Consider the following 250,393-nt stretch of genomic DNA (forward strand, 5'->3'; position numbering starts at 1 on the left):
GTCAGCCTTTCTTGCTTATTTTTGATTGTAATTAGCAAAGTTTTTCTCATTTTCATGCCAAAAGTAGGTGATATTATAGATTGATAAACTATTAGTTGAAAAATAACTTTATTTATAAAAGAATTGTCTAGCCTGAACCACAAGACTACTTCAAAGAAGTGCTGTCTTCTGACATGAAAGGTTAAGGGATATTCGCCATTTTTTTTGGAGTGTCACATGGTATTTTGAAAAGACGTTAGCAACCGAATTGTGATGTTTTGTTAAAAGAATGGGAACTTATTCACATAATTAATACATAATTCATCTGAAAAAAGTAAAAAACAAATAGAAATCCATATTGAAGTAACATTTTTAAGGGGGCTGACTATTGGAAACTACTTTTTTGTACAAAACCCAATAGTCAGCCTCCCGTGGCTGACTACTATGATTGAGGCAGTAATTTTAAAAAGGTCGTAAATCCAGAAGTCAGCCGAGGCCCGAGGGAGGCTGACCATAGGATTCAAGATTTATTTTTATTTTCAAATAAATCGCAAGTCGTGTAATCAATCACCTTTAAATATTTACACTATTAGGACTTTATTTGATTGAAAAACATCAAATACCCAGTAGTCAAACTCTGGCTGACCACTGGACACTGAGATCACGGGACTCAAAACCCACTAGTCAGCCGTTAAAATGTGATGGCTGGACACTGGATACTTAAAGGCTGTTTATTGGTACACAGGGGGATGATTGATTACTGGCAAAACGGCCCTTTTGTTATATTTAATGGAATATTTCCAAATCAAAATTTAATTACGTTTTATTCTTCTTAAAAAATAAAGTTTATTAAATTCGTGAACAGTAAAAAAATAAATGATTCTTATTGCTCAATTAGTGGCCAAATGAAACTATTCTGAACATAGAAATTTCGTAAAAAGGCTGACTACTGGTGCCTTTACCCTACAAATGTGGAGACAGAAGTGGAATTCATATTCGTCCGAGTTTTCTATTAAGAGAATGTCCCCTCGAATCGAAGTGTATAAACGCTAAACCTAGATTGAGCAAGTATTTTCTATAACAAGATGTATTTATTCACAAAGATATCTTGGACTTTTTGTGTAAAATTTAATAAGCTTTAATGTTGTGTCTTACACCATATTTTCCTAGATTGACGTAGATTAAGAGTACAATGCGAATTTCTCCAGGATGGTACACATTTTTCAAGATGGCTGCGATTCTTCGAGGTCCCCAAATGTCAAATGGTGTGGACATGAAAAAGGGGCATTTAATTTACATACATACCAAATTTCAGGACTGTTCCAGAAATTTCGAGGTTTGTTCTATTCCGATTGTGCTATACATGAATTTCATTACTGCTGTGTATGCATTTTATCCACCCACCCTGTCATTCTAATACGTTTTAATAAAAGCGCCCTCTTGTGGGTTTTGCTCGTACCTTATTGAACATTACACAGATACGCGAAGTTCGCTGACATGGCCCAGATGGCGACACTGAAACCGGATGCTAATGACCAAAATAGTATCTTTAAAATATATATTCCATTATTTATTTTATTAAACTACCTTCAGTATATGTCAAAAAATGTGCTTTTGTAAAAGTTAATTACTATTGTTTTAACCAATGAAAACATTCAGTATCGGTTTGCTATTCAACTCATAAAGAATGACCTACATTCGGAGCCCTTGTGAAAGGATTGTGCAATAGAAACGGTCATTTATTACACAACGCAGCGTATTCATAAGCAAACCGAGTAATTTTACCTGTATTATACATTGCCTTTAAGTTACAATGAATATGATAAAACAAAATTAATATATACTTTTTTTATAATACCCTTAGTAATAAAAACAACAAATACATTTTACTGTTAATACAAAGACTTATATTTATTATTCCTGATTTACAATCTTTTTCTTGTAAATAGGTCATGACACACTTTTGATCAAAATTAGGTTAATTTCCTACTGCCCTTTACCGATTTATTTCAATGTCAGTCATGAGTACGGTAGCTCCATTGAATTGTATCAAGTTATGTCGGAATACCAAAGTATAAGTGAAGTGCCCCAGAGACCTACATTTCGTTTATAAGCGATTTTAAAACATATAATATACTGTTTTACGCTGTGAGTGAAATATATAAATTACTTAGATATAATTCGGTGGCCTCGTTGTGTCGTTCTTTTACGATGCACGAAGACGCTCCAAAAATGAGTGTTACGCAGAGTTTGGCCGCCTCAACGAGCCAGCCGAAAAGCGAGCTCGTGTCGGAAGTGCCAGTGGAGTACGACATTATGAGCTCCACAGACGCCAAACCGCCGGAGCATTTAGATATAGACATTCAGGTCGCGTATGTGGACCCTTCTACCGGTAAGTACGTTTTAATCTTATAAGTATCTGTTGAGAAAAACAATCTCATTCGTTCGAACCGGATGTAATATTGCCTTTTCTGTGTATAAAAAATATCAAGAAACCAAACCAACACTTATCTGAAAAAGTTATAATGTTATATAGCCATAATCCGGCATCCCAATTGGAATCTGATCATAGTGATTAGAATATATTTTTGCTGTAACTTTGTAGAAGTTCAAAGTGACGCATGTTTTGGGGTTCATGAGGCCTGGAGAGAAAATTATTTATATATGATAGTCTTTATTCAAAAGAGACAAGTGTTGTATAATAATACATACATCTACATAATGCTGTATGCAATGTGGTGGCTACCTGCTCGTACGCTCGGTTGCACGATGTGGCAACGTCGCGCCGTATTGTTTTTTCGCGCTATCCTGCCATGGAATGGAATTGGCCGACTGGTCGTGTGAAACAGTGTTTAACTAAATTGTATGTCGTAGACGTAGATAATGGCAAGCAGAACGTGTTTCGAGAAGTTTACCAGCAGTCCAAAATAGGCTATACGCAGTAATAATGTATCACAATGTACCTACTGAGACCGTCGAACAGTGATGTGACGTCTTTTGTATTCAGTTGTGGTCGACAACGTTTTTGATTTCATTCGGTGTCAGTAGGGCAGGTTAGCGCGATGCGGGATGCGGAGCGCTGCAGTCTGCAGCCGACGCTGGCTGCTGTTCTGGTGTGAAGTAACCGCTTCCCTGACGTAAGATCGTAAGAATGAACCGCCGCAGGGCCATACAGATCGAACTCGTTTGGATTCGTTCTAGATGATATTACGCAGACTCTGTCAATGACGCGTTGTTGCAAGTGTTCACAAGTATTTATGGAAGTAGGGCGAACGCTGATTCTGTTTGGATTCCGACAAGTGGGCTTTTGAATTGGATTTTGCACTAGTTAATCTGTTCGATAAAATTGTTTCTTTCCGTTTGTAGTTTTCTAATTAACCTACCTACGCAGTATCTCTTAACCCACGTAGGGTTAAGTGCCAACCTACGTAAGATTATAAAATATTTATATTTAGAACTGAAACGCGTGTATTATATTCTTTTTGCTACGGTTTAGACCAGATAATTTAAGTATAGATAAGATTTGAAAATCACTTTGCGATGTATATGGCTACATTGCATTCTTATCAAGTACAGTCAGATATTAGGGCTTGCAATATCGGACGGTTTCCAATTCCGGAACTGATTTTTGATATTGGGTCCACAACTCCGGATTCCGGAACTGGTTCGGGAATTGGGGTTTACCATATTTTTATTTTATTTTTTTAAATAACAACAACAATATTAAATTCTGATACTTTACGTTTATCAAAGAAAGTATTGTTTCATTGGAAATTAATTTGAAGTATTCTTAATCGAGAAATATCAATAAATCGAGTAGTGCCGTCTTTACACTTCTTATTTAGCACCTTATTACTATGGTCACTTTTATTCACTTCAATGATACGGCTTATTACTTGGGGGTTGCTAGCAAACCATTTGATGCGTAATTTTATATAATGTCTAAATATAACAGCTGCGTAGCGTAATAGGTAGTGGCTCCTGCGATTCCGCTCTCGGTAAGGGCATTTGTTATGTTTATAACGATTATTTGTTCCTGAATTAAGGTTGTGTTCTAAGTATTTACCTATACCTATTACCTTTGTGCATTGCAGAATAGTGCCCAAATCTCAATAATTAAGATTAAACGAAATGATTAAAATTATTTTATTAGCGCTTCAATACAGCCGAATGAGAAAAAAAAACCCCTGATTGCTTAGTTTTCATGAAGTTAAAATAATAACTGCAATGGTTCATATACTTAATTCAAAAAGTACTTAAACATTACGCTTTTCAAGTTTGTTTTTTCCTTACTAGTTCCTAATTCAGAATATAATATGTGCTGCTTGTTGACTTCATACCTTTTTTAATGAAACACTTCACTTGACAACTTAATACTCATTTATTCCGAAACCAAATTTACCTTATAAGGGGCTGTAAAAATCTTAATAGCGTGAAGTAGCCGATAGAACAGCGACATCTACTGTGAAATTGGGCAACTATAAAAACTAAACATACTAAATTTAACATTATCGGCCCCCAAGGACGACTTGTTCTTTATAAAGATCCATGTAAATAAAACAAACCAAGAATAGTGAAGTAAGCAGCACGTGAAAAACGTGAATCAATAGTAATAAGGTTAAATTACATAGTGAAACTCAAATACTTAGAGCTATTCTTCAAAACTAAAACACATTAAACTTCTTAACAGATAGTTAAGGATCCAGAGGTAGAGGGCAAATTTTAGCAATGGGTCTTCGAAAAGTACCATTCTTTAATTTCAACGTAACCACTCGAGTTAAACCATCTCTACCAGGACACTTATCTATTATACGACCTAACAACCACTTTCCGGGAGAGAGTCTTTCATCCTTGACCAAAACTACTGTTCCAATATCAGGATCAGGATTAGTAACGGTCCATTTATACCGGGTTTGTAGTGTTGTTAAATACTCAGAACTCCAACGAGTCCTGAGCGATTGCAACATCCTTTGGAGCAATTGCCACCGATCCAAACGGGATACTGGCACAGTGGCGAGACTTTCTTCCGGAACAGTGATATGAGCTTCGCCTAGTGCAGTAGTGTATGGCACCATAAAACTTTGAAAGGGTGCAGTTATAAAATGGTTGAGAAAAAACAGGTATGGGGGGTGAAATGTCGATAAAATTCATCGTACTATACGTGGTTAACGGCTCCACTATACGTGGAAAACACAGTGTACTCTTTATTATAAATGGAAGAAAACGACCTCCATCTTGAATTTTAGAATTTTTGCTCTGATCAAGATAATAATCGATATCTATAGATCCGAAAGACGCTTTATTATGAATCTGAGGCCAAGATTGCAAATATCAGCCGCCATTTTAATTACGGCATATTTGTTCTGTTCAAGATGAAAATCGATGTCTGAAGATTCGAGAGGCTCTTTATTATTAACTTAGGTCAACATTAAAAAAACAACCTCTATAATAATAATAAAATACTTATAATACGTAATTTTTTTTTAACATGCAACATTGATATCGGCGCGTAGCGAAACCTTTTGGCCGCCAAAGACGTCATATGACGCGCGCGGCTACAGCCCAATATCAACCTTCATGCGTACCGACAAGGTTCACGATTACGCGCCGCGTGCGATAGGCGTGGCGTTCAAAGGATTACACTATGTTGGGATTTTTTTCTCAGTAGTTAACACTGGTAATTGGTAACCACCAAAATGTTGTTAGAGTTCTATAAATCTATACCAAAATCTATACAAATAAAACAGTAGATATAATAAGTATAAATACAAAGTGTTTTAATAAATAATGATATGTCCATTTGTGTTGTGTTTCAGTAAACTGCCTTATAAGTTGATCAAAAATATTGCAAGTGCAAAAAAAGTGTATTTGGAGAAAAATTAACGTTTTGATAAAATTATAATTTAAATTAGAATTTCTCCTACAGATTATTACAATTCACTTACATAGAGAAATACAAGCAATCATAATATACATTATTTACATAGTGCACGAATAGCATAAAATATATTCTAAAATAAGACAATTACTTATTTCTGTAAGAAAAAAGTGGGGACGTACTATGTGAATTGGCATCTGGTAAGCCAGTACAGTACAGTGAAAATATCATCACGCGAGCGCGGGCGGACCGGGCTGGCGCAAAGTCCAGCGTAACGTGACCGAGAAATTAACAGAGAGAGCGCGCCAGAGAATCCAGAGATACGCGTTTATACTGGTTGGTCTGAGCGGTTAACACGTCCGCCGAGCTCGCCCAGAAGTTGGCAATAACAGTCCAACAACATGCATGGGGTTATATTACGTGTTAACTTTTAATCGCTACTCGCCGATATCAATGTTGCATGTTAAAAAAAATATTTTTACGTATTATAAGTATTTTTTTTTTGTTTTATTTGGAATTATTACATTATATTAATTATTAGATTATATGTTTTTTTTCCTTTTGCCATCAATCCCGAGAGTATGAGAACATTAATCTTATTAATTGAAAATTGAATTAATTGTGACGTGTTCTATGAAACCTGGATCTTTTGTCAAGGGCGTTTACGCCACACTGCGTATCTATAACTAATACACATATAGCTAGTTTTAATATGATACACATTTCAAGTTAAATAATAGGTTTTACAGTACATATGGTGCTAATTTACCGCACTGGTGCGAAAATTAGCATATTACGTTACTGTGTCGAACATATAAATGTACTGTAAAACGTTGTACGATACATGTGCGAATAGGTAATTCGCAACTCGTGTCGATTTAAAACACTCCCTTCGGTCGTGTTTTAATTTATCGCCACTCGTTTCGCACTTGTATCGTAATGTACTATTTCTCAAACGTGTAATGAAATGTTGACATGACTTACTTCAAATTAGGTCCGGAAATACATCAGGTGCGATGAGTGAAGATGATATGTAAAGGAATTTCATACAGCCTTACACACCTAGGCCTGTAAGGCAACCTTCTTTTGTTTTTAAACGTCAAATTATGGCACGTCTTGGCATTCAACCGTAAAAAACCTATAAGCAAAATTCTGCCAGTATGCTTTTTTTTATTTTTTTTGTCTTTTCTGTGTTTTTTTTTTCTTTTTTGTGTTTGTTAAATATTATTTCAGCGTTTCAAAGGGGAACAAAAATTTCATTATTTTTGCGCTACGACGCACGGTTTAGGAGATACAGCCCCAAAAAGTTTTATTTTTTTCAGTCATGCAGAAATCTTTATAGGGCTGTATCTCCTAAACCGTGCGTCGTAGCGTAAAAATAATCAAATTTTCGTTCCCCTTTCGGTATCAACAAAAAACGCAAAAACGAAAAAAAAAAAGAAAAAAGCGTAATGGCGTGCGTGATAGCGCCAAAACAATTACATTTTTGTTCCCCTTCAATACCCCACGCACGGAATAACCTATCACATTAAGACATAAAACAATCATCATCATCATCATCCTTTTTTTTAAATTATTTCATTGCAAGTTTGAGAAAAGCACTGCACAAACCTCGGCGGGAAACGGGGTTGCCGGCCGTCTATATCTACTTTGCCTGCAACCCTTCGTTTCCCGTCCTCTATAGTAATGTACTATTAATAATAATAAATGATGGACACCATAGAACATACCTTATTATTTTCGTTCTATTTGAAAACCAACAAATCTTGGCTTATCTACAGGGCCTCGCGGGTCATCGTAGATACAACTTTCTTAGAGATAGAGTATGTGAGCTTTGCCAAAATCAAGTCTGACTCGCGGTCATATACGGTGGCCCCCACGGCCTGAACGGTATATGCCGAATATGTACGTGCCCGCGCCCACCATGTTCGACGTTTTAACAACTTATGTAAGCAAGGAGGATCAGAAGTAAATTTTCATTTAAAGTAGGTTGAAGTCACTTTATAGTAGATGTAGTAGTTCATATTCAATTTTACTATGTCTTAGGTATGCCTATGATGGATCTTTAATATTTTAGAAATTCGTAAAATCTAAGAACAGGATTTTATTAAAGATCGTTTTATATACCTACTTAATATTTTTCTATTTTTTAAGTTATTTTTAAAAACATTCGTTTTAAGTCTTAAGAGGACGGCCGATTCTCCACACAAACGTCGTCCTCTCTGAATATTGACATCGTGAAAAACATTTTTACATAATTTGATGTATATAAATCATGGCTATGCCTCTACGTTTGCCTTTTTTAGATTTTTGTATTATTATAAAAATTAGGAGTGACAAACAGATTTCATACAATATTTTAAATGCTTCTAACTCCTATAATAACTAATAATTAAAAAAAATCAAACGTAGGGGCATAGCTATGGTTGATATACAACAAATTATGTCAAAATATTTTCAATAATGTGAATATCCAGAGAGGAAAATGAGGACTACGTTTGTATGAAAAGGTGATTTCGCGCGGATCTTCCACTTTTGTCTTAAGCCACAGCTATTTGTATATGTAAAAATTCTGTTACCAGTTACCACCTGCGGGAGAGCGTTGTCTTTTGACACGTGTCATGTACGCTTAAAAAGAGGCACTAGGCCAGTTAAAATCACGTTTGTTTGTGCTAACTCAATAAACATTATTTTATTATTATTTGTACCATCACGGAACATTTGTGTTCCCGTTCCGGACGTTTGGGTCCAAACCGGAAAAACCGGTCGCCTAACTAATAAAACGGTATTCAATTTGATTTCCGCCAGACGGTGACTCGCCTCCACAAGAAGCGACATCTAGGATTGCTGGGCATCACCGGTGTGAGCGGCTCAAGGGTTTTGAGAGGTGTACGCCGCTTTCTACCCAGTGGGCCAACTCACGTCTTTTGCATGATTCACTTCCACCCCCTGGAGCATATAGCTCTAACGACTCCACTGTGGCCAGCCGGCTAAAACAAGCCAGAGGCAGAGAATCCTGTCCCACCCACCGTCGTTGCGGGTAACAGAACTCCCCAGGAGCACTCGGGTACGTGGGGTCGCTACTCCCCAATAGCCCGCCACAAGCTGCCCGTTGACTGATTGCACTGGTACAATCAGCGGGCGATGGGGTCGTCACATCCCTACGTCTTATTCTTGATATCCATTTCGAGTGACATTATTATTTTTTCCTTTATTTATCTTTTATTCTTAGGTAAGGCTTTTTACAATATGTATATAAAAGTAAAATATAAAAACAAAATATATAAACACATTATAAAAAAACCGGACAAGTGCGAGTCGGACTCGCCCACCGAGGGTTCCTTGTAGTATTTGTTGTTATAGCGGCAACAGAAATACATCATCTGTATTTCAACTGTTCATGAGACATGAGCCTGGTGACAGACGGACGGACGGACGGACAGCAGAGTCTTAGTAAATAGGGTCTCGTTTTACCTTTTGGGTACGGAACCCTAAAAACCTAACCTAGGGTGCCCGAAGAAAACGAACAGACTTATTTGTATATTTTTCAAAGATGTTAAAAATGTCTCTGGAAATCGCAATTAAAAGCTAATCAAAATCTAAATGTAAACAAGTCAGTTCTACAGGTAAGATTAAACGACACGCGATTTTCGAACTATTCAAACGTAGTGATCCCGCGCTTTTTCAAATTTGCCGCCTTTTCTACTGACAAGTTTCGCTTAACCATGCAATATGTATTCAATATATTATATTCATGCATTTTGGAAATAATAATATTCATCTGCATTGCTTACAACGTTACTATGTATATATAAATATGTACCTAGTCACGCAAACATGATCAAGATTTATTTTATACACCATTGTGCATTTGTGTGTATGTTTATGTCAGTACCCCTAGTGTAAATAAATTCGATTTCGAAACGTGACGTACGCGTTTGCGTTGTCTCATTTTGTATTAGATTTAGAAAGAGCGCGCCAAGCGGGACGTTTTGGAAACTCAAAATCCTATACAAAATGAGACTTAACGCAAACGCGTTCGTCACGTTATGATGTCGATCAAATTTACACTAGGGGTACATGTACCAAGTACCAATACTGACACATGTAAGTATATCGTGTTAAAAAAAACGTCCTTATAAATTTGGTTATAAAGTATTAACATTAAAGTCATTATTGTCTACCTAGTTATTCCAAAGCAAAGTGAAAACATAATTTAAACGAGGGCAAGAAGGCTGCATTTCGTGTGTACTTTTTTATTTTAATTGTAATCTTGAATGTAGGGCAAGGTTGGTGCGTTCGAGTAACATTAAAATAGAACAAATAACTTGAGGCACGCACACTTAAGTGTTTGTTGAGCGCTCGTAGCCTTATAGATTGCTGTTTTTTACCTAGCTATTAAATGAACTAGGCCTTAATGACATGGCAGTAAGGCTTATCACGGTGATTTTATAAACTCTAACATCAATTATTCATAGATAGGATAGATTTAACCCTTAAACCATTTGATATTCCTTTCTAATGTCATTTAACAATGCTTCTACTTAGTTATTATAAATTAGATTTAACAATAAGTGTAAAAAAATTAAAACAATTATAAATTTAAATGGAGAATCCGGAGAACAGAGTACGAGGAGATATTGCAAATAGTATCACTTATTTTATGAAATAGGGATCAATTATTAACGTATAATACAGGAGTATTTCGAGGAAATACGAGTATTACAATGGAAAAATATATGTACATAGGTAGTTCGAGGAACGACATTAGCAGTCGGTGCTATCAATGGACCTCGCCTCTGACCCACTGACCCAGTTTCGCGGGAGACTTATATCGTCAAGCGCCGCCATTACACGCACGTACCTAACAACTACCATCTACATATATTATAAATCAGCAAAGGATGCCTTTATGCTTTATTTATCTTTTCATCACACTTGCTCGAAAAAGATCTTATTTCATGCAGGTGTGCTGAGGGACAAAGGCCTATTGTTCCCGCGGGAGTTATGGATTGTGAAAATAAAACTATAACTCCCTACTCTCCCTAGGGAGTTATAGCTTTTTCTTTAATTATGTCACTTATTCATACAAACCAAGTAGCATAAATGAGTTTTACTTTTAAAATACTGACGTTTATAATTTAATAGTATTGTTTATGTTTCGAAATATTTAATTTGATTAATTTAACAGCCGTTTAAAATATTTTTACATAATATTCAATCGTGGCTGAATGCCGAATAGGTCTTTGCCTTCGATGCCTCACCTGCCAAGAAATTACAAAATGGCGGACGAATGTTTGATATGTCACCGTATTTAAGAACTATTTTGTTTAAAATTTAGTTTTTTCTTCTCAAGTGTGATGAAAAACATTTTGTGTAACTCCGGGGGTAAGAATATTGCAAACTCGGGTCTTTAATTACCACCCTCGTATCCAAAATTTCACTTTCCCCCTCGTTGCACAATGTACTACAACTCTGTTTTTTCACTTATTCGTTTTCAGCTAAGTATCTCTCTTGTTTTGCCGAATAATTTGGTCAGGTCAGGACAAGCTATAATTGCATTAGCAGCTAGAGAGATAAACCGCACCTTATAAGCAAACAGGTTTCGTAAAAGGTAAAGGACTAGCGAACAAATGTTCTGCTAGTTAGATCTAGAGATGGGCCAAATACCAAATATGAATATTCGTCCGAATTATTCGATGAATCTATAAGCCATCTTCCAATTCTTATATATCATCTGAAACCGTTTTAATACTAATAGTTTGTTTTAATGCGTGTGTTTTAATGACAACAGGAAGACGTATTCTGGGACAGTATCTACTTGCAAAGATCTGGAGGAGCCTATACACACCCAAACATCCTCAATCTGGAAATAAAGAGGTGGAAAGAGACAAAACATATCTCAGGCATTGTCAGGTAAAGAGCAATAGTGCATTTCATTTCAAGTGTGCAAAGTGTGTCATGCCGTATGGCCGTCGGGACTCATACATAGTCCCGACGGCCATACGGACAAGTACACAAAAAGGTGCGACGGGACTGGGACAAGTACATAATGACACTTGCACAGGGACAATACTGATGGAAGCACCGTGAGCGCGGACTTCTGGCCGAAGGGTATGGTATGGTGTTTCGGCGGTTCTGTGGGAATCCACCGCAGCAGAAAACTGTATCGCCGACATGTTTTTTTAGCTTATAATATCTTTATTGTTAGTTAAGGTATGTATGGGCCTTAGTTACCCGAAAATAAATGATATTTGATTTGAATAAACGACGATGATATTGTCAATTCAGAACTATATTCCTACCAGTGGCGGCGCCTCACAAATATTCGTAGGAAAGTCAGAGTTAATTCTGCTTTTCTTTTCTCCATGAACCGATCGTGAAAGTACTCTACGGGCTAAAATTAGACAAGCCGGTGGGAATCGAGTTCGTCGATCGATCCGCCACTGATACCTACATACTTATGTTTCGCGATGATAAATAATACATTTAAAAAAATATTTACAATAAATATCACTCAACACAGTTGCAATTCAGGATAAATATTTTGATAGAATTACATTTTATCAGCGTGCGCCACTTTTACTTGATTTTTAGGGTTCCATAGTCAACTAGGAACCCTTATAGTTTCGCCATGTCTGTCTGTCTGTCTGTCTGTCCGAGGCTTTGCTCCGTGGTCGTTAGTGCTAGAAAGATGAAATTTGGCATGGACATATAAATCAATAAAGCCGACAAAGTCGTACAATAAAATTTAATTTTTTTTTTTGGTACCTCCCCTACACGTAAAGTGGGGGTGATTTTTTTTTGTTTCACCCCTACAGTGTGGGGTATCGTCGGTCTTTCAAAAGTAATAGGGGGTCTTCAACAAACATTTTTCGATAAAGTGAATATATTCGGAGATAATCGTTCCGAAAGAAAAAAAAAGGGTCCCTCCCCTCTAACTTTTGAACCATAGGTCCAAAAAATATGACTATGCAGTCTCCGATTGCAAGTAAGTCTGTTACTTTGATTAGGTACTGATTATGCAAATTTGCCTATTTGTTTAACTCGGGTGAAAGGTACCGTTACCGTTTCATCCTTTGGTTAACAATCTAATATACTCTAAGCTCCAGTTTAGCTTATTGGGACGGAAGATTAACTACGGAATCCTACACTGAGTATGGCCCGACATCCTCTTGGCCGGTGTTATTTCTGTTTACGACAGTCAACGTGTCAATGATAATCCCAGACAGACAAATAATCGAAAACTTTAAATTGGTTAGTGTAATATTGTTACAGCGCGGCTTACGTGGGCGATGACTCGCAAATGCGACACGGCGCGGTGCGGCGGCCCAACGGCATTCGGAGATCCATAGGGACCCAGGCACACTTCCATAGGGATTGAATTTACCCGCGCCGCGCCGCTTCGCGTTCGCGAGTCATTCGCTCAGGTAACTATGTTAACGCCACCAATCATGGAACATTTAAGAGAAAATTTGGAGTGTTTTTGATATTTCACCGACACCTCTAAAATTTCTACCGCTTTACGCTTTAAAAGTCGAATGTCCATTACCCAAACGTTTAGTACCCAGTTTCCAAAACGTTCCGCTTGGCGCGCTGTTTCTAAATCCCATACTAAATGAGACTTAATGCAAACGCGTACGTCACGTCACGAAATCGAATAAATTTACAATAGGGGCTCTGTTCGTCCTATAATTATGTTTTCTATGTATTTAATGAAAGCTACTGCAATTGGTTTCAAACTGTGGTTTTTTGCTCCAGTCATGGAATGAAAAATTAAACTTAAGAGGCTGACAACACCCAATGTCCTTGAAATTGATGTTACTTAAACAGTTTTTTAAGAAAGACTATTTGTTTCAGTCAAGTAAGAAAAATATATGTTCATATTAATTATATTTCAAAGACCGTGGTCGTACTCGATACACGATTGAACGAAATCGGCTCGATAGAAAATAATTGCAAAGATTGGTCTTAAAATCACAATTAAACGGTTGTATGTCTTTATTGTTTTGACTTATGGGTCTGCAATTAAAATCACAATTTTAAAACATTTATATCTAAACCTTGGTCGAGTTAAATATTACACTAATAATCCACTTTTTTTTATTTAAATATTTTTCTTATTATTCCCTTGCCCAGGCCCAGTAACATGCGACAGTGCTATCTCATTTACTCCGATACAAATAGACAGTGTGCGCGCTTTAGGTATTGACAGCCTCTTAAGCAGTTCTTTGGCTCTTGTTTATGGTAAAATGTTGCCAGAGATTAAAAACTGATGGTAAATACTTGTTTTACAGGATTTGTCTATACCATTCCATTACTGGTGCCTGTTCCATTATAGGGGTATCATTTTATTTATATATATTATGTAATAGGGTGGTCCAGTTTCGTATGGAATTGAAAAAAATTGCAAACTTTTCTCAACATGACTCCCTTTGTTCTATTATGAAGTAGTAATAATGTATGTGCCTAATTTTGAGTCATTTGCTCATAATTTACTGGTCGCTAAATAGCTTATAGCTTAAAAAGATGCTCACCGGGTCATGTAGACGCGGCCCGCGGCTATATTGTCTGTATGCGTTTATAAAAAGTAAAAAACTAAACACTAATAACTTCCCGTCCGCTAAAACTGTACAGTAATGATTCAGATTTTTCTTAATTTGATTTTTATATAATGAACATCCTCACGTACTAGTTTTGATACAATAAGGCCTTATTTCCATTTCCGAGCATATTAGAGAAAACGTCGTTTATTGTCTGTGTGCAAGGGTCATTATCTCATTATGGAGCATATTAGAGAAAACGTCGTTTATTGTCTGTGTGCAAGGGTCATTATCTCATTATGTATCTAATTGTCCTGTGTTGTTTATTCTTCTACATCTTGCAATAAAATGTACTATTTTGAGATGTAGTAAATAGTAATTTTAAAATGTACTATAGTAAGCCTACTAATTAGTAAACTACTCGAAAAAAATTGTCCGCACTTATCTCAACATGCCTTAGGTGCAGCAACCTCTGGCTTCAAATCTGTGGCTTGTTTTAATTAATTGCACCGAAGTAAAATCTTACCGCATTGGCACAGACCGGGCAACGTGGTATTATTAAACATAAATTTTTGATTGGAATTGATTGAAAGTTATTGAAACGGCTAGCCACTTTCTTCGTGTCATTTCTCTGGATACAATAATTTCATTTGTACCAATGAGTAAATGAGTATGCTACTGTTTAAGGCAGGCTGTGACGTTTTCAGGTAGGTAATGGAACATACTGACTGCCGAGTTTGCTCGAAATTTAATGTGGTAATTCACTTAGTATTAAAATACAACTAAAACCGCACATAACAGCGTTAAATGAAAATATAAAATAACAACACAGCCCAGTGACCAATATACTTTCATCTCGGGATAAATTAATGTATTATAAAAACAAAATTTTAAGGAGAGCTACGTTCTGATGTTTCAATAAAATTAATTCGGATGACGCCCAGTCGCTGTGACCTGACACAAATCGGTTGGCGTCAACAACTGCGGCATACTTTGACGATGAAATTACCTAATTTACGCTGAGCATGGAATGTTTGAAGAGACATGTTAAATTAACACGCGAAATGTGGGATGATACGAAAGTATTACGTCGTGACACATTCTATTCCGAGTCTATCTATAAAAAAATCTATTTCCTCAAACAAGCTTTTATATTATCAACGATATCAATCCTCATAGCAGTCTAGCCTGGTCTCAAGTTTCCGTACGACTCTACTTTCATCCGGGACGTCTTGCTCATGTCAAGGTAAGTATTCTTTTATAAGTTGATGTAATGTTCCTCTATATTTATATTTATACATTTCTATATGTAGAGCATCCAGATCCGCGACCAGGCTCCACAGAGCATCTTGTAAGGCTTCCCATCTGTAACCGATATACGTCTTTGAAGTTTTTCGTAATCAGACACTCTTGTGTCGCGTTCCTGTTTTCATGGACATTTCAAAAATTTCATAAGATTTAACAAAATTACATTTATAGCGTTGGTGGTAGGGAATGCAATCTCGCGCGGGGTGTTTCGAGATTTCGATCGCCAAACTGTCGAGATAGAGATTAGACAAAGGGGGCGTCCAATAAATACGAGTATACGCGAGGGGTTTTTGAGGATATTTTTACCCCCTGGTGTAATGTCGTAAGATTTGTCTCGACTCCGTCCCGGGATCCCGGGCACACTACATAATATTGAAATATTTTATGCCGAATTTTAGAATATTCCGATTTTTAAATACTCGACCCATCAAAATTTTGATTGTCGTAATTACGAACTATGAAAATCCCTGAAGAATATATTTCCGAATAGCAAAAAAGACGATTTAATAAAAAATTCCGAACCACAAAACATAATTCCGAATATAACAATTCCGATAGTGACAAACACCGACTTTAACATTTACGATTTTTGTAATCACGAATATCCATTATTTAGAAATTTTCTATTAAAATGGCCAAATGAAAAAAGATTTTGTTTTTTTTTAAATAAAAAATGCAAAAATCATAAAGCTTGTAATTTTTGTACCGAGGGCATCGAGGCCTACCGCGAACCACGTTCGACGTGTTGCCTCCCTGTCACACTTACGTACAAATTTATAAGTTTGACAGAGAGGCAACACGTCGAACGTGATTCGCGGTAGGCCTTCTGCTCCGGCGCTACGGGCAAAGTAGCCCCTTCGCCCTTATACTTCATGTTATTGTATTTCCAAAGTTTCATTAGTTCATTACAATCCAACACGTACTTTTAAAACGAGAACGAAACTCCGTTTGTATGGGAAGGTGAAATTCGACCGAGCTTACTGCGGACTCTTAACTAAATACTATATCCTTCTATTACACCTGCAATCCAATAAACATTTCGACAAACTATACAGTAAAATAAACATCATCAAACTAGCCAACTATGTCTGCTATCTTTGAAAAAAAAAAACACAGTTAAATAATAAATAAATAATATTTATTCTGGCTTTCCGCATCCATTGTGATCCAATGCATCAATTAAAATATTTGCAAAAATATTTTTTTAATCATCATAAAACTTTTATGGCAATTTGAGGGCGGATAAAGCTATCTGAGATTTTCGCCAACATTGCCCACGTCGATTTGATATGGAAATACAGCTTGTAAGACGTTGAAACGAGGATCGCTTAATGATAAAGGGTAATCCTAGCGTTCCCTTTTAAAATCTTAGGATTAAGAATATATATTAACTTCTTAAAAAATGGGTGGACAATGTTGCCTAGCCGTTTTTGCACTTTTCCATACAAGTCGCAAACAGCATTTACATGTTTCAGAAAATCTGTTACAATAGTTTAAGAGTCCGCAGCAAATCTGTTACAATAGTTTAAGGGTGTGCTCAATAAAGCGAGGCGATACTTTACTCCGGGGCAAAGACTGCTGCTTTATAAATCGCAAGTCAGACCCCATATGGAGTATTGCTGTCACCTTTGGGCAGGAGCACCTGCATGCCAGCTTGGACCATTCGACTCAGTCCAAAGGCGCGCTGTACGAATCGTCGACGATCCCAAACTCACAAGCGGTATTGAACCTTTAAGTCTAACGAGAGAGTTTGCCTCCTTGTGTGTGTTCTACCGCTTGTACAATGGGCTGTGCTCTGAAGAATTGTTTGACATGATGCCAACGGCCGCTTTCTATCACCGCACCGCTCGCCGTCGGCAGGGTGTTCATCCTCACACCCTAGAACCTAAATGGTCGCGTACTGTGCGGTTTAAGAGGAATTTCCTCCCGCGAACGCTTCGGCTGTGGAATGAGCTTCCTGCCGAGGTTTTCCCGAGGGGCTACAGTATGGGGTTCTTCAAAAAAGGAGTGTACAGGTTTTTAAAGGGTCGGCAACGCGCATGTTATGCCTCTGGTGTTGCAGGCGTCCATAGGCTGCGGTGACTGCTTACCATCAGGCGGGCCGTATGCTTGTTTGCCACCGTCGTGGTATAAAAAAAAAAAAAAAAGCTCGGTTGAATTTCACCTTCCCATACAAACGCTGGAGCGGCGACAGTGTACAGGCGGATCTGTGCCAAATCAGAGACGATAACTGGCTGAAAGTGTCACAGGATTGGGACAGGCGGCGTTCTCTCGTTTTGGAGGCCAAGACCCTCTTTGGATCACGGCGCCACAATAGTTAGTTAGTTAGTCATACAAACGAAGTTCTCAGTTTAAAACTACGTGTGGGATTGAAATGAATCTTTGCACATCCAATGACATGAGGGTATATCGATGCCTGCAATTAGTTTATATAGCTCCAGTCGAGAAAACAAATGAAAAATAACAAAACAAGTTATGTACGAAACACTTAAATTTTTCTGTATTTTTTTACTATGGTATCTACATAAACTAGGCATAAATATACCAAATACCTATTAATGAAATTACAAAGTTTCACAGCAATCTAGCTAGTCATTTTAAAATGGAAGCGTAACTACGTTTGTATGGATATCCGAGCTTGCTGCGGACGCTTAATGGCCGAAAATATGACTATTGTCTTATAACCTTATTTTACTTGCGCAGTTAAGTAAATTAGTCGAGTGACAACGCTAAGCCGTTTTTTGGTGGTGGGAAATATTGCCAATAGGTCTATTTATTACCGGATTACAATACCCACCGTGAAAACACTTGTGTCCTTAAGCCTTTTTAGTTTAGTCCTCTATAAAAATCATCTCCGATTTATGTTTTTTAAATGGGATCCGGAAATATTTGTCAAAGAGTTCTCAATTTTTTTATACTTCTTAAGCAAACCAGAGACAAGAAATTTTATATACTTACCTGATTTATTTTTTCGTGCATATATCCAATATTGTGTATAAAAACGTGAAACTATTAAATATTTCTAAAGTAAAGTTTTCGTCCCTAATTTATCCAAAATGATACCAAATTTTATCTAATAGCAATTAGCAACAGATAGGTAGAAATAGAGGCATATTGGACCGCCGAAGCCGACTTTTCCCCTCCGTTTTTGGGGGGTAGCCAAGAGTTAATCTCGTAGCTAGTATGACAGCTCAGCTTGGTATGATCCATGGAATAATAGTGCTAAACGGTATCGCCTGTGACCAAAGTGCATGCATAGTCCAACTACTTTGCTTACTAAGAGGTAAATCGCGACTTTTCGATAACTTCTCACATCACTAGCTTATCGACATACAATTTCGACTATTGCCTATCACTTTTCTGTTGTGTACGTATTAGAAACTTGACCCCGCACCTAAAATTAATTAAGGACAACTGCGGCTTCGGCGAAAAATCCAGCGTTAAAATCCCAAAAATCGAGGTTTCGTACTCGACTGTTTCCTCCTCCAACACTTAACCAATCCTAACGAAATTTGAAAATCTAAATGATAATGAAATTATCTGTATCGGACTGTTTAGTTTTTTTGGCTAATTGATACTAGTTTTAAATACCACGCCAATCTTTGCGGCATAGTCAATTAGGCCGTTTTTTACCATGTTTGAACGGCCCTAACGCCTTAAAAACAAAAAAGTCCGACACAGATATTGACAATATTAATCTGTGTTGAATAAATCATAGCTCTAGCTTCAAAAACTACGGAGGAAACAGTCGAGTACGTTTGTATTGGGAAATGGCTACTCCCGTTGGCTCTTAATAATAACTGTGGTTAGGTGGTCATCATTCTCTTCTTCGTATTACGACTTAGCACTTTTCGAAATAAAAATGGTATTGTTACACCTTTTATTACTATTTACTATAAAGAAGGACAGTAATATGTTTGACTATATACAAAAACAGCTGACCATATTGTTTTAGCAGAGATCAGCCGTCTATTCTTCCATTTGGCCCTACTGGTTGCAATTCCCAAACATTCTACACAGAATACATCTAATCCCGCCATCTCCCTTTCGAATCCATTGCTTAGTCAGACGAACGTAAAAAAGCATGAAAACAAAGCTCTATTATAAGTAAAGGATTGCATTGGAAGGTAACGTTACGCAACCCTACTCGTGGACTCCCTTGTACGGGTTGTCCGTGTACACTTTGTCCAGCCCACACGGTGGTTGCGAGATCTATGGTACGTATAAAAATCGAGTCCTACTTTGCATTGGTGTTTATTGGTGTAAGTCCTAATGTTTGCGTGCGAAATGTGATGGCACATGGCTGCCTACATTTCATACTCTGCTGCAGGAAGAAAAGGTTGTTATAATTTTAGCATTTTGTATATATATACTTATAACTAGCTTTTGATCAATTTGTTTCTATGACACGGATGACACACTGGCAAAAATTTGCAATTTCATTAATATCTGTCTGTTTTAAAAGAAACTTACTGTTCATGACTGGAGAAAAAAACATGGGTCATATTTCTCATGATTTTTGCCGTTACCATACATACGTAAGGGGTGTACCAAAAAAAAACTGTAAACTTCAAATAAAAAAATCTGATGCGATTCAGAACAAACTAAGATTTTTAGGATAACTACGATAATAAGCGACTTTTAATTTACATAATTGACAGTTCTTTTAGTCATATTTTTTTTCTGTAGGAGTGATAGGCAGCTTCTTCCTAGCAGAATCAGTGGCAACTTTTTACGGACCCGGTTTTAATTTTTGCTTACATCAGCCCATCACCTGCTGGAATTGTTAATGGTTTTGGCTGTTTCATTCTTCTCTTTTGATAAACTCTTGATTTAAGCCCAATAATCATTGAGAGAACGGCACTGCAGGACATTTGGTGTTCTTACTCTGCTTTTCGTCAATTATCAAATGCGATTCTTGTACGAAGGAAATTATATAATTTTCGACACGACGCAAATTTTTGGTTACTTTAGCTATCCTAACCTTCGAACGAAGAACTGAACTAACTTTCATCGTATTTCGTTCCACACAAGCAGCATATGTACCCCGCAGTTTTAACGATAAATATGACAGGCATACTTCGTTTTCGCAAATTCTATTAGCAATCTTTCTGGCGTGCCAGTGACCCTTGGCACTTGTCCCTGGAGGTCTGCCGCTTCGAGGCCTCTGTTCAAGAGACAACATACTAAATTTGTTATTTATTATCAAAAGCACGAAACTTCGTCGTTGGTTTTTCGGAACTTATGTTGTACGAAATATCATTTGATATTTCGTACAACATACAACATCGTTCGCTTTTCGGGGAAGGAAAACATTGTGAGGAAACCGGACTACTCTGAACTAGCATTCTTTTCCAATAGGATATTACAATTTACCGGACTTTCATGAACGTGAGGTATGAAATTATAGCTGTATAATACGTCTATTGTCTACGATTTTTTTGGTAGCTTGGTACTCGTACAAATCAATTTAAAATAGTGGAGATGGCGTCCGGTTTTTGTGTATTCAAAACGACAGCACCGCTATCTGTGTCAAGGTGCGGATCGGCTCTTGCGCAAGCCGTTTTTAATGCTCCGCCCGGTTGCGAGGTAATTAATTCGTTTCGGAGTGTCGTAACAAGCTATACTCGATGTAGTTTTCGTTTATTTTAATTATGAGATTTTTAAACAACAAATCGTATATTTATATACCTATGTAGTAATATTATTTTTAGAGCTAAACTGTTCTGCACCTGCCAATCTGTACCTGCACTCCTACAACACTCCTTGATGCATTTAATAGAAACATCGTGTAACTGCGAGTATAGGGGTTAGCTAAATATTAACCGTATTTCAATAATAAACAATAACTTTATACGTATACTTTATTTAAAAATATAGGTAAGTACTTAAAGTTTCTTTATAAGTATGTTCGAATTTCTGATGAAATACAATCAAATAAATGAATCAGCTTTATTACCAAATTATATGTTTTTATTCAGACCACGAGACAAAACGTTATTAATAAAAGAAACTGAGCAACAATGTACCTTAAGAGCCCGGTGGCCATGCTCTCGATAGCTCTCCTTAGATGGCTCAGCAGCAGACTAGGTCGAGGAGAACCACTACGATGTCAGTGTCATAACGTCATGCTCCGCGGCGCGAATGCACTCGCCGTTTATTATACATTACTACTTTTAACTACACTTCTATTATTTTTAGCGAATATAAACTGTATTGGAACTGTATTTGAACATGTAGCCATGAATATATGAGTAGTTAATGTATATATGGTACCGGTCATGCTGTGTGGTCACCCGCACTGTTTGCTTGCAGTTAAATGATTATTTAAGGTCAGGTAGTTATAAGAGTGTTTTCGAATGCGTTGGGCATGAGCTTTGAGTGTCTTTTACGATTAAAAACTCATCATTAGGTAGTCTGACGTCTATTAATATGTATAGAGTCAGACAAAGATAAGTTGGCAGCGATTTTAATAGCCCAGCCTGTGCAAGTGTTAAGTAAACGTCATAATCTCATAGAAGTTTGACGTTTAAAATATCACCTGAACTGTCTATGCTGTCAAAATCGCTGCTAACTTATCTTGTTCTGACTATACGAATTTTTATATCAATATTATTTTTCTTACTTGGTCTGTATTATTAACTTATAACATTTGTAACTTAACTAAATGTTTAAAAGTAAGCTATATCGGATTCGGCTAACCTAACTACTGCGACTTACGCTCGTGATATTATATATCCATACTAATATTGCGAAAGTGTGTCTGTCTGTTGCCTCTTCACTTCTTCATTTGAGTAGTTGAAATTTGGTATAGTGATAGTTCGAGTCCCAGGGTAGGACATTGGGTAGTTTGTATCCCATAATAGGATAGAATTTTGTATGAGTGAGGAATCAATAACTGCTGCTGGTCTGATTTAGATGAAACTTGGTATGGTGATAGTTTGAGTTGTGAGGAAGGATATAGAATAGTCTTTATCCCCGGAATCGTCTCGTAAGGGTATTAAAAAGGGGGTGGAAGTTTGTAAAGGGAATCAATAATTTATGTAAATAAAGTCTATACTTAAGACGTATTATTTAGGTAAGTTGTCGTAAGAAATAGAGAATGTTTATGCATTCTTGTCCAATAAGCCATCCCTTTAGGAGAGGAAAAGGGGATTATGTAGAGTATTTTCATACCCTTCTTATAACTAAATTGATTTACTAAAATCCTGAAATATATGTTGTTTTTGTATACATGAAGTCCCTATGTCAATTTTCAGACTTCTAGCATCAAACTTAGCAGAAATCTCATACAAACTTCCATGCCCTCGTTGTTGGGGGGAATGGGGGATAAAAGTTCCAAGTTTTAGAGTTTTTTGTTCTTTGTGTACTAGCTAACGTACCAAATTTCAGCTTTATGGGACTTCCGGAAGTACCCTAAGAATTTTGATGATTATCAGTCAGTGAGTCAGTGTCGAAATCGGGGTTTTTTAGTGATGTACAAAATCTAAAGTATTAGTCCAAACACAAGTTAAGAGTTAAAATAATCTACGAATCGCTTCGAGAAAAGGTGTATGTAATGTAGTACCCTTTCAGGTCGCTTGGCTCGTCTTGGCAGGGGCACGACCGTGCCCGTGCCCCCAGATTTTCATGAGGTTCAATTGAGAAAAAGCAATTCAGTAAAATTTATACGTGGTTTTGATAGTGAAAATCGCTAAATACTTCGCTACTCGTATGACATTTTTGCAGGCCGGTCATCGGTTGAGAAGCGCATAACGCAGAAGGGGACTAAGTTACGGCATATTTTTGCTAACAGGACGGTTTTGCAACGTTAACAAAATAAAGCATTGGTTCAATGTGTACTACTGGTTCATTATTAGCTACCCTACCTTTAGGGGGAGCAGACACTGCATACTTATAACTACTTAAAAGGGTTTTTTAAATCAACAAGTGGCACATTATTTGATAGGTCGTTAAAAACAACATAAAGGTTTCTAAATATATTTTTTTTATAATTAAATACCTTTTCACCACACCATCAGCTCGTAAAGGCTCCCGTGATTGTTTAGAAACAGATCAGAGAGTTGCATCTTATCCCCAAGATTGGCAAAGTAATTTGATGCAAACAATTTTTACCTAGCGCACAAAAAATTTAAAATACTTTCCACGAAAGGTGCTCTGAATTCTGAACATGATCAGTCATCGAGCCATTAATTCGTTTTTTTTTTTTTTAAAAAACTTCTCTTTTTATGAAAATACGTAAGGGCCGCATTCCCATTTGTCCGTAGTCTTTTCTCGATAAAGTTGATTTAATTTATCTAAATGTGAAAAAGCAGAAGGGTAAGGTAAGGATTTGAATGTCCATTTGTTAAGCGCCTTGAAAGGTAAATCGTAGTGCAAGTAAAGTAAATATAAGCATTATAAATAAATAAGTAAATATTATTGAACATAACTACACAAATTGACCAAGTCCCACAGTAAGCTCAATAAGGCTTGTGTTGTAAATACTTAGGCAACGATATATATAATATATAGTATATAAATACTTAAATACGTAGAAAACACCCACGAATCGGGAATAAATATCCGTGCTCATTACACAAATAAATGACATACCAGTATTTATGTAATTTAAGAATTCCCTGTCAATTTAGTATACTTACCTACCTATTTGCAATGTCAAATGAATAATTAATTTTTTAATACTTATTTGAATAGTACTTAATAACCATCAAATAACCCCCTACCAATCCAATAACTCCTACCCAGATAATAGAGTAAGGTGGAGTGGGTGGAGGTACAGAAAGGTAGAGTGGAGGAAGCGAGAGAGGCCTATGCCCAGGAGTGGGACACAAAATAAGGCTCATAAAAAAAGAATTGTGTGGTTACCATGCCATAGTGATCTTTTGTATGCAGTAAAACAGAAGTGCTGTGATATGTGGAAACAATATTTTAATAAAAGATCACTAAGCAAAGGTATCTGGTATAGGACTATACAACTCAATCTGCTACGGATTCCTTGGTTTGCAGTAAAACGTAGTGATTATATGCTCTTTGGTTTGCAGGGTTAAATATGGCCAGATCAGATGTTGTTACTGCTCTCAGGCTGCGTTCCGGACACATTCCACTTAATAGTTTCGGATTTATAATGGGTAAGAACCAGTCACCAAACTGTACCGAATGTGAAGTGAAAGAAGATGTGTTCCATATCTTGGTGGAATGTGTTCGAAACGAGGCTGAGAGGATAAACTTCATGCAAAAATACAATTGTAATTTATATAACATAGGTGAAGTTAATTTAATTTTAGCCTACCCGCAATCAAAACAGGCGAAGTAGATATATGAGATTGTTAACCTAGGTATTAAGCGTAGATAATTATTAATAAGAGTTGATTTGTTTTGCTATGTCACAATAAGGGTGACATTTTCAATTGTGAAAAAACCCTTTTTACAATAAAGATAAAAAAAAAGAATTGTGTGACATAATCGCGTTTCCCGAGCCAAAAACAAAATAGTCCTTTCAAGCCGTGTAGGTGTAACGTTATGAAATCAACACAAAGTTAATATGATACAACGCAAAGTAAAAACGGAATAAAATTTGTAGGTTTCCTTTTGATAACAAAAACTTTTAAAACAACGTCATGTTTTCAACGTTTATATGGTTGCTGCCAAAGTTTGGAACAAATGAGTAGCCCAGAATTCTAATTTAATTGTGATTTGTAAGTAAAGTAGAATTTCATAAAATTTGCAGACGAGAAGTTTAGAAAATCAAAGTAGAGATCTATTCGTGGTATATATAGATCAAAGTAATTGGAACCTAAGAGCGTTCTTTCGTGTTCCCGACTGCTACCTCTAAAGGACAGTTTTGCTGATGAAGAAGTACAAATGCTGTCGCCCAGTGTTGGCCGAACGTTAATTGTAATTGACCATTAACCAGTACAAATTGAACCGTGAACCGCAACGGATGGTTACAGTGTACGGTTCAATTTGTGATGGTTAATTGCATTAACGTTCGTAACGACGAAAAACCCAAGTCCCACAGTTTCTGTTGCCATAGAAATCTATGGCAACAAATGTATGGAACAGCCACAGTTTAATGACACTGACAGCGCGGTTGCGCTTTAGGGCCAACACATACACACGATACGACATCGTATCGTGGGTATGTGTGTTGGCCCCGCGATACAACGCCGTAACGTTGCACGACGGCGACGCCGCAACGTGAGACGACGTTGTATCGTGGGTATATGTGTTGGCTCTTACTCATCGAAGCAAACAGATATTTTGGTTGTCACAATGACTATAAGCCGCGCGTCGCCAATCATTTTGCAGTGTATTTGATGCGATATAAAAATCAGTTATCAGAATTTTCGAGAAAAATAATTTCATCGTTTTTGAAATATCCCCTATTAGGGTTTAAAAGGGGTTGATAGTTTGTTACGGGAAGAACGGACGAAGTTGCGGGCAACAGCTAGTTATTCATATCCATAGTCTTATGCTTGTATTGTATACCCTCTTTCTGTTACATATATATTTTATGAACCTGCAGGTCTTTTTAGTAGTAAGATTTATTTGCGTATTATGCACTTTTGACATATGTACCATATATGACTGTAAGTGTTCTAAATAAATATATATATTATATATATATATATGTATAGGGTGAAATTTTAACCACCAGCCATACTCTGCGTAGTGACTTGTAGGTCATACTGAACAACTCGTATTATGGGACCAATGCCGTAAACTAAAAAAAAAATTTTGCTGTTCCATAGAAATCAACGGCATCACATCAGCCGGAATGTATGAAACATCCAAAGTTTTTCTCGCGATTGCGGCATAGATCTGATCCGGCCTATCAGTTGTTCGGAACTGTTGTTCTAACTGACAGGCCGATACCGTCCGGCGGACTGTTAATCAGTGGGCCCCTTTACAGGTAGCAGTCAAAAAAACGCTATTTTTTGACAAAAGACACTTTTCAGATTTATTTATTTTATTATGGAGACGATGGCCTTAACTTTTCTTGAAAGTGTGCCGATGCCCATCTCTTTAAGATATTTTTAAATAGAGATAGTGCACATTCAGCTCTCTTATTCTCTCTGGCACCTCTCACGGCGTGCCGTCATTTTCTTTAATCGGGGTCTCTCAGAAAACTGGCTTAAGCTGAAACGTTTCCTTGAACCAGACTTTCTAACAGTATTTTTTGTAAAGAAACAGAATGCAAAAATAAACAGTTGCAGCTTTCACCTATTTCCACTATCTTCGGTTGGGGCCATAGGCATTACATGTGTACGAGTATACTGTAGAAATTACCTACATACAATTTTGCTACTTTGTTCTCAATCGACTCGACGAAGACTTAACCTCAAACAAAATATCAGCGTAAAAGTGGCCCCACAATTAAAATATGCATTACTCATAACGGACCAATTGCAACTCGTCAAAGTTTAGGTCTTGTTTTCTACGACGAAACTTCGTTTCACCATGATAAGTCAATTTAAACCACGCAAACTACGATTGGCCTATTATAAAATGAGGCGCTGTGATTGGCTGTAGCATTGTCACTTGAAAATCGATGACAATGGAAACCTACTCTTAAGTACACGGTTTCATGCAATATAGAACATGTTTTAAATGCAATATTTTTGTTTTATTTTAAAGTGTATTAATATACATGCTTAATATTTGTTCGTTTGTCGCACGTGTTTAAAGGCAATTAAGCCTCCGAATCAATTAAATCATTGTATCGTTCATCGTATACAAGAACACCTACACCTGTAGGGCTAAGATGGTCGGCTTTTTATCATTTGTCACCATGGCTGTCACGTTCTAACAAGTATGTAAGCGCGAAAGTGACGGGTATAGTGACAAGTGATAAAAATGGAACCATGCTGCCACCGCTGCAGTGGCAGCATGGTTTAGTTAGATGTTTAGTTAGGTGACAAAAATATGTCAGATAGAAATTAATGTAAATTTGATAGGTCAAAATTGGAAAAAATAGCTGCAATTTGGGTTTTTTAATTTTGCTCTGATCAAGATGAAAACCGATATCTGAGGATCTCAGAGGCTTTTTATTATGAATTTGCCATCAAAATAAAAAAATGCCGCAGGTTTGAATTTCAGAATTTTTCATCTGATTAAGTTGAAAATCGATATCTGAGGATCCGAGTGTTGGTTTTATTTAATAATTTATAAACAAAAATCAACCACATAATATAATCAAATGTAAGTCGATACTTAATTAAATCGAATTATACATTGAAATGTAGCAAATCTAAGTTACATTATTTTTACTGTGGTAATTCTCATATACCCTCTCTAGAACACGAACAGACCTGTACTTGCTTCCCAGTGTTTATGAAAGATAAATCAATATAATTATCTAATCCGCATATAATCTTTTATTCCACGGCCCTAAAATTACAATAGGTTATGTGTCCAGTATTTATAAAGTAGTACGATCGTTGTAAAAGTGTAAAATCAGTGTGAAGTGAAAGTGTCGTAGTAATAAAAATTGATAACCGTTAACAATGGACAAGTTTAAACAAAAACGGAACATTAAGCCTTTTGATGGTGAAAAATATAGTATATGGAAATTTCGAATGCGATCGTTGCTCAGCGAACTAAATGTGATTGATGTTATTGACAACGAAATTCCTGAGATTCAAAATGAGGACTGGGTGAGCAACAATCGAGTGGCGAAGAACATGCTAGTTGAGTATTTATCTGATTCGTATATTGGATTTGTAAATGACGCAATTACAGCCAAAGAAGTGTTTAAAAATCTTGATTCGTTGTATGAACGCAAAAGTTTAGCAACTCAATTGGCTTTAAGAAAAAAACTTTTATGTTTGAAGCTACAGGGTGACATGTCCCTAGTAAAACATTTTACTATATTTGATGATTTAATCACGGAGTTGATTGCGGCAGGGGCAAGATTAGACGAGACGGACAAGGTTGCGCATTTGCTGCTGACACTGCCTGGATCTTATGACGGCGTTATAACGGCTATTGAAACTTTGTCGGAAGATAGCTTGACTTTAGTTTTTGTCAAAACCAGGCTGTTAGATCATGAAGTTAAATTGAAAAATGAAGGAGGTGATACAAGTCTTAAAGTGTTACATGTTGAGAACAAAGGTCAAACCAGCAAGAAACGGAAATTAAGTGATGAACATCCAAATCATAACTACCCTCAACAAAATAATAAGAGGTTCAAAGGAAAGTTCAAATCGAAATTTGTAAAATGTCATCACTGTGGTCGGAAAGGACATACTAAGAACGATTGTTATTACTTTAAGAGGAGCAACATCCAGCAAAATAACCCGGACAGGACGAGAACAGTTCAAAATGTTCAGTTAAATCAAGCATCAACGTCAGATGATTTTTCTGGATTTGCATTTATGACCGGCGCGCAATTGCAAGAAAATAACGCAAATAAACTGACGTTTTTATTGGACTCCGGTGCATCGGAACATCTTATAACCAGGGATGATTTTTTTAATACTTGCGAAACATTAAGTACACCTGTAAAAATGTCTATTGCTAAAACTAATACATTTATTTCAGCAACAAAACGAGGCCATATCAATGTCGTCAGCAATGTCGGCGTCCCTGGTGTTTTGGAGAACATGCTGTTCAGCCCGGAGGTGCCATACAACTTGCTGTCAGTTTCGAAGATGCAGAAGGCTGGCTTCACAATAATATTCGATTCAGATGGGACCTGCCGCATCACGAGGGATGGTGAGGTCATCATGAAAGGTAAACCTTCGCGCAATTTAATTGCTATAGATTTTGATCTGCCTGCCAGCTGCCAGAATAAATCAGTCTGTTTCCCAAGTATGTCAGAGCAGTAATAATTCTTACAAATTATGGCACGAACGTTTAGGTCATATAAGTAAAACGAAATTCCTTGAAATGAAAGGGAATAATATGGTTGAAGACATGCAACAGATTGAAAAAGTTGTTCCAAATGACAACTTGTGCGAAGCTTGCATAAATGGGAAACAGACGCGACTACCATTTAACAAAGTTAAGGATAAAAGTTATGTTAAACGACCTTTATTCATTGTGCACTCAGATGTCTGTGGTCCTATTACTCCACCGACAACTGACAACAAAAATTATTTTGTTCTGTTTGTTGATCAGTATACACATTATTGTGTCGTATATACACTAACGTATAAATCAGACGTTTTCTCAGCATTTAAGGACTTTGTTGCAAAAAGTGAAGCAAAGTTTAATCTTAAATTAGTCAATTTGTATTGCGATAACGATGGAGAATATTTATCTACCGACATGAAAGATTTTTGCAAGGAAAAGGGTATAACTTATCATTTAACAGTACCTAGGACTCCACAGTTAAATGGTGTATCTGAACGCATGGTTCGGACAATAACTGAAAAGGCTCGTTCTATGTTAACTGGTGCTAAATTGAATAAATGTTTGTGGGGTGAAGCAGTGCTAACTGCTGTACACTTAATCAATATAACACCAACAAGGGCTTTAAAACAGTCTAAAACACCATATGAGATGTGGCACGACAAAAAACCTAGTATCAAAACCCTTAAAGTGTTTGGTTCAACTGTGTTTGTCCATAATAAAACCGGTAAAACTAAATTTGATGACAAGTCTTGGAAAGGCATATTGGTAGGTTACGAGCCAAACGGTTATAAGGTATGGAACACAGAATGCGAAAAATGTGTTACTGTCAGGGATGTTGTGGTGGATGGGACAAATTTTCTTGTGTCCAGGCCAAGGCCAGAAGGGAGTAAAGTTGAATATTCCCAGGACAAAACTGATAGTGCCCTTGTGCCAAAATCAGTATCACAAAAGTCTCATGATACACACGTTCCTAAATCAACGTATTCGAAAATTGATGAGCAAGGCAGGCCAAGTAAAATTCGCAGATTAAATTCAAATGAACCACTTGAAACTGAGATGAACTCTGATACGTCCGAGACACCTGTAAATACTGATGAGTCGAACCTAAGTGCACCTAGAAGGAGTGATAGGCTTAAGGGTCGTACGCCTGTGTCATATAATGAAATTGATGACGATTATTTGTATAGTGTACAGTCATTTACAGGTAAAGTACCGAAAACATTTCATGAAATTAAAACCCTTGATGATAGGCCTCAGTGGGAGAAGGCAGTTAGGGATGAATTAAATTCATTAAAAATAAATGATACGTGGTCACTTGTACCACGTCCCGCGAATAAAAACATAGTCGATTGTAAATGGATTTTTACGATTAAAAGTGACGGATTTGGAAAGCCTTTACGGTACAAAGCTCGTCTTGTAGCTCGAGGTTTTAGCCAAGAATATTTGACTGACTATAATGAAACTTTTGCACCCGTTGCAAGAATAGCTAGTTTTCGATTTATAATTAGTTTTGCTAATCAAAATAACTTATTAATTCATCACATGGATGTTAAGACAGCATTTTTAAATGGAACTCTAAAAGAAGAAATATATATGAAAGTTCCAGATGGTGTTTTGAATAAAAATAATTACGTGTGCAAATTAAACAAAGCTTTGTATGGGGTTAAACAAGCTGCAAGATGTTGGTTCGAAGTCTTCGAAAAATCACTTATGGAAAAAGGTTTTCAAAATTCGTCAGTAGATAGATGTATATATATTTTAGATAAAGGAGATATCAACAAAAATATATACGTTGTATTATATGTTGATGATTTGGTCATAGTGTGCGCCGAAATTCAAACAATGAATAATTTTAAAAATTACTTGAAAACAAAGTTTGAAATGACGGATCTTGAGGACATTCAATTCTTTCTCGGTATAAAAGTAACACGGTACAGTGACACTATTACCTTAGACCAAAGTGCATACATTCAATCTATACTTAGTAAATTTAACATGAGCGAATGTAATCCCGTGTCTACCCCCACTGAAGCAAAACTAAACTATGAGGCATTAAACTCAAAAACAAACTATGATGCCCCTTGTCGTAACCTTATAGGATGCTTAATGTATCTTATGTTATGTACACGACCTGATTTGAGTGCTTCAGTAAATATACTAAGTCGGTATACAAATAATAATAATCAAGAATTGTGGCAATGTCTAAAAAGGGTACTGAGGTATATAAAAGGTACTATGGATTTAAAATTAACCTACAAAAGAGGTAGCTATGAAAATCTTTTAAGTGGGTATGCCGACTCTGATTGGGGAGGCAGTGATAATATTGACAGAAGAAGTACTACTGGTTATGTATTTCAATTGTTTGAGCGATGCACAATTACTTGGTGTACAAAGAGACAGGTTTCAGTTGCAGCATCATCTACTGAAGCTGAATATATGGCTTTATATGAAGCTGTTAAAGAAGCATTGTGGCTTAAGTCTCTTGCAAACAGTATTAATTTAAAAATAACTGACCCAATCATTATTTTTGAAGACAACAACGGATGCATAAGTATAGCAAATAATCCAACTTGCCACAAAAGGTCAAAACATATTGACATCAAATATCATTTCTCAAGGGAACAAGTTCAGAATAATGTAATAAAATTAATGCATGTTCCTACAGGTGATCAGTTGGCCGATGTATTGACGAAGCCGTTGCCTGCAGTTACTTTTCAAACGATGAGAAGCAGGATGGGTCTTGATTAAGTTATTATTGTAATGATTGCAAACTGTGCTAAAATGATTTTCTGTATAGATAATTAAAATAATGAGTAAAATCAAATATCATCATATAATAATCAAATGGTCTGATTAGGTTTTTCTGGGTTTTCCCTAATCCTTGCAACGAATGTTGGATCATAATGTATTTCCCAGCATACACTCGGAAGTAATATACGGTTCCTGAATTAATGCTACTTGAATTTATATAAATAGGCGATTCATTTTTGAGGGGGCTTGTTGGTTTTATTTAATAATTTATAAACAAAAATCAACCACATAATATAATCAAATGTAAGTCGATACTTAATTAAATCGAATTATACATTGAAATGTAGCAAATCTAAGTTACATTATTTTTACTGTGGTAATTCTCATATACCCTCTCTAGAACACGAACAGACCTGTACTTGCTTCCCAGTGTTTATGAAAGATAAATCAATATAATTATAATCCGCATATAATCTTTTATTCCACGGCCCTAAAATTACAATACCGAGAGGACCTTTATAACGAATTTTAGGTTAAACATGAAAAAAACACCCGCCATCTTGAATAAAGGTCTTTCGGATCCTTGGATATTGAAGATGTCGGGCATTTTTAGGCAATTTAACCTCAGAATCATAATTTTGGGCCGCTCGGATCCTCAAATATCGATTTTCATTGTGATCAGAGAAAAAATGCAGAAATCCAATATGGCCGGCGTTTGTTTAATTTTTGACCTCAGATTCATCATAAAGGTCCTCATGGATACTCAGATATCGATTTTCATCTTGATCAGAACAAACATACAGAAATTCGTAATGAACACTTCGTTGTAGGAACAGTTTGTATGGGAAAATAACTTTATTGTTTTTACTATTTTCACCATTCAAACCATCCCTGGACCTAGAAATATTCCAATACCAAAATTAGCCAAATCGGTCTAGCCGTCCGCGAAGTTAACGAAAAGTTATAAATAGCAGCGAGATACCAGGACTTAGTAAAAATGTACACATGAAAAAACGCCATTTAGAACGACGATTCGTATTTACTATCACAAATTTAAATTATCAAAACAACAACCTGGACAAATTTAAAATGAAAGTTTCTAAATATCAATGGTTGTTTAAAATGCATAACATCCCCATAAAAAAACTGTTTTGATCAAGAGAAATCAAAATAATATGATCCTAGCTAAATTATACGTAAAAGGTAATCCCATATTTTTTCCAGTGTTGGTTGGAACGACTAACACATAATTTATTCGCACAATAAGGCATGTTTCTTTTGTTAAAGATATAATTTAAAAAATTCTTACTGTGACTGTGACAACGGGCCGCCATTTGCAAACTAAACAGTTCCGCGGCACAATGTTGACGCCACGCCCGCTTCGACGCAATGTGTGTGGAGTCATTTTGCAGAGCTAATTCGTCATCTATTTTTATTTATTATCAATCGCTGATCGACCATCATTTCAAGAGAAATAATTCAATGCCCATGAAACTATGAAACTCACCGAATAAATTGACAGATATATAGACGTTACATTGGCAATAACATAATGTTAGTTCCATATTTTTTTAAATATTTAACATTATCTTAACTTAGTCCAAATTTTATTCCGCGTACTTTAGAGTAAGGTGCTCTGTGGATGGACCCCTCAGAAAGGTATGGTATGCGTGATCCGGATCTGACACGCACTATTAGATTGTTTTTTTTTTTTTAATAATGTCTAATGAACTAAAAACATAACGAAGTGTGATCTATTAATAAGTTTTATTAATTTACCTTGCAAAGTAAATGTTGAACCAACAAATTAAAACTGTTTCGCAAGAGCCGCCTATGAAAAAAGCTTAATTTTGTAGAGGTAAGTCAGTGTTGCTCAGTATGTTCACGCCGCCTACAATGGTCTTTTGACCTTCACCTACTTATTCGCTCACTCGTAGCGAGGTGCTGCCTAGAGAATCTTTTCATTATACATACTAGAATATGTAATATTATTACCCTTGTAAAGTTTACAATTTACACATATTATTTATATTGAAAGTTATTAGGCTTTCTAAATTTACTTATCTTCAACTACCAACCGCCTTAATACAAGAAGAGCTAATTAGTTCATTTAGTATTTCAGGTTATTTTCGTTATAAAATAAATATAAAATATTTTACTTTTAACATTTTTATAGGGTTTCGCACTGCCGCAGTCAACTAGGAACCCTTATAATTCCGACAAGTCCATCGGTCGGTCTGTCTGTCCGTCCGCGGCTTAGCACAGTAGCCAGTAGTAGTATAATAAAAACTGTTAATGGTTATGATGAGTATAAAGTGGTAAAAAAATAATTGTTAGGGTACCTTCCGAACTCGAAGTGTTTTTTTTTTATTTCATCTTAAGATATCCTGTACCATAATTTAACAATAAAAAAAATACACGTCAACGACCTCGTTTTCGAAAAAAAAGATAAAATGTAAAAAACAGTAAATTTTTGAAGACAATTTTTATCTTTGTTATTAATTCCTGAGTAATTGTGGAAAATTCTCTGTGACATTTATGCTTCAAATTTATGCCCTAATTCATAAGCTATCGAATGTTTTTTTTTTTTTTTTTAATGTGCGATAGGTAAATGGTACATTAACCAAGTGCAGTAAGTAGTGTTTGGCACCATAAAACTTTGAAAGGGGGCATTTTTAAAATGGTTGAGAAAAAACATATGTCGAAATTTACAGGCCGATAGCCGTACTCCCTGCCCTAGCAAAGCTGTTTGAGTTAATCCTGCATAAGTTGATATCAGGGCAATTAAAGCCATTTTTATGTGTTTCGCAGCATGGCTTTCGAGCAAATCGCTCTGTCAATACTAACCTGCTGATCTTGACGGACATCGTCTCCGAGCACCTTGACAAAGGCATCTAGGTGGACGTGCTGTATTTTGACTTCAAAAAGGCTTTCGATCGCGTGGATAACGACATTTTGCTGAGAAAACTTGATGCTTTAGGGTTTTCACCAAAGTTAATTAACTTATTTGCAAGTTACCTGCGCGATCGACAGCAGTACGTCCGTCATGGGTGCTTTGTCTCAGCTCCTTATCACACTAGATCAGGCGTCAGTCAGGGGTCCATATTGGGTCCTCTCTTGTTTGGCTTGATGGTCAATGACTTAGAGGCAATGGTTAAGAATTTAAAGTGCTTACTGTATGCTGATGACCTGAAATTGGTCTTTGGAGTGAAGCAAAGCATAGACTGCACCTGTCTTCAGCAGGATATTGACGCCGTAATGCAATGGAGCGTTGTTAATAAACTTTATTTCAATGTTGACAAATGCTGTGTATGCACGTTTAGTCGTGCTGCTAACCTTATTCTTGCACATTATAGGCTGGGAAATGATATTATTGACCGAAAGTTCTCCTTAAAAGATCTCGGAGTGATATTTGATGATGGCCTCACCTTCCATGAACATATTCAAACGCTCGTACAAAACTGTTTTCGGAGATTGGGCTTTGTGTATCGTACCTAATACGAAGGATTTTCGGGATATCGAAGCCATAAGGCTAGTTTTTAATGTATTGGTCAGAAGCAAACTAGAGTCTTCCTCAATCGTATGGCACCCACACGAATCGACATATATGCCTTACTTCTAGAGAGAGTCCAGAAAGCGTTCTTGAGATATCTATATAAAAAAGATACGAAAGATAAAATTTCTACTTGGGGTTTTCGGATATAACTCTCTGGAGGTAAGGCGTAACAATAATTTGTTAATAGCGTTGTGTCGCATGCTGCGAGGGGAGTCTGACTGCCCTGAACTCGTGGATCGAGTCTTGAGGCTTTATGTTCCGGAAGTCCCGAGAATAAACTAGAGGCCTCGAGCGCTCCCTCAGCTGGCGGTCCCGGCCGCGCGCACGGTGTCGCGCAGGAACTCACCGCTGCTCCGCGCACTGACGATGCTCAATGAGCTCCAGATAGTCCAGATGGCCGCACCCCAGTGTGATCTGTTTGCGTCTGAATGGGCATATGTGTACCGTGAATGCTTGAAGTATTGTGAGATGATGGATGATAGGCTAGCTAGTACCTGTATGTGATAATTTTTTTGACCTATAAATCTGTTTCAATATCTAGTTTCTTATGTTTTGTTTTATGTATTCTTATTTTGTTCATATGTTAAAATTTAGTTTCTCGGTGTATTATTGGTGTGAACTGTAATGCCGTGTAAATAAATGTGTCAAATAATTAAAATGGGGGGTGATTTGTCGATAAAATTCATCGTACTATACGTGGTTAGCGGCTCCACTATACGTGGACAAAAACATTGTATGTATCATCACACTTGCTCGTAAACGGTGTTATTGTATGCCAGCATACTGAGATGGAATGAGGTATATTATGCCCACGCGAGTAAATAATACATTTTTTTAAATTTCATTACGCTCATGGGCATATTGGCCATTATCTTTTTTTCAAGTACCTACTTAGTGATAAATGAGTATCACATTTAAAATACGTTTATAATGTTTTTTTCGTGTATGTGTATAAATATTTAATTTGATTAATTTAATAGTTGTTTAAAATATTTTTACACTATTTTCAATTGTGGCTGAATGCCGGATAGGTCTGTGCCTTCGATGTCAATCTGTCAAAAATGACAATATGGCAGTCGAATGTTTGAAATGACACCGTATTTAAGAATTCGCTTAAAATTTAGATTTTTCCTTAGAAGTGTGATGAAATTGTGCGTGCCACGGGCGGTACAATAATTACGAACTCGTGTTAACGGAGCCCTCATCTTTGGCTTCGAGCTTAAAATTAACACTTGTTTGTAAATTCTTGTTTACCACCCTTAATACACGTAGTAAAAATAAAAATAGTGGCAGGTTTACATGCTTAACCTCATTTAGTACGCAAAAGGGGTAACTAAAACGAATATTTTACGACTACATAATAGTATTGACTGCTACATAATAAAATGCATTAAAATACTTAAAATACACGAGTGTGGGTTTAAGAAACGAAGGAAGTGAGTTTCTTAAAAGGATCACACGAGTGTTTTAATGCCTAATTAGTAATTATGTACAGTTACATACACTATTTTATCTACACACATATTATAAACTTTCTATGATATATTCACTAACTCAAATTACAGCCAATGTTGGGGCATAGTTGGTCTCTTGGCGGAACTTGCGGATATGTGGTGGCGTGACCGAAATATTTTTATCGCTCATTTTACACGACATTTTTGCTATAGTTACTTTAAAAACAACAAAACATATCCATTCTATACTTAAACTAATTAAAAGATAAACTGTACGTCAAATGCCGGTAAATGAGAACTTTTTTCACGCATGTCACGCATTCGTAGTTTTTTTTTTTTTTAATTTAGAGACAAACTAGAGTCGGGGGCCTATTTCCGTATCAAAACTAACACGCGAGATATGTCAAAATTGTATGCAATTGACATTTCATTTCGAACAAATAAACATCTCGACTGATATTAGAATAGAGGTCAAATCGAATTGCTTTTTTTTCAGTGATGTTCCAAATTTGAATGTCATAACCAAATCGATTTTGACGTAGTTATGAATCAATTACTACATTATCACAGATAAGAAATTTGATAAAATAAAACATTTTATAATATGTATATGTAATGTTGGCCATTATTTACGGAGTTTGAAGGCATCATAGAGGGTTTATGATATGTGTGTAGATAAAAACATTTTAAAATTATAGTTCCTGGTGTTTCCTCATATTACTTGGACACATAGATACATTGAGTTATTATTACTATATAATAGAGAAACCAAACCAATCAATGAAATTGTCGCGATCGCAACCTGCGCCGTAAAATTCATGGCGCTTATGCGTTTAGGTCTACAGATTCACGCTCTGCTTCTATGGTTTGTTGTCAAAACAACAACAACTCATGGCGCAAAATATTGGTTCTCTGTGCCGGTTCTATAAGTATGTAGTTATAATAGTTCAATGGATACATATTGGGATTATTGGGATTGCTAATTAGTTTAACCTGTGTAAAAAAGGTACACAGGCTATAGAAAAATTGGCGGATAGTCGTAAACGAATTTATATTAAGCGAATTAAGAACAAAATACTTAGTCGATTTAGAAAAGGGATGAGATGGGAATGTGTTGTATTTACGTTATGTCAACATTGACAGTGCCTACTGCCCAAAGAATATAATACTCACTACTACTGCCTACTAATATTAATAGACAAAACTAACTTTTCACTTATTATGTTTCGACTTTATGGTGCGACTCTGTCCGTCCGTCTGTCACATTGATTAATATCTCGAGAAAGCTATTGATTTGTAATTTGGAATAGTAATGAACAACGCTAACCCAGACATATTGGAAGTGTAATTTTTTTATTTCATTTATATTAACTATGGAAAATGCCCAATATAGAAGGGGCAAAAGTTCAAAGTCTAGTCAGTAATACTAGGTCAAGTGGGGTATCATTGAAAGAGCTCATATTGAACATTACTTTTTTTACATAGTGAAAAATATTACTTATGAAGGAAAATGTGAAAAAATAACCCCCCCCCCCCCTTATCACCGAAGTTTACGGATGAAAATTATGACATTTTTACATAATAATAACATTATTATAAAGATTACAGGAAAAATAATATCAGACCTCTATCTTGATAACTTTTTTATTATTAAATAAAAGCATTTTATAATTTAATTTGCAATTTAATCCCGTTAGCGTGTGTTTAATGTTCATTATAGTTGAAATTCCTATGAGATTACACTAAAGACACCTTCTTTCAAATAATAATACAGATCGCACAAATTACTTTGTACGAAACCCTCGCTGCGCAAGGTAAACGAGCTCGCACTTGACCCGTTTTTTTTATTTCTCGAGGCACGGGTTTTAACCCATCTTGACGTGTCTTTGTTTTAGGGTTCCGTACCCAAAGGGTCAAACGGGACCCTATTATTGAGACTCCGCTGTCCGTCCGTCCGTCTGTCACGAGGCTGTATCTCATGAACCGTTATAGTCAGCCAGTTGAAATTTCTACAGATTATGTATTTCTGTTGCCGCTATAACAAAAAAGCGGCCAAGTGCGAGTCGGACTCGCCCATGAAGGGTTCGTTTATGACGTATTAAAAAAACTACTTAAACTACTAGATCTCGTTCAACATTTTACCACTTTGGACACACATTTTACCACTTTGGTAGTGTCTCTCGCGCAAACTATTCACTTTAGAAAAAAAATTATATTAGAAACCTCAATATCATTTTTGAAGACCTATCCATAGATACCCCACACGTATGGGATTGATGAAAAAAGATTTTTTGAGTTTCAGTTCTAAGTATGGGGAACCCCCAAAATTTATTGTTTTTTTTCTATTTTTGTGTGAAAATCTTAATGCGGTTCATAGAATACATCCACTTACTAAGTTTGAACAGTACAGCTCTTATAGTTTCGGAAAAAAGTGGCTGTGACAGAATCGGACAGACAGACGGACATGACGAATCTATAAGGGTTCCGTTTTTTGCCATTTGGCTACGGAACCCTAAAAATACTAAAAACAGAATAAAATAAATATTTATTTCCAATCTCGAGGTTCTCATCGAATCACCGAAGTTAAGCAACGTCGGGCGGGGTCAGTACTTGGATGGGTGACCGTTTTTATAGATAATGGTACGGAATCCTTCCTCGCACTCCAGTCCGACTCGCACTTGGCCGGTATATTTTTTTAAAAACACAAACACAAAGTCACGGTAAATATGTAAAAAATATAAATCATATATACATTATTTTGCTTTCATAAGAATTAGTTACATTCTTTTAAAACCGTTAGTAGCCTGCAAGAGTGAGCGATTTTCAATCCGGAGGTCGTGGTTTCAAATCCCGGCTCGTATACCAATGAGTTTTTCGGAAGTCATTAGTCATCATTTGATATTTACCAGTCACTTTTTAGTGAAGAAAAACATCGTGAGGAAACCGGCCTAATCCCAATAAGGCCTAGTTTCCCCTCGCTCAGGCAGTCGCTTTCGTAAAAATTAGTGCCTACGCCGATTCGCGGGATTAGTTGAAAAGCGGACCCCAGGCTCCCATGAGCCATGGCAATAAGCCAGGACAAACGCTAGGAAGAAGAAGAGTCACACGTAATTATTGTTTACCTTTTTTCTAACGTTAATAAAAATTAATATAACAAATAATAATGAACCTTAAACATGGCGACTTTTTTAGAAATTACTAGTTCAAAAGTTTTTAAAACGTGAAAATCTATAATACGTGAATAAAGCTATAGCCAAAACGATAGGGTCGGATCAAGACAGTTTTAAATAATAAATGTCTTAAGTACCAGAAAATGTAAACAATACATTGTTTACATTTATTTAACTACCTAAAGAAATACACTAGATATAATAGACACATCACGTGTTATACGCATCTTTTATTTTTAATTATCACAAGGGATTTATTTCTCGAGTCTCACTCGAGGCATTGATTTTTTTTCGTCTCGGCGAAGGACGAATTTCTCGAGATTTCTCGCCTCAGTAATTTAGAAACCCTACCTCCCTACCTGGTACCATATCTTATAACAAACGTTGGTGACGGTTTCCAGGGCTTTAACCGCGAACACCGAAGTTCGCAAATTGCGGGCATTTTTCTTTGTCACTCTAATTATGCCTTAATGCGAACTTAGGTGTTCGCGGTAGGCCCTCAGATCTAACTATCTCGCCGAGCATTTTACGACCGGTCTGGCCTAGTCGGTAGTGACCCTGTCTATGAAGCCGATGGTCCTGGTAAGGGCATTTATTTGTTTGATGAACGCAGTTATTGAGGGTGATTTACTAAAAATCACCCTCAATAATTATATTTTCCTGTTTCCGAGCGCGATGAAATACATAATATACGTGATAAAATATTTTATGAATACTTTTTGTATTACTTGAAAAACGATCATGTTTTCTTATTTTTTTAAAAACATTCAAGAGTATAGTAAATGGGTAGTTTTGAAAAGACAGTCATGCGATTGTCATTGAGGTATATTACTAGAGTCGGCATCCGTAACAAAATGTCTCCGCACCTTAATGAAGTGACGGTACTTTATTAAGTTTAGTACATCTCCGACTACTGGCGAGATGCCATGCATATAACGAAAATTTAAAAAAAATTGTAAAAATTATAAATGCCTTTCTGTGTTATGAAAATGTATGCTAATAATATCAAGAAACATAATAAAAGCAATATAATAACAATCCACTGCAAACAAACTCTTGTTTTAAGCTCATTTAGATTATTTGAAAACGTCACTTTAAACACTCGCGGCGCGGTGGTACGCCATTTTCTTTAGCGCATTTATTATATTTCGCAAGTGTAACACGTAGGTACTAATGATTACCTACCTTATTGTTTGCAGAATGTATACTCAAAAATGATATATTACTCTTCATTTCATAATTTTTTGTAGTGTATTGCTTATATTTAAAAAGTATATTATGCTGAGTACGAGAATCAAATATAAAGAGTTTTATGACTATTTTTATAAATTTTAATATCGTCAGTGTCACATATGTAAAACAATTTCAATACACTTGTAAGGAAATAAATACATTTTATCCAGATTCAGAAAATGAATAGTTGTCATAACAGTTCTGCCTCTGGCTAGCACGCTTATTCTTTAGCTTAGTGACAGACGTCAAAAGCCGAAAATGGCGGACACAATTTGTTCTCGATAGCCCGTCTAGTACATTTATGTCAGTGGCGATTCTAGGCAGTTCGATTATTAGAACGCACTGCGATTAATTTCTTGCGGTTTCAGTCTAATTTCTTGCGGTTGCAGTCTTGCAAGTGCATGCGGCATGCTTCATTTTTTTTTTGATCATGGCTTACACTGTTTAGCCTCACCTGGGGCCAGTTACAGCTTGAGGTGTGAGTGGGGTCAGTGTCGTGGCCTGAAGGGCCATGACAGTGCCAAGTAGGAAAAGAGTAGTGCAATAATTCGCACATTACGTAAAAATGTCGAAATTTTAAACCATATGTACTTACTGTAAAACGTAGTACGATACATGTGCGAATAGGTAATTCGCAACTCGTGTCGATTTTACCCCTTAACGCAACTTAAATTTAAGTTTTAATAGCTGCCAATAGAGTTGAATATTAATTATAACTGCCATATATGGTTGCATATGCGGGTAAAGGTTTTTTTTTTTCATTTATTGTTCAAAGGCATTGCATTTTACATATATGTATATAATTAATTTTCAAGTTACTCGCCAAACTGCTTTTGCGGTTTGTTGGCGAGACAGCGCTCATTTTTAGGGTTCCGTAGCCAAATGGCATAAAACGGAACCCTTATAGTTTCGCCATGTCCGTCTGTCTGTCTGTCCGAGGCTTTGCTCCGTGGTCGTTAGTGCTAGAAAGCTGAAATTTCGCATGGATATATAAATCAATAAAGCCGACAAAGTCGTACAATAAAATCTAAAAATTTTTTTTTTTTTAGGGTACCTCCCCTACACGTAAAGTGGGGGTGAAATTTTTTTTTGCTTCAACCCTAGAGTGTGGGGTATCGTTGGAAAGGTCTTTCAAAACTAATAGGGGTTTTCAGGAAACATTTTTTGATAAAGTGAATATATTCGGAGATAATCGCTAACTTTTAAACCATAGGTCCAAAAACTATGAAAAAAATCGTGGAAGTAGAGCTTAAGAAAGACATTAAATGAAAACTATAGCAGACATGATCAGTTTAGCTGTTTTTGAGTTATCGCAAAAAGTTTTCCCTTCATAGTAAAAAGACTTACTTTAATTAGGTACTGATTATGCAAATTTCCCTATTTGTTTAACTCGGGTGAAAGGTACCGTTTCATCCCTTGGTTAACAATTTACTATAGTTTAAGCTCCAGTTTAGCTTATTGTGACGGAAGAGTAACTACGGAACCCTGCACTGAGCGTGGCCCGACATGCTCTTGGCCGGTTATTTACATATTTAAGTGCCTAAAAAGGTGGAGTAGGTACCTTACTTAACTTAACCCCTTACCGCATATGTAACCACCACTATGTAACTACCAATATGGCTGACATAATATTCTACTCTATTGACAGCTATTCAAGTTCAAATTTAATCAATATTTTTTCCTCCCTTCGGTCGTGTTTTAATTTATCGCAACTTGCTGCGAATTTCCTATTTTTCCCACTTGTATCGTAATGTACTATTATTGAATGTTTTCATAGTTATATTATTTGACTATAGACATAGGCCATTAAGAATAACTATACCTTTTAATTATATCTGTAATACTCGTCGTATTTGATATTGCAAGTTGTTGTATAAGTAACATTTAAGTGTGTCACACATATAAAGCAACAACTGCAAATCTGTTATTCTCCGGCCTGGCTGCTCGTAAACTTGACCCAGTTGTCACTGACGATGTATAGCCGATCTGAGTACCGAGTACATACGTGGCGTAGTTTATTAATATACTAGCAACCCGCCTCGGCTTCGCACAAGTTACACAAAACCGTAACAAATTATACACCTAAACTTACCTCAAGAATCACTATTGATAGGTGGAAACCGCATGAAAATTCGTTCAGTAGTTTTTGAGTTTATCGCAAACATAGAGACAGACAGATGCGGCGGGGGAATTTGTTTAATAATAAGGTATAGTGGATACCTAGGCCACATTCGTCATGCCTATTCCTGTGCTGTTTAACCATGCTAACTAAATTAACTAAATAATTAAATCTACAGTTCAAATTGATTGGCGCAAAACACGCGGGCACTTGGTAAATTATACATTATCGATGCAAATATCGGTCACACATGTGTAAAAGAGGTGTTATTTGGTAGCTTAACTTCCGACTTAATCAACGTCATACCGAAAAGAAAAGATTAAAAAATATATACAAATATCATAAAAGTATAGCTTAATGAAGACTTTCAATGAAAACTATTTTGAATATAATAATTTCGGACATAAAGAAAGAGAACATGCATTAATGGGTTAGCATTAACACATAGCCTTCTCTCGAGCTCATTTTATTAGTAGTACGTCACCTCTTGCACGTCTCTATTGATTTCTACGAAGAGTAGGAATAAAAAAATATTTTCCCTTGCACTTTACTGTATTTATTATTAATGAAAACGTATTATCGGGGCAAATCGATACCATAACAGTGCATTGCTGTATTTCAATGCGATCGATTTCAATCGGGCTCATGGCTAAGCTTAAAATGAAATTGTCGGTTTGAACGAGTACCTGTCGATGCGGTGGAGCAAGGACGTGGCAGTGAATACCACCCCAAGCGCCCGCCCCGCGGAGGGTGGCGGCGGATGCGATGCTGACCCATTTCCAAGCGTGATCTTGACCTGACCCGGCCTAGATCACCATTGTGTACTCATAGGGAGGAAAGGTTTTAATGTCAGTGCCAAATAGTTTACAACTGCGATTTATACACGTTTTATCGACTAAGCTTTATGTTAAGTATAGAAAGAGTTTAAAGGTAAGCGTCCACAGGCCACGGTGCGGATCAGTGGCCGCACTTGTGTGACTTTCTATACAAATAATAGTAAAATCCGTTTCGTGGGATGCGTTCGATGCGTGCGAGGCGGGCCTGTGGATGCTTACCTTAATAGAGGCTGTTAATCTTAATACCTATCAGTGCTCTGACACTAACCACCCGCCCTTAATTAGAACTATGTAGGTAGACCTCGTAGGGTTTATAACAATCTAAAGAAATTACACTTTTGTAGAAATAATTCAAATCGTTTTATTATTTAGGTATTCATTGTTTAATCATAAAAATGCAATTCTTTTAAACAAATAACACTAACATACTTCTTAAATACATGAAAATTTTGTTAAATTAAACACACCAATAGGCAACGTAAGGGAATGAGGGTCTGACCCTCAACCTATTTCCACAGATTTTTAAAAATAGTTAACGACTTTGCAAATCTTATATCTACCGGCGGCATACCGTTCCATAATCCACAACTGAACGGCCGGAAAAATAAAAGAGGTATCGAAATATTTAGGAGAAGATGGTGAAGGAGCAAGAACTCGAATCTAATTTTGAGTGTCAGTTTTGTGACGGTCCATAGAAAATGTATGTGAAAAGCGTCACAAAACACATTTATTTTCGGACACTTTTTTTCCATTGATGATGTTTTTTTAAAAAAGAAGGTTAACTGTTTTCTAAACATGCTCATTTAAGTATTTGTCTCAAATCCATAAAAATTATTGAGTTTTTTTTTTCAATGCGGCGTAGTTGGTCGCGCTGCACCTTGCAAATCTTAACATATACATGTAACAATCTAGTTATAGTATTTTGTGCAACAGATACATAATAAGGTTCCTAAAACTCAATGGCTTAAGTTATAAAAAAGTAAATACAAGAGTAAATCAATTTGGTTTGTAGATCTTTGCCTAGAAGTTAGCATTTAAAGTACACAGTAATGGTGTGAATACAACATATTCATAATAAGAGTTCCTGCTATTATGATCCTAAATAATATATAATCGCTGGCTCGCCCCACGTGGAGTGAATTAAAGACTCGAGTTTGCAATATTCTATTCCCCGGAGTTTTTTATACACACAGTGTTTTTTATCACATGTACGAAGAAAAAACTAATTTTCTAGCGAAATTATTCATAAATACCGTGATATTTAAGACATTCAGTTGTGCATCTAAAGCACAGACCCATTCGGCATTCTGGCTAGATTAAAATTGTGTAAAAATGCGTATTTTAAAAGGCTTTTAAAAATGGAATGTTTTTTTTAACATATTGTTATGTAAAACATAAACATCAGTATTTTTAAGTAAATCTCATTTATACCTTGACTTCAAACAGGTATTTTACTTACACATGGTTATAGTTTGTATGAATTAGTGACATATATAATTTTGAAAAAGGTAAAACGAGCTAGGGAGTTATACCTTTTTTTTGACAATCCATATCTCCTGCGGGAACTATGCCTTTGTCCTTTCAGTACACCTGTATGAAATAATTATTTTTAATAAAGTGGCTCAAAAAGTGCTACTTTACGTAGTTTAGCGCAAAGTTGGTATTTGCGAACCTACCTACTTAGTGCTTTTTACTTTTCCAACTTTTTAATAGTTATTTGTACAACAAGAGAGCAAAGTTTGATATTTCTTCGAGTGATTATTTTGAGTCCCGTGCAACCGAAAGATTCTATATTTATTTAGAATCTTGAGCGCAAAAGCGCATGAGATGGAAATAACTTTGATCTCGTGTATTCCACAAAAATTTTCACAACAGCAGTGTGAACATATTTGAAATGTAAAAATACAAACTGAAAAAATGTAATCCGTCTTCATCACTATTTCATTCATGTTTTTTTAAGGTATTCTAACAATTAATTTTAATTACAGCAATAAAACAAAACGAAAGAAATTTCAATAAAATAATACGGAAATAATGAAGTAACGAACATCAATTGACAGTTCAATCGACAAATTTTTTTCTTAACAAAAAAACATTTTGTATGATACAACTATTTGTCAACTATAGTAAAGATTGTTAAAAGTAGAATTATTAACTTTGCGTAACAATTGCGTATTTATTTAAGTTCATTGTTTTGATTGTATAATAAAATACGTAAAATATGGTGTTTTTACAAATTTGAAACTTGTATTTCATTAATAATTAATTATTACGAATGGGGACTCGTAGGGTGTTTTGGAACGATGCGGTCTGACTTATTTCGGGGGTCTAATATAAACCGTCAATATACCGTTGAATTACGTAATTTACGTATGCACTTATTTTTGTCTCTTTCTTTTTGCTAATGACGTGAAAGGGACAACGACAATAGAATTTAAATATTTCGAACTTGTATTAGGCCCCGCACGTTGAAATTACATTCGAATATAAAGGTCTTTTGAATGTTATTTTGTCTCACTCAGTGAGCAAAATGCGATTTTGCTCACTGTTTTTATGCAGCATATTACTCTTGTTCCAGCTGCTGAGGTGAACAGTTTATTTTTGACCGTAATCCATACGTCCACACCAAAGAGTTTGGATACCCAAGAGCTTTATAATTTTTTTTTATTTCGCCATTAAACGCCCAAAAACATTATTACACGATATAAATTAAGTACTTATTATTTTTTTATAATATAAATATAATGTTTAAAATTACGATATTTTACTAAAACATTTTTTAAATTGTTGGGTGAATGAAACTATCATTGCCACGTTGGCTGTCGTTAACAGAAAAAAATATAAAGTAAAGCCGGCACTCGCTATTTTCAGTATTTTCACTTAAAATGTAATTGTATCAAAATAATTCAACTTAAATTGCAATTGTGAGAGTGGTTTATATTAAATGACTTGTGATTAATTTATGAAATGCAAATCTTTGCTGAACGTAGTGTAAGTGCTAAATTAACAATATCATTCAAGTTCAAGGGATAATTCGTAACCGTAAGGTCTGTAAGTGTAATACTCTTGTAACCAATATTTCTTTTATTGTGATTTTATCGCAAATTTATTAAATAATCGGACAGACAGACGGACATGACGAATCTATAAGGGTTCCGTTTTTTGCCATTTGGCTACGGAACCCTAAAAAACGTCGTTCACTGTACATGCGCAAGTATCGTGCAAAAGTTTAATTAGCCTACAGCTCATAATATACATCTCGGGGCTCGTAAATAATGACACACTTTGCACACTTGCATTGAAATGTACTATTCTACAGACTATTAGGAGGATCCGCCCTAAACAAAGATCAACCATTAGTTATTCTTGAGAAACTAAACTAAACAAGAACCTTATCTCCAACCAGTGCCAGATACATCGATTTAATTAACACCGAAGTCACTTAAACTGGCAAAAAATTAATTTAGCGAAATAATTATAAGTTAATATTATTGACTGTATCAGATTATTTCCGCTAGTTACCACCAAGTTGTTACCAATGGTAACTACTAGGATTATTTTTCCTATCAAAAAAATCTCAGTTGTTACTATTTATTTACCACTAAACAATTTTTAAACTTCATAACTACTGAAAACAGTATTAATAGTATAGTTTAAATATAGAGTACGTTAATAATTTAATAAATAATGACGTCGATTAGTGTTCCAGTAAACTGGCAGTTTGTGGCAAACTATACTATTCATACTGTTTTCAGTAGTTTTGAAGTTTAATAATTGTTTAGTGGTAAATAAATAGTAGCTGCATCGACTTATCATTATTTGTTATTTATAATATACTATTTATACGGTGTTTTTTTTTTAACTTTAACAAAATTTTGATGGTAGTTACTGGGAAAAAAAATCCGGTAGTTGCCACCAACTCAGTTTGGTTCAGTTTGGTAGTACTGGGAATATTTTTTCCCAGTGGGAAAAGGTGGGAAAAAAACACAGTAGGTTTACCACTGGTAAAAACTTGGTGGTAACTAGTGGGAATAAGCCATGGGCTCCCACAATTTATATTAATATCATTACATATAGTTTTTGTTTGTGTTGATCATAACATAAATCGTTTGGTAGGAATATATTTTTATGAATTAAGGTGTAAAAAGCTTCTTATTTTGTTTCGTGTCGTTCTGGCCATAGTACACCAATGTACAAGTACGGCGTAATAAATGTTGTTTTGTTGAATACTCATTCACCCAATATATTATAAATTACGTATCGGTATATTAAAGCTACTATTTCATAATAAAAAAGAGCATACCTAGTAAGATTGTTTAATTTAGCTCCCAGCAGTAATTCAAATCCCCCTGACCTAGTTTCGTATGAACTTGGCCCATATTCTTGGCGACCCTCGACAGTGCTCGCGACGACGCTCGGCGCAAGCAACTACTACCTATGCAATACGAATCTTGTTTACAATCCTATTTATTTTTAGACGCCAGCAAAGATCTTATGTACAGCTCATAAATATATTAATACAAATTAATTTGATTTTTAAGATTCTTTAAATAAAATAACCTTCCATAGAATTCGATCATTTTGCTAGTCTAAACAATAATAAAATTAAATATAGATCGAGTCTATTTAATTACTTCTTCCACGGTTATTTAATGAGGCATAGATATAACCTTGACATAGTCTTAATGAATACAGATTACAGAATGCAAGGGAAGTACGTACTGCTGCAAGGAAATTCTACTTTACCTACAATGGAAAAGTGAGATAACAAACAAACCTTGGTTTGTGCCCATTGTGTACGTAAACCTTGGCTGGAACGACTTGTAAATAAGCCATTAAAATAGGTATTTAACATTTTTTATTGGTTACCATAATATTAGTAATTGTCTTTAATTAATTAGCCGAGGAGACTTAAGCAGAGCAGGTAGCTATATCTCAAGTTACGAGTATGTTGACCTTATATATGTATGAATATAAAATTATAAAGATGTGCAGTCGTGAGGATTCCAAAATTGCGGAACTCCTCGTAAAATAATTTCTAAAATTTTTCATATTTTTGTATCGGGGATGTTCAATTTATTCATTATTTTGTTCAAAAGCTCGAATCGATTCTTCATTCAATTCAATTTCAGAGACTGTTTACAAATAACTAACATGATCATGAAACCTTGTAAACCAATACTTTCAGAAGTATGGCGTATGCATAATTATTAGACCACAGTTAAACTTCTGATCCTTGTAGTGGTCCCTAGGTTTCAAGAAACCCCTTGAATATCCCTCTTACAATTTGCATATATCCGCCGTCGAAAACCTCACACCTTTTTCACTATTCGGGCTAGGCTAAGTAGGCTATTGATTCTTGCGGAATTGCACTACCCGATTTATACTTAATAGTTAGGCCATAAGTTCTGTGACAAAGGTTTTGACTGATAAAATGTAATTCAAACCTTTTAATAAAAAAAGTTAGCCATGATTTGAAAGCTTGTTTTATACTGATCAAATCGTAATATAAATAGTTTAAAATTTAGATCGCGTCTTATTTTACTACTTGTTCACTTTGGGATAGTCGTTAGACGCAAATACGCAGCTGGATTGTAAAAACATATACTTGATTCAGTGTCACGTTAATAAAATAGGTACAATTAATTATTTATATAAACCTAATTTATTAGGACGTTATTTTATAACCAGCATTTAGTTCTACGACAAGTCTGTACTTCAGCTTCATATACTCAAACCAGCCATTAACTAGCAAGTTGCTTGACCATCACTTTCTATAGGAGTTAGAAGATTTAGTATTTTTTTAGTACTTTGGAGGACAATTTCTCCCAATAGGTTGAGTTTGGGCAGCTAAAAAAAATACGTGTCTGTTATTTTAGACTACTCTATAACATATATAAATATAAATCAAATCGGAACCGGACAGTTGGGTACCTTTCCTTGTAAGTATTGGTATTAATATAAAGTAGAAAGCAATTGTTCGAAACATGCTTGCATGCGCGTTATGCTTATTATAGACTATAATGGAAACTACTGCTGATGTACTACCTAAAATAGTGCACTAGTTCTCATAAGAGTTAGGTCGTGTAAATGTCAAGAAAATTCAGCCATTTTGCTATTTACTAGGTTTTTCAGTGGTCCGAGGGAATGCAAATCTACATTTCAAGCTGCTAAAAAAGGTTCCTATTTTGCACATTTCTTAGAAGCGGCTGCGCTTTTATAGGCAGGTAATATCCCTGAACTGTGTCCAATTCAAACCAATAATATTTATTATTATTTATTATTATTATAATCTTTAATTCAGACCAAGGATCCATATTTTGTTAGTAATGTACATAAAAACATAAAAAAAAAACATAGAAACTAGTGTTAGTGTATAACATAGAAATAAAAATAAAAATAATGTTATGTAAGGGCATGGAGCCCAATCCACCTCTTCAACACTGGCGAGTCCCAGCGATCAATAACAGCGCACAGGAGCGTGATCACAAAGAAATCATTTGTAATAGTACAGTAGAGGCCGGGAAACGAAGGGTTACAGGCCAAGTAGATTAGACGGCATGCCTAGCGCTCGCCGAGATTTGTATAGTGCTTTGCTCAACCTTGCAATGTAATAATAATAAAAATAGGATGATGATGATTGTTTCATGTCCTAATGTGATAGGTTATTCAGTGCGTGGGATATTGCAGGGGAACAAAAATGTGATTCAAGTTTTCGTTCCCCTTTTGATAACCATGATATAATAATATATGATTTTTTTTTTTTAATTTTATGTCGTATTAAAAAAAAACTACACTAGATCTCGTTCAAACCAATTTTCGGTGGAAGTTTGCATGGTAATGTATATCATATATTTTTTTAGATTTTTTAAAGACCTATCCTATCTATTTTAGATACCCCACACGTATGGGTTTGATGAAAAAAATTTTTTTGAGTTTCAGTTCTAAGTATGGGGAACCCCCAAAATTTATTGTTTTTTTTTTTCTATTTTTGTGTAAAAATCTTAATGCGGTTCATAGAATACATCTACTTACCAAGTTTGAACAGTAAAGCTCTTATAGTTTCGGAAAAAAGTGGCTGTGACATAATCGGACAGACATACGGACATGACGAACCTATAAGGGTTCCGTTTTTTGTCATTTGGCTACGGAACCTTAAAAAACATAAAAAAGAAAAAAATAATAGTGGCAGAATTATGCTTATAGGTTTTTTATGGTTGAATGCTAAGACGTATCACAATTTGACGTTTAAAAACAAAAGAAGGTTGCCTTACAGGCAGGCTGTATGAAATTCCTTTACATATCATCTTCACCACATCGCACCGGATATGTATTATTTCCGGACCTAATTTGAAGTAAGTCATGTCAACATTTCATTGCAAGTTTGGGAAAATGTAAATTAAACGAACTTCAAATATATACCATCTTCAATCCCTGATTGATTGATGATGGTATATATTAGTATGGTATGTATAGGTGCAATTAGGCTTAAGTGCGATTTCTAAAAAGGTGTGATTATGGCTGGTCGGGGGTAATGGCATCTCTTTTCAGCCTGGAAAATTTGGGTTTTTGAAGCCTAGAACTCCAATACAGGTTAGACCACAAAGCAGCTAACATTTAAAATGACATTTTGAATAACAAATCATTTGGACAGTTTTCTTTATTTGGAATGAAAGTAGACGAAACGGATTCAAAATCAATTAATCAAAAATATACCCCTTTTTATTTCTCGCTTTCTTGTAACCTGAACCTGAGATGTTTTATTATAGTCTGAAAAGCATGATGGAAATTTTCTTGCATTTCCACACATATATTTTTTAAATTCCTCGATGGAGCTTAGACGGCTGACAAAAAAAAACTTATTCACCACACTTGCTCGAAAAAGATCTTATTTCATGCAGGTGTACTGAAGGACAAAGGCCTATATAGTTCCCGCAGGAGTTACAGATTGTGAAGAAAAAGCTTTAACTCCCTAGGGAGTCATAGCTTTTTTATTATTATTATTGAATTAGTTTTACTTTTAAAATAGTGACGTTTATAATTTAATATTTTTGTTTATGTTTAAAATTATTTAATTTGATTAATTTAACAGCCGTTTAAAATATTTTTACATAATGGAATCACCTGTCAATAAATCACCAAATGTCACCATATTTAAAAATTATTTCTCTTAAAATTTAATTTTGACTTCGCATGTATGATGAAAAACATTGTGTGTAACTCCGGGAGTAAGATTATTGCAAACTTGAGTCTTTAATTTGAATTATCTCGTATCCAAAATGTCACTTACCCCCCTCGTTGCACAATGTCTAATAGTACATATCCTGGTAAGAAAAATCCATTGGGAATATAAAACGACCCAGCGTGTGATGGCCAGTTAAGGTTAGGTACCTCTTTATAAGATTTCCACAGACTTTTTAGAAACTACTGCGTTGTAGAAGGGGCTGGTAAGTTGACCCTTCTTCTAGGTTGTTAACTGAATTATGGTCTATCCTGTATCTGTATTTGTATTTTTAATGCAATTAAAAAATAACAAAAAAACTGCATAGTTTATCTTGCTGTCTGGCGTCATAACTGTCATAGGCTATATTATTTTTGTAAATTGCTAACAATTTCCTTTCATGGCCAATTACGGAAGCGGATATACTCGTGGGATTAAAGCGTAGGTCACCATATGATAGCTCCATTATTAGCCCCTCCCCGGAGAACATCGAGATAATGACGAATTACGGCGAAATTGTCGACAATAGCTCTGGTAAATGATTTAGTAACATAATTTATCGAAAATAAGAACAATTCATAGGGAATCTTGCTTGATAAATACTTACTTGTTTATAATAATTAAAGGACATAGAAGGCAACCGACATTTTATTGGTAACGAAGTTTACAGTACATATGGGGCTACTTTATAGCACTAGTGCGAGAAGTAGCATATTACGTTACTGTGTCGAACATTTAAAGGGCCATATGTACTGTAAAACGTTGTACGATACATGTGCGAATAGGTAATTCGCAACTCGTGTCGATTTAAAACACTCCCTTCGGTCGTGTTTTAATTTATCGCCACTCGTTTCGAATTTCCTATTTTTCGCACTTGTATCGTAATGTACTATTATATTTTCCTTTTAGCGGCAGCCTTGATATAAAAGCATTCATATATTCCTAGAAATTGCTCGTAGTTAGGCCGGTATCGCATTCTGCAACTATAAATATAATTCATTCCCACCGGTGTTCGATTTCAGGTAGGTAGTCTCTGGTGTAAGTTTCATAAAAACATGGCCATATATCGTGCTAGTCTGCTTTTAAATCCAACAGACTTAGAGTAGGTAAGTCCACAAACAAACGCTTGGAATAAACAAAGTCTGTTTATGACGAGTGTTCTCCCTGACACCATACTATTTATAGCAATGTCTTATAGAGCTTATCATATACATATATAAGTACATTATCGTACACGTAGGACGCACCGTGGCGACCTCGTCGAACCAAAAGCAGTACCACTGTCACTGGGTAAGTGTGTCAGTGTGCCAGTAGGACGCGCGTCATCCACGACCGTGCCCCCCTCCCTCCGGCGGCGACCCTCTCCAGCACCAAGGCTCCGAGACACTGCAGTTGAGTTTATGCTATAATTTATATTTTCTTACCTCCTGATTAGGGTTGCTTTTAATATACCTAAATCGTCAGATGTCGTTTGCACTCGATAATAATTCATTGGGCCTGGGCATCTGGCCTCTTTAGAAGATGAAGGTTAAATAGTGTCCGTCCAGTCCTGTGGAAACAGGCAGACTTTGATTATTAAATTTCTATTGGAAACATGGAAAGTTTTGAACAAACCATACTAGTTTTCTTTACGGAGTTTCATTTCAGTACAAACGTTAACCTGTTCAAATGTCATTTATTAGTTTGTTACTATTTTAAATTTTATGAATATTATAGAAGCGTACGGTGTACATATTCCCATTTGTCGTCGCCTCACATGACCGTTTCCATACATGAGGCGGAGACAAATGGGAATGGTTTTATAGGTATGATAACACCGATTTCCACCTGTACCCGGCGGGGACAAATGAGAATACACAGCACATTGTAAGCAATTAAAATTAGGTGTTATAGCACATTTGCTGACCCGTATCGTTTCGTATTCGTAGTTATTATATAAATGTATAGTCCCAAATTTCTCCTTTTAGCACGTCACGGATTATCTAATCATTCTTTTACAGATGTTACTGACTTATCAAATACGATTTACAGATGTTACTGACTTATCGACGGTGCGGTGATAAGAAGCAACTAGGGCAAGTCATTCATTTTGGGGGGTAGGCACTATACGATTTCGTGGCTACCGAGCCAAATCAGCTTTGGAACAATCGTGCCTAGCGGCACCGCCAGAGACAAAAGTGCATACTCACTGGACTTGCACACCCTACTAATTCAAATTCGAAAAAAATGAAAACTTTGAAAAAAAAATATATAAATCTCGCAGACTATTAGATCTACAGAGACAATTCTAGTCTTGTAGAAAAGTTTAGTCTACTTTAAAAACGCCATGAGAAGTTACTATGAGAAACTAGTCCTTTAGGTTAGGGTTATAAAATAAATACAAAATATTTATTTCAGGTATAGCAACCCATATGACACATTACTTACTTACTTCCCTGACTCAGTGACCCAAACAGGATCTTGGCTTCTGACATAAGAGAGCGCCACTCCCCTATCCTGCGCCACTTCACGCCAGTTGGGTATTCCGAGGGCGGACAGGTCTTTTAATAATTAGTACCTGGGCGACCGAGCATTGCTCGGTTATAACTATTTATTGTAATATGGTGGTGTATACGTGATAATCTTATCTACATTTTTTTACTATTTTGAATATTGTCTAAAACAATAAAAATTAAAAAATTATATATAAACTTGAACATATAAAAAAAAAAGTTAGTCGCCGGGCGAGATTCGAACCCGTAACACTCGTTTAGCAGTCCGCGTCTTAACCCGCTGGACCAGACGGACAGTGGCCGGCAATACGAAATTAGCGACCATATTCTGCGTCGAAAGAAAAACGCATGAAAACTCGAAAACACGCGTTTTCCCAAACATAAGACTAATCTAGATCGATTGTTTACCCCCAAAAACCCCCATATACCAAATTTCAGCAAAATCGTTAGAGCCGTTTCCGAGATCCCGGAAATATATATACATATATATATACAAGAATTGCTCGTTTAAAGGTATAAGATTAGCGGCACTAGTCATTACTTTGTTTGGGCAATGATGATTTCTACCCGGTGTTTTGTCATGGAGCAGTCCAAGCGCTCAGCGAGCATGCTCAGGATGTTGTTGGAGCTGCCGCGTACTGTGTTCAGCAGTGATGCTACTCTCTTAATTCTGACGGCATGAAAGCCATCCAGGCGCGCGTCTGCGAACATACGCGATACGCGACGCACTGCAGCGTCGCAGCAGCTTAATTAGCATCCTGAATATGTTATTTAGTATACAATGTGTTTGTCCACGTATAGTGGAGCCGTTAAACCCGTATAGTACGATGAATTTTATCGGCAAATCAACCCCCCCCCCCCCATACCTATATTATTTCTCAACCATTTTAAAAACGCACCCTTTTAAAGTTTTATGTTGCCAAACACTACAGCACTTGGGTAATGTACCATTATCTGTCCATTTACCTGACACACATTAAAAAAGTATATCATTCGATAGCTTGTGAATTAGGGCATAAATTTGAAGCATAAATGTGAGAGAATTTTTCACAATTACTCGAGAAATAATAACAAAAATAAAAATTGTCTTCAAAACTTCACTTTTTTTACATTTTATCTTTTTTTCGAAAACGAGGTCGTCGTTGGCCTGGTACTTTTTTATCGTTAAATGATAGTACAGGATATCAGCTAAAAGTTGACATCAAAATAATAACCCTAGTTAGTCCAAACAAGACCTTCTGTAATGAGCATCAACGTAGTTCTAAAGAATAATTGCCCGCCGCCCGAACCATCATTTGGAACTAAAGCAACTTAGTGTGACTCGTGTAACTAATGTTTTAACTAGAGCTATCATTTTCATGTCAACTTTTAGCTGATATCCTCTGCTACCATTTAACAATAAACAAATTACAGGTTAATGATCTGATTTTGGAAAAAAAGATAAAATGTAAAAAAAAAATTATGTCAATTTTTATGTTTGTTATTAATTCTCGAGTAATTGTGGAAAATCTCTGTAACATTCATGCTTGAAATTTATACCCTAATTCATAAGCTATCGAATGATTATTAATTATTTAATGTGCGATAGGTAAATTGACAGATAATGGTACATTATCCAAGTGCAGACGTGTTTGGCGTCAAAACTTTCAAGGGGTGCATTTATAAAATGGTTGAGAAAAAGGATAGGTATAGGGGGTGATTTGTCGGATAAAATGATACGTGGTTAACGGCTCCACTATCCGTGGACAAACACATTGTATAGAACCCTGAGCGTATTGTATGTGCGCTGCGTATGACTCGCCCAAATCTAAAAAAAACACAAATTTTCGTGGTTTTCTCGATTTTTGACAAAGTTGCGTTCGGTTCTCAAGGTCTCAAACTTGGATTATTCATTGGGCCAACATCATAAACAAGTCTGCAAAAAATCAGAACTACCGGATTTGACGCAAACGCTGATGTATATAAAGTTACTGGATTAGTTGATTGATATACATATTTAGTGGAGTACCTAACAACCTACCTAAACATTTAAGGAGCTTCACTGTATCATTTGATAACTGCATATTTTCAGAAAAAGTTTTTTTTTTCTTGATAAACGTACAGCTTTTGGATTAATATCAACTCAGAATCACGAGGACTGTAAAAATTGTCTCACTAATGGGAAACTAGGGTCATTTCTTTCTTTTTTTTCAATCAAGAGCCCTTGTGATTCAAGGTCGTAATAACCCAAAAGTTGTTCGTTTGTGGAAAAAAGTTATTTATCTTAAATAGAAATATAATACTTTATATCGCTTACCTTTTGACAAAAAAGGCGCGATCCGCGTAGCTGCTGACACTCGTTTCAATATGGCCGCCAACGTGGGCCGTGCATGCGTTTCTTTTCCTTTTCGAAGGTTACGTCAGTTGTGCAACAACATTTGACTCAACAACCCGTCCAGAAGAACTTTCAATATGATGGCCAATGATTTAAGACTGAAATTGAAAATTGTTATAACTGGTTACTTCTGTGTATAAGTAAATAATCCAAGCATTTCGGATGTTAGGCATCGGGCTGGTATTTGGCGAGTTTTAATTTCAATTGGTCTTAGTAAGTGGGGCACGACGCGGGTGCTCGCGGGTGTTGCAATGTTGCGCACTAATGAATGCATTACATGGAGACAGTACTGTTGACGTGAAAAATTGAAATGAATACCGAGCAAACACAGGAAAAAAGAAATTTAAAACAACTTTAAAATCTTTCGTTCAAATAAAAAGTTGTTCGGTGACTCCTTAATGCTGTGATAGCGTTGCATAGTTAGTAACTCATCACGTTTTCGATTTTATAAAGTTACAATTTCAACTGAACTGAAGGGACTTCCAGTACTAAATGTCCTCACAGGAACAATACTATGTAGGTGACAAGATGGAGGGGAGAGATGACCGAACGAGATGGTCTTAGGGTCTGTTTACACATTGATTATATTTAGTGCGATTCCACACAATTGCCACTAAATGTAAGTAGCAAAGGTATGGACACTAATAAATGTATAAATAGACCCTAAAGTAAATAGGCCCTGATTGAACTTTCAGTAGGAGTACCTGAGGAATACGCTATTATTGTATTGTATATCCTTATCGTAGTCTCACTTTTTATTTCTGCCTACTTCTAATAAATCCTAAGTGCCACGTCAAAACAATCTTAGACGTGTTGTACCCCGCCAAAGCTTGGTTAGCAACAATGGACCCGACTAAATTATGTAGGTTGTTTTTGGTATGTAGTCAAGAATGTTAAACCGTGTTATTAATTTCGTCGCATTGCGTATGTTCTGTCCCTCATGGCAGCTCTATTAGGTCACAATCATTGTTAAAAAGACAATAGTAGTAAGGATTAGATGTCAACTTAAATTTCTAGGTTATTTACATATATTTAGCTCTTTGTAACCCGTGATACGAATAAAGATTAGTTATCTATTGTCTATCTTTGTACCCCTAAAAAATCTCATATTTTTTTAGGGGTACAATAAGTTTGCATTCGTGCATAAAACTAATCCGATTCGGATCGCTAATAAACTTATAGAAAATTTTCCACTTCGTTGTACCTAAGTAAAATATGTACCACTATGACCTTCTTTGTACAAGACCCCAAAATCACAGACTGGTTAATATTTCAACAATATTCTGAAGCCTATGCTCATTGCTCAACCGCAAAGACCTTGCTTTGCCGAGTTGGGCAACTCTAACAAGAGCGCCGAATTTGACAAGCGTTCAGCTCAAAAGTAGGTATGCTTTTTGTTGTTGCGTTGCGACTTGCGTGCCTCTTTGTGCTATGATGCAGAATTAAATTAAATTAAATATGAACATCGTTTATACATCAAATTCTTTTTCTTTTCTCGCCTTGGATACATGTTGATTTTTTAATGTAGGTAGTTGTTATGTAGGCCGCATCCTACATCATTCTTTTAAAATGGCATATTAAGATCCCTCGCCAATTAAAGGTCTTCGCACACTATACCAATTCCACACCAACTCAACTCACTTTTGGTTCACCTTAGTGGACGACGAGTGGACGACGCGTAGACCACTCGTCGTTACCTAAATTTTAAACATTGTACTATAGGACATACAAGATAAGGCTTTAATTTCAATATTTAATTTTGAGTCGAGTGGCTGTTGAGTTGTAACAATGTGCTAAGACCTTAAACCTATTTAGAGATAGTAGGTTGTTAGGTACAATTATTTCATTTCTAATTACTAATTACTATTTTTCGAATAATTTCATTATTGGGACTCTAATTAAGCCACGTAAATGATCACGACTGTAAAAAACAATATTTAATTAGAGGTTGGTCTACCTTGTCTCACTTATCTGTTAGGTTCCTACAACCGACCTACACGTTTTGGTATCAAATAAAAAGATAATTGTGCCAATATCCATATGGCACTGAAAAGTTGGAATTGAATGGTTTACTCGCTGGAGTCGCTGCGGAAGGCTTCGTCAGCAGCGAACAAGACGAGCGGTGTACCGTCACGGTACCTACATGCGTTGGCAAATGGCAACCCACTCCACTCCAGCACAGCGCCGCATCGCTCGAGTATTTTGTAATACTGCTAAAATCGTGGTAACCAGGCCAAGGCTGCTTTTATTTACATATGTACGTGAGAAATAGCATTCTCACCGCATAAATACTGGCTTTAGTTTAATGTTACATTACGTTTTGGTATGTTTTTTATTCATACATTTATCTCGCAAGCGTTTTTGAACCGTTCCAGAAAATTGCTAGCAGCGGGACCCTATTGCTGTTGGATATATTTACATGTAGGATTAAGTGGGCTGGGTGTACCTATATACCCGCTGCGCTCTATCTGCCACTATAAGATGGATGTAAGTATGCAGCCCCGCCCTGTTTGATCCTGCATGGAAGTGATGGAATGGAAGCTTTTGTCCACCACGACTTGCTATTTTATATAACACGTAATATTAAACGTTATTGGAATGCATAATGGGAGCGGTCATCGGCTATGGGAGGCTGTGTGCGGTCAAAAACTCAAAAGGGTAAAAAGCCATATCTTAGCAAAGGGGACAGATAGGCTAATAAGGGGTGTACGGAAAAAAAAACTAAACTTCAAATGAAAAAAACTGATGCGATTGAGAACAAACGAAGGTTTTTAGAATAACTACAACTTCTTCTCTCTCTCAAACTCAAAAAGCTTCATTTAATTTAGATTATAAACAGGGTTTTTTTATTATATTTTCTTCTCTAGGAGTGATAGGCAGCTTCTTTCTAGCACATTCAGTGCCATTTATTTACGGACCTGTTTTTCATATTTGCCTGCATAAGACCTGCTAGAATTGTTTTCTTATGTTTTTTGGCTGTTTCGTTCTTCTCTTTTAATACACTTTTGATTTGAGCTCAATTATAGTTGAAAGAACGGCACTCCAGGACATTTAATGAGCTTGCTCAGCTCTTCGATAATTACCAAATGTGATTTTTGTACGAAGGAAATTGTATGATTTTCGACTTGGCCTAGAATTAAATAACGCAAATTTTCGTTTATTTTAGCTATTCTAACTTTTGTACGAAGAACTGAACTAACTTTCATCGTAGTTCGTTCCACTTTAACCGCATATGTACCCCAGTTTTTACGATTAATATGACAGGCATGCTTTGTTTTCAAAATTCTATTATTAATCATTTTGACGGGCCTAGGGCCACTTGTTCCTAGAGGTCTGCCTCTGTTCAAAAGACAACACACTAAATTATGTAGTTATTTATGATATAATTAACGGAACTTAGAAGTCATTTTTAAGAGTTTCGAAATCAAGCATATAGGATGTTACAAATTTCCTTGCTATTTGGAACAGGGACGGCCTTAGCCTCTGCGAGGCTCCGGGCCCTGCCCTGCCCTGTTTTTAGTACTAAATAAAAACAAATGGTAAGTCGTATCAATGGAACGCCTTGTGGACAGTCCAAAGGATCCTTCAAGAGAACGGAGCCAAGCTCCACCTAGGACAGAAGATCCGGGCATCAAATCTCGATGGCTTCCCGTATGAAGCTGAAGACTGAGCTGCAGGCAACCAGTGTTTGGAATCGAACTCGCAGAGTGAGCGAGGCCGACGGCTAAGCTCCGCAAAGATAAGGCCTGCAGTCCCGAATGTGTAGAGTTTCCTGCAAGTCAGATGTCGAGCTGCAGAAGAGCATAACTTGGAATTGAACCAGTGGCCAAGTGTAAGCAAGACCGAAAGCCTTAGTAGCTTGACTTAGTGTTTCAGTAAGACCTATAACTTTCCTGTAGGGCATTTAGGCGTGGCCAAATGCCAAGTAAGAGACAAAAACCAATGGCCAAGTATTTTAAACGCATGGAAGAGCTCCACAAACTACCAAAGAACTTCCATGTGAGGCCAAAGGTCGAGTTATGAGAGATCAGAGCTTGAAATCGAGCCTTAGTAGCTTGACTTAGTGTTTCAGTAAGACCTATAACTTTCCTGTAGGGCATTTAGGCGTGGCCAAATGCCAAGTAAGAGACAAAAACCAATGGCCAAGTATTTTAAACGCATGGAAGAGCTCCACAAACTACCAAAGAACTTCCATGTGAGGCCAAAGGTCGAGTTATGAGAGATCAGAGCTTGAAATCGAACAAACGGCCGAAAGCCCAATCGATCGAGGAGCGTTTCCAATGTTTCCATGCAAGGCCAAGCTGCAGGAGAGCATAGCCTGGACATTAATCAATATAATCTCGATTCTCTTGCTACTAACTAACTAAAACTAAAATCAACCTTCAGCATCGCATGGAAGCGCGACTAGCTTGGATGTTTTGGGCCTTCAGCCGTATGCACTTTTATGAAATTTCATATTTGAGTCGTACGATCACGGCTGTGCAGTAAATCGGCATTTGGCCTCGTGCTTTAGGCCTGATGTGGAGCGCGTTCTTCGGCCACCTAGGGCCTTGAAGCTCATTCTTGCGATCCGTCTCGATCGTTTGTTTGTGTCCGAGCTTTGTTTTCCTGCATTTCGCCCTACGGCCTTTCGGTTCATTACTAACCAATTAACGATTGTCATTTCCGAATTTACCCCTTCTGTAGCTCTCCCTAGGGCTTCGCGGTGGTGGTGGGTTCTCGAGGGCTGGAATCTCCCTCTCGCTGTCCGATTCCGGCATGCCAGTTTTATATCAGATATACCAAATTGCATACGGCGGCGCAGAAAAACAAAATGTTAACTTCATTAAAAATGATTGCAAAAATACAATAAGCGATCGTGCCATGACACTTTTTTACAACTGCTTCTTTTGCAATTAAACCCTCTTAGGTCCTTTTCTTTTAAGAGTCAGTCTTAGATAACTTCTGTATCGACTTTGACTCTACTCATGTTTCACATAAAAAAAAACTAATCAGCCTGTTGCGCGAGGGCAAGCGCGAGGCCCCGGGCGGTTGCCCCGTTCGCCACCCCCAAAGGCCGCCCCTGATTTGCTTAGCGAAAAACCAGAATTATTTATATTGGAAAATATAATATAATAATATGACAATAGTTAAACTTATTATCGCGGCAAGAAAGTTGTAGTCATCTTGGTTAGAAACAACATTACAGCCGTTTGAAATTTACAGTTTTTTTGGTACAGGCCTTAATGTAAGTAGGCATCATTATAGTACGGCTCCCCTGGTCCTATCAACTTAAAAGTACAGAAAGCATAAGACTATGTATATGTGTATGGAATGTGGCTTATACAGGCACGAAAAAATGGAAGTTGTCAACAAGCCTTGGCTAAGTGGTTGTTTAGGTTAAGCCCCGTTCCCCCAAGTTTTGTATTCTGATATGCAATTTTTCATAATTTTTTAGAAAACCGTTTCAAGTTATAAATAACATAATCGCCATAAAATAATAAATTATTTCTTATATTATCTTCGTACTCATTGAAGATATTGCTACATGTTGCTAGTATTAATGGTCGCGCAAGTTTTGAAGAGGTGTCACTGCCACACTAAAAAGTATGAGCGACTTGGGCAACATCAATGAAGACTATAAAATAGTACCTAATTTTATTATGTAGTCCTTCCCATTCATTACAATCAAAGCTATTCTTCACCCATTTATGATATTTCCCTTGATACAACGCATTCTACGTTAAACCAACTTTAAAATACCGAACGAAATTTTGTTGTTTACTCACGGCTTAGCTACTGATTCTACTGAATCGATTAATGAGATTATAGGGCATGAATGGCCTGGAATAAAGTTAAGGCCCTAAGGATGGCCATGGGCTTTACGTTCGATATTAAAAACCCGATCTTAAATAAAATACCTAGCACTAGCAGCCGGAGTAATGGAAGAAGGGTCCTTAAGCTTCATGTGCATAAGGACCTTTCCATTATGCATATGAAGCATAAGGACCCTCCTCTGAAGGAAAGCTACACATGACTTAGTAACTCTTAGTTTATTAGGCTAATAGGACATTAAACTAGATAGGCACATAGTTAAAAGTAAAATATAGCGATATTTCCATTAAGTCAATATTATCGAATTAATCAGTTATACTAATTAACAAACAAGGGTGATATTTTAATACTAACAGTAATAACGATAAGTATTATACATACATCTCCTACTAAATCTTCAATCTTATCATTATTAAAGTGTTGATAACTTGATAAGTTAAATTTGTTACCACAATTGTGTGTAAATGTTTATTTGTAACGTATAGCTGTGTGTGTGATTGCACAGGTGTGTTGTGTGAAGTAGTACTCTAAACCGACATAAACGTACTGCTGTTCTGTAATACATATAACCTTATGATTCGCACGACAGTGTTCTCGTAGGTACGCGCTGCGCGTGTGTGCCATGCGCTCACGTTCGTATCAACACCAGCTTTGATAAAAAAGTAGGTCAGCGCCTAAATATGCTTAATGTTGTGCAAAGTTATGCGTATCGCATCTGATGGATTTATGCTAATTCATACTACTGTGCAATTGTGTTCGGGCTTAACAGTAGTATGTTTTTGTTTTCACAACGAACCGAATTTTGATTGACAGTCACATGATTCACGCCAGGCGCGGACCGCGACGTGGATATGCTTTTCAGGTTATAAAATAACGTATCACCTTTTTAGGTTTCTGCATTGAGTTTGGAGTTAATTTCGAGTAAATTTAAAGGAAAAAAGAAACATTTACACAAAATATTTATGACGTTTAGTTGACACTTGCACCGTCTCGGCTATCAATACGAGTATCGCTGCCAACTTATCTTGGTCTGACTCTATAAATGATTTCTGCCTTTTGTTTATTCGAGCCCCGCCCTAAAGTCGAAATTTTGCATCAAAAATTCCTAAATAAATCTGTGAAACAAAAAGTATACACCACGGACTATGAATAAATATTAAATACCCACTGTGCGATATTTCTTGCGATTGACAAACTGTCACATAGTTACAGTGTCATATTTTAGATGCAATGGACACAGCCAAGAAAACTTGTGTAAATCTTCCAGTCCAGTGAAGCGACCGATGCCATACTGACCTCAATAATTAAAGGTTTTAGCTTCTCCCCGACTGACTCGATGTATCTCGTAAGATAAACAACAATAATATAATAATACGATTGATATTAAACGCTAAACAAATACATATCTTATTTAAATTTGCAGGGAGACGTGTGCAGTACGTTTCCGATATAGGTCACGTAACTTTTTCAGTTTACAAGGAAAATAACAACTTTATTGACATGTGGGTTACACATACCGTATCTATCTTCATGTGCTCAATGGAGGGGGATATCAATACCATATCCAAGTTGGAACTAAAACAGCCTCTTAGGCACATTGCATTGTGAAACGCAGCTACGCAACTGTGACCTATATCCGAAGAGAAAACACTGCTGACACTTCATTTAAAATTCTAAATGAGAACAAAGCCTCTGGGCAGTTTTACGTCAAGATATTCAAGACATAAAAATCCCAACATAAACATAAATGTGACATGAGAGCCAAGTTCAATATTAAGAATATGTAGTAGAACTAGCCAAGACAAATCCTTCCCAAATAGTTTCAGGATTTTCTACACAGCACAGAACTTGGCACCCATATAGATTTCAATTATTATGTGGGCGAGTCAACAACGACACATACCTATTCTTAATATTGAACTTGGCTCTCATTTCACATTTCTGTTTTTGTTAGGATATCATTACTTTTTGTACAGAAATTACTATATCATTATATTCAGGTAATATTTTTGAAAAAATCCATGTCGATTGCCAAATCATATTACTTTTTCGGTTCTTTACCTAATTTGACCCCGCTGAATCCAAATTTGTCGGTTGCCTGATCGAAATCTTAACCGGAAGTGAGATATTTAAAATGGCGGTCATTATTACTATACATAATGAGTTCCTTGTATGGAAACTTACATTTTTTAATATTTTTTTACAATAATTGTAGCTAGAAATAACAGTAATAATAACGCGTATTTTCTGTAAGTTTGGAGAACCTATCTACCATGATTCAAAATATACAACCCTGTAAAAATTTAAAACAATTGTCGTCAGCGTGGCACCGTAATACGAAATCCAGATACTCGTTCTATGTAATAGCTCTCTATACCAGTCACACCACAATTAAAGTTAGCCATTGCGACTGTGTATTTTTTTTAATATTTACTCAAAATAACTTCGATTACCTTTAAGTTATATAATGCGATATAAATTCCAAAACTATTAGCCCAAACAGTACGTGTATCTGAGGGCACGGTAGTGTCTCCGCTAAGACGAGCAAAGCGAAGCCCAAGGGCACTACCTACCTTTTCTTGGAGCGCTTCGCTGGTTTTTTGAATCCTCATAACTTGGGTTTGGATTATACCAGATAAACAAAATTCTCGGGATATAATGTCAATAGTGGACTTATTAAGAAAAACAATTTTCAATTGCATGGCTCTCATACTTTCGATTTTATTCATATCTAAAAAACCCCGATTTCGTCATTGACTCACTCACTCACTGATGATCATCAAAACCTTTAGAGTACTTCCTGATATCCTAGGAAGCTGAAATTTGGTATGTAGGATAGTATTAGTACACAATCAACAAAAAAAAATCAAAAACTTGAGATTTTTCGCCTCTAAGGGAGTGAAAAGGGGGCATGTAGGTAGTTTTTGTTATGAGGAAGGATATAGAATAGTTTTTAATCCCAAAATCACCCCGTAAGGGTGAAAAGGGGGTGAAAAATGCCGTCAGGGGCGGGGGGGGGGGAAGACTGTTCATGTTTATATGGGGAATATTTTAGGATTTTTAATAGTAAATCACCCCCAACCCTTTAAATTAGGGGATGGAAGGTTGTCATTAGCGACATACAAAAAGAAGTGAAATCCCATCAAAAACATTTTCATGTAAAATGTAGCCAAGACGAGAGCATAAGGCTCGCACTGTCAAAAAGATAATCAGATCTCTTGTAGAGCCAAGCTTCTAACTCTACAAGCCCTAACTTCACAAACTACTCCTTAGTCAAAATATGTTTATATTTTGCCATATATTTTGACTAAGGAGTAGAGTTTGTGAAGTTCGGGCTTGTAGAGTTAGAAGCTTGGCTCTACAAGAGATCTGATATCTTTCTGACAGTGCGAGCCTTATGGTCTCGTCTCGTCTTGGCTACATTTCACATGAAAATATTTTTGATGGGATGTATGTTTCTAGTTACACTGACACCTTACACTCCCAATCAATTGAGTAATAATCGATTGATTATTCACACTAATTCTCATAGTTCTCATACTAGACGCATTTTTATACAAAAACTCTGTCGGTAAAGTTTAATAATCTTACCTAAACCTACTTTACAAATTCATAGAAGTTAAACCAAATTGTATAGGTCTGGTTTGAGCAACAAAGAATGTTTTTATTCTATTAGGGGAAACTGTTATGGCTTGTGTGTATTCTATATTTGTTGAAACATATATATTATTTTTCGCTGTTTGTTTCCCAATAATAAATAAAATGATCTTGGACACGGCGCGGAGAGTTCGCCGGTTCCTCTCTCTGCGGCCCTGACCACCGGCAGCTTGGGCCTTGCCCCGCTGCTGGCGGCACCCTAGGTTAGGTTTTTTATAATGTGTTTATATATTTTGTATAGTTTTGTAAGTGTTTTTATATTTTACTTTTATATACATATTGTAAAAAAGCTAACGTAAGAGATAAATTGAAATAAAGGGAAAAAAAAAGAGTCTAGGTTATATATTATGCGTACATAGGTTAAATGTCCCGAACGCGTATTAAATGATTGAAATACTGAATAATTAATTAAAACAGTATATATATTAAAAAAAAATACAGACTACTTAAAGCTCTTTGAGTGCATTTTGTGTTGTAATGATTACGTATTTCGATGCGACGTAGACGGCGATTTTATCTATCTTTAAAGGACTGTATATTTTGAACTATTTCAGGTAGGTACTCTAAACTTTCAGAAAATACGTATTATTATTACTGTTATTTCTTGCAATAATTATATTTCAAAAAATATGGGTCTCCTTACAAGGAATCGCTTTGTAGGGTAATATTGGCCGCTATCTTGAATATGTCACTTCAGGTCAAGATCTCGATCGGATCAAGCTCGAGATCTGATGGTAGAATATATGAGGAATCGAGGAAACTCCTCAAATGTTAAAGGCATACAGTGATTTTTGTATTTTCTTCAACAAATCAAGCATTTACATTTAAAAAAGTGACATTTGATGAAGTAGAACTTGCTGATGATGAAAGGAGAATATTCTATTCACAAAGAGGAGCAGTATTCCGATTTTGAAATCTGTTATGGTTTTCATATTGATATGATATGTGATCGTTCGCGCTTATTGATTGCACACGTATTATGGTCGTATCATAACAATATCAAAATATTAACAAACAGTAAAATCTAAATACTTAGCAAGAATTTTGTAATGAAGCAATAGGGATGATGGATGGTGATTGATGACACGTTGACATGTTAAATTTTATAAAGAAATCTAGTTAAATAGATAGCAAATGAGTAATTTATCACAATTTAGCCCTCTAGCGCATAATGTACAAAACGTTCCATCTGGTATAATATACAATACGCAAAATGTACACAACGCACAATCTAAAACAAGCGGAACGTACAAAAAGCACAATGTACAATTGCAAAATGTACATACAAATCGGAATATGGGAACTACTAGCAAAGCGTACATACGTAATGCAGGACCGTAAAAAGTCAATTTAAGCTTTTTTTACTTCCAAAACGGAATAAAGTAAGGGTACCATTCGACTCCTTACATTTTATCCAAAACAGCAGGGAGCGTGCATGAACTGTAGGAGGCAGCACAGGAGCCGTCAGATTTTTGGCGCGAGGCGTAAATGTGATGTTTATTGTTCCGATGTAGCCCACAAGATGGCAGCACTTACTATGCACAAGAAAACACGTGACGCATAAATGTACATGTTTATGGTTCCGATTCAGGCCACAAGATGGCAGACCCTCCAACGTGCACGGTCCCTGCAATTTTCTTGTTTTCCACGCTTAAAGATGGGCTCTCAGTGACTGTGACGTCACGTTCATTTATTGTTTTGTTAGGAGCGTTTCGCGAGTGACGTAAGATTGTCGGACGACTAACAATTATGATTTTTGTATCTCTTTAATGAATTTGTATTGATTTAGACATTTGATCCTAAAAACAAACCTGATCGAATGATACCATTAATAAAAAAATTACATCTAGCCTTATACTTATTTCTATTTCAGGAGTTTTTTCGAATTATAGATAGATATTTATTTCGCATTATATGTAACATCAAATAAAGTTTTTAAATTTTGGGGGGTAAAAGTTTTACAAATCTCAGTATAAATAAAATTTGTATAAAATATTAAAAATATTATACAACATATTGTAACGTCAAGGATGATTAGGTAAGTAAATAAAATTCAGTACATAAATAAGGGTCTGACTTTCATGTAGGCCCACTGGTTGCCGAGCTCAAGTTACAGTGGATGTCCTCTTTTTCCTTGTACCGAAACGTATAAATCCGAGCAATAGACAGGTACTCAATCTCGATATCTATGTCAATGGTCTAATAAGATTTTGCGGACGAGTTTATAAACTAGAACTAGAATATGTAGATTGTGGGTGTATGCTTATGTCTGTATAACGTTACATACATATATATTTACAGTTTAGTCACAAGGGCAATCTTTCAACGTTTCCACGTTTGCAGAAGATTTGCGCTGTGCCTAATAGCTAATTATTGCTGAGGGACGGGAAGGAAGGATTGATTCTTTGACGAGGTAGCAAGAGCCGAACTCGGACAATTGTCAAAAACGTGAAACCTAGGATGCTGAGTTGCTACTAAAAACCTCAAAAATGTAAGGTGTGGAAACTATAGAAAAACACAGGATTGCTTAATCGTATAGATTCACATAAGTAGTTAGTTTACTCATTAGCGTCATCGTATGTCCGTTTCCTATTATACCTTTATTTCCACTGACATATTGTAATGTAGTGATTGCTAGATTGTAGTCCACTGTGTGAAACGACTCGGTCAATTTAAATTATGAGTATAACGGCACTGCTATTGGGTTTTTAAGTAATAAGTTATAGTCCAAGATCCCAGAGCCGCCAGACCTTACTTATTTTCTCATGAATAAAATGTATGGGATAATATAAGTATGTACGTTTAATGTCTGCACACTTTCTATAATATATAGTACTACTTAAAGGTTGGTAAAAAATAATACTAACTTTTCTTAAATTCTCATGGCTGATTTTTATGAGTTTTCGAAAATATTGTTAAAAATTGATAATCAAAATTGCCAGACCATTTCCGCCGGCGGTAACTTTATGTGTGTCTGTGTGAAATTTAACCGTGACGATTGGGGACGGGATCCCCGGACGTGTACGTTTAAAATTACTTTTTGTATTTTTTGCATTTGAATTTCATATTTTTGATTGACTAAGTGATTGTGAAGCTCGAGCTAAGCGTATCAGTTTCAGCATGTACAAAAATGTTTCGTTTTTCTCCCTGCCTGTATATCGCATTTCTGAACTGAACGTAAAAATTTGTTAGCAGTTTCGATAATTATTATTTTGTCGATTAAGTTTTTTTTTTGTATTTTTTAATCGGTAATATACAACGTTTAGCAATAATATTAATAATATACTTCGGTCAAACCGAGTGTTTCACGACACTCCCGCATTTTTTACTTTAAACTCGAACCACGTTAATAGCAGTTTTTTAGATCACCTTGTAAAAAATCCGTATAGGTATATCATAATACCTATTTTTTGTCCTCGGTTAAAAATATTGGTCACAATTATAAGTAAATTTACCTATTTACATAGACGCATGGCATGCGTATTACGTATTGCATAATATTTAAAACAACGACCAGTATAAATTATGCTATGGTACTTTCAGCATAAAAATATCAAGGGTTGCATGAAGCAATCCAGTTGCAATTTATTGACTTGCGTATATGAAAAGAATACCTACTCTTAATTTGAACAGTGCCCCTAGTGTAAATTTTGTCGATAGCGAAACGTGACGTACGCGTTTGCGTTAAGTCTCATTTTGTATGGGTTTTTGAACAGCGCGCCAAGCGGGACGTTTTGGAAAGTCAAAAATCTCATACAAAATGACACTTAAGAGGAATTCCTAGTGGTGATTTTTCCATACAAACGCTCTCGACTATTTCCTCCCTGGATTTTGAACCTAGAGCAATGATTTTTTCAAATAAGATCAATATCATCAATATCTGTGCCGCTATGTTTTGCTTTTTTGGATTATTTTATTTTGAAGAAACTTACAGCGCCTCAAAAATCGCAAAAACGGCTCAATTGAATTGGCTGTAAAAAAAGGCACAGTATACAAATATGACAATAAATATCCAAAAAATCAAAACATAGCGGCATAGATTATTTCTTCCTCTTGCAATTTCCAAAATTTCATAATGATTGGTTGCGTTTTGGAGGAGGAAACAGTCGAGAGCGAAACCTCGATTTTTGGGTTTTTTGCGAGTGAATTTTAGTCCGAGCTGCAGTTGTCCTTATCGCACGAATTGGAGGCGGAGACAGTTTATAAATATACGTACACAGAAGGATTAGTGATGGGCATAACATCCTTATTAGGGATTGCAGAACCGGTACTGTTTTAAAGAACCGGGATTTTCGGTACTGGTGGAAATAGGAACAGGGATTTCCTGGTACTTTCGGAACTGGTCTAATTATTTCATTATTTTAAATAAAACGACAGCATCTTGCGAATTTAATAATTAATTAATCACAATAAACAAGGCAATTTTTTTTAGAAATACTTATAGTATTTTACATTGCTCACACTTGTGCGTCACAAGTAAAAGATAACTACTTTGATGTTTGCCACTAGATAGCAAAAATGAAATTACATTAACGAGGGGATTTATATATAAGTATCGCAGTCGTATTGTATAATCCACCGTATTACAATACGGCTAGCCGATATCAAAATAAGGGCCATTTTGAAATGCGGCGGTTCAACGATTAAGGTAGGTATGTTGGGTAAATACCGGATGCGGGTGAAGAACGTAGGACATTCATGTCTCCCTAATTTGGCTTTATTTTTTAAATGTTGGCAACATTGTGTAAGATGCCATTTCATTGCGCCTCGACTGCCAGTGTCCCCGCGTCGCTCAGGGCGTCGGGCTTGTGCTATGCGCAATCACAGGGAGCAAGATATTTTCGCAATTTTTTTCTTCTATCCGATCTTCGCCCTGTAATTTATTTTGCGTATTGTGACGAAACTGTTTTTGTTTTAATGTATAATTTCTTTTTCGATATTTTTTATATAACTATCTAATCAAAACCGACCTAGGACTGCTGCAGACCGATATCCGATCTTGACCCTTCCAGGTAAAGATCCGAGAGAAACAACCCGATCTTTACCTATTTAAAAAACAGCAGTGATTGTCAAACTCTAAATTTTCTTCAATTTACCTACTGACCTACTTAATTATCACATTTATTGTTTTCTTGATCACACTTTCGTACCATTATTTTTACCCAGTACCACTACCAACGCGACGGTAAATCAAAAGAAAGAGATTTTGGAAGTCTATTTTGTATTTATGTGTATGTACACCTACTTACGGACAATGTCATTTTTTAATTTCCGCAACTCAAAGGTAGCCTGGAGGAGATCGCTTTTTAGCGATAAGACCGCATGTTGTTTACCTGTGCTTATGTTTCTGTTTTCTTTTGTATTTTCTTTTATTGAGGTGTGCAATAAAGAGTATTTATATTGTATAGAGATGATGATACATGTTGAATTTTATAACAAAATCGAGTAAAATAGACAGCAAATGAGCAATTTTTTGCAATAAAGTACCTACACATACATATGCATATGTAGATGTGCACGCATACATACATAGCTAGTTTCGGATACAAAATAGAGATAGGGCTTCGAAATTAGTTTCCTTAAAATGCTTCAAGAGGGCTCCCTTTTCCTATATATTTACTTTACTCTTTACATACGATCCTTACATTTTATAAAAAAAAAGATTGTATATCAACTATATATATAATTTCAAAATTATACCAATAAAATCGCAATTTTACTTATTTTCCATACTTCAAGATGGGCTCTCAGTGACTTTGACCTTTTAAAAGAACTATTTAGTCTTTTTGATTTCTAAGTTTGATTCTTTTTTTTTTGGCGACCTTCATTAAAAATGACTGGGCACGATTATTTTTTTATTTCGATTTTTGTCCCTCCTACTTAAGCACGTAATATCTTCCAGTACATTCCTTTCAATAAACAATACATTTACACTTTCACTAAACCTGTACAGTTCACGAGATCTTAAAATGTCAAAACTTCGAAACCTATCTATTATTTTAGTCGTTTTTTCTTATTTTATTACTTCGGGTAAACCTTACAATAAGAGGTTTGTTAGCACATTGCTTACATATCAAATTGCCTTATATTAGGTATCAAAGTTTGAGAGCCACAATTTCCTTCTGACATAGGTATCAAAGTTTGAGAGCCACAATTTTACCAATTTTTGTATCAGGGTTAAGATCGGATTCAAAAATACGATTTAAAAACTTTCGATGACAACTTTTAAGTTTGTAATTATTGGTGGCTGCAATTTATATACATTCGAGAAGGGTAGAAACCGGACCTATTTTTTTGTGATATCTTATTCTCTTTCCATTAGAAGCAACTTTTTTTCACCATCCTATGTTCTAGTGTTGAGTTGCTCACTCGTGAGGCACCTCATTTGTACCACTCACTTTGTTAAATTGTCGCAGAACTTCACACCGCATAAATGTCATACATCACTCCTCAATTAATTTTACTCATTTACTCGCGCGCATCACACACAGCTCTTACCACTCAAACACTTCAAATTTAAAAAAAAACTCTCAGCCTTTCAAACTCACTCGCGTTCCTCACAACTCGCAAGCGAGTCGCGAGGCGCTCGGTGCTCGCCGACATTCAAATGAAGAAATGAGTCATTGACGTCATCGTATTTATCGCTCACACTAACAACTGCCCAACTACAAACCTTATTGCAAGGACAAAAGGTCCACCGAGAAATGCGTTGTGTTTGTACCATTCACTCGCCTCACTGTGACATCCCCTCAAAAATCCTTTCAAAATGAAACAATGAATTAGATTTACCGAAAGAGGGAGTGAGACAGACACGCGCCGTGCTTCAATAACACCTCATCGAAAATACGTTAAAAATGAAACACGAAAGAAAACAAGCGTAAGCGTCCTCAAGCTTACATACATATTACGCCATTTTGATCCTAGCATTGCTAAGTTACTTGTCAAAAGCGAAAAATCTAAGTCATCAAAGAACCTACCGAAGAAAGTTTTTTTTCTCTGTCGCACTTGTAATTTCATACGTAAGTGCGACAGCAAAGCAAAACTTCGTGGTTCGCGGTAGGCCTCCATATTTGTTAGCTATTATTGTACTAACGCGCATACCAGTATAACCTGACCTCAAGACTCATATTGCTGGTGTCATGTAAAATCTGAATCAATTAGACTGGACAGTGAAATGGTTACTTGATAAGCGATTGAAATACCAACCAAGTCTCACTGAGCATTTATGAAGCTTGCTTAAAAACAGTTATCGTTTAAGAGACCAAAATATTATTTAAATTATTGAAATATGATATAGTGGCGTACACAAAATATGATAATTTACATTAGTTTATTAATAAAAAAAGTAAATATAATTTGTATAGGTGAAATAAACATGTACATTTTAACGATTTGAATTTGTAATACTTTTTGTTAACGTGCTTCGTATAGTATTTCGATCATTTATGATTTTGACATATTTATAGTACGAGAAACTCGAAAAAGTTGTTCGTAATCTTTAGTTGTGTTTTATAAATAGTGATCAGTGACCATTCTTATAATTATGCCAAAATAACAATATATTAACATTGTTTTCGCGATAAAATATACCTGTGGGTCTTTCGTTGTGTCTTTTGCATACAAAAATCAAGTGTATATTACACGCCGGTGGCATTACCGCGCGAACGTTATTGAGGCTTTCGTTTGTTATCATATTACAATGATATTATTACTGATAAATTATGAGGTGGTAAGTTAGTAATTTCTATATAATAATGGTACAAAAAATATTGGATTTGTTCTCCTTAGTTTGTTAATTGTTTGTTTGGTAGTTTATGGTTAGTATTTATTTCAATATATGAATGTTAAACTTAAAATGATATCAAGTAGCAAAAATTGATACTGAACAATCTAACAATAAAAATAATAAACTGCTAAATTAGAACAAGTTTCATAAAAGCATCAAATTAAGTTGCAATAGGATGTATGTACTTTAACTCCTTAGTTTGATTCTTAAATTTATGTCTTCTGTTGTTAAAGTTCTGTTTTAAACCTCCAGAATTGCACTCCAATTAAATATTTAAAAGGAAGTTTAGCAATGCCTAAATATGTATTTATATTAAATATGGTTTGCTGCCGTTGGAGTTGAAATAGTCGATGCTGCAAAACTGCTAGTACCTCTCCTCATTTGAAGTAAGACATTGTAACACCTCATTTTAGAGAATGAGGTACTCATACAAACTCATTTTAAATTGATGTCCTACCCATCACTACTATGTTCTCCCTTGATGGCAAAACACTCGTTACCCTAAAAAAAGTATGTCTCATCTTTACACAGGTACAAAACTGAAACCTTTCTATATTGAAGATTACCAAAATTCAGGCCGAATCTACGGTTATTATTTAACGATTTGCTCCGTACTTCAAGAATCTATCATGTGCTGAGATCTTGAAAAAACGTTTTTTCACGAGTTCTCTCAATTGGTCCCAAAATTGTCCGGCATTACCCCAACATACTTTACTCAGATTGTCATTGCGATACGTTCTTCAATAAGGCGACCCAAGTTTAGCCCCATCGTACTACAAGTAAAATAGATTGTAGTTTAACCATATATTTATACCTACTTACAAAATTTCACAACACACCATGATCACACCCAACTTACTGTCACGGATAGGTACAGTCAAGTGTAAAAATATGGGTGTACACATCTTACTCAAAAATATGTCTCATAGCATCTTATACCAGTGTAATAAGAGCGTAGTACCATATTTATGAGAAGATTCTTTCGATACATATTTTTGCACTTGACTGTACGACGACGACCGAAGCAGGGACATCATTCTTTTTTGCAGTTTTTACCTATATGGTAATTAATAGATACAGTATAATATAAAAATGAAGAACAATATTATGTGATCAAAATATGAGATCTGTGATATGAGACCAAAAACAACTTGCTTCGGGCAGCGCAGGATGAATTCCGTCCGGCTCGCGGGCGACGTCGACATGTCGACGCAACGGCGCGCAATGAGTGAGCGCTCACGTCTCGCGTCTGTGTGTGCGCACTCACACTTAGATAGCTCCCGCTCCCGCCCACCGCAGCGCGACAGAAACATAGCTTCAAAAATTCGAGATTTGAAAAGTTGCTCAGCTAGGAATTGCTCTTAACGCAAACGCGTACGTAACGTTTCGCTGTCGAAAATATTTACACTAGGGGTACTGGTACCTATACCTATTGGTATTGGTTACTCGTCATCTCGTGTTTACTACAGTCATTCACATCGCTGTTTTTTATTTATTTTTGACATTATTCATAATTGCATAAACGGTCTACAGGTCTCAATTAGCTATTAATCGTTTGTTGTAATCTGTCATTGTGACTCACGTACCTACTCGTATTTGTAAGAAAGGGAAAAAATATAAATTAACTAATCGAGGTTTGTAAAGTTTTATGAAAGAGCACAGTAAAAAAGCGCATTTTTACAATGGAGTGAGAACTTTAACACTTATGTACTTATAAAATAACGGCCAAGTGCTATATAGTTGGATTCGCGCACCGAGGGTTGCTTACAAGCTTACCTATGTAAATAGTTAGATTTTCGATCCTAAAACGAAAAGATAAACTGTTCTGAGGGACAAACTTTGACGTTGGTAAATTATTGTCCCCATACATCGATATAAGTCGCGTCTAGTTTACCATTTGAAAATTAGTTTTTAATCGCAAAAAACGTACTTAAAGGTTTTGTGATGTAACTACATAACAATTCTGGGACTTGTGCTACATGTCATTGCTCTTGCTAAATTTCATGATTCTAGGTTAAGGAAGTTCCCTATAAGTGATTATCAGAAGAACTCAAAATAGCGCCATAAACGGCCTTATCATTAAATTGCGTTGACTCTAAAGTTTAATTTTTTCAGTGCTGCAAAGGTTAGCAAACTTGAGTATTTCATATTAATTTCAGTTTGATGCCTCCACGCACTTCAGAGATAACGGTGATAGTTTCTAGCAAAAGGTATGTATCACTATGAGTACACGAGTTTTCATGTTATGGGGAGTTTAGTAAATATTATCGTAAATTATCAAATTTATCCATAATGGGTTTATTGATAGCCTAAATAACATAATATTCTCATAAATACAGTGTAAACTCTATAATATTGTAGCGACACACAAGGGACCGGATGTTTTTTGACGGGATAGAGAGTTTTCAATATATAGAGAGAAATTAATATTAAAGTGAAGCAACTACATATAGCCAACAAATGTCGACGTTACATGGAGTTAATCGTTATATCGAGTGAAGTTGCAATGAGTTTACACTAATATTTCGCTATGAGGTCATAAAGTTTAGTACTTAGACGACACGAGCTGCAGCTGGTGTTGTCTCCAGCAAGCTTACAATTGTAGCGTTCCAAGCCTAAAGGGCCCTTATGCTCCAAGTGTATAAACTGTATAAGGACCTTAAGTTAGGAACGTCACAATCAATAAAAATGTAGGGTATGGTATGGTACTGTATGATAAAATATGGCATGTGGTATAAAATGATATATATGTCGCAGTACGATAGATAAATCCGTTATATATCCTAGGGATATAATTATATGTCGTAACATAGTTATACGAAAGCGATTCATTACTATCTTACTAGGAATATAACTATAATACGTCTTTAGTTTAGTGATATAGTTATATTACTGGATTAAGTTTAGTGAAATAATTGTAGGTGGGAGTGCGGCGGTGCGGCAGAGGTATAGTTATATCCCTGGGGATATACATAGTTATATGCCGTAAGGTAAATGTGAGATAAGGCACAACATTCACATTTATCGAAGTCGTCTATTTGAATTCTCTTTTTGTGTGGGGCTTTGTTTTGTACAGGTGACAAAGTCAAGACCGTCTCATTATTTTTAGAAATATTTTTTATCGTCGATCTACATAAACCTTAATTCAATATTAAAGAAAATAGTAAAGTTTAAACCAAACTACTAACCAGTTCAATACAACCGCATTATAAAATGTCGATACCGGTCATGTCAACAACCAACTTTAAAACCAAAGAGCAAAGTAAGTATATAGGTAAAGAGAGCCCTCTTGAAGCATTTTATTGAAACTCATTTGAAAGCGCCATCTCTGATTTCATCCCCAAGAGTATGTAAGTGTGCGTGCACAACTACATATGCATCCGTACGTGTACTTTTGTCCTACATAAAATCAGGTCCACTTGGTCGGTTTACAAGTAATTTTTCTGTTTAGTTTCTTGTAACAAAAATGTTTTAGTGGCTACAAGAAATCAAAACAAAAAAAAATACTTGTAAACCTCCCAAGAAGACCTACTATTATATGTAGAAAAGGTTTTAAAAGAATGAAATGAAAATTAAAAACCTAACAGTATAACGTAAGTATGTTCAATTCTTTCAATTTGGTAAAAGTACTAGTGCTCGACGCTGCACTAGTCACCGACATGGGCACTTTATGTCATACAAATATAGGTTAAATTTGAACAACGAAGATTTTTCTGTATTCGAACTTAATCCTTGTCACTTTGACATAAAGTGCCCATGTCGAGTACTAGTGCAACGTCGAGCACTAGTACTTCTACCTTACAAGATAGTAATTGAGTAGGTAGGTAGGTATATTAATATTATCACTTCTCTGTCTGTTGTCTGGTAGAGATCGCTCTTTAGCGATAAGACCGCCTATTGTCACCTCTGTCTTCATGTACTATGTATGTATCTCTGTAAATGTTATTTTGAGGTTGTGCAATAAAGAGGATTTGTATTGTATTGTATAAGTACTTGCACTCCTAATCTCTTTGGAATTGTTCTTCTTTTTAGCTTTGTTCATCTTTGTGCAGAAAGCTGCATTAGCCTCGTCTCCTATGACTTGTATCTCAGTCTGACCTAGCACTCTTTCGTGTTTGCATAAATGACTTGCCAGGTTCTCAACTGAGCGTTCCTTCTTTGACATTAACAGCTAACTGAACTTGAATTCAAGATATTCCGGAGGTAATGTCTCTAGGATCTTGCACGTTAGAAGAATTTGGGGTAATTTCGTTTAGCTCTAGATATAGCTCCGTAAGTAAGGAGAGAACTCTCTCCAGATATTTTGTAGCTGATGAATTTCAGGCATAGATCGTATGCCTTGTCTACGCACATACCTACATAGATGCGCTCTAGTTCGGTTCAGATTTCTTTGGCGAAATCAAATCGCACGAATCTTTGCGGATGGTATTTTCTTCTTACCTTCGATATTACCTAAATAAAACCTCCCGGCAAAGTTTTGTAACATTAGGAGTCTAATTTTCCTATTTAAAACTACCCGAGTTTAATGCTTGTTCCGTTTTTACTCAGCTACCACTTTAAAATTAATATAGAACAAATAAGCTCATATATCTGTTTACGACATTTATTTATTTCTGTCTGAAAGTAAACAACAGTTGCTAGGTAACAATATTATAAATAAAGAAAGGTCTGGACAAATGCAACCTTAATGTTGTATTCATGCCTTAAAATTATATCCATTTGTAGTGACATCTAGTGATGTAGTTACATAATCGGAAGTCAACTTTACGCAAAAGTTGGTTGTCTGGAATGGAATTATAGAAATCGCCACCATCTTTACTAACGTAAACTATTTTCCTTGTGTCCCCCCCCCCCCCCCCCCCCCTGTTTAAAACATTGTTTATTGGAATGCGAATATGTTACGACATATAATCCTTCATCTTTTTTAAGCTGTAAGTATTTGATTGCATTCACTACAATTTTTTTCGCATCTATGGAAATTTTTATAGGCATTTTTGTAATAAAACCGTTTATATTTGAATATATTCGTAGATATTTTCTGTTTGTTTACATCGGTGACATTGGATGACATCCAACGTTCGTTCTCAAAGTGTACTTGTTGCCAGTTAAAGAAATTAGTACCATTGAAAATCCGCAAAATGGCGAGGGTCAAATAAACTGTTGTCAGGCTTTAATATAGATTATTTATAATATTATTCAGTTGGTTTCGCAAAGGTCTAGGTTTCTTTTTACACCATATATATGGGCTAAACAGAGATAGGTGATATAAGCCCTGTATGCGTCATTTGTAAATGTCTGTTTTTTGCAGGAAAGGTTAAATAAATACATGGATAGCGCAACATCAAATTGTATGATATGACAGACACGTGAATTTTCTAACTTAAACCTCATTTTGATTTTGGCGGGATGAAGTTGATCTGTATAAGAATATTATCCCCCACAAATCGTACAAAAAACCTTGACCTGTGTATCTATCACGGAAGCGAGGTATTCCCACTGACCCAGTTGCCTACTGCACTTGACCCAAAATCCAAAAACACCCCTCGGATTTCGCTCAATGCGAGGGCAACGCCGCCCGCCGCCGCCGCCCTGCCCCTTTCACAGATGCACCTGCACTGCATTATTAAACGTTATCGTTCTGATTTCTGATAATTAAACAAGCTTTCTCAGTATCAGGAGTCGTAAATATGATATACATATAGCCCAGTCAAAAAATGTAATTTTGTTAAAGCTCATACCTAGAAGACGAAACTCCTACCCCCAAACCTGAATGGATTATTTTTCCTAGTTTACTGAGACAACTAACTATTTCTCGGCAAGCCAAAATTTGATCCTGCCCAGGTAGGTAGTTAGTTATAGTTTGTTATGCCGAGTACACATTAATATGTGTGCCCAATGGATAATGTAACAATCCCAAGAATTAACTTAGGCACTCATTTTTACCTTCATTCAAAATTTAAACTGTTGAGATTAGGCGGTTATCATACTGGATCAATAGGATGTAATTCGCACGTCGCTTCTATGAACGAGCGGGATGTCGCTATAATATACGCATAGCGGTGTCTCGCTCAAACATCGTAGCGTCGTGCGAATCGATAACGGCTTTAGTCATGTTTACTAACAATCTTTTGTTTTTACCGAAAACCGACTAAAACTAACGAAAATTAAATTGCACTCCTTAGGTACTTACCGGGCTACCAACTAGACAAGTGCGCCGCGCCACCACGCGCCACCACCGATAAATTTGACCGGCGTACAATCGGCGTGGGATTTTTTGATACCTATTGTGTCTTATTGCATATTAGTCATATTACGTAGTGAGTAGATAGTGTCAGAGTATAATTTAAAGATGCTTAGCTTATGCTTTTTCGCTTATTATTTGCGAGTGAAATAAATTGGTATCATTTTTGTCGTTGTGATGGTAGCTGCGATAACGATTTACCGTTAATTTAAAACAAGATATTTAAATAACACTACTTGCCACTGTACACCTCTTAATAAAGTAATATCTACGAAATACCTAGGTATCATCATTGATCAACGACTATCCTGGCATGAACATATAGAATACATAACTGCCCGAATAAGAAAACTAGTATGGTTATTTAAAATCTTAAGACATGTAGCGAATACGATTCTTTTACAACAAATATATACAACGCTAGCGCAATCAATAATGTCGTACTGTATTCCAGTTTGGGGAGCCGCAGATAAAACTAAATACCTGGAAGTAGAGAGAGGGCAGAGGTACCTCCTAAAAACTATGTACTTTAAGCCACGAAGATACCCCACTTCAGAACTATATGCACACTGTAAGGTACTTAGTATGCGTAAGTTGTACATAACCTCTGCAACCTTAAAACTTCACAGCTCTATACCGCTTAATCTTAATCTACTTACCCAAAGAAGGAATCACAGAGTTGTACCTGAGCCTAGAAGTAAATCAGCCTTTGCAAGGAGGCAATACGACGTACAATCTGCAATTATATATAACAAGATAAATAAGGAACTCAATATACACTTGCTAAATAATTATGAATGTAAAAAAGCCACAATGAAATGGATAAGTGCGCTCGACTATAATGCTACTGAGGATATAATTCGGAAATAAAATCTTAAAAACAAATCGATACAACACACATACATATACACACACACACATACACACACACACACACACACACACACACACACACACACACACACACACACACACACACACACACACACACACACACACATCTAGCCTATGCTTTATTGCATATCTATATATTTATATATATATATATATACATACACACGTACCCACACTTAGCCTAAAATAGATAAGAAAAAATATATATATATTTTAAAGAATAAGTAAACATATAATCAAATGTAAATTTTGTAAACTTTATCAATTTGTAATTTCATTGTAAAATTATAATGTTAATATCAAAACTTCTCTTAGTGTAGATCTAAATCTGTAATCTGGAAGAGCGAGGTCTCCTGACACAGGTACTTCATACCTAATAGGAGGACTCGACCACTGTGTATTTACCAACTAAGATTGAAATGAAATAAATGATTAAAAAAAAAAAAAAAAAAAAAAAGATCTAGTTTCTGGATTACATTGTTTTTATTTCATATTTTACCGCACGGCTTTTTTTATAGGTAGCATTTTGTATTCTCTTCATTGTCAGTTTGATTGTTAGTGAAGTCAAAAAAATAGCAGGTTTATGTCAATAAATATGCTTATTGACATAAACATGCTATTTTCTTCTTAGAACCTCAAGCTGCGACCACGATTTTAAACGCGTGTTTTTATTTTTATTTTTAGTGTGATACGGGTGACACGCATAAGGGTAATTGTGTATTGTGTAATGAGTAAATCATATATATAAATATCATTGATATATTTTATGATTTACTTATCACATAAAATACAATTTCACTTAAAATTACACATGATTAATTCTTATAAATTTATATGTTAATTATCAGTTTATTACAAATACAAATACTATACACAAGATGATATTGCATATGATGGTCATATATTTCCTTGTTCCATTATGTTTTACTTTTGTTTCATTGATAATATCAAAACTTCCAGTAATGTCACTATAAGATAATAATACGTTTTTTTTATTATTACCAATTTAAAATATAATTTATGTATTAATCAGTCAAGGTTTTCAGGCAAAAATTCATTACAGGAGTAGGAAACGTTCCTCGCCAAAAATATTTTACAGATTTTTTTTAAATACAGGGTTCTTTTTGAGCAGTTACCCATACGATAATACATGTTGCGAATAGTCCCCAAAAAAATCTTAGTGAAATAAAAATATTTATTTTGGTATATTTTTCAATTTGTTGCCACTTTTTGAAATCCGAATATTCAACGCGTGCTTGGTCACCCTAAAGTACGCACTTGAAGGCGGGGCATAGGGGGCTAGGGGCATTCCACGTGCGAGCGGGACGTCGCTTAATACGCGTATAGCGTTGTCTCGCTCAAACTTCGCAGTCTGTCTATCTCACATACCACTAACAATAAAAAAGAGGGTAGTTTTTCTTGCAATCGAACAAACCAGCACAATATGATCTCGAGACCAGTATAACCTTCGTAACTAGATAGGGCACTAAAAGCGTCAGCTAATCCTGTTAGCTTAACTGCTCTGCGACTTCTGCGAGCTATATGAATGACACGATAGGCTGCGTGTTATTATAATTTTTATTTAGTATGGATAAAAATGACAAAAAAAAGTAAGTACCATTTTTTTCTCAAAAATGTATTGTACTGCTGATCTAATCAAATATGGTTAGCCATATTTGATTAGATTAGCAGTACGGTTCAAAAAGAAGTGTAGTTTCATCACACATTCCCCTTTTTGAACGATTTTACCCCGTTTCTATATTATTTTATACATAAATCTTACTGTTTTTGTAAATAAAAATACACGACATATAATGCCAGAAGTTTGTTTACTTTTTATTAGAGATATGTCTAAGGTTTCATTGCCATGTACACCTCCTCACCACGAAGAATACACCTATATTTTAATATTTACTAAATATTTAGATGTACCCAAGACCCAAGTATATCTTATTTTAACTTGAAAACATAAGTAACTCATTTTGTAGACGAAAACTGACCTTTTTTTCAAATAATATTGTCTAACACTTTTACATCAGTTTTTAAACATTGCCAACATTTTACCTTTTTAGGGTTCCGTATCCGTACCAAAAGGGTAAAACGGGACCCTATTACTAAGACTCCGCTGTCCGTCCGTCCGTCCGTCCGTCTGTCACTAGGCTGTATCTCATGAACCGTGATAGCTAGACAGTTGAAATTTTCACAGATGATGTATTTCTGATGCCGGTATAACAACAAATACTAAAAAAGCGGCCAAGTGCGAGTCGGACTCGCCCATGAAGGGTTCCTTTATGACGTATTAAAAAAAACTACTTAAACTACTAGATCTCGTTCAACATTTTACCACTTTGGACTTTTGGACACACATTTTACCACTTTGGTAGTGTCTCTCGCGCAAACTATTCACTTTAGAAAAAAATTATATTAGGAACCTAAATATCATTTTTGAAGACCTATCCATAGATACCCCACACGTATGGGTTTGACAAAAAATTTTTTTTTTAATTTTATGACGTATTAAAAAAAACTACTCACTAGATCTCGTTCAAAACAATTTTCGTTAGAAGTTTGCATCGTAATGTATATCATATATTTTTTTTAGATTTTTCATTCTGTTATTTTAGAAGTTACAGGGGGGGGGACACACTTTTTTTTACTTTGGGAGGTTCTCTCGCGCAAACTATTCAGTTTAGAAAAAAATGATATTAGAAACCTTAATATCATTTTTGAAGACCTATCCATAGATACCCCACATGTATGGGTATGTTGAAAAAAAAAATTTTTTTTTAATTTCATGACGTATTTAAAAAAAACTACTTACTAGATCTCGTTCAAAACAATTTTCGTTAGACGTTTGCATCGTAATGTATATCATATATTTTTTTTAGATTTTCATTCTGTTATTTTAGAAGTTACAGGGGGGGGGACACACTTTTTTTTACTTTGGGAGGTTCTCTCGCGCAAACTATTCAGTTTAGAAAAAAATGATATTAGAAACCTTAATATCATTTTTGAAGACCTATCCATAGATACCCCACATGTATGGGTATGTTGAAAAAAAATTTTTTTTTAAATTTCATGACTTATTTAAAAAAAACTACTTACTAGATCTCGTTCAAACCAATTTTCGGTGGAAGTTTACATGGCAATGTATATCATATATTTTTTTTAGATTTTTCATTCTGTTATTTTAGAAGTTACGGGGGGGGGGGGGGGGGGGACACACATTTTACCACTTTGGAAGTGTCTCTCGCGCAAACTATTCATTTTAGAAAAAAATGATGTTAGAAACCTCAATATCATTTTTGAAGACCTATCCATAGATACCCCACACGTATGGGTTTGATGAAAAAAGATTTTTTGAGTTTCAGTTCTAAGTATGGGGAACCCCCAAAATTTATTGTTTTTTTTCTATTTTTGTGTGAAAATCTTAATGCGGTTCATAGAATACATCCACTTACTAAGTTTGAACAGTACAGCTCTTATAGTTTCGGAAAAAAGTGGCTGTGACAGAATCGGACAGACAGACGGACATGACGAATCTATAAGGGTTCCGTTTTTTGCCATTTGGCTACGGAACCCTAAAAAGTACGGAACCTTCGGTGGGCGAGTCCGACTCGCACTTGTTTGTAATAGAGTCATAGAGTTGCATAACTTTGACGTTTCATCGGTCTGTTCTAAAAGAAATGGTGTTATATGTCCTGTGTCCATGATTGGAAAAAAAAAAGATTCAATGTTGAAACCAATTTCAGCATCTTTAGATAAACACGTCGGAAACATAAAAAACGAATAGGCCATTCTACTTTTAACGCGCAAAGCAGTCATCAGTGAAATAAAAAAAATCCTACTCCAAATTTTCTAAAAAGATTCTTTTTTTATACTCAACACGGGGAGTGTTGTCCTAAGGGATTTTTTTTATAACTGCGGGTCAAAAATGTGGTTTTGACGTCTACGAGTAGTACTCGTATGCATGTGCCAAATGGCTATACTGTACCCCTAGTGTAAATTTATTCGATAGCGAAACGTGACGTACGCGTTTGCGTTAAGTCTCATTTTGTATGGGATTTTGAGTTTCTGAAACGTCCCGCTTGGCGCGCTGTTTCTAAATCCCATACAAAATTAGACTGAACGCAAACGCGTACGTCACGTCACGCTATCGAAAAAATGTACACTACGGGTTCTGTACAATTGTAAGTACATCGATTTGTGTTTTTTTTAGAATTGGAGTCGTACGTAATTTCATAGAAGTTTGACGTTTAAAATAACACTTGCACTGCGTGTGCTATCAAAATCGTTGGAGACTTGTCTTGGCCTGACTCTACGAATATTCGTATCCGATGCATTACTTATTCACATGTTTAAATAATAACAACACGTTACAAAATTAAATTGACGAGCCAGTTAACCCTGTTTGTTTAGTCGGTTTAGTCCCGATACCCGGCAAGTTTCTGTGCTTCGCTCGAGTATAATCTGCTCGCATGAGTGGGCACACCTATTACTGCTCTATTACGAGTATTACGACCCATTACATCAAGGCGCGTCACCGGGCGTGGCGAAAGTGTGACGTAGCCGTGCAAAGAAAGCTGCGCGTGCGGCTCCGAGTACTCTTACTTTCAGTGGAGGCCGTGGCGTCTGGATGATAGCGAAAATGACATACTTTGTGCATGTCGCTTGCTTCCACTGTCGCTTTTTCATTCCATATTTAAGTCACGGTTATGAAATCGAAACTCATTGAGTCATTAATACGTTAACCATAACCTCCACAAGGAAGAATGTGGTTTTCTTCTTCAATCTTTTCGTAGGCAACCTAAATTTTTTATCACAATATCTGTTATTTTCAACTTTAACTCTTTCAAGTCTTTAACTGCATTAAAAACATGTCTGTTTTACAAGGCTGTCGTAGACAGTCACTTCGTTCGTTCATGACCCGTTGACTAAATTTTGGTCGGAACCGGGTCAAGATCTTAGATAGTTACCTACTCTTAAGTTTAGTTTAAAAATTAAATAAGGGTATGGTGACTTTTTTTACGCGATCATTAAATTTTTCAGTTTAAGTTCTGATAACAATGTAATACCTACCTACATGAGTAACATGGTTTTCACTTAGTCTAGCTATGTCAGTGTCAAAAATGACGTTTCTTAAAACAATGACGTCACTTATTAAAGTTCGAATCTGGCTGTTAGACCATAATTGTGAGTTACAAATCGTTTCCGAATAGTCTTGGCCCTTTAAGGTCGGTTGCATCAAACAGTCACTAATTCGCTATTTTTTATTGTAAGTGCACTGTGAAGTTCACTGCTGAGTGACGACGACGAGTTCGTCATTTGTTTTGGGTGCAACTGGCACCTTATTCTTTGATTGAGGTGTTTATTAATGTTTGTCGGTCATCATCAGCCGTGTAATTAAATTAAGTAGTAAAGCTCAAAATGTCAACCATACAGGGTGTAGGACATAAAAAAACATGCATATTTTTTCTACTCCCGTGTACATTATAGTAGGTAAAGTTTAGTATTTCTTTAGACCAGTTTCTTCCCCAAACCAATGTAACAGGACTGGTCCGGAAGGGTCGTTCCTTCACTACGGTTTTTTTATGATGTCTAGAGAAAGTCGGACCAACCAACCGTATTCCAGTTAAGAACAAAAACAAAAAATGGGTCAGATGTTACGAGTACTTACATTGTTGCCCGGCGTTCGCCTGATGGTGATGAACCTCCTCTACATAAGTTGTATCTAGGTCTTACAAAATTGTATTTGTAGGTCCTATCTCATTAAAATATTGGAAGGACTTCTAAGGTTTCTACTTGTCCTCCTCCTCCCAAAGTTCCATGATACCTACATTGGAACTTAAAAGTACGGCGTATGTAGGTAGAAATTTGTACCTAGGTTGTTCATACTTGTGGCATCCCGAGAATTTTGCCCATTCCATTTTTATTTGATGGAACCATTTCTGGCTTCGAGTTTATTTATTTTGTTAATGTTGTCTTATGGCTCCTCTACACGACGGCCCAGTGCAGGCCAGTCCAAGGGACGCATTTATGCGTTAGAGAGAGTAAGTGATATTGCTATCTCATTTCACCGCATAGCTGCGTCCCTTAGACAGGCCTGCCAAACCGCCTGTAATATTGATTGAAATTCGTTCAAACATGTACCTAATACCAACCTATACAGGAAAAAATAGACAATGGGTTCATCAAGGAATATTATTAGTTCCAAGGTCTTTTCGAATTTCTATATGAGGACACACGAAAATTAGTGTTGTGAATTTAAGCTTCGATGCGTAAACTACAAGACTCGAGTCGCTGAGACTAGAAGCCTCGACCGTATAAGCCTCAATTATTAAGTTCGCGTTGCTGCTGACGATCAGAGAAACCTCGAGTCTTTAGGCCTCAAGCTTTAAAGCCTAAGCCTAAGCTTTGAAGGTTTAAGTCTATAAGGTTTGGAGCATTTAAGTCTTAAAAGCTTCTAACAAATTAGATCAATCTATGCCATATTTGATAGTTATACAGGGTGCCCGTGAGGAACCCGAGCGAATTTAACAGTGTAATCCTGAGGTCATTACAATTAAAAAATATTATATTATTTTTTGGGAATTAGGGGAAAAAAGAAAAATCATATTTGGAGTTTATCGCATTTTTGTTTGTACAATATCAATTAGAGTGGATAAACAATACCTCTAAACGTAAAGTTAAAGATTTATTTCAATTTTATGAGTGACATGAGTCTTTTTGCGATTACAAAGTGGCAACGTTCATAATATTCTTTAAAAAAAAACACAATAATACTTTCTGCCTAGGACGCTGATTGTTTGAGCTCTTAACGCTCGACTCGGGCCTTTGAGGTTCGGGGGGCACCGGCTTAAGCTTTCAATAGGCCCGAGTTTTTAAAGCTAGAGCTCTCTATGAGGCCAGAGTCTTAAAAACTTACTCTTAAGAGCTCGAAAAAAGCTTGAGTCGTTAAGGTTCAGGCTAGTCTTTTAACAACACTAACGAAAATACATTGCGATAATATCACCGTCCCAGAAATAAAATATCTTGTATTGTAAGATGTTGGGCCAAGAACTACCTACCCACTTTTTTGTATTAAATTGCAAATTATTAATTAAAAACCGGCCAAGTGCGAGTTGCACTCGCACAGGAAGGGTTCCGTACCATTATCTATAAAAACGGTCAGCCATCCAAGTACTGACCCCGCCCGACGTTCCTAACTTCTGTGATTGGATGAGAACCTCGAGTTTGGAAATAAATATTTATTTTATTCTGTTTTTAGTATTTGTTGTTATAACGGCAACAGAAATACATAATCTGTAGAAATTTCAACTGGCGAACTATCACGGTTCATGACATACAGCCTGGTGACAGACGGACGGACGGACAGCGGAGTGTCAGTAATAGGTCCCGTTTGACCCTTTGGGTACGGAACCCTAAAAAGTACAACCAATTGTCGGTGGAAGTTTGCATGGTAATGTACATCGTATATTTTTTTTTACTCATTCTCTTATTTTAGAAATTACAGGGGGGGGGGGGACACATTTTACCACTTTGGAAGTGTCTCTCGCGCAAACTATTCAGTTTAGAAAAAAATGATATTAGAAACCTCAATAACCTCATTTTTGAAGACCTACTTATTGATAGATACACGTATGGGTTTGATGAAAGATTTCAGTATAAAGTGGCTGTGACATACGGACGGACAGACAGACAGACATGACGAATCCATAAGGGTTCCGTTTTTTGCCATTTGGCTATGGAACCCTAAAAGTGGCTGAAATTTAATGATGTGGTCTATGTTTAGAATGGCCTCAACAAGCCCTTTAATTTAATTCATACACGCGATAGGTTTCAGAAAAACTTTTTTTTTTCTTATACAAAAAAAATGACTCGGTCCTCCCCTCCTGAAGTTATTTTTTTTATGAACTGCTTAAAAAAATTGTTATGACCTAGAGGAGGTGTACTAGAGTATGCGTGTGCCAAACGGTTAAACTGTACATCGATTTGCGGTTCTTCTTTGGAATTGGGCTCGTATGCCGTACTATAAGTATATTTGTTTCGGAGTTGAGGTTGTATAGTTATGCAGGTTTCCCATTAACCGGATCTTCTCAAAACCCTTACGGCATGTGAAGGTAGGGTAGATTGCGTCGGCGCTGATACTTTTCAGTAGACATGCTGCTGCAAGCGAGAGCGATTACGATGCAAACATAAACACAAGCTTGCTCGCAGCAACCCTGCCCTGCTGCGGCACCGCGCGCAACTGGGTCAGTGGGCCGCCCCCCGCGCCTCTCCCCGCCCGCCTGGTGGCGCAACCGCGCGAACGCGCACTAACATAGACCTGGATCGCGGGAAAGTGGGTCACCGACTCACTTTCACTTATTACATGGGCTCCTAATCGTTTTCCATTGTGCGAGCGGGCGGGGGCTCGCGGGTAGCGGCGGGGCGCGCATGCGGGAGGCGCCGGCACGCGCGACGTTGTCGCCGGCTGCCAGTCGATCGCGGGACGTCCACGGAGTGGTACGCGTGTCGCGTCAGTACTTACACTTGCGACGATCGTAATTGAGCGCGCGCCTTCAAACTTACGACGAACGGTTACCACGCACACCGGCGCCCGGCGCCAATAGGACTTTTGACCATACTTGCGTAGGACAACATGTGCTGGATTAACGTGCCTCTTCCTCTAGTGTTCGAACAGGTGCAGCTCGCAAACGGCAGATAGTGTTGCGGCTAGACCGCTAGTGAACTCGGTGACTGTGTAAACGTTGTTGCGGTTGAACGCCGGTAGGATTTGCAATAAACAGCCGCTACGTGCGGCCGAGTATGACGATGGACCAGCAGACAGGCCTCATGTCCCTCAACATGTCCCCGTTCGATCTGAGCCCGGGACCCGAAGGCTCGGGTTCGGGCGGCGGGCCCTCGGGAACTTCCCAACAGTATGTGCCACAAGGTGCCGCCTACCAGTGCGGGCCGGAGCAGCAGTCTTTCGGCTACGCCAATTTGGATCCCTCTTATCTATTTCCCACAGGCGCCGGCGGCGAGGCTGGGGCTTACCTCCCGGCGACCGGGGCGGTGTGCGACCAGACCGACACCAAGGATGTCATCGAAGAACTATGTCCCGTGTGCGGAGACAAAGTCAGTGGATACCACTATGGCCTGCTCACATGCGAGTCATGTAAAGGATTTTTCAAGCGGACCGTACAAAATAAGAAGGTGTACACATGCGTCGCAGAACGAGCATGTCATATAGACAAGACACAGAGGAAACGCTGTCCGTTTTGCCGATTTCAGAAGTGTCTGGATGTTGGCATGAAACTTGAAGGTGAGTGATAGATCTACTTCTCAAATTATAACTTTATACTCTCCATTTATACCATTGACAGACTAAAGCTTCAGAGAATCCCTATGTCTACGTAATGTAGTAGGTATATATCAACCAATAGTATGTATGTAGTATACTGTACATACGTACGGCTGCAGCGTATTCAGCCACAATACTTGCATTTCCGCCGCTTGAGAGGTGTATAACTTTTAATTTATGTATACTAGTAGGTATTACAACTAGCCCTTTCAATCTGGAATATTCAAGGTTATCAAACTTTAATTATGAATTAGTCAGGGTACCTGTTGCCAAAATATTACTTTCTTCAACATTCCAGTTAAGCATAGGAATTCACTGTAGTAATCAAAATATGCTCTTAAAAATTGGTCGTTAGGTATACATCCTTTCACGAATTATTTTAGTAAAGTTCAAGGTGAATTTCGCTTGGCGGACCCCTTTTGTCAAATTCCTTTTTAAATTTGTGACTATCGTTAAGTAGGCAATACAATGAAACGACTATAATGATTCAGAGTCCCATTATGAAAGTTATTAGAACATCGCAGATCGCACCATGTCAGTGTCAGACGCCCCGCTATAGCTAGACACGTAGAGCGTAACATCGGCATCCTGTTCGACCTTCACCCATTTACGCTTAACTGGTTGGTAATTTACATCGCAACTGGTTATCCCGGCGTTAACTTTATACGAATTAGGAAATAAATGGTGTACATTTGAATCGTATTACATTACTTACTCGTAACTATTCAACTTTTTAATATATATTTAAATTCATTATAATAGTATTAATATTTGAAGTAAATACCTAGTACCGTGTCTACTTGCCTAACATAGGTACCTACTAAGTACCTATAACTGTTTTTTCTCAGACGTTCTCCAAAATTCTGTGCAATTGTCTGTTTGTACAGATATGATAGTAAAATTGGATTTATGGGGGTTTTCAAAATAAATGGTAGGTTACATTTCCTTTTTTTTTAACTATTAACTGTTGGGTTATTTGGACTCAAATCAAGAGGAGTATTGATTAAAACAAAGAAAAAAGGGACACGCTGTTAGTTTTATATCAGTCCATACAAAATGTATGGGAAAACGCGTCACAAGAATGTTTCTTTTGTCGGTCACTTTTTCCTTTTTTTATTAAATCGATAGTCCTCGTGTTTCTGAATACCTAAAAATAACACAAAGTTCATGATTTTTGGAATAAAAGTAAATGGTAGACTTTTATCTGTACCCCTAGCGTACACTTATTCGATAGCGATAGCGTGACGTGACGTACGCGTTTACGTTAAGTCTAATTTTGTATAGAATTTTGAGTTTCCAATACGTCCCGCTTGGCGCGCTGTTTCTAAATCCCATACAAAATGAGACTTAACGCAAACCGCGTACGTCACGTTACGCTATCTAATACATTTACACTAGGGGTTCTGAAAACGCCCATCCAGTCGACCTGTCATTGTAGTAGGTATTTGGTATTTACCTATTATAAAAATACAGTTTAGGTAGGTTACAAATAGTGAAGACACCTAAGTACTTTAACGTCTTCTTGACATTTCTAAATGGACACATCACTTAAAATGGTGAAAGGTCAAACTTATACATAATAATGATCTTTGTAAGTAGGTACACAAGTAGTCAAGTAGGTAGTATAGGAACACTATATTAATCCCTGCGAAAAATACTTTCCCTAAAAAGCGATCACGTCTAATCAGTTTCTAATGCCTACCTCCTTCTAATCTAAGAGCTAAAGGTTTGTGTCAATCGTGCCGTGTGTCACCATTTAGGATATTTAGGTAGGTACTTCGACATAAAATACCTAGTACCGAATGGCGCTAAACTCTAGTGACATCAAAGTACTCGTAACCGTTTACGGGGCTTTAAAAGTTCTATAACACATTTTTGGTAGGTACTAGTAAATTGCTACGATCCTACGAACTCTTGAACGAAATTAGGATCTTATCTGTATATTGTAGAAATGTAGGTTGGCGGGCGACATCAAAGATATATTTACATTTTTCGCTGTATCACTAAGATGTAAGGTCCAAAAGTGTAAACATATCATTGATGGCGACTGCACATAGGTATAGCTCCTTTATACTAACAAGGAAAGGTACCCAACTGTCCGGTTCCGATTTGATTTATATTTTTATATGTTATAGAGTAGTCTAAAATAACGGACACGTATTTTTTTTTAGCTGCCCAAACTCAACCTATTGGGAGAAATTGTCCTCCAAAGTACTAAAAAGTTACTAAATCTTCTAACTCCTATAGAAAGTGATGCTCAAGCAACTTGCTAGTTAATGGCTTGTTTCAGTATATGTTTGAGAACAGGAAAAAATAATGTACACGTGTTTTGTTATATCTAGTTTTCCTATTAAAAAAAAACACCGTCTTTATGTGTAACTTTAGCAATAAGATATTATAAAACTTCGAATATCGATTTTTTAGGAAAAAAATAGTTTTAGCCGATATAACAAAACACGTGCTCATTATTTTTTGCTGCTTTCAAACATATACTCAAACCAGCCATTAACTAGCAAGATGCTTGACCATCACTTTCTCTAGGAGTTAGAAGATTTAGTAATTTTTTAGTACTTTGGAGGAAAATTTCTCCCAATAGGTTGAGTTTGGGCAGCTAAAAATAAATACGTATCTGTTATTTTAGACTACTCTATAACATATATAAATATAAATCAAATCGGAACCGCACAGTTGGGTACCTTTCCTTGTAAGTAATGTAGTGGGTCACAATGGTGAAAATTGGCAGTTCTACGGTAAAAAATCTTTATTTTAGGTATTTGTTTTACCATAAAAGGATGTCTAGGATGCAAGAATTTTGAAAAAAACTTATGTGCGAAGATATATACCTCACAATTTTAAAGTGTCATGGTGATGACATTTTATGTACTTGGTATGACGTTAGTACTGACAAATTATCATACTCGTATTCACTGTGTAAATAATTGTACTTTTTTTTTCACCTTAACTGACATATAGTGTATGAATAAAATACAAAAAAAATAACTCTCCTTCCGCAGATTCTTATAAAAGAGGACATAAACAATATAAAATCCTTCCATGTCCTTACCGTGGAAGAATAGTCATTACCGTGGTCGAAATAGTTCGCGGTATTCCGTGGTAATGACTACCACTGTAATGATAAAAACTAACATTTTGTCCCATAACCCTGGAAATAGTCAATGTTCCAGAACATTCTTCCAATTACGTCAAAACAATTCGAATAAGTTATCGTATCAATAGGATTCGTATTACAATGATTTCCACTAACCGAGAAAGAAGACACACGGAACTGACAACATTTTCTGGACGAAACCACGGTAATCGACTTATTATTTAAAATTAAAATATATACGGACGTAAATGTTCAAATGTGTTCCCACTGTCGATTACTAGGCGACGAGGGGCGCGTGGGGGCAGCGACAGGATCTCAGCACGGCCTTCCATTGGACAGCTATATGATGTGCAAGAAGCATCCAGGGTAATGACGGTACCGCGGGGCCGAAAATTTCGATGTTGCCATTTAGTTCTGTACGACACAATTTTATTTGTGCAATCAATAATAAATGTACTATTATAGTTTTAGGCACTTGGTAAATACTAGCCATAAATTTAACTTATAGCTCATGTTCTTAAGAAATCTGGGTCAGGCGACACGCGTTGGTAAAATGTCATTTTGACCCTTTGGCACCTTAAAAAACAAAGATCTCCTTAAGATATCGTGAAATGGAAAACGGCGTTATTATTTTTTTATTTGCTACTTATAAGTATAAGGCACGGTAAGGATCCAACTTCGTTTAGTACCGAAAAACGCGAGAGACATGCGATTTACACCAAATCAAATAATTACCCAGTCGTTTTCATACATTTCATACTAAAGTTGCAAGTCCGACATAGACATCTCTAACAATTTCTCTACGTACCTACCTAGGTAGGAACCTTTATCATCCTCAACTCAACCTTAACCATTATTAAGCCAGTCAAAAATTATCGAACGACTGAAGTCGTATTTACTGGCTGTAATAATCAGAGATCGGACAAATTTGCGTCATTGCTCGCAATAATGTGGACATGACTCCAAAATTAATCAAATATGTAATCATTTAATTAATTTCTTACTTGACTTAAATTTTAGTTCCTAGTCAATAAATACAAAAGTTTGTTAAAGTATAGATTTATTAAAGAAAATAATCAGTATTTTTTCCAAATTTTCTGCAGTCAGTCTATTTCTTTTTTCTTTGTTTAGTTTATCCCGATTTTGAGGTTATCGCCCACAACTTAGAACAGAAAATAAACTCTGAATTATACTGGAATAATAATATACCTATAAAACTACTTAAGTTTGCCCCATTAACATCAGTGGAGTGCGAGCGGAGATTTACAGCACTTAAGTATATTTTTGATGTAAAAAGAAATAGACTGACTGCAGAAAATTTGGAAAAAATACTGATTATTTTCTTTAATAAATCTATACTTTAACAAACTTTTGTATTTATTGACTAGGAATTAAAATTTAAGTCAAGTAAGAAATAATTAAATGATTACATATTTGATTAATTTTGGAGTCATGTCCACATTATTGTGAGCAATGACGCAAATTTGTCCGATCTCTGGTAATAATCGTTGTTTTTTTTAAATAACTTTAAGATCTTTATTTATTTATCTTCAGCTTTCTTATGTACATATCATAAATTATCATAATTAAGTCTGATGGTCTAAAATAGTTTATGTGTACCTACATTCTGTTTGTTTGTGTCCTACCCAACCTACTCGTACTTATCATTTCATTTTGAACTCTAAAGTGTAAAAGGTATTATTCTTAATTTATATTATAAGCATGTATATATAACTGCATGCTGTACGAGTAGATATTTGCAGTAACAATGCAAGCGTGATCGACGGTTTTCTTTGAAGTTTTTGATGAAGCTTTCTTCATGTCTAGGGTTCCGTAGTCAACAAGAACAGTTAATACATATATAGAATCTGTAATTTTAGCATGGATTCAAATTAATCACGCATACAAAGTGATAAAATAAAATCAGAGTTAGTACACCTTAGAGGTGTTGTTTAATAGGTATTAAAAATATATTAAATGTTTCCATGTATTTTTTTTATTAGCCTAATTTAGTGTCCCACCGCTGGGCAAAGGCCTCCCCTCACTTTCTCCACTCAATCCTGTTTTTTTGTAGTTTCCCGCCAATCCGTCCAATTGTCATTTGAACGCCGGTAACCACCAAACCACCAAAAATGTGAACGCCGGTACTTGAATGCTGGGATGATTTGGCGGAGAAATGAGTGCTAATACCTTTTCAATAAAAAATTGGTTTAATAACCAGAAAAATACAAGGTGTAAAAAATTATAGGTTAAATAGCACGTATTCCATTTGGTGGCTTGAGGATAAACCTTTAGAGAGGGTTTTTTTGCTAGAGCCAAGCTTTCACACTCCTACTACCGAAAGTACTTACCTATCTATCGGTTATTATTGGATGTATTAAAAATAACAATAGGCACTGAATTTAAAAAGGGGACGAATAGGCGTACACACACAGGTAGGCGAGTTAAGCGTTCACTCGTTTCTAAGTAAAGATATTTACAAGCGATTATAAAATAATAAAATACCTAATAAATAATGGACAATCTTCACAAATTGGCCTAGACCCACAGCAAGCTGAATTTATAAGGTTTGTGTTGTGGGTACTAGGCTACGAAATTGTAAAGGGTTATTCCTACTAGTTACGACCAAGTTGTTACCAGTGGGAACTACTAGGATTTTATTTCCCAGTAGTTACCACTAACATTTTGTTAGAGTTCAATAGTAATCGAAATAGTATTGTTGAATACAGAGTACTTTAACCTTTGGTATGCTCCTGTCAAAAATTTGCCATTTATATAGCAATCATGATAAATTCATGTTGAAGTTGAATATGTATGGAGCATATCTGCTCCCAAGCATACCAAAGGTTAATAAATAACTCGATTAGTATTTCAGTAAACTGCCTTAAAAGTGTTAAAAAAATCAGTTTCACCGGTAAAAGTGCAGAAACTAAGAGTCAAGGAGAAATTAGCGTTTGGATAAAATTTATCTTTATATATTAGTTTGAATTAATTATTTATACGATCAAACAAAAAAACAGTCAAAAGTCGACTTTTTGATCACTTTAAGGCAGTTTACTGGAATACAAACACCAGCGCACGGCCCATCCTCCAGGGGATCAACGACATCCCGTCGGGGCGCTTACCATCGTCCCGCACGATCTGGGGCTCCAGGTCAGATACTAAGTCAGGTCATAAGTTCTATCACAAAGATTTTTACTGATAAAAAAGCTATATATATATATATATATATATATATATATATATATATATATATCTAATCTAATAATTTCAATAATTAGAGCGCCCAGCATGTGCATTCGAGGCACCCGCCACAAATGGAATCCAGCAGCGAAATTATGTGGTTTCGATGATGGTGCCGCCCTTCCACACTCCGACTGACAGACGTTTTACCAGATATTTACTTATTTATTTATTTAATTTCTTCTGTTATAATCTGTATTGTATTTGCTGAATAAATGTGTTGGTACTATTTAAATTAATAAAAAGCTACATATATGTACAGATCCCTTATCATTCATATAATTATATGGGTTGAACGCTTATTTAATGCTGAATTACTTACAATATAATTTAACGTAATTTGCTGTCTCTGATTTGCATAATTCTATGTAATATTCGGAAAAATGTTCTAAAAAAATGCAAAAAGTACGTGATCTGATCAAGGTAATTTTGATCCCTGTTTTTTTATTTTACTTTTTTACATGGTTGAATCTTACACAAAACAAAAGCTGGATTTTTATCTTTCTTAAAATATATAATTCATGTGAATTGGTTTGCTAAAATTGCAACAGTACGTGTTTTACCCAACCTACTCGTTGGATGGCAGTCAAAAATTAGCATGTCACTGAAAAGTACCCTAAGTTTGAAGGATTAGCTAAAGTACAGACTTGAGAACTAAATGCTAAGTAGGTTCGTAGAAATAAACAATTGTACTGATTTTATTGATGAAAGAGTTTGTTGCTAGGTCTACTTGAATAGCGCATATTTAAGTTTGAAGTCTGTCATTTCGGCTGCACACTACACCCAGCATGAATAGACATGCTCTTAGCATGTTCATTTGTAAGCTACCTAAATCGCTTAAATTTGGCCAAATACATATTACTTATGTATATATTAAGTATATAGTATTAGTAATACGAAGTATTTTATAACTGTTGCCTGTTGCCAAAATGGTATGAAAATGTTTTTGTTTTGAAGCTAGCAACGTTAAGCATGTCAATACCTAACTTAAAATCAACCTGCCATTTTCCACCTTAATTCTTATTAATTACCGTACAGACACCTGCAATAATATCTTGTACGACCCATCTAGCAAAAACTTAGTCATATAAGCGAATAACATATTTTTGCTCCTTCGTTGCACAAGATATTTTTGCAGGTGACAACATATACAGCACACCGGTTGTTAAGCTGAAACTGGAAAATAATAGACCATACACCGTGTATAAAGGTAGGAAGGAGCTTGTTCAAGTACGCAGCGTAGTTTGATTGTATTCCTAACCGCTGAATGCGACTGAAATCTACCGCCGGCAGGCACTTACGTATCGTCAACGTCACAACTCATCAATATACTCTGAACGCGCGGTCAATTAGGCTAGGGTTGGCTACACCGCCTACACCTACATAACAATAATAGTATGAAAACGTCAGGTATAATAGGCTCCATCATAAACTGATTCTGTCACTTAGGTAGACACTAGGCATTTGCTTTCCATCTTAATTATCATAGATACGAATGATGTATGATTAAAAAAATATGAAACAAGGTCAGCTAATTATAATTATACTTTACAGTACATATGGTGCTACTTTACCGCACTAGTGCGAAAATTAGCATATTACGTTACTGTATCGAACATTTAAAGGGCCATATGTACCGTAAAACGTTGTACTATACATGTGCGAATAGGTAATTCGCAACTCGTGTCGATTTAAAACACTCCCTTCGGTCGTGTTTTAAGTTATAGCCACTCGTTTCGAATGTCCTATTTTTCGCACTTGTATCTTAACGTACTATTAATTAATATTTCGTGGGCCATAGTCTGTCTAAGTTAACTGTAAAAGTGGGATAGTGTTTATGGCTTGATGAACCGACGATGCTAAATGTGTAGTTAGTTACTCGAGCGTCGTAGAGACCTATTGGGTTCGAAGGATGAGATGATAGGAATAATAAAGGTTATATATTATTTTCTTTTTTACCTAGCAGGAAAGCGACTACAGATTAAAAAAAATCGCCATGTGGACTTATTCGAGCGCGTCAGATATTGGTAATGTCGCGCAACATATATATGATAACAAGGGTATGTTAATCGGTATACATGGTCATACGGAAGGGTATAAATTAGGAAAAAATACTCGAGGGCGTCAGATATTCAAAGGGGTTGTTAAATGTGTATTACCAAAAAAGTGTATATTTAAATAATCTGTCGATTAATAGCTGCTATTAATCGACACGAGCGAGCAATAGCTGCTATTTATAGCAGGTTTTTTTTATACCACAACGGTAGCAAACAAGTATACGACCCGCCTCGTGGTAAGCAGTCACCGCAGCCCATGGACGCCTGCAGCTCCAAAGGTGTTACATGCGCGATGCCGACCCTTAAGGATCACAAAGTTGCAAAAACACCGCCATCTTGAAATACTCGAGCGTGTCAGATTATTATACAGAAAGGTTCAGATTGATGTACCGGTTGTGTGAAACCTTAATCTGACGATAATGTGGAGCAGTATCTATATTCAGAATTTTGAAGAAAAAAAAAGATAATTTTAAACATCTAGTCGTTTATTTTTTTATTTGTAATCTTTTTTGTGCCTAGTAAACTGCGTATAATGCTGTCAAGTAGACCAAAATCAAGCACAGTTTGAAGATTTCTGAATGAATGTTTTTAACATCGAGTATTTCTTAAGCTCGAGTAACGTCAAATTTAGCATCTTGCGCCCCCCTACTATTAACAATACTGTTTTTTCTTTAAAAGCGTATTAGGAAATTAATGGCAACGGAGGGCTATATTGGTACGTAGAAAGAAAGCAAAAAAAAAATCCAATACCTAACTATAAATATTACACCCGACAATTAAATTATACACCCGTAAACTATTCTTAAACGGACTTTATCTATAAGTGTGCTTAATTTATAAATAGGAGCCAGAGATAGCGAAAAAGTAAAAAGGAAAAAGCGCTGGGCGAACTAAACTTCATAAACGATTTTTGACACTTCGGCTTTCGCAAATCGGCAGATTTTTTATTTCGTTATCCTTGCATTATTCCCTTTAAAAAAATCGAATACGCTCAAGTAAGTCAAGGTCGCGGTTTTGTTTTGCAACTTTGTAACCCTGCCACTCGTTCACGGATCGCTAAAGTCGTCAGATTATTGAAATGGGCACTATTTAACAATTAATTAATCCATCATATACCGACCGGTTTACGACCATAGATAGTGACCCTGCCTACGAAGGTGATGGTCCCGGTTTCAAATCCTGGTAAGGGCATTTATTCGTGTGATGAGCATGGATATTTGTTCCTGAGTCATGGGTGTTTTCTATCTATTTAAGTATTTACATATAAATATTATATATATCGTTGTCTAAGTACCCTCAACACAAGCCTTATTGAGCTTATTGTGGGACTTAGTCAATTTGTGTAATATGTCCTATAATATTTATTATTATTTATTTATTTATCATATCTTAATCTGACGCGCTCGAGTATTTCAAGGTGGCGTCTTTTTTTACTATTCTGACGGGCTGTCCTGGACTCCCGGCTCGGTTTCAAGGACTCATCAAGTCATCACCGTCACGCAAGCGGTGTGCCGTCTTCCATAAGGATCTGTATATTACAACGCACACGTACACGTGTATATGCACACGCACCCGGTGTGCGCAGGTCTTAAACATCATAATAATTGGACGTTTATGGTGACACTTCCACAATATCATAGTTAAATACTGTGCAGAGTTAACATGGCCAGGGCTACTCACTATTTTTTTGTTAAGAACTTAAGAGTTAGTAAAAATGTGACCCTTGGAGATACTACTTATTGCAATGTTGAGCTTAGAAATATGTTGCACGTAACGTGTAACCTTGCAGTCCCCGCTATGACAAGGTTTATAGTTCAAACTAGACAAGAAGTTAATGATAACCTAAAAAGAAGAATTACAAATGAAAAGTTGATAGAGTTGAATAATTGAAATAATGTTGTGGGGCGGGGTTTGCTTGCGCGCGGATCGTTCTAAATTTAAAACGCGCGCGGCCGCAGAGCGCCCTGACCTACATGCGGCGGGGCCGCGATGCGGCGCGCGCGCTGCTCGCCCTGCGTACGTATTTGTGCGTGCATGTAGGTATACATCGAGTCTCTGTGTTAGTATTCTACCTATTCGCCATTCCGCGTTTCGCCAAATGCCGGACGGTGTTTGCAATATCTACTTACGATTCGAATAAACAAACTCACGATTAATTCAATTTGTTACGAGTCATATAACATTTAGAAACGTGGTTTAATTACGGCGACTGCAATTTTATAGAAAAACCGTTTCAAAAATGTTTTTATTGAAAAATTTGTAGCTCTTTTCTTTAATAAATTGTAAACTAGGGTTTATTGTCAATTCAGTTGAAGTTAATCGCAAACGTCGTGTAACGCAAGCATGTATCAGATGACACAATTCACACAAATCGTTGGCTGACCCGAATAGCGCGGTTGCGAGAGCCCCGCACCGCCTGCTCGACCTGCGCCGAGCCTTGTGCAATGCCACCGAGACACCGCACCGGCTCGACACCACTGCTCGAACCCGCCGGTTCACTCGTCCGCTACCTAACTTAGGAAAGCCTACATTTAAACCCATCAAACTGAAACTGATCCTTTACGTCGTGATCACTGACATCAAGATGTCATCATCCTCCTGATTCATCCTTGAAGCCGGAACTCTGACAGACAAACCACAGACAAAGAAACTGAAATACGACCTCTATTATAATTTATATGAATTATCGAGTTACCGATAAAACGAATTCTAATTAGTTTTCTTTAAAAATATATAGCGGAAAATTGTAAGTAGGTAATGTCTATAAAGTTTGCAGATATACATAGAGAAGTGTACTAATCGCAATAAAATCAATCTATAACGAGGCGAGGTACAGTTTACGTTAAAATTGTCTGTGTTGATTAAACGTTACAGATGAATTGAATTCTTGTTTGTTGATTGATCAATGTTCAGTTTGGTTTTAAAATCGACATTTTTGTGGGTGTGCGCCCAAAATACCTAAAAATGGTATGACAAGTCAAGCAGGGTTGTGTATCCGGCGCGCGTCGTCGGCGAATGTATCGTGCGTTTCGACACAATCGGCCGCCGTTCGGTGTCGGTGGGGTGCGCTCGCGCTGCTGCGCAAGCGCTTGTTTCACAAGACACCTCGGTCGGCCTGTCGCAACTCTACCCAAATGTGACCTGAACACGTATCACATTTACACACATCCACGGGCTTAGGCTTGCGACTCGAATTTGCTATGGTGCCTGTCGAAATATTAGCTACAAATTCGTCGTAACGTAATCGCCCGCTAAGAGGATTACCTACGTCCAATTGTAACGCGACGTGAGCGCACACCACATTTGCAAAATGGTTTTGAAAACAGTTCTTATACGTTTTACGTAAGAATTATTTCACATATCCGCAGCCACACTCATCCTATAACTATAACTCAAGAGCCGTAAAAGATAACTAAAAATCCAAATATTTTACCAAACCAACCAAACCTACTGTTTTGTACCATCAGTGTTTAATAAAAACTAGACAGTGTCTTGTTGGTATAACTAAATCGATGGGATGGTTAATTTTTACACAAAATTGCACTAGTTAGACATAAACTAATTGGATCTCATTTCTTATTTACTCCAATAGAAAAATGAATTCTGGCTTTACCCATTTAATATTTTTGCCATATTTTAAAATTTCAATTCTTGCCACGGGTAGTGTTTATTGGAATGGTTTTTAACACTAGACTTATAAGTGTTATTTGTGCATTGAATGCCTTGCGTTGTATGCGAGTGAGACATGGACATTGAGACGATAATAACGATATAGACGATATAAAGGATAGAAAAAAGTTGCATGCTCGCGAAATGCGGTGTTGGCAGAGGATGGAAAGGATTAGCTGGCTGTAAGGAAGGGGAATGAAGAGGTTCTGAGTATGATAGGAGAAAATCGATGCTTATGTTATTAAATACAATAAGAAATAAGAGAGGTCAGATGTTAGGACACATCTGATACGCCATGACCACTTTTTCCTAAATATCCTGAAAGGCAGGATTGAAAAGACAAGAGAAAAAGGAAACCCTAGAATTAATAATTTCAGCCAAATGAAAAATAATACATCGTATGAGGAAATTAAAAGATGCCAGTCTTTCAAGAAATAAATTATTGCGATTATTCCACCGAAAAGACCAAAGCTCTTAAGTTATGATGATGATGAAGTGTTATAAAGTTCCGAACTGGACGCCTCGCGCCTGCTGCCCGTTCGCCGGTGCGCAAGCGACGAATAATTGTTAAAATTGTTACATGGATGGCTGCACATAGAATGCACGCCATTTTACGTAACTTACCTCTTGCTATGCAAAACTGAACTTTACTCTTGAGCTTGGGCACGCCATAATTATGACGAAACGCCCCATCTTACGAGGAATAAGGAACGTGCAATCACCTGTTTTGAATAAGAAAATTACACAACTACAAAAAATGCAACTATTACAATACAACTAGTAGATATACATACTATGATTAAAATTGATAAATAATTCATCAAAAGTTGTGTTTCGGTATAAGACGGCCGGTCCTTAACCAAGACGACAGATGTTAAATAACAAAAAATGCGCACCAGTCGACTATTTCGGCGCGCTGCCTTGACCCGAATCGGGTGTTTCGACAGAGCGGCCTCGCAAACCACCGGTCCTTTCTATTTTTTAGGCATTACCTGTCCTGTCATTATTACGATGGCTGCATGAGAGCCGCCATCTTGGATAGATTTTTGGTGTGGACGCGTCAGAACACAGCGGCGCGAAAACCGGTTCCAATGCGTAAAATATAGTTAAGTATACATGATCCACTTGGCGTTGTACAGCGTGCGTGGCCGTGGCAGGGAGCTCATGCCAAGGCGTGCACTGAAACCTTACGAATGTCTAATTGTAGGCTATGTTATACAGCATTCGTGTGTTAGTATGAACGTCTTATCGGAATCCAGTCAGTCTCCGTCGTACTCTACGTACTATGAATAGAAGAGCATCGAGATCTTGACACAGTTTGGTAGATGATCGCGGGTGATGATTTATCTTGGTTGTGTAACGATCCGGCTGCCGCTATCTGGGCGTACGATCGAGTGCGTGCGGGCGGCCGGCGGTCGGCGGCGCTCGGCTGCCTTCGCCGCCACTCGGACCACGGCGGGGTACAGCGTGCGGGGTGCTGCCAGCCTTGACCAAGTTTCACCGACTCGTCGGTATAAGGAGTGATCCCCACCTCTTCCCGTCCTTTCGGTGCAAATGTGCACTACAATTCTTTATGTCATTATGATTTTGATTGCAAAGCGAATCTATTGGCGGTTTAGGCATATCAGCATGCGAAGAGCTAAAAAAAATGATTTTGTATTTAAGAACCTGCTGAAATTGTTGTACATGATAATTTTAACATGGAATAAACAGGAGATGGGCATAACGTTGTCTCGTTACCTCGGTGTCAAGGTCGACCTTGACCCATCTGAGAGAAGTGGGACACAGCCACAAATAGCATCAGAATGCGAGGTGAACTTCTTACGAACGTGTCTATTTCTGCACTTCGTTCGCTGTCACCAAGACGCGGATTTTGATTTGTAAAAATGACCTTGACCTTGATCTAGTTTATTCGTTTAATAAACAGAGCTGACCTCGTTTACTGTATTATCGGCAAGTATCGCACATTCATTACGGCACTATTAGATGCACAGCAAACGCATTGTGTTCTAATTAGAAAAGCCAGCTAATTTAGATAAAGGTCGTGGCTTAGCGCCCTGTCTGCCAAATACATCTACCTATACTTACATTACAAGACTGCACGGAAGTATTTGTAAAAAAAAAGATGATTATTTCATAACAGAGAACATCTATCGTCACTGCTATTCAAACAGCAACCACTTTTTTCTGTTTATTTTGACTACGTACGCCATCAAATATTTCACAGCGGCCGAAGTGCTTATAAACATCTGAACACGCCTTGACAATAGAGATGTGTTCAGATATATCTGATGGCGACTGTACGTACCCACTTATTCTTATCAAAAGATCGTCAAGTAGGTATATTCCTATTAGAAATATTGCTAAATTGATCTGTCCTCAAAGTTTTAACGTAGGTAAACCTTAACTTCAAACAACGCGGGAATCCAAAACATTAAAACCATCTAAGAAAGGGACCTATTTGCCGCAATGTACAAAATGTACATCTAGCGGAGATCTCGTTGCTTACTAAAATCCCTTCATGAAGTATAATCCAGTTTGCAATATGAAACTGCACTCTGCAATGCTTAAATCCGTTACGCTTGCCGTCCTGCTCCAGTGAGTACAGACTTTGCATAACCCTGTCCTTTTCGCGTAGAAGCGCGTTGACTACAATAAAAACTGGTTGTTATTTTTAACTCGTGGGTTGGGCGAGCCGGCAACTCACTGAAAACCCCCTTCCGTTCCAGCTTCAGTGTTATTTATTTGCCATCCATTTAGCATACTGCTATTCCAAGCAATGAACTTACACATTGCTGTTAGTCATTGCCGAAACCCGCCTGAATAAACTCAACGTCGCTTTGAATTCTACATTATGAATTCTTAATTTAAATTACGTAATTGCGTATTGTTCACGTACGTCATACGGCTCGAGAGTGGTTTCTTCTCATTGATTAGATGCAAACCGACAAACATAGTTTGCCCCGCGTGTGAATACAATTGTCTAGTTTATTTACTTAATATACATGTACTCTACTTATGCGATAGAATATCACGACCTAGCTTTGCTTAAATAAGAGCTATTGACGTCGAGAACCAAGACCCCACAGCCTTTAAAATAACCTAAGGGCTGAGACAGCAAGTTTTGTCAAGTTCAAAAATGTTAAAGCCACGCAGCAGCTTAGTCAATAATCAATTTTATGTATATTAACCAATTAACTATAGCTTTGCCTCGTCGTTTGGCTTATTTAGAATTTTTGATTATTAAAAGAATTAGGAGCGAAAAACAAATTCCATATAACATTTTAAATGCTTATAACTCTTATAATAATAATAAAATTTCAAAAGTATCAAACGAAGGGAAGGGAACCCGTGGTTGCTATAATATTTTCAACAATGTTAATGCCTAAGAGCCCTAAGAGGAAAATGAGGACATCGTTTGTATGAAATGTTCAATTACGTCTTCAGCGTGAAGAGATTACAGACAGAATTACTTTCGCATTCATGAATTTCATGATATCAATGTTGTCAAGCACAATTACCCAGAAAACAACTTTTATAACGTCACACAAGTATGTAATTATATCAAAATACCTAATTGCCTCTTCTTTCGTTGCTTTTAATGAAAATTGTAGGTATCTGAATTGCATTGCTTCGCACACATAATACACGCGCAGCATAATATATTCATACGAGTACTTATGAAGCTCCTATCGTCTAAATGAGACGGTATCAAAAAAATTCAAAGTTTTCGGAAATTTAGAAAGATCACATTTTTGATATGGAATATTTCGTGCCTCAGAAATGTGACAAGTTTTGCGAATTATAACATTATGACATGTGGAAAATTTTGCAAAATTGAAAACTTTTTGACGGATTTAGTTCCTGTTCGTGAGGTAGTTGCTAAGTGGTTTTCTCATAGAAGCTTTACTGATGACGTTGCTTAACTTCAGTGATTGGATGAGAACCTCGAGATTGGAAAGAAATATTTAGTTTATTCTGTTTTTAGTATTTGTTGTTATAGCGGCAACAGAAATACATAATCTGTAGAAATTTCAACTGGCTAACTATCACGGTTAGCCAGGTGACAGACGGACGGACGGACGGACAGCGGAGTCTCAGTAATAGGGTCCCGTATTGACCCTTTGGGTACGGAACCCTAAAAATGTATGTTTAACTAACGTCAAATTAAAGGATATTCTAACGAATAATAAATAAATAAGAGTCTTAACACCGACGGACGTGGTTATACCTTATGTTGCTTGGCGGTGTATTGTGCTATTCGTGCTGGGTGACGAAAATTACTAACTGTAAACTCTGTTTTTATATTCTAGATACTAACATGACCGTAGGATCGAGCAGATCAGATTGAGTAGCTCATTCTCAATCAGCGGTGGCAGTATGGTTTAATTTTTATCACTTGTCACTTTCGCGCTTACATACCTACTTGTTAGAACGTGACAGGCATGGTGACAAATGATAAAGAGCCGGCCATTAAGCCCTACTGATCATTTACGATATTTAATATATTACAGATCCGGAAAATAACGCCAAATTTAAGGAATAGGGACCGGCATGATTCGCGAACTTCAGCTGTCAAACATGAAGCCGGGTAATGCAACGTGTGATGTAATCCATCGTGTAATGTAACAGGAATTCGGTTTTCAGGAGGCTGTCGGTTTTTAGCGCGAACACTAAGGCGTTCGCATTGCCGTCCACACGTTGACGCTATATTACACGTTACACCCGTCTGGATAGGGCTTTAGGTAGTCGTTTTCACCTAAGGTATACCATTAACGGCCGGTTAGTAAACGACAAAAAACTGGCGGCCAATGTTAAACCCCAACCCCATACATTTTGTTAGGAAAGTGACTCTGACTTAAATACAACTTACAAACTACAAGTTAAAATGAAAATGCACAGTTAGAATGTTATATATTCCGTGGTAAAGTTATCTTTGACCCAGACGTAAAAGATCTGCATCGATTGATGGTAGTCACACGTACCACGTGCTGTATGAAGTCGCATTGCAGCTCATCAATAAAGACCGTTCAGTCACTCGTGGGAATGGAGTAGGCCAATAAAAATTCATATAGCTGTTCTAACTATGGCTTATCCTATCATATGTAATAGATTTAGTAGAATATGATAAAATCAACTGTTTGTTGTTTAACCATTTATATAGACAAAGCATTTCTAATTGTTACAGCTGTTCGAGCAGACCGTATGCGGGGAGGGCGAAACAAATTTGGCCCTATGTACAAACGAGACCGCGCTCGCAAGCTTCAAATGATGCGACAGAGGCAGATAGCAGTGCAAACACTGCGAGGATCGATCGGAGACGGTAGCCTCGTACTAGGCTTCGGCTCTCCCTACGCGTCAGTGCCAGTGAAGCAGGAGATTCAGATACCGCAGGTGTCATCGCTGACGTCGTCGCCGGAGTCGTCGCCGGGCCCGGCGCTGCTGGCCGCGCAGCCGCAGCCGCAGCAGCCGCCGCCGCCTCCCGCGCACGACAAGTGGGAGGCGCACTCGCCACACTCAGCGTCGCCTGACGCCTTCGCCTTCGACGCTCCCGCCACCAACGCCGCCACGCCCTCCAGCACCGCCGAGCCCACGAGCACGGAAACCCTGCGAGTCTCGCCCATGATCCGCGAATTCGTCCAGACGATTGACGACCGCGAGTGGCAGAACTCACTCTTCGGACTCTTGCAGAGCCAAACTTATAACCAGTGCGAAGTTGATCTCTTCGAGTTAATGTGTAAAGTGCTGGACCAAAACTTGTTCTCTCAAGTGGACTGGGCGCGAAACACCGTGTTCTTTAAGTATTTAAAGGTGAATTACCAGATAAGTATGAGAATCCTGCCCTAATCCCCTTTCCGCTCCCTGGTGTACACCAATTTTGCTGGCGAAAGTGTAGCATCGCCCTGCTTAGCGAATTTTATAAGTGGTTTTATTTTATATAGAAAAGCTATGCGAACGATTCTGTTCCAGAAATAGTAGTGTTAGCGGAGTACGCTAGTCGATAGTGTGAATTGAGGTTCATGTGAAGCAGCGACCTGGAGGTGCCGGTCGCAATCGATACTTACGCCGCGCCGCGTACGGCCAACTAGGTCAAGATCCCACAAGCGTGCCGCTTGCCGCCTGCCACTGACTGTACGTGGACGGCCAGCCTTTACAAACAAACACATCCGTACCTGGTCCATCACTGTTACTTACTTCCTATTCCTACAAGGGACAACTTCCTTTATATCGATAAAGCCGCCGGCCAGTTTACGTTTTAAATAGTCATTCATTTGGTGTTCTTCAAAAAAGGAGTGTACAGGTTTTTAAAGGGCCGGCAACGCGCATGTAACACCTCTGGAGTTGCAGGCGTCCATAGGCTATGGTGACTATTTACCATCAGGCGGGCCGTATGCTTGTTTGCCACCGACGTGGTATAAAAAAAATATATTGAAGGTTAATCAGTGAATTCGTGAAATTAGAGTAGCATAATAGATAAAAACCGTTTTACTCGCTCACCGAGGGTTCCGTACAAACTTTGAATTATCTCGTGTAACTATAAAGGCGTAAAGTACCTACACTAACAAGGAAAGGTACCCAACTGTCCGGTTCCTATTTGATTTATATTTATATATGTTATAGAGTAGTGTAAAATAACGGACACGTATTTTTTTTAGCTGCCCAAACTCAACTTATTGGGAGAAATTGTCCTCCAAAGTACTAAAAAGTTACTAAATCTTCTAACTCCTATAGAAAGTGATGCTCAAGCAACTTGCTAGTTAATGGCTTGTTTGAGTATATGTTTGAGAACAGGAAAATGTAATGTACACGTGTTTTGTTATATCTAGTTTTCCTAAAAAAAAACACCGTCTTTATGTGTAACTTTAGCAATATGATATTATAAAACTTCGAATGTCGATTTATTTAGGAAAAAATGAGTTTTAGCCGATATAACAAAACACGTGCTCATTATTTTTTGCTGCTTTCAAACATACTCAAACCTCTTTCTATAGGAGTTAGAAGATTTAGTAATTTTTTAGTACTTTAGAGGACAATTTCTCCAGGTTGAGTTTAGGCAGCTAAAAAAATACGTGTCTGTTATTTTAGATTACTCTATAACATACAGCGCCATCTATCGGCAAAATGACAATTTGCGCGATATAATGCACGTATGTTAGTTTTTCGAGGATAATTCTCTATCATGGGGACCGATTTCAAAAATTGTTCTTTTATTTGAAAAATGTGTCATTATTGTAATCTCATACAAATTTCAAGTGTAATAAACACACGTTAAGGTTGTTAAATTGCAAACTGAATTCGGAACTTAATGCCAAAAGGCATTCTCTACCAGTCAACCATTGGGTCAAACAGAGACATTTGTGTATGTTGGTGCAGGAAAAAATAATAACAAATAATAAGGAAAAAATTAAACGTGAAGTCAAATAATATTAAAAATATATAAATAGTTAAATACTACTACTGCATTTCATTTTCCATACTAAATAAAAATAAAATTATAAAATAATACTTTCAATGTGTTAGTTGTTCATAAATTTCAAATCGATTCGATCGATCGGTCGCTTAAGTACTTCTCGAGATATTTAGCGACGTGACTTCCTTCCTTCCTTCGACGTGGTTCCTTTTGTTCCTTTTGGGTACGGAACCCTAAAAAATAGAAAATACCAAAAATCAAATTACGAAGGATGTAAATCAAATACAGGACTGTCTTGAGTTTATATTTAAACTCAGTTGCCTATACCCAGATACTAAAAATGACCGTTTAATTGTCCAATTTACTATCCAATCTTAAGGCTTTGTACTAAAATGACAGTGGGATTGCGCAATCGGAACTATTTTAATCGAATATTTTTAATTTAGGAGATAAAAAAAAACACACAAACAGAGTTTAAGAGATCAATCAGCGAGAGGCAATCGACAGAAGCGGGAACATCGTTGGACCCACGCCGTGGTCGTCGTACGCTTACGCAAGAACCGCAGCCGGTCACGTGGGCGTGCGGCGTTGCCATCCCGCACGAACACAGTTGTCCCTCTCTCGCAGACAGCGTCCATTTTACAAATAGCGATTTTTGTTTCGGCTTAGCGGCGGGGCTTGTTTACGACTCGTTCTCAGAAATTAGGACATCGTCGAATCTCTATACCTACTTTAAGATAATATAAATGCCTTTACACTCCCCCGAGTGTGTTAATTCAGCTCGATCGGTAACTACTGATTCCGTAAGTTGTGGCATTGCATGCGTCATAGAAATATAATGATTTCATCAGTTTTAGGTAATTAGGGTACGGTGTTGAGTAGCTAGAAATAAATAATCAACAAAAAACTAATGTTGTCCAACTAAAGTGACGTAACATGGGCATGTAGCGCTGAAAACGCTGAGCAATGCGGACTCTTCCCTCCGGCCGTGACGTAACGCGAGGCGGCAACGCTGCACTTTCCCGGCGCACTTGACACACTGGCCGTGGCCGCGTTGCCCGAGAAAGCACTTTTTACCGCGGGCGCGTAACCACACCGGTCGTAACGGAACGCAACCTTTCTTCGCTTTCTCTTACGTAATGTTACCAGTTACGATTAGTCGCTCGCATAACAGCACGATGAACTTGGGCCGCTTGAACGGCCGGTCGATGACGTTGTTTTTATTTAATCATGCACCACACAAGTCGATTCGAAATTTAAATTTAGTGGAGTTCCTTTTTATAAAATTCAGTTCGACGGTTTGTACAATGCGATGATCGATTGACCAGTTTAGAAAAAATTGCTAAATAATTTAAAAGAAAAAAATGTTTTCACCGCGTTGTTTTCATTCAAAAACAATATTAAAGTTGCTTTTATATATATATTTAAATATCGATACCCGAGTTCACACTCATTCGTATTAATGATGTGATTTTTTTATTTATTTAGTCCAGTGGTGCTGAAATTGGTTCGCATTGAGTCTTTATGTATATCGTATAATCGAAAGCCTATACTTATAAATCTTGTGCGTGCATATTGAGGTCAGCATCGCCCCTTACCCCGTGTTCTCGCCTTCAATAACTCTCAGTGCTGCAGTGCTCAGTAGTGCAGAAACTTCGATTTTTAGACCACATTGTTTCTATATAAAATATAACATTTTTGGAGCAGAGGAAAAAAGTTTACGTGTTTTTCTTCTGCCTTTGATGCTGTCCTAAACTTCATAGTTCCCCTTCAAAAAAATTAAGAAACGTAAAATGCCTCATTGTAATTCGTCTCCAGCTAAATTGCAACATTAGCGTTACAACATTTCAATAAAGTCATAATGGCAGTTGCTTAAATGTAACGCTCTACATAACTTAATACCTACAGATACATTCGACATTTCGTTTGACTACTTTGACTGTTGTTACTCCTGCCGCGGTGCCGTTCGGCCTACTTTTGCGTTATTATATAACTTACACATATTCTCTAGTTTTATATCATTCAGTGTCTCCTGAATGTTAATATGTTGTAAATATATCCGACCGAAACCAGATTGCCGGCCGGGTTTACTCTAGTTTCGGCCGAAACATGATTTTTATGCCGAAACAGAAACTTTGGCAGGATACTACCGAAAATATTTTTCCGGCGCGGCTGAATGGTTTTGGCCTAATTTGAACCTTTGGCTGAATAATGATTTTAATGCAGAAACTGAAACTTGGGCTCGACACTAGTTCTAAACCTTTTGTTTTTAATTATTTAAGATTAAGTAGTAGTACCAGTAAAACACTTTATTATACAGAAAGAAACATAAAACAGGATAGAACATACATCATTTTATTGTTTTTTTTTTTATAAATATTTATTATGGGACAATCTTAGAAAAGTCGAACAAGTCCTACAGTAAGTTATATAAGGCTTGTGTCGTGAGCACTAGACGACGATGTTTAAATCAGATTCCTACATATATACGGATAACTACTTAAATACATAGAAAACATCCATAACATAACTCATAAACAAATATATATTTGTGATAAACACACAAATAACACCCTTACCAGGATTCGAGCCCGGGACCACCTGCTTCGTTGACAGGGTTACTACCGACTAGGCTAGGAGGACGTTAAAATAAATAAATACCCAGAAAACAAGGAGAGCTTTCTAGACGAGTCCCGATGTTAAGTTTCGTCACGTAATCAGGCACGCCGCAATCCATTCCGACTTTGACCTACTTCGCGGCGGCTCTTGTAAAATGTCCGCTGTGAGTGTCGTTGCCGCATTACGCTACGCTCTGTTCAACTTGTCCCGAATGTCTTTTTTTGTACAGCGTTTGCTGATTGAGGTCGCGATTAAGGATAATCCTCTGTTTATTGATGCACCTATGAGCTCTTATAAGCTATTCTCCTCTCTTGAATATTACGTACGTATAGTAACCGTTAGGATGTACTCAAACTATATAAAAACACTGTCAGTGTCTGTCACTTGTGTATTTATGTGTTTCTTAATCTCAGATGCCCTATATTCGTCCATTATTATCTTGTTAAGGGTGATTTTTTATTACAAGAATATTTCCGTAAAACCTCAATGATGCACTCTGATTTTAAAATCATTAACGGTTACATTTTATTGGTGAAATAGCTGTACAAAAATATACACATTTGCTTTATATAAAATAAGAAGACATGTTAAAGAATAAGTTTTCGATTACAAAAGCATAATAAAATGCATAATTTTACACGGGAATAGTGTTGAAAGATCGATTCGAAAGATAAAATATTCTTATTTCGCCGGGCCGATCTCAATTCATCGCGTTGAGCAAGATACCGGTGTGGCAATAGCGCTGAGCTCTAAAATTCAGTTGTAACATTTCGTAAACTGCAAATTTAACGCGCTCGCGCACCGCCCTGTGTTTTCTAATGCAATCCAATAAAATGTGGGTCACGGAATGACGCCGTGTACGCCAGGCGCTGTCAGATACGACCGCGGATCGCAGATAACCTGTATTACGGCAAATTAATGTTAGCTGATCACATTACATATATTTTGCATCACACGAACCTCAACACTCACAGACCTAGGTTCCATTTTTGCCGTTCATTTAAGCCGGAGATGCTTACAACTTAATCATATAAAAAGTAAAGTAACGAGGCAGGTTGCATATATTACAGTGTTTTTTTATTCTTCTAAGTCTGCTAGCGTTAACTTACTAACATTAACCAAATAATGAAACTGCTTCTTTACTTTTTTTGTCTTGTAAATGACGGCAAACTGTCCTCTCTTTTGCGGTAACATTGCAACGAGATTGTTTGCAATGTGAATATTGCAACGCGGCGATGGTTTGTTGCAGGTTGACGATCAAATGAAGCTGCTACAGAACTCGTGGTCGGATATGCTGGTGCTGGACCACTTGCACCAGCGCATGCACAACGGGCTGCCGGACGAGACGACGCTGCACAACGGCCAGAAGTTCGACCTCATCTGCTTGGGGCTGCTAGGAGTGCCCGCGCTGGCCGACCATTTCAACGAGCTGCAGAACAAACTGGCCGAACTCAAATTCGACGTTCCAGACTACATCTGTGTTAAATTCCTACTTCTGCTTAATCCCGGTCAGTACTTTTCGACGTTTTATTTTTATTACCTACCGTCTGATCTATAATGGTTTTTGTACAGTCCCTGAGTATTATAGAATATCTACGCTATCGAGCGAATGAGTATCTTTTTTGTTTTTGATTTTTATTGATTGTTTTATTTTTACACGCCATTAATCACACTCAGAGGATTAGTCGTCTGTCTTGAAGGATTTTTCTGGCATTTCAGACGTGAGGGGCATCGTGAACGTCAAGTGCGTTCGTGATGGCTACCAGACGGTGCAAGCAGCGCTTCTAGATTACACGCTCACCTGCTATCCAAATATACAGGTTAGAATTATTTTTCATTATTTTCAAGTACCTTAAGGAGAAATTAAAGTAAACGTAGACTCCGTTTAAGTTAACTCTTTTCCTAATTTGAAGTGGCAATGCGTAACAGTGCCACTATAAACGCCATATTTTCATAGGAATTTGACATTTATGATGCACTTCCACACTCTGCCACTTCAAAGCCTGTGCAGAGTTAGCTTGGTCGGACTCTAGAAATCTGTTTATGACTAGAAGGACTAGAACTCGAAAATATTGTTATTCGTTATGTTATAACTATACCCAACCTTTTTCAACCAAAAACGAGTAATTGACAAAAAGCTGGAGCTGGGAGGCATAGATATACCTCATGTCATTGTACATATGTGCAAAGTTTCATTACAATCCAACACGTAGGTAGTTTTAAAATGAGAACGAAACTTATTGTATGGAAAGGTGAAACGCGTCCGAGCTTGCTGCGGACTCTTGAAGTGCTTTATTGTTTAAATTTACCTTTGTGACTATAACTGCTGTCAGTCAATTCCAAATTTACCTTTTGAAGTAATCAATAGCAGCAGGTTGCCAGTTTTCACATGCAAATAATTAAAATGTAAAAAATATTAATGTCATCTAGGTACAACATAGGCGATTCTTGCGGCGTTGTATGGGGGTTGTCAGTTATCTTTATTTACTAGATAAAACATGCGCATTCTTTCTCATGAAGCTTTCTATGGAGCACAATCTTTACCTACGACTATAATTCAAAAACCTTATGTCAAAATGAAATGGAATTAGGTAGTGACTTATAAAGCGAAAACGATGACACGTTAGATCTGAAGGATATGATGAGATGAACATAGAGTTTTGATGACGTTTGGGAGGTGAGGGGGGGGGGGGGGAGGCGCATATTAGCGCTCCTACCGCTACACTACAGGGATCATAAATAAAAATTAGATAAATACATAAATCAACCGCACATTAATCAGTTCCAACTATACTTTACAAACATACAAATGTGTCTGTAATTTATATAGACGTGCTTTTGGTGTATTAAAGCGCGAGTGTTAACGGGCATGTCGATCGATTGCAGGACAAGTTCGGCAAGCTGGTGACCGTGGTGCCGGAGATCCACGCGCTGGCGTCGCGCGGCGAGGAGCACCTGTATCAGCGGCACTGCGCGGGCCAGGCGCCCACGCAGACGCTACTCATGGAGATGCTCCACGCGAAACGCAAGTGAGTACCCCCACCCCCACCCACGTCGCCCCTCTCCGTCCCGCTACCCTATCTCAGACTACCTATCCATCATTATATCAATATGATCATGATATACAATATATGCATTTAAGTAGTATTCACATTGGAAATGCAACGTTATGTCTCGTTCTAGGCCGAACGGAGGCGATATGGTTAACCGGAGTGCCGAGCACACGTCGACCCTAGACCGATTGTACGTTACCCTATATCATATGAAATTACGTTAATAAATATATCACTATTAGTTACTTTGAACGAGTTGCCAGCATCATTCACCATGGCACGGCTTTTTGGAATCCTCCATTTATGGTTCCTCTTATTTTACTTTCTTAACACAATTATTCTAATTTGGGACAGTATAACTAGTATTATCATTCATTTGCCTGGCAACTTAATAACACTGCAGTGCTTTTGCAGCAAGTCCTTTATTACGCGTGATAACTGATTAATTTAGTTTTTTTTTTAAATATAACAAGTGATTTGGGAGTGGTGCCTACTCGTAAACATTTTTACATTAAGCTCTTATAGTCGGACCAATCTACTGCGACGTGACAAGGTGTTTAACTGCCGTAGTAAATGTCATATTTTTATGTAAATTAGACGTTTATAATGACATTTTTGTCATTTCAAATTGTATGTCATGTTTGCTTGGTCCGACTCTAGTGAAAAATTCCACTTTTTATATAATTATTTAATTATATTAGTAGTAGTTTAATATTTAATATATTTTTAGTTTCCTTATTTAGGAGGTTACTTGTATTTCACATATAAGTAAATACACTAAGTAATTACACGTAAATATTAATGTTTATTAGTATTTTCGATTAATTATGATGTCCGAACTCGATATTTATTATTGATGCGTAATAACAAGTACGTTTTATTTTCATATGTTAATATTACATCACACACTCATGCTAAATACCAAAGACGTGAAGATATTTACGCTATTTAAGCCATGATTCATCTTTGCTTATTTAGTTTAAACTTGCTGATTTACTTAAATTAGTTATATATAATTTAAATTATTGTAAACAAAAAATGGCCTACAGTCCGTAGTCAACTTAGTGATTGTGTGTAGGTTTTATTATGTAGTCTCTTCAAAGATTTCGGGTAAGTGTGTTTCCGCTAATCTTTCGTCAGTTGCCTACATTACACTTAGAAATAAACAAGGCTAACCGGGACTACTGTAGCTATGAGATTATATCATAAAGAGAACAATGTTCCCGAAAATGCGTCTTGTTTATGTAAAAACAATACAAAAATGTTGTCCTGTGATTATCGTGACCTAAATATTTATGCTATTATACTAATGTTATTAAAAATCTTCCGTTCTAATAGAATAAAAATTCTCAAGAATTCTAGTCATTTATAAAATTCAAATTATACTGGTTGCGGAACTAATGTACATAAATAAAATGAGTCGAGTTGGCAGGGGGTGGCACCCGTAATACTAAGTCAGATCCAGCGACGCTTCCGCTGGTACGTTCATCTAGGCGTTTCCCCCGTTTCAATGTCAAGGAGCCTTGGAGAAACCGATATCCCAATAAGGATCCCTTTGAGTTGAAGGAGTGTTCCTTCACGTCAAAGGGATCCTTATTGTCATTTCAGTTTGTGAGTGAGTAACCTGCTAGATGGTACCTTAATAGATTTGTTACTCTGTGTCAGGTGCGGTTTCCTGCCAAGCGACGCCATTGAGCCGCATTCGCCCATTTAGAGTAAGCATTCCCTTTGCGTTGTTTCGCACCTGCACGGTGTTTGCACGATCATTGCTCAGTTCAGCAGGCAACAGTTATATATGACATACAAGTTTGTATTTTTCTATGACGTTGAGAACTGTTTTATGACATGCCGTGGTGTAGTTTTTTTCCCCTTAATTTGTTTAATTTCTGACGGTGGTCTGTGTAAGCAAAGTACACTTAGAGAACCGCCCTTCTGACATGGGCATCATAGAAAATATGTATAAGAAATTCAGATTTTTCCCATCATTAATAATTAATATACAGGGTGATTCATGAGACGTGAGCAGGACTAAGCCTACACAATCAGTAAATGTTAATGAACCGTTCACCATCATATTTAAGTAAAACAATCTCGCTTTATTTCTGTTATTAAACTTTTTGGGAAGGACAAATTTGATAATCTACAATCATGGACACCCTACAACACTTAATTAAGAAAGATAAAACCTCTTTAACCGTTATGACAGCAGTTTGATTATGAAGAAAACAAAATGTCACACTTGAGTGAGATACGATTTTTCAAAAGTAACCAGACTCCGATGACATTCAATTTGTCACTTGTTATGGATAAAACAAATAGGGTGACCATACATGGTGTAAAAAAATTATAACATTTTTTTTTGAACAGTAAAAAATAAAAGACAGTTAATCTCACAAATACTGGTACGAAACTGTTGCTTATAACTTACTGAATGCTCAAGCTTGATCCTGCTCACGTCTCCTGAATCACCCTGTATATTAACTTCAAGTTCAACCCTTCCACCAAGTTCACTGGAAGTGAATCATTCATTTTAATTTCTGATTGTATATATTTTTTTCAACATAATTATTTACAATTAATATCGATATTAAGGTGGCACTTGATAATTAAAAAATAATCGAAAGCTCGAGGAAGATTCTTTTTTTTTACTTTCAAAGTCATTAATCAATCATTTACTTAATCAAAAGAGATCGTGTTATTTTTGAAAGTATATCAAATAATATGTCACGTAGGTAAAATCGGTTGCTTGTTTTGTCCACATTAGTTATTTCACTCGGTAGGAACCACTTTTTAGTAGACACTTTGAGATAACAGCACACGCCGTGAGCTATTCGCTTTTTGTTTCCGTGCCACGCATTTCGCACATAGCTAATAGCCGAATATAATATTAGTCTGTTATCCGCATAAAACAAACTTACCTATTTATCTAGCAATAGTTTTCAAACATGGATAAGTTTCAACTTTTACATCAGTACTTGGGCTTTGGTCCCTAATTGAATATGTAATAGAAACGAGGCACAATCCTAAAAAGTCCACGATACATGACATATGTTTGTACATACCTACCTAGATTGTTAATTTTTAATAATCATTAACGTTCAGTCAATTATGTAGTTGGTGCCCCAAGGCTGACATAGTTGTATTGTACATATGAGTATGTTATCAATAAAATACTTAGGAATACATTTCTTTGTTGTTCTGATCGTAAGGAATCCTAATAAAACATCGATCCAGAGACTTCAGAACCTAGGGGTGTTATCTATACACTATATTTTAGTCACATATATCGAAGATTTATCGATTGTGACACAGAGGTAAAGTCTACAAAAAACAATAATCTAAGTTTAACAACCGATACTGATCGCGCTGTACTCATATCAAATAGAATTTAAACTAGAGGTCGATTGTCAAAGAAAACTTTGTAGCCACAGTAAATTTATTGCCATGTTTCGATACATGAATAAAACTTTTAGAACGCCATTTGTAGTTAGGGAGGCGAATAGGGGAATTTTCGGTAATACTCGAGCGTGGCAGTTTAAGATATGAGAGATACCTTAGACCTAATAGAACAACCTAGTAAAGTATTTAGCTCTATATGTAGTGACGCGCGCCTAGGATAGACGATCAGATTAGTAAAAAAAAATCGATAGTCTGAAATACTCGAGCGCGTCAGATTAAGATATTGGGGGTTGATTTTAGTGTTTTAAGACTAAATTTAACTAATCTGACGATAAGTCCTTGACGCCGCCGAGTTATAGGGTCGCGAACTTGTAAAAAAAAAACGTTAATCCGGCATTCTCGAGCGCGATTTCTTTTAATTTTATTTCGAAGAATATAATCTAAAACTTACTAAAAATACAAAATCTGCCGGTTTCTGCATGACCGGAAGTGTGGAGGAGCCATTTAGTCTTCCGAAAAACGCGTTGCGGCATATAAGTCGCAAACGATACATTTTACAAAAAAAAGTTTAAATAAACAAAAAAGGTAATTTTATTATACACAAAAAAGGTCTCTTTACATTTTTGTCCAAAGTTAAAACTTTTTGACTTGAAGCATCATAAAAACTCAAACTCCCGGTTTTTTTGAGTATATCACGAAAACTGAGGGTGTTAAAAATAATTGATATGAAATAACGATGATTAAATTATGTGAAAGAAGAAGAAGATGAATTGTATTGAGCAAAAATGTAAAGGTCATATATATTAATTATTATTATTATTGTAGTTTGTGGGCCTTTGACTGCCACGTCGACCAGGCATTGGTCTATTGTGACAGCCCTTTAAAGTTCATTACTGATGCCCGTTGAATCCAGGAAATTCCAGATTCTTTGGGCCGTAATGTTGTGTACCTCATAGGGTTGCAATACGTACCGCCCTAAGTGGGTACTTCTTTTTGACATTAGTGGTCCACAGGAGCAGAGAATGTGCATTGCAGTCTCCTCTGAGTCATGGCAGAACCTGCATGTCGCGTCTTGTTTCTTTCCAATTTGAAACATGTGTTTGTTCAATTTACAGTGTCCAGTCAAAATTCTGGTCACCGCGCAGGCTTTGTGTCTTTTGAGCCCTAGAAGCTCCCTAGCAGTTTTGCTGTTGAACCCTTTGATTAGAGCTTTCGAGTGTTCTTGTCCTTTTACGAACTTCCACCAATCGTTTGCCCTTATTTTTTCTAAATTGCTGAGCAGTGAATATGCATCCCGTTTTGTGATTCCACAGATCGGTTCTGGGCCGACCAGGGGTGTGTCTGCGCCCTTTCTAGCAAGTTCGTCCGCTTCTTCGTTTCCGTTAATGTCGGAGTGCCCTGGTACCCATCTAAGTGTGACTTTGTTGGAGTTTGTCAGTGCATTGAGGTTTGTTTTACAGTTCTGGACTAGTTTTGAGTTTGACTCAAGGGATTCTAGTGCCAGCAGAGCAGCCTGGCTGTCTGAGTTGATGTAGATATGTTGGTGTCGTAGGTTTTTATCCAGGTTAATCTCCGCACATTTGTTGATGGCGTAGACTTCGGCCTGGAAGGTTGAGGCCTGTGTGCCCATGCTGACGCTGGCTCTGAGCTTAGGTCTCTCACCATAGATCCCACATCCTACACCAATGCCTTTCTTGGAACCATCCGGGTACCAAATATGGCTTCCCTCTTAGACGTACATTTGGTCGTTGGTCCATTTGTCTCTAGGAGGTATTTCTACTGTGTACAGTTTAGTGAAATGACATTCAGTGTGCGTGTCATCGGTGGGCATGCTAAGGGTTCTATTTGCAAAAACCCAGGCCTTTAGTTTGGTTAATGCTTGAGAGCGCCATTTTGGCCTGTTTAGCATGCATATTCTGTAGACCCACTACTTAGCCTCCTTTTGCACCTGCAAGTGGAGTGGTATAATATCCAGCAGTGCGTCTAGGGCCGCCCCCGGTGTCGAGGAGAAGGCCATATATAACAATACAATTATAATACAATTTTTATATCATTTCATTTTTTTATACAATAAATAATACAATTCGTACTATATTTCATCTACATTTACGTTGGTTGCATCTATCGCTTTATTGTCATTCTTAAAATCCCCGTTTTATCAAGGAGAAAGAAAGGAAAAAAAAGAAACCAAAAAACCTTTTTCGGTCAGATTAAGAGAACCCACCAACATTTTTGTCAGATTAAGAAAATATGCTTTCAGGATACCGAGATAAACCTCCCCTATGAAAATCTGACGCGCTCGAGTATTTCAAAAAAACTTTTTTTTTTTGCATTTTCAAAAATTCATCGTAACTTATCGTCAAGCCGAAATCGTCAGTTTTTTTAAAGGGAGCTTCCTTGGGGCCTACTTAACACCCCTTCCGAAAATCTGACGCGCTCGAGTAATTTTTTTATTTTGAATTTTTGACTACTTTATATTCCTACCCCCACCACGCAAACCGGCAGATTAGTATACCGTTGTTATCAGAGGCACTTGGGGCATACGTAGTATGAATATCTGACGCGCTCGAGAATGCCCAAGTAACTGTTTTTTTTAACATTTTTGAAAAACCGTACACGCCAAACCCACCGCTAAAATGGTTTTTATCATACGAGCTTTTCTTTTCGAAATTATTTGATCTTTCGATTTTGATAGGTCTCGACGGCGCCGTTGAATTACGCCATTTAGCTACCTCGCCTCCCTAACTATTGACTTTGATCCTTATTCTTTCATTGATATCTGTTAAATTTGTTAAATATCAAAAAGTGGCGCCATCTAAGAGATCTAATGCCAAAGGTATGGCGGCATCGTTTCGAGCGATGACGTAGGACTAGGAATAGAAATAAAAGGCTGTCAGAAGAACGTGTTAGGTTAGGTTGAAACTGTGACCCCACACAAACGAATACCTAGCAAAAAGTGGGTTAGGTTAGAACTACGACCCCGCATAAAAAAATTGATATTTTTGATTGTATAAAATATTACGTTATATTCAAGTATACATAATATGTATAAGTAATATAACAAACCCCATTATACAATATGTCTTTATGCTAGTTAAAAATTATATTAAAATATGCATTAAGTATATCATGGACGGTTTAGGTTAAATAATAATATAACAAAATCGGATAATAATAACTACATTATGACAAGTAATGATATATGAAATGGCATTATGGCAAGTGTATGATAGCTTTTTTAGGGTTCCGTAGCCAAATGGCAAAAAACGGAACCCTTATACATTCGTCATGTCCGTCTGTCTGTCCAATTATGTCACAACCATTTTTTTCCGAAACTAAGAGCTATACTGTTCAAACTTGGTAAGTAGATGTATTCTATGAACCGCATTGAGATTTTTACACAAACATAGAAAAAAAAAACAATAAATTTTGGGGATTCCCCATACTTAAAAACAGAAACTCAATTTTTTTTTTGCGTCAAACCCATACGTGTGGGGTATCTATGTATAGGTCGTCAAAAATGATATTTAGGTTTCTAATATCATTTTTTTCTAAACTGAATAGTTTGCGCGGGAGACACTTCCAAAGTGGAAAAATGTGTCCCCCCCCCCCCCCCATGTAACTTCTAAAATAACAGAATGAAAAATCTAAAAATATATATGATATACATTATCATGCAAACTTCCACCGAAAATTGGTTTGAACGAGATCTAGTAAGTAGTTTTTTAATACGTCATAAATGGTACGGAACCCTTAATGGGCGAGTCCGACTCGCACTTGGCCGCTTTTTTTTAATAATTATATTAAATATTATACACCCCAATGAGATGTATATAAAACGTTTTTATTGGCATCATAATGTAGTACCTATAAAGTATACATGTCAAATGTGTAAAAAGCCCATCAAAAGCCACTTATTTACCGTGTCAGTTGACAATATTGCGTTATTTTTTCAACGTTTTCATGTAAATCATGATAAGACTATCAAATATAATTCCCATCAGATACATTTTATTATGATTGATTAATTTAAAGAAAAACAAGACTAGAAGGGACTCATTTTCGATACAAAAGCAGCGAAGAGGAGCGGATAGGCGCTGTTTTACTGCGAAATTAAGTGGGAATGTCAATTTTGTTCTGATATAATTTGTCATCAAAATACAGATTTTTATCGGCTTATCCATAATTAAATTATTGCAGACAAATAAGAGCCAAACTCGCATATATACTATGTATAGAACTATCAGAATTGTTGAAATAGCTATCATTATTGTTTTATCGTCTTCTAGACGATGTTACAATACTCTGTTTTAATTTGCTAGCTAGTACCTAGTGTAGTTATTTTCTAGACTAGTCTCTGCTTTCATCAGAAAAAGTCTACATCTTGCCAATACTTCTTGGTTTATCTTGCAGTTGGCTATTGAACTTACTAACGAGTAGAAAAAAAAAACACTAATTTATAGTTCGTGTCTTCGTGAATGTCACGACCTATAAATAGCAATGATTTACTTGTTGCTCAAAATTAAGATAAGTGAATCGTAATTCGGATAAAATCGTAAAACTCATACATCAATTTCCACTGCTATATTAGTGAAAGCACAGGGACTAAATCCTATTTATGTAAAAACATTAAAATGTACTATAAACTATAATTTTAATTTCTTTTAGTTTATAGTCCATTTTTCATTTCAAATATTTTATTGTTGTACTACTAAATTATTTTAAATGTCTTTAAAAAAATATATATGTATATGTAAAATATAACCATTCATAAAAGATATATCAATATCTTACTATAATCAGAAAAACTCAGTATTTGTGACTTGTCTATCATATAGTATTTTAAAAACCCACTACTATTTATTAAACTTGAACGGGACCCAAAGGTGTCTGGATACGCCACCTTTCGACAACCAGACCTGACACAAAGTAGTCCCCGTACAGCAACATCTGCTTCCTCATCGAGGCACCAATTTATCATAGACAATATATCTAGACCTCTTGTACTATTTATGACACTTTGATACATTAATTATGTGTATTTTGTTTTTAATTTTAAGGGTCCCTCTGTCATATTGTTTATTACATGTTATCAATTATTTTCTCGGTTACTAATATCTTTCTGTACCCCTAGTGTATATTTTATCGACATCATAACGTGACGAACGCGTTTGCGTTAAGTCTCATTTTGTATAGGATTTTGAGTTTCCAAAACGTCCCGCTTGGCGCGCTCTTTCTAAATCCAATACAAAATGAGACTAAACGCAAACGCGTACGTCACGTTTCAAAATCGAATTTATTTACACTAGGGGTACTGGTTTATACTCGTTTGGAAACGTACATACCTACGTTTCCTACCTACCTAAATCTAATTTGTATAAGGAGAGTAAGTAACATATGATGATGTCCTCCCAGACGTATCCGTCGACGGCGACACCCAGACAAATCAGGTATTTTGTAAATTCTGACGTGCATGGGCTCGAACGTGACTTACGAAACAGAGTTTTGTTTTAAACTTCCGGCCGCAAGTCGTGCAGTAAAGCTCACCATTTGAGTCGTAAGTGTATGTGTAGGAGGGCTTGGGCCGAGATTTTAGAAGCTGGCGTTTAGCGTCAAGATCTTCGAGGCGTGCACTTTCGAAGTCGTTGAGATCAGCGTTGATCGCAGTTCGCCAGTCCGATCTCTAAGTTGCAAGATCCTCCCACGACTCACACGATATGCCTGTGGGCGACAGGTGGCGTTTCAGGACGTACTTGTACCGCAGATATTGTCCACCGGCCCTGCGTTTACCCGAAGCTAAACACAAGCAGTAAAACACAACTTTAGGCAATCTTGATGACGGCATGCGTACAAGGTGTTCACACCAACGCAGTTGACCATTCATGAGTAGGCATTCTATACCCGTCATGCCAGTACGACGCAGAACCTCTGAATTTGGAACACGTTCCTGCCATCTCAGCCGACTCGCCCATAACTTGGGAACAAATATCTGTGTTCATTACACAAATAAATGCCCTTACCGGGATTCGAGCCCGGGACCATCAGCTTCATAGGCAGGGTCACTACCCACTAGGCCAGACCGGTCGTCATGATGCAAATTTAATAAGATAATTGCTTTGTATTTACTTATTGCTACCATTAATTTGAAATAACCCTCAATTCAATCGTGATTCCTTCATCTTATATTCAACATCTTTGAAAAAAGCAACCATACAATCCGTTATCGATAAGGACCATTTCTAACTGCAACAGACAGAGCAATAATATATATTAATATACCGTAGGATAGCGAAATATATCTTATGGTATTGCTAAGCATCACACACAACGATACCAAAATATTGATATATCGCTGTCTGTCTAGCACCTACATTGTAAGAGAGACTGAATATATCGTAATATACCGAAATATATATTATAGCCTCGTGTGTGGACTCTGTCAAATAGTACGTAAAATATATCGAAAGATGCTATATCTTTAGATACCTTTTGGTATTATAGCTCCGTCTGTGACGGTCTTTATTGGCAACCTACAATAAAGTACCTTTACATTATACTAGCTTAGCCCGCAACTTCGTCGGCTTAGATTTATAATTGCCGTGATAAAACTATCCTATGTCCTTCACCAGGACTGTCTCAATGCAAAATTACTTCAAGGGTTTCAGTGTGAAGAGGTAACAGACAGTGGTGGGCAAAGTACGGCCCGCGAGCCAGTTCCGGCCCGCGAAAGGCTTATCCGGCCCGCCGACGGTCCTATGAAATAATTAGTATATGGCATTGGCCCACGATAATCGCAAATCAAAATACAGTTTTGCTGCAACTCTGGCCCTCCTCTGAAATTTCTTAAACTTTCTGGCCCTCCATGAAAAAAGTTTGCCCACCACTGCTACAGACAGACAAAAATTTTCGCATTAATATTTAACCTTTTGAACGCCAAGAGCCACTAAAGTGGTCGTGTGCTCTCGTGCCTACCACGCCAACGACCACTAAAGAGGTCATGGCAGACGCTGTCAAAGCAATTTTAATGTTGACAGATAAGGTTTAAATTCGTTTCTCAATAGTTGACATATTGGCGTGTATGCCACATTTTGATGCGAGAGAGAAAGCGTTGAAAAGGTTAATAACGTCAAGTATACAGGGATGTACATATATTTTCTTATTTACTAATAAGTCCTGCCTTGGACATTAATCGTAGTTTTAAGAGTCCCCGGCAAGCTCGGCCGAATTTCACTTTCCCATACAAACGGAGTTTCGTTCCCATTTTAAAACTACATGTTGGATTGTAATGACATTTTGCACATACGGTACGAGTATATGAGGTATATGTAAGGCTGAAAATAGTTTCAATTGCTCCACAACAAACAAAATAGAGCAATAACAAGTTTTGTATGAAAATCTTAATATCACTGTATTTTATTAACTATGGGTATCGGAGGCTCAAAAACAATACAGCCCTTGATATAGGTACCTTATCCTATTGTAAGTAGGTACAAAAAATCAATATCAAAAATCAAAGAATAATCGTTTTAAAATGAGAGCGTAACTACGTTTGTATGGAGAACCGAGCTTGCTGGGGACCCTTAAAGAGAATCCTCTTGATTGTTAACATTACTTACACTAAGTACATTATAGAAATTGAACCGAACATTTTCGAATGAAATGCTTATTATTACAACATCGTTTAAGACGGGCTAATTATGGGTAAAAGATGTATGAAAAACTGGAAAATGTGTGCAAATGTAACATTCGCTTATTCGCTTTTTACAAATAACATCCGCATGTTACAGCTACGTATATTAGTTCCAACACGAACTTATTGAGCGGTACCAACAAGGTATACAATTGAATGGGCTTTCTAATGTTACAGAATTTATAGTATTTGTCGTGGTGCAGATCATACTTTTAATTGATACGTATTATTAGTTGTCGGTCGCTAAATAAAGCACTAGTTATTGGGAAAAGATAGACTGCAGTCGGTTATATTATGTCATCCTCGTAGTTTCAACTTGAAAAGCAATCAATAAAGAATTGTCAGGCATCACAGAAAATGTTAACGACATGTGGGCCATATTTTGTTTACTACTTTTTTTTTTAAGAAATGTTATGACATGTTTTTACACACTTGGCGATTTCTGTTTCCAGATCTTGAAGTCCCAGTGAAGGGTAAGGTTAAGACCGAAGAAGCGCCAAGCGCCCCGACACCACATCAGATATAACGTTGTTCGACAAACTTTACTTATTAACTTAGCTTTAGTTTGTAATTTGGTGTGTGATTAAATAAGTTATTGCGCTGAGCGCCGGCCGGTCGGTGCGGCGCGTGCCTAGTCCGAATACATAAAACAAATATTTATCTACCTAATATCTATATAACATGAATACAGTAATATTTATTTTACAATATGTCGTCTTAATTCAAATGTGAATCCAAATTATAATCAGCAAATTATACGCTCGGCCATTTAGATGTAGCGAAACTATGGTCAGACGAATTCTTAAGCCAAGCCAAATAATACAAATATTGTTCTTGCCTCTTGCGTTTCCTTGGTTGTTTGCTTACATTTAATGGCACAACAGTCGGGTATCAAGCCGGCCGGATCCAGTAAAAACAAGACAAGTCTGTCATTGAAGACACTAAAATATTGGCTCTAGACTAGACTCAATAAGTCAAGGTTTGGCCAGCTGAGTTCATCAACTATAATCTTGCCAGATGCGTGGTGACTCGCAGGGAGTATGTGGTTTACCACCGAAATAGGCTAAAGTCAGCCACCTGAAGGCGCATAATTCTCATGAACGCTGCTCTTACGAATCCTTTAGAGCATTATCCTTAATCAGATTCCACGATTAACCGTACATGCAATTTAAGTAAACGCAACGCATGAATAAGAATAATGAAGAGATTTGTGTAACTTCTGGGTCAAATACGAAATAATTCTAGTGTATCGATGGCTTGGCTTCTTTAGCATATTCACTAAAAATATTTTATATTGTAAATACATGTCTTAACTGTAGATTCTTTGGACTTTGTTGCTTAGTGAAGAGAAATATTACATACATATTTTAGGAAAGCGTCTGTGATTATAAACGAAGAAATTTGATGAAAAACCGTTTTTAATGTTAGTTGAAAAATATGTATAATAATAGTTGTTAGTTTTATTACGGTAACTATAGTACGAGCATGTTTGGTTTTACGCGCTACTGCTAGCGCCGCCTTTTCATCTATTGTTCAACATTATAAATACACAATGAATTGATTATTTTAGTAATTTTGAAGCACTTAACAAGTAGTAAAGTGTGTGTTCTATGGTGATATATTGTATAGCTCACGCGGTCAGCACGACGTAGCACGTCGGCGGACCGCGCCGACAAGCCCGCGCCAGCGCGGCGGCTTTTAGGATTCACTATTGCAGATTTTATTGAGAGTTGGCATGTAACATTTTAAAAGTTTTATTCTAACTATAAGACCAATTGTGCAAAGTTAAATTCGTGTTTAAAATTAACCCTCAAATATTTATATTTGTTGTATTATAATGTCAAATTATGTTTATCGGCCATACCAGTACAAATTATAATCCTTGTTAAAACTAACTAGCACATTTACAGTGATTAAATATACTTATACTATTATAAATTATGTAAATTAACCTTCATCGTACCTACTGAAAGAAGCCTTAAAAATCATAGATTTTTAAAAGATAATATGGGTACTAGTTTCTACTGGCCAACGGCCAAGGAAAATGATGTATTTTTATAAAAAATATTGTTCTTTATTAACATATAAAATATGTTAAAATGAAAGTACATTATTTCGTATTTTTCTATCATATAGTAGTGTACGTAAAGAAATTAAATGATCAATCTGTAAGTGAAAGTGGTTATATATAATATTGTTATCACTGTGTATTATGTAGGTACCTGCGCTGCAATTTCTTTTGGGATCTTTTATTTTTGTAACATAAGGTTAGTAGAGCGACGGGCGCCGCGCCCCGCCCGGGCGGCACCCGCCGCGACGGGTCGCGGCAGCCGCCGCAGCGCGCGCCTCTGTGCGTCGTGTCTAGTTCGGATGAATTAATTAATCGAAAATGTGATTGACGGTTTGTGTAAGTAAATGTTAATATTATATACCTATATTATAGTGTCATTGCACCAAGTGCGACGGTACCGTAAGCCGCATCAACGAGTAGTAGATTAGTACATGTTGGGTAATATTATTTTCATATTTGACTTTGCGGCTCTTATATAAAATTATTGCACCGTGTTTTATATTTAATACCGTCCAGTGAACACTGTAAATTTATTCTCATGACATATTTTAGAGATTTATTTGAGTTTAGTAATAGCGAAAATTTAAGTAATGATCCAGTGGTAATAAACGGACCGACAGGAACATTTCGGAAATCTATTCATTAGCTACAGTTTTTCGCACACGTTTTATTCACGAGCATTAAATACTGCTTCCGTCTTAGCCTTAGTAGTATCAGATATAGTAAAAACATAGCATACATTGCAAAACAGTGGCACATAGAATGGTTTAACGAACAATTGGGGTTTTTATAATGTTTGTGACACAATACGAAGAGTTCCTCTCGATCCGTCGTACAACCTGGCCGCCCGAGACAGAGTGCGACACTGCACTATCTCATAATTAGTGATACCTACTGGTCCGAGTCACCTTGCTAATAATTTAGTTTGCAGCAGAACAATAGTTACCACCTATTGTTGATATATGTTAGACATATATACACATAGCAACCCGACAAGTACTGTATGAAGGGTAGTACCTGCTTTAAAGTAACTGTTAAAAAAAAGTTCCTTCTAATGTTGTTGTGGTAATTTTATTACAAAAACATTACCTCCTGTGTCATTGAACAACCGAATAATATTTTATTGTATGTAGGTATATCGCATAAAAGTTTTGCAAGTTTGTAAGTTACGTCGCACGTTTGTTGAACGTCCATCCCCACTTGTAACCACGTACGATCAGTTTCAGTTATCGTGTAGCTCTTCTATTACTAACACTCTGCTAGCGGTTAGTCATGTTTTTATAGATGCTTTATCATTTTATATTCCGTATTCCTTTTTTTTTTTTATTATCATTTAATTATCATGTAATAGGTTCAGGGAAGTTTTGATTAGTGAAGGGATTCTTATATCCAGTTTTGATCTGCAACCAGCAGGGGCTGGGCCGATGTAATCTGTGATGGTATATTTATGGTATAGTGCAATAGGCGTTGCGGCTCTTGCCTGGCTAGATGAATGGGATACTCCTAAGCTGTGCCGAGCCTGTCCGGGCTGGGTACTTATGGTATAGACGCCCGACTGACTCTAAAGTTCACTAGCTCTCCTACCTTCTTGAATAAAATATCTACTTTCAAACCATTTATACCACAATTTTTGATTCCTGTGCTGTTTATTTAATTTTACCGAATATGTTACCATTTATACAGTATTTATTTGTACGTGATTTTGCAGTTTAATATTTAACGTAACAGTATTAATGTTTTATACCAGATATATTCCGTGTACCGCGCTAATACGGGGAATCAAGTATTGTTGTATCGTGAGTGATGACTGCCATATAAAGTACAGTTCAAGAGAAATCTAATTACCAGCATATACCTAGTTGATCTTACATATGTTAGGAAATATATAACATGATTTAAGACTATTATATGTAATATCTAGGTACCTTCTATTTTGAAAGGAGTTTTAGTGAGACAGTTTGTAATAACTTATGTTCCGGTGTAAAGTGATATGACACGAGCAGATCGGGGTAGCGCGGAGCTGTACAAGCCTCGGAGCGACACACGCTTTTTACAGGGATAGACCAGTGGAACTTGTTTTATAATTATATTTTAATATAATTGCCATGTTTTATTGTGTCGATCCGAAACGCGCGTAAATCATACATAGGTACCGACGGTACGGTACTCGGGTGTCTAATCTACGCGACAATCTTGCGTTGGCTCCGAGACCCACGAGTTTTGGGTACAAACATGTATGTTTTTGTGATATTATAAAATCGCGTGTTGTTGTTACTTTAAACGTGAAATGCATGGTGAAGTGCATGGTTACAGAGTGGCGTGCCATTAGTTAGGTAATTGTACAGGGTTCGCGACAGTGTTGGTCGGGAGACGCCCTTCCATTCTCCACAAGTACAATATTTCTGTTTTCTCGATGGAACTACTAATTTAGACAATAAACGGTTCAACAATAAGGTGCCAGTGTTCATAAGTTAATTTTAGCTTCAGTTAGTCAGTTAAATCGCTATTTCACTTTTTGTTATCTGCTTATTTTTATCGACAACAATTTCATTATTGAGTAAGAGTTATTCTATACATATAAACATTAAACCTACTATTTACTTTTTAAAGTTAGGTTGTAATATATAGATTAAAGTTGTATTTTAATGTCTGTGTAAGGAATATCTATATTTATAAAATACAAAGTAAGTACATATTTGAAAATATACACTTGATGTGTTATAAATGTACATTTGAGTTGAGTTGTAAGCGATGAGTGGTCAGGCGGAGTCGCTTCGCTCAGATTCGGCGACGACACGTGCGCGTGCGCGTCGCACACATTCCAAAATAACGCTAATGGTAACGCTACATGAGGCGATCCAATTTGTAAGTTAACCACTTTGTTGTTCATTAACGATAAGTTAGATTTAATCTCAGTCGATGTGTTGTTTAACTTTAATCTGTGTATAGTATTCTCTCGGTTAAGTTTTTGTGAGGACGTGAATTTGAGCGAATTGACATGCCGTTGCCTGGAGGGTTCATATTAGCTAATAAGTCTTTTAAGGACCTAAGCATTCATTTCTGTTGCACCTAACTTTATTTTGCGAGCCTGTAAGTCCTGATCCATGAATATTGTAAATATAGTTAGGTCAACGTAAACAGTTTTACTCGAGCTATTAAAAGGTTATTTTATTGTTGATTCTGATTATTCTGAATAATGGGCTAAAGGATACCAATGCAATTCGCATTTGCTGTTAGTGTGTTAAAATTGTTCTACTTGATGCGATACAGTATACGGCTGTTTACGTGTCACTGTGGTCTGAGGGCGAGGAACGCACCTCGCAACTCGGCGGCCCAGCCGCTCGACGTATCATAATATACATAAGTACACCTCTAAGTTACGCCATACTGGCTTGTTGTAAGGCTGACGCATTCTGACTGAACGTAGGCGATGTGATCGCTGTTGTTGTGGCTTCAAAACGGAATGTAGCATCACACTATTTTGTCTAAGCATCACTATTACCTTGTTAATTCAAACATATGCCTTTATTAAAATAATTATCCACGGGCGTGATACACATTACTCAATACAGTTTGTAAATATACTCTTAAATGAACGCTCGTTCGGTAATGAATCTATGCCCATTATTTGCCATAGATGTCAAATATTTGATACCAAAACTATATTTGTGTTCGATTGACAGGTAGGAAACTAATGCTATTTCCTTGTCATTCTTTAGGTACATTTTTTTATTTTTTACTGTTATTTAAAGTTTATATTTATTGTGCTCTTAAGCTCTTCTTTCCAACGCGAATAAGAAATATTTAATAGAAAACATACACATAGATTCTAGTTTTAACAGTGGTTACTTCCCGTCTGCGGACTTAAGACGACTTACCTAGTAGTATAATTTTGAATTTAAAGTACGTTTTGATGTCACTGCAATACACTTTCAGTTAGAGTGGATTCGCCGGGATAAAGTACTATAGCCACGCTACACTGTGTCATTACCTCACATTACGTCTTTTATACCATTATAAGGTAAAATAGTTAATGTTGTCACTAAATCTTTAAACTTATTTTAATTGTAAATTTTGTTTAGAGATGTCTAAGTTTGTAATTGTAAACACGACCTATTTTTAGTCGGCAACATAGATACATGTAAAGCGGCGCGCCGTTTGGGCTGTGTGTCGCTGTGTATTTATTTCCATGGTGATCAAGAAACATTGTGAGACGCTCGCGCGCGCCGGCGGCGGGAGCCACGCTCTCGCCGCCCGCACCGCCCGTTATTGTAGAAATAAATGATATTTTCGTTTACACATTTGGCTTCTCATTTATAACGCTTTTTTTGCTCTGGGAAATTGTAACGTAGAAAGGTAGAAGATAGATGCCACTTATAGCACATTATCGGAGTGCTTATAGTCTTGCTATAGTGGTTCGATAATCTGTAGATAATTCATCCCGTAACTTTGACTACAGACTGAAACTACATAGGTATGATAGGTAGCTCACCAAACGAAGAAGAATTGCCAAATAGAGGAAATAATTCGTGAAAGAATTTTGGCGTAGTTGTAGGGAATGGTGTTTTAAACAAGATGCTAAAAGTACTGGCCCATCAGTACTTTGAGTATGTTTAAAACTCCACTCCCAGGGTGAAGCTATTGGGTTACAGGTCCGTTTTCATAGTTTTTCGTAAATAACTCGTAAACCAAGCAAACAGTGAATGGTTAAATAAGTAATCTAAATAAATTAGCAAAAAATATATATTTTATAGCCTTTTCGCTACGATCAATATTTAAAAATATTTTAACCCTTTGAACGCCATGAACCCCTAAAGGCGTCGTTACTAGACGTGCCCACAGCGCCAAGGATAATTATAGGTGTCATGACGTACGCAGTCAAAGTAACCTTCACACTTTCGAGTAAGGCTCACTTGTGCCCGGGAGCTGTGTGATGTGTGATGTTTGTGTTTATGACATAAAACGTTCACAGGGTTAATGGGGGAAAGTTCATTATTAAGTAATTCTACACAATTACTTGTTGATTATTCCTTGGATCCTAACGCCGTCTAGGTTTGCCGCAATTTGGTGGGGCCTAATTGGTGGTTTTTGCGAAAAATAAATAATTTGAATCTAGCACACGGCGGTGGCGATTCCTATACAAACGGAATTATGGTCAAAATTTAAAGATTTAAAAGGAAGGGTGTCAATAAGACTGGCCACATTCTCACGCTGAATAGCTATTGCTGTGGCTATTCTTAGTCAATTTCACTTTTACAAAAAAAAAATGAAATGAAATAATCAATCTTAGTTTTTAGGGAACTATGGGTCCATACAGAACTGCATGAATACATCAAAAAAACTTTTTTAACACTATCTCAGTTTAATTTATTACGCCGTCTGAAACTTTTACTTACATAATTATATTCGGGTAGAAAAGGTAAATACCGGGTGAATTCCCGAAATATACCCGATATCTACGTCCGTCTCTACATCAAATAGGTTAAAGTTTATAATTAAATAAAAAAATTGTAAAACCAGTCTTATAAAGTATGAAAGAAATATAAAAGCAACAAAGGACCATGGGCAGAAATGTCCCCACCCACCAACAGAAACAAAACATGTCTCATTCAATAGATCTTGGCAATCTGATGATTTGTTACTATGACGAGGATCGCCCTATGTATGGGGTTTTCTTGGAAAACTGTAGTTTGTTTTTATATATTTTTCGTTCATTTCATTGAAAGTTGCAGGCAGAAGGTTATAGCAATAATGTTCCTACTATACATACATATATTTAGGCCAGACATCTTCGATTTTCCATAACAGTGCGAGACAAAAAAAAAACCGCCAAATGGAAATGAATGTCCAACCTAACTTTTATTCTAAATAGTACCCGAACGACATCTATTTCTGAATTTTCCTTATCAGAGTATCATTAGGCATACTGATTTTATTCTGCCAGCAGAACTCTTAAGTAAGTAATGTAAAATTAGATGAATTTTGAGTTAACAATGTGATAAGTTTGACGACCAGTTTGGCCTAGTGGGTGACCCCGCCTACGAAGCCGATGGTCCCGGGTTCAAATCCTGGTAAGGGCAGTTATTCGTGTGATGAGCATGGATATTTGTTCCTGAGTCATGGGTGTTTTCTATGTATTTAAGTATTTATAAATATTTATATATTATATATATCGTTGTCTAAGTACCCTCAACACAAGCCTTATTGAGCTTACTGTGGGGCTTAGTCAATTTGTGTAATAATGTCCTATAATATTTATTTATTATTATTTATAAGTGATAATATGTCTAATATGTAAAGTAGTATTAGGTATAAAAAATATACAGCTCTAAGCGAATTTTTGTTTTTCTTTTTTTAAGACACTTAGTTTGTTTATTATTGCCAGTAACATAATCTTTCTATAACCTTCTGCCTGCAACTTTCAATGAAATGAGCGAAAAATATATAAAAAGAAAATACAGTATTCCAAGAAAAGCCCATGCATAGGGCGATCCTCGTCATAGTAACAAATCATCAGGTTGCTAAGACCTAATGAATGAGATATGTTTCGTTTCTGTTGGTGGGTGGGGACAGTGCCCATACAAATTTGCCCATGGTCCTTTGTACCAAACAAGTAGATAATTAAATAAAAAGCATTTTTAATTTTACTACTTTTTAAATGCCAAATTCAGTTTGTTTTAATAATTTTAATCTATAACCTTGACCATAATTCGCTATCTGTATGGGACTTGCAACTACTCAAGATTGCTAATTAAATTTATCGCAGCCGTATTGTGTTGTGAATCAATAAGCGCTACGACTTTTTAAAAAGTCCGTTTTCTGAACCTACTGCACATTAATTCAGATTGGCAAGAATCGAGTTAAGCACATTGCTTTTCCAAACTTCCAGAGTTGGAATTTTATGTTGGTCAACGATTTAACACATTTTCTATAAGTACCTACCTACATATTTGGAGTAGAGCCATCAAAATTAATAATGAAAATATAATTCATAAGAAATATTTTTATTTATATCCTAAAGCGGCAGTTGATAAAACACGCCTGCAAGCTCCAGTATACCTTACTCCAACAAATCAAAAATATTAAATACCGCAATGTTCAGTATCCGGGAGACTAGTAGGGAATATACGCGGTTATCACACTGATGCGAATTCGGACGTCGCCCTGGAGTATGAGCGTTAAAGCGCTGTTTTATTTATTTATCTGTGTACGTATTATAGCGATGTCTCACATCGTCTCGAATGTGCAGATCGCCTTAAGGTTGCATCCGGATAGAGCCGTCGAGGCGTATCGTCTCGCCGTTGAGCATGGGGTTCCGTATGATGGTCTCGACGAGCTGCGCGAACTCGCTGGGCAGGCCCAAGCGCGGCGGGAACGGGACCTGCGCCTCTAGTGCCTTGATCGCCGGTTCCGGCATCTGCTCCATCATTGGAGTCCGGAACAACCCTGAGCAATAATTGTGTTTTCTAAATAATTATCTTCCTACTCCTTCCTCTTGTAAAACTTTTCGGCAATTTCTTACACGTGTACAATTTCCTTATAATATGTTGGTGACGAAGAAAGATACAGGCCATTTGATGTACCCAATACCTAGGTAGCTTAGGATATCATTGCCACCATCCATTTGAGGTTGTACAATAAAGCAATATTGAGCGTATCTATATCTCTGACGGCAATAATATGTATTTACTCGAAAGTAGAGAGCCCTGTTTGTACTTGCATATCTACCCGGAACCCTAAATAGAGATAATAAGTAGTATGTAATAGGTTTTACCTGGGGCAATAGTAACGATGCGGATCCCCTGCTTGGACAGGTCTCTGGCAATGGGCAGCGTCATGCCCACCACGCCCGCCTTGGACGCAGAGTACGCTGCCTGTCCGATCTGCAACGCCAAACCAAACCCCATCATCAACGATACGATAATACGAATACGGAATTTTTAATAGTCGCGAGCAACGAGGACTGCTAATATTTAAAGATTTTTGAGGGTCTCATCTGCGGATTTGGTAGTACCACTGATACCAAATTTTTACCCATCAGTGGCTATAAAGTTTAAGGTACTGAAAGGACATGAATATGAAAATTATAATATACTATGTCTGTACGGATATCTGGAGGTAGGAGGTTACCTTAATATTTTTTGACCACATCGTAAATGTTGTGGATATGATATACATATATGACGTAGATATGCGTAGGTATCTCGTATACAAATACGAGTAGACCTAATGTACCTATATCTATTATTGCTTACTTGTTTGGAAGTGCAATTTAGAAAATTTTAATTAATTATTATCTAAGTAAGATATTGTATTGTGAACAACACGTTTTGCTACACCCTCTCCAGGGTCCTTAATGTAGCTATGTATCATACTGATATGCAAATAGAGATCTCTCTATCTCTATACATATAAGAATCTACAAATACTGTGATCGACAAAATTGTAAAGATTCGAATCCAACGTAACATAAAGCCAAGGAACTCACTGCACAATGACATAGGAAAGTTTACTACACATATTAAACAAGAAGACTGACATTGTCTAAGATACAAAGTGGCGTTCCTCCAATATTCAGCCCTTCCAATATTGAAATAGTTGAGTTATTTTGACCTCAGGTGAGGTCTAAGCCCGAATAAAAATGGATTGAGCTGAGACTTGTTTCAAATTAACTCAACTTTCGTTCAATAGATGACGCTGTAGAACGGGAAATCAGAGGTGATGGTGAAAGCGCCGAATAAAGTTAAGAGGCTGTCAACACCCAATGTCCTTGAAATTGATGTTACTTAAACAGTTTTTTAAGAAAGACTATTTGTTTTAGCCAAGTAAGAAAAATATATGTTCATATTAATTATATTTCAAAGACCGTGGTTGTACTCGATACATGATTGAACGAAATCGGCTCGATGGAAAATAATTGCAAAGATTGGCCTTAAAATCACAATTTAACGGTTCTATGTCTTTATTGTTTTGACTTGTGGGTCTGCAGTTAAAATCACAATTTCAAAACATTTATATCTAAACCTCTAACGAGTAAAATATTACACTAATAATCCACTTTTTTATTTAAATAATTTTCTTATTATTCCCTTGCCCAGGCCCAGTAACATGCGACAGTGCTATCTCATTTACTCCGATACAAATAGACAGTGTGCGCGCTTTAGGTATTGACAGCCTCTTAATGGAACTGTGACCTGCTGCGTATTGACCGCCTCTGGCAATATCCTGAATATTAGAGGATCGCTTTAGAATAAACTTTGTTGGTGTTCTTGTTTTATCGGAGGTATCATATGTGATAAGTTACCTGTCCGTCGAAGGCGGCCACGCTGGCGGTGTTGACGATGACGCCGCGCTGGCCGTCCGCGTCAGGCGCGTTCCTGCCGATCATGCCGGCCGCCAGCCGGATCACGTTGAATGTGCCCACCAGATTCACCTGAAATATCCGCGTATCGATAAATAGGGACAAAAAAGATGTTACTACTGTAAATTTGTCTCACTGGCGATCATTACTGGGACCGTAGCCAAGGTGACAATTGTTTACCAGCAAACGCCAAGCAATATGTAATAATGTAAGTAAGGATCACGGATGGCACGAAAAGTCAAATCATCTATTCCATACATCATTTAAGTTTCTGATCTAAGAAGACTAGGTAAAACAATTTGGCCGCTACCGCCGCATAACAATAATTTAAATTAAAAATTACATTTGTGGCAAAAAAACAAATAAATAAAAAATATAGGTATGCTACCAAATCCGATTTATGCCAAAAACCGTTTACATAATTTTGGGAAAGAGCTGATACTCTTAAAATTGCTGGATCAATTTTTATAAAACATAACTAAGAATCACCGCAAGAAATCCTGCTTTCCGAAAAGAACCGCATTTAAATCGACCCATCCGTTGGAGAGTTACAATGCCACAGACAGACATTGGCGTCAAACATATAGCACCCCTCTCTTTGCGTCGGGGTTTAAAAATAACCAAAGACTACGCTGCTGCCAGGATCAGGATGGAGATTCAAATGTAAATGTTTTATTGACTAGTATTGCACCTACTTTTAATAATGTGAATTTTTACTGGACATACCTCAACGGTTTTCTGGAATGTTTTGAGGTCGAAAGGCTGGTCCTTCTTGAAGTTGTAGGTCCGTTGCGCGGATGCGACGCCGGCACAGTTAACAGCCACGTCGAGGCGTCCGAAGCGGTCTTTCGTGCTCTGCAGTGCTGTCTTCACGTCAGACTCCGAGGTCACCTGTCGGAAAGGCGGGAGCAATCGTCAAAGACATATCAAAACAGACAAATCGCGTACTCGGTGTGAAGAAAGGCTTATATGATTGGCAGCGGGTTTTGTACACTTTTAATGTTGGAAATGTTGCACTCGGCTGATTACGTACGTCGACGGGAACGAAGGCGGCGTTCTCGCCTAGCCGCTTGGCGGCGTCGCGGCCGCCGCTGGTGGGCAGGTCGCAGATGACCACGCGCCCGCCCTGCTGCAGCAGCAGCTCGGCCGTAGCCAGCCCCAGCCCGGACCCGCCCCCCGTCACCAGTCCGACTAGACCCTGCGCATAAAAACAAAATATTACATCGTAATAGCATGTTAAGCATATATTATGCAAAATCAAGGCTCCAGAGGAAATAATGGTTTTACTTAGGTAATTGTTACATTTCTAAATAAAAAACATATTAAAGTACCAAAAAAGTCCAAAAACATTTGATATTGACAGTTACTCCATACAAAAATTGACTGTCATAGGGTTCATCATTGGCCGCGTCAAGTATAAATAAACAATTGGCCAGATTTTTCCTCGTTGTATCACCAATTGTCTATGATTTAAAAAAAACCTAAAGGCCGTTGTCAATTTATGTCATTGATTCAAATAGTTCGCGGTTTATAAGGGGTTTATTTTAAATAATATTAATAATGACTATACCGAGTGGGGTCCGTAAACTATTATTTAAGCTCGTAAATAATTACGACAATGTGCGAAGTTGACGTGAAGCATTGTATAACGAAAAACTGTTATGTTTACAAGTCGTAAACAATTCAGTAGGTTGGTGCTCTATTAGTATTTTGATACTTCAAGTACTAGTTCTAACATTTGCCTATAACTTTAATTAAGTACGTGAATTTATTAATACCTGAATCTCATGAACAGGACAAGTGTGTAAAGAAACGGAAATTCTGGAAAATATCAATAAAATCCAAACATTGGAACGTAACGAGTTACTAAAAACCAATATTTAGAAGAAACCTGTGGAGTGAAGTGACTGGTCAAGTAGTAATTGGATTTAACAATATAAAATACATAAAAATATCTTGGCGAAACACGTCTATATATGTCTCGACTGCCCCGCTCACAAAATACTGGGTTGATGTGCTTACAGGGAGGGACAAATAGGGTAAGACTATATATATGTAAGTAAGAATTCCCTTTGTAAGAATTCGATATGTTTTCTGAAAGAGCTACGTATTTGTATGATTTGATAGGACATTTTCTTTTTTTTATCAAATTCTAAAATGAAAAGTAGCTACTGTATGTAATTGCATGATTTCTATAGTAATCTAAATAGTATTTTTTTCTTATTTAATGCATGTTAATTATACGATGTAATGTTTTGAAAAGATGTGTCCCGCCGAGTTTCTTTCCGGCCCATATTGGGATACCCTCCTCCAATTGAGGGGGATTTAAATCTTCTCGGGTCAGAGGCGTAGGGTTAGAGCCGGTGTAGCTTTACGAGTATTTGACGTTCATAAGCGCATTGTAATATGCCTACTTAAATAATAAACTATCTTTATCTTTATCGCTCCAATACCAACAAGGTTAAGTTTCCTGTAGATATATAGTTCATAAGACTAACATAGATTTTTTTAAGTAGCTAAATTACAAACCAATTTCTATGGATTATGGTCCGAATTTCCGAAATAAACAATTTTTATTTTATTGTCTTTGTGTTTTACATAGTGGTAGAAATTATGTCAGTTTAAGTGCACGTCAACGTATATTTAACTGATTTCCTTAGGTACCTTACGTGTGCACAGAAAATCAAAAATATGTTCTAGTATCAAAACTATAATTCCTACTACACAGTGTGACCAGCCCAAGATTTTTTTAATTTCCCGCCAAAAATTTGTCTAATATTTCGGTAGCCAGACTGAGTATTTTTTTAAATACTACGTCGGTGGCAAACAAGCATACGGCCCGCCTGATGGTAAGCAGTCTCCGTAGCCTATGTACGCCTGCTACTCCAGAGGAGTTACATGCGCGTTGCCGACCCTAAACCCACCCCCCTTAGTTGGGCTCTGGCAACCTTACTCACCGGCAGGAACACAACACTATGAGTAGGGTCTAGTGTTATATGGCTGCTGTTTTCTGTAAGGTGGAGGTACTCCCCCAGTTGGACTCTGCTCTAGATCTGGAATGACATCCACTGGCTGTGCCCTACCACACAAAGTGGGATGACATTCACAATGCCCATACCTCTCTTTTGGACGTAGTTTAAGGACGTACCCGGGTCCAAATCTAAATGTATAATCGTAAATCGAAAAACTAACTGGGTAGGTACTTAATAATTATGAAGTAGGAATATCATAATTGGTCACGAATAAATACGTGTTACATTCATAATGTGTACAAGAAATAAGAAGCAATTTGGAGAAAGTCAACCCCTTAGGGGGTTAAAAAGGAGATGTAATTTGTTAGGGGTTCAAGTTTTATTTTAATCTTAAAACTTGAAACTTTATAAAAAGTATTTTATTAAAATAAAAAAAACTGATTTCTGCGTTTTTGTAAATTCTTCCTCCAAGGTGGTGAAAAAGGGGTTGAAAGTTTGGATCGTGAATGATTTGTTTTTGTAAATATTGAACTTGAAATGTAACAATAATAGAAAACAAGAAAAACGATTTCAGCGTTTTAGAAATTTATTCTCTAACCGAGTTAAAATGGCTTTCATTGAAAGTTTGTATTAATCCCCTTAATTGGTGAAAAATTGGTTTTAAGTTTGCATCGGCAGCTAACTTTTTTTAAATAGTGGCCTTGGAAATCTTCTTAGGGGGATGAGAGGGATTATGTCGAGAACAAATTTTTTAGTCAGGGGTTTGAAACTTCACAGGTTGTGACAGACAAATCAAATCTCATGCGTTGTACCGGAAAATGGGGTGAGTAGGGATTGCGGGGGTAGTAGGGGTGCGAATCCAGAATTTCTTTTTCGTTAGCTACTTTAATTTTCGGGATCAAGTTGCTCTTAAACTAATTTAATTATATTTTTAGACATATTTTTTCTTCTTGCTACTACACTAAGTTGCCATAGATGCCATACAATTTCAAACTACAAATTCACTATCAAAGTTGATGCTCGAAAGCGGCGGATTTTTGTTTGAATTTAACTTTGTTTTATGTGAAATTTGCCAAAGCAAGGTTCATCAACCTTTCGGATATCGTTTATATGTATACTTACGAGGCTTATTGAAAACAGAAAAATATAAGTTATATTTTCCTTATTTATAATGGTTTTAACAACGAAAACGATTTTACCGCATTTGAGAATTTTTATGGGGTGAGTAGGCATGTATTGAGGGGTGAGTTTTCGTCACAACTCACCCCTCAATACATGCCACGGGTACAGTTGGGTCATGAATGGAGAGAGTTGGTGTTGCGAACGGCGTGTACCGGGTTGATGGATGGGGGAGTTGGTGTTTGTAGTTCGGGGTTGTCAATTCACATGATTAGTCAAAAGTGTCTTACATTATGATAAAATGTATTGTGTCTTACATTAATAAAAAAATATTGAAGTATCGGAGGAGTTGAAGAAATTGCAAAATAAATAAATATGTTATATTAAAATGTGCCTTTTATTTATTTCATACAGTAAATCAGGCTATTACTGACAAATTTGGTTATTGTTAATATTTGAACTTGGCTGTCATTCATTTCAGGAGCATAATTAAAACATAATTTTACTAAATAAATAAAATATTATCTAGAGACAAGTCAAGCTATTGTCATAATCCAAAAGTATCAACCCTAGCAATTTTCCCATCTCACCCCATTGCTATCCCTTCTAACCCCAATTACGGGGTGAGCTGGGATTGCCTACTATTACGTGTTTATTATTAAAACTATGAAATGAAACAACAAATTATCAATGACAAACTAAAATTCATACACCCGGAACCCTTTTTTTGTGTATAAATCAATGTGCCATATTGAAAAATAAACTTTTATCCAGGTTTGAACTTCGATTTCGTCCCTACTCACCCCATTTTACGGTATAATTGAAATGATTAACCGTCCCTATTGGGTGTATGTCGAATATACAACCACCAACATAGAAATCCACCACGAATACTTATATTAAATGCGTCTGTCCTGACTGACTGATTCACCAACGTCTAAAATACAAAAGCTAAAAAATTGAAATTTTCACATCCGGTTTCATTTATATTGTTTACAAGAAATGAGAAGCTGGTTTCGAGAAATTCAACCTCTAAAAAATTCTTAAACAGGGGTTTAAAGTTTATATTGGGATCATTTTTTTTTGGTGAGGAACTTGTAGCTTTGTAAAAAGGCATATTAGAATACAAGAAAGTTAATATCAACGTTTTTGAAAACATCCCTAATAGATTTAAAAAGGTGTAGAATTTGTGTATCCTGTAAAAAGCTTTAAAACTTAATACTTAAGTACCTAATACATAATATTGGAATACAAGCAAACCAATTAAGGGTTTTTGAAAATGAAACCCCTACGGGGTTAAAATGGGTTGAAAGTATGTATCGGGAACGATTTTTTTTTATTGAGGGACATGAAACTAAGTACAAACCAAGCTAAGTAAAAAGACATAATATTAATAAGCAAAAAAGTGAATTCTACCTTTTTGAAAATTGATCCCTAGACGTGTTGAAAATTGATTTTAAAGTTTGTAATGAAAACTATTTGAGTAAGAGACTTCAAACTTCGTGGAAAGACACAGCATTATAAAATCAGAATATTACTCGTAATATCAGCGTTTTTGAGAATTTATACCCTAAGGGGGATAAAACAGGGCTGAACGTTTTTGTATCGTGTAGGTACAAATACTTTGAACCTTCTTAGAAAGACATCATCACATTAAAATACAATACAAGTAATTTCAACGTTTTTGAAAAAAAATCCCATACGGGAGTTAAAAAGCAGTTGATAGTTTGCATCGAGTACAAATACTTAAAAACTTTTTTTAAACGAGATACCTACTTTACTTCATAAAAAGGCATTTTACCGTAATACAACAAAAAAATAATTTGAGAGGGTTTATATCGAGGATATATTCTTTAATAAGAGACTTGGAACTAAGTAGAAATTGAAACATTGTGACAGGCAAATGTCCGTGTTCAATTCAATTCAAATGTACTTTATTCATGTAGGCCTAGCAACAAGCACTTATGAATAGTAAGACAGTATTACATATAATTATCTTAAGCTAATTATCAGAGCAATTTATTGATATTGTAAATATTATTCCATATATAATACTAATGAATATAATTCATAGATCAAATTTAATACTAAAAATTTCACAAAATATAGTCATAGAAATAAAATGTATAAAAAATACTAGTCTAGATTGTTTCTAGAATAAATTCTATATGTCAAACAAATATAATAAAAACAACAAAGGAAATACATGCATTGGAATATCCATTTCATCATGATTATTCAAATATAATAAATAATTAATCATTTCGAATCACAATTAATCCCACGTTGTTTTATCATTCATGTAGTCTTGTGTGGTATAATAAGCTTTAGAAATAAGTTTACGCTTTACATGATTCTTAAATTTATTAATTGATAACTCAGTAATATGGTTTGGAAGTTTATTATAAAATCTCACACAATTACCCATGAATGATTTTTTAATTTTATGGAGCCGAGTGAAGGGCACTGCGAGCTTATGTTTATTTCTAGTATTAATATTATGAATGTCACAATTTTTCTTAAAATCGGCAATATTTTTATGCACGTACAGAATATTCTCATAAATATATTGACAGTGCACTGTCATGATGTCAATTTCCTTAAATTTATCTCTCAGAGAGTATCTATGGTTCATTTTATATATTGCTCGAATAGCCCTCTTGTGCAGAACAAAAATGGTATTTATCTCTGAAGCACCACCCCACAGTAAAATACCATATGACATAATGCTATGGAAGTAACTAAAATATACTAATCGAGCTGTTTTGACATCAGTTAACTGACGGATTTTGCTTACTGCAAAAGCTGCAGAACTCAGTCTATTCGAAAGAGTAGCAATATGGGGACCCCACTTGAGTTTAGAATCTAAAGTTATACCAAAAAAAACTGTACTATCAACTAATTCCAATTTCACATCCTTCACAATGACACTTGTTTGTACATGCCTTACATTACTAGTGACAAACTTAATACATTAAGTCTTATTCTCATTTAACAATAAATTATTAACATTGAACCAATTTACTACTTTAGAAATAGCATCGTTTGACTTTGAAAATAAGTGAGGTGTCGTCTGCAAACAATACTATATCATGGTGGGTCTTTACAAGGAATGGCAAGTCATTTATGTAGATAAGGAACAGGAAAGGTCCCAATATTGACCCCTGTGGTACACCCATAGAGACCAATGACCCCGGTGATCGCTGTCCATTCACATCGACCCTTTGTATTCTACCATTTAAGTAGGACTTAAGTAAATTCAGTGCCGCTCCTCTAACTCCATAATAGTGTAGTTTCCTGATTCATGTTTCATGACAAACGCAGTCGAAGGCCTTAGACAAATCACAGAAGATACCTATAGCACTCGTGACTCCTCCCAGGCATCGAAGATATGCTTAATTAGCTCAACACCAGCATCGGTTGTCGAGCGACCCCGTGTAAAACCAAACTGCTTATTATGCATTAAATTATTGACGTTAAAATGTCTACTAATTGAGAAAGAATTAATTTTTCAAAAATCTTACTGAACGTTGGTAGCACAGATATCGGTCTAAAGTTAGTGGCGTCAGAGTTGCTACCCGGTTTAAATAAAGGTTATTTTACTATGTTTCATTAAATCAGGAAACTCGCCGCAATCAACACTATTGTTAAATATAACTACTAAGTCAGGCGCTATAATTTCTACTAAGGATTTGACAGCATGGACAGAGACTCCCCAGAGGTCATTCGTTTTTTTGACATTAACTGAATTAAACGCCTTTACTACATCTGAGGTACAAACACGTTCAAAATGAAAGTCTCCACAACACTCTGGAGCGTTATCTTTTAATAGTGTAACAGCAGATGAGGGTGATGAATTTAAATCCTTAGTTGTGAAAACTGGTACGTCGGTGAAAAATATTTCAAATTCTGTAGCTACTTCTAAATTGGAATCTATAATTTTGTTATCAATATTTAGTTTAAAATCATTCACTGTGTGTTTCGAGCGACTAGTCTCCACATTGATTACTTTCCAGGTTGCTTTAATAATGTTGGGACTATTTTTTATTCTTTGACTTAGATAATTTCGCTTAGCTATATGACAATCTATTTTAAACTATTTCGAATATTGCTTGACATGTTCTTTAAATTTTACTAACCCGCCGTTCCTCATACAAGGCATACAGTGCACGTCTTCGTTGATGCAAGTCCGCAGTAGCCCACTTACTAAAAACTGATGCACCACTAACTACGGCCGATTTTGAAGTAAATATCGCATTATAATGATCTATAAAAGTGTGAAAGAATGAATTATACATACTATTTGGACCCATATCGGAAGACAAAAAGGGTAGCGCCTGAACTAGACTTTGCTTCATTCTTTCTACGCGGTCCGAGGTTACTGGTACAAAAGTTATTTGTTTTCTCAAAGTATTTTTCCTTAATGTCTCAAATACCATTGGTCAATGAATGGTCTAATTCTAAATTACTGATTACTTTTTTTAGTAATAAGAACAATATCAGTGAAAATATTATCTATACAGGTTGCACTAGTAGCAGTCACTCTAGTAGGCTCCATAAACATGTGATTGAGATTACCAGATTTGAAAAGATTCAATAATCTACAAGACATTGTTGAATTTTCCAAAATATTTACATTAAAGTCGCCGCATATAAATAATTTCTTACTAAAAGATGATATTTTAAGTAGCACAAAATCCATTACACTTTCAAATATTTCAAAATTACTTAATGGCGGCCTAAGATACACACAGACAAAAATAAATTGCTCCAATTCTACTGCACTTAGTTCTATAGTCCGTTCAACAGACATGGATACAATATCCTTACGTTCCTTAAATTTTAACTGACTATTCAATATAATTAACGACCCACCATGTATGTGTTGGAAAATTACGAGTATCTTACTGCTATCTTTTGCAGCACAATGTTCAATATCGATGCATATTATTCATATAGGTACGTAACAACCAACATAAAACTCCAATCGGCTTTCATAAAATTAAAAACAATTTTTTTCTTGTTATTTTATTATTGAAAGAGCTTTATTTATTTTATCCGAAAATGAAAATAAGTAAATTTGGTCTATAAGAGAATGGGTTTTTTTTCTGGAACTAAAAGGTAAACCCTGATATCCTCGCAGATCCAAGTAATATCAATTATTTCTGATTTTCAGCCCGACGTGACGCGTACGAAATCGTGGGCAACAGATAGTTTAACATAAATAAGTATTAAACAACGTTTTATTCACTAGCTTCAATTTGGCAAAAGAGAGGTAAGGAAGAAATAACAACGTTCTTTAATCTAAGCAGACAGCTACAAATACTCAAATGTTATTGTAAATTATGTAATTATATTAAAAATCTTAAACATTTCATGCAATACTGTAAGATAATAAATAATATAGGTTATGTTATGTTACTGAATAATTTTAGAGGTTATGCGGTATTAGAGCTCAGTAAAATAATGCTAACCTTTATACAAGTAGGTATAATAATTATATATCAATAGACAGGAACTAACACTTACCTTCAACATATTTCCTAATTGAAGACTTTCCTAATCGAGTGATAAATATCAACTGGTTATCAAGTTGGATTCATTGTCGCTGTCGGTATCGCGGCGTAGGCAAATAACCTTTGCTCCCCCGCGCATTCTCTTTACTGATTCGCGCGTATTTGTTCAAAATGCTCGTGTCGTATTGCGTCTCTTTCTTCTCTTGTGTCATAGCAGTGTCATACAGGTAGATGTAAACTCCATACATTTTGGTAGAACGGTAATTACATAACCAACACTCTGTGAATATTCGTATATATAGCCACTGCAAGTAATGGCAGCTCAACGTGCAAAAACAAAAACGGGACCGCTCCTCTCTGAGTACCTATTAACATTATATAAACTATTTTACACAGTTTGATGTATAGCCCCTTCGTCTGATTTTTTTCGATTTACCTATGTATTTTTATAAGAGTTACCAAGGAGTTAAAAAAAAAATATGGAAATTGTTTTATGATGCTCCTAACTTTTATGACTTAATAATCGAAAAATACATTCTGGGGAGTACGCACTACGTGACTACGCACAAGAACTGCACGATCCCACCTTCCCCTGTTCTATTATCGAACGTCCAGGCGCGGGGAGCGAATGCATCCGTTGGAATGGAATGCGCTCCCGCCATCTGTATTCCCTAACAAATATGACCTTGGTCTCTTTAAAGCTATGATAAATTAGTATTTTATACAATAATGAGAGCTTTTCAGACGAGTAGCGTGTTATTGGGTACGAGTTTGAAAAGCTAGATTATATCACTATCGTATACAATACTTATTCTATAAGTCATAAAACAACTTCTCAAAAAACTTTAAGGGATAGTATGTATAAATTGCTCTATGGTTAAGAATATAATTATGAGTGTTGTCCTCTGGCGGCAGAACATTGCAGTATACTATTAGAATTTTCTATTTACATTTTTCTCGAATTTTTGTGTTTATTCTAAATATATGTGTATATATATATATATGTATTATATTTGGCGTAAAAATAATTATTTCTTATACACATATACTTAACAAGATCAGGTGATAAAAGTTTTAATAAAATTAATGCTTTGTTTAAAATAACGTTCAGAATAATGGTGAAAACGAAGAAAAAATGAAAAATCAAGGTAAAATTTTAAAATATAAAACTATATTTTTACCAAACTATTAATTGTTACAAAACTTTTATAACGTGATTTTGTTTAACATGTTTAAAGACGGGGTCCATGAAGCATAAAGATTTTAAGATAATTAGTTATCATTTGTTTTTGTTTATTTACAATGAAGATGATCAATGATCGAGAAAATGTTGTTAATAAACAATTTCCTTACTTGTTGAAAACTAATCTTTAACTATTTTTTCTAACGGTAACAGATTTTCTAAAGTGTTCAGAATACGCCATAATTTATTCATATTTTTATATAGACAATTATAGGACATTATTACACAAATTGACTAAGTCCCACAGTAAGCTTTTGAAGCTGCGCGCTCATACCCAAAATCACGCGCGGCGCGGATACCTATTTTCAGCGTTGAATAAAAAGTACAAATAATGGAGATACAGTTCTGCAAGTATGGACTTTTCTATTGGAAATACCCTCCATCCTCTTTTATACTATGAATTTTGATTTCTTAAATATCAATATTTTTGAGATATTGGGGCAATAAGAAATATCTACTTTTCCCCTTTTTTTGTTAATAACTTTTGATATATTTTGTGTACTAATAACCGCTGCGAATACATTTTTCTAGACATCATTACGACTCTAATAAGGTATTAAGGTATAGGCTTTGTACTTTTGGTAGTATACCGTGGTCCTAAAATATATGGAGTCGCAAAAAAAAATATTTTTCAAAGTTAAAGTAATTATTACATGAATATTTTTAGGAGTAGTGTCTCTATCTTTCGCCGTTTTCAATTTATCGATTAGGATTCTAGGCTCCCATGAGCCGTGGTAATAAGCCGGACCAAACGCCAGGAAGAAGAAGACTTGTGGAGACTATACACCTCCAAATCTTATTAATACTCGGACATTGTGGACCATTAACTTATAATACTTTACTTTATAGCAGATAAACGAAATTCTCGGGATTTAATTAAGCACAAAAAGTTTCAATGGCGTAACTCTCATACTTTAGATTTTATTCATATCTAATAAACGCCGTATTCGTCACTGACTCAATAACTCACTCACTCACTTACTTACTGATGATCATCAAACCACTTAGGGTACTTCCTGAAGTCCTAGGAAGGTGAAATTTGGTATGTAGGTTAGTATTAATACACAAACAATCAAAAACATGAAATTTTTAGCCCCTTAGGGGATTCGGGGAGGTGGAATTTTGTATGGGGAATCAATAACCGATTTAGTTGAAATTTGGTATGTAGATACGAGCCCCAATGCAGAAGAGTTCGGCTACTATTTAAAATTGAAAGTAACTTTTATTCAAAGTCAAATCTAGTCATTTTAGTAGCATAGGAGCAAGAATTAAAAAAAGTGTTGTAAAATTAATCAACTTTATTTCCTATATAATACAACAAAACAATATTCATGTATTGCAATAAAAAAAATACAATTCTTCTATCAACTACAACGCATAATAGTTCGGCTATCGATCTTGAGTACGCAAAATAGTTCGCCTACCACTTAGTTGTCTCGCCTTTACTCTTAAGAACAGCCTTGATCCTCAATGGCATCGTCGCTACCAACTCTTCGCACTCTTCTGGGGTTATAGACTCCCAGACAGCGACGATTTTCTCTTTTAAATCACTTTTTGACCTCGATCGATGGAAACTTGCGTAATTTTTTTTTCATTTTTCACCAATGTTTCAATGGGTGACAAATCTGGACTATTCGACGGCCACTCCATAGTGGGGATTCCTTTAGACTCGAGCCAAGTCTTCGTGGTCTTCGCAGTATGGCAAGATGCCCCGTCTTGTTAAAAAGTGTAGACATTTTCATATTTCAAGCTTGGAATAGATGGAATAGGGTTGCAGGCTGACGCAACTAGGAACAAAATAAGTTTTGTATGGAACTTGTTTCGCAAATCTTTGCCAACGAAGAAAAATAAAACGTCAGTGCTATTTATTCTGTCAAGTTTACATCAAGTCAACTGTCAGCCTAATTGTTTTGTTTTTTATGAAGGCTTCAATGTTTTTTTCGGGTATTTCGTGCAATTTCTTTATTATTTAGTGAAAATAGTGAACCGTGATCAGAGTAAAGAACGAGTTTGTTACAATGCCACCGAGAAAACGGTTTACTAAGTGTGAAATATGTGGCAAGCGAGCCACTCGAGAAAATCACGAAAAAAGGGATTTTATGGCGAAATTTCCCTTGGATAAAGACCCGTACGTATTGCTTTAGATACTTTTGACCTCATTTTGGTGCAGCAGGCTTTAAACACATCGAAAATTTGATATTTTATATTATTTTTAGTTGTGAACTAGGGATGTACTAAAACTATCGATAATTGTATGTTTATTTGTATATCAGTGTAAGTAATTAAATAAAATATGTGAAATTTCCTGAGAACTTGCATGCAATATGACACACAATTAATTCGTCGAAGATTTTCAGTGGAAAATTATCTATCATCTATGCATTAATGGTCATTATTTAACATATATTTGATTTGCTTTATAGATGCATATTAGCGCTAAATAATCAGTTGATCATCTCATTAGCAAACACTTGGAATATAAACTGTACATAACCAAGGCTGTATGTTTTCAGATGCAGGCAGTGGGTTTAATTTGTTGGGAACGAAGACCTGATACATCTTCCCATAGAAAAAATAATGAAGGATTTTATAATTACAATCTGAGTGTAACGAGGTATTCTAAAATAGAATCCTAGCGTAGTGAGGGATTCAAGTGTTAACGCCTATGGGTGGTATTCCACCTATGCAATGTCTTTGTCCAATGTGTATTGCGTCTTACATTTTGATTAATGACAGAGTGAGACGCAATGACATTGGACCAAGAAATTGGATAGGTGGAATACCACCCTAAGGTGGAAATATTTTTGCTACCACGTGATAAATTTACATACTGCTTTTCACATCACCTATGAGGAAATTATTATGGTACAAATAAATAAATAAATAAATTTAATTAATGGTAATTAAATTAAATAATTTAACGTAAGAAGTATGCAAAAAGAGGAAAAAAGTGATCCCTCCTAGTAGGGAAAAAAAGTGCTACTTTGATTCTTCCTAGCGGTGAAGAACAACAAGGTGTTCTAAAAAAAAATCGAGTCCACATTAAGCTCGACCACGTATTAGTCCACTCATAGAACTATCCACTATATAACATACAACTTAAATGTGGACTCGATCCTAACTTGATTTCGAGTACAAAATTTGTAGACAAGAGTATATTTCAACCCTCCCCATTTTATCGATATCGATAAGAAACGCAAGCGTGTAGCGTACTACACTATTTAAATTGCTTATGTTGGTACTAAGGTTCTTTGACAGTTCTTTGTCGTACATTTTGTTAATGATTTGCGAAACAAAGGGATTCCACTCGCTAGTATGGAAGTCCCGTCTCTTAAAACGTAGTGATTATATGCTCTTTGTAGGGTTGTTTCCAATTCTTTGAAACGCTTTTATTACGTTCTATATTAACTAAAAGTTGCTCTAAAATTCAAGTTTTATACTAAAAACGGCTTTAAGTATGTTAAATTAACAAAATATATTTTGACAGATGCTTTCGCGCGCAAAACGCTCTTTGAAAATTGTGTGACGTCACAGTTTACGGTTTGACACATAACTACATACACACGTAGAAGATACGAACTGTCAACTGACATTTGTCATTTGTTGTTTATCGCCTAACTGTCAACAGTGTCAATCCGAGAGTTGTGACGTCATCAGAATCTTCAAAGACGTTTCGAGTTTGGTCACGTGACGTGTGCCAAAAGATATTTTAAATTCAATATTTACAGAAATACGGTCATTACAGGTCCCCTAAAAGTAGTTCAACATGTTCTTATAATCCAAAAGAATTTATTGGGATACAATTCTGCCCTAAGATTTGTAGATGGAAACAACCCTATTAAACTGGTTTTCAAAATGTCCTGGTATTTCACTGCATTAACGGTCCCTTCTACAAAATGCAGGCGGCCTACCCCTTGTGCCGACATGCAACCCCATATCATCACCGACCCAGGAAAGTTCACTTTTCTCTTAATGAATGCTTCCTTGAATTTCCTTGATGAATGCTTCGTCTTTATTTCGAACGATTTTTTTTCGTTCGTCGCCAACAGTTACTTCGAATTTTGATTCATCACTCCATATTAGGTATTTGACGCCATTGCTCAGTAGTCCAGTTTGAGTGCTCGCCAGCGAATTTCAGCCTCTTCTTTTTCTGTAACTCCGTTAGTAAAGGTTTTTCCTTGGCCGTATAAAATATCCCATTCGTTTGAGAACTCTTTGGTAAGTTCCCCCGCACGAGCATGGCGGTTTTGTTTGATAATTTTCTTTAAAACTCGGTTTTCAGCTGCACTCGTCATACGCGGTCGAACAGACTTCTTCAAACACGAAATTGTGCCGTGTTTCTTGCGATGCTGGATGATTGACTGGACAGTAGATCTTGGTAGTAATAAATTTCTGGCGATTTGGTTGGTAGATTTTCCACTCTCACTACTGGAAATTATAATTTTCCTGACTTCTTCTGTGACTGGTTTTCCGCGGCCCATGTTGCTCTAAATTACTTATAATAATGAAAAAATACTTGGAGTATGTACTTATACACCGTGTTTTTTTCGATTTGCGTTAATTTCAAGGGTGCATTCCTGAGCTTTAATTAAGTAACTTTCTCAAAGACACCGATATTCTAATTAACTCCATTTCGGAGATAATCAATCATATTTTTTTATATTATAAGGCCCTTACGAGCGTGTACACTTGCCTTAGGACCTGTTTACTTATTGATTAGTGTTTAGTGCGAGTTCATACATTTGCTACTAACGTACTGTACTATTTCGGACGATCGATGTTAGAAATGACATTGATATATCACAGTTTTCAATTGTTTGGTTGAGTTAAATGTAATGCCCGTGTTACAACAACGCTATATGCAACATTTAGTTACTTTTTATAAAAAAAAAAATAAAAAAAAAAAAAAAAAAATTTTTTTTTTTTGTGAAAATTAACTACTTATGCCATTTAGTTTCCTTAAACGTACTTACCGAAACCCCGGAGTTAACGCAATTCAATAAAAACACGGTGTATATGTACCATTTGACATATTAAATGACAATGGGTTCCAAATTTATTTGAATCATTTTTAGGGTTCCGTAGCCAAATGGCAAAAAACGGAACCCTTATAGATTCGTCATGTCCGTCTGTCTGTCCGATTATGTCACAGCCACTTTTTTCCGAAACTATAAGAGCTAATACTGTTCAAACTTGGTAAGTAGATGTATTCTATGAACCGCATTAAGATGTTTACACAAAAATAGAAAAAAAAAACAATAAATTTTGGGGGTTCCCCATACTTAGAACTGAAACTCAAAAAATCTTTTTTCATCAAACCCATACGTGTGGGGTATCTATGGATAGGTCTTTAAAAATGATATTGAGGTTTCTAATATATTTTTTTTCTAAACTGAATAGTTTTGCGCGAGAGACACTTCCAAAGTGGAAAAATGTGTGCCCCCCCCCCCGTAACTTCTAAAATAACAGAATGAAAAATCTAAAATAAATATATGATATACATTGCCATGCAAACTTCCACCGAAAATTGGTTTGAAAGAGATCTAGTAAGTAGTTTTTTTTAAGACGTCATAAAATTTAAAAAAAAAATTTTTTTTTCATCAGACCCATACGTGTGGGGTATCTAGGGATAGGTCTTCAAAAATGATATTTAGGTTTCTAATATCATTTTTTTCTAAACTGAATAGTTTGCGCGAGAGACACTTCCAAAGTGAAAAAAAGTATGTCCCCCCCCACCCCTGTAACTTCTAAAATAACAGAATGAAAAATCTAAAAAAAATATATCATATACATTACCATGCAAACTTCCACCAAAAATTAGTTTGAACGAGATCTAGTAAGTATTTTTTTTTAATACGTCATAAAATTAAAAAAAAAATTTTTTTCTTCAAACCCATACGTGTGGGGTATCTACGGATAGGTCTTCAAAAATGATATTTAGGTTTCTAATATCATTTTTTTCTAAACTGAATAGTTTGCGCGAGAGACACTTCCAAAGTGAAAAAAAGTGTGTCCCCCCCCTGTAACTTCTAAAATAACAGAATGAAAAAAAAAACATGATATACGTTACCATGCAAACTTCCACCGAAAATTGGTTTAAACCAGATCTAGTAAGTAGTTTTTTTAATACGTCATAAATGGTACGGAACCCTTCATGGGCGAGTCCGACTCGCACTTGGCCGCTTTTTATTTATTTGAGTAATAACATTAAAGAGGCTTAACGCTAGGCATGTACAAACTATTTTGCATCAATTAAGAACCTGCCGAACTGTTTTGTGAAACCATACATGAATAAATATACCTAGGATTTTTTTTCTTACATTGTATTTATTGTGCAATAGTGTAAAAGCAACGTTGTATTTATGGAGTATAATATTGTATCGCTTGCTGTTAATGCCTTTCTAGAAATAAAACGAGTTGATATAAGATTCATATACTTAATAATCTATGACTTGACGAACTCTTCTGCATTGGGGCTCGTAGTTTTTGTTACGGGGAAAGATATAGAATAGTTGTCAACCCCAAAATAAACCCATAGGGGTGAAAAGGGGGAGGAAAAGGCTGTTAGGGGGAAAAAGGGGTTGAAGTTTGCATGGGGAATCAGTAAAAAAAAAGCAGACTGTATAAAAGGTGCCCCCAGATAGGCAGATACGTATTTCAGGATTTTTAATAGTAAATCACCCCCAACCCTTTAAATTAGGGGGTTGAATATTGTCATACTCAACTTACAACTTTCGTTTTGGCAACATTTTACATGAAAATGTTTTTGATGGGATTTCACTTCTTTTTGTAAATTGCTTATGACAATCTTCCATCCCCTAATTTAAAGGGTTGGGTGTGAATTATTGAAAATATGATGTTTGTGTAAATGTGTACTAACTTGTAAAACAGCCCTTGAGAGCTACTTGCAGATTTTTTTTTTTAATTTTGAATTTACACATTGTACCTACACATTTTCGTATGAATATCCAAACTTTCAAACAGGGCTCCTTAGGCCGGAAGCCACTTACAGCAACAACTCTGTGACGAGATGTTATTAAAATAAGTTAGGTACTATTATACATTTCTCTTACTCCGTGGGACCGTCATTGTAGCCCGCACGGCCCTCGCTGACAGCAGTCTCATTGATATGTTACTCTTAAATATAATTCTCAGTATCTCAATGCTTACCATTTCTAACGGAAAGGAAACAAAAAAAAAAATTATAAACATGGAAGATGCGTCGAATGAAGATAGTAATTCGTATTTAAATGAGAAACTAAAAACAATACGACCAGTTAAGGGCGAAGCGGTAGTTGAAAAATTTGTGGAAACCCTAATGTCCAGTGAAAGATATTTGAAGTTGGTAGAGACCGTCGAGCGAAAGTTGAACCATCTCGATAATAGTTTTCACGAAAAGACATCCAGTGTCATGAAATATTTAACGGAAATCCTGAGGATGTTACAACCCTTACCTGACATGGAAGAGTTGCTGAAATCTGTTCGGATGAGCCTAGAGTCTGTGTCTGAGACCCTGAATCACATACCGAGTAAGTACTTACTTTGTATCGTTTGTGTAAGAATGTGGTAGAAATAAACAGGTATAGATGGAGACCATTCCACCGTGGGCGCATTTTAACCCTGTGGAGTGTGGGTATGTAGCCTCTATTAAATAGGGGGGTAGAGGAGGTTGGAAATTTGTTAGTAAAAACAGAAAAAAAAGCAAACCAATAGAATTTATATAATTCGGAGGATAAGCTGTAGTAGTCAATAAAATACTGCACTCTAGCTGGGCCATTTTTAGGGTTCCGTAGCCAAATGGCAAAAAACGGAACCCTTATAGATTCGTCATGTCCGTCTGTCTGTCCGATTATGTCACCGCCACTTTTTTCCGAAACTATAAGAGCTCTACTGTTCAAACTTAGTAAGTGGATGTATTCTATGAACCGCATTAAGATGTTCACACAAAAATAGAAAAAAAAACAATAAATTTTGGGGGTTCACCATACTTAGAATTGAAACTCAAAAAATCTTTTTTCATCAAACCCATACGTGTGGGGTATCTATGGATAGGTCTTTAAAAATGATATTGAGGTTTCTAATATCATTTTTTTCTAAGCTGAATAGTTTGCGCGAGAGACACTTCCAAAGTGGTAAAATGTGTGCCCCCTCCCCCCCCCCCCCCGTAACTTCTAAAATAACAGAATGAAAAATCTAAAAAAAATATATGATATACACTGTCATGCAAACTTCCACCGAAAATTGGTTTGAACGAGATCTAGTAAGTAGTTTTTTTTAAATACGTCATAAAATTTAAAAAAAATATTTTTTTTCATCAAACCCATACGTGTGGGGTATCTATCTATGATATTTAGGTTTCTAATATCATTTTTTCTAAACAGAATAGTTTGCGCGAGAGACACTTCCAAAGTGAAAAAATTTGTGTCCCCCCCCTGTAACTTCTAAAATAACAGAATGAAAAATCTAAAAAAAAATATATGATATACATTACCATGCAAACTTCCACCGAAAATTGGTTTGAACGAGATCTAGTAAGTAGTTTTTTTTAATACGTCAAAAAATTAAAAAAAATTTTTTTTTCTTCAAACCCATACGTGTGGGGTATCTATGGATAGGTCTTCAAAAATGATATTTAGGTTCCTAACATAATTTTTTTCTAAACTGAATAGTTGCGCGAGAGACACTTCCAAAGTGAAAATACAGAATGAAAAATCTAAAAAAAATATATGATATACATTACCATGCAAACTTCCACCAAAAATTGGTTTGAACGAGATCTAGTAAGTAGTTTTTTTTTAATACGTCATAAATGGTACGGAACCCTTCATGGGCGAGTCCGACTCGCACTTGGCCGCTTTTTATTTTGCTGTCGTTTTTTATTTTTCTCAGATTTTGATAAAATCTGGTGGATAGATAGAATTCCTTATTTTGTACAACATAAGCTCAAATTTTCCACTGAGTCATGGAAAACGCATGGAATTTTCCGTAACTCAATGGGAATTATCATACATTTTATGTCCCATATTAGGGTTTTGTGTTTATTCATTAAAAATTGTTTTATATACCTACTAAATTTCTTTCTATTTTTTTAGTTATTAAAAAAAAATGTTCGTTTTAAGTCTTAAGCCTAGCTATTGTACCTATATGTAAAAATTATGTTACCACCTGCGGGAGAGCGGTGTCTCTTGGTCTTGACACAAGTGTCATGTACGCTTAAAAAGAGGCACCAGCCCAGTCAAAATCACGTTTGTTTGTGCTAACTCAATAAACATTTTATTTATTATTTATTTATTTATAATAATAACATGAATTTCGATTTTATAATGACATTCCAATTCGAACATCTCTGGAAAATAAAGGAATTTGATTTGACCTCTGTTTTAATATCAGTCAGAGAGCTTTAATATCAGAGATGACGTTTTATTCGATGTAAAATGTAAGTTGCAAACTATTTTGTATAACTCGCATGTTTCTTGATATTAGGGGCCGACTCTAGTTGGTCTCTAAATTAAAAAGAAACAACTACGGGTGCATCACGACATGAACTAAGTATTTATCATAGAGTCTGTGCGGAAAGAGAAGAGTCGTGGAATGTATGGGGCCCAATACAATCCACGACTCTTCTCTTTCCGAACAGACTATACCACATTAGTGGAAAATGACCGATCAATCAGTGTACATATAATTGGCGAGCAATATTTTAGAGACGCTACCTGATATCCAGGATAAAGCTTACCAACAATGTCGCAGTGCTGGTCGTAACATGCGGTTCCTGAACACATCATAGATAGCTTATACACATATGTGTGTAGATAAAGCAGTATATGTAATTGTACATAATTAGGCATTAGGTAGCAGCAGCAGGCACGCTTCGCTCGTTTTATAAACCCCCACTCATATTTTGATGCCTTTCATTATGTAGCAGTCACATAACTACCTACTATAACATCGATAGCTAGCAACAATGTCAGTCAGAATCACAAACAATCGTATGTGCGGCTTTTATTACAAAATATGAGTACGTAAGGATCATACGGATGTTGGTAATTTTTGTTTCGAGTCTTAGCAGATTTTCTAATACCTATTTAATTTACCTTAGTTGCCTAAATAAAAAAATATAAACACATAATATATGATTTCTACATGTACATATTTATCAACTCGACTGTAGCTAGTCTATCTTACGCTCTAGAAACTGTACAACAAGGTTACCTATGTTTGTACACACTTTAACATTCCGTTATTATTTCATGAACATAATCTTAATCACGGCATAATCAAACACCTTAAGTTTTCTACCCATAGGTTCAATGATTATTCGACCACAATAACTGTTTAAGGATCATTTTATTTATTAAAATGACAATAAGTAATGATTGTCCTTAAACAAAGTTTAAATGTGCATTTACCTTAATATGCTATCTAAATATTTTAAAAGAACTCCATTTTTAAACTAATGATAGTCGATTTCTCTTTAAAATGTTCTTCACAATTGGTCTCCAATATAATAATTCAGTTGCCAAATAAATAATTGGTAGTATTGGTACTTCCCTTAAAATAAACAAAAGTTGTAAAGCAAAGAGAATTCGAAATAAAGGGTGGATTGTCAAAGAAAACTTTGTAGCCACAGTATATTTTACTATCATCTTTCGACACATGATTAAAACTTTTAGAACGTCATTTTACTTTGATCTTAATTCTTTCACTGATATGTGTTAAATTTGTTAAATATCAAAAAGATGCCGCCATACTTTTGGCCTATGCTCTAGCAGGCCTATGGAACTCTCCGCGCGAGCTCGAATTTATGCCTACGAAACTCGTCCCGTCTACGGTACAAAAGTCAGCCAGCCAGTTGGTTGCCACGCGCGCTCACGGACGCACGTCACCGCGCGCTCTTATATTGCGAAGGAAATGTCTTCGTCACGGACAAATAACACGGCTTGTGTGGATGAATGCAGAAACATAAAAATATCGCTGTTGTTCTTTCGACAGATGAGGAAAAATAAGTAGGTAGACATTCTCAATATACTTACTCATACCTAATGTTATTATTTTCGATATTTCAAAAGTACGTGTATGTATTGAATTTTCTTTAAAGATGTTATGTTCTTTACGACACAAGCATATACTTGGATTTGAAATAGTTACATATAGGTATACCTAACTAACGTTTTGGTATATGTTTCTTTTAATGGCAGTATGTACTGACTGCCATTTAAATATATTGTTTACGCCCTGGCCTGGCCACCTTTTTACCTGGCCTTATCTTATAATTACCTGTATTCATGCCTTTTCTATTATTTTTATTTATTGGGTAACGTTAATCTATATTTGGTATTAAACTACACGAAGTTTTAAAACAAATTCTTGCTAAGTTCATTGCGCGATTCATAAAACGGCGTAAACACTGCGGTTACTGCAGGGACATAAGACTTTTAAAATGTTTCGTCGGAATGAAACGAATAAACGAAATATTTTAAAGATTGCAACTTGCTTAAACCTATAGTTATTTTACGCTATGCTGTTATGTGTGTATACCTAACTGCAAGTTTTAATGTTAATTTAATCTGTAGATTTCGAGGCCGATTTTGACATGAATTAAATATTACTTATATTTGAAATGAAACTTCTTATGCGACTTCCAACAAGGTTGCGTTAAACGTTTAACGCTATAATCGGTAACATAAAGTAGTAAGAGTTTGTGATGAGTAAATTCGTCGATTAGCTCAGCCGGTTCCATGGTGTAATGGTTAGCACTCTGGACTCTGAATCCAGCGATCCGAGTTCAAATCTCGGTGGAACCTGACTTTTTGTATTTTTTCTTTTTATATTTTCTATTATTTAGGAATTTTAGAATATATATTATTAAATCTATTTTATAAATCTACCATTTTGAGAGTACCATTTTGTACCATTTGGCGTTGAAACTCTAGGTCCATGGGGTCCCAGCGCGCACAAGTTTTTTGGAGAAATCGCGAATCGTCTGGTTGACGTAACTGGTGACCGAAGAGCTGGCGGCTTCCTCGCACAACGTATCAGTATTGCGATACAACGAGGAAATGCCACCAGCATCCTTGGTACAATGCCTCAAGGGCCTACTTTAGATATAAGCTAGTTATAGTAATCATCTGTATATATCCATTATGTATATTGTTATTGTAAATAAATATAGCGTTATATTTTTTATAAATCTTAATTTAAAATATTTTTTGAAGTGAAACTGCTTATGCGACTTTCAACAAGGTTAATAATAACCATACCTCTTAATATAAACCATATGTATTTTGGAGAATTATTTTCATCTCCACATTCCGAAGTTTCACTTCTTCCGCGCGGAGGGACTCCACGCACATTTTTTTTTGTACTTAAAGTAGGTAGGCATCATCGATATACCTATAGCGGAACCTGCCGACCAAGTGTGATACAAATAAGATATAGATTTTATTATATTTCACTCCGCTGTTTAAATAGGTAATTACCTACTTATTTGTAAAATCATATCTAAGCGTAGGCAACCCTAGCGTTGTGTCGGTCGCTTCGCGCGGTGCGGGGAGTGGCGCGGTGAAGGTCATTCTATTGTCTTTTTGTGTAGGTATCAAAACGGTAGGTATTTGCGTTTTCTTTGAGAGATAAGTATCTGTTCGTAAGAACTATTATATAATCTGTGGCTCTAGAAGATGGCTCAGTGAAAGAATAAGGATCAAAATCTATTGGTGTTCTAAAAACAATATTTAGTGTGTAGCGACAAAGTTTGCTTTGACAATCCACCTCTATTTCAAATTCTTGTATACTTCGATTTAATTTTTAGTAGAAAAAATATTGAGTGCTATTGTAGCCAAATGGCAAAAAACGGAACCCTTATGGATTCGTCGTGTCTGTCTGTCTGTCCGCCCGTATGTCACAGCCACTTTTTTCCGAAACTATAAGAACTATAGTGTCGAAACTGGTGAGTAGAGTAGATGTATTCTGTGAACAGAAAAAAAAATTGTCTATGTCCCTTTCACGTCATGAGCACAAAGAAAGAGACAAAAAAGTGCATACGTAATTCAACGGTATATTGACGGTTTATAATAGACCCTCAAAATAAGTCAGACCGCATCGTTCCAAAACACCCTACGAGTCTTCATTCGTAATAATTAATTAATGAAATAAAAGTTTAAAATTTAATAAAAACAGCATATTTTACGTATTTTATTACACAATCAAAACAATGGACTTATACAAATTCACGCAATTGTTACGCAGTAAATAATTCTACTTAACTACTTTTAACGATCTCTACTATAGTTGACAAAGGGGGTACTGTAGGGACTGCCTCCTACACTCGCCCAAGCTTTAGATGATATTATATAAATAATGTATTGATTTAGCTTTTCCCGTTATGCGTAATGTGCATTTTAGTTAATAGCATACGTAACTGTTTATTATGACCGTTAGAGGGATAAGCTTGTAAAAGCATTGCAATATAAGTAATCTGTTTCCTTCCCTTTGTCGGCACTTGCCTTTGTGTTAATCTCTCTTTGTTTATTTCTTTGTCAATGTCCGAATATTGTAAACTTTAAGTAATAAACCAATTTGTAGCCAGCGGGGTAATTCGTGGGAAGATTCGCCATGTGCGAAACCGTTATAGGTTCTGTACCGCTATTCCTATTGCGTACCTGATGCAAGGTTATAATCATCGGGATTGCGGGAGTCAAAGATACTCGTAGTTCATAGTCAGACGTCAACTCGACAAGTTGTTTTGAGTTGTTATTATACATTTATTATTGTTACCGCGTCTGAACTTTTTATTTGCAACAATCCCCAACACCTAAGTACAGTCAACCAATTTGAATCCTAGGCTACTATAGAACTTGTCGCTATAAACAATCTATACATGACATGCATCACTCAATAAGCACTGTCGTAGAAGTCATTATGACATGGTTCTATAGTGGCCTAGGAATCAAATTGGTTGACCGTACATATACCAAACCCCACTGCCAAAGTAGTATCCGCAATTCGGACCGTATCTTACAAAGTTTTTTTTTTACAAAAAAAAAAGTTGTCGATTGAACTGTCAATTGATGTTCGTTAATTCATTATTTTCGTATTATTTTATTGAAATTTCTTTCGTTTTGTTTTGTTGCGTTAATTAAAGTTAATTAGTAGAATACCTTCAGAAGACATGAGTGAAATAGTGATGAAGACGGATTACATTTTTTCAGGTTGTATTTTTTGATGGCTAACTGACGTGAAAAATTTTGTGTACTACACGAGATCAAAGTTATTTACATCTCGTGCGGTTTTGAGTCCCTTACTACGCTCAAGATTCTAAATTAGATTCGCTCGCTACGCTCGTGAATCTATTATAGAATCTTTCGCTTGCACGGGACTCAAAACAAGCACTCGAAGAAATATCAAACTTTGCTCTCTTCTAAGAGTCTTCTTGTACAAATAACTATTGCAAAAGTAGTGACACTTTAGTTTCCGTCCGTCTATGAGCTACTTTTCGACCACTGCATTATTAAGTTGAAAATCGATTATATATTTCGTTTTTAGTTCTTATTATAACCAGTGATCGGATTTTCCGGTGCAACACGGAGTGAATGACCTCAAACATTATACTAATATGGATACCCCGGGATTCCACAACTTATATTGTAGAATAAGTTACCAGAGATGTGAAAAATAGTTCATAAAAAGTATTTAAATACAAAATACAAATACTTCCTTGATATACTATTTCAAAACAAAATACAAAATAGTTTTCAAATTTGTATTTAAAATACTAAATACAAAATAGGTATTTTCAAAATGCTTTTTTAAAATACAAATACTTTGCGATAAAAGGTACTCTTAAATAGTGAATACCTAGTCTGAATTAAAAAGTTAGTATTGCTCGGAATTTACAAGTTGGAAAGCCTTTTTTATTCTTTAAAAATAGTGTGTATATCAGTCCTCTAGAGTGCAAATTTTACCGGTTGAATGGACTTTTAAGTGATGGTTTTTAACGGTCAATTATTAAAATCATTAATTTAGATTTGTAATGTTTACAGCTAGTATATAGGTACCTCTCGTTGGTTGGTGAAAACGTCTCGTTTGTGTTTCACCAGGGCAGAAAAGTTTGTTTACCTCTCGTGCCTTGAAACCCTTGCAACGCTTAAGATTCCACATTTTTAATCTCTCGCTACGCTTGTGGTAATTTGCGGCGTTACTAAACATATTCACCAGTTTCATGTTAAAATAATAAATAAATATTATAGGACACTATTACACAAATTGACTAAGTCCCACAGTATAATATAATAAGCTCATTAAGGCTTGTGTTGTAGGTAGACAATGATATATATAAATATTTATAAATACTTAAATACATATACATAAGGTCGATATTTAAACGATAGGTACAATAACAGCTTCGACAGGAAAACATAACTAAGTATGTAATAATAGTATTAAGCAAACAAGGATCGGTCAGCGCAATCTCGCCAACTATTACATAAACCCTAGACGTTTTCAATAGTGGCACATTGTGTTAAACCCTGTTTCAAAAAATTCATAGTGAATAAATAAACTAAAAAAAAAAAAAAAAAAAACAGAAAACACCATGACTCAGGAACAAATATCTGTGTTCATCACACAAATAAATGCCCTTACCAGGATTTGAACCCGGGACCATCGGCTTCATAGGCAGGGTCACTACCCACTAGGCCAGACCGGTCGACATAAAAGAATGAGAGAGTTGCAAGGATTGTAACGTCAGAAGAAATTGTAACTCCTACTTACTTTACCTAATAAAAAGTATTTTGTATTTTGAAAATAGAAAATAGGTCCCAAAAACTATTTGAAATAAAATACAAAATAGTTTTCTTTAAAAGGTATTTAAATACAAAATACAAAATAGGTATTTTGCATTTTGTATTTGCATTTTAAATACAAGTATTTCAAATAAGTCACATCTCTGTAAGTTACTGGCTATATTACATTCAGTAAATTTTACACTTATTTTAGGAAAATAAGTGTATGTGCATTGTGCATATAATAAGCGTTAGTATTTTCTTTATTCATCTTAACTCTTAGGTATTAATACATTACGATACACGTGCGAAAAATAGGAAATTCGAAACGAGTGGCGATAAATTAAAACACGACCGAAGGGAGTATTTTAAATCGACACGATTTGCGAATTACCTATTCGCACATGTATCGTAGAACGTTTTACAGTACATATGGCCCTTTAAATGTTCGACACAGTAACGTAATATGCTAATTTTCGCACTAGTGCGGTAAAGTAGCACCATGTGTACTGTAAAGGTTTTTTATAATAAAAAATACCAAAACATAAAAAAATGCATACAAACACATTATAAAATACCTAACCTAGGATCCCGCCAGGGCATTTATTATTATGCAATTTCAATATATGTACTTTCAACAATTACAAAAGATGTGTTGTAAAACTCTGTCATAATTAAACATATTTCAGTCATCCAGTCAGTTTGACAATTCACTAATATTTATTTGTTTTCTTGCTTTGCACCATAAGTGCCAAGTGGCCAGTTACATTAAGATACGGAATGATATATGTATACAACCTATTGAAGTATTGATAAACCGCGTTATATGTGATAATAATAACAAATAATATGGATATCTACTAAAAATACTGTACAGGTTTACGTTAAATTAAAGTAAAGAATATTCAATGCATTGATAAGGATTTAGTTTAAGAGTATATTCGTAATTTGAGCTGCCTATCTAAGTATACCTATCATATCGAAATAATTTTTTTCAAACGAAGTCCGGGAATTTTGGTCATATCCATATTATGTTTTCTACTTGGTATGCCACGGTGTTGCACCGGAAGATCCGACCACTGATTAGGGTAAAGGCACCTATTACCGTGGTAGTTAAGGAACTTTTCAAAAGAGATCCAAAAATTAAGGGTATCAATGCTGTCTAACAGCCAGGAATATTTTTTTTTCATCAGAGCATTTAATGAACTTTCCGTTTCACACGTTTTTGGATTCATTTTGGGTTATTATATGTATTAAAATATTTTTTGAAGCCAAAATGACCAAATCTTCTATTACCGTGGCAAGGGGACAGGCTGTGATTCTATTATCGCGAATTGAGCTTTCATTACCGAGGGTACAATTGGCATGATTTTTCTGCACTCGTTAATAGAAACCAAACTCAAAATTCGAAACCTAATACCGAGGGTTAAAACAATAATAACGACGTGGGTTCTGTATATTATTTTTGTGTCATTAAGTTTAATAATGACACAAAAATAAAAAATAAAACTATAGGAGTATGTTTAAAAATAAGAGATATATTCGAAGAGATTATAATTACACTTTGGCACAATCAAATACTATTAAATAGTTATTAACTTACCAAGTACCCACGAGTACCTGTATAACAAGTTATAAGTTGAATGTTTTACATGTAAAACAACAAAAATTATTGTTAGTAAAGTTTTACTAAGGACGTATATGACAAATAGGCCTGCCTGTTATTAAATAAAGTAATTTTTAAATGCTATAAAGATTGATAAGAATTTGTCTTACTGACATAATTAGCTGCACAAAAAAAAACAAGTAAGTAACATTTTCTCATAAGGCACAGCGTAAATTATAGTCGAAATTTTATAAGCTGGACGTTTACCACCTGAGTGACAGTTTACCACAGTGAAATGGTAAACGTGCACCTTATAAAATTTCGACTATATATAAAAACATGATTTTTTTTATTTCTAATATTTTTGAAAAATTAAATAAGTTAAATAAAGTCTCTCACATATTATGTGTTATAATTTACCCGTTTATAACTAACAAATCACAGTACTTTTCTTATTGCTAAAAAAAAAACATGTGTGAGATTTTGGACTACTGTATAAATAAAATTATATAAAAAAAAAACTAATCGGAATTGTCCGGCAGTTGGGTACCCTTCCTTGTCAGAGTAATAACTGAATCAGAAAACAGAAGAATTTAAATCTGATAATGATAACTGAAGTCTAAATTTTATCAACGAAATCTGTACTTGCGGTACCCTAAATGCGATATTTCAATACAATACCAAATAGTCACTCGGTAATAGATAACTCTTTAAGAGCCTATTACCGACCCATTCGATATTTCTCTGGGTCGGTACTAGATTTCTATACATTCTATTACCGAGGGTAATCTGATCATACCATCGGTAATAGGCTTAATTTGGAGTTTAATCAAACCTAATTCCGACCCATAAAAAGAATAAAACACAGATGGTTATTCAAACCAAATCAAACACGTATATTACAAGCTTCTTGTAAAGACAAAATCACATAACTGGCAAGTAAATTTTAGGTTTTAACTCAAAATAAAAAAAAGTTGACAGATTAAGGGTTCCCACAGAAACAAGGAAATCGGTGCTGAAGTTTTTGTTAAAAATTAAGGGTTAGTTGAATACTTTCCATACCACGGAAATAGCTCTTTAATAGCGTGAATAGATCAAGATTGGAATAAATAAAAGAAATTATAAAATTGATAATTTGTACCAAAACTAAAGAGTAAATAACAAAACTACCACTTTTTCTATTACCGTGGCATACCACGGAATTACTTACCATAGAAGTAATTGGCGCCTATCACCGCTGTATTTTATTTTCAATTTTAAACGTATTTCCCGGTCAAAAACTAAGTTAAAAGTAATTCAAAATCGTGTAGAAAACAATACACAACCTCTTAAAAGACATTGCACTAGTTTATTTGCCATAACTATTACGTAAAACACTAAGTAAGATTGGAGTGCACTTACCTGTGGTGTCACGCGTCTGTATGGAACAACCGGTTCTTGCGCCGCCGTCGCACAAACTGACGAATCGCGAGTTTTTTGTTACACTCACACAAATGCACACTAATGGGCACAATAGACCAATGAATGAGCTTGTTTTGTGTATTCTTTATTTCTTAGGCAATAGATCTATTTGCTTGCAAAATGCGTATTTGTAAACACCGCGGTGTTAGACGTCGATTTTGATACCCGCGTTAATAGCCGCCGTTACCCTATAAGTTATAACATAAGAACTAAAAACGCAATATATAATAATTTTTTGTTGGTTTTATAGCTATAATATTTAATAATATAATGACTATTTTCGTTATAAACCTAACCTATGTCCTTCCTTGGTAGAGTTTTGCGTTGGCCCTCTCTTTCGACGAGACCAATTAATTTCAACTCTACCAAAAACCTATTAACATAATTCTAATTCACCTTAACCAATAACCCTACTTCGGCAGTCGGGTAAAAAGGCAGACGTAGGTAAGGGAAAGCGGTGAGTACGCAGCAGGTAATTCGTATTGTGTTAGTGGTGTTTTTATTGTTTGTTTCGGATTTGTAAACAGCGCGCTTTTTATTGTTAGTTGTATATAGTTGTCAGTCGCTTCGATTCGCGCGAACAGATGACATCTTATCATATCATCATGATTAGTGCGATCCTTCATTTTTCTTGCTTATTTATAACATTAGTCGATAGCTCGAGCAAAGAAACCAAAGTGAAGCCGTTAGGTGACTCGTCAAACGACGCTCTGTGGAAAGAGTACGAACATGAATTAAACGACGCTATCATGTACTCCAAAAAGCGTGAAAATGTGACCAGGCAGGCGGACACTGAGGCGGTCATAGAGAAAATTATGGACACTATTTCATCTAGCGAAAAGTACTTGAAAAAAGTTGATAGCATCGATTACAAGCTTAATCGATTGGACATCGAAGTTCATGATAAAACAAATGACATTTTAAAATATCTGGGGGAAATAATGAAATCGATCCGAGGACAAGGTTCGGTGTTTAAGACGGGGTCGATGATGGATCACCTGATGGCGGAGGTGGGCGCCGTGAAGAAGATGCTGATGCTGCAGGGCGCGCCGCGCTCCGGCGGCCCCGCTGGTTAGTCCTGGCGCCTGCCGCCATCTTACACTTGTGTAATGTGCACCCATATCATTCACTCTATTTACACTTCACTCTAATAATGAATGCATACAATTCCATTATGCATACTACATTCCTCATCCGACTTTTCATTTATTATGCATAATTAGTTATTCTTGGTAGGAAAATGTTAATTGTCAGTATGTACCTGCCTGAATTAGACTAAGTTAATTCAAAAAGTTACTAATTAAGTAGTAGGTGCGTATGTATAGGTATCTATAGGGTGGAATCAATTATTGGGCCCTCCAGCGGTACTACCTTAAAACGTTGAGATAGCTCAATTTATTGAAAGGGAATATTATCATATGCGTCGTAATTGTTTTGTGGTTGTTGGTGATAGTGGGGCGCACCGCGGACTCGGGGCTGGAGGAGCGGCTATCGCAGCTGGAAGGCTCGGTGCGCTCGGCAGCGGCCGGCATCGACACCATCATGGCCACCATCGCGGAGGTCAAGAACCGGCCCTACGCCTCGAAGGAACATAAGTTTGTATTCATTATTTTTATAATCACTACCAGTGCCTAATATAGTCTGCCCATCGACATAGAAGAATTTGTTGTCTAGCCACACTTAAAAGTCTTTGGAAACCTCATACGATTGTTAAGCGTATATTCGTGTAACGGATTACGAATTCAAACTAATTTTGCAATGGCTAAATATACAGTAGGTTCGCGTAGTGGGAGAGTAGGGTAGTTAATTGGGGTACACAGTAGGGAGGGACCTAAATATCATAAATATAATAGCGCATCGTAGGTATCTCTATTACTTTCTTTACAGACATATGCCCCGTGTTTTTGTTTAAGGTGAGATTTTGAATAATAAATATCTAAATAATTAATAAATAAATCATGGGCCATGCTCAGTGTAGGGTTTCGTAATTACCTTTCCTTTACAATAGGTTAAACTGGAGCTATTAGTATAGACGATTGTTAACAAAAGGATGAAATGATGCTTGGAGCCTTTCACCCGAGTTAAACACCTTTCTTTTCATATCGAATACGAGGAAACCCAAAAAACAAGGCAAAATAGCATAATCAATCCATTAAAGTAATAATAGACGTATCTATGTATGGCCATAAATTTTTCCTTAGGACTTACTGGCAATTGCCTTTGCGTCAGATCATAATAACCATAGCGAAAAATATTAAATTGGAATATTTATAAAAAAAGAGATAATATAGGAAACTGCAGTTGTTTTAAAATGATTTGTCATTTAAAGTTCAGCGGGGTTGCCTCTTACTTTTTCGTTTAATGAACACAACTACACTACTTTACAGAAATTAAATATTTAATAACAATTGAATTAGCAAAATAAGTAATTATTATCGTACATTTTACTTTATTGACATGAATAATGTATAAAACCCATTTAATGTCGTAATAATAGTTATTATTAGTTATATATATAGTTATACATTATGATACAAGTGTGCTAAGTTGGTCATTTTACACACGAGGCGATATTGTGCGCGCGAGCTGTAAGCGAGCGCGCACTAAGAAAGCCGATGTGTGTAATGACCATAGCACACGCGTCTCATACGACGTTTTTCAGCACACTTGCGAAGAAAAAACAAAACTTATAATTTAGATTTATTTTATCAAAACAGTAAAATTACGTACAATTTTCAAAATGGTGGCTTACAGTTTTAACATCGAATAATTGCACCAAAGCGAGCTGGACTTGTAGGCACTTAGGTATTCACCAGTTCATTGAAGTAAGCTACCAACACGTTTTCCAAGAAAGACTGGGCGTTTTTGCTGATCCATTCAACAAAAGTTTCATATGCCGCCAATTATTTTTCACCCGATTTTGATGGTAAAAGGATATCGTTCTCGGCTCTTGCCTCTATTAGTATTACTGGCAGCGTCAATTTTATGTGTTCTTCATTTTCAATGCTTGAAAATGACATTTTCGTCAATATATAAACTAAAAACATGCAATACTATTCCAATTTTATGACAAATACGGAAAATGGCTGACGCGTTATTTTTTTTACGCACGATTTCAATGCGCGCGCCAGGCAAAGGCGCGAACGAAATCGACAAACAGCCAATTGAAAAAATGTAAAAAAGCTAATATTTTCGTTTTTCTATTCGACCGATGGAGATCAAATTGATAAAATGTTGTTTATTCATTAATGAAATTTACGAGATAATATAATCTATAATATAATATACCTCTTTGAACTAACACTTGAAACACCTAATAGCTGGTTAAAAAAAATGTATTACTCGACCAAATTAAGAAGGCTCCGTTTCCATGCATATTATTAGCAATCAGTTACCTTCTTAACTCAGTCGGATAGTATAATAATGCGTGTTTAATATCTAGGAGCCAAAAATCGGTGGAATAAAAACGTCGTTTTGAGCAAGTGTGTTGAAAATAAATATTATGGGACATTTTTACACAAATCGACCTAGTCCCACGTTGCCATGGGACTAGGTCGATTTGCTCAATAAGGCTTATGTTGTGGGTACTAATCGACGATATATATAATATATAGGTATATGTAAATACTTATATACATATAAAACATCCATAACTCAGGTTCTAATACCTGTGATAAACACACAAATAAATGGCCATGATAAAAAGTGCACGCTCGACGCTGATGCCGAACGCCAACATGACATAGCACATGTATGTCAGTCGGTGGCGTCAGCACCGAGCGTGCGTCCCGTCGTGGCCCACAAGCAACGAAACGAAAAGTTTAGACGATAGCACGTGTTGCTGGAGGTTTTTGGAGGAATTTTTTTTCGATTACAAATCTGCATGGACAATTTATGAGAGATTTCATTCAGAACTTGTCTATGCACTTTTGAACCTGACTGTGCATGCCGCAAGAACAAGCGTGTCTTAAAAAGTAGGTACTTTATATAGATTTACAACCGTATTTAATTAATATTAACGAAAATCGTATGCTCAAAATCTACAAAATATGGGAATGAAGATCATAGAATCAAGTTTTAAGGGATCAATCAATAATATTTTGAAAGAGATTTGGAGTTAAACCTGATGAAACGAAATACTATGTCGGAGTCATATCTTCCTAAACCCGGTTGACGATTAACTTGGAATTAATTTTCGTATAGAATACTGCCAGTAAAAAAGTTTTGAATCAGTCGATATCTATAATAAAAATTGCTTACTGGCATAATTTGTTTTGATAATAGACAGTAATGCGGAATTCAAAACACTGGCCGAGTCACCTATGAGTAAAATGTTTATTTAGGTAGTCCAACAATGTAAATACCGATACATACCTACTATTGACAATATTATTTTGCCTGGATTATTTTACAAGAACATGAATATACCGCTATCCTTATTTTATATACTCAAATAAGTTTATATGCTTCAATATTAAAAATAAACTAAATAGCGATTCCTACCAGTGTATTTAAAATCTTCAGCGTTCCCATTTCCCCACATAGATACTGTTTCCAATTACTCACACGGTTTCGGGTAAAATGAAGCGGCGGTGGTTGTGTAATAATAATTTAACGTAATTTTATTCTACGTTTTAGATTAAAGCTTAGATTGATTCCAAGTCATAGTTTTGCTTCGTTTCAGATCGGACTCGATGGATGCTTCAAGCCTCATCTCTGAATTCCGACGGACTTTACAGGAGCATAAATCAAAAAAATGTGATTGCAAGTAAGTATTAATGGTTGCTCCCACCTATGTAAAATAAGTAACTCCCACCATTTATCTATGTAAAATAGTAGTAGTAAGTACTGGACGAATATTACAGGCTCAGAAAGTTAAAATGCACCAAAAACATTTTCATGCAAAATGTTATCAAGACGAAACCATAAGACTCGCACTGTCAAAATCATGTAGAGCGAAGATTGTAACTCTGCACCCTACACCTTAGTCAAAATATGTGGCTTGGCTGTTTCGTTACAAGAATATAACAGAAAAGTAAAGAACAGTGAATTTTTTTTCCCCTTACGCCCCTTTCCCCTTGACGGTAGCGAAACTGCTAAGGCTCATATTGACAAGGTGTAGTGTTTGTGAAGTTTGTAGAAGCTTGTAGAGTTATAGCGTGTAGAGTAGCGATTTTACATGATAATGTTTTTGGTGGGATTTCACTTCTTTTTGTAATTTAATTTGCTTATGACAATCTTCCATGCCCTAATTTAAAGGATGGGGGGTAATTTACTAAAAATCCTTTTCAGAACACGAGCATCAAAATTTGTAGAAGTGTCATACAAACTAGTAACCCCTAGTTTAAGGGTTTGGGGGATAACCTACCAATTTTCAGCTTTCTGAGACTTCAGGAAGTACCCTAAGAAATCTGCGTTTTTTTAGATATCAATAAAATCTAAAGTATAAGAGCTATGCAAGTGAAACTTTTTGTGTTTAATAAGTCCACTATTGACATCATATCTCGAGAATTTTGTCTATCTGGTATAATCCAAGCCCAAGCTAAAAGAGTTCAAAAAACGACGAAGTGCTTCGAGAAAAGGTAGGTAGTGCCCTTGCGCTTCGCCTGGCTCGTCTTGCCGGGGGCACTTGCCTCCAGAACTAGGGCACGAAACGATAGTACATTATAATACAAGTACGAATTAACCCTTGAACGTGTACCGTACGACATTTTCCAGCACATACACGGCCCTTTAAATTTTCGATATAGGCACGTAAAGTGGTAATTATCGTATTAGTGCGGTATTTTACAGTACATATGGTGCCCTTCGATCGTGTTTTAATTTATCGCCACTCGTTGTTAATTTCTTATTTATCACAATTGTATCGTAATGAAATATTATTAAATATTAGAAAGTTCTTGGTAAATCAATAGTCATATGGGATAAACATTTGATGAGTTGTATTTAACCTACTATTGTTTTGGAAGTGAATGCTATACCTAACTGTTTTTTAAACATGAGCATTTGTAAATATACTCCTAGAGTAAACAATAGCTTCATCTCGAAATATACAATTAATCAATACGCTACGCATATTTTTATACTATTACGTGTATGTAGATAATACAATACCTACTCTCTATTATTTGTGCATACATTGTGCATCACCTTGCCTACTCTAATAATTTTTCGATGTTTTTAAATTAGATTTTTTTATGATTGTCATTAAATCATACAATAAGTAATTTTGAGAGTACAAAGTTAAATTAATTTTAATAGTAAACGTTCAGTAATTAGTATTTACTTCTTACAAGCAATCATACATATTTAAGGTATCACATCACATGGACCCTGAATAGAGTATAGCACTATAGAGTATGCTTATGTTACTTTTCAAATTGTGGACTAATGCTTGGTGATCTGGAAGATATTTTTAGGACCGTAATCCTTTAATGCTAGCCCATGATGTGAAATACTCGAGTAAATCCCAAAATCCCATCTTGCTCTCCAGCTCCGCTACTACTGCGGGCCTGTATTTAGAACACACACGCTGAGATGGTTTAATTGCAAATTAAACTCCGAAGTGTTTTTGTTAATTACTAAAAAGTAAGCATGATAGAGCTGTGATTTTTTTTCCTTATAATATTTATGATAATGTTAATGTTACGAGTATATTTTTTTACATTTTGCTTTATATGTCTTATTTCTATTTCGAGATATTTAGCGATGTAACAGACAACAATTGAAGGGTTAAGGAAATATACTGGCTTCAGTTAATATGATAATAACATATGAGTTAGGCAGTAAGATCAATGAAATAATTATTTCGGCCAAGACAGATGCCGTGTGCTACATGTTAAGCCCTCCGACGCATTGCAGTAGGGATGTTCGTACAATTTTACCTATGAATAATATATTTGAACGTTGCACACAGGTCGGTTCGTGTCGACCGCTCGGAGCGGTATCCGCTAGACTGCTACGAGATCCAGATGCAGGGCTTTAACGTCTCCGGCATCTTTAAGATACATCCCGACGGTATGGAGCCCTTCTACGTGCTGTGCGACCTCTCCACCGCGGGCGGTGGCTGGACGGTAAGACGCGCGCCTTCGTAAATCATTTGGCCTCATTTATTGTCTTTGAATGTGCAGGTTTAAGCATAGGCAAATAATTTACATACATGGCCGATCGTTTTAAAGAGCCTTAACACCCTCCCTAGGACAAAACAATTAATTACCTATGTACATCTACATAGTCGAACGTTAACGGTAACACCTGAGAAACAAAAAAATAGAACTGAGAAACAAAAGCCACATACAAAACATTTTTATCACATTCGATAAATCCCCAGGTATTCCAAAACCGTTTCGACGGTTCTCAAGATTTCTATAAAAGTTGGACTGACTACAAGTACGGGTTCGGTAACCTCGCGGGAGAGTTCTGGCTCGGGCTGGACAAGCTGCACTACCTCACCAACCAGAAGCTGTACGAGCTGCGCGTCGAGCTGGAGACCCAGAACGGCCACGAAGCCTATGCCGCCTACTCCGTGCTGACAATCGGCCCGGAGTACGAGGGGTACAGAATGAGCACCCTCGGGACATATTATGGGACGGCTGGTACGTTATAACTCAGGGCTGCTTTCTATCACCGCACCACCCGCCGTCGGCAGGGTGTTCATCTTCACACCCTAGAACCCAAATGATCGCGCACTGTGCGGCTAGAGACGAACTTCCTCCCGCGGACGCTCCGGCTGTGGAATGAGCTACCTGCCGAGGTTTTCCCGAGGGTCTACAGTATGAGGTTCTTCAAAAAAGGAGTGTACAGATTTTTAAAAGGTCGGCAACGCGTATGTAATACCTATGGAGTTGCAGGCGTCCATAGGCTACAATGACTGCTAACCATCAGGCGGGCCGTATGCTTGTTTGCCACCGTCGTGGTATAAGAAAAAGGGGAAATAACAATTAAATTTAAAAAAAATACCTTTCTGAAGACATTAAAAGTACATACTAACACTATATCATCCCATACATTTTATACATGAGAAAATAAGTAAGGTCTGGCGGCTCTGGGATCTTGGACTATTAGGCACTTATACTTGACAGCATGGTAAAATCGGATAACATTGTGAAACAGTACGGCGGTAAACTTGAACCGCGGGGAAATATTGAACATTGATTTTATAGGGATAGGGAGTTGATTTTCGGTTGGCAACCTAAACAGAAATACATGATGAAAATGTTCAGAAACCTACTCTTTTAGTTTAAAAATCTATGATCAATGTTTCCCCGCGGTTCAAAGTACTAACTACTATATACTCCCAGTTTACCGGTAGGTATTATCGATGACGGCAGGGTTTGATCAGTTTTGATTGTCAATACCTAAATAGCCAGACTAAACAAACCTGTTTATGTTGTTTACGCATCAATCACATATGTAATTACAATACACACTAATAGCAGGTTATCAAAAACAGGTGATTCTCTATCGTACCACGCCGGGCAGAAGTTTTCCGCTATGGACATGGACCACGACGAGTGGAAGGATGGGTCGTGTGCGGTCGAGCACGGCGGCGCCTGGTGGTACAAGGAATGCGACAAAAGGTACGCTATGGCCCAACGATGTTATTATTTTTTCATTACCACCGTTTTTATGGTAAACTAAGAATTTATATGTAACTAAGTATAAGTATGTATAGCTGTTGTTTACCTCTCTTTATGTATTATTTGTGTTTCTACATTTATTCTGAGGTTGTGCAATAAAGAGGATTTGATTGTATTGTATTCTATGTAAATTAACTAACTGGCCTCCAGGACCCCCAGAGGCGTTTATAAAGAATAAAAAATAAGTTTCATTAAGAAAGACAAGGTAACAATTAAAACAGAACAAAACATTGGGGCATCTATATAGGAGGCCATCTAAGTACTTATTATGAATGTGCGATTATAAGTACCTAGTTTTCCAGAATCACCCTTACGATTATGATTCTAAATATTCTAATCTTTCGCTTTTATCTAGTGTTTCAAAATCAACAAACGCAGCAAAAATCAAGTAGGGGAGAGCGGAGACAAACGTTAACAGCGGGTGGAAAGTAACAATTGCTCTGTAGCATGTGTTGTAGGTTTAGCTTAGTTTAGGTATACAGGATGATTCATGAGACGTGAGCTGGACTAAGCCTACACAATCAGTAAATGTTAATGAATCGTTCACCATCATATTTAAGTAAAACAATCACGCTTTTTATCTGTTATTTAACTTTTTCTTAAGGACAAATTTGATTATCTACAATCATGGACACCCTACAACACTTAATTAACAAAGATAAAACCTCTTTAACCGTTATGACAGCACTTTGATTATGAAGAAAATAAAATGTCACACTTGAGTGAGATACGATTTTATAAAAGTAACCAGACTCCGATGACATTCAATTTGTCACTTATTATGGATAAAACAAAGAGGGTGACCATAAATATCGTAAATAAAATAAAACTCTTTTTTTTGAACAGTAAAAATTAAATTAACGTTAATCTCACAAATACTGGTACGAAACAGTTGCTGATAATTTACCGAATATGCAGGCTTGATCCTGCTCACGTCTCCTGAATAGTTAATAGGTGTTACATTTGTGCCCGCTCTCCCCTATATATAGTGGATTTATTAATGAGTATTACGTTTTGACAGTAATCTAAATGGAGTATACGTGAATTCCGACGAGCGGCGCGCGCACACCATCTACTGGATCTCGTTCAAGGGCCCCAGCCTGCCGCTCACGCGCACCAAGATGATGATCCGGCCGCTGCCCGCGCGCCGGCCCGTCGACTACCCCGACCAGATCCGGGTAAACTACTAATCAAAGAGAGCTGATTGTAATAGAGAGGTAGTCTAAGAAAAAAACTTGCCCCTTAGTTTGAAATTAAAAACAGACGGTGTTGTACTGCGCCATGTTTTGCAGTCACTAAATTGTCAAACTTCAACGAAAATGAAACAATTTTTGACAGTAGGAGTTACCGCAAAATGTATGGAAATGTACAGCGCCATCTCGTTTAGCTGTCAAATTCGAAGCACGAAATTATCTTAGATTTTACACCTCTAACTCAATCAATGTATCCTTGCTACTAATATTAACGCGTACATACGTACATTCGTGATAAATACGAGAACCAAATCACGACATTGATTTTGTATTGGCATTCGTGGGTTGAGAAAAGAATACAATACGTTGAGACTTTTTAAAAATGTTCTAAAATCCATACGAATATACCTTTTCATGCTGGATCGATTAAATTGGTATGTAGATAATTTGTGTCCCGGGAAAAAAGGCTGGTATTTATCCTGAAAATCATCTTTTAAGGGGATGGACTTTGCTATGAAGTACTAACTATCGTAAACGAGGTCGCGGGCAAACGCTAGTCTAAGATAAAATATATACCTAGGGACAAATGTATCAAATTGACTGTACTAGAATAAAATAACTGAATATCGTTATCGCACGGATAACAAAAAAGGAATGATAAAGGCTGAAAAACTTGCCAACACTCATTACCTAGTTGGTTACTAACTTCTGTTATTCGATTTGCAACCTCTTTATTTCCGTTAAAACAAATGCTACTGAAAAAATAAAAAATGACATAATGTGGTGGATTTTTAAGCGATAATTAGGTATATACCACACATAACACTTATCTCGCCGTATCTATAATGAATTGGAACCTAAAAAAGAATCGTATCGCAGTAATTGCGTTGCACAAATGTGGGCACCCGCCAAACATGATTTTGAAGTTGCTTGAAAACCTAAAAAACAACAAGCAATTTGTTTATCGCACAACTAATAGATACAATAGTACTCAGAGTAAAAAAAAAGAAGCTCCCTAAAAAAAGTTATCAATGAAGACCTTGGACTAGCTTACCGCAGACAAAAAAGTCATTTGCTTAATGGACGATTAAAGACTATGAGGCTAGAAAGAAGTCGCGTGCTATTGAAGCGGTGCGCACAACATGGCCACTGAAAAATACTATTCACAGATGAAAAAAAATTTACCGTTGAAGAATGTTGTAACCGCCAGAATGACAGAGTGTATGCAAAAAACAATCAAGAGGCGATTGCGGCTGTTCCGAGAGTGCAACGAGGCCATCATCCCTCTTATGTGATGATTTGGCTGGGTCTGTCATACTCAGGGCTAACACACGTCCAATTCTGTGAAAAAGGTGTGAAAACTGGGGCCAAAGTTTACCAGGAAACTGTTCTCGAACCAATAGTGAAGCCCTTAAGCCACACCCTATTTCAAAACCAGCCATGGGTCTTTCAACAGGATTCCTGCACATAAGGCAAAAATAACTCAAGCCTGGTTTCGAAGGAACAAAATTGACTTTATTGCCCACGAAGACTGGCCGTCCTCCAGCCCGGACCTTAACCTCCTGGATTATGCCATATTGCAGGTTATTGAGGAGAAAGCCTGTGCTAAACCCCACACAAATCTTGACTCCCTCACGCGGGCCATAATTAATACAGTGACGGAATTATACATGACAATCGTGCGTGCCGCTATTGATGACTGGCCTCGTCGTTTGAGGGCCTGTGTCAAGGCCAGAGGAGGCCATTTTGAATGATATTGTCATATGTAATTCCTGATTTTGTGTACTTCATTTTAATATATAGTTTATTCAACTTTCGTTCGTATATTTTATGTAGATAAAGATTATTGCAGTAACAGAATTTAGTAACCAACTACGTAGGGATAGGTACGTACTTCGTTTTTTATATCATTAGAAAAAGGGTAAACAGGCTTGACGTGTCCTTTTATTGAAAAACGAGTTCCTAGTGAAGTATTAAAAAATAGTTACTATTACTTATGAAACTAAAAGAGTATAAATGATAAATTAGGTATAATTGTTACAAATTTGCAGTAATGTATTTTTCAAAAGGTCTTTCAATTATTTCGCGTCAAGATTGTTATACCCTTTTTTAATGATAAAGCTTGCTATACTATTATTGCATAATTATGTCATCCATTTCATGCAATACAAATTATGAAAGCTATGAAGGATCTGATTATAATTACTTTCTCGTATTGTTTGTCATAGACACTGTTGCACGGCGAAAGGGCTCAGTTTAAATAAGTTAAGTACGCATATACTAGTTTCGGCCACACCACACCTGAACAATGAATGTTTTCCAGCATATGACGGAGATGCGCAGCGAGGTGCAGGGGCACGTGAAGCCGAGCCACGGCAAGGGCGTGAAGAGCAAAGCGCGCCGACCCGACTACCGCCTCGGCCAGCCCGCCGCCAGCGACGCCTTCTACGCCGGCTACGCGTAGCTCTCACACTAAACGCTCATTGACACGGTGCGAGAACTCGCTTGCGACTTTCATTACATTGCGGTATTTGATCGGTCGGCCGAATTGGTTGTAACCTCAGTAGTCCGTAATGTAACTATAATCGTATGCGGGATCGCGTGCCGTCTAAATCATCCCTAACTGGACTATTTTTTATCGTAGGTGCAGTTCTGACTTCAAATTATAACTTTAAACTTTACCGATTATATACTTGATTTAAACTAGATTCATGGAAGCTGGCACGTGTTTTACAATCTGTTTAATAAGGAAGTTTTTGGGCCACAATATACATTAAAATGTACCTACAGTTAGTAACACAACAAAAAAAATCTTGATTATAGAAATTGTATAAGAAAAATTAAGAACTAGAACAGATACATTTTTCTAGCTCTATTAAATGAATATGTGTCAGAATTTGTGAAATGTCTTACAACTATGTATTTGCAAGTGATAAATAAAAGAGTTTTTTATCAGTCTTATTTGTTTATTTTTTTCTAATGTCGTCGTGAGCGTCTCCTTGAGTAACATTTTGAGCAAAGTAGGTACCTCAAGCCTCTGGCTAGCGAGACTCTGCCGCTGTTGCATGGAAGCACAGCAAGTCAGCCTCGCTGAACTTTATATGTTTATAAATATCGGCGGATACTTTGTATAATTGTTTCATTGTGTCTCTGTGTTATGACTATTAATTAGGTAAAAACTCAAGAAGTATTCACAGTTAAAAATGAACTTCGATATATTGCAGTCAATCGCATACGAAATTTCCGTTACACTATACCAGTCCCATGATGATCCTACAACATGGTTTAACGAAGCATATAAACGGCTCGGCCTCGGCCAACATCGCGCGACGCTGGCAGCGGCGAGCGGCGGCCACAGGTGGGAACCAACGGTCGGATCGCTACTTATTTCTCGGTCCCACCTATGGCCGCCGCTTGCAACTGCGGCAGCGTGCGAATTCGTGTCTGGGCCGTAATAGTACTGTTCTCTAAGTACCTATGAATTTTTAATAATGGCTTATTTGTAGACGCAATGCAACAATTTTGACAAAAAATCAGATCCTATAACAGTGCTCAAACTGTCGAAAGAGAAACTAATTTAGTAATTTACTACACATACATCTTTATAATCGATATCACAAATATGTATAAATGTAACAATAATAACTACCCAGTGCAAACCACACAAGGTGCCTGAATAAACGTGTAAGGACGCAAAATAATTATTTAAATTGATCAATACAAATTCAGTCACTTTCGGTACTATTGTTCACTCTTTTTGAAACAGGCATCAAATGCGATCGCAGCAGGGGACGCCCCGTTCTGTACAACACTGGGTTTAAGAAATTAGGATAACATCAGTCCACACTTTCGCTACCTAAAACGCGAAACGCGGGCTCTTTTAGGATGCAAGTGCATAAGTTTGATACTAAAAGTGTTGGTAGACTCCCTTGGTCGTATAGACTTAGGGCTTACTTAGGCACAGAAACTGCCTGCCGCGGGACTTACATTTATCGGAGTACATCGATAACATTTCACATGGAAGTGATATGCTAATATAAATAACAGATAGTAATTAAATCGTACATTAATAAGACCTTAATTAGTTACAAAAAAAAAACAGCTGAATTTACACCCGACCTGGTTTTGGTATTATTTTAACAACCACTTTTATTTACATTAGCCTATATGTCGATAAATTTGTCGCAACGACTATAATGGTGACAGTCACATTTTAGTTAGTAATAGTTAGTGGTTAGCGTGACTTTAAAGCACTGGCGGGCAGGCCGCGAGGAGCTCCGACGCCGCCCGGCTCGTGGCTCGCGGCTCGTGGCTCGTGGCTCGCGGCTCGTGGCTCGTGGCTCGCGGCTCGTGGCTCGTGGCTCGTGGCTCGTGGCTCGTGGCTCGTGGCTCGTGGCTCGCGGCTCGCGGCTCGCGGCGCGCGCGACGCAGCTACACTCCTCGCGATATACATATCATACAACTATCACACAAACCCAAAATTATATAGCACCATAATATTAAGTCAAATTTTAGGAAGATGTTAAATTATACGTTTTATAGCATTATTCATAAGATGACAATGAGTTCTCTTTTACAATTATAAACTATTCCAATATTATTGCACTTGCAATAAAAAACTTAAGACTATTCTAAATCAATAACAATTATTCTTTCAATTAAATTCTAAAGTTAGGATTTGTATAGAATTAGAAAACCATTGGTAGAGCCCATATTGCTTTTCTGTTAAGAGGACACCTAAAATTACACCATCTGAAACATATTCTAACTACATTAATTAAATTCTTAAATAGGTATTCTTAGATGTACATTATTAATCTTATTAATAACATTAGTACTAGAATCACTTATATGAATAAATACAACGCACACGCATCAGTATGTTAGTCGTCAGCACCAGAGTTGTGGTCACGCACAAAACACCATGACAGTAACGCCAGCAGGATATTGAAATTACCGTTCTTTTTTGTACCGACAAGTTTATTAGCAATTGTACAGTTGAACACAGTTTCTGCGCCATCTCAACTCTCCTACCGACCTTTGTAGAGTCGATGGATAAACAACGTGTTTTCTTTACCTACGCTTGATACTGACACGAATGAATGGTATTTATTTGCTCATCGACACGTAATTTAGTTACTTTAAATATTTGAGACACTTATTATTCCATTTCGGCGAATCGTAGTCATTTTAGACACATGACATGAAATTGTAATTCAACTATTAACTCTTTCAATAATATTGGTCGTAAAAATCTTGGCTAAAATCTCTGTTAATGGATGCCAAAGTTTGTGGATAATATATACTACTGGCAGTTCTCACGCTACGCTACCCATCCGCTATTCATAATAATCGCCGAAATGAATGGTTGTTGTTTCTTTTGAATCAAAGTTATTATTATTCTTCTATAGTTATGAGAACGCCAAAGCTGAATAAGGTTCTCGAGACTTTTAAACAATGGGTGATGTTCACACGAGCATTGATCACGATGACATCAAGTGGACGGCGGTGACGCTACGTCGGCGGAGATACCCGCTTCCAAATAAAACAGAATCATCGAATAACGTAAACTATTACGCATGTGACGCTTAACACTAAATAGGCGGAACTTTCGACAACTCGTCCTCGAGTACTCGCGGGCCGCCGCGGGCCAGCCGGAGCCTGCAACACGTTTCGACCTAAGGATACTTAACTCACAAACAACGAGTTACTTGTTTCTATTCAATATTCACAGTAATACACTACAAATACATTTGAAAAACAATGCTTGTGTGGTTAATGGTATAAACAATTAAATAATATGTGCTAATAATATTACGTTCATTAGATTCATTTAAAAAGACAAATTTTAATAACAGTTAATTAATAACATAAATACAAAGTATCTACAACATACGTTATACAATACTTCAACTACTAACTATTACCATGAGTAATACCAATGGTTTTACAATAAAAGAATTGAAACATTAGACTATAAAACTATACACATGTTTTTACACAATTCGTTTCTTGGGACAATTAACTATGAACACATCACTAAACTTGCGTAGTACTTAACTCTATTGATGCCCACTCTGGATGGACTTAAAGCAATTCTGTAAGGGAAAAAATGTCGTATTAGTGTTATCATCTGTCATAAGTTCTCTTTATAGGTATAGGAGATGCCGTTTCATGCACATGATTGTGGCCTGACTAATTTTGTTGCGCCGTGAAGTAATTGTGATTTGACGACTATAAACTACAGTGTATACACCGTGTTTTATTTTTGATTTCCGTTAATTACAAGGGTGCATTCCTGAGCTTAAATTAAGTAACTTTCTCAAATACACCGGTATTCTAATTAACTACATTTCAGAGATAATCAATTTTTTATTTTTATCTTATAAGGCCCTTTACGAGCGTATAGACTTGCCTTGACTTTGATTTCGAAAAAAATATTATAACATAATAGCGAACCATGGCATGCATCCAAAAGTCCCAAGCCTAGTAGGTAATTACTATCTCGGACGATTGATGTTCGAAATGAAATTGATATGTAACAGTTTTCGATTGTTTCGTTGAATTAAATAATGCCCGTATTACAACAACGCTATATGCATCATTTAATTACTTTATAAAAATAAAAATATATATATTTTGTTAACTATGCCATTTAGTTTCCTTAAACGTACTCGTACTTACCTATACCCTGGAGTTAACGGAATTCAATAACCACTCACATGCTTTTGGTAGCTATAGCTACCAGCCGTCACCTTATTATAATAATAGAAGTCACTGAAGAATATCAAACAATTGAGTGGATTAAACACGGTGTATATGGCTTTTACTTGTTTAAGATACTTAATTGAGATTAAAATCGAGATTCTAGGGTTATCTATTAAAGTATTGTAAACCTTAAGGCTCTCTGAAGTGCCAACTGAAACGTCAATTGGAACTTCAGTCAGAGAGCCTTAAGGTCAACCCTCTGGTTGAGCCAGAAGAGTTTATAAAAAAATCGTAGAGCATTTTAGATAATACGTGTGCCAATAAATATGAATAGCAATCTTAAGGCCTTTCTCTGTAACTTAATCGATTTGTATCATGATTAACAACTTCCCCGATGGAAAAAACGGGTAAAGTGTGAGTTCGATTTACTCACGCACCGAGAATTCCGTACAAACTTTCTATTTTCTCTTGTAACCATAAAGGGGAAAGACTTTTAACCAGATAAGTATAATTGTGTACAGCACCATCTATCGGCAAATTGTCTAACTAATTTGCGTGACGTAATAACATATGTCGGTTTCTCGGGATAATTCTTTATCACGTGAACCGATTTAAACAATTTACTTTTATTTGAAAAAAGTTGTCCTTAGAGCAATGACATATAAATTTTAAGTATAATTAACACACGTAAAGGCGGTAAAAATTGCAAACTGAATTCGAAAACGTTTTTTGTTAAGTAATTAAAAAAAACGGGCAAAAGCATGTCCGGCCATGCTCAGTATAGAGTTCCGTAGTTACCATTTTGTCAGAATAGGCTAAATGGGGCTATTCGTAAAATAGTAAGTATAATGTACGTTACAAGCATAAGGCAGTAATTTCCGTTTGAAAGTTGAATCCCATTCGCCCCTCCTTAAGGAGCCAAAATTTCAAAGTCTAGTTACGTCAAGTGAGATATCGTTTGAGAGAGCTTAAATTGCACAATCCAATAAATTTCCTTTTATAGTGAAAAAAAAAAAAAGATTTATGAAAGATAATTAAAAAAAATACCACATCCGTGGAGGTGGAGGCTCCGCATCTGTTTACTTAAGACAAATTATGTTTTTTTTTTACTTAATATTAAAAATATTATAAAGGCCGTGGAAGGATAAGGGAACATTTTGTGCCTTAATAGCTTCTCGGCCTGTTTTTTTCTGATGATGTGCCAAGTCATTAGTAAGTGCTACACTAAATTTCAGCATTCGCCTCTTCTTATTTTTAAATAAAAAATAAATAAATGTCCTTGCATGAATATTTCCGTGTAAATGGAACGAATTATTTCATGCTTTACACGAGTGGGACGCTTAGTTTAGACCTCCAAAGTAATTATAAGCAGGTTAACACTCCATATAAAACAAGAAAAAAAAAATCTGTATACATACACAATATTTTTCAGATTTTTTTATACATTTTAAAACAGATACTTACATAATACCATATATTTTATTCAAGCTTTTAACGACATGTATTGTGCATCATGATGAAATTATTTAAATAAGTTGGTTAGTCCGGATTGATGTAATTAAATCCATCATACTAAACCTTCTTGCATATGTGTATCATAACTGGCCTGGAGCATAATACCGTTTCTGAAATTGTTTATTGAGATTGTTTCAATGGAGGCTTATATCTCGAAATCTCTTTAATCTCGATCAAGATCATAAAATAGAGTAAATAATATTTTTGATTAATATATCCTCAATTACCGATTGACTTAAAACAATAATTACTTCAGATTAGAGAGATTTGGAGATATAAAATAGATCGTGTGAAAACATGACACAGAGTCAGTGAAATAAAATCGTCACAACTTTCAAGATCGAGTGAAACCCGTATTTGGTCTTTATTAATTTGCATTAAGCAGAATGAGTTTATTTGAAATTCTCATCTCAGTAGGAGTTTCAGTGTATTCTACTCGCAATAAATAGCAAAGTGATATCCTTTTTGTCGATGTGTCAAATTGTGGCTTCCCATCAGAGAAGGGTCCTGGTCCTTATGCTTCATGTGCACAAGAGACCTTTCCATCAGAGAATTAAGGGTTCTTAGCCCCATTTGCATAAGGAACGTTTCCATCAGAGAAGTCTCCTAATGCACATGCAGCATAAGGATTCCTGATGGAAATCCACACATTATAATTTCAGAAACAGTATTATGCAGTATTAATACACATATGCAAGAAGGTTATGATGGTATTAATTACGTTCGTCCTTTACTTCCTTACGAATGAGATAATGTGTCGAAAAGAGATGCATATATGTTTGTTATTTCTCATTTACGTAGGGTGTCACAAGTTTTGTGCTTCGCTATGGATGTTCTGTGTCGACTTTTTATATCGCTAAATTATGCGCTTAATAGTTACAAAATATACAAGGCAGTATACATATACATCACCAGAGATGCACAAGATACCCTATAAAAAGTATCTAAAATACAAGATACTAGGAAGTCAAATATTTAATATCAAATACATGATGCTTTTGGGACTAGTATTTGAAATACTGTTTTCTAAATAGCTTTTTAAGGTATTTGGTAAGTTCGCCCATTGTACAATATTTAATGTGCAATGAGGTTTAACTAACTAATTTATGTGTATACTGTTTTTGATCACTTATTTCATTCGCCTCTGTCTAAATTACTAATCGTTGCTCCAATTTCAGTAATAAGTAATAAAATAGAATTTAAATAAGTACAAGATAGGTAAAACAACAGAATAAGGAAAGTTCATTGTGATTATTACTATGATTGTCGATAAGTTATTGATCCGAGGTCGATAAAACACACACGTCATTATGCAAATAAACATAAGCTTAATTAGTTCCAAGAAAATTTCGAAAATACATGCAAATATCTATAGAGAATTGAATACGGTGTATTTATATAAACTACTCATATATTTTTTTGTGTTTAGGTTAGGTCCTATAAATTGATATCATCAAAACTAAATGAAACTCACCGTTTAAAGGTTACCGATTTGTGTGTATTTTATTTTCTTCCTGATTGTGATTTTCAGCCCTCGATCACACAAGACATTGTCACATGAGGTACTTTGAACCATTATATATAAAAACTCAGCACGTTTTCCAACACTCATTCAGGAATAACATATAAATAAAATTCTGCAATATGACCGGTGAAAAACCGCGAAATCTTTCAACTAATAAAATACGACTATGTAAAGTTGGCACATATTCACACTTTACTGTGAAATAACAAACATATATTTAATTTGGCTGTATTATATTACATCCAATGACATCATCCATTTGACATTTTGCTTTGTTCATTTTAGTGACAATCTAAAAAAAAAACGAAAGTTATTAGGAATTTTTGTCTCATTCTCTCGTGGGCTACATGCAATAGCGTATTGTGAAAGCCGATATATTTAGCCGAGCTCTTATTTTTGCCCGGCTTCTATGCTTTAGTTATTATTCTGAGGTTAACCTTTTCATAATGACATATTGCGGGTCTTCGTTCGAGCGCCAAGAGTTCGAGGGTTAGATAGTTACTTTTACCCGAGTTAAACACTCTACTTTTCATTTCGACTATGAGGAAAGTCAAACACAAGAAATGTAGGTTATGACTGGAATTGGCGCCATCTACAAACTTAAATTGGAATGTGTCTGAACCGGCCGTATTGAGTATATATATTTTTTTAATTATTCTTCAGAAATCTTTTTTTCACGATAAAAGATAATTTATTGAATTTTGAAATTTTGGAACCCTCTCGCATTTTCCATAATAAATTAAAAAAAAAACCCTTTCAATGCGTTCGCGTTACCCTTGTTCATAATTATTCAAAATTTCTAGTGCTATTACCAAACTTAGGAAAATTTTTGTTTAATGTTTTTTTTGCAATTACTGAGTTTTGGTGACGAAGTAACGATATTTCGCATAGTTTACCTCAGTCGTGGTCGTGCTGCGGCTGGTCGGAGTCAGGGCGCAGCGCGTCGATGCTGGCCACGATCTTGAGCGCGGGGCCGAGGCGCATGGACAGCGCCATGACGAGGTGCTCGGCGCGGATCAGCAGCAGCGCCTCGCCATCCACCTCCTGCATGAGGAACTCGTCCGCGTAGCCTGCGCACCCGGGGATACTGCGGATGAACTCGCACACCTCCGCCACCTGCACACGAGTACAGCACCTAACTAATACACATACTCATTGACACTTATTTTAATACAAATTCATAAAGTTATGAACGATATTTTCTTAAGATAAAACTGATTTGTATTGTATATTAGGCATACGGATTTTAGGTGATACAATATACGACTGTACGCATTAGCGCGAGCTACTTCCATGTGAAAGCAACCTTGAAATCTAAAAAAAAAAACAGGTGTTCCATACTAAAGTTGCTGGGTTTTTAGTGATTTGAGAGTTGCTGCTATAGTAAAAGCCGATCATAGAAATGAGTACAATCGCGTAAATATATCTTGAATCACTTAAAAAATGTCACTTCGGCTTCAGCTTCGTTAAATAACCTGTTTCTTGTTTCTAACAGCATCGAATTCGGGCTTACAATCGTCGCATTGTAATAAGAGCGACCTTAAAATATATATTTTTTTGTCATTATGTTCGGAATCAATGGATTCACATTGCAAGTCGTACAGCAAGGTAAATACTCACCGTCCACTTGTTGACATTGGGCAGTTGCGGCTTGCTGGCGGCATCGTCCGCCGCCGGCGCGGGCTCAGCGCTGGCGGCGCTCTCGGTCTTGACGGTGGCGCCCGCGCCGGCCGGCGCGCCCGCACTCGCCGCCACCCTCGCGCCCGCGGCCGCTCGTGCACTGACGTTGCTCTCGCGGTCGCTCTCATGGCTCGAGCTGATGCGGGGTAGATGATGATGCCCACTACTGCCACTTTCCAACATTTGCTTTTTCCCTGCACGACGTAAAATTGCTTATTGTATTTTGCCATTCGGTTCCAAACAAATTTAGCCGCTCATTTTCAAAGAAAACATTAGCTTGTGAATTGTTCTCAAAGAAGATGCTCAATTATTTAGCCATAGCAAGAGGTTATAAACCTCAAAACGTCCACAAAAAGTCACAGATGGGTTAGTAAGCAAATTTACGGTGAAATGCGGCGAGAAATGTCCGGCTAAGTGTATTCACTACTAACGTTTGAGCCCGGCGAGGACTACTGTATAATTCTCTTGGTCAGGGAGCAGTCGGATGATCTGCTTGCCTGATAAATAAAATTCAAGTATAAATAGCTACTAGTGGGATCAGTAATAACTTAAGTAGGGCAACAGAAATAGACTTGTAGAAATATAAGTTTAGGTGACTTACGCGGGGGCTCGTCGCTCGAAGGCTGTTTGTTCTCCTTGTCGTCCTTGTCGGCCGCCCATTCGCGCAGCGGCCGGTTCACCTTGGGGTTAAAAACATTATTCTATCACAGCTCTAAATATACAGTCTGTCCTATAGACGGGACTACAGCACATCGCGGTATCAAGCACACTGGCAACTTACGGCAAACGGCTCGCCCGCCTCCTGGATCACGTAGCCCTCGATCACGTGCGTCAGGATGTTGGGCTTCACCATCGCTTTTGGTAGCCCTTTGTCTGCAATGAAATAAAAATTTACCATATTTCCAAGATGAGAAGGATAAGGAAGGGAAAGATGTTAGATATACATTATTACATTAAATAATGGTAAATATTAAGATTAGACAAACACTCCATAAATTAACAACAATCCTGTATGCAAAAAGCATATATGATTGCAAAGATTACACAGACCAACATCTCTAGAATTATGTCGTATGCATAATTATTAGCTCGCAATTTGAGTTCTGATCCTTTTCAGGTGTTCTTAGGCTTCAATAAATCCAATGTTACCTGGCTGAAAAGAGGAGACGCCCGCTATAATTCCCTCAATACAATTCTCTTTTTTTTTATTAATCAATTTTCAAATAAGCTTACGGTGTAGACCAAGGCGTAACATACATATTATGTTTATGTCACACTTACTCCAGCCTTGAGTCCAGGGTCAGTCCTAGGTCAGTTACCTCATCAACATGATCCATCACTGCGTCAGCGATATTATTTGATAAGAGGCGACCGAATTCTAGAGGAAGTAATCACTTTACACTTAGAGATATTAAAGTGTAATTGATTGGTCTCAGTCCACTCGGTCACTGCATCAAGGTCCCGCTGGAGAGCCTCCAGATCAGACTTATCTCCCATACCCAAAAACAGCTTCAGATCGTCAGTGAACAATAAACAACCCGCAGCGCGTACCACCCCCGGCAAGTCATTTATTATTATCGTAAATAATGTAGGGCCGAGAGTGCTACCGTGACTCACGCCGGACTGAGTGAAAAATGGTTATGAACTGTAGCCACCCCACTCAACATACTGGTTTTTATCACGAAGAAAGCTATATAGAAATTTCAGTAAATGCGGCGTAAAACCCAGCTACATTTCTGAAGCAGGATGCCATTGTTACCAGATCAACTGCCTTTTTGAAGTCAAAGTAGGCCGCATCAACCTGCAGCTACTGATCCCTGACGTGGTCTACAAAGTTGACATGATTGGTGACAGCACAGCTATAGGTCTGATATCGGGCACATTAATACTAGCGCCGCCCTTGGGAACAGGAGTCACCCTAGAGACCTTCCAACAGGCGGGCAACTGCCCACTTTTGAGACGTAGGTTAACCCTTTAACCATTTGACATTCCTTTCTAGCCACTCGATTTCGAACCGTAGTTCTTATAGTAGAGATGCGTTTTTGTTTTAAGTATGATGGCAAGTATTTTGGCAAAAAAGAAGGTATATTATCAGGTCCCGCCGAAACTCTCGCTTTGAAACGTTTTGCTGCCTTACGAAAGTCTGAATCACCTGTCTTTTCCAGTGACACGCGCGCAGCACTAACTGGAAGGCCAGCACAACTTTGCGCCGCCAACTCAGCATTCAAGAGTGTAACATATCCTTGAAAAACTGAGGCGAAGTACTCCGCAAAAGAGTCTGCTGCCACCGTTTTCCCATTGTCCATAAACTCAGTGTCAACAATGTCTGTCCTTACTTTTGCTATCAACATATTTCCAATTCTCATACATTCGCTGTCGAAAAAATCACACGTTTTTTACAGATCGGACTTAAGTGGTTCTAGTTCTTAGTTAAATGTACTACCTGGTTAATATTGGTATTTATTTGAACTAATAATATGCATACGACATTCTTCTAGAGATCCTGGTCTAACAAACCTACTATTACTTTTAGCTGAATTTACAATGAACTGAAGAAATAATATGACTTGAACTTTTACTGTTGCTATTCTGCCCCGTAAATTAGCCGAAAGAGTTTACCTACTGGCCAACGGCTCCCAAACTCAAACGGTCACCATAGCCACTAGTTGAACCTCCAGTAAAGTGCAGTTCAATAGAAATTACAAATAATGTAAAATAAACCAATTTAACTTCATTACTTCCTAATCTCGCAAATCTTTTAAATTTTATTATTAATATTTCATTGAAAAGAACCTTCGTAAGAATTATTAAAAAAAGGTTATATGTCAAATGCTAATAAAATCTGTCATATTTGTTTACATTATTTGCAATGTGTATTGAAGTCGAGTTTTGAGAAGGGTCGGTGATAGAGCCACATGGCATGTATTGGTGGGTGGTACCTGGCTGGCTGATGTGGCGCGGCGCGCACTGCGAGCTCTTGAAGAGCGGCGCGGCCGCGGACACGGGCGTCGTGACGGCGGCCGTGGTGCTGGCCGGCGCGCTGGCCGCCACCGTCGTCACCGCCTGCAACGTCTCATTATCACACCGATTCCACGACAGATATTTAATATACAACCTGTAACGTTTCACTCTTTGCGTTTATTTCTCATTTCTACTTATTTCCGTTACATTATCAAGAGTAATATCGTAACCGCTATCATTCAATTTACGCAAACAATGGCCGCTGCGATATCTCATAGAATTGAGAAAAAGTGTCCGCAGTCTTTATATTCTTGAATTATCGACGCGTCAGAATAAGGATTCGAGCTCATAACTTTTTCAAGACTTGGACAAATTACGCACCCTCAGCCATTCCTAATCGCTCGGACACTACTATGAGCAGTGGCCCGTTCACACAGCAAGTTTCATATTTTGTCCAGCCTGCAATCTCCTGCTGCTGAGGTCCTGAGCTTAATAGACACATCGAAGTGATGGACAAATAACCCTTCTTTACAAGCCCCTTAATGTATTGCCATGTGAACGGGTGCTGAGCTTACCGGACGCTTCCCGGGTCGGCCTTTCCTCCCGCGGGAGCCTCGCGCGTTGTTTTTTTGTACCGAGGCAGCCTCGCGCGGCAAACGTCCCGCGGCATTCGCCTGAGACGGCCTTGCGAGGCTGCCCGCCGAATCTGCCGCCTACAAAATGTGTCAAACGTGGCGTATCTTTCATATTCAAGCCGTTAAATAAATGTAAATACGTACCTGGGACGCTGAAGGTGTGGTGTGCTGTGCGCTGCTGGGCACGGGCGCAGGCGTAGGGGCGGGCGCTGGGGCGGAAGCAGCCGCGGGCGCGGACACAGGAGCGGGAGAGGGTGCTGCGGCCGCCGCCTCTGGCTCCTGCTTGGTTTCGGTTGATTTTGACTCGCCATTAGCCGGACCTGTTCAATATAATATGTTTTTAGAAAGAAACATTGATACGTATTTTATAAAAATAATTGTCAAGATAATGTTTCACTGTTTGCGGTTTCATTTACATGTGTGCTTCGAAGCGATTTCCAGAAACCAATAGCGAAGTACCCACGCGCTAACGTTTCCTTACCAACGGTGGCGGTGGGCGTGGGCGGAGTGTCCGTGGCGGAAGCGGGCGGGGCGGGCGGTGCGGACGTAGGGAAGGGTGTGCCTGCCGGCTCGCCAGTCGGCTCCGTGGCCATCGGCTGCGGCGCTATCTGCTGCACCGGCGTCTGACAATTAATTAATTAAATTAATATATGGTGACAACCTTACACGACCTAGCGACAAACTATGTATATGACGGCGCAACGCAAGAACCTTCATAGCTATACATATAAGGGTCAATTTATATCTGTCAAAGGTTGGTTGTGGACATAAAGCACATTAATTTTATTTAGTTTAAGGATAAGGATTTTATCGCTTCGTGTAGGGTTAACTTTGGTTAACGACTGATGTTACTGACTGATATTCTGAAGGAAGTTTAATTTCGATGAATTTTCCAATATCTTCCATCTTGTCGCCTGAGCCTAGGCTCGTGGCGACGAATACCGTTAGAAAATTTAAACTTTTAAAAGGCACCGATATTTTCAATGAACATGAGTGGTCGTAAAAACATACACACAACTTAAACAAGCCGTCGGACTCCCACACAAAAAATATGGGAGGGTCTATGTGGGATGACCGCAAGCTGTCTTATTAGTTTCATGTTTAATACACATGTAGCACATTGTATGAGAGGCCGGAAAACCGCTCAAAGATGGACGAGTGAGTTACGTTAGTGGAGGCCCTCAAATAATACGAGTCCATCTTTAACGTTTCCGGCCGAGGCATTATATAGTGCTTTACATTAATAGAAATTAATATTTACATTGGCGTGACAATTGTTGAAAGAAAGCAATGCATTTTTTGCCAAAAACATTTATATTTTCTTCACTAGAAGAACTCATTTTTATAGCTTAGATACGTGTTTCTTGTATTTTTGTTATCAAACACAATTTACACCATTGTATTTTCCGATCCCGCCTTTTTATCTTTTTTTATCACTTTTAAGAGGCGTTTTTCTGTTGTTTGCTTCAAACAGACTCTAAACTTAGAAGCGTTTTTGCTAAAAAACCACAAACAGCTACATAAGTAAAAACTCCTAAGCGTGAATACAATGGTTATAACGGTTCTTTTTTTTAACAAGTAATTGGTCCTATAAATAACCTAATTTTATTTTCGAAGGAAAAAGTTGCGCCAAAAAAGGCCTTTTACCATCACCAATGACAGATGATGATAACAATGAAACATTGTAGTAGTGGTGATTCAGGTGGTACAGCTATTGCCTACTTTACAGCTTGGTTTTAGACCATCTATTTCCACATTTTCGAACAGTGGCGTGAAAAAGTAATCAGTGACCTGCGATTGCGACGCGTTCTTGTCGTCCTCGCTCTTGACGTGCACGAGCGCGGCGGGCTGCGGCAGCGGCAGCACGGCGCCCGGCACCGGCGCCGCCATTAGCCCCACGCCGCCGCCCAGCGTCAGCTGCGGCGAGCTCAGCCCGCCGCCCACCTGCACGTAATCACACCATTCAACGATACAATTAAGTTGGCGAGTTCGCGAGGCGATCAAATCGCCCAGCGTTCAAAAGGAAAATATTTACACTCTTACCATTGACCAAAGAACTGTTAGTAGACGTATACAGTTGAAGAATGTCATAGAACGCTAACAAATGGGATGGATTTGCTTTGCTTGTTGGCAACACAATTTGTGAACAAAAAAACGTAAAATTCAATTCTATATATTTGGTGATTGCCGCCTTTTTTACTGACAGAATTAATCTGCCTGAAGTCAACGGAAATGTACAGCAGCCGTGCAGCGCCACTTTAATTCGCTGCCATAATCGCTACGTGATATACCTACTATTCAACCGTGTAAACGGAAGGAGGAATACAGGTGTTATCTGTTTCATTTATGTATTTATGTACACTTAGTTGAATTTAAGTATAATATATTAATCCAACGCCGTGTAGAACGCAATCCATTAAAACTGCTATTTTACATCGACCATTCTTTCAAATACAGTACATTTCGCTTTTTACGAAATAATAACATATACTACAGAAAAGTACAAACAAAACATTTCAGTAGAAGGTGCTGCAGGATTATTGCAGTATTTGTAGTTAATAAATTCCTAAATAAAATTCTTTCAATGTGTTTTTTTAATATCATCGTATCGTATGTATTTAATGAAAGCTAATGAGCTGCAACATCCTGCATTTATTTTAAGCAACTCCTCTGAAAAAAAAACCGTAAGTACCAACAAAATACTTTACAAGACACTGCACCTACTTAATCTTTCTGGTTGACTGGTAGAGAATGCCTTAAGGAGCTTAAGGCATTAAGTCCGCCATTTGTACCTTCATGTATTGTGCAATTAAGATTAAATAAATAAAATACTCAACTTTATCGTTTTACTACGTAATTAATTAATTATTTATTATAATTTCATTTCATGCTTTCATACAAAAGTAAATATTATAAAATAAACAACATGTAATAAAAAAATTGCTATGAACCCTACTATTTCATACAAAATTACAAATACAACATAGAACAATCAACTGGAAGAAATACATAGGTACATAAATAATAATTCATTTGTCATTCACTAAACATTTAAGTTACATTTGAATTGGCATTAACAAGCCGTTCAAAACAGCCCGGCTGCTATAAATACTTTTACAAAGACATTATTTCTGCAATATCGACGACACATGCAGACAGCTCCATTAAATTAACAATTCCCACTGGCAAAAAATTCATAATCCAAGTTTTATTTCATTTCCAGAACAGAAACTACACTAACAGATTACCTACTGTTTGTGAATAAATATTTTATGAGTATCACGATGATGGCAAATGCGAGCAGGTCTATATGAAAACAAAAACGACGAAAAGGAACAAACGGAAACACTCGGCATGTGACATCCAGGAATGAACAAATCTTACGAATGTGGAAAATTTAACATGTAACGAGTGTTATAACTAGATGATGTCCCGTTACTATGATAAAACATGGAATCAAAAACACCTTTTTAGAATCAAAATGTGATAGCAAAAGCAATATTCGAAATACACTACTGTCGCAATACGTTATCAAAGAGAATTGATGGTAGGGTCTGTGCGGAAAGAGAACAGTCGTGGAATATATGAGGCCCAATACATTCCAAGACTCTTCTCTTTCCGCGCAGACTCCAATAGAGAGGTAAAGTCTAACCCCCTTATTCATAAAACTTCACGAACCTGATTTAGTTAAATTATGTTTTACAAACGATTCATAGCTAATTCAGGCCAGTAACGCGTTTATGAATAACGCAATAAGAAAAAAGATGGCGCTGTACTGCACCATATGTTTTGCGGTCACTGAATTGTCAATCAGAGAATCTTTTGACAATCAGGGTTACCGCAAAATATACGCAAAATGTATGGAGCTGTACAGCGCCATCTCAAATGTACCAATCAAATTCGAAGCACGAAATTGTCTTGGACTTTACACATTTTATTCAATCAATGTATCTTTGCATGTTATAAACAAGTAAGAAAAGTAACCCACGAACAAAATAAGAACGAACTGGGTGCGATGAAAAAATGTAGAGGCGGGGTCAAGTAACAATAATCTGCTCAAAACAACCATACAAAACTATCATTAGGCAAAACCCTTCACAGTTCTTGACAGCGACCATATTATTTTGCTTTATACTCGACACGATTGCTGTTGTATTTAAGTAAAATTATGAACTAAAAAAAAAGACAAGAAGAATAGGGCACAATGTTCCTCAGGTTACTCAATTTACTATTTACAATAATAATTAATATTCATCCAATGCAATAAGAAATAGATTTTTTTTTCTAATAAAAAACCGTCATATTTTGATGAAATAGTGTTGCAAGTTGTTTGGAGCAGGTTGTACGAGTTCGACGATAGTGGGCTACCTCGTGTTGCAGGAGCGCCGGCGCGACCTGCAGCAGCGACGACGGCAGCAGCGGCGCGCCGTCGAGCGCCAGCCCCGGCTGCCAACGGGACCACACTCAGACCACTACGACAACCTAGCCGAGCCCCACGCCGTCAGCTCGGCATTTAACCGCTCATTTCCAAAGAGCCCCAATTCATAGGATTTTTTTTATGTATGTGACCCAATTTCTCGCAGAAGGCTGGGCATATTTGAGAGATTCTTTTTTGTTTGTCTCAGTTAGGTTATTGTCATCATCATGATGGGTTACTGGAGAAATGGAGGGAAGTCGTCAAATATTTTAAGCACACCTATAGTGATTTGGATATTTTATATAGTAGCTCGTGCGTTTACTCTCGAAAATCACCATTTAGTGAAGTATAGACTGCTGATAATATGATGATCGCATTTTAACAACTGTTTCGTGAAGTCTGTTAATTTTTTTTGTATACCATTACATTATGTACATCGTGAAATTCATTCTTGCTTATGCGTCCGACATTTGCCTACATGTGAAATCCAAATATGTATCTGCATTTAAAAAATATTATTATGATTTATTTTTAACTATAAATTTTGATACAAATCATCACTAATCGGCTTGAATTTGATACCTCATACGTGGAAGTGCAACCATGTGCTACAAACTGTAGGGCCTATGAAATGTATGTGAAGTGCATGGGGCGCATTAAGCGGCGAACAAGAGGTCAGGTGCCACTTGTCTAAAATTTGAGTGTAAGAGTGACGTAAAAACCGTATGCTGCTGCTGTACATATTTTCGGAAGTGTACAAGAACACAACAAAACTCGGAATGGCGGAAAAATATAATTCTTACCGTTTGCATGGCAGTGGAATGGTTCATAGCAGCTTGTTGTTGTACGGCCATCCCTACTGAAGTCTGGACGAGCCCACTGCCGACGAGAGTCTGCAAATACAGTAATCTAAACCACTATTACATTTCAATTTGTTTGAAAATGGCAGGTTGTAGACAAGATGCTGAATGAAAAAGTAAAGTTAGGATGAACGTACATACAAAGGAAATAATACGTGTCTTACGTAACTTAACAGTTATTTATCAACATTAAAGGTTGGAGTACACCAAAAAGCTGGGCACTAAACCAGCGCCGCCCCAACTCATCGTAAGGCAAGCGATTCAACGCCTCGGAGTTGTAAACAAGACCACGGCTGGTATGGCTTGCGACTAAGCGACAGCGGCGGAAACCACGCCTAGGGGAACTACGGGCGGTCCGCGCGCTATTCCGCGCCGACGGCGAGATGCAAGTGCGGTGACAACCAGTTGGAAACGCGGTTACTGCGAGTTGTGTAAGCGACAATTACCTTGTGCCGAGGCCAGGCGATGCTGTTCCGGTGTCGATAAGGGCGCTGAGGCTCGGCGACGGTCTGGTGCCGAGATTTTTGGTGAGCTCCAACCTTAATACTAGGTCTGTGAATAAGTTTACGTTAAAATGATATTGGGATTATGATCCCTCACCTGCGGCTGCTGCAGAGCCTGCACCTGCGCGAGCGTGCCCTGCGCCTGCGGGGCCGCGCCCAGTTGGCCCACGAGCGCACCCGCCTGCGACATGCCGCTCAGCTGCACGCCCTGCACAACACATTCCGTCACTACCCTCTACGTCAACTCATATTCGAAAACCACAAAAAAGGGGAATCCACGCGGACCGCGATGGCTGCCACACAGAGAATTTAAAAAAAGACCATCGACTCTGCGCGCATATCGCAGTGTATGCTACACGATTATGTGAAACTGTTGCTCTCCCGAGTTCAATCGTCTGTGGCACGACTATAAAACAACGTGTCGTGATTAGCTCGCCTCATAAAATGCTTATCCCCTTATAATAATAAAACTTGGCAAACCTCTGTTAAATTTTGATAGGGATAAACGATTATCAACGGCTTGTTGACTTGACAGATATGAATAACGCCATTAGTGTTTAACTTTACAGGCGGACTATAATTAGTATGGTAGGTACCGGATGTATCTGCTGCACCATGGATATGGTTTGCGGGATGCCGGCCATGGGCAGGCTCTGCGCCACCGACCCCACCGGCAGCGAGCCTTGCTGCATGCCGAGAGTCATTCCTGCCAACCACAATATATAATTTTAATCACTATACCACAAAGGCGAATCACAAGATGGAGTATCCTTAACTATATATGAATACTTTTAACCTAATAAAGAGGTTGCTTTATTATAGGCGTTTTAGAAAAACGATAATTCAGAACAATTCCGAAACAAACATTCAAATCATTTCCGCAAAAAATAAATAATGACTACTTCTTCCTCATCCAATAGTCGGCAATATCAGTTTGACAGGTCATTTCCATTCCATTAAAGAAGCGCACATGGATATTCGTTTGACGCAGCGTTATGAAGCGTAGGCTCACCTTGTTGTTGGTAATGCTGCACCATCTGCTGCGTTTGCTGCTGATGCAACAACTGCTGCTGCTGCTGCTGCTGTTGTTGCTGCTGCTGTTGTTGTTGCTGTTGCTGCTGCTGGAGAAAGTAAAATTTAATATCAAACAGAATATTCACAATTAAATACACTGAAACTTATTAGATGAACTTTTTCGAGACTAAAAGGATAAAGTGCTTAGTTGTCTAGAAATATGCAAGCAGATGGGAATACCCTTCTACGAACGCCTTATTTCGGCTAATATATTGCTATATATACATATAAAGAATATACCTACCTAACTGTTTCATATAAAACCGATTCAATTGTAGCAGATTTATGTTGCCTTAATTATTCAAAAGGTGCAAGCCGTTTAGTAGTGCTGTACGCGTTGTAACAATGTTAGGATTGTTTTCAATGTTGGGTACTACGTCTACGGGTGCGTTCCATTTCATTCCATGCAACATCGTTAATTTTCATAAGGTGACATCACGTGCGTTTCTATGTTGCAGCACACGTGGATTGCGCGAAACGGCGTATTTGACATCTGTCATCTGATTTACGTTTGTCGATGAACGATTGTCATAGACAGAGTACGTGAATGTCGTTGTTGATACCTGCAACGCCTGCTGTTGCAAGATGGCCTGCTGCTGGATAGTCTTCGTAATGGGTTGCTTGTCTTGCACGCTCGATATCTGCGTCATCTGCCCGCTTGAATTCATCAGTAATACCCTGCGAAACAAAATAAGAGTTATGGATGTTGCGATAAATAGAAAAAGGAGTTCCTAATTTGCAAAGAACAAAAGTTTAAGATAAATAAACTTGCCGTTATAAACATTTGACAGCCGAAGTAGATCAGCGCCATATGATTTATGGTAACTGAGTAGTCTATTGTTAACTTTTTATTACCTACAACTAAAACTACCGTATAATGTACTATAGCGATATCTATAGTATTTTCCAAACGCGAAGGGTAGGGTGACATTTGAATTGTATTCATTCCATGCTATTGACGTTTCAGACCAATCCTTTTTTTTAATATATATAACCTGAACCCCAATAGGACAAAAATACTTATCTTCGTAGCTTAAAATATCTCATTATAACAGACACAAATCACCAAAATATATATTATTGGGTTATAGTAATAAAAATGTACATTTTAATATTGTCGAGTTTCATCATGTAAAACGGAAATCAATTGCAATAGATTTTGACTCTACTTAGCGACCGTATCGGTTCCGCTCGTGTCAAATCGTTTCAGTCGCGTCTAATTATGAAAGTATGACTACTTTAAAATATAAATCATCACCAGTAAAATCGACTATATAGACTTTGCAAATACAATCGAGAATCGTAAAAATCGTTTCTAATTTAAATTGTCACAACCCTATAATCGCTTTTTGACATGTGTCAGCCTACCTTTCGAGCCTTTCGAGTTTGAAAATAGTATTTTATGCAACAGTTGTATAAGAAGGGTCAAAAAAGGCGAGTGGCGTGAGTAAAGGAATACGCCACGAGCATTTTTTGACCTACTTATGCAACGTTGCATACACTATTTTTCCTACGAGTCAACAAAAATAAATCTTAATTTAGGTAAACAAAGCAAAAGTACATAGCCAAGACGCGCGAGCATACCTTGTTACGCGGCCGGCCGGTCAGCGACACCTTCTCGTAACTCATGAGGCCCTGGTACTTGCTCTTTGCTAAATTAAATGTTTCGACAGTTTTTTCTCGATTTTGGCCACCGTAGCCTACGGAGACTAACAAGCAACGTTAAGCGGTCTTCGTAGTCTATAGTATATAGTATGGGTGTTGCTATATTACGGGTGTCACATGCGTGTTTCTGACTTATGAAGTAATTGTTTTTACTATGCAACCAAATGAATATTTTGTAAGTTGGCAGCAATGCACTTAGTTTAAAACTGTATTAGTTTTGATTTTGTTAGGTTGGTAGCCATTAATCGCAGTAACGTTATAGCGATTAAAAGCACAAGAGCTGTTATGAGGAATAGACAACATAGACTTTTCTTGAAACCTTTTATGTATGTTCTTATATTCGTGTTAATGAATGCATAAATGACAGATAACAGTAGAGGAGTAGGAACAGACTATAAGTAATCTGGCTGTTAAATTCGAAGTGCGATGTTTCCTGAAATTATATGATGAGATCTTCTATAACTCTTCTGTTATTTATTACCGCCCGCCCGTAATTCACGCTTATAACACATTTAATATATATTTAGAATGAATTATAATGATAATGAGTTATTATCATTATTATTAGATGCAAATTACCTTAAAATGACTATTGGTATTAACAATTAATGTTAAAGCAATAATCTTCTTTAATACGTAGGTTTATTAATTAGTTGTACGTTATTATTAGTCGTAGAATGTTTCTTTTCATTTCTTACAAACATATATATTCATATCTAACAAAATAAAAAGTAAGTTTTTCGGAACCAAACTTCGTTAAACTTCTAAAACTTGTTAATTTCATAATTAACAGACCTCAAACACACCATGTAACCACCAAACAACAGTTATATAATACCTATCTTTTTTGTATCAATGTAACGTTCGTGATGCACTTGCAATATGCAACGTGATTATGCCGATAATACGCAATGACCTTGCGACAAATGTTCAACTAGCGCCGGCAATTGTACCGAAGCTGGGCGGCATACTATATCGCGCACAGTCGGTATTTCGAAAAACGCTAAAAATCGTGCGCGAGAAAAGACCAAGTCACTAATTGGCTACATTTTAATCCGTAATCTTGGGTATCAACGTTGCCGGTAAAGGTTACAACGCAAATTCCTCGCGCAGGCGCGGTACAGGGGTTCTTTACCGCCAAAAGTAATCTGATTCAAAATTCTATTTTTTATTTTATTTTAGGTATTAGTGGTTCCAAACGGCCAAAGATATTAAACTTGGCACGAATTAAGCTTTCAGAGGTAAAGGGAACGTCTGGAATGCTGCAGACTAGTGTCCAACATTACCATTAAAAAAATTGTTCTGTACAAAAATATATATTTGTAGTACTTAAGGTATATAAGTAAGCTTAGAATTTATTATAATTTGTTAATAATTATATATATATATATATATATATATATATATATATTAAGCTCAGATGTTCTGTAGCAAAAAAACATAGTCTAGTAAATCTAGCACTCTTATATTTAATCAAAGAAACCGTAGGTCAAACACTAAAATGCAATATTTAATTATGCCGCATACTGTAAATGACCGTTTGTTTCTTAATAAAAGAAAAATACAATAGCTGAAAGCTAAGTATGCCTTTTTTAGCATTAGAAAAGGGGTCAACAATCTCGATGAGTATTTTTACTTAATAACGCTTTAAAACAATGGCAACTAATGATGAAATGATAATATATAATATATGAATGTATAATATATTCTTGCTATATATTTGCTGAGACTAACCTTACTTACTTTTCAAAAGTGTTTTTCAATAAAAAGACACGTCAATATTGTTTGCCCTATTTGTAATGCTAAAAAAACAAGGTATGGAAGGGAAATCAAGACAAATTTCGTATCCAGCTGGCACAATTCGCTCGTTTTACCGATCTGATGAGCGAATATTGAATAATTAGGGGAGCAGATTGAGCCACTTTGTGTCACTTATTTAACCTCGTCGTGATCTGGAAAACGTTCACCTTTTCTAGACGTAAAGTTAGAATTAGGTTAAGCACCCTTACATTCTAGGGGTATTAATTTGCCAACGAAAACAGAAACCAGTAGTTTTAAGTTTTAACTTGGTCTTTTTGATGATTCTATATCGCGTCCGTTAGCTTAGAATTAAACAGATGTTTAAGCCTCGCCAGCAAATTCCGTCATGAAATTTAAAAAAATATAAAAATCTATAGGTGGTTACCGTTAGGTGCGTACATTTCTCAAACAAATCGCATGTTTTTAGTGACAGAGATGGTTGGCCAAACTATAGAGTGGTACTGACTGTTGTTTGGGCTGCTGCATCTGGTGCTGCATCTTGTTGGTCTGGTTGGCGGCGTCCTGCTTGGCGGCCGGCGCAGGCGACCGCACTCCCGGCTTGCCTCGGTGCTTTGCCTGTCACAATACAAACACACCATTTTCTTAATCATTCAATGAAATATTGATGTTATTTTCCCTTAATAGGCTACGAAGTATCACATGTCGGGTGCGGCTTGGCAGAACTTTAATGGAATTTCATACAAACATGGAGGCCACGTTGTTCCACATATATTTATAACACAGCATCATGGCGTTCAGCTATCAAAAAAAAACTAGCAATATTTCTTTTTTGTTTAGTTTTCTATTCCACAGGCTACTAGTATTTGTATTGCTCATCATGTAGACTAAGGAATATTTGAGTTAACAGTAATATAACTCATGAAATTAGTTTACTGTGTTACTAGGCATCTTGTATCTTGTAACAATGGAGGTAGATAGTAATTCTCATATCAATAACCTAGTCGCATGAGGTAAGTAGAGTAATGCACATGTCATGCTTAATTGACATGATTTCCGCATTTAGGATTAGTGAAACATCGAGACCTGGTTCTGGGCCTGGTTGGCGTTGGTCTGTGTGGACACGGAGGAGGCGGGGCGGATGGCGCCGGACGGCATGATGGTGGACAGCGGCCGCGGCGCCTTGGCCAGGCCCTCGGTGGACGCGCGCGGCTTGGCCGCAGTGCCCGTCGCGCACGCCACGCTCGCGTCTGTAATAACAACACGAGTTACTTTAACCATATCTATGTGAACAAAAAGTGCACCAACTTAAGTAGGAAAATGACTGGGATCAGTGGCTCCGCGGAACGAGCCTGCTGTCAAACATGCGTGCACGTGCCGTCGTTAAATATTGCAATTTGAAAAAGCGTAGCCATTTAAAATAGGAGTCCAATTAGAACGGCGATAACTTTCAGAAGTTTGTTGAGTAGAAAAATCTTAAAACTAAGACGCAATGGCAACTTTGTCATGTCATGATTAAACGTTCGCTCAGCTCACACACATAAAAGAACACTCGTAGAAGCAAAACTCAGAGATCGCACAATTTCACAGCCATATTCATAACTTGGTTATATTTTTAATTTTGAAGTAATTACCCCTTCACGTTGCCATAATAGAAATGGCCTCTTTAAGTTAATCCTCGATGCATTAGTGATAGAAAGCGATTGCCTTTGGTGCATAATACTGACTAGTAATACAAATAGCAAGAATTTATTAACACTAGAATAAAAACAAAGCAATTCACAGGTAAAAGGAAAATATGTATTTCTAAAGAGAACGGATTTGATGCGGCAAATGTCTTTGTTTACAAACTAGTATTCTAGTTAGATGTTGTTTGTTATTATGGTGATACTGACTGTTGTGATGCTGCGTGTTTTGCGGCGAGTGCTGTATGAACATGGAGGGCGCGTCGGGCTGCGCGCCGCGCAGGAAGATGGGGTTGGAGGCGAGCAGCGGGCCCGCGGGCACGCCCGCCTGCAGCCCGCCCGCCCACACCTGCGGCAGCGCGCCCGAGATCTGCCACGGCGCGAACTGCATCGTGCCGCCGCCGCTCTGCCGAACCCAACACATGCATTCAATATCACTCCATCTTTTTAAAGTACACTTATACATTTAAAACCCAGCATTCACACAAGAACTCGAACGTCAACTTCTACAAATACAAGAGTAAAATCATAGTGTACATCAATGGTGTCCTAAATTGAGATAATGAATATTTAGATGACCTACAATTATCACACCATTTTCGTGTCTTCGAGAATCGGTACATACACTGGCAGAAGCGACTGTTACGTCCACAATTGATTTACGGAATATCCCAATGTTCAGTAGTTATTTACATAAGATGCAGCTGAACTTCAGTCAATGAGAACAGTCTTAACATTAGCTTAGCACAATAAAACACACTCGCTTAGCTTATTATTTTCAAATGAAACAGATATAAACTGTGAAAGTTATTGTTCGCTAGGAGCAAAATGCGGAAAGTACCAATTAGTCATTCATCATTTTTCAACATTAGTAGATACAAGTCCTGCAAATATCCTACTTATTGATGTAACCGTTACTTAAGACTATTTTTGTAATATATCTTAAATAAATATTTTTAACAACAAAGGTCCAAGTTCTTATCGTTGTTTGGATAATGACTCTTTAAGTAAGGCTATTTCTTGGTGGTAAAAATCGTTAACTCAATATATGCTTCATCACATATAATCTTGGTCGAACCCAGGATTCATTGACGAGTTAACAATTTCGGCCGTGGATGCCATTTCCGGCTCCATACAATTTGGCTTGTAAAATGTTGGTGCTTTGACAAAGTAGCTACGTATTCTGACTAGTCCTTTATCTACGCCATATAGTTAATATAATCTGGCCAACCAATTTGTCACTAGAAAATACTAATTGGTCTTTAGAAAAGACTAATTTGTCACTAGTTAAGACCAATTGGTCAACGTTACCAAGGGTGGCATTTACGTAGAGCTTTGAAATTTTCTATGGACAAATTGGTTTGGCAGAGTATAGTTACGATGAATAGGTAAAGGTACGCACCTGCAGCGGGCTGATGATCTGCGCCTGCTGCTGCTGCGCGCCGAGCACGGGCTGCGACACCTGCACGCACTGCGCCGCCACCGGCATGGCCGTGGCGCCGCTCGCCACCGCGCCGCCGGCCTTGCCGCCCGCCACCTTGCCGCCGCTCATCACCTGCTCGACCACAACGGTACACAGTTAACAACGCACTATCAAAAGTAAACCCTTTTAAATATAAACTTTAATTAATATATTTCATTACTGTACGTTCATATACAAGCAGTGAGCTTGCGCTTGTTGACCGTTGAGTTTTTTTTTTATATAATGCACACGAGCGAATATTGAATGTATTGCAAATTCATACTAAACAGAAGACGTCAGCTCTAAAACCAGTGACGTATATAGATCACCCGCAGCTTTGCAATACAATAATTACCCATTGCTCAAGATTTCCCGCTATTAAAATCCACTACTACTCATTCACTCGGATTCTACATATCAAGCATCTTGCGCGGCAGTACTATATTTGATGACGTCAAGCTGCGCGCAGTACAGTCGAGCCGCTAGCGGCACAATACACGTGGGAGCCGTGCTCTTTAAGTGACCAAAATAACTTAAATCCCAAAGGACAAAAAATACGTATCTTCGTAGCTTAGAATATCTCATTATACATAGTAGTCACAAATCACCGAATTAAATATTATTATGTTATAAAAATATAAAGATAAATTTTAATATCGTTAAGTTTCTTTATGTAAAACTAAATTCGATTGCGATCAGCCTACCCTTCGAGTTTAAAAAAGACTATAACTGGTAGAAATCAGCAATGATTTGAATTTGCAGAAAGAAAAATCAAGCGTTAAATTACATAGCATCTGTTATCAAAAATGAATATAGGCTTGATATAATGCCGCGAACTGGACGCCCGCGACCGCCAGGGCAACGAGCGGCCGCTCATGGCCGTTCATAAATTTGGTCCTGAGCAATGTATGAATGGCTTTGATCTGCCGGTCGTCGCCCCGCCGGTCGCGTGCGTCCAGTCCGCGGCTTAAGATTTTCTTGATTTGCATTATAAACCCAATCTTAATGAACTTATAAGGGTACAATACCGATGATGACATAAAGAGATAAACTAATGCCATACCTTGTGCATTTCATTAGTCTTCTGCTGGTGCGAGATGCCGGAGACGGAGGGCTGCGAGTGCGCGGGCAGTAGGCTGGGCTGCGAGTTGATGACGCCGAGCGGGCTGAACACGAACGTCTGGTTCTGCGTCGTGGGGATGGCCGGGATCGTCGTGTAGCCTGGGAACGGAGCTGACGCACAAACACTCCTTTACACAACTGTACACACGGCCGCAAAATTGCATGGCCGGCCATGCGTTATTCCATACGTCAAGTGTGACTTGGCACATTAAGTCACGCGAGTCGCGGCAATGTGCATGTACCACACCGAGCTCGTTGGTTACGCCGTCACGCGACTCTTGCGAGCCGTATACAACATAACATGGTGTTCAACAAAAATGGCCAAACATGAAATTGAATTGATGTTATTTGATTAATTAATGTATTGTTAATTTACTGCCCCAACAATTATACATTTTACATACAAATTAATGTAACATTAATGAAGACACAACATAATACATATAAAACTTAAAATCTAAATCTAAAAATAAATAAAACTAATCTTAAAATAAATAATTAAAAACTATCCCCCTGCGGCATGGTGCCGTAGATGCTGGCAGCATTTCCTCGTTGTATCGCAATACTTATTCTCTGTGCGAGGAAGCTGCCAGCTCTACGATCACCGGTAGCGTCTGCTATTTTTTTATTAATTAATTATATATTATTAACAAGAGCTCAAATATATAGCTATTTAATTGTAAATGTATAATGAATGTGATCAGTGTGATGAAATCCATAATATATGAGAAATACATACATAAGCTTTTTCATTTTATTTTTGTATAATTCCTTAACCGCCAGTGCACCAAATACAGTTTGTGGGTCAAAATACTTTTCGTTGTCTTGGTTTTTGGCCCAAAAAATGTGACGGAGTGTAGTTTTTTGTATGATGTGATTTTTTTTTGTCATGATAAATGTAATCTACATCTAAAAAGAAATGCAATAGCACTCGTCTTTTTTATTTATTTGCGTAAATACAGAAATACAAGCGTCACAGAGTGGTTCAAAACAAGACAACGAAAATAATTTCCAACCTTTTATGAAATTATCCCGTAGCTATTTTTGGCAGCAATGACCTTATGTTGAATACCATCTCATGAGTCATGGCGTAGCCAACGCAACTAAGTACTGAAGCTACCGTGTGGTCCTGTAACTGCATATACCATTTTATTTTTGTTTTTACTTGATTCTTTTCAGGGACATCATGCAACATTGCTCAATAGCAATATATTATTAAAACAATGCTTACTTCAAATTGCTAGAAAATGTTAGAATACGAAATTGTAACGCGATTAAAATAAAAATACGTAATTTTCAATCGTATCAATTCACATATCAATAAATCATTGTTCAATTTAACTTTGAGATTTCGGTCCCTAAGAAGACAAGTAATTTTAAAAAGGGAAAATTTAGTATTTAATGAAATCTTAAAAGTTGAGAGTCTGGTTTTACTCTTTATTTTTTTTTAATAACTTTTAAGATCTCACCGGCATTTTTGATTGCCTAAGTGAGTTTATCTAGAAATGCACAGCAAGCTAAATAAATGTAAATAAGTGCGTGAATTACAACTAAAAGTATGTAACAATAAACGTGTAAAAAAGCGGAGGCTCGAAACTAGAACCTACAAAAACCGAACTCAATTGTTTCTCGTTACAAAAGCTTGGAACAGAACGGAATTCTAATGCCAATTATTATTTTGATCAGAACCAAATAAGGAAACAAAACGAGGCTCCCTCGTGAAATCAAGACACACTGTCCATCAATCACGAGACTGAAAAACCAAATGATAATCCAATTCCAAAAATTTATAAACCTTGTTCCTGATACGTCGTTAGACCTGCAAAGTTTACTGAAACACTAAATAGTGTGGAAGTTCATGTTCACATTAGGGCAGTAAAAACATTAGGGCTGATTGAAAATACTACTTTCTATGAGGATTTATAGGTAAACTCTACAGAAGGGGGCTTCACTATTGCAACAAGGGGTGCATCAACCGATGAGTAACTAGTATACTGTATCAGCGAACGTCGGCCGGCTGTTGGTAGCGGTGTTGATTGCGCTATCGCTAATCTGCTAGTAAATATTGATCCGTTCTGATAGCAACAAGGCCCACACACCTTGTGCGAATCATTTACAAGATGTACGAAAGTGGGGCGGGTGCTGGTGGCGCTTTAATGCAAGGACAGATTTGACTCTCTAAAAGGAAACCATACTAAAAAATAAAATTTTAGTTAATTTTGATTTAAGAGACTACATGCTGCAAGTAACGTAAGTTGCAGCTGTAATTTTAGTTACACAGCAGCAGGTCGCTCAATAAGAATATAATGGATCCTTGCATTCAAAGCCCACGCTCTTGAAAAGCCAAAGTGTACGGTTTGCCGCGTACCTTATTTGTAAGTAGCACTAAAATGTATAGCTTCTAGGATCTATATACATGTAAGTGCGAAGATTATTTAAGTATTGAAATTTGGCCATTCAATGACTATTATAAATAAAAACATTTAGGTTCACGACATTAAGGGTCAGTAACCACTATTCACAACGCAAGTCTATTTCGGACAACTATATTTATAGCAAGATTTAAATAGAATTAATGTACATATATGTTCGTTACTACCAAAGAAAATCTGTGTCTGAAAGGTACCTGGTAGACTAGGTATATTAAGTTGAACTTTTAGATTTGATGCGTATGTCTAGGCTAGAGGGTAAAAAGTATGCTCGTAAAGAATATTTGAAATTGTGAAATGTAGCAGTGTTGGTACCAACCGGCTTGCCCCTGCAGAACTTGCTTGCCCTGCGCAGTTAACATGTGCGGAGCCAGCTGGTTGCCCTGGAACGGCTTTCCCGCGGCGATCACCTGAAACACAATTTCAACGCAATTTTTTACTTACGTGTATTAAATGGACTGGAATTGTGACAGATAATTTAGGTGTAACAAAACACTGTGATAAAATCACTATACGTCGTCAATATTTTCGTCCATGACAACTTAATTGGGAACACGAAAAGCCGCCGCCTCGGGGATCAAGCCTTTCAAAGGATAATTTGCGGTTGTCGCCAGCCATCTGGTGAGAAATAGTACCGTTTACGGATTGTAATTGACTTGCGTAACTAACATGATTACTTTGTTTGAATTATAAAAGTTTGCCTAATGGCATACTGTATCATAAAGCTGCATAATCGGCATGTCTGGCCTGTGCAAAATGCATTAATATTCACAATTACTGGTCATTATACATAGTTTGTAAATGTGACCTTTTTTTCTTTGCGATTGCAGCTTTAAATTTGATTGCAATTCGACTCCTTCACCTCGATTCAATAGCATTATTCTCCCGACATCAAAAAAATACGAAGCGCTCATCTTTTATTTGTGCATTATTACGCTCACCAAATATAATAAACGACTTTGAGCAGAATTTAAATTTGGAAGATGGTACCTGTATCTGCTGGGAGTTGATGCCGGGGTGCAGGATGTTGCCGGGCATCAGCAGCGGGCCCTGCGCGTTGTACAGCTGCTGCAGGTACGTGCTGTTCTGCAGCGGCTGCTGAATCACCTGCACGCGGCTGTGGCCCCATTCAGCGCTGCAAATCGACACAGTATATTCTTATATTAATACCTGCGGAAATAAATACGCTAACGAACCTAAGAATAATGAAACACCAGACAAGTGCGAGTCGGACTCGCCCACGGATGGTTCCGTACAAATTTAACTTATTTATGCTTTATATTTTTTTATATGTTTGAGTTTTGAGATTATTCTTCAATATACTTGCCATTTAGTCAAGATTATTTGCCAAATTTCAGAGTTCTAGGTCAACGAGAAGTAACATCTGAATGTTGATTTTTTTACGAAATTAGAAGTTTGATTTTTTTCACAGCCTCAAAGGGCTGTAGACCTTCGGTCCCGCCACGCGTTCCCGAGATAAAGGCTCTTGACAGACAGACAGACGGACGTAGGGACAACAAAGTGATCTTATTAGGGTTCCGTTTTTAGGGTTCCGTAGCCAAATGGCAAAAAACGGAACCCTTATAGATTCGTCATGTCCGTCTGTCTGTCCGATTCTGTCACAGCCACTTTTTTCCGAAACTATAAAAGCTATACTGTTCAAACTTGGTAAGTAGATGTATTCTATGAACCGCATTATGATGTTCACACAAAAATAGAAAAAAAAACAATAAATTTTGGGGGTTCCCCATACTTAGAACTGAAACTCAAAAAATCTTTTTTCATCAAACTCATACGTGTGGGGTATCTATGGATAGGTCTTTAAAAATGATATTGAGGTTTCTAATATCATTTTTTTCTAAACTGAAAAGTTTGCGCGAGAGACACTTCCAAAGTGGTAAAAAGTGTGTCCCCCCCCCCCCCCCCGTAACTTCTAAAATAACAGAATGAAAAATCTAAAAAAAATATATGATATACATTGCCATGCAAACTTCCACCGAAAATTGGTTCGAACGAGATCTAGTAAGTAGTTTTTTTTTAATACGTCATAAAAATTTAAAAAAAAAATTTTTTTCATCAAACCCATACGTGTGGGGTATCTATGGATAGGTCTTCAAAAATGATATTTAGGTTTCTAATATCATTTTTTTCTAAACTGAATAGTTTGCGCGAGAGACACTTCCAAAGTGAAAAAATGTGTGTCCCCCCCCCTGTAACTTCTAAAATAACAGAATGAAAAATCTAAAAAAAATATATGATATACATTGCCATGCAAACTTCCACCGAAAATTGGTTCGAACGAGATCTAGTAAGTAGTTTTTTTTTAATACGTCATAAAAATTTAAAAAAAAATTTTTTTTCATCAAACCCATACGTGTGGGGTATCTATGGATAGGTCTTCAAAAATGATATTTAGGTTTCTAATATAATTTTTTTCTAAACTGAATAGTTTGCGCGAGAGACAGTTCCAAAGTGGTAAAATGTGTGTCCAAAGTGGTAAAATGTTGAACAAGATCTTTTTTAATACGTCTTAAATGGTACGGAACCCTTCATGCGCGAGTCCGACTCGCACTTGGCCGCTTTTTTTTTTCATGAGTTTAAGTATCTGGACGCCCCCGCCTAACCTAACCTAACAATAATTTTAAACATCAAAACAACTCTACATACTGAATTACTACCGCAATATTCTCTAAAATTTAGCAGAGACGCTCAACCCAGTACATACCTGATTTGCTGCGGGTGTTGCGTGTTCGGGGGTAGGCTCTGAAGCGGCGGCATACTAGAAATGCCGGCGCTCGTCTGCTGCTGCATGCCCGCCGCTGACTGCTGTTGTTGGACCTGTACAAAAAGAATACCTTCACTATAATTACTCGATCTAAACAGTATTTTACCTACACACATAACCCTCTATGGTGATTCAAAAACCGTAAATTACAGCCAGCAACAATGCCAGCATAAAGGTAACCTGATTGTTAGACTTAGAACAAATTTCGTAACAATAACATCATATTTGATTTTATAATAACATCCTAATTTCAATTATCTCTGAAAAACAATGGAACTTGATTGACTTCGATTCGATAAAATCGAGATGAAGTTTCATTCCAAATGAAATGTCACTAGGGATATCTAAAATAAATTATCTCACACCTGGCATGAAATACAGCACCAGCTCGCGTAGCCAACATGCCAATCGTTAACGCTCCGTAGCGTAGCGTAGTCATCTCTCTCTATCACTCTTCCGTATTAGTGCGACAGTGACAGTTGCGTTTCGGTCGCTACGGAACGTTAACGATTGGCATTTTGGCTACGCAGGCTGAATATTAATAGAGTCGTAGACAGCAGTTATTTTTGGATACAATTTATATTTTATAAATCACATAGAGCTGTAAGAGTAAGTAACTTGACCGTGACGTCATTTGCTAGTATTTCATATAAATTCCATAGTGGCAAATTGTTTTGACAGTTCGAACACAGTAACTACGATCAGACTAGTAGTCAAATACCCTGTTGCGAAGTGTGATAAAATAGTGTATGTAAATGTATATAGTTAGGCATTAAAACATTTGTGTCATCTTAGTGCGAAATTTGCAACATTTTAATGCCTTTCATTATGTAGCCATCACAAACTACTATTATGCAGCAGTTCCATAAAAGTTCAAAAAAGGCGAGTGGCGTAAAATAAATATGCCACGAGCACTTCTGCACCATGTTCACTCGCTGGTGTACTGCACTACTCACCTGGTGCGCGGCCAAGGAGCTGGGCATGGAGGAGACGACCGTGACCGTCTGGTGATGCTGCTGCGTCTGCTCGTGCTGCGCCATACTCATCTGCTGCTGGACTACTTGCGATTGACCGTCTACTAATTGCTGTAGAATATAAATAAACATTAATTTCTGTTGCGTGACCATGTATAAATACAAGCTTACTTACAAAAACTACTGCTAAAATAGTCATTTTCTGCCGCTAAGCCATATAAATTACATTTTAAAAGGAAATTGTACATTTATTTTGACATGAAGCAATATTGGCTTGGCTATTAAAAAAGTAATAATTCCAGTTGAACGTTGTACGCACTTGTTGCTGTTTGATGTCGCCGCTCATGCCGGCCTTCTGGCTCTTGTCGAAAAGCAGATTAACGTTGCTCTGCGGGGACGCGAGGAAGCTGAGGTTGATCTCGCCGATGCCGGGCACGTTGAACTGCTGCGTGTGCACCGGCTGGTTGTTCACCACCTGCACACCAACACACACGTACAATGAAATGTTAAGCCGCGCACTTAGTTATAGCGATTACGCACTTATACTCACTTAACGGGTTTGAGGCATTCATCGCTCGATATAGGTTGTGTGTGTGTGTGTGTGTGTGTGTGTGTGTGTGTGTGTGTGTGTGTGTTTGTATGTGTGTGTTTGTATGTGTGTGTGCCGCGTGTATACACTAGAAAATCGGGATTTTACTTCTGCCTATCTCTCTAAACTCTTTTAACATATAAAATTAAGGTACTTTTCAACTGCGTGCCCCTGATAGGCACCTACGTTCATATCTAAAGACGCATCGTACATAAAGAAAACAAAACTCTGTACGGTACTTTAAACAATGCTTTTGCCGCATAGGAGCTCTGGGGGTGGCCGCGTAGTTTACAACGGTTTATAAAAGTAAAACCCGCGTCTTAAATAATCAATTCTCTTTGATAATAGTACATTACGATACATGTATTGTACGTTTTACAGTACATATGGCCCTTTAAATTTTCGAAAACTAAACTGGCGTAACTAAGCTAATTAGAAGGTTTAAAGGGCCATATGTACGGTCGAAAAATTCGTTTTTTAGCAAATTGCTGTTCAATTAAATATGGCTGTACATGCTTATGCTAGCGCTGCCCAATATAGAGTGAACCGTAAACTGCTACATATCAATTTCCTCGACCGTACTGTAAAATCTATCATTACATGTGCGTATTTCCTATTTTTCGCATTTGTAATAAACTATTTCATAAACTAAACTGCCGTTAACTAATATTATTATAGATTGTAATTAAATGGCAAAAAAAGTCTTATGTAACCCTGGTTAAATTATTGTAAAAAAATAGACTCGTTTAACTATTGATGCGTAATAACAGAACAGAATAATGTCAGACCCGCACCCAACATCTAATTACAGCATGCGCCGCGTTGCAATATGGCTACCATAGGAGCGCATAAATCGTACTTTACAAAATGGCGACGGGATTATAGGGGAGGGAAATATATACCTATAACGATTAGAGGGAGAAACGGGTCGCGTATTATGGAGGGTGCACAGCAACGTCCGCCCTCGGTATTACCGCCGCGGAATCCCAAACAATGTTTTATTTGTTATAATATTAATCAAGAAATACACTCCTTTAAAAAAAATACAAATTTAATATTCTTGTGACAATTGCAGGTTTATTTATTTTGTTGAGCTATGTGGTTTGTAAATTTGACTTGACGTAATAGATGTAGTACATTAACGATTTTCAGAGCACACTCTGAAGTTCTAAGGACATATGAGTCAAAGAAAATTAAAAGTTCGCCTAGTATAATCTATAAGCCAATTTTAACGCCTAACATTATCTAGAACAAATTATCTAACCTGATTAATTTGATAATTTCGTCAACAATATTTTGTTTCTTACGCGCCTGGTCGACCCTGAGAGCATCTTCCAATACCTATACGAAACTGAACTATGAAGCGACTAAGAGAACGAAGTTTTTGAAAAGACGTAGCGCTTTTTTAGATCACAATAAGGTTTCCAAAAAAAAATTTAATACACTTGAGCCCCTTCTCTAGGGAGTGCAGCGATTCGAATCCTTCGTTTTTGCCTTTGGCTCGATAGAAAAAAATCACGAACATTGTCTAAAACGCTCTTTAAACATTTGTAATATAAATTATGCACAAAAGCTAAAAATTTTAAAATTGCTTCTAAAAATGCGGAACTTTATTTTTGAGAGAACACAATGATTACTGATTTAATTATTAAAACAGACAAAAAACAAAATTCAAAAGCATTGTATCCGCGGTTCCAAGCACGCATTCATCTCACTCGCGCTACGACCAGTGAGAGTGAGAGAAGACGGGCTAGGCACCTGCCTACCAACCTACTAATATTACTACCTAGTAATACTAGTAGGTTGATAATACTTATCAATTTGATTCTCTCATGCATAGTCAATAATATTAAGTCGTTTTGGATAGTCAGTTCTGAAAGATTTATCTTTAGGTTTAGGTTGAGTAGGTCAACCTACTCAACCTACTAGTATTACTACCTAGTAATACTAGTAGGTTGATAATACTTGAAGGACTGACTTACTGGTATAAGGTTATCAATTTGATTCTCTCATGCATAGTCAATAATATTAAGTCGTTTTGGATAGTCAGTTCTGAAAGATTTATCTTTAGGGACAGCCTATATATACCACAAACCTGCAAAAACTTCTGCTGTTGCAAATCTTGCTGTTGAGTAACTTGCTGTAGCTCTTGTTTCGGCTGCTGCTGCTGTTGTTGCTGTTGCTGCTGCTGTTGTTGTTGCTGTTGTTGTTGCTGCTGTTGTTGCTGCTGTTGTTGTTGCTGCTGCTGCTGTTGTTGTTGATGTTGTTGTTGGAACTGCTTCTGCAACTATCAGAACACAATTAAGACCACTAACGCAACAATATGATATGCTCTGATGCATATGTTCAAACTAAAATTTAACTTTTTGTATTAAAAAAATGCATTGATTCTTAATACTTTTGGCCATGTAGGTTTGGTCCATCATTTACCACTGTTCATCACAGAATATTTTATAAGGCGTGTACCCGGATAGCAATATAATTACATTGACCATCAAGTTAGAGTCAGACCAAGATAAGTTGGCAGCGATCTTGACAGCCCAGACGGTGCAAGTGTCATTTTAAACGTCCAAATTCTATGAAATTATGATGTATACTTAACACATCATGTGGGCTATCAAAATCGCTGCCAACTTAGGGTGGTCTGACTCTACCAAACAACCTGTATAGTAAAATAAGTGAATATGTATGTACATACCAGCTCTTGTTGGTCTTGCTGGTTTTTGATATGCTGCTGTATGGCCTGGTGCTGCCGTTGCAAGGCCTGCTGCTGCAACTGCTGTAACTGTTGTTGTTGCTGCAACTGCTGCTGCAATTGCTGCTGCTGTAGTTGCTGCTGCAGTTGCTGTTGCTGCTGTTGTTGTTGCTGGATTATTTGCTGTTGGATCTGGGAAAGAACAGTATGATTTTTTACAATTAAAGTAAGTAAAGTTATCCATAGACAAAACAACTAGCAATCATCATTAATGATCCAACTTTATGATACCTATCCTTTGTACTAAAACATAAGCCATGAGCATATACTATACTATAGTCTAGTCTAGTCTCAGAAACTGATTATTTACAAATCAACCTAATTTATGACCAGTTAAAGTCCATGAAAGCTTACTATACAAACTATATAAAGTCTATTCATGATGCATTTTATTATAAAGAGTTTCACTATAATGTTTTAAAACAATAAGTAGGTACCACACTGTTGTTTATCCATTAATTAGAATCATTTTTGATTGACACACCATGGTATTTTATTGTCAATGTCAACCTACTGAACCTACAGTGTTATACCTCATTTCATATACCATGGCGAATTCCACTTGAAACTGCACACAAAGAACAATAATGTTGATCTATTTTGTTACAATTGCTTTAAACTCTTCGAAGTCAGGATGTGGTGGTATTACCAACAGTGAAGTAATGTTGGTTAAGCGATATTGATACTTGATACTACTTGGGTATATAAATATTTATGTTTAAGGTAAAAAAAACTTATAATTAAAAAAAAAGAAGTCGTATAGACAGTTAAAACAATTACTTAAATTGGTTTATAAATTTTTGCATATAACAGTAATAGTTTAAAATGTTAATTATTTATTTAATAACATCTAGCCTTGATCAAATGTAGGAATAGGAAACAGGCCTTACAAGTCCAACAACAAATATGTATGTAGTTTTAAAATATTTTTAGCAGACTGACATGACTGTCAAATAATAACATGAAAGGATCAATACTGGCAAATTACATGTAAGACATGGTATCTTTTGTTGTTACAACTCATATTGTTTACGCCTAGTGACCATCTCAAGTGAAATCCCACCAGGGTATATGAAATGGGGTATACCTTTCATGTGGATTCCATCATTTTTATATATTAATTTTCTTTAAATGTATTTTGATTGAAAAATGGAATTGATTTATCCAATGAGCTAAGTTGGTACTACATTATATACTCATTTCTAAATATATATAATAATGTTCAATTCCTGCTTGAGTTATATTTTCTTTTAGGCAGCACATTTAGAAATATGCAACGGTATTACTACATAATTAAATGAACCATACCTGTAATTTATCATCCTCTTCTTTCTGATTCCTATATCTATACTCCTCGTTTTGACCAAGATTATCGGGCTCTGTTTTAGGCTGTTTTAATTCTTGGGGTCTTGGAAAGGTATTGTTCTGTTTATCTAAAGCTAATAGGGTGTTGGCAGCTTCGTATTTATCCTCGAAAGTGATTCCTGCCTTTTCAGCAAGAGTTTCCAGACACTGCAAGGGCCTCTTGTTTGGCTTCTGTTGCCCCTTTGACTTGTCTTGGCTGGGCGACTGTTTTGGCACTGTCCTAGTTATAGTAATACTATTTTTGTTGCAGTCATCTTTCTTATCAATCTTTGGCTCTAAAGTGAAATAGTTTTTAGGGTAGTTAGCGTCTTTGTCTTTGTCAGTGTTGAGAGAGCCGTTCTCTATGAGTGTGATTGTGGTTGAGTTGGCTACTTTGATGGTCTTGTCCTTGTCGGCGGGCTGAAGCTGGTGCGCGGACGCGGGGGGCGGGGATAGCAGCTGCGCCGGGACATGCTGCGTCACTGCAGGGCTCGCATTCTCTGGCCCGACTCCAGCCTTCTCGCCTTTTGACACCTGCTGGAACCCCGCACTTTGTGTTTGTTCCTTATCTTGATCTTTCTTCTTTTGGATGTTGTCTAGTATCTCCGATCTGAAACGTGAGCCCGAGTTATTAAACTGAGAACTTTGCCAGGACCCATAACTAACACCATCTAAGGATTGAACAACGGCAAGGTTAGTAATGACACCCCCCCTCGTATTAACGATACCTGTGACTACCTGTGTTTATCTGACATTTGTGATTTCCGTATTCGTACTATGGGTACATAAATATAGAAGGGAACATTTCATGGTTAATGTAGTGCACTTAGATCAGCTAGGGTTCAAAGAACGAGGGTTCTGTAATATAATATAAAATGATATTATTATTATACTATGATTACTAAACATAAAACATAGTAATCATTCATCACTTTTCACTTTAATTTAATATTGTTTGACATATCGTGCACTGTAGATGTACCATGCTGTCAATGTCACATTGAATTGACATATTTGATAGTGTTGCTACAGCACTGCGTTAGTCTTTTTTTTTAAATAGAGCACTTATAGACGTACGTACAGAAGTTCTAAGTATCCGAGGAAAATTATATCTTTTTCAAAGCGGCTCGCAGTACACACTAATATATCTTTCTCACTCTACATCATAGCCGCGTCCTTATCAGACGCACTAAGGTCGTGGTTCGGTACGTAAGTCTATTAGTACTTTTATTATCGACGACATCAACAGCAATAAGTTTATTTAAACAACAGACTAGAGCTTGAATGGTCAACAAACTTTTGAAATTTAAGCTATTAAAGACCCTTCTAAACGATCACCTATACGACGCCACCTTGACTGAAAGCGTTGTTGGTGACCGTGTAGAAGAGACTTTAAACCCTGCTGCATACATACGGAATTTTAATCCGGTTTCCGTACGGAATGACAACAAGACAGCACATGAAAGTGTATATATAATATATATATAGCGACGACCCGTTATATCATTCCGTACGGAAACAGAGTCAAAATTAACAACACACCCTGTATGTATGAGACCGGCCTTATGGCTTATTTCAAAAGTTTGGTCCAAGGTGACATGTAAATATTATAGGTAAGTAGAAATTGTTATTTATATACCCCCTTATTCATAAACGTGTACATCATACCAATACGTCGGAAAGGGACAAACGATGATTAGCGGCATCGTAACTTTAGTACACGTTTATAAGGGGGATAATATCTAAGATATTCATAAGTAGATAATTGTATAATGTGTAGAAGGTATTTGATGGGAACCAGAAACACTCAACAAAAGTCAAAAATATTAATAGGTAGATAGAATTACACCCAGCTAAGTAGACAGGGATTTTGATAGCCCAGACTGTGCTAGTGTTATTTTAAAACATAATTTCATAGAAGTTGTCAACTTAGCTTGGTCTAACTCTAGATAGATATCCGGTTTTGGCTAGGCACTAGTTTTTACGAAAGCTATTGCCATCTGACCTTCCAACTCAGAGCGTATACTAGGGTCTTATTGGGATTAGTTCGGTCTCCTCACGATGTTTTCCTTCACCGAAAACACTGGTAAAATCTTCACGACTGGTAAATATCAAATGATATTTCGTACATAAGTTACAAAAAACTCATTGGTACGAGTACGAACCGGGGTTAGAACCCGCGACCTCGGGATTGCAAGTCGCACGCTCTTACCGCTGCGCTAGGCCACCAGCGCTTCTAATAAAAGAATGAAAAAAAAAATGCCTATGTATTGTATGTATTTATACATTTTATTTGTAATAATTAATATATGCAATTCCCATACAAGTGAAATGGCCTATATCAAAGATTAAAAAATGATTGAAAGAAGCACATGAATACGGTTTTTAGGGTTCCGTATAGTCAACTAGGCATGCAATGCCGGATTTAGAGGTCTGGAGGCCTCGGGCACTAAAGGAGTGGAGGCCCCCTGGCCCCAAATTTTTTCCAAATAAAATGGTAAATTTAGCGAATTCTCTATTGTGGGGGGCCCCTCTTTTGTGGAGGCCCGGGGCAGTAGCCCCGGTTGCCCTCCCTTAAATCCGGCCCTGTCGGCATGGATATATAAATCAATAAAGCCGACAAAGTCGTACAATAAAATCTAAAAATTTAATATTTTTGAGGGTACCTCCCCTACACGTAAAGTGGGGGTGATTTTTTTTTGCTTCAACCCTACTGTGTGGGTATCGTTGGAAAGGTCTTTCAAAACTAATAGGGGTCTTCAACAAACATTTTTTGATAAAGTGTATATATTCGGAGATAATCGCTCCGAAAGAAAAAAGAAATGTGTCCCCCCCCCCCCCCCTCTAACTTTTGAACCATAGGTCCAAAAAATATGAAAAAAATCGTGGAAGTAGAGCTTAAGAAAGATATTTAATGAAAACTATAGCGGACATGATCAGTTTAGCTGTTTTTGAGTTATCGCAAAAAGTTTCCCCTTCTTCGTAAAAAGATTTACTTTAATTAGGTACTAATTATGCAAATTTGCCTATTTGTTTAACTCGCGTGAAGGGATGAAACGGTACCTACCGTTTCATCCCTTCGTTAACAATTTACTATACTTTAAGCTCCAGTTTAGTTTATTGTGACGGAAGAGTAACTACGGAACCCTACACTGAGCGTGGCCCGACATGCTCTTGGCCGGTTTTTTGGAGTTATTTACTTTAAAAGTGATAAGTATTCATAAATCGAAAAAATATCGAGTCTTTATTTTAGATTCCTACTGTTTAGGTTTAAAGATAACAGGTTTTAATCAAGTTGTGAGGTAACCAGAAGATTCAGAACGTGTAGTAATTATTTATTACGACAAATGGGACAGAAATCATCATAGAAAATGTATTTATTTGCTGACATGTCCACTCACTACTTAGTTTAATTAAATTATAAGTAAGTATGTAATTAGTTCGTAAGTTTTCTAGCACAATATATTATTGTTAAAGAAATAAATAAATTCAGAATGAAAAATGAAATGAAACACACGTTGCGTTCATAGAGGTACAATAAGTATAGAGATGAAATGGTAGAGCCGGCAGATGACCCAACGAAATGCTCTTATGGAACCTTCAGTAGGAGTAGCAGAGAAAGCGCTATGATTATTTGTTCTTGTCACAGTCTCATGTTTTTTATTCCCCACCGTAAGTTTTGTTATGGTTTATGGTGGGCAACAAATAACCAGACCAAATTACGTAGGTTGTTTTTGGTATGTTGTCGGGAATGTTAAAACGCGTTTGTAATTTTGCGCATTGCGTATCCCTCACGGGCGCACGCGTATAGCGCATCTGTGATCCTAAAATCTATGGTTGCGCTATTTGCACTAGAACACTCTGTCTCGTTTTAGTTCAGACCTAGTATTTTATTTCATTTCATTATATGTATTTCTCCCGCGTGACAGTAGGTAGTTTAGTTTGTTAGGTAGGTACTATTTACAGCTGTGCAACTTTACGGGATTAACCCAAACTCGGTTCTAACCATTCAGGTCACCTGTTTCAGATGTTTCGATTAGATGCACGCAAGAGTAACGGAAAGACCTACAATGTAAGTTTACTTGGGTTTTATCTGCTGTTATGACTTAGTTTTTTAAATAAAAGGCATTGCATATTTCTCTAAAAAAATGTACGTGTCAAGCTGTAAGTCCGTAAAAGGAGCTTGGATCTTTTTAAATCCATGTTCCTCGATCTCGAAGATGAACAAATTTGACTATTCTTACTTTGTTTGAAACTTGAAAGGATACTATGCTGGATGACAATGGGAGCAATATTTAACAATATTCATCATTGTCATCAGGGCAAGATCTGATGATGGAATTCTTCAGAAATTGAGAGATGTTCAAATATATATACCTACGTACATTAAATGACAGACCTACAACCAACTGCTGATGAAAAGTATGAAGGCCATAAAATTATGTATTGTGGCATGGCATTTAATTTGTATTGTTTGTTATAGGTTTAAAGGTGTAAAAACGCCTTTATAGTAAAACGCACCTTGGCTTGAAGGATTCGCATCCAGAGGGACTTTTGAAGTAAAAATATTTGCACTTTTACTAAGTTTCATGAATAAACTGGAATTCAGAATTCTTAGAATTTTCGTGATGTTCACTGTGTGAAAATTGTCAGAGAAAAGAGATAGGTAGTCAATATTGCCACACACAAGAGGTGTTTAAAAAATAATTATGGCCAGAGGGCGCCGCGAACCAAGTTCAACGTGTTGCCTCCCTGCTACACTTGAATGTACAAGTTTAAAAAAAAAGCGAAATTTATAAACCTAGTATACATTCTGCTGGAGCGATCAACATCAAAAGCAAAGTGTTTTGTTAAGATTTAGTTAGTGGAAACCGTTTTCTCCTGAAATGGAATTTCATAGAAAAAAGTACCTACGGTTATTTCGTTAGGATCGCAAAGCTAGTTTTCCCTCTGAAGGGTGTTCAGAAAGTTAGGTTTTTAAGCAACATTTTTGTCAAGGGCGAGTTCTGAGATGATGGATTCCAAGAGGAATTGAGGGAACTCCTCAAATCCTATATGCATACAAATACCTAGCCATTTTTTATTTCATTTTAATCTAAAAACTAAGCATTTGCATAAACAGTGCTATTTGGTAAAATGGAACTGCTGGTGAAAACCATAATGGAACGACAAGTATTTTACGTCTTGGAGATAAATTTCAAATGTTATATGATTTAGGTGAATAATATTACTATAGTTTTATTCGGATTCTGAGTATGAACACAATTTAAAAACTTAAAACATTGGTAATATTTCTATAATATGTCCATTTATTATTAGAAAGAGAGGCTTCAGATCATATTTTTGTGACCAGTGTTCATAATTACTTTTGAACGAAAATCTCCTTTAGGATTCTTTGTCATATCTAAACATTTGAGACAATCCAAATCAAAAGGGACCTTATGGCGGTCGACGCTTACGCCATTATTAGCGGCGCGCTATTACTAATGCGGTACTACGCGACGTAAGCGCCGACCGCCATAACGTACCTTTTGATATGGATCGTCACATTTATTCCTGACTTAGCTTGGTTCATCTTCCATAATGACATATAATCATTTTTTTTTTAAATATTTAGTATATTTATTTTATTTATATGACCACGTTTTTTAGGGTTCCGTAGCCAAATGGCAAAAAACGGAATCCTTATAGATTCGTCATGTCCGTCTGTCTGTCCGATTATGTCACAGCCACTTTTTTCCGAAACTATAAGAGCTATACTGTTCAAACTTGGTAAGTAGATGTATTCTATGAACCGCATTAAGATGTTTACACAAAAATAGAAAAAAAACAATAAATTTTGGGGGTTCCCCATACTTAGAACTGAAACTCTAAAAATCTTTTTTCATCAAACCCATACGTGTGGGGTATCTATGGATAGGTCTTTAAAAATGATATTGAGGTTTCTAATATCATTTTTTTCTAAACTGAATAGTTTGCGCGAGAGACACTTCCAAAGTGGAAAAATGTGTGTCCCCCCCCCCCCCCATAACTTCTAAAATAACAAAATGAAAAATCTAAAAAAAATATATGATATACATTGTCATGCAAACTTCCACCGAAAATTGGTTTGAACGAGATCTAGTAAGTAGTTTTTTTTTAATACGTCATAAAATTAAAAAAAAAAAATTTTTCATCAGACCCATAGGTGTGGGGTACCTATGTATAGGTCTTCAAAAATGATATTTAGGTTTCTAATATCATTTTTTTCTAAACTGAATAGTTTGCACGAGAGACACTTCCAAAGTGAAAAAAAGTGTGTGTCCCCTGTAACCCCTGTAACTTCTAAAATAACGGAATGAAAAATCTAAAAAAAATATATGATATACATTACCATGCAAACTTTCAACGAAAATTGGTTTGAACCAGATCTAGTAAGTAGTTTTTTTAATACGTCATAAATGGTACGGAACCCTTCATGGGCGAGTCCGACTCGCACTTGGCCGCTTTTTTTTGTTTTCCAAGCTTCTTTTATTCCTATCCACGTTTAATTTCCTACCCTTTTACTTGACGTTGGCTATGGGCTACATCACCCTCAAATCCATACAGAGAAAAACATGATTTTGAGTATGCGAAGAAAATAACACGTAAGAATTTATATACAAAATAATAATAGCGTCCCACACCGTTAAATGATTGTACCAAGCTGTTTGAAACCTAATTTTATTTGCTTATCGAAAAAAAAGAACCAACGTAGGTAATAGGCAAGTAAAATGCTTTACTGTACACTTTAAAGAACAAAACGACTCACTTTTAGAGCATGAGAGACCTATCTTGCTTCAGTATTGGAGTCATGTCAATGTAATGTCAGTGCAAATGACAATACAAATGTTGTAAGTACTAATAACTGGTGTACCTACTGATTGGAATGGACATACACAGGTTGATTTTGTTATCAAACTCTGAGGTGTGATTATACTGATTATGTACTGAACAACTTGTACTATGGAGCCAAGCCTGAAACCGCGAAAAAAATCTGCCGTCTCATACCTAGGTATTTAGCACCCCATTCCATAAATAACGATACTTTTACCTAAATTGTTAGAGGTACCCTCAAGAAATACTATAAAAGTTTTTCTTGAGGGTACTTCTTTTAAAACACAATATGTATTCGAAATATTTCTCATATTCGAAATAAAAAGTAGAGTGTTTAACACTGGTGAAAGGCATAAATTTAGCCTAGGACTAAACTACCTTGATTAACAACAACCTTCCCTACCTTACCTTCATTACTTGCCGTCATTTCTTCATTCCAACCACTACACACTATCACTAATAATATCATTTCTTTAAAGTAATTACTCATCAATCTCATGATAGTTATATGTAGCCTTTATGTAAGATATGAGGGGTCCCCTAGATTCCTTATGCATCAGAACAGGAGTTTGACAAAAATGGGACCAACCTGGAAGTATAAACTCGCAAACATTGAGATTGAGAAACCTCTCGATTTCGGAGTTCTGAGGTAATAAACATTAAAAACTAAAAATAATTTAAAATAACATACAACAGAATTGAGAATCTCCTTTGGAATTTTGAAGTCAGTTAAAGAAGGAATCCTTCGGCTTTCCAGGCGAAAACATAATAAGCAATCGGAATGCTTAAACGAAGGGGTGCGCGTATACACAGGGGTGTGTTGTATAGGTACCAAGGCCAAACACGATTATTGTGTGCATTTTGTATTTGTGTGCGAAATGACGTGCATGGCTTCCTACGTAGGTATCAGAGAGCCTACCGACCGCGAACACTGAAGTTCGCAAATTGCGGGCATCTTTCTCTGTCACTCTTATTCAATCTTAATTAGAGTAAACGAGTAAGATGCCCGCAATTTGCGAACTTTGAGTGCTCGCGGTAGGTCCTGCAAAGACAATATGCCTGCATAGGTAGGGCAAAGAGAATTTGAAACTCGGGGCTTATCGATAGCTGCATACCTATATTACCTATATATACATATAAACAGAATAATTATATTGCTAGATCTAAAGAAATGGACTCTCTTTAATACTTTAATTAGCCTTTGTCTGCGACTTCGCATATAAAACTGTCTTTCAACCCCATTTAGGGAATGAAATTCAGTATAAAATGTATACTTTAATCTTATCCCCTGGTATAAGCAATAATATAAACAATCTGTGCACAGTGTATACCAAATTTGATCATAATATTATTTTATGTGTGTGGGTAGGTACATTTAGTTATTCTGAGGTAGTGTAATAAAGAGAATTTGTATTCTATTGGATTATAATATTAGTAGCGCACGACGCTTCGGTGTATGAGGGTGACAGTGCTATACGCATATAAATAGCTGTGTCCCGCTCGCACACCGGAGCGGCGCGGCGTGCGAATCCGCATCCAATGTGAAGACCGCCTAGGGTTCTCTTTACTTAGTTCAGCTTTTAGATATCTTATTAACGCCTATTTATTGCTAGCCATGGGTATGCCATATTGACAATAGTCATTCAATCGACAATTTGACATACTCATAAGGGTTCCTTTACAAAAAAGACACTGCAAACTTACAGTACCCATGAAAAAAATAGAAGGCATAGGATACTTCTAGCTCAGATAAAAGGGATTGTAATATTTTTAATTTATAATAGGTAGGTACCTTAGACTCCTATATTTTTTCTACACTCTACCTTCATTTCTACCATGAAAAGCCGTTATTTATTTTTTTAATAAATTACGAGTGAATTACCTACACGTACTAGAAAATGGATCTATTGATGAAAATTTATGAGAACGAAGCTAAAAGAGTGTCAAAACCACAGGTAGGTTATGATATAATTATCTGCAATCACAATCAAACTTAGTGCCTGTATGGTGTATAGTACCGCAAGTGCTTTTTATACGTAGATACCAAGGAGGTGAGTGGGAACCCAGTCGAGTACAAGAATAGATTAACTTGGCTGGATTGTTCAGTGTTCACAATAGAGTACCTACTTAAAACTAGATAGGTATGTATGTAAGTAGGTACTACCAACGTTTCTGTAAAATGGTATTTTAACATGCATCGAACTAGCTTCTAAACTTACACCAAAGAGAATTAATGCTTAAACTAAGGCATGTTATAAAACCAAGACCCGTTAAAATTATTGACATGCTGAACTCTATTACCATACCCTTCTAAAGTATTCCAAAGTTTTTTACAAGTTATTAGTATTTATTATATTAGTAAGCTGTGATGAGTTAGGGGAATAGACATAACTAAAATAATAATAAGTAAGAAACAGAACGACCCGTCTGGCATTATTTCACAAGGGGAAGCAAAAAATAAATGAAAAGGTGCGAGAGAGAGGGCGCCTTGGATTCGCGTGGTGTTAGATAGAGAGAACCAGCACAAGGGGAGTCAGAGCGCGAACCGGTTCTGCATGTGTGCAGACAGACGGCGTCCTCCCTCCCCTAACAGCCGAGCGCCGAGCGGTAGGGCCTCACATTGTCAGCTTTTACCAGAAACCTTGCAATAATAATAGCCACACAGCCCCCTGCCATTACTCCAATGTTCTACCCTTGCGTTATAGCTATGACAGGGTGAGCGAACGGATATACTGAGGAGTCAGAAATTATCCCAAATAGGGTACTCATGGCAAGTTTTATCCTTTCTCCTTCACTCATTATTATGTCAGTCTAGTCACACTCGGTTTGTCAATGTTGATATTGCTATTCGTGTCTACTATATCGATGACAAATAGCTTAGACACACGCGACGCACCCACACCGATCGCAATCATAAAATAAAAAAATAACATAAAATACCTTTTGGTGTAAAAACCATAAGAACAACGTTCCATCGTTTCAAAATAAAAGGTTAACTGAAACGTAAGCGCCGTCCCATGCGGCAGTGATTAAAAGAAACAACAAACAAAAAGGTAAGGATTGAGACATTCGCACGGGTGAAAGTAAACACAACACTTATTATCGACGAAAACGACATACAAACACACTTTATCGATAGTCCGATGCCCGTCTCATTGCAACAATAACCTTCTTTTCGAGTGGCGAAACACAACTGCGCGCGCTACCGGTGAGGCGCACCCTTGCCCCGCGCCCCCCGCTCCACACCGCTCGGAACCGAACCGCTCACCCGTCGCCAATGGAACGCCTGCTAGAAACCCAAAGCAGCCATTGGTCGGTTGGGGTTACAACCGTTCCACAAACAAAACCGGTTATTCAGATCGGCACGAAAGCACACGAAAGGGCGCGAGGGACGAAATTAGAGTTTGTGCTATTATTAATGCTACTATAGCCATCCCGTTCTAACGCTCTTGTGCAAAAGAAACGGCGATGCCGTAATGGCTCCTCAAAGCTAGCGCCATGCCAAAAAGCCTAGCGGACACGGACAGTAATACAACTGTCCCCTATTTGACGCCAATTCTTAGTGCAATAAAGCTGTCATTGTTGAATAAATGTGTATTTAATAAGTATACATATTATTATGACTGCCAAGTTTTGTAGATATACTGTTGAAGTACGTATAAGCAAACAAATTTTAAACCAGAACCTGGTGGTGACTAAATACTTTAATAAAATATTTTATTAATATATTAACAGTAATTTTATTCTAATATTAACATTAATCTGCCGACCATTAATAGACCTTATAACGTAGCAATAAGGTTTACGAGTGGTACAGTAGTCACTCGCCGTAAAAAATGTTGGTCTAGTTAATTGTATTAATTGAAAATACTAGATAGTTCTACCAATCTATTAATAAAATTTATTGTTATTTATAAAACATTCGTTCGTCTTCGAATCATTAGACCGAAAAAACCGCTAGAGACTTTAACTAATTAAAATATCAATGGAACTGCTTAGCCAAGCAGTTTGGACATTTTAAGCAAGCACTGGATAGATAGTTTTGTAATAATATTTCATTTAGAACAGTTTCTAAGAATTCAAATTCGAATAATTACAATCTGTGGGCACAGCTGTTTTCCCGCCAGATCGATATTAACACTTAATAATTAACCTATAATAGTCTACCTATATTAAATGTATGTAACCTATTCCATGGTATTATGTAATTAGTTTAGTTCTTACTAATTACAGCAAAAACTAACTGCATATACGTATGTTGTAGCTATATGTACTTAATTGAAAACAAATGTACAAATATTTTTACATAAAGATGAAAGAAGGCTTTATATCCAATTTACCTAATACATTGATAATATTTAAAAATAAAAACATAAATTAAATAAAAACAATAAAAAATTACTGGCTGTTACGGGTTGCTTAAAATGCCATCTATATTTTTGTTACCAAGTTATCACGACGTGTCAGCATAGTGCCATCTATGGGTGTGTACTCAAACTTACTAATCGTACAACCAGCTGCAGTATAATGGTGACTATGGTGTCGCTAGTATAATCACCGACTTTGTTCCGTGGTAGAAGTGGTAGCTATACTCTTCTGTTTCATTTCTGAAAAAGGAAAGTGTAGTTTGATTTATGGTCTTATGAACGGTCCGATAATATTTCCGTTATTAAAGTGACAGATAGTTTAGGCAGATTGGATAGTAGATTGGCCAATCGAATCGATTTGGGATTTAAACAGAGATATAAAACAGAGTTTGTTTTATATCTTTTCACCACACCAACTGGTAAAGACCCTCTTGATTGTTCAAAAACGAATGAGAAAGTTGTATTTTATCCACACGTGGGGCAAAGTAAACAGATGCAAATTTTGAGTTGTTTCCTTATGTTAGCTAGTAGAATGGAATGGACTTTTAAATGATTATTTTTTATTACGTTAATTTGTATTTGAATTCGTTTGAATTTTTTGGTATTTCATAGTTAGTAGTTTCCTCGTGTTGATGTGGTGAAAAATTTTGTGTTTCACTTGGAGGTAAAGTTTGTTTAACCCTCGCAACGGAATCTTCCCAATTTTTGAATCTTTCGCTTGCTCGGGTATCAATCAATCGGGTATTAGCACGAGCGGTTAAACAACAACTTTGCCCCCTTGTAAAACAAATAACTACCTATTTCATTAAATTGTTACTTACCGATATAGACAAAACAAAAGATTGGGTCGAGGCCTGTTAAATACCTAGTTTTCAGTTAGATGTTACCTAAAGGAAGGTTGAAAAGTAATTTAAATTTTTTGTCATTTGTTCCTATTTATTTAAAACTAATAACTTCTTTAACCTACCTAAAAAAAACCTAATACCTGTGTATGACGCAGCATACAAAACAAACAAAAAAGACAATTTAATTACACAGTAGGAAAATTATTACAAGGTAAACAGTTAGCTAAAACTTCCCTTCCGTGTATTTCTGTCGAGGCAGTGAACAGGATCAATGGACCAAAAACACAATTTCAAGTTAACTAGGTAACGATATAAAAAAAAAACTATTTTGCTTTAAATTGATAAGTTCCCCACCCACCACCACTTGTTTAATCTTATTATGACAATGTTAGCACTTCCTCAACAGTTGCGCCAACTGGTGAGCTCAAAAACGGTAGCCCTCATCTCATTCAATAAGTGAGCGAAACCGAAACTAATAAAAATTCCATAACTATTTTGAAGTGTTCGTGAAAATTGTGAACATGATGAAAACATGACGCGATGTGGGGAAAATTAAAGTGCAGTAGGCTCGGCCAAAACGACTCAAAATCAAAATGTTTATTTTGTACATAGGCTTATGTCAACTTACAGCTAGGTATACCTACATATACTCGTATATTCTATTTTAAAATCATGGTGGTAACTACTGTGATATTTTTTCCCAGTAGTTAGAGTCTGTGCGGAAAGAGAAGAGTCGTGAAATGTATGGGGTCCACCACATTCCACGACTCTTCTCTTTACGAACAGACTCTATCACTGGTAAAAAAAAAAAAATCAAAATTTAATCTGTTTATTTCAGTTTTTGTTGAGGTACAGTCTGCACTCAGTTATAATCTCTATATTTGGAGATTGTGTTAACTAAGTTTAGCCTTAACTAAGTATATAATTAGTCCTGTTGGCAGTTAGTGTTATAGTAACTAAGTATAGTGTTATAGTGTTAGTGTTGTGTGTGTGTGTGTGTGTTAGTGTTAGGGTATAAGTTGGGAAAAAAAATTCCAGTAGTTACCACTGGTAACAACTTGGTGGTAATTAGTGGTAAGTAACCCCAAAAATCCGATATATTCATCGCCGGGTACTGTAGGTATATATGCAGCGACTATTGTCTTAGAATTGAAATGTCAGCCTCGGGGAATAGTTGCAGGTTAGAAACAAAATATTCCTAAGCGTGTATAAAGTATATTTATATAAGCGTAATTAAATTATTTCGTTCATCTTCTGGGGGTCGTTCATATTCATATTTAGGGATTACTACTCAACTTCTTTTCAGAACACGAGAAGATATTTTTTCTGGTTAGGTATTTTAGAAGATTAGGTATTCTAGTCTAGCACTATAGTGTAGTAAAGAGATGTAATAGTTAGGGAGGCGAGGTAGCTAAATGGCGTAATTCAACGGCGCCGTCGAGACCTATCAAAATCGAAAGATCAAATAATTTCGAAAAGAAAAGCTCGTATGATAAAAACCATTTTAGCGGTGGGTTTGGCGTGTACGGTTTTTCAAAAATGTTAAAAAAAACAGTTACTTGGGCATTCTCGAGCGCGTCAGATATTCATACTACGTATGCCCCAAGTGCCTCTGATAACAACGGTATACTAATCTGCCGGTTTGCGTGGTGGGGGTAGGAATATAAAGTAGTCAAAAATTCAAAATAAAAAAATTACTCGAGCGCGTCAGATTTTCGGAAGGGGTGTTAAGTAGGCCCCAAGGAAGCTCCCTTTAAAAAAACTGACGATTTCGGCTTGACGATAAGTTACGATGAATTTTTGAAAATGCAAAAAAAAAAAGTTTTTTTGAAATACTCGAGCGCGTCAGATTTTCATAGGGGAGGTTTATCTCGGTATCCTGAAAGCATATTTTCTTAATCTGACAAAAATGTTGGTGGGTTCTCTTAATCTGACCGAAAAAGGTTTTTTGGTTTCTTTTTTTTCCTTTCTTTCTCCTTGATAAAACGGGGATTTTAAGAATGACAATAAAGCGATAGATGCAACCAACGTAAATGTAGATGAAATATAGTACGAATTGTATTATTTATTGTATAAAAAAATGAAATGATATAAAAATTGTATTATAATTGTATTGTTATATATGGCCTTCTCCTCGACACCGGGGGCGGCCCTAGACGCACTGCTGGATATTATACCACTCCACTTGCAGGTGCAAAAGGAGGCTAAGTAGTGGGTCTACAGAATATGCATGCTAAACAGGCCAAAATGGCGCTCTCAAGCATTAACCAAACTAAAGGCCTGGGTTTTTGCAAATAGAACCCTTAGCATGCCCACCGATGACACGCACACTGAATGTCATTTCACTAAACTGTACACAGTAGAAATACCTCCTAGAGACAAATGGACCAACGACCAAATGTACGTCTAAGAGGGAAGCCATATTTGGTACCCGGATGGTTCCAAGAAAGGCATTGGTGTAGGATGTGGGATCTATGGTGAGAGACCTAAGCTCAGAGCCAGCGTCAGCATGGGCACACAGGCCTCAACCTTCCAGGCCGAAGTCTACGCCATCAACAAATGTGCGGAGATTAACCTGGATAAAAACCTACGACACCAACATATCTACATCAACTCAGACAGCCAGGCTGCTCTGCTGGCACTAGAATCCCTTGAGTCAAACTCAAAACTAGTCCAGAACTGTAAAACAAACCTCAATGCACTGACAAACTCCAACAAAGTCACACTTAGATGGGTACCAGGGCACTCCGACATTAACGGAAACGAAGAAGCGGACGAACTTGCTAGAAAGGGCGCAGACACACCCCTGGTCGGCCCAGAACCGATCTGTGGAATCACAAAACGGGATGCATATTCACTGCTCAGCAATTTAGAAAAAATAAGGGCAAACGATTGGTGGAAGTTCGTAAAAGGACAAGAACACTCGAAAGCTCTAATCAAAGGGTTCAACAGCAAAACTGCTAGGGAGCTTCTAGGGCTCAAAAGACACAAAGCCTGCGCGGTGACCAGAATTTTGACTGGACACTGTAAATTGAACAAACACATGTTTCAAATTGGAAAGAAACAAGACGCGACATGCAGGTTCTGCCATGACTCAGAGGAGACTGCAATGCACATTCTCTGCTCCTGTGGACCACTAATGTCAAAAAGAAGTACCCACTTAGGGCGGTACGTATTGCAACCCTATGAGGTACACAACATTACGGCCCAAAGAATCTGGAATTTCCTGGATTCAACGGGCATCAGTAATGAACTTTAAAGGGCTGTCACAATAGACCAATGCCTGGTCGACGTGGCAGTCAAAGGCCCACAAACTACAATAATAATAATAATTAATATATATGACCTTTACATTTTTGCTCAATACAATTCATCTTCTTCTTCTTTCACATAATTTAATCATCGTTATTTCATATCAATTATTTTTAACACCCTCAGTTTTCGTGATATACTCAAAAAAACCGGGAGTTTGAGTTTTTATGATGCTTCAAGTCAAAAAGTTTTAACTTTGGACAAAAATGTAAAGAGACCTTTTTTGTGTATAATAAAATTACCTTTTTTGTTTATTTAAACTTTTTTTTGTAAAATGTATCGTTTGCGACTTATATGCCGCAACGCGTTTTTCGGAAGACTAAATGGCTCCTCCACACTTCCGGTCATGCAGAAACCGGCAGATTTTGTATTTTTAGTAAGTTTTAGATTATATTCTTCGAAATAAAATTAAAAGAAATCGCGCTCGAGAATGCCGGATTAACGTTTTTTTTTTACAAGTTCGCGACCCTATAACTCGGCGGCGTCAAGGACTTATCGTCAGATTAGTTAAATTTAGTCTTAAAACACTAAAATCAACCCCCAATATCTTAATCTGACGCGCTCGAGTATTTCAGACTATCGATTTTTTTTTTACTAATCTGATCGTCTATCCTAGGCGCGCGTCACTACATATAGAGCTAAATACTTTACTAGGTTGTTCTATTAGGTCTAAGGTATCTCTCATATCTTAAACTGCCACGCTCGAGTATTACCGAAAATTCCCCTATTCGCCTCCCTAACTATAAGTATATAGGTTCTGAAAAAATACTCCCAAGCTATGGGATATGGGATGCGTGCTAGTTTTGTCCAACCCAATGACCAAAGTATCAACAAATAACAAGGCCGACTGATTAGTTTCCGCACCTCAGTAAAACATGAGAATAAACATAAAGACGCCAATATTGAGTAAGTATTTGGCATTCGGTACACTCCCTACAGACTTTGTCCCCCTATATTCTTGTTTTAATATTCTTTGTATCTTTTAGGCATCAATATATTCTGTCTTTATCAGTGACTCTACATTCCGTGTAGCGCCATCTCTCTCTCTTCTCCCGTGTGGGTGTCAGCGCATTCGGCCAGTGACCCCGGCACCCTCGGCGGCCACAGTTGCTTTTGTCAAAGAATACTTAGTTCCCCGAAGACAGATCACACTGTACACGTAAATAGCTTAATAAATACTTTCCACGATTTATTTATTTATTTATATAAGTTTCGGTAAGATACGCCCTTTTGCCGGTGTGGCTTTTTATATCGTAAGAAGGTACGTATACGGACCCCTCTATTATCTATGACCGGACACGGACTTGGCCGGTTTTTGCATAAATCATTTTTTTCTGTTCCCCTACAGCCTTAACTATGATATAATTTACCTACTTATTTAAGGGTCATCATTGGCCACAACATCTTGGCAGTTGATTGTTGCAGCAACAGCTTATTAAGAATCCCAGGGTTCAGTTTTTTCCTTTTTAAGGTACGGACGGACCCCTAAAAATACTTTAGAAAGTTCTAAGTGCACTTATTTAGATATAACTAATGGTAATGAGCATTAAAATGTATCCAATCACTGCCAAGATAAATTATCGTTATTTCATTTCATTACGGAGTCCTACGAAATCGTCGACATGGGTACGTAAGTGTGGCTGGGCTAAGTTTAACTGGCACTTATACTAGGGCCAATGTTTATAACATTGATTAAAGTGTTTAGTGCGAGTTCATATATTTGCCACTAAGCGCAAGTAGCAAATGTCTAAATAGCAAACTCACAATAAACAATAATCAATATGTAAACAGACCCCAATGGGAGTGCTAGCCACACTTAATTCAGCGAAGCGTTTGACATGTCTTTGCCACTGGTAGAGATAAGTTTGTGTCAGAAATTTCATTTTTGATACAAGCTTTTATCGCTAACTGTAGATTTATTTCAACCGGCAACTAATACTTTCCGAGACAATGGTAAAAAATCCAAACACAATCAGGTTCCGGGTGCGTTGTATATCATATTAGCTGGATGGTACAGTCAGCGTCAAATGCTTTGTAGCAACCAAAGTAGCCAAATAGTTCGGTACAGCATATATTTAGGATGGTATGTGCTGCTGCTACAAAGTATTTGACGCTGACTGTACCATAATACTGCATTGTCAACCAATTTACATACGTATGTGAAGTTTCAGCTCAATCGAATGGGAAGTAGGTCTAATTTAGCTTGCAAGATTTGACCCGACACATATTACAAACAAACATTAAATTTGCTATAAACTGAAATAAAAACAAATAAAAATATTTTCTGAAAATAATTAAATTGTTCTAATACTTCTAATAGTAAACATTTGCTAGTTAAATAAATAAAACCTTGTAATAGATAGTTACACTACACCAGCTGGTAAATGCTCTCTTGCTTGTTCAAAAACTATTGATAAAGTTACATTTTATGCACATGAGTGGCAAAGTATAGGTAACCAAAGGCCAATTTTGTGTTTGTTTCCTTATGTTGGTAGAATTGGCTTTTTAAGGATGATTTCGAATGAAAAATACATATTTTACAACATACATTTTGAATGGAGTTGTTTGATTTTGTTTGATATTTTGTGAAATGGCATCTTTCGTTGCATTGGTGTGAAATTTTTTGTGTTACAAATTACTAATTGTCTTACAAGGGGGCAAAGTTGTCGTTTAACCTCCTGTATTAATATTAATACCCAAGCAAGCGAAATACTCCAAAATTAAACTACGAGCATAGCGAGTGATTCGAAAAGTGGAATCTTGAGCATTGCGATTGCGAGGGTTTAAGTCACGAGGGTTAAACAAAATTCGCTTCCAAGTGAAACAAAATTGTTTTTCACCTACACGAGGAAAATATTTACTGTACCTTAAACATTAGTAACATTACATATTAAAACCAAATGAACGCCATTAATTAAGTAAATATTTATCATACAAAATGATTAGTCAACATGAGAAAACAACTCAAAATTTGCAGCAATAAACTTTGCCACTCATGTGGATAAAATGCAACTTTCTTCTCAGTTTTTGAAGAATAAAGAGAGCCTTTACGAGCTTGTAAGGTCAGCTTACTTATTTAGATATAATCTGTCTGGAACACCGTATGAAAAAACACTGTCGATTGTATCGTCTCAGGCAGGAGTCGAAATCACTTTACGGTTCTAGCTCTGGCATATGGCATATCGTAATAGTGAAATAATTTCGCAGCAAGATAGGTATTATCGATTTGTTTCGGTTAAATAACGGTCCATCACTAAAACTACCGATTTAAAATCTATACATTATAGGGATAAATAAAATCACTTTTATTTCTAAATACCATATTCAAGCCATTAATTTAAACAATAATAAATCAAAAAGTTGACCAATAATGATATTTAAGAGCCCGGTAACCATTTTAGAGATTTAGTCGTTGAAATTGTACACCTTTTTAACCGACTTCAAGATTTAAAAAGGAGGAGGTTATCAATAATGTTTGTTACTTCATAACTCCGTCATTTCTGGACCGATTTCGAAAATTATTTTTTTGATTGAATCTATATATATACAGATTGGTCCCGTTTTTGTCAAAACCTAGTTCTGATGATGGAATCCATGAGGAATCGAGGGAACTCTTCAAATGTGAAAAGCATACATATAGTAATTTTTGTATTTTCTGTAACAAATCAAACATTTACATTTAAAAAAGTGACATTTGATGAAGTGGAACTGCTGATGATGATCAGAATGGAACTCTTCAACGACGCATAGTACACGTATGGCGATTTGTCCTCTTCGCTGTTTGTTAAGCAAATTAGATTTTCGAGACAAATTTTTGTCAAGTTGGAGTTCTGACGATGGGGTCCATGAGGAATCGAGGGAACTCCTCAAATGTTAAAGGCATACATATATATAGAGATCTTAGTATTTTCATCAACAAATCAAGTATTTACATTTGTAGAAGTGACATTTGATGGAGTGGAACTGCTGATGATGAACAGAACGGAACTCTTCAACGATGCATAGTTCACGTTTGGCAATTTGTTCTCTTTGCATGTTTGTCAAACAGTTAGGTTTTCAAGGCACATTTTTATATTTCTATCCTATTTCGTTTTTTTTATAATTATCTGGTGCTTTATTTCATGCATGGTGTGAAATAATTTAGGTATTTTAAATACAGTCGAATACCCTATTTCGGATATTTTACCAGGCAACCATAGGGTAAATCTGAAATGTGTCAAGGTGGGTGCAGTGACAAAAAAACATGTTACCTCCTTTTCTACATAATTAGGCGTAGGAGGTTGTCTTTTTAATTTCATCGTATGAAATCCAAAATTGAAGTCGGTTATTTTTCTTAAAAATTATTAACAGTCCAAACTTTACGAAATGTACAAATAAGAGCTTTATGCGCGTTTACCAAAACGTCCATCAGAAAAAATTCATTACTAATTAAATGAGTCTATTTCCAAAAAAATCATCTATTGCAATGAAAGATAATAAGACGTGTGCTAATAGAAACTAGTAGGTACTTGTTATTTCTAATCGTTAACAAAAGGTGTACAATTACATCGACTAAATATATCAATTTGTCATTTATAGACTAAAATCGATAACGGCCTCTTAATCAATTAATCATATGCAAGGACATTTTGAGATTGGTAAATGGATCTGAGAAAAAACAAGGTTTTCGTGAGAAATAAAAGTAATAAAACATTTGCGTAATGAATCGTTTGGTATAAACTAATAAGTTATGTTCCAAATAAAGCAATTATTTAGTTACCTACCTATATGTTATCAGTTACGCCCCTATGACATTTAGGATCATACACTTGGGGGTTGTTTTATTAACCTGCAATAACTGGATGTGTCATTCTAACAAATGGACTTACCTAAAGAGATTTCCTAGTGTACACTGCATAGGTTACAAGGCGTTTATAAAACGGCCCATTGGAATCGATCGTAGGGTGGCTGTGTGAGCCTCCCCGCATCGCCGGCCATCGCTTTAGATCAGAGTCCCTACCGCAAAATAGGAAAATCAAAATTTCGTTATCTGCCTCTCTATCGCTCTAACGTATTCGAGCGATAGAGAGCTGGATAATGACATTTAGTTTTTCGCAGTAGGGCCTCTGACGAGTCGATCGCTCGACCACCGCTCGACCTAACTCGTGAAACTATGACCTCGAAATCCCATAACAAATATGCTTTATAGTACCTATAGAGGCCACTTTTACTGAGCACATGGAACTTTAGTGTATCTCAATCACTATCACTCCAATAAATTATAGAGATGAAGACAGACGATGTTCGCTTCGTTTATTTTGGTGAAATATTGGAATAACAGCGTGGGGGTGCCCGAGGCACCAGGCCCGTGCTCTCCCGATCAAATTATACAATGTATATAGCCAGGACATTGACCGTGGTTATCAGATGACTTTGAAAGTTTCGCGGAACCAAGTTGTTTGTTTTCGTTACCAGCGGAAGTTTCGGCTGACTTCGCCGGTTGTCGAATGTGATGTGTTGCCGCCATTTCGCCGTATACTTGACTAATGACTATGTTAATCGGTAACGCAACAAGGAGCGCGGCGGTTTCTTTCATGTTACGATCCCGTATAGGTTAATTACATCAAGTTTCGAAACGCAATAAATAAGTATCGAATATCGACTCGTGTTTTTTCGCATAAACTAAAGTAAAACTGCAAAATATGCCATACAGACTGCAGACTCTTTCAGTATACTTATACCAAAAAAAAGTATGTATAATTACAACCTATGTACCTATAATACATAATTTTTTACCTAGTATTAGGATACACCTGTTTCCTAAACCTTCTTCTAATCCTTCTTAGTCTATATCATCAATCGATCGACGATGTCTATAAAATTATGACGGAAGACTGCACCAATCACTTTGTGTCCGTCTGTCTGTCAAGACCCCTTATCTCGGGAACGCGTGGAGGTATCGAGTTGAAATTAAAACCATATAGTTACTCAGGTATACACGGTGTACAGTCCGTTGAAGCTGTGATAAATCAAAGTTGACGTAAACAAGATGCGGCCGTTTATGCCGGAATCAACATTTTAAAGGTGCTTTCTATTGACCTAGAACTATGAAATTTGGCGAGTAATATTGTCTTATACTCGTACTACACGTAATGCGAAAAATCTGAACATTTGTAATTATAATTGTATGGCTGTAATCTTTTGTATCCTTTTCTGAAGAACGAAGGATTGAATTGATATTAATACGAGTCCCAATGAATATTACACATACACTTTGAAGTACGGTAATTACATATTTCAAAGTGGTATTTAAACCCAGGTTGACTTTGATGATTAATCTAACAATTGTTTTCAATATTATTAACCAATTAAAACTGTGTTTTTTTTGCTCGAGTCATGGGATGTATGGCGCCATTCATTTTCAAACTGACAAATATCAATGAAAAATTAAACTTAAGTAGTTCTTTGGCTCTTGTTTATAGTAAAATGGTGCCAGCGATTAAAATATGATGGTAAATACCTCTTTTACAGGATTTGTCTATACCATCCCATTACTGGTGCCTGTTGCATTATAGGGGTGTTACCGACTGAGTTGAGAAGGTAACTGATTGCTAATAATATGCATGGAAACGGGGCCTTCTTAATTTGGTCGAGTAATAATTTTTTTTAAACCAACTATTAGGTTACAAATGTTAGTTCAAAGAGGTTTTATGACACCAAACATAATTTATAGATTGAATTATCTCGTAAATTACATTAATGAATGAACATAACATTTTATCGATCTCCATCCGTCGAATAGACATACGAAAATATTAGCTTTTTAATTTTTCTTAATTGGCTGTTTGTCGATTTCGTTCGTGCCTTTACCTTGCGCGTGCTTTGGAATTGTGCGTAAAAAAAAATAACTCGCCAGCCATTTTCCGTATTTGTCAGAAAATTGGAATAGTTTTGCATGATGAAAATGAAGAACACAAAATTGACGCTGCCAGTAATACTAATAGAGGCAAGAGCCGAGAACGATAAGTAGCCTTTTACCATTAAAATCGGGTGTAATATAATTGGCGGCAATGAAACTTTTATTTAATGGAAAATCAGCAAAAACGCCCAGTGTTTGATGTCTTACAATGAACTGGCGAATAAGTGCCTACAAGCCCAGCAGGCTTTGGTACAATTATTCGATGTTAAAACTGTAAGCCACCATTTTGAAATTTGTACTTTTACTGTTTTGACAAAAAAAAATCGAATTTACTTATAAGTTTTGTATTTTCCTCGCAAGTGTGTTGAAAAACGTCTGTCGTCACACATCGGCTTTCTTTTTGCGTGCTCGCTTACAGCCCGCGCGCACAATATCGCCTCATGTGTAATGACCAACTTAGCACACTATTGTATCATAATGTACTATTTATTGTACGACTTTGACGGCTTTATTGATTTATATATCCTTGCCAAATTTCAGCTTTCTAGCACCAACGACCACGGAACAAAGCCTCGGACAGACAGACAGACGGACATGGCGAAATTATAAGGGTTCCTAGTTGACTACGGAACCCTAATTAAGTCTAGTTGATGTGAAGCCAAACAGGTCGTTTATTTGAGATCAACATATTTTTTTAATTAATTTTTTTATAAAATTATATGTAATATGTAAATAATAAATAATATGTAAAAAATAGAATATTCTGAGTCATTTCAAATGACAGAGGGCTATCTCAAAAGGCTTTAGGGTAAATATTCTTAATTTTCTCCATAATGATTATTCTATCGAATTCGCACGAGTTAAGCCAGTGACTGAAGAATTGCGATAAATTATAATTTCCAATAACAAAAACGGCAAATCTACGTACCAAATATCTAAGGACCATTCGTTGCCAAGATCTACAATTCAAACGACCATCGACCAAACGAACAGTCTCCTGCTTAAAGAAACCTGGCCGTCTACGAATAACCAGCAAACTAGAAAACAGGATTCTGAGGAAGATCATAAAGAAACCTAGAAACTGGACTACCGATCATTTGCGAAAACTAATATGGAATGACGAATCCAAATTTGAAGTCACAATTTTGGGCTGCATGTCGGCATTTCTGCAATTTATAGATGGAACCGCTAATGCCTTTGCCAAGAAATACAAAAGCATCTTGAAAGAGAATTCAGTGCAGTATATGTATACCGATATTAGAACACAGAAATGCATTTTCACCACACCAACTGGTAAAGGCCCTCTTGATTGTTCAAAAACTAATGAGAAAGTTGCATTTTATCCACATGTGGGGCAAAGTAATCCGATGCAAATTTTGAGTCGTTGCCTTATGTTCGCTGGTAGAATTGACTTTTACATGATGATTTTGAATAATATTTTTTTGATTTGAATTGGTTTGATTTTTTTTGGTACTTCATAGTTAGGATTTTCCTCGCGTTGGTGTGGTGACAAACTTTGTGTTTTCGTGCCTTGAAGCCCTCGCAACGCTCAAGATTCCACTATTCGAAGCACTCGCTAAGCTCGTGGTTCAATTTTAGAATGGCTTAGGTATCAATATTAGCACGAGCGGTTAAACAACAATTTTGCCCCCTTGTAAAAAAAAAATATTATTTCTCAATAAGACATTGCCTGATACCATACTGAAATAAAACCGGCCAAGAGCATGTCGGGCCACGCTCAGTGTAGGGTTCCGTAGTCACTCTTCCGTCACAATAAGCTAAACTGGAGCTTAAAGTATAGTAAATTGTTAACCAAGGGATGAAACGGTACCTTTCAACAAAGAGGCAAATTTGCATAATCAGTACCTAATTAAAGTAAGTCTTTTTTACTATGAAGGGGAAACTTTTTGCGATTATGCAAAAACAGCTAAACTGATCATGTCCGCTATAGTTTTCATTTAATGTATTTCTTAAGCTCTACTTCCACGATTTTTTTCATATTTTTTGGACCTATGGTTCAAAAGTTCGAGGGGGGGGGGGGACACATTTTTTTCGGAGCGATTATCTCCGAATATATTCACTTTATCAAAAAATGTTTGTTGAAGACCCGTATTAGTTTTGAAAGACCTTTCCAACGATAATAAATAAAATTCCAAAAAAAAAATCACCCCCAATGTATGTGTAGGGGAGGTACCCTAAAAAAAATTAAATTTTTAGATTTTATTGTACGACTTTGTCGGCTTTATTGATTTATATATCCATGCCAAATTTCAGCTTTCTAGCACTAACGACCACGGAGCAAAGCCTCGGACAGACAGACAGACAGACAGACAGACGGACATGGCGAAACTATAAGGGTTCCTAGTTGACTACGGAACCCTAAAAACAAGGAAAAAACTACCGTTTCATGACCGGCAAGCAGCCCGGATTTGTCTCCCCTTAAAAAAAGTGGTGGAAAATGAAGAACAAGTTAAGAAGGGACCCTTTTAGATCAAATGCTGACCTTAAGAACAAACGGAATGGAATAACCCCTGAAGAGTGTAGAGAGTTGGTAGATTAAATGCCGTTCATTACTAAAGCCGTTTTTGATGCAAATGGTGACGCCCTCAAGTGGTAGACGTTCTATTCTGCGTCGACTTAACGGAAGATTTTGTTTGCGAGTGTTACATTTGTCTAAATTATGTATTTATTTATAACTGTGTAAAGGTTCCAGTTTCTTTAATTTAGTAATATAAAATATTATTTATAAGCAAACGCTGTGGTACTATAATGATATTGACAAATCACATGGCGCCGCGGTTCAGGGTAAAAGACACCAACGGGCGACTATTTCATGAGTAATAATATTCATATATTACGCACGCGTTGATATCTTTTGTACTACTGAGATACTTACCTAATTTTCTTTAATTATTTATACTAGAAAAAGTATTTACAGTACATATGGTGCTACTTTACCGCACTAGTGCGAAAATTAGCATATTACGTTACTGTGTCGAACATTTAAAGGGCCATATGTACTGTAAAACGTTGTACGATACATGTGCGAATAAGGTAATTCGCAACTCGTGTCGATTTAAAACACTCTCTTCGGTCGTGTTTTAATATATCGCCACTCGTTTCGAATTTCCTATTTTTCGCACTTGTATCGTAATTTACTATTATACAATAGTGGTATACTCATATCAATCTTTTCAAATTGTATAAAATACTATTTTTTCCTACCACACGAGCTCATTTGCATTGGGGCTCGTAAGTGATACCTATTCCTAGGTCTGCTACTTCTTGAAGAAGTCCTACCCTAAATTACTTATTTGATTATCTACATAACATGGCATCCATTTGGCCTAATGTTCTTGACGGCATAATAAACTTGGTGAAAACCAAGTGAAGCTTTACTATATTTGCTCATTGTTGTCTTAAATAAATAAATATTAGTTCACCCCGAACTGAGAACTCGCGGTTTGCCAAAAAGATGGATAGATCAATTGAATGCACCTACTAAGTCGGCAAAGGAGAAGGAAGGAAGAAGATGCGATTTATTGCAAGGTCTGTGGAGCTCTTAACTGATAGATTTAAGTCACCATAGAGATTAAAATAAACTGTATCTGTGGTAAGCCGTAATCTTTCTTGTCAAATACCTACATCATGTTTATTTTATTTAGTTATTATCATGCCAGTTATTTTAAAATCGTAAATTAAAAAACAATATAAATGTGTAAACCGAGCACTGTCATTTGATATCAAACTCGACCATAGTTTCATAGTGATTATATGCTCTTTGCATAGTTTCGTGCAAATAAGATGACCAGAATAGCAAGACCCCTTACACGTAGCTTTTTGGCCTTCTAGGTTTTTCTAGATCCATAACTCCTCGCCTGCTCATAATTTAATGACTAAAATATAACGCCATCAACTACGCGTTTACGTAATTTCATTTAAATTTGAACAACAAACATCCCGGGACGTACCCCTAACCAGCAGTGTCTTCCAAGTTGAATGTAAAAACTCCACTTCGGTTCGCTCGCTCGTTCGATAAAAATTGTATGTATTTCACGTTTGGCAACTCGTTTTCAACGTACTTATACCCATGAAAGTGCTTGAGATGATCATGGAGACCATAAAAAGATCAACGGGACTCCGTAAGTCCGCAATGAATCAATCCGCAGAGTTCAGTTTGCTATGCCAAGTGCTACGTCAGGTATGCGCCCTTATGAGTTTTTCCAAGATTATTTGATATTAAATTAATTGGTAAATGAGTATAATACTGCGGCGAAACAAGACAAGCAGGCGATATGTGTGGCCGCACTCTAATAAAATAGGTGTATACATTTCATCAACTATATGCCTAAATTACAGCATGAAAAATCAGAGATGGAGGTGTAAAATGTGCAAATCAGATTAAAGTAAGCATAGTCAACATATATTAAAGACAAATTAGTAAATGTATTAATTATGTTTGTGTAAAAACTAAGATTTACTGTTAGGCACCTCTAATATATCTACGAGGCAATAAAATACCTTGACAAAAAATGTCTCCTGTCTAACAATAGGCAGGCAGGTAAAAAAAGAAAGGGGCTTCTTGAGAAACCCCAAATCTAGCTGCCCGTGCCCACAAACTTAGTTCTACGACTTGGCAACGTCGCTCCCTCGGGAGGAGAGGGGAGAATAGCGGCAACGTCGCCGGGGCACGTTTTGGTAAAATGTATTCTATTAACATACCAACCTAGCCTGTTATTCCCAGCTCGCCGTACCGGGCGCATCGCTTCAAACGAAACAGTAGAAGTGCGCTCGTGAATCTCAACATCAAAAATGTAGTCGTGGGTCACCCTATACTGGTTTTTGTACCACCTGTTGTGATTATACTTAGTAAGTGGTATGAATAACAGTCTTAGGTTTTTTTGGTAGATGCTACAAGGACCTGACCTAGGTATGTTCTTTTAATGAGATGATGTGATTTAAATGAAAATATGTCACACAACACAACACAAGGAATGTTTCAGAGAGAATTTGCAATGCTGAGTGAAGACCATTTCGGCTTGAAATCTCCAGTTTCTACTGGTTTTTTTTTATCTTTGCCTTGTATTTGCTATTTCTTATTTGTATTGATGTGTTGTCTGAATTTTCTCTTCTATTCTAATTTGAACAGAAGTTAAGTTACTCTAAACTTAACATTATTTTTATTTTATGAAATACAAAACTGCATGGGTACCCATATTAGATTCGGTACAAAAAGGAACAAAAGGAACCCTTATGGTGCATCTCTGTCCGTCCGTCTGTCTGTCACATCGCCAAATATTTCGAGATCCACTTAAGCTATCGACTACAAGCTTTTTAGGGTTCCGTAGCCAAATGGCAAAAAACGGAACCTTATAGATTCGTCATGTCCGTCTGTCTGTCCGATTATGTCACAGCCACTTTTTTCCGAAACTATAAGAGCTACACTGTTCAAACTTGGTAAGTAAATGTATTCTATGAACCGCATTAAGATGTTTACACAAAAATAGAAAAAAACCGATAAATTTTGGGGGTTCCCCATACTTAGAACTGAAACTCAAAAAATCTTTTTTCATCAAACCCATACGTGTGGGGTATCTATGGATAGGTCTTTAAAAATGATATTGAGGTTTCTAATATCATTTTTTTCTAAACTGAATAGTTTGCGCGAGAGACACTTCCAAAGTGGTAAAATGTGTGTCCCCCCCCCCCGTAACTTCTAAAATGACAGAATGAAAAATCTAAAAAAAATATATGATATACATTACCATGCAAACTTCCAACGAAAATTGGTTTGAACGAAATCTAGTAAGTAGTTTTTTTAATACGTCAGAAAGTAATTTTTTTTTCATTAAACCCATACGTGTAGGGTATCTATGGATAGGTCTTCAAAAATCATATTTAGGTTTCTAATATCATTTTTTTCTAAACTGAATAGTTTGCGCGATAGACACTTCCAAAGTGAAAAAATGTGTGTCCCCCTTGTAACTTCTAAAATAAGAGAATGAAAAATCTAAAAAAATATATATGATATACATTACCATGCAAACTTCCACCGAAAATTGGTTTGAACGAGATCTAGTAAGTAGTTTTATTTAATACGTCAAAAATGGTACGGAACCCCTCATGGGCGAGTCCGACTCGCACTTGGCCGCTTTTTATTAACTTGCAATGTAACTATGTATGTTTGTACGTATCAAATCTTGCATGTTAAATTTGACCCACTTCCCGGTTTTTATGAAGCTGAATATTTGTATACCTACATGTGTACGTCAGGTGACAATGCAATATTATGGTACCCTCGAGCTGATCTGATGACGGAGACAGGAGGTGGCCATAGGAGGTCTGTGATAAAACAAGGCAACCTAATTGTGTTTGGGTTTTTTCGAATTGTCGTGATGAGTATTAGTTGCCTGTGGAAAGAAAAGTACAGTCAGCGTAAAAGCTTGTACCAAATATGAAGTTTCTGCCAAAAAAATATTTATTATATTACAATGGAAAATGCCCAATAAGCAGTATGAACAGGGAGCAAAATTTCATTTAGGTCACGTGGGGTATCATTTGAAAAAGCTCATATTATACGTTCCTAAATTTTTAAAATATTTTTTCATAGTTGAAAAAAAAATGTATGAAGTAAAATGTGAAAAAAAATATGCGAATTTTACATAATCTTAATTTTACTATAAATTTTATAGGAAAAATATACATAATCAGACCTCTATGTAGATAACTTTATATTTATTAACAAAATAGATTTTCCGAATTCAGTTTATTAATTTAACTAACCTGTGTTTACATTTGAAATTTCTATGAGATTACATTAAAGACACCTTTTTTTAAATAAAATAACAATTTTTGAAATCGGTTCAAATGATAGAGAATTTTCCTCGAAAAACAAACATACGTACCTTATACGTGCATTACATCGCGCAATAAAGTTCAATATTTGCCGATAGATGGCGCTGTACACAATTAAATTTAGTATAGGGTATCTATACCAAAGAGACTTTGATAACGAGGTGTATTGTCAAAGAAAACTTAAATTTACGTAATAAAGCGACGTAAATTTACTGCCATCTTTCGACACATAATTAAAACTTCTAGAACACCATTTGACGTTCATCCTTACTCTTTCATTGATATGTATTCAATTTGTTATATATCAAAAAGGGACGCCATGTTACCGGACATCGGCTATAGGTTGTGGCGCCATCGCTAGGAACGATGCTGCTATACCTTTGGCCTTTGATCTATTAGATGGCGCCACTTTTACATTAGTGAAATAATAAAGATTAAAGGCAAATGGCGTTCTAAAAGTTTGAATCATTCTATTTAGTCTACTTTTCGGGGACGTAAAAGCAAAGAGATTATGAAATAGAGGTGGATTATCAAAGTAAAATTTGTAACCACAGTAAATTTAGTATGTAAATATCAAAAAGTGGCGCCATCTTACCGGAAATCGGCTAAAGGTTGTGGCGCCATCGCTCGGAACGATGCCTTTGGCCTTTTGATCTATTAGATGGCGCCACTTTTTGATTTTTAACAAATTTAACACATACACTCGCGTGCAAAAGTATTGCATCACTTTGCATTTTTTCGTCCGCACCCAATATCTTTGTAATTCTATACCCGAATCTGAAAATTTAGATATCAACTGAAAGCTTCTAATGTAACGCATTAGGAAATTGGTAAATTCAATGAAATTTCGAATCTGGAGACTAAAAAATCACAAAATTAAAAGTAGTCGCATAATGTGCCAAAAATAAATCAGGAAAGTTAAGAATAAAAGTTATTTTATTAGTACAATATAAATTTTTTTTTATTAAATTAATACTTGGTGTTGCCACCCCTAGCCCTCCTCACACAAGTCAAGAGGTTTTTCATAGACCTAATTAATTTTTTTTATGTGATCTTGAGGAATAGCGTCCCACTCCTCCAGCAAGGCTCCCTTCAGCTTCTCAACATTGGCCGGGGCAGGATTCCGCTTTTCCCAACCATCCTTTTCAGGTAATCCCACACGTGTTCAATGGGGTTAAGGTCCGGACTCATCGCTGGCCAGTCCATGGTGGCGTCCCACTTCGAGAAGGTAGGCTGCAGTGGCCCTAGCGGTATGACACGGGGCATTATCCTGCATTAGGATGAACCCCTCATCAAAAATACCGGCATAAGGAACAACATGTTCCTCCAGGATATCAGTGATGTACTCAGCGGTCAATCCACCGCCACGGCCCACACCAGGCACGAAAACCAGCTCTCTCCGTCCGTCGTAGGAAATGCCGCCCCAGAACATTACAGATCCACCGCCATAGGCGACCCTTTCGGAGAAGCAACATTGAGCAAACTATTCTTCAGGCCTTCTGTAGACTCTTCCTCTTCGGTCACATCCATTCAACCACATCCTGCACTCGTCCGAGAAGAGAACTGGGGTCCATTGCTCAATGGTCCAGTCCATATGATTTTCAGCAAACTGTCTTCCGGCTGTACGGTATCGCGCCAGCAATCTGGGCCCCGTTGCAGGCCTCCTGGGTGTCAAGTTCGCTTTCTTAAGTCTTCTTCTTATTGTCCACTCACTGGCCGCCACTCCTCGTACCTCACGTAGACGCTGCTGGATGGCAACTCTTGTCTGGTGTCGATTTCGGAGAGATGTTGTGACAATGAAGGGACGAGCCCTCTCTGATGTACACTTTCTGCGGCCGCTTCTTGGTCTTGAAGTAAGGGATCCAGTCAGCTGGAACCTCTGGTAAACTCTGCAAACTGTAGGTTGGCTTAAATTCAGCGCAGCAGCTACTGAACGTTGACTATGCCCCTCTTGCAGGAGCTGGACGACTTGGCGGACTTCAGCTTCAGTGGTTTCCATTTTTCCAGGTCTTCTTCACGGGAAAATATGTGGAGATGTGTACCGGTCGACTTCTGATAAGTGACTGATAACAACCCCTCCACTACCGGTGGGT

The 250,393-nt window shown here is 36.7% G+C and overlaps 4 protein-coding genes, 1 long non-coding RNA gene and 1 other non-coding gene across 22 annotated transcripts; 4 read left to right on the forward strand and 2 right to left on the reverse strand.

Moving 5' to 3' along the window:
• The first annotated feature begins 709 nt into the window (after nt 1-709).
• On the forward strand, nt 710-134,132 carry LOC133516342 (nuclear hormone receptor FTZ-F1). Of its 6 annotated transcripts, XM_061849253.1 has the most exons (9): nt 716-2,371; nt 91,180-91,473; nt 108,779-109,401; nt 114,870-115,128; nt 115,340-115,440; nt 116,507-116,649; nt 116,804-116,863; nt 118,339-118,388; nt 128,215-134,132. In XM_061849253.1, the coding sequence occupies exons 1-8, from the start codon at nt 2,191-2,193 to the stop codon at nt 118,385-118,387; spliced, it is 1,710 nt and encodes a 569-aa protein (XP_061705237.1). In that variant the 5' UTR covers nt 716-2,190; the 3' UTR covers nt 118,388; nt 128,215-134,132. The 6 variants fall into 6 exon arrangements, with proteins under 6 accessions (XP_061705265.1, XP_061705237.1, XP_061705231.1 ...); XM_061849281.1 differs by lacking the exon at nt 91,180-91,473 and having other exon boundaries at nt 710-2,371; XM_061849247.1 differs by lacking the exon at nt 716-2,371 and having other exon boundaries at nt 89,899-91,473.
• LOC133516399 (uncharacterized) lies at nt 8,987-15,545 on the forward strand. The gene is made up of 2 exons (XR_009799216.1): nt 8,987-11,773; nt 15,108-15,545. It is a non-coding gene; the product is annotated as an uncharacterized LOC133516399 (long non-coding RNA).
• A 2,689-nt stretch (nt 134,133-136,821) lies between the features above and the next one.
• Nucleotides 136,822-149,243, reverse strand: LOC133516391 (3-hydroxyacyl-CoA dehydrogenase type-2). Its single transcript, XM_061849300.1, has 6 exons — nt 148,815-149,243; nt 140,228-140,392; nt 139,921-140,085; nt 139,138-139,266; nt 137,608-137,716; nt 136,822-137,279 (listed from the first exon to the last, which is right to left on the reverse strand). Exons 1-6 carry the CDS (start codon nt 148,821-148,823, stop codon nt 137,089-137,091), a joined length of 768 nt encoding a protein of 255 aa, XP_061705284.1. The 5' UTR covers nt 148,824-149,243; the 3' UTR covers nt 136,822-137,088.
• Nucleotides 149,244-155,798: 6,555 nt separating this feature from the next.
• Nucleotides 155,799-181,680, forward strand: LOC133516453 (angiopoietin-related protein 7-like). 2 transcript variants are annotated; one of them, XM_061849420.1, is made up of 8 exons: nt 155,799-157,573; nt 170,344-170,485; nt 173,575-173,658; nt 175,807-175,963; nt 176,221-176,485; nt 177,343-177,469; nt 178,551-178,707; nt 181,046-181,680. In XM_061849420.1, exons 1-8 carry the CDS (start codon nt 157,174-157,176, stop codon nt 181,184-181,186), a joined length of 1,473 nt encoding a protein of 490 aa, XP_061705404.1. In that variant the 5' UTR covers nt 155,799-157,173; the 3' UTR covers nt 181,187-181,680. The 2 variants fall into 2 exon arrangements, with proteins under 2 accessions (XP_061705404.1, XP_061705395.1); XM_061849411.1 differs by lacking the exon at nt 155,799-157,573 and adding an exon at nt 169,086-169,961.
• Trnaq-cug (transfer RNA glutamine (anticodon CUG)) lies at nt 161,777-161,848 on the forward strand. Its single transcript has one exon. It is a non-coding gene; the product is annotated as a tRNA-Gln (tRNA).
• On the reverse strand, nt 181,668-229,568 carry LOC133516403 (polyhomeotic-proximal chromatin protein-like). Of its 11 annotated transcripts, none has more exons than XM_061849336.1 (30): nt 228,964-229,568; nt 219,133-219,778; nt 217,768-217,956; nt 217,165-217,350; nt 214,800-214,955; nt 214,463-214,591; nt 213,447-213,559; nt 211,712-211,856; nt 211,041-211,131; nt 210,088-210,123; nt 208,234-208,403; nt 207,111-207,263; nt 205,919-206,114; nt 205,110-205,273; nt 204,532-204,641; nt 201,164-201,278; nt 200,539-200,647; nt 200,123-200,232; nt 199,624-199,734; nt 198,967-199,056; nt 195,538-195,690; nt 194,228-194,369; nt 193,891-194,066; nt 193,090-193,213; nt 190,932-191,023; nt 190,752-190,851; nt 190,582-190,647; nt 190,091-190,344; nt 189,367-189,586; nt 181,668-184,820 (listed from the first exon to the last, which is right to left on the reverse strand). In XM_061849336.1, exons 1-29 carry the CDS (start codon nt 228,996-228,998, stop codon nt 189,368-189,370), a joined length of 4,380 nt encoding a protein of 1,459 aa, XP_061705320.1. In that variant the 5' UTR covers nt 228,999-229,568; the 3' UTR covers nt 181,668-184,820; nt 189,367. The 11 variants fall into 11 exon arrangements, with proteins under 11 accessions (XP_061705320.1, XP_061705312.1, XP_061705305.1 ...); XM_061849328.1 differs by having other exon boundaries at nt 200,539-200,644; nt 217,165-217,356; nt 228,964-229,562; XM_061849321.1 differs by having other exon boundaries at nt 217,165-217,356; nt 228,964-229,560.
• Nucleotides 229,569-250,393: the final 20,825 nt, after the last annotated feature.

Source organism: Cydia pomonella, chromosome 1 (genome assembly GCF_033807575.1).
Source record: "Cydia pomonella isolate Wapato2018A chromosome 1, ilCydPomo1, whole genome shotgun sequence".
Lineage (NCBI taxonomy): Eukaryota > Metazoa > Arthropoda > Insecta > Lepidoptera > Tortricidae > Cydia > Cydia pomonella.

Excerpts from the sequence above, each read along its gene's own strand:
- LOC133516342 (XM_061849247.1), top strand. The coding sequence starts at position 90,975 with ATGACGATGGACCAGCAGACAGGCCTCATGTCCCTCAACATGTCCCCG. Across the intron at positions 115,441-116,506 it reads CCTGCTATCCAAATATACAG|GACAAGTTCGGCAAGCTGGT; the intron begins GTTAGAATTATT and ends GATCGATTGCAG. Across the intron at positions 116,864-118,338 it reads ACGTCGACCCTAGACCGATT|GTGCGGTTTCCTGCCAAGCG; the intron begins GTACGTTACCCT and ends ACTCTGTGTCAG.
- LOC133516391 (XM_061849300.1), bottom strand. Across the intron at positions 140,086-140,227 it reads CCGCCTTCGTTCCCGTCGAC|GTGACCTCGGAGTCTGACGT; the intron begins GTACGTAATCAG and ends CCTTTCCGACAG. Across the intron at positions 139,267-139,920 it reads CATTCCAGAAAACCGTTGAG|GTGAATCTGGTGGGCACATT; the intron begins GTATGTCCAGTA and ends CGGATATTTCAG.
- LOC133516453 (XM_061849411.1), top strand. The coding sequence starts at position 169,475 with ATGACATCTTATCATATCATCATGATTAGTGCGATCCTTCATTTTTCT. Across the intron at positions 177,470-178,550 it reads TACAAGGAATGCGACAAAAG|TAATCTAAATGGAGTATACG; the intron begins GTACGCTATGGC and ends ACGTTTTGACAG. Across the intron at positions 178,708-181,045 it reads ACTACCCCGACCAGATCCGG|CATATGACGGAGATGCGCAG; the intron begins GTAAACTACTAA and ends AATGTTTTCCAG.
- LOC133516403 (XM_061849321.1), bottom strand. The coding sequence starts at position 228,998 with ATGGAACGTTGTTCTTATGGTTTTTACACCAAAAG. Across the intron at positions 199,057-199,623 it reads AGGCTCTGCAGCAGCCGCAG|ACTCTCGTCGGCAGTGGGCT; the intron begins GTGAGGGATCAT and ends CTGTATTTGCAG. Across the intron at positions 190,648-190,751 it reads TTCGAGCGACGAGCCCCCGC|GCAAGCAGATCATCCGACTG; the intron begins GTAAGTCACCTA and ends TTTATTTATCAG.